Raw genomic sequence first — 257,417 nt, forward strand, 5'->3', positions numbered from 1 at the left:
GTATAACTTTCCAACAAAGAGCTGCAAACAGTTTCTGGGGCCATCAGCAGAAACATGAACGTGGAGCTATGGAGTGCAAAGGAACATGCCTTAAGGCAGTGAATGGCCAAGAAAGGTTTCTGGGAGGGGGGACTGCTTGCCATGAGTCTTAAGACACTGATTCTTACTGTTGAAGGTTCAATATAAAGCCATACTTATATATGTATTGTCAAGAAAAATATGGGCTAGGAAAACAATGCCATCAAAGCCCATGGAATTGGTAGCTAGTACTGCCCTTTTAAAATCCCTCCGTAAGTTGGTTGGCACTCTCTAGCCCAAGGCTCCCCTTCCCTCATCAGCTCAAACATACACACTTGTTGACGTGTTCCATAAACATTATACAATAAGTTTATGATAACATTTCCAAAATGATTATGCCGTCTGCCTTTTAAGGAGTCTGCAGTTGGAAAAAGAGTCCCTGGGGACTGGCTGTGTGCCATCGTGGGCACTGCCTGGACTAGACTGAATGAGTGCTTTAAAACTTGCACAGTAATGGCAAGAAATGATTTCAAAAAGTTAAACCAGTGACTTATCATTAACCTGTAGAAATGGCTTCGAGAGTTTGAGTACTGTGAGACGAAAGACAGAGGGTGGTACAGGCGAGGGGAGGGTGCACAAGTTTCTGCTCACCCCAGCTGATCCTGGTTTATTGTCCATGAGTGAGTCTCTGAAGCTAGTTCCCGTTCTTTCTGACCTTAAACATCCATCAACATTATTTCAACCCGAGGGGTGGAGCAAGACAGGGTCTAAGGATGCTGGTTCTTCAAAATCAAAGTCTTATGTATAGGTTCTTCGTGCTTTTAGTCAAAGGGCACGTTAGATAGAATGAGGCCACTCCTCTGATGTGGAAGAAGAATGAAGACAGATGGAAAGCTTTCCAGGAACTGCAGTAAACAAGAAACTCTCAATTTGGCTTTGAAGAATACAAATCATGATGAGGCAACACCAAGTTTCATTTTGACCCTTCCAGCCCATGTGACTTGGGCCTGAGACTACTATCTACCTCTTTTGCACTTTGGCCCGTGGCTGGAGTTCTGAACTGAACTATGAACCTCATCTACTCTGGATGTGGGGGTGAGGCCTGTTGTTTCTTTGTATTCTTCCTCCCTCCCCTCCTACTTTTGGACATGGTCTTACTGTGGAGCCCAAACTAGCCTCCATAATGCCTGCTGTTCTCCCACCTGAGCCTCCTAATACTGGGATTACCCGTGTGGCCCACCTTCAGTTCAGTTAGCTTATTTTCTCTTCTTTTTCTATAAAGGAGAGAATAGCTTTTCTAGACAGGGTCTTGCATTGTTGGGCAGACTTGCAGACTGGTCTGGAAGTCACTAGTTAGTTACTATGTAGCCTGGCCTCAAAACCATCCGCAGTTCTACCTCAACCTCCAGACGAACATTCTGGAAGGACAGGCATGAGACTCTAGGCATAGCTCTTTTCATTTTCACTTTCTCGCCAAGGCTGTCCTCCTTTCTGGAGCCAGGAAGGAGCAGAGACAAGACACCTCAGAGGAAGAATGATGTCCTTCCTTTACCTAAATCAGGTGTCCCTGTAGCCAGCGAGAAAGAACCTCACATTCAAAAAAGGACACAGACAGCAGAGTACATTAGCTTTTATTTAAGTCCTCTACCTTTTATTTAAGGAAGATACAAACAGATACAGCATGAACTGCAAGAAAAGAGGGGAAATCCCAGGGAATTGCCCTCTAATGACTCTAGAGCAGTGGCTCCTAACCAGGGCCATTCCGCCTTCTAGGTGTCATTTTTCAGGCTTTTTCTGGTTGTTGTGCCTGTCAGGGATGGTTAGGGAGAGAACATTATTGACATCTAGTAGATAAGGCCAGGGATGCTACTGCTCATCCTCCAATGCACAGGACAGGCCCACAACTAAGATTTAACCTATGCAGAATGACATGTTTGCACCAAAATTGATAAATCCTATACTAGGATACTCCCCCTTGTCTTTTATACTTGTCTTTCACTCACCCATTATGTTGTATCAAAGACAAATGCTAAAATCAGCTGGAATCAGCTGGAAGACTCCTTTCCTCCACTATACCCAGCTCCTCCATCATACTGTCTAGCCATGCAGTCACTTACTACATTGGAAAAACATATCTCAGATGTGATCCCACCCAGACACACCAGCATCCTGTTTCCTGTCCTTATCAACTGGCCTTGAAAACCAACACAGAACTTCTCAGTGTGCAAATCTGACCATTTTACTCTTCCACATAAGCTTCCTAAGTGACACCCTTTTTTCAAAGTGTCACACAACCACCAATTTCTTTGTCTACAGGTTTGTGCCATTGGGACAGTTTGAGTCTCCAGACTTTCATCCAGCTTCATCACCAGCCCTGCTCCTCCTAGTGCACTCAGATTCCTAACACTGCCAGCTAGCTAGCCACCTAAACTGAGTGTCCCCTGAAGAAAGCTGGTCTTTTTTATTTTTCTAGTCAGGGGATGAAGTCATTGCCTTATTCCTGCTAGCCAAGTATTCCCATGGAGTATTTGTCAATGCCTGGGGATGTTTCTAGTTGTCTTGACTGCCCAGGTAAATGGGAGGAAATACTCCTGACATGTGGATGATAAGTACATAATGAGTACCAAGCCAGCCAAGGCTGCATAACAAATATTTTCTCTTTGTTCAGAATCTTTTCCCCTTCTGGGTGTGAGGGCCTTAAGAAGTAATGCTTGGGGTATGCAGGCCAGCCAGCCCAGTCAGGGAGTTTCAGGCCAAGTGATAAACCTTATTTCAAAAAAGGGAGTGAGATTTAGAGAGAGGGCTCAGTCATCAGGAGTACTGGGTGCTCAGCACGTGGTGGCTCAAAATTATCCGTAACTCCAGTTCCAGGGGATTCAGTATCCTCTTGTGACCTCCAGGGACACCAGACATGTGTGATACACATACATACATGCATACAAAACATTCATACACATAAAATTAAAGAAAATAATCTAAGCTAAAAACCAAAGGAAAGAGAGGACATCAGTGGAACAATACCAAAGTTGACCACTGGCCTCCACAGGCACCCATGAGTCCCTCCACGCAAACAGACCCTCTAATACACACATGCATACAAAAAAAGACATTTTTCAAGTGATATTTTGCCTAAGGCTCCAGATCTACAGCCCCATATTCCCCCTTTTTAAAAAAAATAAACTGGTTCGTATATCCCAGATTTGAAGCCAGGCTGTCTTCAAAATGGCTATGTAAACTGGGCATGGTGGCGCACACCTTTAATCCCAGCACTCAGGACACAGAGGCTAGGTAGATCTCTGTGAGTTTAAGGCCAGCCTGATTTACAGAGTGAGTTCCAGGACAGCCAGGACTACACAGAGAACAAAAAACAAAAATAAATAACAAAAAGCCCAAACCAAAAAAAAAAAAAAAACGTATGGAGACAAGGATGAACTTGAACTCCTAATCCTTCTGCTGCCACTTTCTGAGTGCTAGGATTGCAGGTCATCATACCCCATTTGTTTTGAGTGAGGAATCTTCTGCCTCCTCCTTTATCTCACTACATAGTCTTGGCTGTTTTGGAATTCATTATGTAAACCAGATTGGCCTTAAAACTCACAGAGATCTGCCTGCCTCTGCCTCCTGAGTGCTGGCATTGAAGGTTTAAGCCACTAAACCTGATGAACCCAGGGTTTCTTTCATGTTAGGCAAGCACTCTACCAACTGAATAGCAGCCCCCAACCCTACAGCTTCTTTAAAGAAAGCAAAAGCACTGTCATTTTATTATACCTATAGCCAAATGTAGCAAGACTCGGGATACCAAACAGGTTGTATCTCGCCTCTGATCACGAGCTACAGTCTGTCTACAGAGGTGCGCTCACTGTTGCTCCCGGTGCCAAGTGAGCTTCTGCCACTTGCCTGATTCCCAGTTGTTGTCTCCAATATTTTCTCCACACAAATATTTTCTCTTTGCTCAGAGTATTTTCCACTTCTGTCAGATGCTACATTTTTTCATAACTGCTTGGCTCCCAAAAGCAAAATTCTTTCATGCCTCTCCTGTGTGTGTGCTCACATAGCACCCAGTAAGTTCTTCCCTCATAGTAATAGAGGGGTGTGGACGAGGAGAGAGAGGGAGCATGGTTTCTGCCACAAGATTCAAGCCTAGCCGAGTGACTCTATATAGCCCAGAAAATTGACTGAGAAAGGACAGCATCAAGGGGCTTGTCCATCAGCCATGCATATAGAGAAAGTGGCCTGTTCTTAGATTTGGAGTTTTTCTGAGGTGGCTTACAGAAGACATCCTGTGGCACCACAGAAAATACACAGATGACTGTAATGTGGTTAGTAGCACATGCCATGCCCTCATCGCTCATGTTTAATTGAATTGAAAGGCCTCGCTCATTTGCAAGTGTTTTTCTTCTACAGGTTTGGTGGAATTCACAGGAGGGGTTGCTCTTTGTGAATGAGGCCTGACAGGACGCTTTCATTGAAACTTGAGGCACACCACAGCAGGTGCTGCTGGGTCGGTGTTCTGAAGTCCAGAGATTCCCAACCCTCCGAACTGAGATCATATTTTAAGTTATGAATAAATCACTCATTTTTAGGTGCTGTGAAGAACACTGACCAACAAATGAAAGGCAACAGTTTCCGTATTCCTAGCCTAAGCTTTGGAAAGTTACACAAAACAATTAGAGGAAATTCAGAATTGTAAGATAAAATCTTATTAAAATAATTAATAATAATAATAAGCCAATGGCAGAAAGCCATTTGTCTGTGGGTCAAGTTCAGGAAAAAGTTGGGGCTGACAAATGTAGTCAGTTGGGTTTTGAAGACCTCATGAATTAGACAGGAGTTTGTTAGGTCTCAAACCTGAGACAAATGGCCAAGGTGCCATTAAGCAGAGCAAACTCTGGTTGCTAGGTTCTCCCAGGATCCCTCAGTCTCTACCTGTCACAGAACCCAACTGGTTGGTATATCCCGTGCCCTAACTTGAACTCTCCAGCCAAATTATTGGGCTGGGTTTCCTTCCCCCCAGTTCCTCTGGCCCCTATATAACTCGGCCATTTTGGCTATGCCAGTCTCTTAGCCCAGGCCGCCCCTCTTTGTCAGCAGCTCCTCTCCTGTCTCTCCTCACCCCTCTCCTCACATTACCCAGCTCAGTACAGTCATATTCACTCTGCACTCCCCCAGATGTCCCTACCTCTGGCTATGCTCTCCCTTTTATCTACAATGAACTCTACCACCACCACCATCTAGCAGCAATCATGTTCTTCCTAGTTTTTTCTTTTTTGGTTTTTCTAGACAGGGGTTCTCTGTGTAGCCCTAGCTATCCTGCTGCCCTAGAACTCACTCTGTAGACCAGGATGTCTTCAAATTCACAGAGATCCCCCTGCTCTGTCCTCAAGCGCTGGAATTAAAGGCGTGCACACCCCTGCCCATGTCCTTCCTTTTTATTTCTTTTTTTCTCATTCAGAACTGAACTAGACTTTCAAGAATGGAGGAGAGATGTGAGTGGGGAGGAGGGGAGGGGAGGGAAAAGGAAGGGAAGGAAGGGGAGGCGAGGAGAGGAGGAGGTCAGCTTGTGTGACTTGATCTGATAAGCAAGGCTTTCCAAACAAAGTGGTGATGTAATAAATTAGTGTTTGGAAAAGCTAACTTTCTAGGATGAGTTGCTAAGATTGTTAATTCTTGTCTAGAGGTCTGAGGGTCTGGGGATAATTGAGGTATTGGCAACCAGGCACAAGGGTGGCCTCCCAGCAAGCTGTGTCCTTCCCTCTAGTGACAGTCCAAGCGATGCAAGACTAATGTCAAAGTCAACACAGTTATCTCCAGTGAATCAAGCAGTGCTGTTTTATACAAGAGTGTGCCCCAAGGCCAGGAATTCCTCACCCCACAAAAAAAAAAAAAAAAAAAAAAAAACAACAACATTCCCAGCTCCCTGGCCTTCATTTCTCGGGCTGTGAACCCTTCTTCCCTACAGCTGGCCCTATTCTGCTTCCCAACCCTTCAGTCACTGAAAGGGGAAGGACCTCGAAGTTTTAGCATATAAAGAACCTCATTTGGCTTCTGGTACCAGCATCCCTGGCATGAGTCCAGCATCTCAGCAATGACCCCCATAGCTCCCTCTCCACTATGCATCCAAAACCTTCTCCAAGTCCCACTCCCTTTCCAGATGCAGACAGGGTGGCCCAATCTTACTTCTACCAATAAAGTCTTTTATCTTTTGTCAGTGAAACTTTTTATTTAGATCCAGGGGTTAGCCTTGAATTCCAGGCAATCCTCCTGTGTCTCAGCTTCTCAAGGGGTGGTAAGTTCTAGCCCTGAACTACCATACCTAGTTGAAGAGCAGCTTTTAACAGCCAAGTTAGAGTAGCAAGTGTATCCTCTTTGATCTCTTTAGCATTGTATTATTTTTCCAGCCTCAGGGTTCTATGTTTAAATATTCAAATATACTATTTGCACATTTGCGTTCAGCCCCTGCACCTTGAAAGCTGTCTTTTGTTTGCATTGAAAGGGAAGGATAATAATATTTACATTTAACCAAATAAAAGTTCAGTTTCAGGCCTCAGTCCACAAAGGTTCTCTGAGTAGGAGTCTCTTTGTATACCAGTAGCTCTTCCCCAAGACACAGGACTCTGATTTGTACATTGTCTTAACTTTATCCCCATGGGCCACTTTGCATATCTGCCTTTTGGATAAATCCCTATGCAAACATGGAGTTGAGGCTTCACTTTTCACTTGGAAAACAACAGGCATGGGAAGACTGACTGACAGAGAGAGAGAGAGAGAGAGAGAGAGAGAGAGAGAGAGAGAGAGAGAGAGAGCACATCCTACTGCAGCCCCTACCTTACTCCAATCCTTCCCACACCCCTTCAATTGCCTTTTGGATCCTGGGTAATAAAATAAATTGACTTCTTCAACAGCACCCTTTGTGCGGTGCTGTGGCTGCACCCACTTAGCTAAAAACAAAAACAAAAACAAAAAACTTGCCAGTTCCCCCTTAGAAGCAAGGCTCAGTTATTACATTCCTTTGCATCTGCAGCATCCACGATGTGGTACCAGTCCTTGTGAATTTGAAAGAATTTGTTTCATAGCACAATGTGAAATTTATTACTATAAATGATCCACGAGTGTTTGAGGAAAATGTCTGTTCTCCACTCATTGAGCCCAGTGTTCTTCATGTATCCATTAAATCAAGTTCCTCTATTGTACAGGCCAAAATAGTTTACTTGCTGATTTTGTTGTTGTTTGTGTTTTCTCTTTTCTTTCTCTCTTTTTTTGTGGGGGTGGGGAGCTTCTGAGACAGGGACTCTTTACATAGTCTTGGCTGCTCTGGAACTCAGGACATGTAGACCAAGCTGGCTTCAAACTCACAGTGATCCACCTGCCTCTGTTTTTGTTTTCTTATGACAGAGTCTTCATATATGTAGCTCAAGGTCACCTCAAATACATCAAGTAGCCCAGACTGGCCTTAAACTCAAGTCCTCCTGCCTTGGCTTCCCCTGAGTGCTACTATAGATTTCTGCCACTGCATCTGGTTACTTGTGATTTTTATTTATTTTTTTATTTTGTCTGCCGGACTTATAATTATGGGGAGGCAAGTGTTGTTTGCTTTCTTTGAAATGTGTATTTTGAGGCTATTTCATCATTTATATGCAAATCTTTAGAATTGCTTTTGCGTGTTCATGAACCAGACCTACATCATTTAGTTAAGTATTGCTTTTTACCCTAAAGTTGCTTTTGACTTTGGCTAGTATGTGTTGTGTATACTTCTTTTCAGTAATACTACTGTTGTGTTTCTGTTTCCAACACAATTGCCATTAGAGTTTAGTTTATTTATAATTACTCTAACATTTTTTTATTTCTGTCATCTGATTTTATGCTAGTTGGCTCATTTTCCTATTTATTTCCATCCTTTTCCTCTTTTGACTTCTTTCAAATGTTGTGGAGGATTTTGTTAATTTTTAATACAAGATGTCTTTCATTGCTTTAAAATAGGCGTACTAATGTACCTTCCAAAGGGTTTATTGAATTAAATGAGGTCTGGAAGGAAAAAACTCAAATAAATGTTTACCTAGTACCTAGTACATGAAACATACTAAAAATGGGAACTATTATTAGAATTTTTAGCACTCTTTCATATTTCACTTTATAGTTCCCTCATTGCTTATGGTTCCTCATCTGGTGTTCTCTTTTCTGCTGGCATTGTCTTATTTGTTCTCGGTCCTTTTTTTTCATTTCTCTTTTGTGCCACTCAGTTTCCTGTTTCTTCTTACCCTTCTATCCCTAGGCCAGCTATGTGTTCAAGCCGCAGTGATGAAGCCATCTGGGGAAAGGGGTTCCTGTGGTCCTTCCTGCACAGAAGGAAGTAGGCAGGCCCTAATCCACAGATTTTCATGCCATAGGGTGGCAAAAAGATACTGGCCAGCACACATCCATCTGTGGAGGATGCTCTCGGTTGGCCATGGTAAAGCTGCCCTAGCAGGGATCATCAGTTTCTGTGAAGAACTATAAAGGCAGTAGGGCTTCCCCACAAGGATGCAGTTCAATTCCCTAGTATGTTCCCTACTTGATAGAGGACAGCTTCATCCTTACTCTCCATTGCCAAGGAGTCCTGCTGTGGGAGAGTGGGTGTCTCCCCACTACAAATTTATTTATGCTCAGACCTGGGCCTGGAAAGAGGAACCATTTGTACTCAAACACATTGTGGTCATAGGAAAATTTCATCATCACTGTTGTAACAATGCTCCAACTAAACTTCGCAACTTGTCTAAATATGAATGCGCGTGTGTATGTGTGTGTGTGTGCGTGCTTGTGAGTGTGTGCATGTGTGTATTCATGTCAATTAGAGAAAATATTGTATTTTTTTGGTAAAAAGCATAAAATTTCCAAATGAAAAAAGGTTCTCATCTATTTGACATTGATTGTTGTAGAGATCCCTTAATAGTTGCTCAGGTCTTGCCTTTTTCTGTGTCCCTTGTAGCATGACATTCTTCTAAGGCTTACTGTACCACTGCAGGAACACTGGTGTTGTGGTGGAGTTTTGGGTGCTTTTCTGGTCTCTGGTGGTTTCCACAACCAGACTGAAAAAACACAGAAGCGCCGAACTTCCATATTTCCAGTGGCTCTCACTCAGATTGGACAATCTAACCTTCTGATGGTAATTATTTTATTCTTCAAGATAAGTTTTAAATATATTCTGTTGGTATTTTTGAAACTTTCTGATTACAAATTGCAATTTCACCTTATGATGTTAGACGAATGGACTGTGTGGATGACTGTCAGTACAGTTGGCAACACAATGCCTCTCTAGGTTTAGAAGGTCTAGAAATCAAACTGAATCTAAAATCTCCTATCTGCCCACATCATATTGTCTGCATATTTATAGCAATTTCAGGAACAATCCATAGAAAACATACAAGGATAGAACTTGAGATATACAAATCCTGGAAGTCGTACAGAAATAAATACATTGGGAAGAGAGAGTTTAGGGGAGATAAATGGAGAAAAGGGAGAGAAAGGATATGAAAGGGGGAGATGACACATAAGAGAGTGTTTTTTTAATATCTAGATAAATTCTTGATTCGAAAGTGACTCGGAGTCTTACCACTTCCAGTATAATCGTCTAGTGGTTCTTAAGTGTTCTGATCCCAGAACTCTTTAAATGCCTAAAACAATGTTGAGGGCTGGGGAGATGGCTCAGTGGGTTAAAACACTTGTTGTGTAAGCATAAGGACCTTAGTTTGAATCCCTAGCATCAACACAAAAAAAGCTGCCCGTATCTCTTGTCCCTGTAACTCCAGTAGTGGCAGGTGGAAACATACAGATGAGAGAAACTCACTGGCTGGCCAGCCTAGCTTCTGGTTCAATGAGGGACCCTCAAGGAAATAGGGAGACAAGTGATAGAGGAAGATACTGAATGTCCTCCTTTGGTTTCTGCATATACAGAACACAGGGGTGTGCACCCACATACTCTGATGCATGCAACATGCCACAACACACACACACACACACACACACACACACACACACACACACACACACACACACAATGTTGAGCACCTAAACACTGCCTACTCTTCTTCCTCTCTCATAGGACTTCCTCCTCTAGTCACTCCTTAACAACTGGCCAGGGAGTTGACTTCTGGTTAACCTAACCTGTGACAAGTGTTTGGCAGTGCCTGCCATAGTAATGTTTAAATTTTTGAAGCAATTAGTTTCTTCAGCCACAGGTGCACTTGACTTTAAACAAGCTAAGTTTAGAAACTTGTAGATACTTGGGATTATTTGTTACATAAACAGAGTCTTTCAAGCTTGTAAGGCATGAAGCAAGAAAAAGCAGACAAGCAAGGCATGGGTGGTGCACGCCTTTAATCCAAGCACTCGGGAGGCAGAGGCAGGTGGATCTCTGTGAGTTTGAGGCCAGCCCAGTCTACAAAATGAGTTCCAGGACAGCCAGAGCTGTTACATAGAGAAACCCTGTCTTGAAAAACAAACAAACAAACAAAAAAAAACAAACCAAAAAAGCAAACAAACCATAAGGAATAAACCTCAGAGCAGTGAAAATAGAAACTATAGTAAGATACTACTTCTCAACTGTTAACATGCCCACTGTTTAAACAGTGAATTGAAGGCAAGCCTGGGCTGCATGAGGTTCTGTCTCAACAGCAACAAACAAGACTTGATAGTACATGCATAGAATTCTAGGACTTAGAGGAAGAGCCAGGGTGATCTCAGCAAGTTAAAGGCCAGCCTTTACTACATAGCAACTTCTAGGACATTGAGGGTTACATAGTGAGACCTTGCCTAAAAGGTCTCCCCCAAATGACTCCTGCCTCAAAAAAAATGTTGGCAAAGATAAGGAGGTAAGGGACCTTATCATTCACTACTGGCAGGGATGTAAACAGCACGACAGTATGAAGATTACTCAAAATATTAGGTGCAGTGCTAGGGATGTGATTTAATTGCAGTGCACCTGTTTAACGTGTGTAAAGTGTTCAGTTCAATCCCTGGCACTGGAAATAAACTAGATGTACTACTGTCCAGTTGCCCAACAAGTGTACTCCCGGATATGTACCTGAAAAATTAAAAGCAGTCAATCAAAAAAGGTATTTGCACTCATGTTCTCATCAGCACTGTTCTCAATAGCTCAATAGTAGGAACAACCCGAATGTTCAGTAGTGGATGAAAAAACTGTGGTTTATATATCCAGTGGAAGAGCATCCCGACCCATGCTACAACATGGAGGAATTTTGAAGCTATTGTGATACATAGTAAGACCTTTTCACAATATAATAAAAAATGTTAACCTGGTAAATTTGCTCTTATTCACTTTTATTACCATAAAGACACAGGGATTGGAGATGTAGCTCAGTTGGTAGAAGCGACGCAGGCTATGTCTTGCCTAGCATATACAAAGCCCTAGGTTGATTCCCTCAGCACTGCATAAACTGGGAGTGATAGACTCTAATCCCAGCCCTTGGGAGTTGGAGGCAGGAGGAACAGAAGTTCTACACAGTCCTCAGCTATGTATAGTTGGAGGCCAGCCTGGGCTACATGAGGTCCTGTCTCAAGGAAAAAGTATTACAAAATATTTTTCAGGACTAGGGTGATAGTTCTTTCGGTAAAAATAATTGAGTTCGGTTCCTAATTCATGTAAAATTTCTGGGCTTAGTGGAACAGTTTTATAATCCCAATACTATGGAGAAGGCAGAGGCAGGAGATCTCTGTGGTTTTAAGGCTAGCCTGGTCTACATAGTGAATTCCAGGACAGCCAGGGCTACAAAGCAAGCGAAAAATTAAAAAATAAAAAATTTAAAAGGATAAATCCATTAGAATCAACTTTTTGTTTTTGTTTTTCAAGACAGGGTTTCTCTGTATTGCTTTAGAGCCTGTCCTGGAACTTGCTCCGTAGACCAGGCTGATCTCAAACTCACAAAGATCCACCTGCCTCTGCCTCCTGAGGCTGGGATTGAAGGCATGTTCCACTAATGCCCAGCTAGAATTAATTTTTTAATTAAATTAGAAACAATCTTATTTTATGTATCACTCCCAGTTCCCTCTCCCTCCCATTGTCCCATGCTCCCCACTTCTACTCCATAGAAAGGGAGAGGTCTTCTATGGGGAATCATCAAAGTCTGTCACATCATTTGGGGCAGGACCTAGGCCCTCCTGCCATGTGTGTAGGCTAAGAGAGTATCCCTCTATGGGGAGTGGGCTCCCAATGTCCATTCATACACTAGGTATGAATGCTATTCCATTACCAGGGGCCCCATAGACTTCCGAGGCCTCCTAACTGTCACCCACATTCAGGGGGCCTGGTTTGGTCCTATGCTGGGTTCCAAGCTGTCAGTCTGGGGTCCATGAGCTTCCCCTTGTTCAGGTCAGCTGTTTCTGTGGGTTTCTCCAGTCTGGTCTTGACCCCTTTGCTCATCACTCCTCCCTCTCTACAACAGGATTCCAGGAATTTGGCTCAGTGATTAGCTGTGGGTCTCTGTCTCTGCTTCCATCAGCTACTTGATGAAGGCTCTAGGATGGCATATAAGTTAGTCATCAATCTCATTATCAGGGGAGGGCATTTAAGGTAGCCTCTCCTGTGTTGCTTAGATTGTTAGTTGGGGTCATCCTAGTAGATCTCTGAACATTTCCCTAGTGCCAGATTTCTCTTTAAATCTATAATGGCTCCCTCTGTTAAGGTATATCTTTTCTTGCTCTCCTCTATTAAAAATGTTTTATGTGTATGGGCGTTTGCCTGCATGTACATCTGAGTACTACTTGCTTTTCTGATGTCCAGGGATGGCAAAAGAATGTATCACATTCCCTGAAAGTGATGTTTTAGACGGTTGCGAGCCACTTTGTGGGTGCTAGGAATTGAGCCCAGGTGCTATGGAAGACCAGCCAGTGCTTTTAACTGCTGAGCCATTTATAGTCCAATAGGACTGAACTCTTGTGATACATAAGTAAATTAGTTGTGTTAAAATATTAATGATGACTTTGGTTGTAGCTCACAAGTTGAACACTTACTTACCTAACATGACCAAAACCTCAGGTTCCATCCCCCAGTACCACGAAAAGGGATAACTGCTCATTTGTTTTTATTGTTCTACCATGCAAACAACATGTTAAGTGAAAGTAAGTCTACAGAAAATTAGACCCCAAAAAGTGCAAATTAGGAGAGATCAATTGTTGACTCTTAATGTCTGTCAAAGATTGTTAGTAGACACTTCCTATCTAAGGCCCACTATTGTAATAGAAAAATGAACTGAGTAATTTGTTCTAAACTTTAGATGGTGACAAGGAATTAAATAGTCCAATAGAATTATCAGCTGAAGCTGAAAAAGAATTGGCTTTGGTGGAAAAGAAATTACAGGATGCACATGTAGTTCATTTGGATCCAAAATCTGGTTGTATTTTGGTTATTTCAACCTCTAAGCATTCTCTACAAGAATTTTAATGCAGAGGGATGATATCTTGAAATGGATCTTTTTACCAAATAATCAAAGCAAAAAATTAAAAATGTTTATTTTTTAACTGGGCATTGGTGGTGTAAGCCTTTAATCCCAGCACTCGGGAGGCAGAGGCAGGCGGATCTCTGTGAGTTCGAGACCAGCCTGGTCTACAAGAGATAGTTTCAGGACAGCCTCCAAAGCCACAGAGAAACCCTGTCTCAAAAAACCAAAAAAAATGTTTATTTTTAAAGATCTCTGATTTCAGAAAAGATCTCTGAGTTGATTCTAAAGGGAAAATTGAGACTTTGTCAAATAGGAATAGACTTCACAGAAATTGTAGTAACTTTTAGTAATGATGAAATTAACAAATTATGGGAAGAAAGTAAACCTTCAGGACAGTTTCAAGGTGGCTAGCTGAGATGATCCAACCTCACAGACTACTCTAGCCATGACTTGAGACAAGCCCTGTACTTCCCATTATGCAGAGACTGAACGACAAATGACACAGCTACCTCTCCCAGGACTTGACAATTCACCCAAAGTTTTTCTTTTCAGGATGCCATAAAGGTGTCATCACCCCGCCCCAGATAGCAGGAAGTCAAGTTAAGAATATGACATCCATGTCCCCAAGAGTGGGTAGATTTGGGTTGTTCAATGGGTTATGGATATTTGTCATTGTTTAGGGGGCTGGTTACAAGTTGTTATTGGTAATGGTCAGGAAAAAGTTGAACAGATGGAATTAGTTTCAAAGTTCTTGTTTTGAAAAGAAAAAAGGGATATAGATATTACAGGATATAAGGGTAGATGAATGAATCTACTCTGAAAAGGAAAAGGGGAAATATAGAAATAGGATTAAAAGGTAGATTATTTAGTTTACTGTTAAACCAAAAAAGCAACTACTACATTTAAACGATTTTGCATTGGCTTGGATTTTTTTATATTGATGCAAAGTTGAGATTATTTTTGTTAGAACATACTGTACATACATTTCTAATCTTGTTCAAGGTATGGTACCTATACAACTCATTCAATAATGTAATGCAAAATGTTAGCCCTTGAAAGTTGTGATTAACAACTATTTAGGATAATAAAGAAATACAGGTTAGTAATTAGCCACGTGCTACAATTAAATTTGTAGTCATATCAGGTATGTCTTCAAGGTCAAACAGATAAATTTTAGATAGACAGGTTGTCTTCAAACTCTTCAGAGATCTATAGGATATGGCCTTTGAGATGTTTTAATATCAAAGGTTCTTTTTTATGACAATGAGACATGTTTGCTCCTGGCAGCACCAATCTACTTCAGCGAAGATGGTGGGCATTGAAGAAACTCCATATGGAATTTACTTTCTTTGTGGAAAAGTTAGCCACTGGGCAAGAAGGTGCCCCTGCCTTGACTACTGACAGTATGCTGTCCAAAATGGACAAACAGGACACAAAAGAAAGTGACTGCTGAACTTTGCCAAGACAAGGTAAGAAGCACTTCAGAATATCCTGCTACACAGAAAAGTCTGTCAGATACGCTAGGCCTTTAGGCTGAAGATGGATGTCCCAACATTGCAGAGGAACCTTGGGTGACTGACTGTCCAGGCAGTCAGCTGCTTCTGCCATGCCTCACATTTTTGGAAGTCATTTGCTTGCACTTCCTGCTTATTCAAGTAATAATATTTCCTTCTTGGGTCTCTGATGGAGTTGAAGATTTTATAGTTATAGTTTTCCTTGTTATTAGATTCAGAAAAGAAATTCACTAAAGAAATGTAAAGTGTATAAGGTTGAGAGACATAAAAATGATAGTTTTGCATAAAGACATACATTAGACTAGCAGTTCCTTAAGGTTTGTGGAGGGGTGATTGGAGGTAAGGAGTAGAGACTAAAGGGTGCAGCTTTTCTTTCTGTGCTGGTGAATTCTAAAATATTTGTAGAGACTGTAGAGGTGGCTCAGTGATTCAGAGCATTCCTCCTCCTCCTTAGGATCCAGTCTGATTGACAGAACCCAGGTCAGGCAGCTCACAGCCACCTGTCAATCCAGCTTCAGAGGATCCAACACCCTGGCCTCTGTGTGCATCTGTATTCACGTGCTACTACTGCAAACATGCTTAATTAAAAATGATTTGGTAATGGTTGTAAGACTCCAGAAATATTCTAAAGACCATCTCCTTTTATTTATTTGGGACAGGCTCTTTGCACATCAACCAGGCTGGCTTCAGACTTGTAGCAATCTTCCTGCTTTAGCCTCCTGAGTGCTGGGATTTTAGGTGTGCTACCACATCTGCAAAGTTGTTTGCTGTAAATGGATGATTTGTGAATATGTCTCAATAAAAGTAGTCTTAAAAAAGAGTTATCCATCAAAAAAGATAGTTTTGGTAAAGCAAGTTAAAATAGGATGTAAATAGGTACCACCTTTTGGCCTCACCAAGATAAGATAGATATGGAATATTTTCTCTGAATTTGTCAATTGTTAATGGACTAGACAATGTTAATGTATTTATTGCCTGTATATATTGTATATAGTTATTGTACCTATTGTATATAGTTTATCTTATATTAGTTATAACCTTTTTTATTTTTAGACAAACAGGAAAATGTGGTGATATCTTGTTTGTCCTCTAACAAATAAAGCTCACCTGAAGATAAGAGGGCAGAGGTAGCCACCAGCTAACCATAGAGGTCTGGATGTCTGTACAGAAAGGCAGGAAGTGAGATGGCTGTGCGGAGAGAGGAATATAGGTTGGAGGAGACAGGAATTCAGTCTCTTTTCAGTCTGAGGATTTCGTAGAGGTAAGAACTCCAGTGCTGCTCTGCTTCTTTGACCTTTCAGCTTTCACCCCCTAATATCTGACTCTGGGTTTTTATTATTAAGACCTATTAGAACTCATGTTACAGACTGTCTTTCCTGACTGGTCTCGGAAAGTAACTTTTTTTATGCCTCTGTGTGGAAGATTAGCAGTACTGAAAAGCTATGGACAGATAGCTCTACTAAAGTTATGTTAATGATCTATTTAAAATAGTGTCTATCTGCTTTGGCTATTAACCCATTCAAACAATCCCACTTGCTGCACAACAACAACCCAAAGTACCATTGCTGTAAAATTACTGATACTCAAAATAAGATTTCATCATAGTTAAGAGCAAGGGCTCTGTAGCCAGACTGTCTGGTGGAAATCAGGGCTCCAACAATTGTTCTTAGTGTGACTGCATTCAGGTTCCTGGAATTATCAGTGTTTCTGCTTTCTCCTTCAGAAAATGGGGAAGGTAGCCCAGAAACAGTGTCTTACTCCTTTAATCCCAGTACTTGGGAGACAGAGGCAGGCAGATCTGTGTGTGTTCGAAGCCAGCCTGGTCTACAGAGTGAGTTCCAGGACAGCTAGAACTGTTACACAGAGAAAACCTGTCTCAAAAAAAATGAAGAAGAAGAAGAAGAAGAAGAAGAAGAAGAAGAAGAAGAAGAAGAAGAAGAAGAAGAAGAAGAAGAAGAAGAAAATGGGGATGGTTTTGTTGACCATGGCCCTTACTTCAGATGTTATTGGATCAAATGTGTTCAAACATGGGAAGTTTTCAGAACAGGGCCAGGCACCTAGCAAACAACCAATAAAATTTTTAGCTACCGTTCTTTGCAGAAAATGGTGGGCAATCTCTTTGACAAATATTGATTTCCAGTCCATTGTAAAACCTTAAACATACATTTTAAAGGTAACAGAGTGTGAGTCTTTTGACTGTAGCACATATGTTAAGGTGACATTCAGGAACTCTGTGGTATTATTGGCTCATGAAATATTTTAAAGGTATTTAAAATGACATTTTTCAGATGGGCATGATGGTGCCCCCTTAAATCATTTCACTTGGGAGGTAGAGACAAGAGGCTCTCTGAATCTGAGGCCACAGAGTTCCAGGACAGCCACGACTACATAGAAAAAGCCTGTGTCAAAAAATGAAAAAGAAAAAATGTGTATGTTATCTTTGCTTTTCTCCTCTTCTTCCTCTTCCTCCTCTATTTTTTGAGACATAGTCTCATAAAGTCAAGTTGACCTCATACTCACTATTCTAGTTGAAGATGACCTTGAACTTCTCATCCTGACTCCACCTCCCAAATGATAGGATTACTAGGATGCACCACAATGCCAGGCTAAATGGAATTTTCTTTTAAAAAAATTAATTGTGCAATGTAAAGGACTTATTGTCCACTTACACACACACACACACACACACACACACACACACACACACACACACACCACACTTCATATATAAACAAAAGTAGCAGGGACATTTTGCTCAGTGGGTAGAGGGACTTGCTACCATGATTGATGATCTGAGTTTGGTCCTTAGGGACCCACATGGTAGAAGGGAAAAAATGATTCCCACAAGTTGTCCTCTGACCTCCATATGTACACACTTCTGAGTGCATGCACACACATAAACACACACATGCTAAATAAAAATAAAAATAATAATAAAATGTATGGTTTTGTTTTTAGAGCAACAGTGCTCCTAAATAATAGTGGCATCCATAACAAGAAAACTCCTCTTTCTACAACACCAGCCTGGGGCTGGTAGAAAGTGTTTAAACCCCCAGTGATCTCAGACACCCAAGTTTCCTCTTCCATTTTATTACTCCAATGTTTAGAGCTTCTATTTGTCAAGTAACCTCATGGTCTAAGACAGCTGCTGGAGGTCTAGGTTTCATTTTCAAGGTCCAGTTACTAGTCTCCATTTCATGGTACCACTCCTGAGTGTTGGCCTCCTGAGTGTTGAGATTGCAAAAATGGACCACTACGCCCACCTGGCAGCTGTCTCTTAAGGAAGAGTCCAAGAAGCTTTCACGTGTCATTTGCTTTTATAGCCCTTTGGTTGGAAATTGGTCATGGTAGTTGTTACTCTGGGTGGTCTTGTGTCCAGTCACCAATGAGGTAATACATTGTTGTGGCTGACAAGGGGTATAGTCATTGAAAGATAACCAAGTTTTGCATGGAATTTTAATCTCCCAATCACCGAACTATAAGCCAGTTACATATTACCCCAAGGTTTGAAAAGTTTTATCTTCATTTCTGACACCTTAATTCCCTGTAGTCTCACCTGTGCCTTTTATGCATCTACTTATTCTGCAAATATTTATTGAGTGTCTACTATGTGCTACAAATTGCTTTAAGAGGAGAAAATCCAGCAAAGAACAAGAAAAAGGTCTTGCCCTCATACTTTATGTTGATTTGAGTGAGACAGACCAGACAGCAAAAAATCCAATGCTATAATGTCAGAGGGTGTGGCCTGCTATAGAGAAAGAGGAAGTGGATTAAAGGGATGAGGAGTCTAGGGAGGCTGTTTTATCAAAATGGTATTTGAGCTGGCTAGGTTGGTACATTCCTAGAATCCTAGCATGCAGCATGTGGACGCAGGACGATAAGGAGTTCAAGATCAGCCTCCTCAGCTATTGAACATGTTTGAAAACAGACTGGGTGACGTGAGACCCTCTTTCAAAACCACATTATAAAAAATTCAATCTGCTGGGCAGTGGTGGCACATACCTTTAATCCCAGCACTCGGGAGGTGGGGGCAGGTGGATCTTTGTGAGTTCAAGGCCAGCCTGGTCTACCGAGTGAGTCGCAGGACAGCCAGGGCTATATGTGAAAACCCTGTCTCAAAACACCAAAAACAAAAAGGAAGGAAGGAAGGAAGGAAGGAAGGAAGGAAGGAAGGAAGGAAGGAAGGAAGGAAGGATAAACAAAAGAAAGGGAAAATTCAATCAATCAAACAAAAGTCAGTATAAACCTAAAATGAGGAAGAAAGCTAATTATATCTTTTAGGTAAGAGCATTGCAGGCAGAGGTAAGAGTAAATGCCGGTGCCCTTAGGTGTGAATGGGCATGATGTATGCAGGGCATACCAAGGAGATCTAGAGAAGAGTGGGAATGTGGACAAAAGTTCTTTATAAGCATCAAGGTGCCAGAGAAGCCCGCATTTCACAGAAAAAGAACCTATTGGAGACTTTAGACAGAAATATAGAAGAAATATGGAAAGATTGACATTATTGGTGTGTGTATGTGTGTGTATGTACACGTGTGTATGTGTGTTGCTACAATTCAAGCCCAAAGCCCAGCATATGTGAGGCACTTGCTCTACCACTGAGTGCTTTCTGTTTTAAAGGGTTATTTGGGTGTGCTGGAGAGATGACCCAGTGAGTAAAGGGCTTGCTGCACAGGCATGAGGACCTGAGTTTGATCTGCAGCTTCACATAAAAAGCAGACATAAAAATGCACACTTGTAACCCCAGAACTGAGGGGGTGGAGACAGGCAGATCCCTGGGGCTCATTGGACTGCCAGCCTAACCTAATCAATGAGACCCAGGTCTCAGTGAGAGACTTTCTCTCCCCCACCAAAAAAAAAAAAAAAGCTAAACAGTCAGGGACTGGAGAGATGGCTCAGTGGGTCCACATTGCAGCTCACAACTGCCTGCAACTCCAGTTCCAGGGGCTACACACTTCCTTCTGATTCCCCTAGGCCTGCAGGCAAAACACTGATACACATAAAATCAAATAAGGTAAAAAAATAAAATACAACAGACAGTTCCCGAGGAACAATATCTGAGGCTTACCTGTGGCCTCTACATGCGTGTACATACACACTGTCACATGTGAATAATTCACATTCACATATACATATGCACACAAGTTTAAAATCAAATCAACAGATTATTTGACTGCTGAGTTGACTCAAGGTGGTGAAGGGTGGAAGCAGGGAGGGGAATTCAAGCCATTGTGGTTTGGCAGTATTGAGATGAGAGCGGTTGTGACTAGGATAGCAATATGAAGAGGGGCAGGTTAGTTGTATAGATTTTAAAGGTGGAGCCTAAAATATTTACTGAAGGTTCGGAAGGTTCAAAATAAAGGGGGAGGTCACACATGGGATAATGACATTTCTGGTCTAAGGACGTGTTTGAATGTTGGTGCCACCTAACTGATATTGATCTCTTGGAAAGAAGAGTCTACTTGGGAGACAGACACTGAAGTTTGCACAGGCCTGCAATCCTAGCTACTTGGAAGGCAAAGACGGGATTATCAAAACTTGAATGCTACAGTGGGCTGGAAAGTGACTTTAAGGCAACCCTGGGCAACTTAGTAAAACCTTGTCTCAAAAATAAAACACAAATGCATGGTCCCCAGGAATGGGAAAGGGCAGGAACTCCTGAGCTAATTGGGAACATGAGGGTAGGGGAGAGGGAGCTGCCAGAATGAGAACAGGAGAAGAGGAGACGAGAGGAGAGGAAATGGAAGAGCAGAGATAGTGAGTTGGGGGAAGAATAGAGGAGAGAGAGCAGGATGACAGATACCATATCAGAGGGAGCCATCATAGGTCCAAGGAGAGATCTGGCACTAGGGAGATTTCCAGAGACCTACAAGGATGACACGAACTGACAATCCAGGCAATGGTGGAAAGGATAACCTAAACGCCCTTCCCCTACAATGAGATTGATGACTTCTCTTTATGCCATCCTAGAGCCCTCATCCAGTGGCTGATGGAAGCAGAGGCAGACACCCACAGATATACACTGAGCTGAAATCTGGAATTTAGTTGAAGAGAGGGAGGAATGAAGATCGAGCGGGTCTGTATCAGGTTGGAGAAACCCACAGGAACAGCTGGCCTGAACGAGGGGGGGGCACATCAACCCCAGACACTGTCTGGGAGGCCAGTACAAGACTGATCCAGACCCCTGAACATGGATGTCAATAAGGAGGCCTCTGCACTCCAGGGAGCCTCTGGTAGTGGATTAGTATTTTTCCCTGGTGTAAGAAGGGACTTTGAGAGCCCATCCCACGTGAAGGGATACACTCTGGCCCTGGACACATGGGGAAGGGCCCAGGCCCAGCACAGGAAGATTTGGTGGACTTTGCAGAGCCCCTGTTGAGGGCCCTACCCTGCCTGGGGAGTGGTGGGTGGATGGGGTGGGGGGTAGGTTGGGGGTGGGGGGAGGGGTGGGGTGAGGGAGGGAGAGAAGGGATCAACATGGGAAACAAGCTTGTTCCTAATTTGAACTAATAAAAAAATAAAAATAAAACACAAGGAGGAGGAGAGGAGGATGAGGAAGATGAAAAAAGAGGAAGAAGAGGAAGAGGAAGGAGGAGGAGGAGAGAAGAAGAAGAAGAAGAAGAAGAAGAAGAAGAAGAAGAAGAAGAAGAAGAAGAAGAAGAAGAAGAAGAAGAAGAAGAAGAAGAAGAAGACGGATATAATGTGACCAACTATTCCTTATGCTCCTGCTGTCATGGACATCCTTTGGTATTCCTGTCCCCCAGGGGGTACTGTACCTTCACAGTGAAAAGCATTGTCAACTTTTCTTTCTTTAGACTGCTTTTGTGAAGTATTGTGCCACCTCAGCAAGGATAATATAGCATTACTTACCCACAGACTGGAGCCACATAGCCAGATTTTTATTTCACAAACCCAACAAACAAGAAATAAAATGAAAAGCAGGAAGGACATGTACTGTGTAAAGGATCTTTCTTTGAAGTCTTTATCTTTGTTTAACTTGTCCATGTCAAAAAGCACAATGGAAAAAACATGTACTAAAATGGTATAAATGTGGTGAAGACAGGGATAGACTTAATAATTAAGTAGGAAGTAAGCTACACAGCGCTTGCATCACTAGACATAACGGAGGAGGTGAATGAGGATTTGTTTGTTTGTTTGTTTCTCAAGACAGGGCTTCTCAGTAACTATGGAGCCAGTTCTGGAACTCACTTTGTATGCCAGGCTGGCCTTGAACTCACAGAGATCCACTTGCCTCTGCTCCTGAGTGCTGGCATTAAAGGCGTGCGCCATCACCATCCAGCCATGGATGAGGATTCTAAGGCAGTGTGGTTCATGTGTCAAATCTGGTCCATCTTTAGTTATTTAAGAGAGAGCCTTATGTGGCCCAGGCTAGCCTCAAACACAATATGTGACCAAGCATGACCCTCAACCTTTGATTATCTTGCTTCTGTTTTCCAAGTACGGGGATTACAGGAATACTCCACGACAACCATCTCACATTGCCTTTTAATGAAGCACAGCCCCATCTGTTTGTTACAAAATGTTTATTTGGTGTTTTTTTTTGACACAGAGTTTTTCTGTGTACCCTTGGCTGTCCTGGAACTCACTCTGTAGACCAGGCTGGTCTCGAACTCACAGAGATCCTCCCGCTTCTGCCTCCTGAGTGCTGGGATTAAAGGTGTGCACCACCACTGCCCAGCCATTTGTTATGTATTATTGATGGCAGCTCTCATCCTCTCATAGAAGAACTGAACCGTTGTGACAGATTTTTCTCATTATTCCCCGAACAATTCAGTAAAGCAACTAATTACACAAATTTTCATTTTAAGTAACTTAGAGATGTTTTAAAATACATATGGAGCTGAAGACATTGCTCAGTGGTTAAGAGCACTTGTTCTTGTAAAAGACCTAGAGTTTGGTTTCTAGTCCCCACATGGTAGTTAACAACCATAGTAACTCCAGCGCTAGGGGATCTGACATCCTCTCATACCTGTGGGCACCAGGCACACAAATGATACACAGACATACATGCAGACAAAAAAAACTAATAGGAATAAATAAATAAATAAATAAATAAATAAATAAATAAATAAAATATGGGGGCATGTGTAGGCTGTTTGCAAATAGTACATCATCTTATATAAAGACATTGAGCTTCCCGAGATATCTGTAGGAAGTTCTGGAACCCATTTTGTGTGGATCCTGAAGGACCGATATATTTCTATATTTGACTGTGTATTGGGTTTTTGCTACTATAAATGCAATACTTGACATGGCCTACTTATGAAGATGAGGTTTACTTGGTGCACAATTCTGCAGTTCCAAAATCTAAACAGTACCTATAAGGCTCTATAGTGTAGGGCTATCACTTGGCTGATCACCTCATGGCACAGAGAGCAATGGTGGAAGCCTATTTGGGAAACAGCCAGATTTACTTGTAGTCAGGAAGCCAAGGAGACAGGAGGACCAGACTTGTTTATTTTATAATGCCCCTCTCCCGAAAACTACCAAGGGATCACCCAAGAACTACTTTATGCCCCAATGACCTAATGACCTCCCTCTGGACTCCATCTCTTGTAGGTCCATACTACCTCCCAATTCTATCACTTTGGTGACTAAGGTCTCAACACATAAGCTTATTCAGGAACACAAGCTGTGTTCAAACCATAGCAGACCCTTTAGGAAGAAAGTACACTGACTGCTGTTCTAGAGCACTTGTAGGCTTATAGCCTGCAGAGATGGATGGGAAGCAGTGTGACCACAGAGATGGAGAGCACAGGAGGAAGAGCATGTGAAAAAAGGGAAGAGGATTAAAAGCCATAGGTTAGGATGGGGATAGGGAGATAGAATAGAGAAGTGGGTAGGGGTGGGTTACCCAAAACTAAGAATGTGCGAAAAAGCCTTATAGAAATCCACTAACTTGGGCTGGAGAGATGGCTCAGAGGTTAAGAGCACTGACTGCTCTTCCAGAGGTCCCAAGTTCAATTCCCAGCAACCACATGGTGGCTCACAACCATCCATTATGAGATCTAGTGCAATCTTCTGGTGTGCAGATATACATGGAAGCAGAATGCTGTATACATAATAAATAAATAAATTCTTTAAAAAAAGAAATCCACTAAATTATAAGCTAACACACACACAAATACATATGCATATATATTCTATCTATACCCATCTATATCTATAACTATACCAGACCTATACCAATATCTATAACTGTACCTATACCAATACCTATATCTATAAATCTATACCTATATCTATGAAAAAGGACTTTGAATAGAAATACCCTGTATGGGCAGTCAACAAGGCTCCATTTGTCATTAAATGAAAAATTCAGTGCCAGGTATTGGATGCATTCCTACAAGTTAGTCATCAGGGAAGCTGCAGAGTTACCCAAAACAATAAAAGGTATTGCCATTGCTCTTTGTTGTACCCTCCCCCCAATCTAATAAATTATAAATAAGTATTCTTAACAATTTATTATTATTAATGATTAGCACTATTCAATAAATAGGTATTTGTTGTGAAAGACAGATAAACACTGAGCCACCTAGTCTAATAAAAGATGGGTACAACTTGTATCATCTTCCCCTGGTTTCTTGCATTCTTTCTTTGCTTCTTACCATCCATAACTACTTTTCCCCACAGAAGCCCCTCCTAGACTTCTTCCTATCTTGATAAAGATGGAGTAGGTCAGAGTCTCACTAGACATGCTAAGAAAGAAATTTTATTATTATTATTTATTAATATTACTCATAAGCAGTTATTATTTTCGAAATAAACATTTTATTTCAGTCATTTTGGATATATAACACGGAAATCAACCTTGTTTTACTAGGAAGTTCCATACTGCTAGCTTACATGGTGCCAGAAGGTGTTACTTAGCTTTCTGATGGAGAAGAGACAGCAATGATCTCAACCAGTCTTGGACTTTGAATGCTACTGTCCTGAACAACCTGCCTGGTAAGATGTACCCACTGGTGCAATAGTGGTATGACATTTATTGGGAGAGCCACCTGTTTTCTGATTGAAGATGACACCTGTTCCATAGGAGGAATTTCATGCCTAGCATTGTAAACCTGGTCAAAAGTTCATGACTTGGGAGATCGTAGGCCCCAGGAGGAGCCTACTGTTGTTGTTTGTAGTTGGTTTTCTTTTTACTCTTTGGGGGTCTACCAGCCAGCTCCTAAATAAATGGAGACTTATTCTTACTTATGAATGCCTGGCCTTGGCTTGGCTTATTTCTATCCAGCTTTCCTTTTTTTTTCAATTCTATACAGTTTATTATATAATCTATGTATTCACTTATATATTATATAGTTTTTTTCACAAACCATGCATGTCAGAAAACCAAGAAAATATGCATGGTACAAATGTATTTTATATGTTCATATTCCATGTTTATTATTATTATTATTATTATTATTATTATTTTGTAATTCATTCTACATTCTAAACAATGTTCCCCATCTCCCCTCTCCTCTCGCTCCCCACCCACAACCCATCCTCCATCCACTCCTCAGAAAGGGTAAGGCATCCCATGGGGAATCAACAAAGCCTGGCACATTCAGCTGAGGCAGGACCAAGCCCCTCCCCCGTGCATCAAGGCTGAGCAAGGCATCCCACCATAGGGAATGGATTCCAAAAAGCCAGTTCATGCACTAGGGATGGATCCTGGTTCCACTGGCAGGGGGCCCTCAAAGAGACCAAGCTACACAATTGTCACCAAATGCAAAGGGCCTAGTTTGGTCCCAGGCAGGCTCCCTAGCCAGCTTTTCTTAAATTATCCTATCTATCTTTTGCATCTGGGCTTTTCCCTTTCTCTATTCTGTATATCCTTCTTTCCTTCTTACTCCATGTGTGGCTGTGTGGCTGTGTGGCTGTGTGGCTGTGTGGTTGTGTGGCTGGCCCCTGGTGTCTTCATCTCTTTCTCCTTTTCTTGCTTCTCCCTCTTCTCTTTAGCATATATTTCTCCTCCTATTTATTCTCTCTGCCTGGCAGCCCCCTACCTACTTTTCTCTCCTGCCTAGTTATTGGTAGTTCGGCTCTTTATTAGACCAACCAGGTGTTTTGGTCAGGCAAAGTAACACAACTTTACAGAGTTAAACAAATGCCACATAAAAATGCAACACATTTTACATCATTAAACAAATATTCCACAGCGTAAACAAATGTAACCCATCTTAAACTAATGCTCCACAACAGCTGTTTTGCTAAATGGTCTTTCTGTCAAACCGCTTTTTAAATATTTATGTTTATAGCTGTAGATGTATGTTGCTCCTAAATTTGGTGAGATAAGCCTCTTTTTTAAATGGGTAAAAATTAATGCAGAGACGGATAAACATGGGTGAAGAACTTTGAGTATTCAACTGCCAATCAATCATCTTTGCTAGCCTATCCCAATCCAAGGCTCAGGGAACACCTTGGACGAGTGGGCAGAAAGAATGTAAGATCTGGCAGACAAGTGGGAGTGCTGTGAAAGGCTGATTTCTGGACTGGACATGACTGTTGCATACCTCAATTCAAAGTGACAATATTATAAAACCAGTGAAGATTCCAACAGGAATGGGGAGGCAATGTTGAAGCCTTGGTAGAGTTACTCTCCTTTGGGGCCATGGTTGCTAGTAGGGTGCTCATACCTCAATGGATGGCTCTTCACCCATGCACATATGGGCAGTGTGAATTTGACTTGGGGCTTAGCAATGATCAAAATACATTCTACAAATATATGAAAATTTAAAAGAATAAATAAAAACATCATTTTACAAAGGGAAGAGGAGGGAGATTGTAAGTGTCTGTGGGCCACCTGAGGAGAACAAGTCAGCAAAGGTTGGATATGTGGCTCATGAGATTGGCTCTAGCTGGAGACTGAGGAAGTGGATATTGACACTCTATCCCTTCTTCAAAAATAAGTTTATAAATGTCCTGACTTTCTTCCCATGAACTGCATGGAGGGAGTGTCCACTTCCATCTTAAGTTTTGATGTTTTATTTAGTAATAAAGGTTTAATGTCTACAGAATTCCATAATGATTAATCTTCGTGGTCAAACTTAACAGGAATTTGGAATCACCTTGGAGTCAGCTCTGGGAGTGTCTCTGTGGGGGTTTCCAGAGAGGTTTAACTGAGGGTGGAAGACTCACCCTAAATGGGGGTAGTACCTTTGCACTGGTTGCAGTCATAGACTGAATAAAAAGGGAAAAAGGAAAAAAGGAAAAAGTGAGCTGATCACTGGCATTTGCTTCTTTCTGCTTCTGAGGACACAATGTGACCAGTTGCCTCACCCTCCTGTTGCCATAGCACAGAGCTGTGGTCTCCAACTGTTAGCCAAAAATAAACCCGTCTCCCCTTAATTTGCTTCTCCTCAGGTATTTGGTCCTAGCAACCAGGAAAAATAACTAATATAAATCCTAAATTTGAGATACAAAGTTGTTGAAGAATTTATTTATTTAAGGGGCTGAATAAAAAGGAAAGAAAGGTGTAGTAGACTCTGGAATAAATCTAAATTGGCTTTGTTCAACTTATGTAAGTCCTGTTAGGAGACAGGGGGTATCAGTCACATGGTACGAAGTTGCAGCTAAATAGGAGGAATGGAGTCTGCTAATCTTCCTGTCAGTGACCACAGATTAATGCATTACATAGTTCAAAATTACTGAAAGAGTGGCCATTAGACAATCTTAGCACAAAGAAATGAAAAGTATGTGGGATGGTAGGTATGCCACTTTACTTGATTCTGCTACAATATATATCAAAACATTGCATTGTACCACAAAGCATATGTAACTTTGGTCAGTTGGAAATGAAAAAATCATACACATTTAGAAGAATCAAATCATGCATTGGCCTAGTTAACTTTAAATGTTAGCTTGACACATGCCAGAATCATTTGAAAAGAGAAAAACAAACATCTCAATGAAAAAAACCAGGCAGTGGTGGCTCATGCCTCTGATCCCAGCACTCAGGAGACAGAGGCAGGTAGATTTCTGTGAGTTCAAGGTCAGCCTGGTCTACAAAGAGAGTTCCAGGATAGTTAGGGCTACACAGAGAAACCCTGTCTTGAAAAAAAAACAGAAATAAAACAAAAATGAAAGCAAAGAAAAACATTATAAATAAGATTGACCTGTGGGCTTGTCTGGGGGATTTACTTGATTGTTATTTAATAAAGAAAGCCCAGCCCATTGTGGACCACACCTGATTCCTGGGCATCTGGCCTGTATAAAAACCTGGAGAAGCATTTTTATGTGTGACCCAGCAAGCATCATTTCTCCATGGTTTCTGCTTCAAGGCCCTGTTGAGTTCCTTGCCCCGACTTCTCTCAATGATGGATTGTGATCTGTAAATGTCGTCAGATAATCCCTTTCCTCTCCTAAAGTGCTTGTGCTGAGTGTTTTGTCACAGCAACAGAAAGAAAAGTAGAATAGGCATTACAGGTAATAACACTATTCGTACGGAAAATTTTTGTGTAAGGGTCTGGGAGTGTAGCTTCAGGGGCAGAACATTTACTTAGGATGTATAGGCCTGAGTTCCCTTGTCAGCGTCGTGGGGATAAGCAAATAGAATGGGCTGAGGAAACTGAACGTGTCTTCACTTTACTAAGATGTAGTGGTTTCTTAGAGCTCAAAATCTGCAGCTTTGCCATGTGGGGTGCCACATGTAATCTTAGTACTCAGAAGGTGGAGACCAGTCTGGATTACACAGAGTATTCTAGGCCATCCTGAGCTACAGATTCGGTCTCAAAGAGCCAATTGAACAACAAAGCTGCAATTTCATCCTTTCCTGTTTAAATGTCAGCTAAATGCTGGGGTACAGCCATGAAGGGGGGACCTTTTGATTGGCTGTTTCTAGGTTCTGCTTAGGAAAACAGGAGGCAAAAGGACCCAAAGCCAGTACTTTCATGTTACTGAACTCAACTGGGTTCCTTCCAGAAACAACCTTTTTTCATGGTATGAAGACAGTGTTTATTTCTGTATGTAACAACTATTTCCCTAGACTGAAGCCCTCTGACCAGATCATTTCAGGAAGCTTTGGTAGCAGAGACCAAGCTACAGCACTGCAACGGCTTGACCCACAACTGCTTCCCAATGGTTCAGAACTTGAGCCTTTCCTCCACTCCCTCTATTTGTTCTTCTAGCTCTCTTTTCTCTTTGATTCCTCTCAGAAGGAACCTGAGTAGACATTGTCACATTTGCTTGTCTGGATTCAGAGCCCAGCGCTGCCATGTATTAATTAATCTCAAACAAGTTAGCTAGTTTCACTGTCTCTTAGGTTCCCCATTAATAACAACAAAGGAGTGGTTAATAAATTACCTTACAAAGTTGTATTAAACACTAAGTCAGGTACTGTATTCAAACTTAGAACAGGGACAGGTACTATATGTGCTTCTAGTGAAGTTGTTTCTTTCCATGCCCTTTCTTCTTTCCTCCTTCCTCCAACGCATCTGCAGCAATCCCGTGTGTACTGCTGTCTCGGCTTGAGTCCTGCTTTACGATTGCTGTACTTTGTGTTTTGTTTAGATATTATTCTGTTTGGTCCAACGGAAATATGAAACCTTTGTGACTCAGGGCTGAGACCTCACCTGGACAAGTTCATTCTTGGCATTAGTCATCTTGGTAAAGGGTTGTCTGTCTCTCAAACCAGAACAGAAAACCAACCAACACCAAACAAACAAAAAAAAAAAACAAAAACAAAAACCTTAAGAAATGACAACAACAACAACAAATTGAACAGATTTGTAATAGGAATGAAAACCTTCCTTAGTATGTCTAGCAAGACTCTGACCTGTCCCATCTTTATCAAAATGGCAAGAAGTCTAGGAGGGGCCTGCTGTGGGGAGAAGTAGTTACAGGTGGTAATAAGCAAAGAGAAAAAAGCAAGAAACCAAGGGGGTGATGCACGCTGTACTAGGTGACTCAATGTTTATTCCCATTTTGTTTTTTCTCAGAGTGTATTAAAGATGTCTCATCCTCTGATCACTAGTATATTTATATCTGTTCTCAAAGTTTGCCTGTGAGCCTTAGCCTTTAATGGCTGAGTTCTCTCTCTCTCTCTCCCTCCCTCTCTCTCTCTCTCTCTCTCTCTCTCTCTCTGTGTGTGTGTGTGTGTGTGTGTGTCTCTCTGTCTCTCTGTCTCTCTGTCTCTCTGTCTCTCTCTCTCTCTCTCTTCAGCCCCTGTATTTCTTTAATAATAAAGTTGAACATGTGTTCATAAGTTTAGTGGCCATTTGTAATGTCCTCCTGCAAATTACTTATTCATATACTTTCCCCTTTTTTTGAAACAGTAACTTATGTAGCTGCAAACTCACATAGTAACTCAAGATGACCTTGCATTTTGGAGCCTACTGAGTCTAATTCCCAAGTGCTGAGATTAAAGCTGTGTAGCACTGCAACTGGCTTTGTGTGGTACTGAGGATGAAACTCCAGGCTTCCTGACACTGGGTAAGCATTCTCGAAACTAAGCCACATCCACACTTATTTTCTTTATTGTGGCTTAAAGCCAGGGTCTCACAGATGCTAGTCAAGCACCCTACCCCTGAACTGTATATCCAGCTATGTTTTACCTGTTTTCTTATGGAGAAAGGTCATCTTATTGATTTGTAACGACTCTTGTTATTATAGTTCATTTAAGGTTTTGCTTTGTTTTGTCAATGTTGAAATCTGTGATCAATTAAATCCCCTAATTTTGTGCAAATTCATAGTCAGTGGCTCCAATGTTATTTACTCAGCAGTTCCAATAATTTATTAAAATAGACCTCATTTGGAACAGGGTCTTGGTATGAAACACAGGCTGGTCCAGAACTTGCGTCCTTTTTGCCTCCTCAGCCTTTTGAGTGGAATAAAGTTGTGCACCAACATACCTGCCATCAATTTGACTTTTTATTTTTTTCTAATAAACTTGAATCACTTTGTCAAGTTTAAATTTTTACTCTGGACTTTTTAGTGAGATGATCTTAAAATGATGGACATTTGGGAGAGAAATATCATCTTTATGACAGACATATAAAGGGTTTACATATCCCGTGAATCCAGATTTTATGTTTTTTCTTCCTGTTTTGGTTTTTTGAGACAGGCTTTCTCTGTGTGGCCCTGTCTGTCCAGGAACTCACTCTGTAGACCAGGCTAGCCTCAAAATTAGTTAACTGCCTGCATTCCAAGTGCTGGAACTATAGGCATGTGCCTCCAACACCCAGCTAGACTTTATGATTTTTTTTAGCTTTCATTACATAGCCCTTTATCCCTGCCCCTACCTACTGCTTTTTTTCAGTATTAATAATTTAGCTTTCTTTTTTCCTTTTGGTTTTTTGAGACAGGGTTTCTGTGTAGCCCTTTTTATCCTGGAACTCACTGTGTAGATAAAGTTGGCCTAGAACTCACAGAAATCCACCTGCCTTTGCCTTCTGAGTGCTGTGATTAAAGATGAGTGCTACCATGGCTGGTTTAGGATTAATAATCTTAGAGACCCAGTTTTGTTTTTATTATTACTAAAGAACTGAGCTACTTCTTAGGTAGCAACAAGGAATAGAATTAGACTTGCTTGGCCTAGTTAGTGCAATGATGGTTGCTAGTAGTGTTAAAGACTTCACTTTCCTGGAGGGTGGAAGAAACAGCCACAGAGATCATGAAGCCAGTCTTCAGCAGCCTCTGATTGCCAAGTGTGGCTAACTTGAAAGTGAAGTGATGAGTTAGGAACAAAGGTCAGGCAGACCATTGCTGCTTGTGATATGCAAGCATGAGATGGGATAGATGGTTGGAATTAAAGGTAGAATTAACGGGCAAGTGGGGTCTTGCATTGACTTACTGGTGAATGCCCAGCAGAAGGGTCCTTAAAGACAATCTAGGCATGCAAAAGTCCATGAGGCGGGCAGCCCTTCCGCCACAGTGTTTCTCATCTTCTGTGCTCTTCACACCATCGATTATCTTAAAGATTTGTTTTATAATTTTACATTATGTGTAAATATGAGTATCTCTGTGTGGGTATGTCCATGTTGAATACAAGTGCCTGCAGAGGCCAAAGCTGTCAGATACTTTAGCTGGAGTTAGTTGTGAGCTGCCTGTTGGGGATGCTGAGTGCCTCATGTCCCCTGGCAGAGCAGCCAGTGCTCTAAACCACTGTGCCATCTGTCCAAGCCTAAGTCAATATTTCTGTGTTGAGGGGGACTGCCTGTTTTTATATATGTCCTGTGGCCGGTAAAACCACCTCTAGTAAAGATCTAAAGCAGTGGTTCTTAACCTTCCTAATGCTGTGGCCTTAAATACAGTTCCTCATGTTGTGGTGACCCCCAAACCATAAAACTATTTTCATTGCTACTTCATAACTGTAATTTTGCTACTGCTGTGAATCGTAATATAAATATCTATGGTTTTCGATGGTCTTAGTGACCCCTGTGAAAGGGTCATTTGACCCCCAAAGGAGTCTGGATTCATAGGTTGAAAAGAGCTGTTCTAAAGTAACAATCACTACTGAGGAAAAAAAACAAACATGAAAGTGAGCACTGCAGATCAACTAGTAGGATGTCAGTGGGAAGGATGGAGCAATTTAGAGTCAGTTGGCTTCCTGGAAAGAGGAAGTGCTAGGTACCCCTCCCCCACTCAGCCACATCCTGGTAGCCCAGTGGGTGGTGACATAACCAATATCCTAGGGATGTGTCATGATCACAACAGGAGGGGAAAGAAAAAGACTAGGCGCCTTATTTCCTCATAGGCACGTGAAAATGTTTCCTGCAGAGTGTGGGGCAGGTAGGGGTACCTAGGGTCCAGAGGTATTGCTCTTAGAGAAATTGTAACTCTTTGTGAAGGGGGATGTTATTGTCAAAACCACCTCAAGACCTATACCCAAATCCCGTCAGTTTGTCACAGTGGCAGCAGCTTAGGGGACTTGCTCAAATGCCATGAAGTGTAATTGGCTTGGAGTTGGGAGCATAATTGTGGGACTGGATTCAGCTGGACAGTGGAAATTGAGTAGACCGCATGGCATGGGCATGTGGGGAGTGCTCCCGGAGAGAAGAAAGAACTAAGTGATGGGAAAAATGTGGCTCAGCAATGTTCAGGGGAGGCAGGAGCTAGTGCTTTACCAGAAAGAGAAGGGGAAGGGACACTCCAACCCTATGCACAATACCTAAGGTTGCTACTACACATCTGCATCAAAATAGTTTAGGCTGAGTTGATTGAAACGCGCTTGCTATACAGAGAAATTAACTGGGTGTGGTCACGCATGCCAGCAACCTCAGTACCTTGGAACATGAGGCAGAAAGTTTGCTGTGAATTTGAGGCCAGCATTGGCTACATAGTGAGACCCTTTCTCAAAACAAACAAAAAATACTACAACAAAGAAACCTCAAAACAACAAAATAACACAAAGGAATACAAAGAGGAATGGGTAGGCAGGGGGAAAGGGGAAGTCTGACAAACCTTCCCAGATTCAATTCAAGGGAGTCATGGACTAGTTAACTGTGGGTATTGGCAGGGAAATCTAAATGAGAGGCATACATTCAACTTAAGGCTGTTCATGAGTGTTCCATCCCAAACAGCTGCTATATCTTTCTCCCAGTGGAAGGAAGCCAAAGTAGGTTCCAGGAAGCAGCAAGGCAGGTAGAAGCGTGTGCAAGCAAATGAAAGATACCTGGCTTCTGTTCAGAGCACTGAGGCACAGCACGACTATTTGGCTAGCATGTGCAGTGTGGCTAGCATTTGCCTCATCTGGTGAGAGTGAGGGAAGCCACAGGTGACCTATGGAATATCAAAAGTCAAAACAGTCTGACCTTGACCTAATCATTGACCATTCCACCGAGAATGCAGTGGTTAGAACCAAACAGAGAGGGTGTGATGGATGGCAAAACTCTTCTCAAGCTTTGGGGACAACATCAGAGTTACTGTCAACATATAACGTAACAATTATGTAGATGTAGCAAGCATCGTGTGTGTGTGTGTGTGTGTGTGTGTGTGTGTGTGTGTGTGTGTGTGTGTGTGTACACGAAGTGTTTCTATGTGGGTATTACTGTGAACATCAGAATATAACCTTAGGTGTCAGTTCCTTGGATACTTTCCACCTTTTGAGACAAGGTCTCACATTGGCTTTGAACTTCTCCAAGGGTATTCTGGGTGACCAGTGGGCCCTTGGGATCTGGCTCTACCACTTTATCTCAGTATCCCTGGAATTTCAAGCACACATTACCATGCCTCCTGGCTTTTTCTGTGGGTCCTGGGGTTGCAAACTCAGGTTGTCAGGCTTGCAAGGCAAGGGTTTTAGTGACTGAGCCATTGCCCTAGGGTCTTCAGACATTATTTTGTATGTACTATACATGGTAACATATTGAGCTTTTAGGGGTATAGGTAAAACTAATATCTCCATTTTACAGGTGAGGAAATGTAGACATAGAATGATCGAATAAATACTCAATGGAGAGTTGGGAATTCTGACACAGCCTGGCTTCAGTCAGCGCACTTACTAGCTATGCTACACAGAAGAATGTCAAAACCCTCAAGTGAAAGAGGACAGCCGGAGTCCCTAGTGAAGGGCATAGTGGGGATGGAGGGGGGATCCTTAAGTGCTCCACACCAGCCAAATTGTGTTACCTAGAATCACAGGCTTTGTCTTATTTTACCTTTTTTTGTTTGTTTTTTGTTTTTGTTTTTCGAGACAGGGTTTCTCTGTGGCTTTGGAGGCTGTCCTGGAACTAGGTCTTGTAGACCAGGCTGGTCTCGAACTCACAGAGATCCACCTGCCTCTGCCTCCCAAGTGCCAGGATTAAAGGCGTGCGCCACCACCGTCTGGCTATATTTTACTTTTTAAAAAACTTTATTTTATATGCATTGGCATCCCCTGGAACTGGAGTTACAGACAATTGTGAGCTGCCATGTGAGTGCTGGGAATTGAACCAAGGTCCTCTGGAAGAACAGCCCGTGCTCTTAACCACTGGTCTATCTCTCCAGCCCTGAATCACAGGGTTTTAATAAAACCCATCCACAGGCTATTGCAGTGGGTGGCAGTTCTAATTAGAAATGAGAATCACAAGATGGCTCAACCTACTAGGAGAGGTGGACCTTCTTTTTTCTCTGTTTCTAGGGCTAAAACTCCATAGAGAATGTTACACACACACACACACACACACACACCACTATTGGATTTGATGACCAGACTTCACATAGCAATTAAAATGAAGCTAAAAATTTTCCATTTCCCATGTAAAGTTCTGCCTAAGGTTTATTTAGCACCTACAAGCTAGTTCTTTGCCAGTGCATGGAGCCCTGTCCACTGTCTGCTGTGAAACCTTTGTTTTCCATCTAAACTGGTTCTGCCTTATCAAGCACTTACCATGCCACTGACTTACTGATTCACCAGACTGCAACATGGTATCTGTCTTATGCAAATATTCCCTATCTCCTTGAACTCCAGCCTCTTTGAGGGCTAGGTTGTCTGTCCACATCATTTTGCTCGTTACAAAGGGCTCCAGTTTCTAAAACGAGCCTTCCTAAGTGCCTATTCTGTGATAGGTTTGGGGTAAATAAATGAGGCATAAATTTCATACTTGTGAAAAAGGATAAGATGGGCTTGTTCTGGATTTTCCTGGAAAGTTACAGAAGGTTGAAGAAGGGTATCACAGGAAAGGGCATAGAATAGCTGAAAACACGGAAGCAGATACCCTGGTGTCATAAATGATTTCATGTATACTTAGAGTCCATTTTCCGCTCATTTGTGTTGATAATTTCTATGTGCCATATAGGGATCCTAAGAATAATTAAAACAGATTAGGAAACAGATGTAAATCATTTTGGAGGAAACTTCCTGAAATATATTTTAAGAGACCTACTAAAACCCCACAGCTAACACCATACTGAAAGGCAAATGCCTCACACACTGCTCCCAAAAATGAGGCATAAAATATCTGCTCTAACTGTCACCATTTAAATTATACAAGAAGTTCTATCGAGGTGATAGGTAACAATATAAAACAAAAGGCAACAGGATTAGAAAGGAGAAAGGAAAGATGATGGGATATTAAATGGAGAAAACCCTAAAGTACCCACAGAACCCTATTGAAGGTCATAAAAGAACCCACCAAGGTTTCAGCTGAACGTAACACTTAACTCAGTAACATAGAAGCTTGATATATAAAAATGATGCCTGAGATGACTCAATTGCTAAAGTGCTTATTGTGAATGCACCAGGACTTGCCTTGGATCTCCAGTATTGTTAAAATTTAGGCATGGTGGAACATGCCTGTAATCCTAGCACTGGGGAGATAGAGACAGGAGAATCCCTTGGAACTTGCTGGCCAGCCCCAGCCAGTCTAGCTGAATTGACCAGCTCCAGGTTTGGAAAGACCTTATCTCTGGAGGGAGCTAGAGAGATGGCTCAGTGGTTAAGAAAACTGGCTGCTCTTTCAGAGGTCCTGAGTTCAAGTCCCAGCAACCACATGTTGGCTCACAACCATCTATAATAGGATCTGATGCCCTCTTATCGTGTGCAGGCACATGTTCAGACAGAGCACTAGTATCTAAGAAAATATATAAATAAATAAAATAAAATAGGGTGAAGAAGCAATTGAGGAAGACCTCCCCCCAACCTTGACCTCTGGCTTTCACACATACATCACATATATAAAAATTCAATTGTTCCTATAAAACTAGTAATGAACAATCTAAAAATGAAATTAAGAAAATAATTTCCTTTTCAATAGCATCAAAAATTAAAAACAATTATGGAATGAAATGAAAAGATAAATACAAGACTTTGGATTCAAAACTACATAAGAATTAAGAGGACATCATTGCTCTTGCAGAGGACCTGGGTTCAGTTCTTACCACTCACATGCTGGCTCACAACTATCTGTAACTTCAGATCCAGGGAATATAATGCTACCTTCTGACCTTCAGGGCCCCAGGAGGCATATAGTACATAGACATATATGTGGGCAAAACACTCATAGATATAAAATAAACACATCTAAACTTTTAAAAATATTCATGTACCCTTAATATTTTAAGATGGCAATATTCTTTTGTATTTGCTACACAAAATCTGGCTGCCTTTTTTTTTTCTTTTTACAGAAATCAATAAGCTTATCCTAATATTCATACAACAGCACCAGAATAGTCTTTGAAATCTTGAAAATGAGCAAAGGTGAAGAGGTCATATTTTCCATTTTCAAAATTTACAACAAAGAGAAAAGAATTTAGATACACACACACAAACACAAATGTGGGGGGGGGGAGGAGAGAGAGAGGGAGAGAGAGAGACAGAACACTATCTTTTTAAAAAAGAAATAAATGCCAACTTAGCTTCACACTGACTCATCCTGAAATTCTGTCTTGCAGTGTAAATCAAGATACGGGCCACACCTGAGTAGAGCATTCTATAGCTGTCAGTATTCAGCTGTCTCCCCAACTGCCACTGACAGGCTGAGACAGGAAGATTGCTTAAACCCAGGCATTTAGGGCCAGCCCAAGTGGACTAGCAACAGGAGACACAAATTCAAATAATATATGTGAAATAGAATGTTCTACTAGAATATATATTAAAAAGCAAACAACTTGTAATTAACAATGAAAAGACAACGCGATTTTACCCTACTCATAAGGTAAGTAGATATCTTTTCAGAGAGAATGGTAAAACGGTCAATATGCACATGAAAGAATCCTCAACTTTGTCAGCCATCAGGGGAATTCAAATGCAAGCCACAATTAGACACCGTTCCACTCCTACTAGGAAGACTATAATCAAAGAGGCAGATAATAGTGCTGGGGAAGTCAGGAGAACTTGGAACTCATGTGTATTGCTGATGGGAACGAAAAGTGTAGTAGCTGCTGTGGGAAAGTTTGAACAGTCAATCCTTCAATGGTTAGAGCTACCGTGTGATCCAGTAATAGTAATTCCATTCACACATGTGGGCCCAAGAAGACTGAAAATACACCTATACGAGCAGCTGTAAACTCAAGGTTCAGATTAACAGTGTTATTACATTCATTCTGTAATATAAATAGCGCAAATGTCCAAGAATGGATAAAAGACAGTATATTTATATGCAAGAATATTATTCAGGGATGGAAAGGAATGGATTAATGACTGATTATATATATATATATATATATATATATATATATATATATATATATATGGATGAGCTATGGACATATTGTGGTATGTGAAATAAGACAGGCACAAAAAGACACATATTATCTATTTACAAGAGGCAGATCTGTAGATTTGGAAAGTAGATTAGGTTGCTTGGTGCTGAGGGCTGAATGGTGGGGACAAGGCGTGGGGGGTGGGGAGTGATTGCTAATGTATATGGGTCTCTTGTGGGTGAGAAAATGTTCTATGAGATGATGCTTATACAACCCTGGGAATGTACTCAAACGCCAATTGAACCGTGTACTTCAAACAAATGAATGTATATGGTATGTGATTTGTATCTTAATAAAGGGGAAAACTCAGACAGGGAAACAACAGCATGCTGGAAAAGTTTTCAAATGACACACACAGAGGCAAGGAATTTAGCCTCCATTTCCATTAGGATTTGGATAAACAGACATACCCCTTACTCAGTGTGACCTTTGTGTGTTTAGGGATTAGAAAAACTAACTAGATAAACAAAGTGTACTTTTACTCCCAGGGCAGGAGCTTAGCCTGTGCATAAACTTATTCCCCACCTGTTGTTGTTTTCATTTCCCTTCCTTTGTCTGCCCATAGCTGAAGTATTATGTTGCTAGACCAAGACTGTTTGGGTTAATGCTCAGTGGTATACCTCATGCTCAACAGAACAAAGCCCAAGGTTCAGAGCATACAGAGACACACACAGACACACACAGAAACAGACACAAAGGGAAGGAAAAAGGAGGGAGAGGGATGGAGTGAGAGATATTAAATTGATCACTCTGGTCATTCATCTCAGGTAAACCAGTATTTATACTAAAAAGCCTGAGTTCTTACTATGATGACTTGTGCAGTTTATCAGCTAGTGACTCATCCTAAGTTCTATGATGTGTTGGTCACGATTCAAAGGCTGTGGCTAACACTGCTTTCTATCTTATTTTTTTAAAAGGATGTTTATGCTACTTGTAGAGGGAGCCAAATCATATAAATAATGTAACAATAACAATTCCATATATGGGCATGATGCCATTTGGGATGTGCTACTATGAAATCTCGCATGAAATGAGCTATTTTATCTATGCTTTTCCCACTGCCAAAAAATGTGCTTTATGCCCTGGGTTATTCCAAATTACTGAAGGGATCTGAGAGTCCTTCGCAGATGGGAATGTAGTTCCAAACTTGCCATGGTTAAATCTGCGTTTCTACATGGCCCAAGCCATGCCCATGTAACCACCAAGTTCTCTCACAATGCTAGCTAATCTTGCAATTGGAGAAAACGGTCACCCCTAAGCCATCCCCAGGGATCCCTCAAAGGCTTTGAGGCTGCATAGGATCTAGAGACTACAGAGTAGCAAGGATGTTTTATTTACCTTAACAGACATCCCCAGAAATTCCTTGTGCTGTATGAGGCAGAGAGACCTACTCTGATGCTGAGTGCCCTCAGATCAAACCACAAGCAGTAAGCCTCATGTTTCCAGGATACCCTTCCTTTCCCAAGTTTTCCTGGTAAAACATGGTTTTGGTTCTTTTTTCACCCTGGCCTTAACTACTAACAGGCAGTGATTCAAATTCTCTCCCCAATTATCCATATCCTGGGGGTTTAAAAAAATGTTTTCTTCCCTATGGATTCATATGATAATGATGTCAAGTTCTTATCAAGGACAACGCTAAATTCAAAGCACTACTTCCTTCACTTCAAGTTACAAATAAGTTTTACCTTTTATTGGATTCCATTATACAATTGTACATAGTCTCGTTATTATTAAGCAGTAATTAAGCGAATTGAATGAATGGTTTTGACCTCTACTTTTCAGCATATAGATTTACCTAAAAAAAAAAGTACAAACCAAGCACAGTGGTGCAATTTCCAGGCACTTTCAAGTTGCTTAAATATTTACAAATACGTAAGCACCCTGTATGAAAAGCTTGACGATTTTGGTGTCGGGAGGAAACACTCCACACATATCAAATCTCCAAGTTTTAACATTTGCACCGCTCCGAATATTCCTGAGAAAAGTCAGTCTCATTGCCATTTCTTTCCAAATCCCTTCATATTTCAGCATATCTTGGGGAACCATAACCTCTGTCACTGGATGTACCACTAATTGCACAAAATACGTGTAATGTGTTGTTCATCCAGGGAGAATGCATTGTGTCTTCTTGTAATATCTGAAACAAAAACAAACAAAAGAAAAACCACACAATTAGCACCAACTGCTACTGCCAAAAAAGACCGTGGATATGAAATTACAGGCATATTTTAATTTATCACTGACACTGGGCTATTTAAAATGACAGAAAGCAGAAAGAGCAAAGAATAACATTACCGGCTTCAGTCTTCACAGCTGAGTTACAAAGGCAGCGTATCAAAAAAGCAGAAAAGATCTGGTTACTCATTAGGAAAAAACAAAAGGTCAGGAAATGCAAACTTCAATTAAAAGAGACAGGGTTCGACCTTTGAATTCTATTTTAACACGTCATCACAAAAGCTTCAAGTAGGGATTGCCCTTGGAGAAGAGTTTATGGATCATCTATCCACTTTTTAATAGTCATTCTCAGAAACACCGAGGGACTTTTCAAATACTCCTTCCTGCAAACTCGGGATAATACTAAATAAAGATAGAAATCAAAGGTGGGTATTTGAAAGAAACTATGATTATATTAGCTAACCAATATAAAAATGCAATAAATATAAAATGTGAGTGTTATATTTTCCATGTATATAAAGATATATACATGGGAATACCAATTTGGTATTCATAATTTGAAAGTTAGTCTGTTAATGTGATCAAAAGCCAAAGTAACAAAGGTTTTCTGCTTAAATGAGTTAGAGGAAAGGAATAGTATACATATTGCATTGCCTCTCTTTGAGTCCTAACTCAGGTCCTAAGTTTTCGTTGGTTTGGTTTGGTTTTTTAATACTGGGTTTTGGAGGCTGGAAAGCTGCCCAGTGGATAAAAGCACTTCTTGCTTTTTCACAGAACCTGAGTCCTAGTACTCTCATTGGGAGGCTCACACTGCCTCTAACTCCAGATCTAAAGGATCGGACACCCTCCCTTTTCTTACTGCACACATGGCACATAACACACACACACACACACACACACACACACACACACACAGACAGAGAGAGAGAGAGAGAGAGAGAGAGAGAGAGAGAGAGAGAGAGAAAATCTTTAAAAATGGGTATGCTGGTTAGTTTTTTTTTTTTTTTAATTGAGCACATAAGCACAGGCTAGAGTCATTTGAGAAGAGAGAATTTCAACTGAGAAAAATGCCCCCATCAGACTGGCCTGTAGGCAAACCTGTAGGGGCATCTTTATGATTAATGATTTATGTGGGAGGGTCCAGCAAATTGGGCAAGTGGGCTTAGTTTTTACTAAGAAAGTAGGCCGAAGTGGTGGTGGTGGCTCACGCCTTTAATCCCAGCACTCAGGAGGCGAAGGCAGGAGGATCTCTGTGAGTTCTGTGGTCTTCAGAGCAAGTTCCAGGAAAGGCTTCAAAGCTATAGAGAAACAATGTCTTGAAAAACAAACAAACAAAAAAGTAGGCTGAGCAAGGCATGGGGAACATGCCAGAAAGCAGCTTTACTCAATCATAACTCTACTGACTTCCCACAATGGTAGACTGTGATATGGATGTGTAAACCAAATAAACTCTTTCCTCTCCATGTTGCTTTTGGACAGAATGTTTATCGAATCCACAGAAAGTAAACTAGGGCGTCAGGTTTTTACAATGACAGTTCTATGTGTCCTATCATTTGGGTTGCTATAAGCCATAGGCTTAATTAAATCCTATAATAAAGGAATTTCATCTTAGAAAAATCTTAACTCATGACACTAATCTGAAAGCATACTACAGATTTAACTGATGACTAATCAATTATTCATGCCTGTCAGCTATGACAAGCAAATGGGGTGTTCATTGAGACCGTGTCTAAAAACCTAGCAAATGCTATGGTGGCCACCGCCAATTCTACCTAAATAAGAAATCGCCAAATCATAATCTTAAATTATGATGGGTTGCCTTGCCCTGACAAGATAAGGAGCTCAGTCCTGCCTCAATTTGATGTGCCATGCTATGTTGGCACCCATGGGGGCCTGTCCCTTTCTGAACAGAAACAGAGGAGGGGTGGATTGGGGGTGGCAGAGGGGAGGTGGGGGAGGGAGTGGGAGGAGAATATCGAGGGGAAACTGCAATTGGGATATAAAATCAATTTAAAAATGTAGTTAATAAAAATAATCTTAAGTTAGTCTTTTAAATGTGTATGGTCAGAAGCTTAAAATAAAACTTAAATATACTTACTTTATATAAGTGTGAAAATTTACTAACAAATTACACTGAAAACAGCCAAGGAATATTCAAGCCATTTCTTTTTTCAATGAATAAATTGTGGGGCTCAACGGAACAGTTCCTACTTCAGTATGTACTTACTTATACTATGGCTTATTTTGTGGGAGTATTATCAATCTTAACATATATGATTGAAAACCTTGTCTTTTAACATAATATCTAGTGGAAGGTATGAATTCATCTATAAAATTTACTATAAGGTTAATGGTTTACATAAACATTAACATATAGATATGAAAAGCTTTCTCAGTTAGCTAATGTCACCTCACGTTAGTCTAAAATATTGGTCTCCACCTAAGAAATAGCAATGGCTTAATGGACTAATTGATAGGCAGGTGGGAGATAGCCAGCTGATTTGAAAAATCCATGCTTTAAGGCAGAAAATGACAAAATGACCATTCTAAATATCTTGGTGATAACAGCAATAATAAATTGAATAATTTGCCTTGCATTTGAATAATTTAGAATTCAAGACTAGGCACTGCAGCTGTTTGCAAATGAAGTAACTGTCAGACAATGTACATGGGTTTAAAATAGCATGCGAAATTGCTTTCTATATTTATGAGGGAGTCACTGTTATTGATTTTTCCATGCATTATGAGGAATGAGGCCCATCAAGCAGACTGCTTCGAAGAACCAGCTATGTGCACTGTTTAATAACAGAGTGCAGCGCAGGACAGCCATGCTCCTGTTGTGCTAATGGGTAAGAGTGAGATGCAGACAGTAATGGAAGCAGAAAGCTTCCCTGCCTCCCTGGTCTTATCCCTTGGCTGCTCTAGGGAGGAAGGCGAAAGGGGCCTTCGAAAGCTCGTTGGTAAGAGATGCCTTGCTATTTACATTCAGTCCTAAGAGTAAGGTAAAAAGGAAGCCAAAGAACACCAAAAGCTCCCCAAGCTTCCAAGGTTCCAGCTACAAAGAGTGGATGCTTAGGAGATTGGACTTGACCTCATTAACCAATTAATTCTGGCCCACCCTGGTTCTCCATAATGAGCAGATGACAATGAATAGAAAAGTAAACTCATGGTCACACCCATTGATGAGATTTCCCATAGCTCTTTAAGTTAAATGGCACCAAAGAAATGCAAAGACCTGGTAAGTTTAACTGAAAGTCAGCTAGCTTTTGTTGTCTGACAAGTCTTTCTACCATGCACTGGGCCAAGTTATAAGGTAGGCTATGTGAAAGGGAGTGGCTGCCTTCAATCGCCGAAATTCAGATTCTAAGACAAATGAATGAACTTCTCTCTTTGCAGGAATAATCTGTGTTTCTTTTCTTCCCATGGGATGGTGTCTTGCTTATATAGTCCAAGCTGGCCTAGAACTCCATATGTAGTCCAGGTTGGCCTTGAACTCACTATCCTCATACTTTAGCCTCCTAGGCACTGGAATTACAGATGTGCACCACCCTGCTAGACTTTAAGGGTCAGCTTTCAGAATATATTCTCTGGAGCCTGGCATGGTGGATCATGCCTACAATACCAGCACTCAGAAGACAGGGACAGACAGGAAGAGCAGGAATTCAAAACTAGCTTTGGTTGTATGTAAGTTTGAGGCCAGTCTGGGCTATATGAAATCCTGTCTCAGATAGAAAACGTATTTATCTGTTCCATGGTTTCATTTTTGAGGAAATGAAGAAGGCTTTATGATAAGCTCAAATGCTCTGTCAGTGAGGAACTAGACCATTATGCCACAACTTACACAAACGTGATAAAAATGTTTAAATGGTTAACTGGCAATCCATATGCAAATTCCAGGGGCTCCAGTAGATAGTCTACCAACACAAGTCAGGATTTCTGTAAGGGTCAGGGGATATATAAAATTGGTAGGTGCTTAACGATAACAGAATTTGGCTATGAGCAAGGATCGGATCGGGTGTTCACTTTTATTCTTTCAGGCTGTTTTCCTAAGGTAGTTATAGTTGTTACTAACACTCAGTGACTCAGCCTGTCACCTACGTCACAGTATCTAGTTTAAAAAAAAAAACTGTTATTGTATTTGCCTCTGTGTGATATATGTATTTGTTTATATGGGTGTGTGTGCAGGTTCAGGCGTATGCATGGGTTCATGTGGGGGCACTGCATATCTGTGTGCTCGTGTGTGGAAGCCACAAGGATGACATTGGGTGTCCTCTATTGGGCTCCACTTTGTTTTTTGGAGACAAGGTCTCTTACTGAACTCAGAGACTTGGCTAGACCAACCGACTGATGACCTTCAGGTCCTCCTGTCTTCACTCTAAGCACCAGGGTTACAGGTGTGCACTGCCATGCCTCAGTTTTGTGCAGGTGCAGGGGATCTGAACTCGGTTTCTCATGCTTGTGCAACAGGCACTTTACTGACTGAGCCTTCTCCCCAGTGCCAGTATCTAGCTTCTTATACCCCAGATAAGAGCATTATGTAGGAACTTGGCTACTGAGCCAATCTTTTCACCTCTTTGGGGTTCTTCTCAAGAGATTCTTGTCAATGTTCAGAAAAGATCAATTTAGATTTGCTTAGCTAGTTGTCCTTAATGTCACAGCACAAAGAATAAAATGGTCTCTTACTGATCATTACTTTTGTAGCAGTTTTAGGTAACTGCTTCAAGTTTCACTCCTATTACAGGACTAAAATGAGATAAGCAAAATTTAAAATATAAGCTAATAGGTCAGTAAAATGACTCACCAGGTAAAAATGCTTGCAGTCAAGCCTAGTGACATGAGTTCAATTCCTGGAACCCACATGACAGAAGGAAAGAACTGATTTCTGGATGTTTCCCTCTCATCTCCACAGACACATCACGGCACACATGTGTCATGTTACATGCACACTGGGGCATATTTACAACACACACCTACCCACACACATCCACACATATGTCAAATTAAAATGCAATAAACATTTAATACAAACTAAATAATTTTAGGGTACCATATTTCAAACTAATATATTTTACTAAGTAGTACTTTAGGGACCCCAGATTCTGTCCTTAGTTTTAAGGATGTTAATACTTGCCTGCTCATGGATAATGTCAGACAATTCCTTTACCATGTCTCTAAAATTTGATTTTAACCCTTCATGGTACTCGACTTGATCCTCTTTAATTAGCCGCTCATTTAGTTCAAGTGCAATGCTACATGCCTGTATGAATTTCCTATGGATGGACATAAAAACACAAAAGATTAAAGTTTTAGAGATTCTTATAAATTATCATTAACTATCCATTTGACAATTTACTTTGACTATGACTTTCTTAAAAAGAGATTGGAATTTCCCACTTTCCCACTACTAGTTGTGGTTACTTCTTAAGTCTGAAATACATTTTAACTTTGTTTATTATCTTTCTTCTCTGGTTTCTGATCTGTTTTAAAATCTGGCTCAATCCCTGGTGCAGATGCCTTTACTATCATCACTCAGTAGGCAGAGGCAGGTCAGTCTCTGTGAATTTGGGGTCATCCTGGTCTACACAGCCAGCTCTGGGCTTGCTAAGTCAATATAGTGAGACACTGTCTCAGTAAGACAAAGATAAATCAATACAAGCTTAAAATATATGCCCTCTAGGAAGCTTAATGGAGTTATTTACTATTACCCATTCAAACAGAATTCATTTGGGGCTTTCCATTTGGTCAGTAGTGTTGTGTGTTACAGGTGTGAAGGACTTGGGCTGGTAGGAATAGGCACAAAGAGTACAGGAACTATCATAGAAGTCTTTCCCCCCATTAGTTCTTATGTTTATATTAATTTTATTTAATTTTCATGTGTTTAATGCATACAAATAAGAGTGGATGCACAAGGGGAAAAAGTACCACATTGTCTGCATGTTTTGTATTCTTTTCACAGCAACTAGTAGTGTTTTGTACATACCAGGCACATACTTTAATAAATATTGGTGAATGGGTGAGTAGAGGCTACTCTGCAACCTGGAATAGATAACAACTCCCAGACAGAAAACTATAAATAAAAGTCAGGAGCAAACAGATGTATAGGTTAGTATCTTTCTCCATAGTCTATTTTACTCTGTCTGTCCCCGTGTTCTGTAATTAAATTGTTTACGTATGAATCAGACGTTTTTTCCTGACCATTCAGACATGCCTTAACTTACAGGGCTACAGACTGCAGACAAGCGAAGGCATTCTCCAGACCTGCAGAGTTCAAGTGGAAGTGAGAACACAGGGAGCAGAAGGAAGTCTGGGCAACCTTTCCAGCTCCACTTCTCTCCTTCCCTAAATGGTCTGAAATGCTATAACGCAAGGTCAATCGGGCAAAGAAGGAAATCGTGTAATGAATGTAGGCTTGTGTTTGTGTCACTTAAAATATCCAAAGCAATAAAGTAAGCTGGCATACTTAATCCCTTGGGTCACAGGAGCAGTGTTAGTATCTCCGAGGATGAAACCGATCATATGGTTCCTGACTACTTAAAGTGCCACTTGGAGGTCAATTAATCAGTGCAAATGCAGGATGCAGAGAATGCCTTTACTTGGTGAACATTTTTACTGCTGTTTGTGAAGAAAATGGAAGAAAAGAATAGACATATGATCTGAAAACTAGTACTTACCTAAACATGTCTTTCAACTCATTCACTTTCTTAGGTGGATACTTGGTAGCTTGACTTTCATTTAAGAAAGCCCTTGCATAGGCTAATGGACCAGCATTGACCTAAATTATACAAGAGAAAAAAATGACTGTGTGGCCAGCATGGAATGAGGAGGAGATTTTGCATTTTCCTTTTCATTAAAATTCCCAAAGGCTGAGAGGATAACAAATACACAATAAGATGCAGAAGAAACCCATAGCTTAGAGATCTGTTTACTAGGCTTAAGAGAAGTTTGTGTGAAAAATTATTAACTAAAGGGATTAATCAGGTAAAACGATACACCAATAAATTAGTTAATGATTTCTGATGTATAAATACGGGGCTTGGCTGGTCTTAAAGGTTTATGTTAAAGTCCTCTTACATAATGCACAATTCACATAAATTGAATGTGATTTATTTCTTATATTAGAAATATTACAGATCTTTTTTTCACACCGAATAAGAACATCTCGCACAACTGTAGTTAGTGTTTGCTCTTTGCCCTTACCAGATTGAAAGAAACATCAAAAGCCTTTTGTGCTTATTAGGCAACCAGCGTACCTGCACAGAGACACAGCCCTGCAGCTTCAGTTGCAGCTGAATCATGTCCACATCAGCCGAGGAGCAAAGCTTCTGCAGCTCTGCAGTTCTATCTTTTATTTCATCAGTAGCAACGTCAATTGGTTTCAAATTCACCTGCTGTTCACAGGTTATAGGAATCCTCTTTTTCACATATGGAAATGAGTTTGAAGCTATGAAAATGCAAAGGCCAATTTTAGAAAACCATTTATTCTGTGGAACTCAATGAAAATACCCACAATCACCTTGTTTATGCTGTTTGCTTTTTCTAGAAAAATTCCTTAGGGTGCCAACTAGTTCCTTCTGCTTCAGGATGAAAAGATAAATTATCTTTATGAGACACCTCTAAGCAATTAGGAATGGCATATGGGGAAATGATGTTTTATTACAAGGACATGTTTGTATAAACTTGTAAAATAACAAATGATAAAAATTTCAGTTACGTGCTCCTGCTGACCAGCTGGTATTTGTGCATATGAGAAAGTACCAAGACAGATACGGAAGTAACAAAGATTCCTACTCACTGGTCAAGATGGTCCGGCGTTTACACTGTTCTTCTATGCAGCCTTGCTTTTTGCCTGATAAGGTATAAGGGGCCTCAAAAACAAATCTGTTGATATTATGATTCCTTTCAAACTCTGTCTTTCTTTCTGTGAGTTCTTTATCATCAAAATAGGGCTTCACATAAGTGACTTGTATATGAGCAAATTTTGGATCAAGTTCTTTGGCATTGACCTATAAAGAAAGTTGTTTGACTTTTTAAAAGCAAAATCAATGGAAAGCAAATGCAAGTATAGCTTACTGCATTGAGAGCACACTAGAAACACTGGCATTACAATTGTGCTCCTGATGACTAGAAAACTCCCTTGGGAAGATGATAGCTGTGTTTTACAGATAACTTATTTAAGATTACAAGGGAGGTGCGGAAAACCCATAGAGATTACAGAAATATAGGAAGAACAGAAAACACCACTGTAATCTTAGCCTTCAGTAATTAGCATTATCCACATTTCACAGATTTCTTTCCATTTGTTTGTAGGCATATGTTCTGAAAATTGAAACCACACTGAACAGTTTTGTAGTCTAATTCCTTAAACATTTATTAAAATAGTTCTGCAATATCTAAGTCTGCCACAGCAAGAAGATACTATAACTACTATAGTTTTTACAGGAGCATTGATACTATTTACTTATATTATTTTAGACAGGGTTTCACATTGTTATCTCAGGATGGCCTGAAACTTATTAGGAAATGCACAGTAGCTTTGAACTTGCAGTTGTCCTTCTACTTCAGCCTCTTCGGTGTTAGAATTATAGATGTAAAGCACCACATGTGGCTTGGTATTTATGACCTTTAATGGCTGAATGAATACAAGTAAGTTACGGGTTCATTCCCTTACTAACAGACACATTGGTCAATTTTTTTAATGTTTTGCTATTGCAAGTCATATTTTGGTGAACGTCCTTGAATTTATGTGTGCTTTTTTGTTCTGATTGTTTTCCTTAGAGTACATTTTTTAAAGAAAAAAAATCGTTCAAAGATTTACATAGCTTTAAGGATTTTAATAAATTACCTAATGATGCCACAAAGTAGCCTACCAATTTGGATATCCATAAGCAGTGTTTGTTCTCATGAGCAGATATTTATTTTTTTTAATTTTTTATTTGAGGCTGGGTGGTGGTGGCACACACCTTTAATCCCAGCACTCGGGAGGCAGAGGCAGGCGGATCTCTGTGAGTTCAAGGCCAGCCTCGTCTACAAGAGCTAGTTCCAGGACAGCCTCCAAAGCCACAGAGAAACCCTGCCTCAAAAAACCAAAAAAATTATTTGAATTAGAAAGAAGATTGTTTTACATGTCAATCCCAGTTCCCTCTGCCTCCCCTCCTCCCCCGAACCCCCCCTCAAGAAATACCCTACCTATCCCATATCCTTTCTGCTCCCCAGGGAGAGTGAGGCCTTCCATAGGAGTCTTCAGAGTCTGTCATATCCTTTGGGATAGGATCTAGGCCCACCCCTGTGTGTCTAGGCTCAGGGAATATCCCTCTATGTGGAATGGCTCCCAAAGTCCACACCTATGCTAGGGATAAGTACTGATCTACTACAGGATGTCCCATAGATTTCCGAGGCCTCCTCAGTGACACCCACATTCAGGGGGTCTGGATCAGTCCCATGCTGGTATCCCAGCTATCAGTCTGGGAACCAAGAGCTCTCCCTTGTTTAGGTTTCTGTGGGTTTCACCAGCCTGGTGTGGACCCCTTTGTCCATCAGTCCTCCTTCTCTGCAACTGGATTCCAGTTCAGTTCAGGAGAAGACAATTTTAAAGCTTTTATTTTTTCTATTTTAATTTTATGTGTCTAAGGGTTTGCCTATATGTATGTATGTGCACCATGTGCATGCAGTGCTCTCTGAGACCAGAAGTGAACATGAAAATCACTGGAACTGGAGTCACAGATGCTTGTGAGCCATCATGTGTGTTCTGGGAACTGAACCTGGGTCATCTACAAGAGAAGCAAGTGCACTTAACCACTGAGACATCTCTTCTGCCTTCAAGAATGGTATTCTTGCCTGCATCAGGTTAATCTTAGCAAGCAGAGGAAAGGGAGCACAAGAAAGCAATGATTCTATGTGGAAGACATAGAAGTTTAGTTGTAGAGTTGGGGATATAATTCAACTGGTAGGATGCTTTTCTGGCATGTATAAGGTACTTGGTTCAATTACCAGTAATAACAACAACAAAACACATAGTGGAGTTGCTGGCCATTTCAATGAGGCATCTAGATTCCATGCCAAGTATTGCTGCTGAAGGTTCACTAGTAGATTCTCAAACTCTAGCATTTCTCCTTAACTCCTGACAAAACTTGGGATCTACTTTCAGTGTTTTCCTAACAAAATCTGCCTTGTGTCCCAGGTGCCGGTGACTTGCTTTATCATTTATCAGTCATGTCTGTTTGTGTTTAGTAGAAACAAACAAACAAACAAACAAACAAACAAAACTAACAAAAATCTCCCTGCAAACAGTCTCTGTATCTTTTTACCCTCCACACATGCATGGGATAATATTGTCTGAACACTGGGAAACCTCTTTAAATCTCTTCTATTTACTTGTCTCGCTCTGGAAGCATTAACCTTTCCTTCCTGTTACACTTATCTTAGCCAAAAGGCTCAGAAATAATTCTCTCACATATAAAAGCTAGACTTTTCTAGAAAAACCTCAGTCAAAGTAATTATTTGGCTAAGATGAAACATAAATAGGATATAAAAGGTCAAGTAGTACACAGGGTATATATGAATAGCAAAAAAAAAAAATACTTCCAAGCCAAGTCTCTAGGCCCAGTTTTCAGGGATAATCAACAGCAACACTTTTTAAAAACTGTATCTTTGACTCTAGATATTTCCTAAACGTGTACAGATAAGTTTATGTGGACTTCCAGTTTTGATACAAATGTACTTACTATACCTACTGCCCTGCATCTTGCTTTATATTCTTTAATGCCATATTTTGAAATCATCATACTAATATGATAAACTGTTCATGCTGCCAGACATGGTGGCTAATAACATCTATACTCCTAGAACTTGTGAAACTGAAAGAGCTTGAAGCCAACCTGTACTACTACACAGGGAGTTCCCAGCCTGCCTGAGCTGCAAAATGAGACTCTGTTTCACCCCTCCCCCCAAAAAAACCACAATAAAAATAAATCACTCTTTTCATTCCTAGGAGACTAGGCATTAAGATTATTACTATTATACATTATCACTACCATGCAGATAGCTGTATGTACTCAGGCTCTTCCCAGACTTTTATAGCACTAAACAAATAACCTTCTTTAAGCAAATAAAATACACGTAAATATAATATAAAATTTTAAACATGACATTTTGGGGCCAAAGGACACATACATTTAAAATACTGGAAGATGCTGCTAAACTTGCATTCAAATTGCCTGTGCCTTCACGCAGATTTTGTTGTTTGGCAAGCACAAACAGTGACTTGTTTTTGGTTTTGTTTTGCTTGGCATGGTAGCTCAGGCTCATAATCTGCCCCCCCCACACATACACACAAAGAATGCTTTAAATTTTACTTTTGCATGTTAAAAACTGAATTCCTTATGTAAAGTGGCAAAATAGTTACATAGAACCAATGAATTACAGTTCTGCCGCTTTTAAACTCTCCCGGGATGTCGGCAAATACAACACAAATGCTAGGCATTGCTTGTTATGCTACGTTAGTTAGGGAACAGTTAGAAGGAAAACATCTTGTGGGTATGGAAATGTAAGCCTAGCGTTTTAGTACTCAGAAGGTGGAGGCAGGTCCTACATTTAAGGCCTCCCTAGGTCATATCATGTTAAAAATGTTTGGCCAGCATGAGTGTTGTGTAACAATTTCCTATAGGGTGAAGCCCTCCATCTTGGTTTCTAAGATATAGGCTATTCTAAAGGGAGGTGAAACATTGCATTCTTCATGGAAGCTCATCAAGAGACACGATGTTCTTGAATACAAAACATTCCATCTTGCAGGAAAGCTTAGTTATGGAAGTAAGGAGCTCAGTAGCCTCATGGAGTCCCTGCAACTGACCATATTCACTAGGTCTCTCCTTTGCCAAGCACACATAAGGACTGCTGAGAGACTTCACACACAGCTGCCAGGAAGCAGCTCAGCCCATATGATCTGCCTGAAAGAGACTCTTTTTAATCTGCAGAACTGCCTCCTTTTATGAGCTCTTATTTATTCTAGGGTGGGCTTTTGCTGATACATCTGTCTTTGTGTCACTTCTAGTCTAATAACTATCATCTATTCCTATAAATAACCTTGATAAAACTCACTAGTTCAAAAAACTGAACATTGGTTGCATCCTTACTTTGGCCCATCATTGGTTTTGTATCTGGGATGAGTAGATGTTTGTTCATGTCTCCCTGGAAATAGTTACATAGGGAATTCCAGACCAGCTGGGGCTACAAAGTAAGAGCTTGTCTCACAACAAAGCAAAAAGAAAGAAGAACAACAAAACAAGTCTGCACCTGTGCGGTACAGATGCAGTGTTTTCTGAACATTTCATATCCATGGTTGGATGACTCTGTGGCTGGAGAATCAACAGCTATGAGGGGATGACTATTTTTATACGAATAGGAATGGCTTCTTGTGTTCCACCTGTGAGAAGTGCAGAATGATGTCAGGAGTCCTGTCAGTCTTTATCAGCAGCACTATTGGGCTAGGTTTTCAGAGGCAGAATGAAAGAAAAAGATGCACATGGTCCAAAGAGTCTGGCTCACCCATCACTTCTACAGTGTTCAACATGGGCGTGAGCTGAGACTCTGTAGCTGCAAGGACAGAGAATTTTCTATTATCAATTCAATGAAAACCAAAAAGAAAAAAGACTAGTGAAACTTATAGAGAAGTAGAGAGATACTGCCAAATATTCATTTGGATTCTTTTGTCACATCTATTTTTAAACGTCTTAAGCCTATGTTCAAGATAACACCATTCCCAAGAGACACAGACATGTCTAGGAAGTGAAACGATGGGATTTTTCTCTCTGTCAATGCTGTCTACTTGATTTCAGGCGCGTTGTTGAAAGTTACTGAGTTAATGTAGCCATAAAATCTGCACAGTGGCAGGCAACTTAGCTCGCAGGCATTCTGACCTATTTCCCAAAGACTGTCTAGAAGAAGTGCTGCATTCCTTACAAAACAGCCTCTCTTGCTAGAATTTTTCACACCTTGTTATGGTAGAGCCTAATGGGATGGATAACATTTAGGGCAAGACCAAAAATCTCTCTCTGGAACCTGACCTCATTGGAAATGCATCCATGGCCCATGCTTGTAATCAGAGCCCTAGAGAAGCTGAAGGGGAGCCCTGTTGTGAGATTGAAGCCAGCCAAAAACCAAAACAAAACATTTTGGGGTGCTTGGGAGCTGCAGTAAAACCCTTGACAGTAAAAGCAACCTGAGTTAGAAAAGTTGGTGTGGCAGCACACACCTGTAATCCTAGTCCCAGGGTCAGGTAGAGAGTGACTGAAGAAGACATCCAACACTGACTTCTACCTTCCACATTCATGTATTCACATGTGCATATAAACACATAATGCACACACATGAAATAATAACAATAATAAAATGTAAGTATGGTCACTCTTGTTGAATTAGGGCTATTTTAGCACAATAGAACAGCCCTCTGTGCCTCTTGATGATTTCAGTTCTACAGTAGCCAACTAAGAATCCAACTAAGAATCAGGCTGTACTTCATATGAGGGTTTGTGCCTAGTCTTGTTGTAGCTTGTTATGCTGTGTTCAGCTGGTATCCCTGGAAGGCCTGCTTTTTTTCTGAAGGGAAACGGTGGTGGGGGGAGAAGCGGATCTGGGGGAGAGGGGAGGTGGAGGGGAGGACTGGGAAGGGTGGCGGGAGGGGAAACTGCAGTTAAGATATAATGTATGAGAGAAGAATAAAAGAGAAAAGAACCATGATGTAGAACTGAGTCTTCAACAGCTGAACTGTATTAAACATCATCACTTCTATTATTATCAGTGAATGCTTTTTAATGTAACTCTATAGTCACTTTCTACATAGGAACTCATTTAATGTGTAGGACAACCTCCCGAGGAAGGTACTATGGTCTTCATGCTACAAGTGAGAAAAATCAAGCACAGAGGGGTTAAGTGATTTTCTGATAGTCACACAGCAGAGAATGGAGATTTGAGTCCTGGCCTCCCTGACTTCAAAACCTCCATTCTTTTCTGTCATTATCTGTAGACTCTACATCCATGCTTCTATCCCACATATCAGGAGCAATGTACTGAGCCTGGAATAAATGAACAACGATTTCCAAATGCATGACATAGGTTACCTTGTCTGAATCCTGAATTATTTTGACATTTTCAGTACCAAATTTTTCACCATAAAGTTTCACGAGTCTCAAGGAAATCTCTGAAAGGCCCGTGAGCTTGGGTTCTTTATAGATGTATTCTTTTCCATCTTCTTCTTCAAAAAAAGACTGTTATAAAGGTAAACAAAGAATAGTTTACAAATAGTGTATATAAAAACATTCAAGGAAAATCTGCAAAACTAGTGACAGTATATTTGAATACACTTAAAATAATACTTATTAATATTAGTTTTAACATATTTATGCTGGCTAGATTTATATCACCTTGGCATGCTTAGAATAATTTGGGAAGTTGGAACCTCAATAGAAAATGCCTTATCAGATAGGCCTGTGGGAAATTTTCTTAATTAATGATTGATGTGCAAGGGTCCAAGTCACTGTGAAGTGGTACCAACGCTGGACAGGTGGTCCTAGGCTCTATAAGAAAGCAGGCTGAGTAAGCCATGATGAGCAATCCAGTAGTAAACAGCACTCCTCCATGGCCTCTGCATTAGTTCCTACCTCCAGGTTCCTGCCTTGAGTTCCTGCTCTGACTTCCCTCATTAATGGGGTGTGGTAGAGAGCTGTAAGCTGAAATAAACACTTTTCTCCACAAGTTAGATTTTCTTTCTTCTGTGTATACTCACATTCATAAATATATGAACAGATTATTGGTAGAAGGAGGAAACTAACATGGATTTGCTTTTCATTTTCATGGATTTTATCAATAGGAATGGTTTCCATATATTGTCTTTCATGTGTTCTTTTTTAAAAGATTTTTTGCTTTTTAAATTTTTTAATTATTTATTTTATTTTTTAATTTTATGTGCATTGGTGTTTTTGCCTGCATGTGTGTCTGTGTAAAGGTGTCAGGACTCCTGGAGTTGCAATTACAGATAGTGGTGACCTGCCATGGTGGGTGCTGGGAATTGAACTCCAGTCCCTTGGAAGAGCAGCCATTGCTCACTCATAAACACTTAGCCTTTTCTCTAGCCCCCTTCCATGTGTCCTTAATGTGTTTTGAATTACAAAGTTTAACTACTAGATGCTTAATGTGTACTTCAGAAACTTAACAAGAGAATCAAACTGAGGGAGAAATCTACACCTTGCATCCCTGACCTAAGTAGACAGGAGAGCCAAAGTGAATAAGAACATTACAAAAGGGGCTTCCCACTGTGTGAAAAGCAAGACACAATTCCAGAAACAACAACTGTACAAAGGCTGTCTAATAAGTCAAAGGAGAACATTTAAAAGCCAAACAGCTTGATGGATGAACTTTACTAAAGCACACTTACCTGGCCATAAAAGGCAACTCTGAAGAAAGTACCTAAAAGTCTTTTTTTGCTGTGCATAACCTCCAAAATTTTTGTGTAAGCGCCATGAAGAGTTCTATAGACTTGAGTCAATTTCTGAAAAATGAGAATATACATTTGTGTTTTTGCTAGTCATTAAACAACATCAAGATCTACACGCAAAAGTTAAAAATATCCACCAATGTTTAGTTTTTTTTAATGTGGATATTTTTATTGCTTGTGTATTTTATTTTATTTTATTTTATTTTATTTTATTTTATTTTATTTTATTTTTGAGACAAGGTCCTGCTATATAGGCCAGGATGGCCTGGTACTCACTTCATTACCAGGCCATCCTGGGCTGTTAGGAAGAAATCATCTCAAAAGTTGCAATCAATGGGGTCAGGCTGCAGCTGAGTGGTAGCGAACTTACCTAGCATGTGTGATGGTCTGGGCTCAATCCCCAGAAGTGCAAAAACATTTTATATTATGTGAATATGTGAGTTTTACCTGGTTATATACAGATACATTCTCCTTTATTTAATTCTTATGTGTGTGAGTGTTTTGCCTGCATGTATGCCTGTGTATCACAGAGGTCAGAAAAGGGCATCAGACCCCTTGGAACTGGATTTATGGATAGTTGTGAGACACTGTGTGGGTGCCGGAAACACAACCCAGGTCCTCTGCAAGAGCAACAGGTGCTCTTAACTGCTGAGCTGTTTCTCTAGAGTTTTAAATTCTTTCAAACTTTTTTTTTTCCATTTGGTGAGCCAGTGAGTTTTACGGGGTTTGTTGACAGGAGTGTGGGTGAGATAACCTCTTTAAGGGGCAAAAATGACTCAAAGACAGCTGCATCACCAAAGCCCACCCCAGCATGACTGACAGTTCATGGAAGCCTGGGGCACACTGTATAATTTGCAGGCAGCTTAGCTGATCTGACCATTTGGAATGGTGAGGGAGGAGCTTAGCACCTCTGGTCAGCTTCAGCGACTTCCTGAAGCTTTTGAGTTTAAAACAGGGTTGTTTTTGTTGTTGTGATTTTGACACAGGGTCATGCTATGCAGTCTAGGCTGGCCTTGAACTTGAGGCAGTTATCCTGTCTCAGCTCCATAAAGTGGTGGGATTAAAGGTGTATGGCACCACACTCAGCTCATCTTACTCCTACTCTCAAAGTAGCTTGAATTCCAACTCATCCTTTTTTTATGCAGTTGTAGTAGAGATTACGATATGGATTCAGACTTGATTATAAAAAAAAATGCTGTCTCATACCCATGGCAGTGGCTGTTCACTACACTACTGTAGAATTTATCAACAGCTTTGCTGGCAGGCCAAATTGATAAACAAACCCTCACAGCTGAGTTATTACTGGGATCACACTATGTTTCTTCATCATGGTCTCTGCATTCAAGTTCAAAGAATAGAATGTTCCTAGGTCTTTCTTGGGCAATATGAAGATTTGGTAGTTTTTACAATCCAGAGAGAAAAGTTCCAATCTGGCCTGGGTGCTATCTTGGAGATACAGCATGTGCCTAGCATGCCCAAGGTCCTGCTGTCCATCCCTGGCACCACAAACAAAAAGGATATTTATTCTATGATAAAACCCCAATGTCATAATATGATGAACCAGATATTTTATTCAGAAGACGTCAGAGTAAACAGACAGGAACAACATTACATTAGTGTTTTTCCAAGACTGAAACAAAGTATGTAAGGTAATGATGCCAGTGTGTCCATTGCTTACCTCAAACTCACGGCGTTTCTCATAAATTGGAATAATCAACTTGGAAATCTCAGAAATTACTTCATAACGCTCTGCCTTCCACAGGCCATCCACACACTGTTCTAGCAACTCCAGCAAAACCTCCTGCATTAGGAAAAATATTCCATTGGGTATTAAAATAGCTTCAGACAAATCAATTTCAAACCACTTACACTTACTAAAGAAGAAAATGGGCAAAGTTCAAGCAAATGTACAGAGGTATATTTGTATGACCACACCTTCCCCCCTCCACTTCTTTCTTTTGAAACAGGATACCACTATGAAGCCCAGGCTGTCTGTACTCTAATTGGTGAGCTTTCTGCCTCAGCCTCATTGGATGCTGGGATTAAAGGTATGTGCCAGCATATACAGCTGAATAACAGTATTTTCTAAATCAAATGTTACAAGTACTAGAAAATTAGAAATATTTCTAAAATATGAAGTCAATGTCAACAGTAAACTATATTTGTTTTAAGTGAAAATAGAGACTTTACTTGCAGATAATATCATGTTGAACTGAATCTTTTCGTTGTTGCTAATTTTGGCCTAAGTTGACCTGAAAGTTGAGTGATTTACTAAAGGATGGAAAACATGCCAGGGTGGGACAGGGCAGGGCAGGTGGTGATGCTAGAAGAAGGGCAGTTGGATATCAATGAATGCTGTATGCACACACAGAAATATAATAATGAATCCCATATATATATATATATATATATAATATATATAATATATATATATTAGACTTTAATAAAAAACAAGTAACTAGAGAATGTATAAATACCTAATGAGGTAAATTTCACTATCTTGTAATGTCCATTACCTTTCTTTCATATTGTAACTATATTTGCATAAAACATTAGTCTTAAGAGAATATGACAGCTTAATATGACAGTGATTTAGGTCTTTATTAAACTGATACAATCCAGGGAAAGAACTCTTCTGTCCTATAATCTGAACATTAGGGATAGAAAAATATCCTATGATAGAGCTCTCTCTCCTTCCAGAATCATAGCAGCTCTTGAGACAGTTTTGTGAAGCATCACCTCATGTTCTCAACAATAAAAGATAAGGCCAACTGTTGTGCTGTTGGCTACAAGTTTTAGTAACTTGTTTTCCTTCAGATCTAGGGAACTAATTGACAAAATGACCTGTTTGTCTCTTAGATGATGGAACTCAGCCTCTAGTTCTCATTCCTATGTAGCAGGTGGCACGAACTGATAAATTGTTAGCTGGAAAATTAGGGCAGTCTTGACTTTATCCTGCTATGCGTTGAACTGTAGTCCCCTAAATGATAAGATGAAGTTCTCCCCTGCCTCAGAATGTGACCTGATCTGGGAAACGGCTGTTATAGATGCAATTGTATACTGATACAAGGTGAACCCTTCAGCGAATATGGCTGGAATCTTTATGAGACACTGCAGGTGTCCACGGAAAGCACCACGTGACTACAGAGACAGAGACAGAATCCATGTAGCAGCAAGTCAAGAAATGCCAAGGATCCACAGCTATCAGCAGAAGGCAGAGGAGATCCCTGATGAAACCTTAGTTTCCGATTTCTGGACTCCAGAATTTTGAGGCAATACATTTCTGTTGGGGTACATTGACATGGCAGCCCTAGTGCTATGGTCTTAATATTTGCTTCCCTCACATTCACATGGGAAAATTCTAACCCTCCAGATGATGGTATTAGAAGGAGAGGCATTTTGTGGTGATGATGGCATAAGAAAGAGCAACCATGAATAGGATTTCAAGGACCCTTTCAAAAGAAATCCCAGAGACCTAGGTCATCCCTTCTACCATGTAAGGGCACAGGAAGTGGAGGTCATCTACGACCTGAGAAATTTGCCCTCCCAGGACACATTACTCACTGGCGCTTTGATTTTGGACTTCCCATCCTCGAGAACTCTGAGAAATTCATATCTTCTGTTAATCAGCTACCTAGTCTGTGGTGTCATGTTATTGCAATTGAGTGCTAAAATGGCTTTACACATCAATTTCGAGCCATTTTAACCATCTAGGAAACTAACACAATCCCTTCCTTCATTCATTCTCTAAGCCCTGTCACTTTTACTTCCTAGATATTTCCCAAATATGACCCTTTTTCTCCATTTCTACGTTTATTGCTGAGGCTCAAGACTTCACTACTTCTTTTTTCTTTCTTTTTCCCCCATCAGTATTTCCCCTAATTGATCTTCCTGACTCTACCCTTTGCACTTCCCAATACATGCTCTACAGATAGACCACAGGATTCTGATCATGTCATTGAAGGTCTGAAAACATCCCATCACTCACAGAACAAGTTCTTTCATGTGGCACACAAGGCTTGCAGTGATATAGTTAATGCGCCTGTGATCTCCTTATTCAACAAGCCAAGTGCTCCAATAACAGAGAAAAGCTTACTAGTAATTCTAACTAAATACCCTCTACCCTTCAAGCCCCTCCTTAGAATAGCTTAGGTACTACCCTTCTAGATGTTTTTCCTGGTCCAGATAAGGAAGGCAAGGAACAAACACTTTGTTCCCCATTCTACCAATCAATGGGGTAAATATTTATATTTCTACAATATTTGCACACTGTCTAAGTAGCTGACATTCCAAACAAGCTGTGATTCTCTAAAGGTGGGAAGAACGTTATTTATCTAGACTTTCTTTTGTAACTCATAATCACTGTGACTACTTGAATGAAGTATCAGCATATTAACTCTCAATGGCTATATTAAGAATTTCAACAGGCTGCACATGGTGGCACATACCTGCTCAAGAGGCAGAGGCAGATCGAACTCTGAGTTCAAGGCCAGCTTGGTATATATGGCAAGTTTCAGGCAAACCAGGGCTACATAGTGAGATCCTGTCTCAAAATACCAAAAAGTCAATTACAAATTAATGGTGCTTATTTAAGGAACTGAAAGTTGTTTAGTAATTATAAAAAAGATCAAGGAATATACCACTATGTAAGCCTAATAAAGAAATAAGAAGTACAGAAAAAGGTGTTTAATCAGTTACATACAAGTAACAGTATACAACTTAAACAGATTGTATATATGCATTTAGAAATACACACACATGTTAACAACCATGAAAGGAAATGAGACCATGAATTTGAAAAATAGTGGGGGCGCTGGGTGTTGGTGGCCCACGCCTTTAATCCCAGCACTCGGAAGGCAGAGGCAGGTGGATCTCTGTGAGTTCGAGGCCAACCTGGTCTCCAGAGAGAGTGCCAGGACAGGCTCCAAAACTACACAGAATAACCCTGTCTTGAAAAACCAAAAAGAAAAAAAAAGTAAAACAGTGGGGGCATATGGGAAGGTTTTAAGGGGGGAAAGAAAAGGGGGGAGGGATATAAACATATTATAATCTCAAAAATAAATATTTAAAATTATCATACGCCAATATTTTTAAAAATCAGTATCTGTTCATGATAGTAAAAAAGAACTCAGGATAAAAATGAAGAGAAGGGAACTTCCTTGATCTCAAAGAACATCTACTACACATTTAAGTCCATTGCAATCCCCATCAAAATCCCAGCACAATTCTTCACAGATCTTGAAAGAACAATACTCAGCTTCATATGGAAAAACAAAAGACTCAGGATAGCCAAAACAAATCTGTACAATAAAGGAACTTCCGGAGGCATCACCATCCCTGACTTCAAGCTCTATTTATGGAGCTAAAATCCTGAAAACAGCTTGGTATTGGCACAAAAATAGACAGGTACACCAATGGAATCAAATTGAAACCCCTGATATTAACCTACAAACACCTGATTTTTGACAAAGGAGCTAAAGTTATACAATGGAAAAGGAAAGCATCGTCAATAAATGGTGCCGGCATAACTGGATTCGGACATGTAGAAGATTGCAGATAGATTCATATCTATCACCACTCAGAAAACAAGTCCAAATGGATCAAAGACCTCAACATAAATCCAGCCACACTGAACCTCTTAGAAGAGAAAGTGGCAGGTATCTTGAACGAATTGGTACAGAAGACAGCTTCCTGAATATAACACCAGTAGCACAGACACTGAGATCAACAATTGATATATGGGACCTCCTGAAACTGAGAAGCTTCTGTAAGGCAAAGGACACAGTCAGCAAGACAAAACGGCAGCGCACAGAATGGGAACAGATATTCACCAACCCCATATCTGACAGAGGGCTGATTTCCAAAATATACACTGAACTCAAAAAGCTAGTCTCCAAAACACCAAACAATCCAATTAAAAAGTGGGGTACAGAACTAAATAGACAATTCTCAACAGAGGAATCTAAAATGGCTGGAAGACACATAAGAAAGTGTTCAACATCCTTAGCCATCACGGAAATGCAAATCAAAACAACCCTGAGATACCACCTCACAGCTGTCAGAATGGCTAAAATCAAAAACACCAATGACAATCTATGCTGGAGAGGATGTGGAGAAAAAGGAACACTCCTCCATTGCTGGTGGGAGTGCAAGCTTTTAAGACCACTTTGGAAATCAGTATGGTGGTTCCTTAGGAAAATGGGAATCAGTCTACCTCAAGATCCAGCAATTCCACTCTTAGGCATATACCCAAAGAATGCACATTCATACAACAAAGACATCTGTTCAACTATGTTCATAACAGTGTTGTTTGTAATAGTCAGAACCTGGAAGCAACCTAGATGCCCCTCACTGAAGAATGGATGTGGAAAATGTGGTACATTTACACAATGGAGTACTAATCAGCAGAAAAAAACAATGAAATCTTGAAATTCGAAGGCAAGTGGATGGAACTGGAAGGAAACATCCTGAGTGAGGTAACCCAGTCACAAAAAAGACAAACATGGTATGTACTCACTCATATATGGATATTAGACATAGAGCAAAGGATTACCGGCCTACAATCCACACTGCCAGAGAAGCTAGGAAACAAGGAGGACACTAAGAGGGACATGCATGATCCCCTGAAGAAGGGGAGGGGAACAAGAACCTCTGAGCAAATTGGGAGCATAGCAGGAGAGAGGAAGGGGTTGGGAAGGGGAGACGGGGAGGGGGAGGAGAACAGGAGGACTGAGACAGGGGAGGAATAGAGGAGGCCAAGAAAGGAGATGCCTTGATAGAGGGAACCAGTATAGGTATGGAGAGAGGTCTGGCACAGGGGAAATATTAGGGGATCCAAAGGGATGACCCCAACTAAGAAGCTAGGCAGTGGTGGAGAGGGTGCCTTTGATGCCCTTCCCCTATAATGAGAATGATGACTATTTTGGTTGTCATTCCAAGAGCCTTCATCCAGCAGCTGATTGGCGCAGAAAAAGGTACCCAGAGCTAAACACTGGGACAAATTCCTGGAATCCAGTTGTGGAGAGGGAGGAGGGATGAGCAAAGAAGCCAAGATGGTGCTGGAGAAGCCTGCAGAACCAGCTGACCTGACCTAGTGAGAGCACATGGACCCCATCCGTGAAGCTGGGGAAACAGCATTGTACTGAACCAAGCCCTCTGAATGTGGGTGCCAGCTAGGAGGCCAAGACAGTCTATGGGACCTCTAACAGTGGAGCCAGTCTTTATCCCTAGAGCACAAATGGATTTTGGGAGCCCATTTTGCATGGAGGGATACTATTGCAGCCCAGATACAAGAGGACCTACCTAGGCCCTCCCCCAAATGACATGACATGTATAGATTATTGCAAGAAAAAAATTCCAAGAAATATGTTTACAAGGCCATCTCTATGAGTAACTTGAAGCTGCCATTTGGAAGACGAGGCTATGCTGCAGAATATCTATATCTCCAGTAAAATGTTTGTGACTCTAAAAACATACTAAAACACACTAAAAACATCAGAAATCTCAGGGTTATCTAAGTCTCAGATTGAGAAAAGCGAAATGCTTTGTTTCATCTCTTCTCCTCTCTCTCCCCTTGAGACAGAGTCTTGTTCTGTAGCCAGGATGTTCAGGAAATAGGTACCCTAGGGGGTTCTCACGGTTATGCTCCTGCCTCAGCCTCCTGAGCTACAATGCCTTGCATACTTTCTAGTTCAATTTTTCTTTAGATGCTGAATCTCCTTCTGCTGCTCAGGTTAGCCTAGAACTTGAGATCCTTTCAGCCTCTGCCTTCTAAGAATTGGGATATCAGCATTTGCTGTCATGCCTGGCTCCGTGCAACTGTTATAAAAACATAATTTTATGGGATGGTACACTACTTCAATCTCTGCTTCCATGTGTTTCTTTACTTTTTTTGTATTTCCAGCCTTTGTTAACTGTTGTCCATGTTCTGTCTGTGTCGCTCTGGTCTTCGCTTGCAGCTGTTTGCTTCCAACCTGATGTCTCTTTACATTCAACTCTGATGGGAGAAGGCCTTCTGTGTATATGTTTGTGTTACTGGTTGATAAATAAAGCACTGTTGGCCAATAGGGAAGCAAGTTAGGTGAGACTAGGAGAGGAGGAGGATTCTGGGAAATGTAGGAAAGGGGAGAGGTCGCCATGTGATCCCTGGAAGAGAGGATGCATATGTCCTGCGTCCTTGGTAAGATAAGTTCTTATAAAAAATATATAGATTTATAGTTCTGGTTGATACTTAAGACAGAGCTAGCAAATAAGAAATCCTAGTCATTGGCCAGCAGCATTGTACCTAATATAAGTCTCTGTGTGTTATTTGGGGACCCTGAAGTGGTAGCAGAATTCAGGAAGCTGGCAGGAAGAGTTATCGTTACAGAACTCTGCATTTCAAACAGTCTGATTATTTTCATTTTGATAACTTTTCACTTCAAGTTCTACTTTCTTCTAAAATAGTACCCATCGGTAACCCAGACCCAAAAAGACAAATACGGCATCTGTTAGCTTGTATGTTGTGTTAGCTGTTAAGTCTATGATAAGCAGGCTACAGTCCACATAATGAAAGAGGCACTGGAGCTAGGATTGGATCACCTTAGGAAGGGGAAATAGAATAGACAGTTATGGAATTATGGTCAAAAAATGCGGGAGGAAAGAGGGTTAAGGGGGGAATGTGGGAAGGTACAGCTAAAACTAGGAGGGAATATATATATATATATATATAATATAATATATATATATATATATATATATATATAAATGAAATCTACATGGAATCATCTAATAATGGAGGAGACAAAGCCCCAGCTAGACATCTGTTGCCACCAAATGAAATCTCTGGTACTGGGAATGGGTTATATCTAGTAGAGTTGTTGGCCAAAATGGCCCTGTGGGAACCCACAAACAACCAATGCTATTGGTTTCTCTTCACAAACTGATGGTAAGACCCTGTTGCTGAAGACAATACATATATAACTCACTGAACACGGAGAAGTCAAGCTGGTGCTTACCCAGAGCCTCAACTACTGACTAGTGTTCATAGTACTGGATGGTACTCTGTACGCTAGCAGAAGAGAAAGATAAACACCAACCAAACCATAAACCTTTTGATCTAAAATCGCTATCTACCTGCAAGATGCACTGGTGCAATAGGACTACAAAATTTGTAGTAGTAACCAATAATATCTGATAAGAATTAAGGCCCATTCCATGAGATGGACCCATGCCCAACATTGCCTGGGTGGCCAAGAGCCTGAGACTAGAAAGGCCATGTACCTAGGGAATAACCAAATATTTTGTTACAGCAACATAGCAATAAAATGACTTCCAGTGATATTCTGCTATATTTATAGATCAGTGTCTTGCTCAGCCATCATCAGAAAAACTGATGCAGTAGATGGGAACAAATACAGAGACCCACAACTGGACAATGTGCAGATAATCAGAGACCTTGGAACACCCAGTCCTAAATGGGATCTCTCCATCAAATCCTTTCCCTCACAGCTCAGGGAACTCTGCAGAAGAGAAAGCAGAAAGAGTAACAGCCAGAGGGGATGAAGGACAAGGAAACAAGGCCTTCTATTCACAACAGGTCTGATGTACATATGAGCTCACAGAGACTGTGTTATCATGCACAGGTCCTGAACAGGTCTAAGCCAGATGGAGTCCCAGTGCTGTGGAGATAAGTAGACACAAGACCCTATATTTAACCCAGAAGCTATCTCTAATCGATAACTGCTCCAAAAGGAAAAAAATATTTTTCTCCAACAGTCTCTCACTGAGGATACAAACCACTCTTAAAGGAAGACCCCATGCCCAGCAGTAGATGGCCAACACAAAAATGAACTCACTGGTATTTTTGAAGGTTTTCTTAAACTTACAGATGTTTTGCTTATATATTGTGGTCTCAGATTTTGTTTTTATGGGTTTTCGGTGTGTGTGAATGTGTGTGTCATCATCTGTGTGTGTTTCTTGTGCTATTCTTTGGCACTTTTTTCTGTTTGTTTTGTCCTATTCTGGTTGGTTTGTTCTGAATTCATCTCATCTCATTTTGTTATTAATAATACTAGTTTTGCATGCCTGTTTGTATTCTAATAACAGAGAGAAAAAAGAAAGAAAGAAAGAAAGAAAGAAAGAAAGAAAGAAAGAAAGAAAGAAAGAGTATGGATTTGGGTGGGTGGGGTAGTGGGAGGATCTGGGAAGAGTTGGGGGAAGAGAAAATATAATCAGAATCTATTTTATGAACAAAATCTATTTTTAATAGGAAAAGAGAAAAGCTGTTTCTAGAACTTTTATGTCACGTTTGCCTCTTATAAAGCTTGGCATCTAGAATTTTATTTTGTAGGCAATATCTTTTATTTTAAAACATTTTCATTTCTTCCTAGACGACAGTAGGTTTCTTTGCAACACTGTCATGTACATCCATCATTATCCTCTGTCATGTAAATAAAAATTTGATAGTTCAATTATATAACTCTTTTGAAGAAATTTGTTGGTGTAAAAGTATAATAATATTTATTCATTGAATTATTTTCTGTATGTATCTTCCAATAAAATATTTAATTTAACCCCCTTTTTGCAGTTAAAAAGTAAGTACTCACCCCTTTCCCTGCAAAAAAAAGCTGCTATTATTTTCCACAATTCCCAAACTTCTCCTAAGCAGCAATTCTTTCTTCTTCTCTTCCTAATGGTATTTCCTAGGTATTTTTTTTCAGGCAGGGTTTCATGTAGCTTAGGCTGGCCTCCCATTCCCTATGTAGCTAAAGGTGGGCTTGAAATGAAACTTTTGATCCTCCTCCTGTCCCTACCTTCCAAGTACTGAAGTATAGGTATGTACCATCTTAACCAGTTTATGTGTAGCTGAGTATAAAATTCAGGCCTAATCCATGCAAGGCAAGTACTCTGCCAACTGAGCTCCATGCCTAACTTAGATCTTTCACTATTCTGGTTTATGCCATAATTGCCACACATCTGGACAATTAGGCCAGCCTTCTCCCACACCCTGCCTCCAGCCCCTAATCAGTCACCTGTAACCCACATCTCATATCACAACCATGTTAACCTTCCTTGGCTTACACCTCAGACTTTGCATGTCACATACCTATATTATTTCAATGACTACCTCCAGAGTAGAACTTGAAGATCATATTTCATCATTTTATAGCTCTTCTATTACTAAGTTTATAGGCTTGTTCCTAAATTAGTGCTTAATAGTTCTTTATTGATGGACAACTAAAGCTGTTTTCTGTCCATCTGAAGTAGGGAGCAGGATATTTCCATTTGTACTACTTTGTTACATAAACTTTGCCTATTTGAAGTGGAAAGCAACGTTAACTCAAGTTTTGTGCAGTCCTTTTACATATGCTGGATGGGATCGGGTCACAGACACTGCATTTTAAAAATTACTTTTATTAACTTTATTTTTATGGGTGTTTTGCCTGCATGTATGCTTGTATACTATGTGAATGCCTGGTGTCCATGAAGACCAGAAGAGAGTATCAGAACCCTTGAAACTGGAATTACAAGTGGTTATGAACTGCCATATGAGTGCTGGGAACCAAACCTGGGTACTTAGAAAAAACAACAAATGTTCCTAACTGCTAAGCTATCTTTGTAGCCCTCTAATAGTTGCATTTTAAAAACAAGATAGTGGGGAGAGTTGCAGAGACAAGATTCTATTCTGTCAAATGGAATCTCTTTTATTACTTACAGTTTTTATACTTAAAGCTCACCAACCCTTAGTTACTTTTGAAGTTAAGCCAGACATACTAACTTTTAATACAAATAAATCCTGAAATGGGGAAATTTTGATAAATGACAATGCAGTCCCAGGGATCTTACTTCACTGTAATGAACATCCATCATTCCAGCATCTTCTTTCATGGCTCCTTCTTCGTCTATATTGGGAGTAATTTTCTTGAAGGCTGAACACCCACTAGGGAATAATTCTGTGTGGAAAAACAGAAAGGGAGTGCATTTATTGTGAAAAATGTTTAGTAAATAACAGACACCCTTAAAAGGGTATACTATTTTTATAACACAAATGTCTTTGGGTCAAATTCATAAGTACAAATTTCAGCCATAAAAATAATTTCATGTATTACTCAGATCTATTATAGTCTATCACTCTTCCCCCTGCCCAAAGTGAGTGCAAATTCATTTTAAGTTGTGTTTTTGATGCAACATCTTCAATAGCTGGTGTAGATGCTTTCCTAGTTTAAAAATTATATTAAAATACTCATCCTTTGTACATTTGGTCTATTATCTAGACAAGAGGGCAAACACTTTTGGGGTAACAACTACATGATTTTTGGTTATTATCTCTATTGTTGAAATTTCACTGAAAGTTAGAAAGGGAAGTCAGTCAGCTATTGGAAGAGACTAACCTCGGATTTAGATGACAGGAAGTGAAACACATGGCAGACATAAACATCCTTGGAGAAACTGAATAGGGCATTAAAAACCCATAGATTTGAAAGCTAGACAGACATGACTCTACCACTGCTTTACTGTGTGAATTTGAAAGGTCATCTCCGTAGTATTTTTTTTTTATTAGTTCAAATTAGGAACAAGCTTGTTTCACATGTCGATCCCTTTTCCCTCTCCCTCCCCTTACCTCCACCCCTCCTCTCCCACCCCCGACCTACCCCTAACCCCATCCACCCTCCACTCCCCAGACAGGGTAGGGCCCTCAATGGGGGCTCTGCAAAGTCCACCACATCATCCTGGGCCAGGCCTAGGCCCTTCCCCATGTGTCCAGGGCAAGAGTGCATCCCTTCACGTGGGATGGGCTCTCAAAACCCCTTCTTACACCACATCTCCCTAGTATTTATAAGTTTCTTCATCATCACTACCATCACTACCATAACAATAATAATAATAATAAATGTTGGTTTGTGAGAATTACATGAACACATGTTTGGAATAGAAGTTAGCATGTAAAAAGGACTAAATGATTTACTATTGCTAAATAAGCCTATCAATGTTATAAAGTAACTTCCTTGAAATAGAATTAGACAACTGCTTCTAGCTGGAGCACTGGAAAAGAGGGAGTAAACTTTAGCTGAAAACAACTTTTTACAAGTGTGGCCCAAATTGTTATTATGGAGTGAGAATCTAGGTGGAGAAAGCCACGTTTTTTTAGAGTCTTGGTTTTCTAGGATCTTGTGATTTATAGGAAGGAGGACAAATGAAGGCACCCTTATAACCATCCTCCTGTCTTTGCCCCCCCAAGGGCTGAGATTATGGGTGAGGTACACTCCACCTAGCTTGGATTCTTGATCTTAATGCTTCATAGCTCTTGCTTTCATATTTCCGCATGCCATTCTAGAGAAAGATGGAAACAGTCCAGGTAGATATAACCGCTTTGAGCTCAAGTGATCCCATGAAGAGAGTGGGTAGGATTTTGAACGAGAGGGTAGCAGTGCCAAATCTTAATAAAATATGAAGAAGAGTAAGTGGTAAGATCTTGAAGCAGAAGCGGGGGGGGGGTGCAGGGACTAGGAACAAACAAGGGAATGAAGTGCTTTGTGGAATTTTAGCTATATGACACTGAGTACCATGAATTGGGAATGAAAGCAGAATTACCCTATAAGGAATGAGAGGAGATGCTATGGGGAAGGAAATTACATCTTCCAGGATTAGGGGGGACTCCAAAGGCCTGAAGCTTTGCTGAACGAGGATGCTATGTGGTGGTACAAGAATGCAGAAAACTTGACTCTTGTCTTCCCTGGGGGAAAGAGTTGTGCCCTCTCTCAGGAGCCTAGTCTTTAGAGAGTGAGATCCAGAAATGCTGAGGTTCTCAGACAAAATGAAAGGCATTCTGACTTGTCTTGGAGTTTATATTTGGGGACAAGAAAGAGTAACAACAACCCCCATCATCACTGCTTCCACTTGACTTGGGTAAAGGGAAGGGCATGAGAGTCTCTCTGTAAGTTATCTCTAGGATAAAGAGCAAGGGCAAGGTTGCCTGTTTGAGGGTGGGGTGGGGTCAGGGTCAATGGCATTCCTCCTTCCACTTTCATTTTCTCTCTTTTTTTTTTTTCTTGTAGGGAGGGACAGGAATGAGACAAGGTTTCACACTGTAGCCAAGACTCACTGTGTGGCCCAGGCTGGCCTCAAACTTCTAACCCTCCCACTCCCGAATGCTCCAATTACAGGCATGAGCCACCAATCCTGCCTTCCTTCTTCGCCCTTTCCTGACACTTCAGTGCTTGAAACAAGGAATGGAAGGTTCCAGCAGTGGTCTTTCACTTATGCAGATATTCCTGGGAGCAAGGAAACTACTGGAAAGAACAAACTTTATTTTTATAAAAGAAAAGTCTAAATGATACAACATTTGCTTCTAATGTACCAGCTAATTAGCGTGCTATTCCATTGTGATTACGAATATTTTTATAGCTCACTTCAAGAGAAATGGCTTAGGGGCCAGCCGAGGGCATAATAACAATGGAGGACTTGTGTACTATGTACACGACCCTGAGTTCCTTCCCAGCGGGAGGGAGAGAAGAGGGGGGTGAAATGAGCTGCAAATACAGAGCTTAGAAATTCATGCTAGACACCTGTCAGGGATTTCAAATGTAAACACACCTTTTATCTTCAGTATCAATGGACAATTAATTGAAAACAAAGAATTATAGAGTGCCTTGATGGTCATCACTAAATGTTATTGAAAACATATTTCGCTTAAAGATTTGGGTCTTTTGTAGACTTTTCTAATAGTGCTGGGTTGCAGAGTTCTCACAGTGGATACTAGCTATCCCCAGGCAGCAGGAAACCATCAGATAGAACAAACTTAATTTTTATTTTTTAAAAAAAAGCCTACATGATAGAACATTTGCTTCCAATATGTCAGCTAGGAAGCATTTCATTCCATCTTGATTAAGAATATTTTTATAGTGCACTTAACTGTTTTAGATTAGCCATCTATCTTTATATCACTCTCATGGCTTAAGTAGCTAATTGAAAAAAGATGCTGTTTTGGTGATTTGTACCATTGAAGCTAAGGTGGAAAAAACCCTGAGGATTTTTTACTACTGCTGCTTTTTTAGAATAAGGTTTCCTAGTTTAAGGAAATAGAATTTTTCCAGGTTCGAAAATAGACAGCACCCATAAATAAACATACAAACAGCATTCAAATTTAACATTTCTTTGTTTAAAATGAAAAACTTCATTTGTCCTCCTTAGCTAAGTGATTTTAATGGAGGGTAAATTTGAAAGAACCTTAAGGGTATTATGAAATACTTCAATGACAAGTTTGGGCTATATCCACCTGTTAAGACAGGCAAGATTGGTGATTAAGGTAGCTGCTTAATGTTTAAACAACTGCAGCAAAAAATAGTCTCTCTAAAGTTAAGGAAGGGCTAATGGAGACAAGTCATTCTTGGTTTTGCTTAGACTGAAGGTCTCTGTACCTGTGAATAAAACAGGATTCTTAGGAAGAATTTGTAATATAATTACCTACTTTCAAAATCTAAAGGGTTTATTCTTAATGGGCTTGGACCTCTCACTTCGGGTGCTCACTAATGAGAAAGCAGGGATAACAGGAAACCAGTTTCTCTGGAAAGCCTTTAGAGCCACAATACTGTGTTTAAGGTCTTCATGTCAAGGAATTTGGAATTGCAGATGTATGACTTCAAGTTTTGTTTTCAGGGCAAAAGATGAAATGAGTCTTATTTTAATAAATTAAATTTAAATAAATAAATTCTTTCTCCATTTTAGAACTACTCATAGGAACTGGGTGTGTAGCTTGGTGCTAGGCTTAATTATACCTGTAGCCATCTGACCAATCCCTAAAACCAGAAAAAAAGAAAACAAAAACAATATATGCACTAAAAGGAGAAAACTGGAATATACTAATTTTTTTGTTTTTTGTTTTTTTTTACAGATAAATCATTCTTAATTTTTGTTTAATTTAAAGTCTTTGTACTTGTGAGTAAAACAAGATTCTCAGGAAGAATTTCTAATATAATTACCAATTTTCAAAATCCAGAGAGCTAATTCTTAATAATTCTTAATGAGCCTGGAATTATATTTCAGGTTCATACTCTGTAATCTACCCTGACTTGGAACTCACCATGTAGCCTGGGCTGCCTTGGGTTTTTGGCAGTCTTCCTGCCTTAGCCTCAATGTGTGGATTATAGTCCCCATTACCCCTAGCTAAATATACCAATTTCAAAATTTAAGATTGTCCAGAAGCATTTCAGTATCAAAATAGTAATTTAAAACACAAGCAAAATGCTGGAGATATCTCTCAGATGGTAGTAAGCTTGCTTGCTTAGCATTCACAAAGCTCTGGGTTTGATATCCAACCTTGCATGAACTGGGTGGGCATGGTGGTGCATGCCTGTAATGCCAGCACTTGGGAAGAGGCAGGAGAAGGAGAAGTTCAAGGTCATCCTTGGCTACTTAGCAAGTTTGAGGCCTGCTTGGACTGCTTGAAATCCTACCCCAACCTCAAACTTAAATGAAATGAATGTATAGTTTAATCATTATATTCATGTTTGAGAAGAAGCATGGTCATTATTTTACATGAGGCAACTGAACACTGAACCTTAGATGTGAACTGAAAAACACAGAATTCCAGAGTTAGAAAACAAATAAAAAACAAAAATAACAATGTTGTGCCCTCATAGCAAAAGCCCGAGTAATACGACTCCTTTAGTTGCTTTCATTTTGCCCTCATGTTGTTTGGTTGACTGGCTTGAAGGAAGCAGCTTGAACATTGTGATACATAGCAGATGTCTTGATTGCAATCACCATTGCAAATTAACTTTTAAACCTTACTCAATTGTTTTGCTATTTGAGTAGTTGTAATACTCGGCAATATTATTTGGGGACAGAGAAGCGTACAGGCTGATCCTGGAACTGGGACTCTCGATAGGAGTGCAGAGCTGTTGATATCCTTCAAGGGCCTGATTCCCATTAACACTCGGGTGTCACTGCATAAAAATGGCTCTAGATACCTAGTTCATGGACAGTTGGTGAAGTTAAGAATGAGGAGGGGGGATTGAGTGATCTGCTGTACTATGCAGAGCTTTTCATGAGCCCTAAGAAGAATTTAATTTGTGGCAGTCATCCAGGGAGATAGTCTTGGGAAATAAACACTGGGCATCAGGCCCAGCCGTGTACTATTTAACTTATTCTGGTAACCTCCTACAGAAACCGAAGCCAAAATGAGCAATCCAATCTCCTTTTACAACAACGTCTGTTCAGCGCTGAAGGTAAACATTTTTAAGAGCCCATTCTATGCCATTCACAGTTGCAAGCTGCAAAGATAAAAATTATTTGGCCAGCTAAGAGTCCTCCCATCTCAGAACGTGAAGGTCTTACTCTTTCGGTGAAGAAACTCTGCAACTAGAGCCGCTACGTGGACATAACACATTGCAGCCTAGAAATGGATGATAAAGAAAGAAGTGTCAGAATGTGTTCAAGGGAGTTTGAGGAGTCCCAGCAGGAACAAAATTTTAAGTAGTCACCTCAGAAAAATCTCCATTTTTCACATGAATTTTGGCCATGCTGTCCAGCCAGGTTTTCCTCAGCTCTGGTGTGCTTGCATAAGATTTAGCTAAGCTATACTGGAGGTCAATTAGCATTTCCGGGTCTTTCTCATGCTCCTTCATTTGGGCAGTGGCCATAAGAACAGTTCGGATTCTCTTGGTCAAATCTTTGACTTCTGTGGGAAAAGCAGTTGCCTAATTTCAAAACAAAACAAGACAAAATCCATATATTTAGCAGTATTATCAATAGGATCTAAGAATGATCATCCAATCCTGGGGAACCTAATATGGTTTTTACTCCTTGTTAACAGTTTGTGGTACTGTGTTGCATGTGGCATGTCTAAAGGGGTTTTAATTAGTTATTTTAAAAATTATGCAAACTAGCTAGGCTTCAAAGGCTTTTGAAGTTGATGGCATATAAATTAAAGCACATAAAAACATGACCTTTGGAATCACACTATCTGGCTTTGGATCCTGGCTCCTCTACTGTGAATTCTGTATGCTCGTGGTTTACTTACAACAGTAACTGAAAGTTATTGACAGCACATCGGTACCAGGTACTGATCTGGGAGCTTTAAATGTTTTCAGTTTTACACCAATCCTATATATTAAGTAGCCTTCTCATGCCTGTCTACCAATGGGAAAACTGAAGCACAGAGCAGTTCTTCAGAGTCTCAGCCAATGTGTCCTGGTTGGCAAGGACTTCTCTACAGGCAATCTAGTTCCAGAACTCGTGCTCTACAGGCAATTTTCCATACTGGTAAGTGCATATCTTACCCACCGACTGTAACACACACCTCAGTGAAAACCTGCTGCCAATTTTCCATTTCCACAAATAAGAGGTTGTGAGTCACATCGCATTCCAGAGATGTTAAAGAGAACATTAACCTCTCAACTTGTTTCTGACCTCAAGTTGGGGCAACTGCGTGGTTAGGGGACTTAATATAAATATGATATACTGTTCAGCTTTTTTGTCTGCTTTAAAAATAATTAGTATATTATTTTGGACCTTTCTGCTTATTAACAGAAACTACTTCCTGAAGGAAAGGCTTACCTTATTGTAACAGGTTTGTTGGTAATGGTGGCCTTAGCAGATATAACTAAGTCATTTACAAATGAGTCAAGGGAAAGCCAAAGGGCTCTTCTCTCTCAAGGAGAGCCAACGTTAGCCCTATTCACTTGGAAAAAGTCACTAGCTATGTCACTAGCTACCTGTATAATATGGCATTGAGCATGGTAACAACTGGGAACAAGAATTCTTGGAGCATGAGTAAAATAGCTGAAATAGTATACATTGCTTCTGTACTCGTGGGATTAGTTGGACTGTATACTGATCCCCTGGGAAACCAACAGAGCTGCTTGAAAAGCAAACTTTCCCAGACTGTGAGCAGCTGGCACTACTCAGTGTTTTTCTCCCTGTAAGCAGCATTCCTATGGGAATGGGTTTTTTGGTACACAGATTCTACACGTCCCAAGCATCAAGTATGTTGTGACTGTGAGTGTTTAATTTTTTCAGATTTTATACAATATTGTCAAATATACTAGAATAGGACCTTTCCCAAGAATTGAGACAATTTATCTCCCTGGGAGGATATCAGGACCTGTCCTCCAGGCAACCCAGCAAGAGATACATTTTCATACTGCTCTAGTTTTTAAGCATGTGTGAAACAAGAAGGTGGTCAGGACCTTAGGTTTGATTCTGATGACCTATTGCTGAAGAATGGCAACTGGCCAACTGTAGACTGTTACGGCGGTCACAACCAGTTACCATCACTTATGCTGAAATGCTTCTGTGCCATTTCTCATCTGTTGCCAATGGATCTGTTAGCCATTCTAAGAAGTGAGATTTTTCTCAAATTTCAAACTCAGTATTTAATTAGCCAGTATTATAAATGGTAACAATTGTTAAGAAAGAAAAATACTTTTATTTTCTGAGCAAGTTTAGAAATCAAGCAGAGGAAACAACACAGATTCTATTACAAACAGATGCACATTTGTTTAATCTATTCAGTTAATGACGAGTATAATTGCTAGAGATCCAGTAGTATGTGAAAGCCATCAAGTTATAAAGCCCACATTCTATACATTCCACAGGAACAACCACTGTGAAGTCTACGACAGTTTAAGGGTATAAACTCCCTTTGTTAGTTAAAATGATTTTTATTCTTTATTTTGGTGTTGGGGATCAAAGCCAGGGCATTCACTGTACATGGTAACATGGTCAGTGCACACTCTACCAATGACTCACAATCCCAGCCAAAGTAGTTTCAGTTTATTCCATACCTTCATCGGTCTGTCGCTATTTGCAAAATTGTTGATAATAAATAAAGACTCCTGAAATCTCGATCCTCCGCTTAGTGCTACATCAGCTATCAGCTGACTTACAGCAATTATTATCTGTGGAAAAAAAGGATAGTTTTTCAAATGGCTTTTTACAAAAATCCTGCTTCAGGAGGTGGAGAGGGGGAATCTCTATACTATGTTCAGGCTAGTATCTAACTTCTGCCTTCCTGCCTCAGTGTCTTCAGAAGCTGAGAGTGCGGGGTCTTGCTGCCATGCCCAGCTTTCAAATGCTCCTTTTAAAGATTTTACATAATCACATAATCATGTGTTGTGGTGTTTGCTTGTCATGCCAGGAGGACGAGGGAGGGGGCAGAGGCAGCAATAGGATCACTGGGAGTTTCAGGGCAGCCAGGATTATACAGTAAAGACCCTGTCTTTTTAAAAGGACTGATAAAAAAAGAAAGAACACGAGAGATTCTACACCACACACCTGATACAGTGGCGGGGATGAGGGTTCCCTTTGACTGTGCTCACATCGTAGTGGTTATGATATAGTGGTTATGATAAATTTGGGGATGCGTGACCTTTCTCTTCGACAGCTTCTCACTCTGTATCACTTGTCTATTCTATATAATGTGCTAGTCAGCAACCTTTCGTGAATCTCAAAATAATTCATGCTCAGATGCTAATGGCTGGAGGCCTTCCTCTTGATTCAAGAAGACAAGATACAGTAGTGAAGGCCTCAAGTATCAAACTCCAGTTTTCAGGTTTGACAGCAAACATTCCTATCCACTGAGCCATTCCCCTAGCCTATAGTTAACTCTTCACTGAGCACTTTCTGTATTCTAGATGCTGTTATAAGTCTTTATATTTATTAACTCATTCATATTAAATAAAGCACTGACAGAGGTGATAGTCATTCAGGCCCAGCGAATGGATTCTAATAAAAAATTTCAGGCATACTGGTAAATTAATTAAAGTCACATTTTAGGGATGGGGGTTTTCAACTGACTTCACACAAAAGCAAATAGTAAAAGAGCTGACAGGTAGTGCTGGCTGGCTCTAGTATGCAACCATAACTTGAGAGCGGATTTTAGGGGATTATTATTTTTTATTAGAAAAAAAATACTTTATTTATGACATTTTCAAAAAAGCATCCAATAGTTGTTTCCCTACCAATAACCTTTTCTCCATTAAATAGCTCTAATTGAACACACCAAGGAAGCTACATACCTAGAGATTGTCTATTTCACACAGCTGCCTGCTGAGCCAAGAAGTCCCAACTGTGCTTAGGTTCTGGGTTGTTATCATCAAATAAACATGATAAGATGGAGATGTGGAATAGCAATTATCACATAGTGTGTTCTCTGTGCTGTGTGTGGTGCCAGCTGCTATATGCTCTTCATTTTCACTCTCACACTAACCATGTAAGGTGGCAAATACTTGGCCTCATTTTACAGATGAGCAAACTGGTTCAGCCAGGTTGAGTTAACTTGCCCAGAATCAAACACAGCATGTAAGTAGTTGAGCAATGAGTTAAGCAGATAGTTATCTCTATATGTTCTGTGATTTCCACAAAATCTTAAGACTAACCCATTGTTGTTGAAATAGGCTTTTGCTATGTTACCCAGACTGATCTTGAACTTGTGGGCTCAAGTGATCCTCTTGCCTTGGCCTTACAAGTATATGGGACTATACAGATGCATGCTAGCACCCCCAGTTTCTTGTCCCGTAGCCCAGGCTGGCTCAAATGTGCAATCCTTCTACCTCAGTCTCCCACATGTTTGGATTTTAGGCACGTGCCACCATGCTTGGCACTCTTACATTTTTAAAGAGGGGTTCTGCTGATGCATGCAAACAACCTGTATCACCTGGCAGTGCTATCTAACAATATTATCTTATAATCTTACTTGAGCCTCATGGAATCTGAATTAGAGCATGCACTCAAAACTTATACTTTAAAGTAGCCTTGACCAAGAGAAAGAGGATGTGAGTCATATATATAAATAACTACAAAGAAAAAGAGGTGGAAGTGAAACTTACTTCATTTCTCATATTACGTATTTATTGTGTGTGTATGTGAGTGTGTGTGTGTGTGTGTGTGTGTGTGTGTGTGTGTGTGTGTGTGTGTGCTTGCTTGCTATGTGTGCATGTGAAAATCAGAGGACAACTGATTTGGTTGTTCTCTCCTTCTACCATGTTTGTTTTGGTGACCAAATTCAGGTCATCAGGCTTGGCAGCAAATACTTTTACCCACTGAGCTACATTGCTGACCTGAAATTTATTTTGATATATTTTAATTACCCCCTCAAATTTGACAAATTTATTTTTGATATATTTTAATTACCCCCCCAATTTGGCAAATCATTTCAATATACAAACAACATAAAACAACTTAGATGTCCATTTCAGTTTGGACCACTCACATTTCAAGATGGTCACATGGTCTGAGAATGACAGCACAGAAATGGAAAGCCAGATACTGATTTCTTTTGCAGTGCTGAGATTGGAACCCAGAGCCTTGTTCGTGCTAGGCAAGGACTCTACCACTGAGCTATAACCTCAGCCCTGTTTTGACCTTTTGTTTTGAGATAGTATCTCTCATGTTACCCAGGCTGCCATTGACCTCACTCTACAGACAAGATAGGACTTGAAGTTAATATCTTCCTGCCTTAGCCCCCAAGTAGCTATAGATGTTCATCTTTGTGAGGCAGGAGGTGAGACTGAACACATGTTCATAGGTGCACATGTGTGCCTATGTGTGGAGATCAGAGGTCAAACTTGGATACCATTCTTCAGAAGCTGTCTATTTTAATTGGGGGGGGCAAGGTTTCTCACTGGCTTAGAACTTGTCAAGAAAGGTTAGTCTGGATGCTCAGTGACCCCCAGGGATTTGTCTGTTCCTGTTTCCTCAGTCCTGGGATTACAAGTGCATGCCACATGATTGGCTTTAAAAATGTTTTAAATGTATGTGTGAGTATAGGTATTTCACCTGCATTATGCCTGTGCCCCTGTATACCACCACTTACATGCCTGGTACCTAAGGGGGGCAGATGAGAATAACAGATCCCCTTGACTGGAGTTACAGATGGTGGTTGTGAGCACCATGTATGTGCTGGAAATCAAAGCTAGGTCTTCTTGAAGAACACCCAGAGCTCTTAACCACTGAGCCATCGATCCAGTCCCAGAACCAGCTTTTTTATGTGGGTTCTGGGGATCAAATTCAAGTACTTACATTTGCAGTACATGCACTTTACCAACTGAGCTATCTTTCTAGATATAGATGTTGGTTTTGAAAGAGATCTGTAACAATAACTCTTTCCACCAAGCTGCCCGAGCCCTGCCACCACATAGGCACCCAAAATAACACACAAAGATTTATATTAGGTACAATGCTGCTGGCCAGTTACTAGGATTTCTTATATGCTTGCTCTGTCTTAAGTATCAACCACAGCCATTAATCTATATACTTATAAAGACTTACCTTATGGAGGATGCCGGTGGCATGCATCCTCTTCCCAGGATCACATGGCAGCTCCACAGAGAAGAGAGGAGGAGGAAGAGAGTGATTTACTACTTGTCCCTGCTTATATTCTGAGTCTGCCTGCTATGTCACTTGTCACTTCCTGCCTGGATCACAAGACTTTACTACATTTCCCAGAATCCTCCTTGACTCCTAGTCCCACCTATGTGGCTTCCCTATTGGCCAACAGTGCTTTATTCAACAACCAATAAGATAAACATACACAGAAAGACCTCCCCCATCAGAGATCAGTCACTGAAGAGGAGTTTTGATTGCTACTCACCTGCAAGTGTGTCCTCAAGAAGGTTTTCCTTTTGGTATACTCAAAGTTGTTCCTCATCAAAAGATACAAAAGTGCAGACGCCTCATTCCTGGTTGAGCTAATCTTGGAAGTACAGCACTTTAAAACCTCATAGCAAAATGCAGCACACATGTTTACTCTTCCTTTGAAAAAGGCCGAGGGAAACTAAACAAGGAAAATAGAAACGAGTATCTGAGACTCTAATAAAATCCACCAATTATCAAGTGTCAACTGTGCCTCACCTAAAACTATGCTGGGTGCTTTAGAGGATAACAAGTCAATGTGAGATTAGACCTCTGTTCTCAAGGTAGTCTGACCTTGTTACCATACAGACAAGCATAGGTCAATGATAGGACACGTCAAGTCAGTATAGGAGTTACTACAAAAAATGTAAAGGTATTTGGCACAAATGCTGTCAATCTGAGAAGAGCCAAGAAGATAGCCAAGATAGTCCAAAACATATGAATAAATGAATGGCTGATGGGGTCTTCTAATGGGAAGAACAGTCTGCATTGCTTAGTGTTTGTTTCATACCTACGCTGTGTTCTAACATTCCATGTGTTGAGAGCACTATAACTAAAAGCCATTAGGAGTGAATTGATCTTTTTAAAAAATTTTTAACAACATAGCAGTAAGTGAAGTGTTTGTATATACCTGTTCATTTTCTACTCCATGAATAGTGCCAATTAAGACACATCTTGTCATAGAAAAAGAGTGCCCAAGTGGTCACCAAGTTCTCAAAACAACCAAGTAGCCTGCTGCTTTAAGAATGCACTCACCCTGTTGCTTTGTGGAAGATAAACTACATATCTAATGGGAGCTTCTTAGAATTTCCGATGCTTCCAAGTTGACACAAGCAAGCCGCTTCAGAATGCATAATGGCCACTTTTGTGGGGATTCTAATAGCTTCAGTGTCACCTACTCAAAATTATTTCTTGGAAACCTTGAATTTCAATCCACATTTCAAGAATTTATCTGCTGGTTTGTTTGTTTTTTTAACCTTTGTAGCAAGTGCAGTGTTAGGAAAGGCAATGAATGCTTAATAAATGCTTTCTGATGGGCAAATTGGGAAATCTAATAAAGTAGCACAGGATTAGATCAACTCTTACTAGACAAGATATTCTAGTATGAAAACATTTAAGGGTGGGCATAGCTGCGTACAGTGAATTCCTACAGTAAGTCTTCTTACATCACTTGAGGCATGAGCAATGGCCAAAATCATGAATAACTTCCTCAATGCTAGTTCTAATGTGTCCCTTTTATCTCACTTGCCCATTCCCTACCTCGTGAGGATGCTGATGCCCTTTTCCCCTCTGGCTTCCAGGACATCTTTCATTCTTGCCTTTCTTTTCTTTTTTTTTTTTTTTTTTTTTGCTACCTCTGTCACTGTTTCCTCTTTGTCTCTTTTACAGATGTCTCTTTCAACCCTTTCTGTGTTACCTTCTCCAATGTTATGATCTGATCCAAGCTTTTCCTTTATGTCCTTCCAGGGGAAATGCAGCCACTCTGCTGTGTTCCATTATATACTGATGCTCCCCCTACTATATTCCAGTTATACTACTATATTCCAGCCCTTTATGTTCTAGAATATTCCAAACTCTTTTCTAATGTAAGACATTTGCAAGAGCATGTACTTTCCCCTGGGCTGTTCTTCCTTAAACCGTTTGTTTGTCTAGGCCCTTGACATACTTCACATCTTACATATAAGGTATTAGCAGTTGGGGATGGTTCCCAAATTATGATGTCAAATGAAGAATTTCAAAAATTATAGTGGAGCAAAAGTAGTATATGTATTCATTAGAAATTTCAATGTCACGTCCTATGTTCTGTTCTCTTTCTGGATGCAATATGAGGTATGAAATTCATATGCCTGGGTGGTAACAGCAAGCCACAGCTCTCAAACAGATATGGGATCATGAGGGGAAACAACAAATGCCTTCCATGTGCTATGTTGGCAAAGCATGGTACTCAATAAATTATGTTGAAGGCCATTTTTACTCACTTAAACTATTTTCCACATAAAATGGGTTAATTGGACTGTTGCCACATCATAAGTTAAAGAACATTTGTACTCTATATTAGCATTTTGCTCATTTCTGTCCTAGAACTAAACATAATTATGAATTGTTCTGTTGTTCATTTTCTGTCTCTCCTGAACATCCTTAGGTCAGAGAGTATTCTTGTTTTGTATCTCTACAATCCTGTCTCCAGTAGAGCATTTGAGACTGTGCTCAGTAAATACAGAGAGGATGAATGGACATGACTCCAAGTCTAGCTCTCTGACCCAGAGCTCTCTCCAGATCCATGTATTTCAATGTTACAGAGACACCCTGAATTCAATACAAAACAGTATTCATTATTTTTTTACCTTAAGTATACTTTGTCCCCTAGATTTCAAATCTGACAAAACACCCACCATTTTATTGGTGAACTGGTGATCAAGTCCAATAAGTCTCTTCAATATATATTCTATCTCCCTACCCATGTGCCAATGACTTTTTCCAGGCTTTCATCTCTTTTTTTTTTACTACATTTTATTTACGTCTCTCTCTCTCTTTTTAACTATGTTTAGTACTGCAATCAATCTCATTTTTTCTTCTCCTCCTTTACTTCTTTCATTCATTCATCTGTGTTTCACTATGTAGCTCTGGCTGGCCTGGATGTTGCTACATAGACAAGGCTGCCCTTGAATTCAGAGATTTGCCTGCCTCTGCCTCCCAGCTAATGTCTTTCCTATACTATTTTTCAAGAGGTTTCCTTTCCCCTGGTCACACAGATTCTCTCTTAATACATATCTAATTGTGTTACTTCCCTGCTTTAAACCTTTCCATGCCTACCTGATTCCTAAAAAGTGAAGTCTAACTCTTACGATGACTGACTGTACACTTTTCTCCTTGGCATTTACACTTTCAGTTTCATCTCCTGAGTCCACACTAACTCCTCCACCTACTGCGGAAGGGAAACTTTTGCTAAGCTATAGCATTTTTATTTTTTCCTGGCCACACCCAGTTCTCCGTACAAACTTCATACCATGATGGCATCTGTTGATGTTCATGTATGTGTGCCTATATGTATCTTTATGTGTATGTTTTCATCTGTTGCACAGTTCGCCCTCAGGAATCTGTGCAATAACTACCTACCTAGTAACTGTTAAATGAATTGTGTCTACATGTACTTCCATTCATTTATCCTATCATGCTTGTAGAGAAGTAATTTTTCCATAGGTTCCTTTATTCTTAAAGTACATTGAAGAATGGAACAATTTTTAAAGCTTCAAATTTACCTAATTTCTGATTCTACTACATACAATGAAAGGTAGGACTTGTTCATTGGCAAGTTATTATGCAAGATCCCAGAGTTCTGAAAGTTAGTTTCTGCTTTCACTGTGCTTATGCACAGTTTTGAAAAATAAACAAGACTGGTGCTTCATCAGTACAGTGGATGGTGTTAGTCTTATCGTAGGATAAGCATGCCATAGAAAAACTGGCAAAGTTGGTGATTTAAAAATGACATTGGGGCTGGGAAGGTGGTCCCCTGGGTTGAATCCTGAGAGAGAAAAGATGATGCAGAAGGAGATGGAGACCCTTGAAAAAGGCCTACTGAAAATGTGAGGGTATAATGATAAAAGCAAAAGGTGGTTCTGCTTTTAGAGGATTCTTCACCAGCTTTTCAATACAGATTTTGCTATACTGTGCTTGTATGCACAGAGACAGCGGGAGGTAACGACCTGTGTTTGTGTGTGTCAGAACAATGATCCCCATTCCTCTGTCTTCGCTTGAGTGCCTAGCAGTTTGAAGTCACTCTTACCTTACTGATGAAGGATCTCAGTGAGGCAAAGACATGCTTCAGTGATACTTCAGATTGTCCATTTTTAAGAAAAGCAAGATGAATGTCAAACACTTTTTTCATTAATGGGTTGTGGCCATCATTATTTAAAAGTTGACTCTATAAAACATGAAAAACAAAACAAAACAAGTTTATAGAAGTGTTTGGTTTATCCCTCTTCCCCATATACAAGAGAACTAATTTTACTGTATGACCAATATCTGCTTATGAATCTGCTGTTTAGCTTTTGAAAGGCTTCAGACTATTGTAAGTATTTTAGTTGAGAATTTTCATGTGATCTTCAACTTAAATTGGAAAATTTGAAACACCATATAAACTACATGTATAATATTGAGCATGCCTTTAATCCCAGCACTCAGCAGGCAGAGGCAGGTGGATCTCTGTGAATTTGAGGCCAGCCTGGTCTACAGAGCAAGTTACAGGACAGCCAGGGCTGAACATGTCATGAATAAACAAAAAAAAGGAAGAAATAAAGGAAGGAAGGAAGGAAGGAAGGAAGGAAGGAAGGAAGGAAGGAAGGAAGACTAGCATTTAGAATAACTAAAAAAAATTACTCTTCCAATGGAATACATCAAAATACAAAATGAATATGAGAAGAATATTTCATCTCCTATTCCTCCTTCCTTTCTGTCTTCTTCATTTTCTTTTTTTCTTAAAGTTCTCTTTATGCAGCTCAGGGTGATCTAGAACTTGCTAAATACATAGCCCAGGCTGGCTCGAAGTCATGGTCCTCTGGCTGAGATTATTCATAGTCCAATCATGACTGGCTTGAAGGAATTTTTTTATTAACTTACACATTCAGAAACTTAAAAACAAATGTAAGGAAATTGGTCTTTGCATTTCTCTGGGAGACTAATAATTAAGACAAATAACAATTCTTTGTAAAAGTCTGTTATCTAATTTACTTTGGAAGTACACTTTGTGTAAGATATATTTATGCACTGGCAACACATTGAAACCTCCATGAGTTCAGAAAACAGATATGGCAACTGGCTGTTTAAATGTCTCTTGTAAATGGGCATAAAAAATAAATAGTACAGTTGTACAGAGATATCAGTTAATTTATGAAATTTGCTTTAAAATAAATCACCAAATGGCTCCAGTGGTAAAGTGTCTGTCTCTGTCTACTATGTGAAGGTCTGGGTTTAATCCCCAACACTGCAAAATAGAAAAAAATAAGGAAAGGGAAAAAAATCAAAATAAAAGCATTGGGGCTGGAGAGATGACTCTGTGGGTAAAAGTGCTTGGCATGAAAGCATGAGGAACTTAGTTCAAATTCCCAGGAACCATGTAAAATCAGACACAGTAGCACAAGCATCTGTAATCCCAGTGACTTCATGAAGATCACACATTCCCGTATGTCATCACCTCCATTTATTACCCCAGCCTTCAAAATACAAGTAAGTCAGTGGCACAATATGTGCTTTGCATGTATAAGGATATGATTCAATCCCCTGCACCAAAAATAGTAAGTTAGTATTTGTAAAGCGCTTAAGAGACTGATTGGTTTTTACCAAGAAATACATAAATATCTATTAAATAAATAAAAACATATCAAAAAAGCAGCAAGGAATGAAAGCCTAGTCATGAGACCCAATGTCCCATTCCAATGACATGCTGAAAAATAGATGTGTGTATTTTTTAAATCAAAACAAACCTAATGTTTTGTAAGGCTGCCTACTACAACTTCTTCTTTTTTGTTTTTTGTTGGGTTTTTTTGTTTGTTTGTTTTTTTTTTTTTTTTTTTTTTTGAGATGGGGTTTTTCCGTATAACAGCCTTGGCTGTCCTGGAACTTACTATGTAGAACTGGGTGGCCTGGAACTCGAAGAGATCCTCCTGCCTCTGTCTCCTGAGAGTTGGGATTAAAGGTGTGCACCACCACCACCCGGCTTACACCTCCTTGTTAGTAAGTTATTCAATTGTCCCTCACAATGTTTTTGAGGAGCATGGGGCAACTTTCCATGCTGTATCCAGAAGCCTAAAGAAATTAACTCTATTACTTAAGAAATGGGAGGAAACATACTGGCCTGCCTTGCCCTTAATACAAGGGGAGGGGCTTAGTCTTACTGCAACTTGATATGCCATGCTTTACTGAAATCCATGGGAGGCCCGCCCCTTTCTGAACAGAAACAGAGGCGGAGTGGATTGAGTGGGCAGAGGAGAGGTGGGGGCAGAGGATGGGAAGAGAGGAGGGAAGGGAAAATTCGATCAGGATGTAAAATAAATAAAGAAATTAAAAGAGTGAGAGGGGAGGGAAGCAAAAACAAACAAACAAAGCAAAGCGGCCCAAATAATCTCTACCTGAAGAGACAGTAGGTGTGATTCCCCCCTTTGGGGTCTCATACTCATGCTATTTACATTATGTTCGTGGAGTTTTTACTTTCAAAGCACCCTCACATTTATTATTTTATTTTACCCTTCCAACAAGCCTGCAAGCTAACTGACTTTACTCATTTGACAAATTAACGGAATGATGATTTGGGTGGAGAGAAAAGCAGCTGAGAAAACCCTGAAGAGCCAGTCAGTTAGCCTGAACATTATCCTTATGAGCTAGCTTGTTACAATGGCAATTTTGGCTGACTGATTCTCTCATGATTTCCAGTAAAAAAATCCTTTACTAGTAATTGAAATAAAATGTGAAAGGAAACCCTCCCTCCCTTCCTTCTTTCTCCCCCATCTCCTCCCTTTGTCTACATAGCCTTGGCTGACCTGGAGCTTGTTACCGGGAAATTTGTGGCTACTCTCAAGTTTGTGGCTACCCTCCTGTCTCTGTTGCCCAAGTCCTGACATCACGGTCATGTGTCACCAGACCTGACAGAAAACTGATTCTAAAGACAAATATAAAACAATAGAATTTGAGAGGCAGAAGGGATTAAGGACTTTTTAGTGTGAACACTTCACTTGAGTTTCAGTCATTTCCCAAGGTTATACCATAACACAGTCAAACTTGGCTTGCCACCAGTGTTTCCTCACTGCTCCTACCAGGTGTTTTCAAACTAAATTGTCCTCCCTCTGACAAGCTAGTTATCGTAAACCGTTTTCCTCTCAATGACACCAACTGAACTCAAACTCATCTTTACCTTGAAGCACTGGGTGAAAAATGATATGGTGTCTAGTACTGTCAGAGAAACTTCAGTAGCAGTATTGCCTTCCAGAAGTGCCTGGTGGAAAATGTCTGCTTCCGTTGTCGCAGAACCTAGGGTAAGAGAAGCAAATTAAACCAGGCCCGACACAGACTTACATAACGGCACTGAATGACTTCCTTTCAAAGCCTTAGTGAGACAGCCTTGCCTGCTTAGGAGCCCACAGTACCAACAGAACTACTGAGCTTCGCTGCACTTTCTGATCTATGGTCTGGCTTAATCATTCCCATTCACTTTTCACTCATGCTATCGGGGCAAAGTGATAGTCACTATCAGCATTCTATCAACAGCTCTGCGGCATGCCCTTAGATGTCCCCTTCTTTGGTGATGTGATCTCAGTAATGAGCAACGGTGATTTTAACTAGAAAATGATGTGGGAGTGTATCACAGGCCTTGCTGTCAACGTGGATGGAAAAAATGAGAAAGCCACACAAAATCAGTGTCCTATGGTTAGATGGCTTCAAGTCTGCCAGTGACGTGAGACTTGTTTCTATATCCCAGGCTACTTGTGGACGGACAGAAGCAGGCTCATTACACTTGTGCAAAAAGCAGAAACCTTTAAAATTTGCAATTTGTAAAAGTCCATGATCTTTTATCTCAGGGCCTACCTGCACAGGGCATTGTTTACCATTATCAGACTTCACAAAGCCAATTTTCCTGGCTTCTTTTTCTGTGGCCTTCGGAAGACCGAATGAAAATGAAAGTGTTTTTCCTCAGACTTTTGACTAATATTTGCTTTAGAGAGGGTACTTCCTCTTCATCCCCTGTTAGGCAAGATTTCTCTCCTTGTCCTCGATGCCTTCTTGGTGCCTTTTCCTTTTGAAATATACATTCAACAAATAGTATTGAGAGCTCATTTTTCTTATTTGGTGCTACTGGAGATTGAACATAAGGTTTCATGCATGCTAGGCAAGCACGCTACCACTGAGCTAGGTTCCTGGTTGTTGTTGTTGTTTTTATTTATTTTTGTATTTTTTATTGTATGAGACCAGATAAAATTTGCTTAGGCAGGCTTTGAACTTGTGAACTTCCTGCCTCACCCTCCTTGGTAGCTGGAATTACAGGCCTATACTACCAAGCCCAGCTACAGCTGATTCATTTCTGCAGTCAGCATGGGATATATATGTCATTAGTCATTAAATAAAAAAATAGTAATTTCAAATGAATATTATATATGCTATCTTATTAAGATATTAGTACTTTCTATTAAAATTATTGAAATTTAATGGAGCTAAAGAGCTGGCTCAGTAGTTTAGAGCACTTTCTGCTCTTCCAGAGGACCTAGGTTCATTGCCCAACACCCATATGGTGACTCACTCTCATTTGTAACTCCAGGTCCAGGGGATCAAAATGCCATCTTCTTGCCTTCACAGGCACAAGGCACACATATGGCGCACATAAATATATTTAGGCAAAATACCAATAAACTTAAAATAAAATAAATAAATCGAAAGTAATTGAAAATTAAAATTTGACAGTCGCAACAAAGAACATGTAGTATAAAAACATAATAACAGCAACTGCATAGAAAAATCCCTTAATACTAAAAAAGGATTCCAATCGCTTACAGTTGTTGAAAAATATCATGTTATTAAATAGCAGTGCATGCGGAAATTACAGAATATTACAAAATACATAGCAGAGATATGCAATTCTATCTCTTTGCATGAGAAATTATGGTAATTTAAACCAGGATTTAAGATTAAAAATGGATTTGGTGATGACTCAGTGGTTAAAGTGCTTGCCATGTAAGCATGAAGACCAGAGTTTGATCTGAAGAACCCAATGCTTGGGTGGGTTTGGAGTGTTGCTTGTAAGAAGGCAGAGATGGGGGAATCCCTGCAGCAAGTTGGCAAGTGAGACTAATCATATCTGGGTTTGACAGAGAGATCCTGCCTCACAGAATAAGGTAGACGTATAATTAACAAAGATTCCTGTTATCAACCTTGGACCACCACACACACCTCCACATACACTTGCACCCACACCCATGAACATACCTGTATACACACTACACACACAAACATGTGATTTTTTTTAGACAAAAAGATTAAACAGCACTACCAGGCTATTTCATATGGGTCCCCTCTCCCATGTTTACTTACTGTGATTAAGTGTGAATGAGCTTTCTAAGCTACTAAGATGCTGAAGCCGAGCCTGCATCACTCCTGACCTATTTCGAAGAGCTGGCATAGTTTGAGATTTTCGGTCTATTCCAAAGTGTTTTGATAGCCAGGCATCATGCACCCTAAAATAAAATTTCAAAGCAAGAACTGAAATAAAGCCAGGTGGTGGTGATGCACACCTTTAGTCCTGGCACTCAGGAAGCAGAGGCATACGGATTTCTGTTCGTTCAAGGCCAGCCTGGTCTACAAAGCAAGTTCCAGGACAGCTAGGGCTGTTAGATAGAGAAACCCTATCTAAAAACAAATGAACAACAACAAACAAAGAACATGAAGTGCTCCAGTAAAATACTTCATTGTTTGAATCTTTTAAACTAAAATGTGATTTTAGTTTGTGTTATTTGAGATAAATATAATTTATGTAATTTTATAAAAATAAAATTTTATAAGTATATTATATTCCAGATAAATATAATATGCTGCTCAAGAGTCTATCAACTATTACTTGGATTATATAAGGCCTGTAGGAAACTGTTAGTCATCTTTCCATCCTCTAAATTGTACAATAATTGTATAATAATAGAACCAATGCCTTTAGAAAGAGCTTCCCACTTCTATACTTGAGAAAGCAACTGGGGTTAAGTAGACAAGACTCCAATAATATTCAGTCTTTTTACAGGAAGAGAGGAAGGAGAAGAGAGAAGACAGACCCTGAAAATGGGAAGGGATTGGCATCAGATATTCAAGAATGAGTATCAATCCAGTCTCCTGGACTGCTTACAGCTGGGTCATATGTAAACTAAGGACAAAAAAGTTTGTCTGTCCTTTTATAAGCATGAGTTCGAAGTAACAGAAGCTGAGATGCCAAGGTATATGGTGCTAATGATCAGAGCAGCGCACAGTCCCAGGGAAAGGTGGTGAAAGCCGGAACTCTTATCATTTGAGCTCTATTGCTAGGCTATTCCAGAGACACAGCAATAACCCCATCCAAAGGCTTCAATGTGTGGAACTAAGCCAGGTGTGGTCACACATTTTATAATCCCAGACCTTGAGAAGTTGAAGCAAGAGGATCAGAAGTTCAAGGTCCTCCCTTGAGATAGAGCAAGTTCAAGGAAACTTGGGCCCCATGAGATTCTGTCACCAAAACCAAAACCAAAACCAAAACCAAAACCAAAGAAGAAAAAAGAACTGCTGTGGATTTTAACTTTGAAAAATATCCTATTTGGTGCTGGAGACATGGCTCAATGATTAAAGGTGCTTGCCACCAAACCTAACAAGTCAGATCCCTAGGACATACATGTTGGAAGGAGAGAACCCACTCCCACAAGTTGTCCTCTGACTTTCATACATTTGCCATGGTATGCACCTGTCTAAGTATGACACAAAATAAATACATTTCTAAAAGACTATATTTGAATTCCTTTATTGAGTACTTCTACTCCATACACACACATACACACTCATAACTGAAATAAGCAAGACCTTTCTTTGTCTTAGGGCCCTCCAATCATTCCTGATTTTGTTTTCCGGTGCTGGGAATTGAACCCAGGGCTTCACATGCTAAGAAAGCACTCAGCTGCTGAACTAGATTCCAAGCACAAATTTATTTTCCTTTTCTTCTTCTTCTTTTTTGGTGTTATTGGGAATTGAATTGAGAGCATTGTGCATGCTAAACAAATGCTTCATCACTGAGCTATGCACCTGAGCCCCCTCACAAATTTCTTTATAAACATTTAGGAGACAAAAGGATAAACAGATAATCCATAATGTAGATCCTAAGTGCTGTTGAGGGTTTCTATTCACCTTAGTATTTGGCAAAAGTTACACATTTTACAGCTACCCTGGCTTTTTTTATTTTCTGACTGACTACCTTATATTTAGTCGTTACTTAAGTCCTTCCATATCAATCTTAGTCATTACTCCTTTGAAAACACATATTGGTTCATATAAGTTTTAACGTTGAATTGGGTGGGATCCATTGAATAAATCACGGCTGCCTTCATGTTAACCTAAAATCAGTATCTTAGGTTTTATATGTCGTGGGTGAGACTGCTCTCTGTTGGAAAAGAAGGGAAAAATGGAAAGTTGCACTGCTGCAGGAATTACCTTGCTATGTTTCTTTTCCCCATATAGCGAAAGTGAAATAAACATACTCTAGAAATGAAAAAGACAACATGTTAGTCATATACTATTACCTGGTGCAATTTAACAACTATTAAGTAGAGAGTTTCATGCTCCAGAGATCAATTTACAAGAGCATACATTCCCACAGAAATAAATGTCCATGGGCTTGTCAAATGCTATCCACACATGCCAACATTAAAAGTCCCATGTCAATGTATATGACTGCAATGACAGGTTAAAAAAAAAAACTTGCCCATGTAAAACATCCTTTGTGTGCTGTAGTATTTCATAGCCAAGGTCGCTAGCACTCATTAAGACAAAACATGTTCCTTAATTATAGAAATGGGGGCAAACGCCATATTTTGTACAATGGTATTAAAATACTCTATTATTAATAAGCATGAACATATGAAAATAGGAAAAGTAACATTTAAATTCCTATGTGCTCACAGCTTCAACAGCTGTCACCAACAGTCTTGTCTAAGTTCCATGAAAAGCAGGCTAATCTTCCTCCACCCTCCCCTTCCTCCTGTCTCTTTTCAAACAGATTCTCAACATCAGTTGTCTTCAATGGGAATTATTTCCTGGCCTATTACCACTGTTTACTACAGCTGGGGAGATAGGTCAGGAAACTAGAAAGGAGACCATGAAGGGGAGAAAGAGGTCTTCAGGGAGGGTTAGTGAAAGGAAAAAATGGGAAAAATGAAGACACATTATGTGAAAGCAGAAACGGGACTGAGAGGAAAGAGGGGGCCAACAGGAGTGGGGAGGCGGTTAGAAGATGGGACAAGAAAGATCAACAGAAACAATTTGGATGAAAATGCCATAACGGGACTCTCATTATTTTGTATACTAATTAAAAAAAAAACTAATAAAAACATATATAGGAGAACCCCCTGAAATTTTAACTGCTAGATTTGAAAAAAAAATGTGAATCAATTGGTTATGTATCGATTACCCTCTTTGTATTTTACATGTTCATATAAATCATAACTATAATACATATGTACTATTTATATGAAAATGTTTACATTTCCTTCTGGGCATTATTTTCCTTTTAGCTTTAGGGAACAATAACATTGTAGCTCAGTCTATGACACTTTTCAATCATTACAGTTGGTTTCCCCAAGTGTTTTAAAATACCTGTAGGTGTATATTTCTAGATAGATCTATAAAACTATATCTCTGCTCCCGAAGTGAGTAGTATTTAGAATTATTCAGCTCTATGTAAGAGTTCGAGATTTAAATTCTGTCTGTTCATTAATCCATTATATCTACTTCAATGAACAATACAGGCCAGCTGATAGCATTTTAGTTTCCTAGCTTTCAGGGGCATACTGAACTGCCCTCCACCTGTAGGATCACTAGATAAGAGTTCTTCTATGGGATCACAAGTATTGTGCCGCCTTGCTTTGCTTTGGTCACTGGGTGAAGAACGCCAGACTCTAGATTATTAAGGAAATTTAACATTTTCTACATTATTTGCAAATGAGCTGCTGAAAAGAGAAAAACTGTAATAGCTAAACTCTTTCAGGTAACTTTTTCCAAATAAGCAGAACATTTAGGAAAACACCGCAACTTACTCTAGAAGTATGAGAATGTTTATGAGTTCCTGGGGAGAAACTTTATTCCAGTACGTCAAGAGAGTATCTGAAAAATAGCAGAAATAAGGCGTTAGAACTGAGATCAAAGAAGTAAGTGAGCCTAGCGTCACCCATCACCACACACGTCATCATTTTTCTTCCTACTGCCCAACACCCACACATGTATATATATTCGAAACTGACCTCAAATCCACTATGTAGCTGAGGATAGCTAAATAGCTAAGACTCCTAATCCTCTTGCCTCCACTTCAAGAGTGCTGGAATTATAGGTCTGCACCACCAAGGGGGCTTCGCCTTCCCCTTTCTTTAGACCGGATTTCACTATGAGACCCAGGCTGGCCTTAAACTGACAAGTGCCCAGATGTTCTGCTTCCTGTGCTACCTCCTGCATGCTGGGATTACAAATGTGTTTCATCACACTGTGAGCAGAATAATACACATACATATTTTTTTTGCATTGGTTTCAAATGTATCATGGAATATTTATTTCAGCTTCTAACCTTTTTTATTTACTTTGTAAATGTCCTTTGGGGTGGTTTGCTCCAATCTTCCTATCATAGCTGAAGACAAAATAAGGCAAGTTTTGTTTATCTTTTACACCCAAGGCTTAGCCAACTCTAAAATTTCTCAAACAACGGTAGGTTTCTGGACATTTTTCTTAAGAGTCAGGTGCCTTTATCTGCTACTCCAAGGACTTTGTTAACCAACACATCTAAGAACTTTAGACAAGGAGGTAGATTCCTTTTCTTCCCTTTTCCTCTTTGTATAATAAGTCTGTCTATGCTTCCAACTATTTCAGACAGAAGAATGGTTTAAATCTATCTCATGTAAGTCTCTTTAACCTATTTCTTTCATTTTCGTAATATATTTTTTCTGACCTACCTACCTATCTATAGGTTTTTATTTTTGTTTGTTTGAGACAGGGTCTCATAATCCAGATTGGCCTTGAACTCCTCCTGATCCTCTTGCCTCTACCCCCCAAGTGATAAGATAAAGGGAATGTACCACCCTTGCTCAGCTCTGATTATAAATAAATAAATAATAAAAACTATTTAATTTTGTCAGTATGCAACTTTCTTTTTTATATTCCTCTGATATAGCGAATAGCATTGGCTATCCCTATTGTAAATGACAAAACCTTTTATCATAGAAAGTAAATGGCTCCCTTTCTACCCAAGCTTTTGGTAGACATGGATTGTGGAGACAGTGCTGACGTCATAAGGCAGAATGAAGGGGTTTGATATTGCTTCTCCCATTTTGTAATGTATTTGTTTTTCTAATACTGGATCAAACCTAGTAGTCTGTATGTGTTGGAAAGTGCTCTATCATGGAGGTACATTATCGGTTCTTTTTAAAAGTACTTTTACAGTGACATTTATTATTACATTTATTGTGTGGGAGCATGTTTGAGCTGCAACACTTGTAGAAGTTGGAGGACAACATGAGAGTTGAGTCCTCTGCCTCACGGACTGAATTAGGGTTACACAGCAATGGTCTCTGCCATTGCCAGCTAGCTCCCTGGCCCAGGTCCTGGTGGGGTCCTGGTATGCAGCTCCGGTTGGCCTTAAACTCCCCATTCCCCTGCCTCTGCCTCCCGATTGTTGGGATTATAAAGCGTTTGCTAGATTTTTATTTTTAAACTGGTGTCTAGCGTCTCACGAAATAGTAAAAGTTGGCCTATAACCCACAATGTTCTCATGTCAGTCTCCCAGAGTAGCGTTACAGCATGGGTCACTCACTGTCCTCAGCTTACTCCCAAGGTTTTTATAAAACCACTAACATTGACAGTTTTCAATGATTCTACAATATTAGTCATTAATAATAAAATAGTTTTGATATGATTTGTCCTAAAATATGATTTGTCCTAAAAGATTAAGCTAACAGCAATCTCAGTCCTCCCTGCTCTGCCTGGCCTTTTGGTATCGTCCAAGAGGGAAAAAAGGGGGCGGGGCGGGCGGGCGGGGCGAGGCGGGGCGGGTGGCGGTTGCGTGCATGCGCATGCTCCCTCAGCTGTTTCTGGCTTTCCCGCCTGTCCTCAGAGGGCGGTGGTGCCATTTTAGAAGGCGGTGGGCATTTCTCGCCTGTGCGCTGACCTTTTTTTTTTTTTTTTTTTTTTTTTTCCCCCTCTTTAAGCTTTTGGCTTCTTTCTAGGAAAAAGAAACAGTGCCTTTTTGTTGGTCCTGAACCTGCTTCCCCGGACTGAGTCTTAAGGCAGCTCCTTGGCAGGTCTGTGAAGGGGAGGCCGGGGCCAAGCCGGGTGAGGCCTGTGAGGCGCGTTTGTCGCCTCCGTGGGCAGGACCGCAGGTATTAGTGTTCCCCTCAGAGGCTCCTCTGCCATTTAGTCCGTGGCACCGCCAAGCCAGTGGCCGCAGCTCCACAGTTACACATTGGTCAGTGACGACTGCCGGTCACAAGCAGGTGCCAAGTTCTCAGCGGACTGTTTTCCCGCTATTCTGTCAGTGGTGCCGCCTGGCCCTAACCCTCCTCTCTTGGTTCCCAATAAGTGAGAGAAGATGCAGGCTGCCAGTAGCAGTAGTGAAGATAGGGGAGGTGGTAAAACATTCTCCGGGCCAGGTAAAACTAAGCTTAGTGTAAGCGATCTGGTGTCTGATGATTTTAAAAAGGCGTGGTTAGCGCTGAAAGACATCCACGATAAAGAGCTTCACCGTTTACAAATGAAATTGACCAATATGAGGAAAGCCAGGTTGACCGAGGGAAGGCGGTATGGCCCAGTAGCAAAGAATAAACCAGGGACAGCGATACATGACACCTATGATCCTAAATTATGTGACCGCTGTTTAATGAATGAAACATACAGGAATGTGCTACAGAAAGAATTTAGTAACATGCAACAAAAAAATCTAGTGAAGATTGCTGAGCTCACTGTAGAAAATAACATATTAAAAGAAGAAAATAGAAAGCTTTCTGAAAAACTAAAAGCAAACCAGCCACGTGTTCGTTTGAGTTTTTCTGATAGTGATTATGATGACGTAACCAATGGGGCTCAAATGAAAAAGAAACAAGTTTATACAGTAAAGGAGCCTCCCCAATCACTACAGTTGTTTCCTAGGCAAGTCATGCAACCACATATCGAACAGAAAAAATCTGTAGATCATTTGAATGTAGAAACAAGTCCAGGTAATAATCCAACTCCAGGAAGCAGTGAGGGAATCTTCGAGGTGCCAGAAACCTCTTTTGTGGATTCTCCCACTGTTGACGATAATTTTTCCAAAGAGGTCAATGTCTTTCCCTCATGTACAGCTTACTCTTTAACAACTACATTGGAGGCTTCAAAGAAAGATGATGTGAATAGTGTCTCTAGTGTTTTTGAAGTAAAGGAAAAGACCTGCACACAAAAATGGGAAAAAAATACCTTTACCTGGAGCCTTTCCAGCATTTCCTCTGGAGAACCTATCATAATGGTATCTGAAACCTCAGAGGAAAGTATGCCTTGTAATCCTAAAAAAGTATTGCCACCTTTGACAAAAAAAAATGAACCAAGTAGTACACAGGGATTTCCTGTGGACTGTACTTCAAAATGTAGTCAGAAAAGGAGATTATCATTCTCTGGTATCAGTCACAAAAATGACATTTCAATGAAATCTAGTACTGCTCCTTTACCTTCCAGGGGAGAAACTCCTCAGAGCAATACTGATGAACCTGAAAATGTAAGACCTTCGGAAAAGAAACATAAAAATAAAATCGAGTGTGTCCCTTCAGGGTCTATGTTGAAAAGAAAAGTCAGCAAATAGAAAGGAACTTGTTACTGTTACTGTAAATTCAGACTATGAAACTAATAATGACTAAAGCAATATGACTCTTTAACACATGCCCTTTAGGACGCTAAAATAGTGAATTGCTGTTAGTAAAATGTAGAGGCCAGAGAAGGATACTCTTTAGAACACCCCTGTCCCTCAAAGCTACAATTGTATGCAAGTAGAATAGAAATTTACATTAAATTTACTAAGGCTATAACAAAATTTTAGAAGCTATGAACATCTGAATGATAGGAACTTGTAAGAGCTCAATATATAAATGAATATAGAGTAATGAAAATACTATTTACTGGACAAGATAGGGTCACTAGAACCAACCTATTGAAAAAGATCCAGAAGTAAACATTTTTTAGAATAATACAAGTATGACTTTATGACATGCAGGTGACTTTAAACATGAAAAGATAGAGATTTGATATAGATAACATGAGTTATTGAAAATGACCTCTCTGAAATAGCAAAGCAAGAATGGAAAAACAACCTAATTAATATGGGCAAAATATTTGGCAGACTAAGCAAAGTTATATTTGTAAGAAGAACTATTATGTTCATAAGAAAGAGAAGTCTTGGTTTTATCTGTGGCATCAAAACATGCATCCAGACTTGTCTGGTTAGCAAAGTATGTGGTGATTGTGCCTGTGTGTATGTGTGTACACTGGACTGGAAGGAGAGAAGTATTCAGCAACTAATGTATCTCTCCTCTCCCCCTATTCTTTGTCCTTTTACTTTCTTTGTGCTCAGAGATACCAAAGTATTTATCTTTTGCATTTTCCCCATATATCTCTTGGATATCATTTTTATTGTTGGCTCTTGGAATAAATGAGCAGATGAATTAGTGGTACGGGAATACTCACAAGAGTATTCCCATACCATAATTTTTTTCATTCCAAGAGCCACCAATATAGTATTTCTTTCAGTATTACAAAACTATTATAATTGGGATGAAATGTTTTAGAATATTCATGGTTTTAATAAAGAAACTCCATTAACATCACAATCAATTTCCATATTCTCCCACTTTTTATCTTTGTTGGAAGGCAAAAGCATGAGTTGTGGTTGTTGTTAGGTAATCTGTTATTTCCTGAAATGAACCTGTGATTTTAAAAATTGTTTAACTTCTTTTCCATAACATGGAGGCACATCACAGAGCTTCAATCTAATTTTGACAGTTTACTACTAAGTTGTAAATTTCTGAATTCAATAGATTGCAGACTTATTTATATTGTTTTTTGGTATCAATGGTAGAATCCCACCCCTTAAGAGACTGATTAGCCTGTGCTACATAGTGAGTTTCAGGCCAAGCTAAACAAAAATGGTGAGATTCCATCTCAAATAGAAAAAAATTCAAAATAAAATTTTTAAGTTGTATTAATATATTTCCATTTATATGTGGCTAATGGTATTAATATTTCTGCAGCTAATTGGCTATCAACTTACCTAATAATCTGTTATTTGCATAACTTGTATTATATAATTTTATTTGTGGTATTACTTTTATAATTTGTATTATTCATATTACTTACATTATTTTGTACTATCACAAAAAGTATGTTTACTAAAAATTGGTAAAGATATTTTGGGAGTATAGCTCATGTGCCCAGCCCGAGGTTTCATCCCCAGTATCAGAAAAAAAATTAAAATGAAAAATAGTTGAGCATGCTAGCAATTGTCTCTAGTCTCAACATTTGGAATATAGGCAAGAGAATTGTGAATTCAAGAACATCCTTGACTACAAAAATTAACATACTGTTGTATTGATATACTACAGAATTCGTTATTCACATCTGACTAATCTGTTTTAATGTTTATGTGTCACAAAATAAAGTGTCTGATAGTTAATAAAATGGATAAAAATAGACTGGGTGTATATAGCTCATGTACTAGGTCCTGGGTTCATGTCTCTAGTAACAAAAAAAAATTCAAAATTATGACCTAGGTATTTGGCTTGACAGTGAAGCACTCACATATGCATGTGCAAGGCCCTGGGTTTGTCATCTGACACCAGGAGGAAAAAATGAAACAGCCAAGTGTGGTGGGGAAAAAAACAAAACAACCAAGTGTGGTGTGTACCCTTGTGATTGTAGCACTAAGGAGGCTGAAGCAAGAAGATCAGGAGATGCTATCTTTGGGTAAATAGTAAGACCCTGTCCCCAAAAAATACATAAATTGGGGCTGAAAAGATGACTCAGCAGGTGAGAACACTTGTTGCTCTTGCAGAGGACCTGCGTTCAGTTCCCAGCACCCACATGGTGGCTTATAACCACCTGTATCTCCAGTTCCAGGGGATCTCATGCTCTCTCCTGACCTCTGCAGGCACCAAACATACATGTGGTACACATACACATAAAAAATAAAATAAGCAGGGCATGGGGGTGCATGCCTTTAATCCCAGCACTTGAGAGGCAAAGCATAGCCCTATACAGCAAATTCGAGGCCATGTAGGGTTACATAATGAGAGTGTTTCAAACACAAAAGAAAACAATGAATAAATGAGTAAATAAATAAATAATCAAAAAATCAAAATAAAACATTAAAGACACTTTAATTACAAAATAGTTACATGTTTATGGTGAATTTATTTTAAATTTACTTACTGATTTTTGCAGTGCTGAGAAATTTTTTCTTTTTTTAGAGCTAGGAATTGAACCCTGGGTCTTACATAAGCTAGCCATGTGCTGTACCATTGGAACCTCCCCTAGTTTACATTTACTTTGTTGTTAATTGTATAAATTTATGAGAAATACAATGTTATCTACAATGTTACCTGTGTATACTGTATAATGCCCACTTATGTGGATTTTATGTTCTTTAGACTTGCATACATTTTGAGCAAAATATTGAGAAATGGAAGCAGCGGGTGAGAATTGTATAAATAAATGTGGCATCTGAGAGAAAGTAATTTTATTTTAACTTTTGACAATATATAGTTAATCCTTTGTTTATTGACAGTCAAGGTTTAAAAGAGAAACTAGTATTGTTAGCAGGTAATACCATTCTTTTCCAAGAAGAGAAGCAGCCTGACAGCCTAACTCCAGTGGTGCTCCAGAGACAGTGGCTGACTCCAGACAATGCCAGTGGTGCTCCAGAGACAGTGACTAACTCCAGACAATGCCAGTGGTGCTGCAGAGACAATAGTGGCATCCCCTACCTTCAGAAAACCCTGTATTTTTTGTTTCTGTTTTTATGTTTTTCAAATCCTGGGTCAAATAAAAGCTAAAATGTTAACTTTTTCTTGTGGTTATTGCCTTCTTGTTATATTAACTACTTAACATATTTTATGCTTTGAATAAAAATCCTTTAAAATTGTTGCATAATTTTTAGACATTAATCAAGTTATTTTAAAATTATATCAAAGACTAAAATCCACAGAAACCTTAATGTTCATCTTAAGGGATATTTTATGACTTACATCTTTAAAGATCTGTTTGTAATATGCATATTCTCAGTTTTACAGGCCTGAACCTATGAGGGGGGATGTCTAGTAGAGTTCCTGCTGTATATGCTCATTTCTCACCTTCAGAAATCATCTTTACTATATATAAATAGCACATCAGGAGGTTTCTGATTTCATACTGATCCAGACGATTATACTGGGATACACTACTCCTTGAAGAACTCTGCCGGGTCTGTGAGGTAAAAGAGAGAAGACTTAGAAGAACAATGTGGCAATTTTACACAGCCTTAAACTCAATTATTTTTTAACTACATGTCCTATTTGGGAAAACTATAAATACAAATTTTATGCCATATTTGACAGATAAATGTCTGTTTCTTCATTGCTATAGTACCTAGTAGTATCACTGGAAATGACTTTGGGGTCTTCAGAAAGACATACCCATTAATTATGTATTTAGGTTTTACTCCCATATGCTTTGTGTTGTGATAGCAGAAATTTAAAATACATATAACTTTCAAGAATTGCTTTTACATGGAAGAGGGAGTTAAGGTATGGGAAAATATGATAAACATTTTAGGGCTAGAGATAAAGCTCAGAAGTAGATCCCTTGCCTATCATATGCAAGTTCCTCAGTGTAATTCCCCATTGCTGCCTAAAAACTACACTTTTAAATTTGAATAATACTTAGAATGTATTAATATCTAACCCCCATCATCAAATAATCTATTTTAAATGTGCTAATTATACAATAATTAAAATACCAGGGGGCCAGGTAATATTTCCAAATTATATCAAAGTAATGATGTTCCTGTTATTTAATGAGGTCTGTTTAAATACCAAATAATGGCAAGATCTCGTTTATTTGAGGTTTTATATAAGTAGAATAACAAGAATACAAAGTTTACCCTTGCTAATAAATCAGCACTCTGAGCTGAGCTATTAGGATACATAGAACTATGGTAGGGACTTACTAAGAACTTTGAGTTGGAGTGAAACAAACCTCGGTTCTGACTGCTTGTCAGCCATTTATCTACTAGTAAGTTGTTTAATTGATATGACCTTATCTATGATGGTATCATTACAATTCAAAATAGTGTGAACTAGGAACCTGTGTGAATAATTTACTATTTACCCAAAGGCTCAAAGATGTATATTCCAGTGGGTCTTAAGGGTTGCTTCCCAACCAGCAGAAGGGGCACCACCTGGGGGACTTAGAAATGAAAATTAGCAGGCCCTGTTTCAGACCTACTGACCCTCTGAGGGTGAGGTGCAGCCATTAATGTTTAAGCTCACAGGTGACTGACGCACACTGAACATGCATCAAAATTGTAGGAAAATTGTTGATTTCTAAACATGGGGTCAGGTGTGGCTGGCTTAAGTCAAAATCCCAGTTTCACTTAAAAACTGGAATAGGAGTTCATTATTTCAAAAAATATTTTACAGATCCTTCTAAGTAATATATGATTTTACATAGTGTCACAGAACTCCACTGTCTACAATGTGGTATTTTGGCCTCAGGGCAGACACATTTTACATTTTAATGTTAGGCTTAAAACAATATAATAGAACAGTTAGAGGACTTCAAGACCTTGAGTAATGCTGAGACTCTGAGACTATCAATTTGAGGACCTAAAGTTTCTCTCAAATTAAATGTTATTTTTATTTTTTGAACCTATTCCTCATGCTGGGATGTCACACCCAGCCTTGATACAGGGGGAGGAGTTTGGTCCTACCTCAACTTGATATGCCATGCTTTGTTGACTCCCATGGGAGGCCTGGCCCTTTCTAAACAGAGATGGAGGAGTGGATAGGGGGTTAGATGGGAGGGGGGAATGGGATGAGAGCAAGGAGTGGAAACTGTTCAGTATGTAAAATAAATGAAAAAAATTAACTAATAAAAATGTTACTTTTAAAAAAGAAAGACTGAATCATCTCTGTGCTGATATGTTTTGATTAAAATACAAGGCAGTTTAGAAATTTTAAACTGGAACCTCCCCTCTAGGTTACAGTGAACTACAGAAAAAGAAGACAGAGTTCGACTGCCTGAGGACAATTGCCTTACTCCCTATAAACAGTATTAACCAGGTAAACTGGGCATTGTGGTATTTGCCTGTCATTACAATTACTCAGGAGGATGAGACAGGAAGATTGCTTAAGTCCTGAAGTCTGAGATCAGCCTGAGCAACATAATAAGACCCCAGTTCAAAGCGGTAAATTGGAGGTGGAAGCAGGAGATTGTGAGTTCAAGGCTTGTATGGGCAACATAAGGAGCTTGAGGCATGCTTGAACTTTGTAGCAAAACCTTGTCTCAAATTACTCCTAAAAAATTCATACTAACTATGCTTAAGGTTGGGGGAGGGGAGAGACATCCACGTAGCAGCGGCAGGGATAGGAATGTGGGATGCATTTTACAGATCCAAAATAGACTATAGGAAAAAATACAGCTGCAAGTTTATTTTAAAAGATTTTGGTAACCTAGTCACCAGGTTATCCTATATGTTTAGGTTCTTACATTTTCACCAGGGTTGCTAGAATCAGGGAATCCTGTTGCTCCTTCAGGGAGGAGGGAACCTCTTGAATCCTCCCTCTTAATTCCATGACCATTTTGAAAAGACCCATAGGCTGGAAAGAAGACCAAGTTCTTGTTAGCAACAGGAAGAAGCATCTAATTTTAAAACTAAGTACTACATTATTTTAAATATATATAATCAGTTAATGGATCTGGTCTTTTAAAATGTTAAATTCATATATCAAAACACCACAGGAAAACAAGTAAAGGTGAAGTGATTTTCCTCTCTCAAAACAATTTGTTATGTATTACAATTCCTTGGAAGTCATGTAATAAAGCCACGCATTCACAGGACAGCTTATCTATGTTATAGGTAAAGAAACAAGCCTAGAAAAGGAAGTGTCCTACCCAGTATTGATGAAAGTTAAGAGGAAAAGAAACCACTATTTTTGTTTTTGTTATTTTATCTTCTACTTTTTTTCACCACACTTAGCCATTTGGATCATGCTCAGACAAACTGGAAAATGTGGCTGCACGTGTGAGTCATATTTTAACTAAACTTCAGGAAAGACCAGACTATGTAGTTTTAGCATGAAATATTTCAAAAAATGTAGATGTACATTTCTAAACACTCATGTGATGCATAATCTTTAAAGAGCTTACTTACCCGTGTCTTTTTCAGTGCTCAGGCTCCCTCTGTTTGTAGGTGAAACAAAGCCACATGGAAACTCATCCCTGGATGCCTATAACAGATTATGATGCCTGAGTCATTTAACCAATTTTTAAACTAGTACAAGAGATCCGAATTAGATTACACCCTGATTTTAAACAAAGGTCACTGTGAAAGTTACATCAGGTACTATTAGTATTTAAATGGCATGTTAAAAAAATTGGCTGCTAGCATCCTGTAGTAATCATAACCTCTGACCAAGTGATATAATTAGATGGCTGCAATTGGTATAATCTAAACATTGTTCAGTTCTCTTCCTTGGAACCAGAGACAATGCTAGAAGTTGAAGTGTAACAAAAGTCTCCAAGTGCATATGAACTGCAAAGGAAATAACAAATAGTGAAACATTTCCAAATATCAATATCAAATTGTGGAATGAACATGAACTAATGTGTGAAGAAAGATCAAATGTGATACCCACGGAGATTACATCCACACGCCACTCATTAACACAATCAAGTGTTACATACAAGAAAGCCACTAGGCAAGTTTAAAAAGTGGCTTTTCTATCTGGTGATGATGCATGCCAGTAACCCTAGCACTCAGGACACTGAATCGGGATAATTGTTCCAAGTCAGCCTGGACTAAAGTAATAGTGAGACCCTGTCTCAGAAAACAAGCAAATGGAACTGGAGCAATGGCTCAGCAATTAATAGTGCCTAATTGCTCTTGACCAGAATTCAGTTCCCAGCACCCATGTTGACTGCCCATAACTCCAGCTCCAGGATATCTGACACTCTTTTCTGGTCTCCAAAGGCACCTGCACTCATGCACAAACCCACACTCTGACACATGCATAAACATATAATTAAAAAATGAAAATAAAATTCTGTCCTTAACTGATCTTTAAAAAGCTCTTTCTCAGGAACTTAGGAGCGTTTTTCAAAATTAGCAGGGGCATTTTAGAGGGAAAACATTTTTCCAGATTATATGTAAAGCAGAGTTCAGCCTGTGACCCAACGATAATGATTATGAAAAGTACACAGATGATCTAGGACCATTCAGAACATGAAGAGGGACAGAAGCTACCATTTACACTGAGTCAACATGTATAAAGCATACAATTTGGGCACCATATTTTTTGAGGTAGTATCTTTCTCTACAGCCCAGGCTTGCCTCCAATTTGCATCATCTCGCCCTATCCTTTCAAGTGTTGGTACCTGGCCTGACATCGTTGTTTTAATAGGACCACTGGCAAATGGGAGAGTATCCAGAAGAATTAACCAAGAAAATAAATGGTTTGGAATAACAAATGACAAAAGGTATTTGGCCTGGAGAAAAATTTAGAAGGCATATGTGGAAACAAATTATGAAGGTGGAAACAAATATTTTACAGGTCTCTAGAGGGCAAAACTAGGAGCAATTAACAGAAACGCTTTTAGGTCTAAGGTTGGGGAGGAATATTTTAATCATTGCAAGAGCAAAGGTTGATATGACAAACAGAAATCCAGTCATCTTTTAAGTGCATTAAGGCACTAAGGAGAATAGAAAGAAAGCTTACCCGACTGTAATAAACTAAAAGGGACTTGCCCAGAAATACTAAGTAGAGACTGCCAAGGATAGGGAGAAGCGAAGGAATCTTAACCCTTGGTGTCTGATGCTCTGGAAGTGAAGATGCTTCCATCTTGTTCTCCAGATGAATAAAAACACTGAAGTGTGTCAATTACCAGCAAAATTTAAAGAACAAAATAGAAACAGGGCATTTGTGGTATTCTTTTGGACCTTGTCATTCAAAATGTAGCCTGTGAACTAGACAGAGGCAGCCAAAGCTTTGAGACACATGAGCTCTGAATCTCAGCCTAGGGCCTACTGAATTAAGACCTTCGTTCCAAACATCCCCACATTGCTGTTTGAGAAGGACTGCTCTAGGAAGAGCAGGAGAAATGTAAAACACACCAAAAAGGAAATGCTTACAATGGAGATCATATAGCAGGTGACCTCAAATTGCATTGGGTAAAACATGATGTAACTCAAAACAGAAATGCATTAACACTTACAGAATTAGGCATGGCTGCACAGGAATACAAAGTATCTCGGCCTGCCAGTCGCTGTATATTTTCCAAGAGCAGTCCGACAAATGGGAGGTACAACTGTGCTATTTTGGCCTGCTGGTTCTGAAAAATGGCAAAACTTTGATAAATATGTATGTATGTATGTATGTATGTATGTATGTATGTATGTATATCAAATATATGGAATTGGCCCCATACACCAGATTAAAGGAATAAAAGTGAGCAAATGGCTACAAAATTTACAGGCATGAGTCTTATAAGTAATTATCTAAGAACTTTGTTGCTGTTTGGAGTTATTCATAATACAAAGTCCAGTGACAGCTTTCAAACATGACCACATAAAGGAAAAGGTTGTTTGCAACATCAGTATTTGTGTTATTTATAATTTGGCAAAGATACCACAAACTACAATAAAATAATTTCTATCATAAAATGAAGGAATCAATTTACTTTCAGACAGAAATCATGAAAAAACAACTGGCAATATTTCCAAATAAAAAAATCTTGGCAACTAAAAAACACAACAGATGAAAAATTGTAGAAACAAATCCACCTGTAAATTAGCTTTTCAAATTAATTATAATAACAAATTATATCATATTTTTTCTCTTTCTCTGAGGAGTGGATGCGGAGTGGGAAGGAGGGAGGCAGGGAGGTGGGAGAAGGGGAGGAAGGAGGAACTGGGGTTGGTATGTGAAATGAAAAAAATTTTAATAAAAAACAATTAAAAAATTAAAGGATGTATTATCAAACATGAAATATTATATTTCGTTGAGTTACTCAATACCAGAGAAATAACTTAGGGTTAATCCAAATCCATTCAATTTGTAGTTTAATTTTCCATGCCCTTAAATTGCAATGTTAATGACATTTAAATACATATTTAAAGTAGTAGCAGACAGCAACCAGATCTATGGTCACACAAAAACAGTGTTAAATGTATGTAATATTTACAGCCACATCCATGACTACTGGCAGTAAAATACTATCATAACATCTTTTTAGTATAAAAAACTTTCATATTATATATTTTATACATGATATGCTTAACATGTCTTATTAAACAAATATCAATATCATATTAATTTAGGGATATGTGTATATATTTAAGGACATTAAAGTATTTGACAGGATATTCATGGTACAACTCTATATGATGTTTTATATGTGTGTGTATGTGTGTGTCTATGAGAACACAGATGCCCTCGGAGGCTAGAAGTGTGGGATTCCCCCTGACACTGAAATTACAGGTGGTTTTAAGCTGCCAGAGTAGGTATTGGGAACCAAACTATAACCATTTACAAGAGAAACAAGCAGTCTTAACTCCTGACCCATCTCTCCAGTCCCTGTGGGGCTTTTCAAAAATCTAATTAGTTTATTTAGCAAATCATGAGAGAGTTTTATTGGCCCAAATATTTATACTAAATATAAGAAAAATACACAAAGCAACCTAATCTCATTTCATTGTCACATGAACATAGATATTTATATATGCTAATTCAAAAATATGGTTTGAGCCAGCAGCAGGGGTGTACACCTTTAATCCTAGCATTCAGGAGGCAGAGGCAGGCAGATCTCTGCGAGTTCAAGGCCAGCCTGATCTATGGAGCTAGTTTCAGGACAACCAAGGCTATACTGAGAAACCGTGGTACAGAATATGTTCACTCCATCATGCAGGATAGTGGCTTGTTCCCTATCCAGGATCAAAATATTAAAAAATGATTTGGGAAAATGTTTTTCTTCAAGGTATTGCATGGTATTTAAAACATTTTAATGGCCTGAAATGGGAAAAATATTATTCATAAAAATACCTTTTCATTAATATTCATACTTTGTTCCCCACTGTAAACATCATCTTGAATGAAAAATCTTAGGAAAATTTTCATAGTGTGTTCCCAAGAATTGTATAGACATCCTTACCTTGTGCTGGTATCTAGTATCAAAGGCATGTTTAATCAAAAGGTTCTTTATGACAGAGATAGCTGTATATCTGATCTCATAATTGTCTTGCAGAGCAATGGCGGTTTCCCGTAGAAGCAGACCAACCAAGAAGTGATGCTTGCAATACTCATCTGATAAACTGTATTCAAGATTGGAATCTGCAGTACAATAAAATGTGTAACTTTTAATAAAAACACAAAATTTATTATTAGACAATTAAAATACTGTAATCATCATTTAATCACATGTGGTCATGCTAGCAAGAACTATACTTATTATCATTAATCAATCTGAGCAATTCATCTGCAGTATAGAATGAGCATGCAAAATTTTTACTAAATAAGGACTCCTAATTAGGGATAAATGATTGTTTTAATGATTATTTCAGTCAGCAAAAAAATCATGAAGATACTTTCTCCCCTAAATTATTCCAAGTCTTAGTACTCTTACAACAGAGCCTAGAATGAGGTAATTCTATATTTTGTAATCTTTTAACACATTTCCTTATATCTTGAAGAGATTTCATTTCAACTCTAGGCTCAACTTTCTGGAATAATGATTGACTTCCTTACCCATTTATATTTATAAAGTGGGAAAGAAGACAAACTAGACAACTTCACCATCCCAACAATAGTACTGATTGTTGCAGTAATCATTACATTTGGCCCGAATATTCATAGTAGATACAATGAGAACACAAAAAGCCACCACACCTCACATCAATTCATCATCACACCTCACATCAATTCATCATCACATAAATACAGATCTTCCATTTCATAAAATCACCACTGCAAACTGCACCTTTCACTCCTTTTTCGATCTTTTGATTTCCATTAAATCCTACACATTAATTCTATGGTTGAGATTTGCCTTACAATAACTCAAAGGAGGCTGGGATCAAATTTAGTAATTTCTGTAGTAGATTATATTTTCATCTATTTTTAAAAAGGCAAAAAAGCTGAAGAAAATGCCTTTCATTTCTTTTTTTTCTTTTGGTCAATTCAGAATTTAATACAAAGCAGTATATCCAGTTTGGATCTTGAACTGTTACAAATTGTCCAATTTAATTCTAAATCCTGATACCCTGCCCACTCCTTTTCCATAACTTCCTCATCACTATCAAAAATATGGGGGGTGGTTCTGTGAACCACAAATGCTCTCAACTTAGTCATTGGGTGGTTAGACAGTGGTACTATGGTCTTGAAATGTTTCTCCAGTTTTACTGGCTATAATTTCACCACTTCTACAACCACTAGCCCTGAGTAGAGACTCCCTAAAGACCAAGCGTATGACTCTCCTGCATTGTCATGCTCTTGTCAATTCCAATCACTTTCTAGATACAAGGATAGCATTGAATAACCAAGGTGGACTTATCTGGGTAGATTTGCAAATGACAATTGATTTTTTGCTTCAGTGACTTGAATAAATCCAATTTGGTGTTTTCAACCAAACCTTCAAGACTGTGACCTAGTAGCCATTCAACAGGGTGACAGAGAAAGCAGCAAGCCTGAGAGAAGTGACAAACACTTAAAACAGATACTCAGCCCATCCCTTGTCCCCAAGCTGCATTGCAGCAGAGGAACTTGCTTTCTAAGGGAAACTGGACTCCAGATGACACTGAAGCTTATTTTAAGACTAACAAGCAATTGCCTTTAAGATTTTTGGGAACAAGAAATTAAAGGCTCACTTTGGCTAGGGAGGATTTGAAAAGCAAACAAAGCCCCCATTCATCTTGGCCATTCATCAAATCAATTGTGTTTAAACACAGCATACTACTTTAGAGTGAACCGAGTTAAACCTACCTACTGAAGTCAAACGGTCCACCGCAAATGAAAAAAAATCTAATTAATATATGAAAAGAAAAGGGACAAATAAAAAACATAATAACATAAGAATAGTGCTACACAACAAAGAAGCATTCAATAAAATTAGCAATGGAGATTAAAACTGAGGCATTTCATAAATTTAGTACATATGAGTTATCATTTTACATTTTATATTTATTTTTGATGCTTTCAACTGAAATACATTCACATACTTTTCATTTAGTCTTAAATTTCAATATGCTATTATTATAGAAAATTTTACTAGTGTCTGACATCTGTGTGTTAACAACAATATATGTAACATATTCATTTTTTTTCCATGCTAAGACTATTGCCACTGATAAAATGAAGGAAATGCAGAATGCCATTAATGAGCCTCTCTTCAGATAGCAACGATTCTCAAGTTACCTTCAAGTTAACTGGTCTTATCAGAAAACATTAAGCTATACTAGTGCTATCCCAAAAGGGAAAACAATTCCAAATAATGGAATATACAAATACATACCTTGAACTCTCTGTAGCTTAGGTTTTGCAAATGCCATTGGCAAGTTCAGAGGAATGTAATGTTCATGATTGCAGATTGTTTGGAGAAATTCAAACTTGTATTCGGCAAGAACCTAAATGGTAAATTATATATCATCTCATTTCATAGGCATTTCTTTGATGATTGAGAAAATATCTTTAATTTCCCAACGTTAAGTGTCTTTCAAAGTATACTTGCAGGTGCAATCTGCACAGGAAAGGGTTAACAGAACCAGTGCAAGAATGGTGAATTTTAAGGGCCTGTTGCAACACTGATTCTGGCTGGCATCTGAGAAAAGGGATTTTAACATGTTCCCTATGTGATAAGGTTATGTTCTTGGTGCCAGTGTGCTAGGCCCTTTGTACAAACAATGTGATTTATGGTGAACACCTGTTTTGCTTTCCTTTCTGAGAGTCTAGAGTTTTGTTCTGCTTCAAGACAAAACCAGTTCTCCAGTAAGAACTGTGGGACGTGAGTATACTCCTGTATGTATGAACATTCATGGCATGAGCACAGGCATGTCAAAGATCCCTGTGACTGTGACCCGTAAGAATGAAACAGCCTTCGCTGAGTCAGGCTCAGGGAAATGGCAAGACCATCCCCTGGCCATAGTAGAGAGTAGAGAGGTTGACAGTGTGCCTTCACAAGAGGAAGAAAGCATGGGAGGCTTACACGGGCATCACCAAGACTACACTTGATGTCTTCCCTTCTCTCTCTCTCTCTCTCTCTCTCTCTCTCTCTCTCTCTCTCTCTCTCTCTCTCTCTCTCTCTCTTTCTTTTTGGTTTCTTTAAGACAGGGTTTCTCTGTGTGGCTTTAGAGCCTGTCCTGAATCTCACTCTGTAGACCAGGCTGGCCTCGAACTCACAGAGATCCGACAGTCTCTGCCTCCCCAGTGCTGGGATTCAAGGCGTGCACCACCACCACCCAACATCTTTTCCTTTCTTAATCCTGCTGTGTATCCATATCCTATCGCTCCAATGAATGCTTGTCAGAATTACTACTATATATTGAATCCTGTTTAGGAAATTGTTGAATCTGTGGGTGGTCTTGGGGACCCCTCCAAACACTATTCAATGGCCCTTGCTTTTGACAATACTCAAAGTACAAATGAAAAGAGCAGTTCTGAATCCATCAGAAGAGAATATAACTGTCACCTTTGACCTCATGCTGTAATGTCCAATATCTACTACAACTGTGTCCTTAGAACTTACCTTAGGATCTTTGGGGCTAAATCCCGATATATAGTCATTTATCAAATTGAAAACAAATCCTCTATCCATTAACGTCAAGCAGCGCTATTAAAACAAAGAGGGAAGGTTAGTTATGTAATCGAAGAGTCTCTTAGCATAACTTTAAATAATTTTAAAATTTCCTCTACACAAAGGGCATAGCATTTTTACAGACAATATGAGAATAGCTATCAGAGTTTTGGATGACCTTAAAGAAAAAAAGCAAATTAACAATGGAATCAAGACTTAAAGGCCTCACCTGTGTAATTTTCAAAGTAAGATACACACATAAATACATACCCACATATAACAAAAAGTAAAAAATTAGCATCTTTTGTAAATTTAGGGATTTCTGACATCTCTCAAACAAAAGAACCTCACTAAGCTAAGCTAACAATTTTTATGTATATGCATTACCCCGTGATGACAACAGCAAACGGGTACCTTTAGTTCAAAAGCTGAAAACTTTGGGTGTGAGAAATGGTTCAGTGCCTTTAATCCCAGTACACGGGAGGCAGAGGCAGGCAGATCTCTGTGAGTTCGAAGCCAGCCTGGTCTCCAGAGCGAGTGCCAGGACAGGCCCCAAAGCTACACAGAGAAACCCTGTCTCGAAAAACAAAACAAAAACAAAACAAAACAAAACAAAAAAGGAATGCCAGCCTAGCTTGCTCCAGGTTCAGTGGGAGACACTGTTGCAAAGGAATATGGAAGTAACTGAGAGATATGCTGCTCCAGACTTAGGGCGGGCACACACACACACACACACACACACACACACACACACCACAGAGAAAGTCACAAACCCAAAAGCCAATTAGACTAGAAAAGTAATTTATATGCATAACAATGTGAGGGATATGATGAAGACTGGTGGGACAACGACTGCCCCACTTAACAGTAATCTATTTAAAATGTATTTAATCCAACCAGTGGTGGTGCACGCCTTTAACCCCAGCACTCAGGAGGCAGAGGTATCTTCAACATGCTCTGGTTGCCTTTAACTCACCTTTAGGAAGCTGGCCAGGCTATAATTGACATTTCGGGACTCATCAGGAATCTCTGCATAGCGAATGGTCACATGGGGAATTATTGCAAGAAGGAGCGAATGTAGGACATGATGATAAGCCTCAGGAAATCTCTGGCCCCTGGGAAGCTTCCATACAGACAGAAAAAGAGTCACAGTTTGAAAAGGTCCAAGTAAAGCAACTGCCATTTTATGTTTAAATATGTGCCATCATGGAAGTGGCTTCCAACTCAAGTATAACTTTTCTCTCAACTGAAAATGACTGCATAAGTTGTTCAGAGTATGCTTTGTTCTTGACCCTAACCTTATAGGAACTACAGGAGTCTCCAATAGCATAAGTGCCTCAAGTTATGATTAGGCAGAGTATGGGTTACTACAGCCCAACTCTGGAATCCCCACTCCTGGGATGCAGGCACATCTCTGCTTTTTATTTTATTTTATTTTTTTCTGGAACACGGATATAAGCATGTGTCACAGTTTCAGTCAACTTACTCCATGAAAGTTCTAAGAGATGGATTTTTATTTTATTTCAAACGCCTGGACATTATGATTTCTATAATGAAGACGTCTTTGTATGGGTTGGGTGTTTCTAATTGAAAAATCTCAAATCTGAAGAGCTCTTAAACCTGAAATTTTTCGAGACTTGACTCGACACTACCAGTGGAAAATTCCACACCCGATGTTATGTGACTGGTTGAAGTCAAAACACAGGTGCAAATATAAAAGAAAACATAAAATTATCTTCAGGCTATGTGTATAAAGTATTCGTGACACCCGAATGAGCCTCAGGTTTAGACATGTATCCTGTACCAAAGATGCCTATCTCATTATGTATATGTAAATAGTCCAAACTTTGAAAAAATCTGAAACCTTTCTGGTTCTAAGCATTTCAGATCGGGAGTTCTCAACATGGATCCTTAAAACAAAACTGAAAAACAAATAAGAGTGGTCTGTGACACTGCTCGGTGGTAAAATACTTGCTCCTGAGAGGGGCCTGTGAGGCTTCTCGGTGGTAAAATGCTCGCTCTGCAGACCTGGTGATCTGAGTTTGACATATAGAACCCACATGTAGTGGGTTCCACACATGCACTGTAGCTCACATGGGGTCCCACCCATACATCATACACATGTAACAACAACGATGATGATGAAGAGGAAGAAGATTAAAATACAAAAAACAAATAAATGTACATACCACATTTCAGAACTATATCTAATTGCATAAAGTTCTTTTCAAATTTAATATATACTTTATTCCTTTCTAATAGAAGGAATATGTCTGATTTGCTAGTTTTTCTAGTTGAATCTTTTCAACAAGCTTTTATTTTTACAAAATATTTTGTTGTACTTATATGTGTGTATGTGTGTAGGGTGCTTGCAGAGGCCAAAGAGTGTGTCATATCCTCTGAAGTTGGAGTGACAGGTGGTTTGGAGTTGCCTGGCATGGGCACTAGGAACCACACTTGGGTCCTCTGAAAGACTAGCAAGTACTAAGCCATCTCTCCAGCTCCACAACACTGACATTTTTAAATCGCAAAATATGACAGACTTAGAAGACCCCCCCATGGAAGGCCTTACTCTCCCTGGGGAGCAGAAATGATTTGGGATAGGTAGGGCATTAGTGGGGGGCAAGGGAAGAGGGGAGGGAGAGGGAACTAGGATTGACATGTAAAACAATCTTGTTTCTAATTTAAATAAAAATGGAGAAAAATAAAATAAAATAAAAAGAAATGCAAAACTTCAAAGGCAATGCCTTCTGTATATAAATGACTGTAGGATGTTACTATAGTTATTATTTCTACCTACATAGGAGATGCTGCATATTAAACAGATTTATGCAAAACACCCATTGTTTCTATAAATAACATTGGAAAAGTTAAGGGCAAGAATCGTTTAGAATAAAAGGGGATTTATATATTACTGCTATGTGTAAAGTTATCTTTATATATGTTACATGTTTTTCTTATAAGTGTGTAAAATTACCATTTATCAATTAAAATAAGCCTAAAGTGGTAGCTCAGCTCTATAATCCAAGCACTTAAGAGGCTGAGCATGGATTTCAGACCAGCCTGGACCATGGGCTATCTGAAACATACTTACTTCCTTAATTAATTGAGAAATTATTGTTGAGCTTACTTACCTTAATTTTATTCTCTTCCAACAAGTATGTGGCCATGGACTTTGCAATTATTTCAAAGAAAAACCATGAGTACTGAAAAACAAACACATGAGCCTTAACTATTACCCAAATACTTGAAGCTTTGAAAAATTTGACAAATCAATAGAGATCTTGTCTCTGAGGTCTGATAACATTTTTGAGTGATCTCAATTCACCATCAAGGTCTCACAGAATACTTCTGAAGTGTTTCAGACTAAAAAAAAAAGCAGCACTGCAATTGCAAGGCCAACTGGCCACATGCAATGGGAGAATGGGAAGGTTTGCTTCATGGGATGGGATTATTTTACTACAGACATTGTTTTGGAATGTCATGATTGGTGATAAAAGCAAACTACCTTTTAGTATTTTTATTACTTCTTTTAGATTCTCTACAGTGAATGTTTTAAAAGTTTTATTAGCATACATTAATCACATATTAAATGGATTTATTGACATGTATATAATATATTTTGATCATACTCACCCCATTGCCCTCTCTTGTCCCTCATCCCTTCCCTCTTGCTCCCTTTCCCAAATACATCAATACATCAGATAATACATCTTATTGCTGCCTATATTTGGTTTGGATAATCATCTTTGGCTGTGGTCCAATACTGGTACACCATACATGACCTATATGGCTGCCCATATCATGTAATTTGAAGGCTAGCATCAAGTCTCTAGCCAACACATCCTCAGGCCCATAATTCTATCACCAATTAAAAAAATAGTAAAAATAATGTGAATAATAGTTACTGTTTATGAGTGTCTACTGCCAACCAGCAATATTGTCAAATATTTCCACTTAGGCATGAGGTAATAGTGGCCCAGAGCTGGGAAATAGGTAGCCTGAGATCCACAACTATACACCGGAACCAATACAAGATTCTGCCTCATCTGAAATGTATTTTTTAATTGAGGGTAAGGGGTGTATAGGGACGGTAAACAGGGCTCTGTGAAGGATACATGTGCAATGCACTAGAATGAAGGAGGGTACAGAGCAAAAAGGGTAAAAAATGAGAATTAAAACAAAAGGTCACCAACAAGTATGTGGAGGCTGTTTTTGTTTCCAGTTGTGTCTTCCATCCTTACCTTTAGAAGTTTATTTATGGCCAAGAAATCTGCAGACTGTTTCAATATTGCTATCATGGTAGTAGCCAGGGTTTCATGTATCAGCTGGGCCTGAAGAGTGTTTGGTTTTTCAGGTCTGAAGCTATACTGCAAATAGAACCAAACGAACTTTCAGATACAACTGTCCAGAGAAACAGGCAAATCACCCAGCAAGAAAGATTTACTCCACAAACCTTTATAAAGGATCTTAAGTAGCTATCCAAGCCTTCTTCATGGCACTTTGACACAATGTGTAAGAGAACCCTGAAATGACATTAACGACAGTCAGGAGGTCATGCTTCAACTCATTACAACAGTGTGACTATCAGATAAGAGTGAGTTTTCTCACAAAGAACCAAATCAAAACAACAAAATATTTGGGACAACAAAAGCGTGTAACAGAAGAGGTGACAGGAGCTTAGATCTACAAGATTCTGGTGTCTAACATACTTAGAGCCTTTTAGAATGTACTTCCTGGTTCAAAAGGATACTTTATTTTGGCAGCCCGGATGTTTCGTCTCCTTTCTAAATCCGGGTATTCACTTAAAGTATGGGCATAGCCCCATGTTGTAAAAGAGCTCAAGAAAGTAAATACTGAAATCCCTTCCAGCGAAGATAAAAGGAACAGCAAAGAAAGATCAAGTGGCTGGGTGTGCTGGTGCATACCTGTGATCCCAGCACTTGTGAAGACAAGGCAGGAGGATTACCATGAGTCTGAGTCCTGTCTGGGCTACAGTCTCCACAAAACAAAAACCAAAGAAACAAGCAAAAGACAACATGAAAACTGTCAAGGGGCAAAGGAGAGACAGGGCAGGTAAAATGACATGAAAGTTGGAGGTAAAGTACAGAGCCAAGCCATTCCTCTCACACCAGCAAGCATCCGCATCACCTAGAAGGCGTCTTAAGCGATCGCCTGGCTCCTTGCCTGGCGTGTCAGCCTTTGTAGGCCTAAGGTAAAGTTCAGTGATTGGCATTTTGAAAAGCTTTCTAAGGGTACTGCTGATGATGATCTGGGAAGCGTATGTGGAGAGCCATGACATTAGAAAAAGCTTCTTAAACTCCCAACTGGACTGTTCCTGGCAGCCAAGCTGGGCACATGGCAAGCAGGTGTTTGTAGCCTGGGGTCTAGGGAAATAGGATGGAGCAATGGTAGAAACAGCAAAGCCAGGGACAGCCAGCACTGAGCTCAGCAGTTTTAAATCTCCTATTTTCATTTTGAAATGCAAGTGTTTTTACCCTCTACCTTACACTGTATCCTTGTTTGTTTTCATACAGAAATAACTTATTCTTCCAAGTCAAAATTCTGTCCAGTAGGAGAAACAATGGTCATGCATGGGTGGCTATATTAGTTAAAACTAAAATGAACTACAGTTAACTATTCCTTCCTCAGAAAAATAAAGCCACACTTCAAGTGTTCACTAGCCAAATGTGGTAAGTGGCTACTTTACTGGACATCACAAATATAGAACATGGCTAGAGAAAGGTCGGTTGAAATTTATTTTTGTCTTATAAATAGGCATGGAGCAGTAAAAAATAGTGCAGTAGTATAGGATTTCAGTATCTCATTTTCAACAATGCATGGGTCATCCAGATAGAAAATTAAGAAACAAATATTTGACTTGAACTATACTTAAACCAAATTTATCTAAAAGACATATACAGAACACATTCCATTCAACAGTAGAAGAAGGCATTTTCTTCTTATGTGCACACAAAAGGATAGAGTACATATATTAGGCTCTTCAAAATGTCTTAACAAGGTTTAAGAAAACTGCAGTCATAGCAAGTATAGTTTTCAACCACAGTATGTTGAAATCAATCGGTATGAGAAGAAACTGTGGAAAATGAAAACAACCGTGGAAAGTAAACTTCATGCTTCTGAATAAGCAGTCAAAAACAAAAGCAAAGAAAAGAAAAAAAGATAGATATAAAATAAATTTGCAGGAAAAAATGAATGGACTTAGAATTATAATATTAAATGAGGTCACACAATCTCAGAAAGAAAATACCCACATGATCTATTATCATATGTCAAACCTAGGCAATAACATATGTATATATACAAACAAATGTCTGTGGGCTCAGTATGACAAGTATAAAAGAGAACAAGACTATTTATTAGAGGATTAAGAAGGACTTAACACAGGTAATAAACACAAGTTATGAAAGAGGACATATGGCTAATTGTTTTTCTAGTTCTAATTCTGTCATGGAGTTTTTTGTTTGGGTGACGGTTATGTGCAACAAAATATAACAAAAAGTGAAAGTATAAAATCCAGTAGGAAGTTTCACAGCTTCCATTTTGTACGGCTATTCTGACTGCATAGAAGTTTGCCAGGATATACAGATTTGGGTCTGGTTGATTTAGTCATCGGTTGTTTATTTTACTTGCAAGTTTTTAATAATAAAGTTAATTGAAATTTTTAAAAGAAAAAAAGAAAGAAAGAAAAAGGAAAATTAAAAAAATATTTCAGACAAGTGACAATGGGGCAACATGACCAATGGGAACAAACACAGTTCTATGAAGGAAATTTATAGCCATGAAAAAAGAAGAAAGACCTGAAGCAAATAGCTTCTTTCATTGTAACACCGAAACTCACATGGTGCAGTTGATGGGAACGTCATCTTCATGGGTCATGTTTGTGAGAACTCGGAAGAGTTGCATAAGAATTACAGGTAGAAACTGTATCATGACTTGGATCTCCATGGCATGCAAACACTAAAATAAGTCATTATTAGTTATGGAAACAAACAGAAATGTGATCTAATTTGCAAATGTGAAACAATAAGAAAATTAAGTAATGAACCATATATTGACTAGACTATCAGCTTGCTGAAACATAGGCTTGTGAGTCAGAGGACTTGCAAATGACTTAATGCACCCCTTTATTTTGCTGTTTGGATTCTGTGAGCTTATTTGACATGAATGCTTAAGTATAAAGATAGAAAGTACTTTGAAGAGAAGACAACTGACTTTTGGTAAATCTATCTCAGTGACAGGGTGGGGGTTGGGAAGATTTGCCTCCAGGCCTCCTACATTCTATACACTTTCAAACACAATCTTGGCCACCAGTTAACCTGATGGTAGGTTTAAATGAGCCTCAGTAAAGAACACATCTATATGTAATTTGCTCAATCCCACATCATTTATAAAACAGATAGTTTTGCATTTTAATATTCTTTTAAATTTTGATTACATTTTACTTAGTGTGTGTATGAGCTTACATGGTTCAGTGTATGGGCCTGGTCAGAGAACAACTTGCAGGAGTCAGTTCTCTCTTCTATTATATGGATCCCAGAAACCAAAACTTAGATGGTCAGGCTTACTACCTTTTCCCACTGAGCAATCAATCTAGCCAGTCCTCTAACAATCTTCTAATACATCTATTTATTTCACGTGCTTGTACTCTGTCTCCAATAATCCAAATGAAGTGTTGATAAATACTATATATTCATGTATACATGGAAATGTTACAGTGCTGTTTGCTACATTTCTTTCTTCTTTCCACATTCATTCACTCCATCGTCCAAGGAAAAAGAAAATCCAGCTTTGCTGAGAACGTCTGACATCAATTCTATGCGTAATGCAGTGCTATGGGAAACACAATGACGAAGAAGCCAAGTCTCCTTACTTAAGGGGAACTCATCATTTCTCTTTCCTTTCCTTTTGTTCTGTCTTTACGTCCTTACATGCAGCTTCCCCTTTCCAGGACTCCATCATCTGTATCTCAATTATTCACAGGGCAGGTTGGCAAGCTCCAGGAACACAGGTTTTCCTTCTGTGGCATTCTCTCTCCAATCCTCTCTACTTCTGCCCCTTTTTAGGATACCCCTTTAACATTTTTCTAGCTCATCCACAGTTTCTCTGCATTCTCAGTATATCCAGCACACATTTCTAAATCGACTGTCCACTTCCCTTAAATGCTGATTATATTAGACTACCTTCTACCAAAATGATTTTTTTCTTTTGTCTATGGGTATTGAAGATGTGACAGTTTCCTCCATGTTAGGTAAGCACTCTCTTGCTGACCTGCATCCTCAGCCCTCTAGAATGTTTGTGATGTCTTCCATTACTGTGTGCAGCGGCTCTCATTCGGGAGTCACGTGCTCTCCATGGGAGGTTTTGTGATGTCTGGGGATGTTCTTGGCTATCACAACCTGGGTATGGGTCTGCTATTGGTTTCTACTAGAGGCCTATAGTTCAGCTAAAGATCCTACAACAAAGAACTATATCATCTGCTTTCCTTCCTTTTGTCTTTGTTCGCAGCTTCTAGCCCAATCCTAATGACTCATCCAAGGTTAAGTCAAATCCTCATTTCATGAAGCCATTTCATTTTCTCACTCAACAGAGGTGTGTTGAGTGGACTTCCAATAGCTAAACAGCAGAGAACAGACAAAACAACCTGAACACAGCTCCTACCTTATTCAAGCAGTTTACCGAATAAAGGGGGCAAAGACATGGAACTGAGTCACTGTAGTACAAACAGCAAATAGGCATGTGTACAGCATTTATAAAAGCAGTGGCGACTGGGCTGGGAGTGGGCAGAGAATCTGAGATAAGCAGAAGGGAAATAGCAGGCAGACGAGAAAGATGAGCGTTCCATGCAGGATGGAGCTCTCTGCTACCACTACATAGCTCTTCTATAATTTATTCTCAGCAGCAGCCAGAGTGTTCGTTTTAAAATGCAAATTAGATAATGCCATGGTGCTCTTGTTAAAAACAAGCCTAACAAAATCACCGCAAAGGCCATCATCATGGGCCTTCCACACTCATTACGCTCTGCCTGTCTGCAGGCTCAGCTCTCAGCAGCCGAGCTCCCCACTAGCTGTTCCCTGTATTCCAGCAGCACTGTCTCTTTGCTTTCCTGCAAACACGCTAGTGTAGGGCGTGCATATCTGCTCATCACCCACGGCTTTCTGCCTCGCTTCAGATTCTTTTCAGCCTGAAATTGGCATTTTCAGACCGACCTGCCCTGACAGCTCTGTCTAGAATGTACTCCTGTCACCATAGTTGCCATTAACCCGTTTTCTTCTTCACAGTACTCATCTCTTTGATAGTTTATTTATTCTCTCCCTACCTTGACAAAACTAGGCCTGCCTGAATTTCTCCCAGTTAATACTCCCAGCACCCAGAACAATGTCACAACCGGTGCTTAATAAATATTTGGTGAATGGTTGAATAAATAAATAAATAAATAAATAAATAAATAAATAAATAAGGCAACAGAGAACAAGACAATTGGAAGTTCCTGCTCTACACTGGTTTCTCAATGACCTGAATATTTGATGCCGGTGGGCCACATCATTTAAAGACATTTAATCCCACACATCTTTCGATGGTCCTCTGCATTATGAAGAAGCTGCTAGCTAACTTAGTTTTGCTGTGTCTTTGGTGAGGCTGCACTCTCCAGACTGACGACGGTTCTAAGTCATGCTGCTCGGTAAAGCCCCACAGCATGCACCAAGGTACTACATACCTAACAAAACTCAAGGAATAAATGAAGTCATGAATCTGCCATTTACAGGGACAACAGAAAGGTTTGCTGGGACACTGCTAGGGCCAAGAATCAAGGAAGGTGTCTCAGACAACCAGCTGTAGCAAGCACTACAGGCAAATCACTTCTACTGATTCTTAAAGAAACCTCTGCGCAACCTTCCCTGCATTTCTTCAAGCCCATGCTATTTCACTTACTGCCACCAGAGGGTGTGTGTGCATTGTATAAATATCAGACACTCCACACCCTTAAAAACAAATACCAGTGCACATTTTGTCAAATTCGAATACCAGTATTTGAAAATGATGTCACAGCCCATTCCACTCTGTGCAAATTCTCACAAAGCTCCCTCCAGAAGGAAAAGCAATGACCTTAATAGATAAACCAGCCAGCCAGATAGTTGGAATCTCCGAGATAGTACTAAGGCCTGGATTTGAAAGTTACAGGACTATTACTCCTTAAGGTCCAAAGCCACTACCGAATGATCATCTCTCTTGAACAAAAATTGAACATTTTTATATGACAGGCAGAGCAGCACTACAAAAACTAAGGTCAAGCCTGACCTAGTAGCTTTGTTCTATAGTCCCAGTCCGAGGCCGACCTGGGCTATATAGTGAGATAAATAACAGTCTGGGCAAGTTAGCAAGAATATCTTGAAATTAAAAAATAAAATACAGGGCTGAAGAGATAGCTCAGTGGGTAAATTGCTTGCCAGCCCAGCATGAGGACCTGATTTTGATCTCAAGCTCTAACATAAAAATCTGGGCATGGTGTTTCCATCTTGTAATTCCACTGGTGGGAATTAGGCAGAGGTAGGCAGATCCCCGGAGCTCTCTGGCCTACCTAGCCAACTTAGAGAACTCAAGAGCAGTGAAAGATTCTGTCTTAAAAGACAAGGTAGACAGCTCCTGAGAAACGAAACCCAAGATTGTCCTCTGAGTTTTACACATACATGCACACATGTGTCTGCACACCCTTACACACACAGGTACCCCCCACACACACACACACGTGAACATACATACAAAATACCAAAAATGCCAAAAAGTGGTATGGTCTTTAAGTACCTGTCATGTGTGAAGCCCTGGGTTCAATTCCCCATACAACAACAGCAAAAGAATCAAAGGCAAATTATGCCATTACACTTGTCAAACTCCTGCAAAGCTTCCTATCTGAACTACATAAAATAGACGTCCTCACTACAGCCTCAGAGGCTTGCCAGCTGCTTCAAGATCAGGCTTTACCACTCTGTGCACCAGACACACTACAGTCCTTCTTGCTCTACAAGAATACACCAAGCCAAGCTCCTCAGGGACTCTGTGCCAGCTGTTCCCAGGTCTTCCCCAGCCATGCACTTGGCTGCCATCTTTCTTTAAGGTGCTGCTCAAATATCACATTGCCAGAGGCATCCTCTCTGGCCTCTGTAAGACAGAAAGTCTAGCACATTCCTCGTTTCATTTTATTGTTTCAGTTTTCTCTAGGACAGTGGTTCTCACCCTCCTAACACTGAGACCCTTTAATACAGTTCCTCATGTTGTGATGACCACAACCATAACATTATTATGGTTGCTACGTCATAAGTGTAATTTTGATCCTACTGTAAATCACAATGTAAATATTTACTATGTGGGCTATCTGATATGCAACCCATAGGGGTGTCGAAACCCCACGGGTTGAGAACTGCTGCTCCCCAGCATCTATTATCACCTGCTGTGACATCTCTACTGCTCAATACTATGCTCAGTCCCTCTACAAGACATGAAGCTCCTTCATAAGACATACTGTGTGTCGTGTGTTATGAACAATTAAGACCCAGCAGATGAGCTATCTTATTTAAGGCTCACGAGCAATGAGTAGTACTCTTACCCTAATGGACAACCAAGAGAAGTTCTGTGACTTACTTGCTCAGGGTTAACCACAGATCTAGTAAATGACAGTCCTGTGACATAAAATCAGTTTATGATTCCAGACCCACACACCCTGTCTCACGACGTGCTATCTGTCTAAAAGGGTTTCCTGGGGCCACTGTTAGGTGGCAGCATAAGGATCAAGGGAAATGCTGTAAATCAAATCTTCAGATCAAAACGCCTCAGATTTTCCACAGCTAACCTACTCACAAAGCAATGAAAACAAACTGCTCCTAGTCTGGTCCTAGGAAGCGCACCACAGTGCCAGGACAGAGAGAATGAGCAGCCAAAAGTTAGGTTCTCTGACTGCTACTATATGGTATCCTAAAGACTCCCTCCCTGTGCCACACACAGACATGTTTCTATCTTCAGTGGGCCCTTACGATAGTGTACCACCCACGGGCAAAGGATCATTTCATACTTTAGTACAAGGTAAAGTGTTTTCGTTCTTTCTGGCCCTTCCCCCACCATAGCATGCTCTCCTTGTAGTGAGGAGAGTTAGGAGGAAGAACCAAGACCCCAAAAACCATTTGTGCAACTAAAATCATAAGGTTTCTAAACCATGACATCGAATTTTGGCTATAATATTTTCTCCTTAATGTAGCCATGCTGTTGTCTGCTTCTAAACAGCCCCTTGATGGAAAAGTACTAGAGAGAAAGTGTCCACCTGAGGCCCAAGAGATTTTCAATTGTTTGCCTGGTTCTTTTTTCCATGTCAAAATGCAGCAGCAGAAAGGCACAAAAAACGAAGCTTTTGCAGAAAGCTGCTGTTCATTTACCTTTAAATATTTAATGAGCTCCCCTGGAACTTCTTTCGAGCCTGACTGAATCAGCTGGCAATGATGGAAGAATTTCTGCACATGAAGATCCTGCAACCCAGATGGAAACAGCCATATGAGATTTGATTCATTATCCCCAGGCACACGCTTCCAGCTCTGCCCGATCTCACATATTGATGGCCAGTCTATCTGGGTAGTCTAATGCCTGGAGCCATCTCTGCCAACCTATGCTATGTACCCAAAGCCCTCTTGACCACCACACAAAGCAGCATAGCCAGATGAAACTAGTGTGGACCTGAGCACACAGGAAGTTGGTAAGCATGCCCAACCCGGTAAACACTTACTAAGCCTTAAAAAAAATAAAACACTGTGTTCTATCAAATTGAGCTGCTTCTCTATTTTAATGGAATGAGCAGGAACAGAGGTCTGAAATGGCAGGTGGAGAAAGTTTCCAGAGGAATCATTTCAGCATTACCACGACACTCTGCTGGGGAGTCCAGTTGTCCCATATGAAGTCTGTGCATGTTGATTTTTCTGGACAGTGTGTATAATACCAGGAAGTAGAAAAATATAATATGTATTTTGAACTGGAATTCCTAATTGTTATTTTGTGCTTCTGTATATATGATTCTCTTACTGGTTGATGACTAAAACAGTGATTGGCCAGTAGCCAGGCAGGAAGTATAGGCAGGGCTACCAGACGAGGAGAATTCTGGGGAGGGGACACAGAGAGATGCTGTGAGGGAGATGCCATGTAGGTGCTGAAGGAGTAACAGCCTCGTGTCAATATATAGTTTCATAGAAATGGGTTAATAATTAAGAGAGAGCTTGGCAGTAAGAAGCCTAAGTCATTGGCCAAACAGTTTATAATTATTTTTAAAGATTTTATTTATTTATTATGTATACAACATTCTGCTTCCATGTATATCTGCACACCAGAAGAGGGCACCAGATCTCATAACGGATGCTTGTGAGCCATCATGTGGTTGCTGGGAATTGAACTCAGGCCCCCTGGAAGAGCAATCGGTGCTCTTAACCTCTGAGCCATCTCTCCAGCCCCAGTTTATAATTATTGTAAGTCTGTGTGTGTTATTTGGGGCTAAACGGCTGTGGGACCAGGCAATTAAGAAAATCCATCTACATTGCGCCTCAGAGAAAACTACCTCTCTTGACTTAGCATCAATTTTTTCATGTTTAAAATGGTGATAATAGCCTCTACATGCCTTTTAGGGTTCAATTTCTCCAAGCGGTGGGAGACTAAAAATAATCTAGTTTAATAAGGATATATATTCCAATATTTGAGAAATGTGGGCGCTGCAACTTACCTGAGTATAAATGGTTGATTCTAAGTGGCTCTTAATCTTCAACAAAGGCTTTCCACCATCTACCCATTTGATATCTGCATTCGATAGCTGCATAGAAAGTACGGCCATGAACATCTATAGCATAGCAAGAAATACATAAACAGCCTACAATACCACCCATGCATTTTAACACATTTCGGAAAGGAAGGTATTAGGTTCCTCCAAGGAAATACTAGAGAAAATCAGTGCCCTTTAGAATAAATGTGTCCTAAATCATTTTAGATTTCCAATCTTCTACAGATTTATATAAATTACCATCAAAAAGTGAATTACTTAAATAGATGAGTTTTTTTTTAAACCATGCCCAAAATCCAGTTTTACAAGTTAGTAGAATTATGAGCTGTAAACACAGAGTACAGACTTCCCTTGTGAAGGAGGATCAGCCTTCAGACCATATTTGAGTATTCTTGTCTCAAACCACACCAACAAAGTTCTGCTTTTAAACATCTAAAATGCAATCACTTCTGCAAAGGCAGGCATTTCCCTACCCTTCTTGATTCAGCATCATTCACATTCAAGTAGCCTGGGGGAAGATTGGCTGAGACTGGCAGCTGCTGTTCAAATGTGAGAACTCTCCCATCCTTCAGCAAAGGTACCCAGGCAAATCCAACTGCCAAAACAATAATCAACCATAAGTAACGAAATCACAAATACAATTAGCTACTCAAATGTCTGCAGGCTGGGGAAGAAGGCAAGATTGTGACATTTCCAGAGGTCTGTATGTGGGAGCCCAGATGACAGGCAACTGTGGAGCAGGGAAGGAACAATGCATTATTTGGCTGTATATCTTGGGCAATAAAAATGGGAGCAACACAGCTTTTTCAGTTAGAAGATTTGAGGAGCTGACCTCAGATGATACATGAATATATTCAAGTTCAAAATATGCCATGATATCTTTCTGTGTTGGGGATGTTTGGATAGACTCATGTTTTAGAAGGTTCTAGTACTCTTATCTACCCTTCTACTCAGAGTTCAAAGTCTCATGGTTGACATCATCTCAGACAGTAATCATGTGTTCCAAAATCTCTTATGGCAACCCTGGGATATGGGAATATGGAAAATCAAGGTCATAAGTCAAGGTTACAGTCTACGTTGATCCAAGGTAGTAAAAATGTCAATCATTTAGACAGGCAGAGTTGTCCTGATGGGAGGTAGAAGAGGAGAAAGAGGAAAATGCAGCCAGGCTACAGTGTTTATGACTTCAGTCCACTGAGAGATTTCCTGCCATCTCTACATTTCTTAACACTTCTACCCCCAAAGGGAAATCTTGGCTTTCTATTAGAAAACTCATTATGTTTTGCTATACTAACCAGAACCATCTGTGTTACTCAAGTTGCATAGTGTCAGTATTTCCATTATACAGATTATTCTGGGCTTTGACTGTTTATAACTCAGCTGTAAAAAATAAAAGAAAAAACAACCCAACCTTGCTCTGGATGGACTTCTGGCAAATGAGAATGGGTGTTGGCTGAAGAACATTTGCAAACCCACTGCTTTCCAAGTCTTTAAAATGAATGCCTATGCGCATATGTGCATGTGTGTGCAAGTGTGTGTGTTTATACTGTAAGCACAGAAGTCAACACAAATCTGGTTAGAATGTTTTCATGTACATGTTTAATTTGGCAAATGCTTTTACTCTTTTTTTTATGTGTACAGTGTTCTGCCAGCATGTATCCCTGCAGGCCAGAAGAGGGCACCCTATCTAAGTACAGATGGTTGTGAGCCATCATGTGGTTGCTGGGAATTGAACTCAGGACCTCTGGAAGAGCAGCTAGTGTTCCTAAGCACTGAGCCATCTCTCCAGCCCCATTTTACTCTTAAAAGCCAACCAAAACCTGGCTTCTCTCAGTAGACTAAAGTCTTTCACAGATGGTGCACTATGTCCGAAGGACATCTCCAATGCAACTTCAAAAATATTTTCCCCAGGCCTCTGCTCTCAGAAAAAAGCAGGAAAGTGACATGTGTAGAGGGACTGCTAGAAATGACAATGTCAAGAAACCCAGGAGGTCTCAACCCTACACCAAGAAGTATAGCAACTAAGGAATGCTCAGAGTGGGAGAAATAGTCTTCTCCAGGGAAGAGCACACCAATTGGTTATCCAATACCAAATGGTCAGTACTGAAACATACATACAAGTTACACTATACAGACTGAGCAGGTTGGACTTAGGAATGTATAAGCATATACATATATGCATGTGATAGCAATTAAAAAAGAGGGCATAAATTCAAAAGGAAGCAAGGAGGGATACATGGAAAGATTTGGAGGGAAGAAAGGGAAGGGGGAAAGGATGTAATTATAACCTCAAAAATAGGAGGAAAGGGCAAATAAAAAAGAGGGAAAGACAGAAATGACACTGTTGATGCTCTGAAATGGTGACTAATGGGAAATACTCTGAAATTTTGACCAATGGGAAAAGTTTTCCAAACTAGAAACTAGGAAAACATTTCTTGTTTTTAGACATTTTTCCTCACATAGTTTTTATTGAGGTATGTTTTGTCAATTTTTCTTAGTGAATTTGCAGTTGCTCAGGAATTAACAGGAATTGCAGAAATTTTTCATTACTCTAAAAAGAAACTCAACTGACCTCAGCAAGCACTCCCAACCTCCCTTCACTCCCATCCCTAGAAATCATCCATCCACTTTCTGTCTGCATGAATCTGTTTAGGTGACAGTTTTGTACTGTGAATTATCAGAGCATGGCCAAGTGTGTCCCTTAGTTGAAACTCACAGGCAGCACTTGGAAGCTGTAAAGGCATACTATCAAGCATACCATCTGGCTCAAGGTAGGAAGCCACTTAAAGGGTGGACAGTTAGAATTGATGAGTGGCAGGAAGAGTCACCACCTCATGCTTCGCTGAACATCTTGCCCATTTCTGTCTAGAATTTGGATGAGGAAACTGCAATTTATCACTCTGGAGGAAAGCGCTTGCATGGATTCTCATAGTTCTAGCTGTTTTCATCTCATTTCTCCAGGCTCCCGATCTATGTGCATTTTAGGGAGGATCCCTAATATTCAGCCCTGCTGCCTGATGGTATCCCTCAGGGATCTCACTCGCCCTGAACCTGCCACATACTGGTGTATCTTCTTTTCAGTTACCTGGTTTTGAAAATTCAGATATTTGCCAGGTACAGTAAACACAGAGTCATTCCTTGGAATCTGCAGGAGGCTGACTGGTCAAAGATTATCCCAACAATACTAAAATCCATGCATGTTTGATTCACCTATGTAAAATGGCATAGAACTGACTTCTCTACACACATCCTCCTGGGTATTTCAAAGCATTCCTTGATTACATATAATATCTACTGGAAAGTAAATGTTATGTAAATAATAATTTTACTACACTGATTAGGGAACAAAAGGGGGGCTATATGCATTTAGTACAGATGCATTTTCTTAAATTTTTGAGACAAGGTTACTCTGTATACAGTACTGGCTGTCCTGAACTCGCTATGTAGACTAAGTTGGCCTCAAACTCACAGAGATCCACCTGCCTCTGCCTCCCGAGTGTTGGGATTAAAAGTGTGTGCCACCACATCCAGCTTCAGATACAATTTTGATTTTGGTTTTGTTTTTTGAGACAGGGTTTCTCTGTGTAGCCCTAGCTGTCCTGGAACTCGATCTGTAAACCAGGCTGGTCTTAAAACTCAAGAGATCCACCTGCTCTGGCCCCAAGTGCTGGAATTAAAGGCCTGTGCCACCACTGCCCGGCTTTCAGATGCAATTTTTAAGAATAACATTTGCAGGGTCTGGGAGACAGCTTAGTAGGTAAAGTGCCTGTTATGCAAACATGAAGATGTGAGTTCAGTCCTTAGAACCAACATTTTAAGAAGCCAAGTATGGTGAAGTACAATTCCCAGCTCATTGTGGGATGTCCCATGACTGGGCATGTGTGGTCCTGAGTTATATAACAAAGCAGGCTGAGCAAGCCAGTAAGCAGCACTCCTGTGTCGTCTCTGTTTTAGGTTCTGCTTCCAGGTTCCGCTCTGAGTTCTTGTCCTGACTTCCCTTCATAATGGACTATACGTTGCAAAATGAAATAAACCCTTTCCTCCTCGAGTTGGTTTGTGATCACAGTGTTTTATCACACCAGTGGAAACCCTAAGGCAAGCTCTATATTAGAATTTTTGCTATGTTCCTTATAGTATCTACTAATACAGTTCACAGAAAATAATGCAGAAATACTTGCTGAATGAATGCATCCTGAGGCATGCTGACATTCACAGAGTGGCCGTGACACAGGCTATGCTCATAGCCCTTGGATGTTCTTCTAAAGCTGTCTTCCACTGGTTTATTTAAAGCCTTCGTGACATGGGACCAGAACTGGTGCATCAGTGCTAGAGCTTATTCAACTCCATTAAATCTGTTCTCATTAGCAACAGGCAGTCCCCTATCTCCCTCCAGCTCACAGATGTCCCTGGCTCTGGGCTCACTTTTCTCTTCCACAACAAGCGTAAGTAGAAAATTCTAGTTGCTGGGCACTCCTACATAACAGAAATAACAACACTGGATCATATGTGTTTCTCCCTGGGAGCAGCATTCACTTTGCTGCTTTAAGTAGTTTGGCTGTACTGATGAGCATTTGGGAAAGATATTCGGTACACATGATAGTAAAATCAACATAGAATTTGTCTTTTGCCAATGAACTGTTTCCGGATGATGCTTGTGATGATGCCTAGGTTGTCCTTGAACTCCTGGGTTCAAGTAATCCTGTACTCTTAGCCTCTTGAGTAGTTGAGACTATAGGTATACACCAATGTACTTGGCTTAGCAATGAACCTTGTAAATCAGAAATGTATTTTTTGGCCAAGGAGTGAAGTAGTTGACAGCTTGATTAAAAGATTTTATATCCCACAGAAAGAATATGTGACCCTGGGCTTGATGCCCAACACCACAGTGAACAAACAAACAAATAATAAACAGCAGCGTACATACCTGGGGTTTCCACTGTGTCCTGCTTTTTGGTTGTTCCTTTTGTGTTGATTTCACAACTTACATGATAAAAAGTAAAAAGCAAATGGTGTTTTTGATGCAGGTGAATGGGAAGCTCAATTTTGATCTGAAATGATATGGAAATTACATATGATGTTTTGTTTTGTTTTACTAGTCAGGTTGGACTGTCAGACATGTAGGTCAGTTTCACCATATTGTTCCAGAATACTCCCTGAAGGACAAGCCAAGTGGCCAAATAGCATATATATCATTTCAGTATACTTCAAAGATTTTTTGGTCAGTTTCAGTTTGACACCAGTATTCTCCTGAGTTGTGGGGATTTAATACTTTTGTTGACTTAGTACTTTATTTCTGTATAGCTAGCTCAATGAAGTCTCCCAGCGTCAACTTTACAGCAGGATTTTCTAAAACACTAGATTTAAAAACCACATCCTTACACCCAGGGAAGCTGGAACCCAATGCAATCCATTTAAAATGAACACTGAATTTGAAAAGTGACATTTACCTAAGTCGTCGTTTGCCTGTGCATGAAAAAAAAACCTTACGAATAATGTGCAAATACCATGGTGTTAAGGTACCCACAAATCAAAGTTCACCAAAAAATGTCTCTAGAAAAAAAATATTTTTCTTTCTTCCCTCTTTTCCTTTCTTTCTTTCTTTCTTTCTTTCTTTCTTTCTTTCTTTCTTTCTTTCTTTCTTTCTTTCTTTCCTTCTTCTCTCCCTCCCTTCCTCCCCTCCCTCCCTCCTCCCTCCCTCCCTCCCTCCTCCCTCCCTCTCTCTCTCTCTCTCCCTCCCTCCCTCCCTCTTTCTTTCTTCTTTGGTCTTTTGAGGTGGGGTTCCACTGTGTAGCAGCACTAGCTGTCCTGGAACTTTCTGCGTAGACCAGACTGGCCTGAAACTCACAGAGATCCACCTGTCTCTGTCTCCTCAGTGTTGGGATTAAAGGTGTGTGTCACCACCACCTGACGTGTAAATTTATTTTTGAACAAACAAAAAGAAGTCACATATGTCTCAAAAACTTAGGTTCAAAAGATGCTTATAAGAAATGATCTCAAGTGAATTTCTAATTAGAAACCAATTTCATGATTATACCTCCTCTTAGCAGGAAAGAGAGAAATTAAAATTTTAAATGATTTGATGCACATGCCTGTAACCATATATACACACAGGCAAATAACTGTTTTCTGTCCTTCCTAGTCAATATCTAGTGAATGAATCAAAAAGTCAATTATTTTAGATGTTCTAAAACCATATCTAATTTACTATGTGATCTAGTTCTTTGCACTGGTTATAGAGCTACACATAAAAAACAGCATGTTAGTAGACATTTGGTCCAATTATAGTATATTCAAGGCATGGCTTAGAGTATTGTCACCAAGGTCCGTTATAGATATACTTCATTACAGAGCATGCCTGTTCACAGCATCCAGACCATCTGGGCATCTAATGCTCTACTGCACATAAACACGGACATACTCTCCCCCCTGGGTAGCAAAAATGCAAGGCACTACTAATTCCTTCCCCACCCCCAAAGAAACCAGGGAAAGGACACTGAGAAAAGAATGCATGAAGCCCAAAACTGGGACAGGAGGGTCCATACAGGAGCAGGTGGATAGGGAGGAATCCTGACAACAAAGGGGATGGTTTCAGGCCAAGCCAAGAATCGGAGCATCTGGCCCAGGATGCCCATTCAGGCCATGTGCAAACACTCTGAATTAAAATCAGTCTGCAGATTTGGATAAGCAAATACATAGAGGCTAGAAGAGGTTGTGACAATTTCTTTGGCAATTCAAAGAAATACAGAGATAGCGAAACAGCAAGAAAGAGGCAGAGAGGTCAGAAGGGAACACCACAGCACTCCTGTTCATACCATCCCAGTGAGGTGGGCAGAACAGCCAGTGGGATTGTGGTACCCAGCCATGCATCTCTGTCCCTCCTGTGCTTCACTTACAGGCAAGCTGCCCCTTACCACTATAAACCATAAGGAAAGAGCTAGATGTACCCTGAGCAAAGATATTCTGGATTTAGTTAACTTTATAGTATTTATTTGTTTACCTAACTTTGGTTTTAAATTAGCACTTGAAGTATTACAATTATGGCATTTTCAGAGACATTTTTTCTCTAGTTCCTCCTGCCCCCACTATGTCCCTGCTGCCTCCTATCCTTCTACCCCCACCCATATCCCCTTAGCCTCATTTCTACATCATTTACAGTTATTCTCCATTGCCCGATCCCTCTTCCCTTTTTCTCAACACCTTTCCTCTCTCCTGGTAGTCTCATTTCTAGTTTCATAGCCTACAGCCACATTTATTTATTTGTTGGTTGGTTGGTTGGATTTCTGGCCCAGGGGTTTGAACCTAGGACCTTATGCATACTAGGCAAGTTCTCTACTTGAGAACTACAATTCCAGAACTCTTTTCACTAATTGTTTAAAGATGTTTTCTTGTAGCCCAGGCCAGCCTTGAACTTGTTATAACACTGAGAATGACCCTGGACTTCTGATCTTCCTGCTTCAGCCTCTCGAATGTTGAGATTGCAGGTGAGTAAACATGCTTGACTTATATTTACCTTTTAATGTTTATTTTGAGATACGTTCCCATTAGGTTGCTCAGGCAAGCCTTGAACTTGCAATACTCCAGCCCAGCCAGGATTACAGGTCTACATCACTGGGCCTGGCTTTGGATTTCTTATTTGAAAGCTGATGAAATGAAGACCCCCAAAGAGAAAGTATTGAAACAGCCAGTCTGATGAAAGTATAGAGGGCCAGAATCCCAATTCAACTTGGAGATTTCTATCCTATCTTATCTTAACTCAGAGTACCCTTTAAGATTGTCAATAAATCTCTCATTGTTATCATAGGACACCATGAAGGCAGGTGCCCCTCCTTTTGGTATGACATTTTCTATTTTCATGGAACAAAATATTCAGGGATTGCATGGGCAGGTGTATGGCTTGAAAGTTTTAAAACAAAAAGGGAATTAGCAAGGGCTGCATTTTGTAAGTACTGAAATGCTATGTTTTACCTCATCATAGAACTCTGGATTTTGGTTGTGATGGGAGACCACAGCATAAGCATTTGTGGTAAAAACAGACCCTGCAGGTTTTCCATAAATGCACTGCAAAAGAAGGAAACAGAGTCACCCCCAGATCTTTGAATAAGGTACTATTGAACCACATACATTTAGAGACAGTGTGAGTAGGGGGCCACAGCCAAGTCCACTCAGCTGCCATCATGAGCCCAACCATTTATGCAGTCACCCCAGACAGTTACCTAACGCATCTATAGGATGCTTTTCAACCCTAGCCACCAAAGAAATGCACACCCAACTAGCTGGCAGTGAGAAGCTGCACAGTCCTTTTCCTTTAGAAGAGCGACCATCTCTACGTAGCTTCTAGCTCTTCACTTAGAGAGATTAATATGACAGACTGGTGACCTCAGTCACCAAGATTTTTGGGATGCTCCTTGTTCGGTAAAATGGTGTTTTTTTAAAAAAAAATCAACACACTAATTAAAAAAAACCAAATGCCTATTAAGCTGCAGACAATTTTACTGTTCCCTTACATTTTAAAGCCCCCTCCTGCCTTTTTTGGGGGGAGGCAAGGTTTCACTGTATGTAGCCCTGGGTGGCCTGGAACTCACTACATAGAGCAGGCTCATCACCAACTCACAGAGTTGGTGCTGCATTTCACCTCTGCCTCTCAGGTGCTGGAATTAAAGGTGTGCCCAGATTCTTTTTACATTTTTAATGTGTCATTTTATGGGGCACAATTCTTTTTTCAAAATCACTCATTTTATGGTATTAGACATAAAGCTTCCTATGGTTCCTTGGAATGTTCCTATTTCATGACTGCTCTGGTTGTCTTTTACTTCCATTGACACAATAAGCTTAAGGATGAATATAGAGCCAGCAGGCCAAGTTACTGACTGCTTTCCTGGTACTCTGAAGTGAGAGCCTCTAGGCCAGCTAAGAAATGAAATTGAGAACCCATGAGCACACAGCCAATTCTCCTGAAATAAGGTTAAGGCATTTTCTCAGAACTACTGAGAAGTAATCAAAGGGTTTCTAAAGTGTATCAAAGGATGCTGCAGGAAGGAAAGGGAACTGGCTGTCCTCATTTCTAGTGAAAAGACAAGCAGAGGGAGAAAAAAAATCCACTGCATTTGAGCCAGCTAATCTTTTTTTTAATGTGCTTAAAGAAAAATATTATACACCTCCTTTTTTATTTAAATTAGAAACAAGCTTCTTTTACATGTCAATCCCAGTTCCTTCTCCCTCCCCTGCCCCCCACCGATCCCCTACCCCATCCCCTTTCTGCTCCCCAGGGAGGGTGAGGCCTTCCATGGGGGATCTTCAACGTCTGTCCTATGAGCCAGCTAATCTTTAAGAGTTTATTTATTACGCATACAGTGTTCCTCCTGAATGTATGCCTGCACTCCAGAAGAGGGCACCAGATCTCCTTGCACATGGTTATGAGCCATGTGGTTGCTGGGAATTGAACTCAGGACCTCTGGAAGAGCATCTAGTGCTTTTAGCCACTAAGTCATCTCTCCAGCCCGATCCAGCTAATCTTTAATTTAATGTTCTTTGAGAAAAGGGGTCTCCTTTCAAACATAGGGGCAATACAATATTCAACAATTTAGTTGGGAGTGCACAGGTAGCTTTCTCTAATGGGTTTGATTTGGCTGACTTAGACTCAAACTGAAAGCGAGGAACTGGACACATGCTTGGTGATGGCTACATGTTTTGGGGTTTTGTCTCCTGTTTCTGATCACTAGGTTTCAATAGAGAAACCATAGAGGCACTGTGTGATGCTGGGTATCCATAGCTGCACTGAACTAGAGACTGAGACTCAGCCTCATGGAGGTCACAGATCTAAGTTGGGAGGCAATGTTTGGCCAGTTGTGGGGCAGAAGTCTTAGCTCAGATCAAAGCCATCATGCTGTGCCTCTGTCAGCTCAAAAAGTATCTTCAGGTTTCAAAGAGAAAGGAGTTTAAGGTCTCCTGATGGGAACATTATAAACTATTGAGTCATAAAAAATGACCTTATGATTAGGCCACAGAGCAATGAAAAGTCAAGCAAAGCAAATGCCAAAACTGAATAAGTCTACTTGCCCCTTTTCAAGATGGAACCCAGGGTCTAATGCATGCTAAGCAAGTACTCTACTAGAGAGCAATACCACCATATAGATAAACATCCCCATCCCAAATTTACCCATTTTCCCACCTGCATATCTGTAGGGGAAGCTGTAGCCACGCCTTCTTAGGGGCTAGCTACAGGTGTGCCTGACCACGCTTGTGAGGGCGTGGTCAGAGTGACGTAGTGTGACTGCGTTTGTGCTTTCGGTTTCTCTTTGCTTCTTGCTGTATAGGCCTCTGACCCACCGGCTGGCTAGGTCGCTCTGTAAGTAAGGCTTTTCCCTATTAAATACCCTTATATTTCTACCTGACTCCGTATTGGTAATTTCCCACTATACATATCCACCCCACTTTGCAATATATGATCTTTTAAACAAACTCTTTAGTTCACATGTAATAGCAGAAAATGAAATATTACCTTTGTTACTCTAATACATTTTTGTTGAAATTTTAAGACATTAAACTTATAGCATGGCACTACCAAGTACTAAAATTTTCATCTCTATAGTTTCTTCCCAAAATACACACCGATGAACACCAGAAACAAACCTTTAGCGCAGACGCCTCACTTTCATCCGAATCCCGGAATTCCACACAGACAGCAATGTTCCTAGCCTAAAATCAGCCAAAGTGAATCACACAGTGAGTAAATGACAAACAACATTGCATATGCCAAGAATGTATAGTTTCCTTACCTTGGCAAATGATTTCTGGCTGTCATATTTTAATTGCAAGGGATAGACATACAGATGGTTTTTGTAAATAGTGAATGGATAACAATATTTTGTCATTTCTGGAACAAACTCTTCAACCTCCACAGTAATATTTTGACAATTCTTTTCAAAAGGCTTCAGGGGCACATATGAAGAGGTAATACAATCTATGGTAGGAAAAAAAGCAGGCATAGCACATGTAATTTAATAGTCATTAACACATTCCTGCATCAGTAAAAAATATACATGGATTGTGTTTGCAAAGAACGAGTTCAAAACAGGATTCTTGTTTGATGACAAAAATTCAAACTCTAAGAAGCTGAAAATGGGCACAATGGAGTGCTGATTTTCATGGGATCCTTCACACCAGACATGGGCTACTATTTCATTCTCAACAGTGAGTGAGTTGCCAAATAGAACACATCATAATTTTGACAAATTTAAGCTGCAAAGAAACTCACTGCATTTTCCCTCCTGTGGCTGCAATTTTAGCTTTCATTGTAAGTTTTTACTGGTATCAGGGAAAGCAATAAGAGTAAATTTATGCTTCCAATTAGTTCGTGGAGAGTCACCTTTTTAAAGTTAACAGTGCAGGTGCAAATTTTCACTAAAGAAATAATGAAAGCCTTTTGAAATTGTAGACCTTACGATGTGTTACCAATAATAAAATAAAATCCCCAAAGTTTCCGAGCAGTTTAACTATGTGTTTGTGAAGCTGCCACTGTAGTAAAGGTTATGAGCATACCTAGGGCTGTGACACTGTCCTTATTGTAGAAATAGAGCCATGTGAATGAACAAGGAAGACTTAGGCTAAAATAATCCTAAGCATTTTGGTTGCTTTTTTTATTAGTAATAATAGAACTTCTGGAGGCACAGAACAAAGGTTTACAATAGCAATCGATCATTCCACTACCCACAGATAACTAGCATGGGCATTTGAGTGTGCATCCTCTACTCTTCTTCCTATGCACATTCTACACAGCAAAATGAAAATCCTATGGCTTGCATACAACTCAATCTTCACTATTTACATTTTATCTGATATTTCATTGAAGAAATTAAGAGCACCAATTTGAATCACTGCAACAAATTTTATGGTACTGGTGTGCCATAAATACTTGAAGCACACTGACAATCTTAATTCTATTAATTTCCAAGTTCCTTCTAATGTAAAGAATATTGCAAAGAACACGTATATGCAAATGCATAAACTCCTGGCTACATTTCAATTATTTTATTAAAGATTTATTTCCTTATTTACTTGTGTGTGTACACACGTGTGTAGATGCCCACAAAGGCCAAGTTTTCAGATTTACTGGAGATGGAATTACAGGTGTTTGTGGCTGTTGGGACCTGAAGGTGGGTCCAAGTGCTCTTAACTACTAGGCCATCTCTCCATTCCCCTCAATGATTTTTTTATGAAAAAAAAATCTATTTCACTCTTCCATGTTTTAAAATGCCCATTGACTATTGCTCCCTGTGTATAATCCTTTAGTGATTTCCCAATGTACTTAAAATAAAATAGAAATCTAAGGTGTCACCATAGTCTATACAATTCTCTGTATTCTTTTCTCCTTCCGTTTCCTGCTGCATTGTTCCCACCACACCCTACCACAGAGCCACACCAGCTTCCTCTCTATTCATACAAATCAAGTTTGTTTTGTATGGACCTTGTTTGGAAACAAAGACCTTGTTTCCATCTCTAGGTCTTTACAATATATAGGATGCCCTCAGCTTGCAATGTATGACCCCAAACATCCTTTGCTAGCTAGCCCCTTCCCCTGTTGGTTAGGGTAGGTAGCCCTAGGAAATGAAGACACTTTGCAAACTGGCAGTAAACTATTGACAAATACTCAAGCTCCAATTACAACTGTCAATGTTTATTTGCAATACATTCTTACTTGGTAAATCTACAGGAACACATTCCACTGTAATGTTCAGCTGTCCAGGAATAATCTGCAATTTTGTCTTTTCTGGCCTAGGTAGAAAGCAAGAATATTTTAGGGTTAAAATGATGGTTGTTACATGCATTAATTACCTGAAATCCAATTCAATTTTTTAGCATTGTTTCTCCCATTTATAACTCACATTCATTACTTGAAGAAATCGATAATTCATACACTCTATTCATTTAGAACAATAACATCACACACTTACTTTTTGTATTCTGATAGCAACTTGAGAATGTCTTCATTTGAAAGCTTGCTACTGTCTTGCTTATACAAAGGGGAAAATCTCCCATCCAGATCCAGAGAGCCCTGAATGTCTTTGAAAATGGGTCTAGAACAGCAGTAGAAAAGCTTTTTAAACAATGTTTGAAGTACCAATAAATTCAACCAATACTGGTGAGAATGCAAAACTGTAAAAGTGCTACAGTGATGCTTTGGTAGGCTCTCTCAAAGGGAAGCACACAACACCTACCCTATAGCCATGCTCTTTATTTCCAGGCATAGTTGCACACACTACCTGGATGTGAGCAACAGATCTCTTTGCTATAACTCCAAACTGGTAACAAATCAGAAATTGATCAACTAGGAAAGGAATGGACAAACTGGCATACTCCACAGTGCAATGCCACCCAAAATACCCAAAACGAACCCCACACAACATGGATGAATCTCAAAAATGCACTAAGTATAAGTAACCAACCCCAAGAATCCATGCTGCAGGATTCTTTTATGATACGTTCAGGACAGATAAAACATTATCTTCTGTGGCAATCAGATGGTTGGTTGCCTGGGTGGGTAAGGATACCTGGACAGGTCCATCAGGAACCTTTCTGAGGAGAAACAGTCCTTATATGCCTTATCAGTCGTAGTTAAACTGGTTGTTACATTTGTGAACTTTTTATTAAAGTGGATTCCTAAAATATATTATCAAAAGTGATATGCTTTATCACCATAAACTGATAAAAATTACACTGAATATTTTTTGGGGGTTTTGAGACAGAGTTTCTCTCTGTAGCTTTGTAGACCAGGCTGGCCTCAAATTCACAGAGATTCACCTGCCTCTGCCTCCTGAGTGTTGGGATTAAAGGCATGTGCTACCACTGCCTGGCTACACTGAATCTGAAAGATAATTTTGTATAAAGTTTATTATATGTGTATAGTCATTTGATTTTGAGGCACTAATGTCCTACTTTTTTGAGACAGGATTTCACTATGTAGTCTGGCTGGTATGGAACTTACTATATAGACCAGGCTGGCTTCAGTCTCCCAGAGATCTGCCTGCCTCCCTCTACTCCCTGAGTGCTGGGATTAAAGGTGTATGCATTACCACACCCAGCCTCTTCTTCCATTTTTAAAGTAATTTCTTTCATGTGCACTGGGGATTTGCCTGCATGTATGTCTGTGTGAGGGTGTCAGATCTTGGAGTTACAGACAGTTGTGAGCTGCCATGTGGTTTCTGGGAATTGAACCCAGGTCCTCTGAACGAGCAGTCAGTGCTCTTAACCACTGAGCCATGTCTCTAGCCTCCCCCTTCACCACATTTTAAAAATAATTTATTTTTATTTTATGTGCCTGCCTATATGTCTGTGTGAGGATGCCAGATCTGATGGACCTGGAGTTACAGACAGCTGTGAGCCACCATGTGGTTGCTGGGAATTGAACCCGGGTCCTCTGGAAGAGCAGCCAGTGCTCTTAACCACTGAGCCATCTCTCCAGTCCACCCCCTTCACCACTTTAAGCAGCTATTTTACTACTAAAATGGAAAGTAATCTACAAGCACCTAATGCACCAGAAGTAGCCATAGCCAAAACCCTGATTCTCCTCACCTGAGCCCGTTGCTCCTACTTTAAAGTATTTATGTCTAGTGCCAAGGCTTGCTTATCATAGGGTTTTTTAATGTACTGGACAAACCTTTAAATTCCTGTTACTGCTGCTGACGGGAACAATCCAGGAAGGAGAAAATAGCATAATTCCTCCCCAGAACATCAGAGTTTCTCTCTGAAGCTTTCAGACTCAGTTTTCTCAACTGGCCAAACTCCATCAAGCAGTTCCTGTAACTGTCTGGGAGCAGAATGCCACAGTGGCCTAGAGTTAATGGTAAAGCTTGGTAGCCATAGCCTGATCTCTATTCTGCCACATGCTGTAAGACTTAGGCATGGGTTTCCTTTTCTTTTTCCTTTCCTCCTGTGTCTCCATTTCCTCATCTCAAAGATGGGGCAATGAGAGCTGCCTCTTGAAAAAATATTAGTCCAGGCATTGCAGTGCATGCCTATAATCCCAGCATTCAGAAGTCAGGGGCATGAAGATTCCTGCAAATTTTAGGCCAGCCTGGTCAAGATAATAGTAAGCTCTAGGCTGAGCAGAGTTACATGGCAAAACTATATTTAAAAAAATAAATAAGGAAACAAAATATGCATTAAGTACTTAGATCAGTGTGTTCTGAACAGAGTTAACACTTAATGAGTATTATTAATAGTAAACAGTAGTGGCAGCAGCAATAGACTTTTAAGGTAGAAGCATTACAAGTAATTATATGTCTGTATTTATAAGTCATACTATACCTTCTAGGGTGCCGAGCTGCATTAGTTTTTGCCATTCACCTGTCCTTGGCAATCATTTGTTTTAACCAGTATGTAAAACAAGGGAAATAGTGCCTTCTCATTTCTCAGTACATGAAATAATTTGAGAACCTTACCCCAAATGAAAGGGTTATAAATAGTGACAGAAGAGTTGATTCACTTCAAATCTCCTACCTTGTGCTATTCCCCAGCACACAGTGAACATAATTGATTGAATTATTCAGAACATGGTGCCCTTTCCCAAGAACTCCTAGTCAGTTGTACAGGCTGTGCCACAAACAAGCTGATGAATTTACACTTTGAAGTGGGGATCAGCAAGAAACAAGCTTCAAGTTCTCATTGCCTGTAAATTTGTAAGGTTTGGATAAAATACCTTCACAAACTACAATAACATAAAAATAACAGAAAATGTCTGTTTCTGAATACACTATTCCCAAAGGGTTGGCTGAATTTGTCACCAGGAAACAAGAAAACCTTTTAATTATAAGCTTGCACTTCATGACTGTATCCTTTGTCATCGAATATTTAGTACATATTCCAAAAATGATTCTATGATAATTTTAAAACCATAAACTCAGCCAACTCTGAAAATCTGGGCATATTGTACATAATTCGTTACACATTTTAGTTCTCTGGGGGAAAATTCTATTGCTCTAGCAGTGAGCTGTGTTAAAACATAAGACTAAGTGGTATCCATCAGATTGACCCAAGCCAAAAAATCATTCCCTAAAGCAAGAGTACTTAAATAAAGAGGGGTTGGGAAAGGGGTCTTGGATGCACAGCAAATTTTAAAGAAAGTAGCTTTACATTCCAAGTGTCCCAAGACACAATCTGGTCTGCCAGAAATACACCACTGAATCGCTGGTAAGGACACTGGTCCCCAACTTCACAGACAGCTGAAAATAGAAGGGTCAGGATTTTGTTTACACGAACCTGGCTGCCCAAGCAAAGGGCATTCTGTATTGTCCAAGGCGACTACACACTTGTTTGGCTGTCCTGTGTACCTTCTGGGCTGTCTATAGTAAGAAAGAAGAAGGTGAGTTTAGATTTGTTCAATCTGCCATGGACTCACCCCAAAGCCTCCCCCCAAGTCATCATCATAAAACACTAAATTCTAGAAGGAAACATCTATAAACACATAAAATATTAAAATATATCCCTGCTACCCATTTTCCAAGACTAAAGGATCTCTTTTAAAATCCTGTGGGGGTGGGGGGGGCGGGTAACTGGAGATCAAACCTGGAGCCAAAGTAATTCTTTTTGGCATGTTCTTTTCTCCACAGAAGACAGACTAAAGAGACATTCCTATGTCCTTAGCATCACAGCCCTCTGAAAGGAACACTTTGAGTAGTATTAACATGTATTTCCTTCCATGCTGCTGGCAGATACACATTATTCATGGAAGAAGTCTGTTCTAGATACAGTTGACCTTTCTACTCCCAAGATAAGGCACAAGTGACAAGGGTCAATGCAATTAGTCTCATGTGGGCAGCAGCCGCTGTTTGAACAGGCAAAGAGAGATGACAAACGCGATAAGCTGTCTATAAGGCCTAAATAGGCTGTGAAGCACTGGCTGGATGCTTATCCCTAGGGATACAAAGTGCTAGAGGCTTTTGTGTACATTGCTTTTAAAGACTTTTCCCCCACGAATTAGTCATGTCTCCTCAGCATCTTCTACTTTATAAATATTGCTTGGATACAGTAAAATGCAATATACAATAGATTGATGGCTCTTAAATACCCAAGGACTGTGATGCTGTGTGTGAATGAACTGTTCCACAACACTTCCCTTCCCTAGGTCTCAGATTTCTTATGTATAGCCCGAGGGGACAGAATGCAATCAAATGGTTTCTAAACAGTCAGGTGCCATGATCTAGAGATGTTGATAATGACAAAAATGGCATTGAAGAACATTTCAGAAAAAATAAAAATGATGAAAAATCCCCACCATGTAGTATGTCACCACATCACGAAAGAAAGGAATAACTTGGAAAAAGTATAAAGGATGAAATGGACCACAGTGAATGGCAGCCCTTTATAGTCAATACATTGATAAAGTGCTCAGTGTCTAGCCTCATTGCATCAGAGACGGGAGTGGACGTAGATACAGCTTTCTATAGCAGACAATGTGAAAAGTCCTCAGAGAATGTAAGTTTTTTTTTTTTTTTTTTTGTCAAAAACTCACCGAGAGTGACATTTAAAATATTGGTAAATGGTAAGTTCTCTATTAAGCAGGAATATTTACCAAGGTGTTTTAAAATACCTTTACTGGATCCGAGTTTTTGATGTAGGGCTCTGCACAGTGTGTGATGTTTCCCTGCAGCACCTTTTCAACTCGCACAACTAGAAAAATTTCAGGATGTGGATTCGTCACTGAGAAGATTCCCTGGGGGAAAATGACTTCTGTTAGCTATTTTCATGCAACATACATATGGCTGTTTGGCAACTGATATCTTGTAGTGTGGAGAGTACAGAATGTTGATATTCAACACAGAATCATGTCCAGGATTCTAGGAATAGGTAGAACATTTTTGTTATTTAGGGGACTTTTGGAGACAGGATCTAGCTATATATTGCCCAGGCTAGGTTTGAACTTGAAACAATCCTCTTGCCCTTGCCACCTGAATACTGGAGCACATGTATCCCAGGCCTGCACCACCATGTCCAGAGAGTAATGCTGGCTGCTCCCAATGTACCTTTCCAAATGCAGTCCCTATTTTCTTCCTAGCTTCACCCATGTTCAGTCCCTGACATATAAGTCTCACTATGCTGCCAAGCTCCTTCTATTTGGCTGTTTTGCAAGGTGAGTTCTTAGACCTAATGAATACAATACACAATGTTTGGTTGAATTTGTACGTGCCAAAGATAATGTGTGTCTCCCAAGTAGCTATAACTACCGAGCTATAACTTCACTCACAATTTATACTGAATGCAATGAAGAAAGAAGACCACACTTTGCTGCTATGTCTAATATAAGCTCACCAGCTGAGGCTGGGAAGACGGCCTAGTGGTAAAGTGTTTGCCACACAAGCAGGAACACCTGAATTTGACAGTCACATAAAGCCAGGACTACATCTGTAATCCCAGTGCTTGGGGGAGATGGTAGATCCCTGGGGTTCACTGGGCAACCAGTCCAGTTGAATGGGAGAACTCCCAGCTTCACTAAGAGATGTGGACTCAAAACATAAAATGGAGAGGTAGAAAGTTGGCTCATCCTCTTCTTTTGAGGGCCAAGAGTTCAGTTCCCAGCACCAGTATTGGAAGCGGGGTCACACCTGCCTGTATCTGCAGCTCCAATACCCTATATGGGCACTCAGACCCATTTGCCCATATATGCACACACACACACACACACACACACACACACACACACACACACACCCCTACCTTATTATGGAAAACTGTGCAGTTTGTCACACACACACACACACACACACACACACACACACACACACACACACACCTACCTACCTACCTACCTACCTTATTATGGAAAACTCTGCAGTTTGTCAATGTAAAGCTCTAGAACTTGCCTTCTCTCTTTATACTCTGTTTAAAGGCATGAATGTGGATGCAGCCAAAGTTACATCTTTTTCTTTGAATGTGTGTGGAATAACCACGCCATCCTTTGTCTTTCCAAATTAAAAAAATAATTCTAAATAATAGTGGCTTTTGTCTCTCACTTGAATAAACAAATGAATTTGAATAGAATAATCCATCATTGGGTCTCTACCAAGTTTTATTTTCCTGTTTGGTGTATTACCAAGTTTGTTAATATATTGCTTTCTAGTTTTCAAAGCATTTCAGACACATCATCTCATTAGTTCCAAGTTGCAGCTTTTGAGTTTGACAGAGCATGACAGAAAACAGTTCAAGAGGTTAGCAATGTCCCCTCCCCAACCAAGTCAAAGAGCTTGTAGAAAGTCTGGGTGATAGATTCCCAAGCAGCAAACATGGAACAAGCTATTTAAAATGTGGATGAGGATTTACACAGCCTGGGTTCATATTCTGGTCTGGCTGCTCATTAGTTTAGGCAATCCACATCTTTTCCACACCTCGGGCTTCTAACCCATGAAATGATGGGACTAAGAAAAACAGAGGATTAAATGAAATAATGTACATTAGGTGTCTGGCAACCGCTAGGGTGGCCCATCAAACTGTATCAAGGTCACAGAACTTCATGTATTGCTGGAAACATGCTGCCTGAGCTATGAACTGGGCTAACAGACCATCCAAACTGCCCTTGCAGAAGGTATGCTCTGCACTGGACCCTGAGCCCAGTAGATTTTTAATTTCTCAATTACTTTTAAGGGGATAAGGGACAGTTTATTCTGGTATTGTGTCTGCCAAATTTGGCCTGGTAACAAAGATTCAGGTTACTCAAAATTCCATGTCAAATTTTTTTATAGAAATGGAACAAAGGAAGTCAAGAAGTACGGAACATGCAAACTCATTGGTGGAGTCATCAGGTCGGTGGATTGGAGCAAAGTTAGAGACTCTGTGCAGCGGGCCTCAAATGCTGCCTGATGACATTCTTAGCCTTTAGGTTGGTTGGGGTAAGAAATGGTCTGTTAATAAATTCCAGAAAGTTTCACCTGCAACACTCAGGTCTTACATGTCTACAGTGGTTTCCCATTTGCTCTTATTTGCTTTTCTAAATGTTTCCTTTTCAATTTTTCTTCAATTCCCATTTTTTTTCATTTTTCTCTCCTTCCCACTTTTCTCCTTTCTTTTCCCTCCCCACTTCCCTTCCTTCCCCTTCCTTCTTTCTTTCCTTACTTCCTCCTCCTCTTTCTTCTTCCTGCTTATTTTTTGGTTTCTCAAAGCAGGGTTTCTCTGTGTAGCTTTTGGCTGTCCTGGAACTCACTCTGTAGACTAAGCTGGCCTCAAACTCAGAGATCCACCTGTCTCTGCTTCCTGAGTGCTGAGATTAAAGGTGTGCACCTCGGCTTCTGTCACCTGGTTCATTCCTTCCTTCTTGCTTGACTTCTCCCATTTCTCCCTTCCTCCCTTCCTCCCTCCCTCCCATGCATGCTAAGTTGGCCAAGCTGACCTGTAGTTCCCAGGTTCAAGTGATCCCATTGTCTCAAGCCTCCCAAGTAGCTGCTGTACACTACTGTAACCAATTAAGTATAATTCATACTAAATAATTTATGCCTAACTATGCGACACTATCTGCACGCTTTATCTCATTCATTTTTGTCAAAAAGGAAGGCACTAGTTATGTAGGAGTCAAAAACAGAGGTTTAGAGATGTTTATATAGTGAGGAGACTGCAAAGAAGAGTGCACACCCTGGGCTTCTAGGATGTCATGTGATGTGGGTAGGTTAGAACAGTCAAGCTGATCATTAGTACTGCTACCATTTGCTGAGTTCCTGTTATTCCCCATTCCAGCCACCTTGAAATTTACCCACAATGATGCCAGCAATGAATATTATACTTTGATAATATCTGGAAGTTGATAAAAAGCACATGTTCTCTCTCCTTCACCTAAGGGCACTGTTATTGGTGCTACCCACAGCAGGCACATTGCCCTGAGAAAATATGTTACACTCAGCAAGGTAGGTGTGTCTGTCACAGAGCACTTTCTGGGGATGGTACATTTTGTCTGATCCCCATAACAGCCCCAGGAAGCAGGAGCTATCACTGCTTTCACATTAGAGAAGGTCCAGAGGCATACAGAAGCTCATTTATTTCATGTATGCATGTGTGGGGGGTGTGAAAATTTGTGTATTCCCATGCAATGTGTGGTACAGGTGTGTGTGTGTGCATGTAGGAACCCAAAGTTGACAGCAGGTGTCTTCCTTGATGTCACTCCATTTTAAACTGTGGGACAGAGTCTCTAACTGAACCCCGGGCTTGACATATTGACTAGTCTGAACAGTCACCTTGCTCCAGAACATCCTGTCTCTGGAATCCTTTGTCTCTGTGCTGGGATTACAAAGGTCACTATGCCCACCTTGTTCCAATAGCTAATGTATAACAATGAGCATAAATTTTGACCCTAAAAATCCCAATGTTTTGGAATTTATTCAGAAGAGAAGATTGCTTGCTTGCACGTGTGTGTGTGTGTGTGTGTGTGTGTGTGTGTGTGTGTGTGTGTGTGTGTAGGTCAAAAGTCAACTTTTTCATTTCTTAAATGCTATCTGTCTTACTTTGTTTTTCTTAAGACAAGGTCTCTTACTTAACCTTGTAGATTCACGTGGTTTGTGTGATTCAGGTGGTTTGTAGATTCAGGCTTGTAGATTCAGGTGGTCTGTGTGACCAGCAAGCCCCAGAGATCTGCCTGTCTCCACCTACATATTGCTGGGATTACGTGAGGGCATATTTACATGGGTACTAGGCCTCAAACCCAGATACTTATGTTCCCATGGCAAGCACTTTACCAACTGAGCCCAGAGGAGATAATTTATAAAATGTGTAAAAATGTATGCATGCAGGTGTGCAATGTTGCATTATGACACCAAAAAATTATGAATATCCTAACCAAATCAGTATGTTATGTTAGCCTTTAACATGAATGTCACATATGAGTATCCATATAGGATAAATAAGACAACAAATGCATATAGAGTAGGTTTAAGATATCATGAATATGATACAAATTTTATCAAAGTATTCAAAATTTATATGTATTTACATAAACAACAGAAACACATGGCAGGGTGTATGAAAAGAGCTTGTAATGTGGGTATTTCTACTTTAGATTATTTAGACTATTTACATTTTCTTCATAATGATGTAATATTGTAATCAGAAGACAACAAAATCATTCTCCTTATTATGTGAGCATCTCTGCTCATGACTCTCACCACTCTACTTCTGTGCCACACTTTCATTTTTGTCCCATTACAAAAGTCCTCTGTGGCCTCCATTCTGGTCACAGGTCAGAATGGCAAGGGACTGCACAGCTCTTTCTATAGGCGATGTTTAGCATCAGCCATCACAGAGGAGCACTACAGGTAGGACACTGCAGCTGCATCCATTTGCTTTCTCAAGAACCATTTGTAAAAGGAATTGGTATGCTCCCTTAGAACCACCTACTTATAAGGGTCAGTTTTTCATCAGAGAATAAACATTTTGGGCACCTACTGCCACGCCCGCAAGATCACACCAGTGTGCAGGAGTGAGTGTGGGTACATGTGTTCACATGTGTGTGTGTGTGTGTGTGTGGCTCTATATTTGCGTTGTACTTTACAAAATAATCTCATTGAATTTCATATCATGCTTCCACTTAAAGATGTTACTCTGTCAACGTGTTATTAACATATTCATTGCCTTCCATTTCCCCCTGTCAACCTCAGTCAGCAGAAGACCATCTACAGACAGAGATTCTAAGAGGTGGAATGCCCTAAGAAAATTCCCCGAAACCATGAATTGAGGCAAAGATGTGGCTCTCGCTTGTTCTGAATGTGCTGCAAAAGCTAACAATCAGCACTCACCTGCTTTATGTAGCATAACTGTGACTCGGCGATTCCATGGATGAGAGTCTCAGGCGAATAGCTCTTTGCGCTGCCATCATTGCCCCACAGCATTTCACGGACAGAAGGTGGGTTCAGGTCTACATGAAAGTCAGCTGAAATTTTACAATTGTTCTTTACATCAAATAAGGCAAGGTTGATGAAAAAGGGCTCAACCTAGGAATGAAGACAGTTGACATTTTAAAATTAAGGCCTTCAGAGATAAATTGCAAAATGAGCTTTTTCTTCCCATTTGAATTACTGTGTTACCGTCCCAGTTCAACATTTAGTTAAAATTGCACTAGTGTTATTCTGCATAGGAGAAAAGGCATTCAGAAATGAAAAAGCAGTCAAATTTTAATTTCATTAAGTATTAATTCCCAAGTTATGAATTCCCCAAAATTCATAAATCACAATTTTTAAAAAGATGAGTACAATACAAAAGTTTCATTTAAGAAAAAAATTGATCCTTGGGTAAAATTTAAATCTCTATACATTTACTGACATGACTGCTAAAACAATGCTAACCTTATAGATCATATTTAAAAAATCCTGTCTGATACACTGCAAGGTAGTAGACTATAAATTTCATAAAAGCTAGTACCAGTCAATAGAAAATTACTCGAAAAATGCCCTGCCCCATCAGCAAATTTGGAAGACATGATTCCTCCCTACAGATGGCATTCAAAAGCTGGTCACAAAGAGAAATTTCGTGCCAGATGGCATAAAGATTAACCCTTTACAGGCAGAAAAGTACTCTGGTATATTTTAGCTACTTAGTGAAAGAATAGATTGTTACTTGGTTGTTCTGCAACTAGAAACCCAAAATAAAGATGAACATCTAATACAGTATCTCTGAAGATTTGATGTTTATGGAGGCAAGTATTTCTGACCACCTCGATGGTACCTAATATTTATACAGACTGAAAGTGAATTTCATCCTATAGGACAGCTAGTGAGCTCAGCAGACTGTGGAGCATCTGTGTCCCACCAGGGCTTGGGGTTATTAATTCATTGCTATGAATCAATTTTACAGAAGAATTCCTATTCCTTAGTCAAATCCACTGTCACGGATATTTTTTTCAGGTTCTGGGGACATGCCACTCCTGAAAAGGAAGCACCTTTTCCATCTGCTACTCTAAGTACGTGAGATTTGCAGGAATTATCTCAAGATGAGAACACATTAGTATTTCGGCCGAAGAAAGAGATGAGATTCTTCCTGTCAATTTTATGGTAATATGCAACACTGGAATTCCATCTTGCCAATTAGTCCTTAGACATAAAAAAGAAAAGTATTTCTTTAATATGTTGGATGCAGGGCAGTAGAAGGAAAGGTCATACATACATTTGTAGGTGGTCCTTTTGCATTGTCCCCAATGTGACCCAAGATATTGAAAGTTAAATCGTGGCAATTCACCAGGAAACGCTTGTTGCACTTTTCTTCAAATGGCTTTACATCAGGCTCAATTCCTGAGAAGTCCAACCTCTACAAAACAGACAGTAGGAGTTATTTAAAGACAGGGTTCACAGTGACACTGATTGATATAGATTCGGATCAGTATATTTGATATGGCAGCAGAGGCCAATAGCTCAGTCTTCATTTGAAACCTTTCTAATGTTTCCATTCAACAAGAGTTTCCGAAGCCCCTATAGCAACTTTCAAGCACTGACAGAGAACTGGAGAATCTGACCTAAGGCAATGAACACATCAGAAATCCACACCTTGACTTCCAAACCCCTACCCTACACAGCATGATGCCCTTGACTCCCACTCCCCACATTTGTGACTTTGTCTTCTACTATTTTTGCTTTCCCTCTCACACATCCCTCCTTTTTCCAGTACATCTAGTACCTCCCTCACTACAGGGTCTTTATAATTGCTGTTTTATCAGGAATCCCACTCCCAGGGAGCTGTGTGGCTTGCAGTCTTCAAGTCTCTCTCATCAATTTGCACTTGTGAAGGGAAGTATTTCCCCAACTCCCTGTTTTAAAAAAAATGCATACTGACAGCCTCTATTTCCTTTCTCAGATTTATCTAACATTATTTTTAGTGTGTATTTACTTGTTTTTTTCTTTATAAAATATATACTCCAAGATGGTAGAATTCGTTTCCTTCACAAGCCCTTCAGGAGGTCAGAAGGACAGTAGTAGGTATGAAAGCCTACAAGAATCGCACAGTGATGTCAGACACAGGAGATCATATAGACACTGATGTTAAAAACTTTGTTGTGGCTTACAGGGGGGATGAGTGGAAATGAACTACTTAGAGATGTTTGGAGTTTGAGGTGATTAGTGGGTGACTGGAAAACTAGGAGAGGTCTGTGTTGGTGATAAGGATTTAAAAGTAAGTTATTGGTATCTAAGATGAGAGGCAGCCAAGGAGCCCAGGGAGCCCACGTCCATTTAAATGATGAGCAGAGAGAGAGGGGGGCCCTGCCTAGGAGGCAGATAAACAGGAGCTCAGCTTCTAACAGAACTGGAGGATGTACCCCAAATGCCACAAAGATACATTAATTTCAAAGCACTTGTATTTCCAGACAAATACAACTTTTCAACAAAAGATACTGAGAGTCATTTCCTCTGAGTAGGGCAGGCATCTGTGTCTCCTCAGAGAAAACTCTAGAAAATTCCCCAGCTCCCAAGGAGCACACAGTATCTATCCATTTACTTTGCAAACAGGAAGCCAACTATATAGATTATAGGACAACTTACACTTTCATTAAGGCCATAGGCACAGTAGGGGAGAAATGACTCAAAATGTATTTGGTCAGAGACTCTTGACAAGAAGGAACAGTCAAGCCAAGAAACACAAGAACTGCTCTCAGTTAGCTAAGCCGTCCAAGTCAAGACAGGTATTATACCTGAAGACTCTTAGACATTGTACCTGTTTTGACCCAACCTGTGTCTCTAACAAAACCTCCCTTGGAAGGGCCTAAAGCATAAAATCTGTACCTGAATGCATGCCCCCCTCCGAGTCTATTTATCTACAAAAATAATGCAAGTGTGGGACTAGGTAGTTCCCCCTTGAACACTTATCCATGGAGCCAGATGAAACAAGTCATCGCCATGGAGATAAATCCTAATTTCTGCCCATTTATCTGCTCTTTTCTGTCTTACTCAGACAGCGGAATGTGGAGTAACTGGCCCAAAGTGTCCCCAGCCCCAAATCCTTTCCTTCTAAGTCTCCCAAGTATAAACGTTGAGACATATGGCCTGCCCCCACAATTCAAAGTTGGAGTCATATCCCTTCAGTCGAACCAGCATTTCATTATTCCCTAAGGTCATAGACAAAAATCTTATCTCTCGACATTGAAATGTGACCAAAGGAGGAAGTTGAAATTATGGGCTAGCATTTCACCTTTTCAACTTGACACAACATGAATTACTCTGTGGTGAGATGAGCTTCTACAATCAATGTTAAATTCAAGTTGTTAGTGCTTAAAGATTCCTCACAATTGTGGGGTTTCTCTCATTGTAGCTCACCAGCAAACACAGAATCAGTTCAGATTCATAACCACAAAAACACCACACCACAAGTTTTTAAAGATACTGGATTTAGTTTCAACCACTGTCAATTGCCTCCTTTGTACTCAGTCAAAGAGCCTGACATGTCCAATTGGAGCCCAATCACCGAGGGTAATCAAAGGCTCAGTCATGCTTGCAACAAGTACATTTCTGAATGAGTATCCCAGAGCTGCTATCTCTGAGACTCCCTATTCTATTTTTATCACACCTACTTACTTACTTTGTGTGTGTGCATGTGTGTGTGTGTGTATGTGTATGTGTGTGCGCACGTGCGTGCAAGTGCGCGCACACAATAGAACATTCACCAAGGTAGAGGACAATTTTCTGGAGTTGATTCTCTCCTTTTACTTTTTTTTTGTATTTCTTTTTTTTTGTAATTTTTTTATTAGTTCAAATTAGGAACAAGCTTGTTTCACATGCCAATCCCTTTTCCCTCTCCCTCCCCTCCCCCCACCCCTCCCTCCCTACCCTCTCCCTATCTCCCAGCCCATCCACCCTCCACTCCCCAGGCAGGGTAGGGTTCTCAACGGGGGCTCCCCAAAGTCCACCACATCATCCTGGGCCAGGCTTAGGCCCTCCCCCATGTGTTCAGGGCCAGAGTGTAACCCTTCACGTGGGACGGGATCTCAAAATCCCTTCTTACATCAGGGAAAAATACTAATCCACTACCAAGGGCCCCCTAGAGTGCGGAGGCCTCCTAATTTTTTTCTCCAATTTTTTTTAATTCTTTAATTACTACTCATATTTGCATATCCATCCCCCATTCCCTTGTCCTTCCATCCTCCCATGTTCCCCACTAACCCCTCAACGAACCCCTAACTCCTCCCCAGGGATAATGAGGCCCTCCACCTTCAAAGTCCAGTCACATGATTTGGGGGAGGGCCTAGGCCCTCCTTGCTGTATCTGGGCTGAGGAATTGAAGTCATCAGGCTTGGTAGCAAGTACCTTTATCAACTGGGCCATCTATCACATAACTGACATTAAAACAATATAAAACTACTAAGGAAAGTAGAAAATGTTGGGGTTTTTTAATTACTTGCTGAGGCTAGGATCACTGGGTAAAGTGCCTATTGTGCACACATGAGGACCTGAGTTTGGGAGCCTGGCTATCCACATCAAAAGGCCGGGACAACACTGTAAACTAGTAGGGCCAGAGCTGAAGGGAGCATGGAGATAGGAGATGGGTAGATCCCAGGGGCTTTCTGGACAGTTCAGCTAAAACAGCAAGCTCCAGGTTCAGTATGAGATCCACTTCAAAATACAAGGAGGGGAATGTTAGGGGAAGACACTCCAAGTCAAATTCCAGCCTTCACAGGTACACAGAAAGGTTCACACATACCCTCCCCTGTACACATTCATACAGCACTCATGCACACCACACACTATCAATTTTAAATGGTAATTTTATTAATGTATGCATCATACATGCACACTTTCTCAATTTCAAGCCACATTTAAAACTCAATTAGAGAACTCTATGCAGCATAAATAAAAAAATAACAAATCAGTTTTTTCTCAAATTATTTTATATTTTCCTAATATGTTTTTACTGGCTAAAATCTGCAATGCTCATGTGATATTTTTATTTAAAATAAAATCAAGATGGCTCAGTGGGTAAAGGCACTACCATGCAAGCCTGACAACCTAGAATCAATCCCCAGCACCCATGAAGGGGTAAAGGAGAGGACCGACTCCTCAGTGTTGTCTTTTGACCTCCACATATGTGCCATGGCACATCAAGACACACACACACACACACACACACACACACACACACACACACACACACACACGAGCATGTGAGTAATAACAACAACAACAAACTGTTAAAAAGAGGTCTCAAATAGAAAAGGGGGAAAGAAAACAAAAATTCACTCCCCTGAATAATTCTGTGAAATACTCTTAGTGAGGAACACTAGTCAGATACTACATACTTTTCCCGTTCTAAATGCTAATATCAAATGGAGAAAACCCATATTTCATTAAATTCAGTAGTCTTTATATTGCAGAAATTCATTGCCACCAGATCACAGCTGTACTTAATGGATTCAGAGAACACTGAAATCACCTGTAGGCATTATTTAAATTATCCCCAGTGAGCAGCAAGATGAAGGGAATCTAAAGGACTGAGGAAAAGATATATACATTTTTGTCCCATGCTACTACCAGTCCTCTTGAATGGGGAGTCAGGCAGGGTACATGTTCAAAATAAAACAATTCTAAAACAATCTGCGTTCCCCACTGCTGAACGAACATCAATGATTTCAACATTTCACTGATGGTTTTTGTTGTTGTTGTTGTTGGGGCGGGGCGTTATTTGTTTGCTTGCTTTTTTGGTTTTTGAGACAGGATTTCTCTGTGTAATAGCCTTGGGTGTCCTGGAACTCGCTCTGTAGACCAGGCTGGCCTCCAACTCATAGAGATCCACCAGCCTTTGCCTCCAAGTACACCACCACCACCCGGCTCCATTTCACTGATGCTCATTTGAAATAGAAATATAAATATATCAATACCTGAACCTCCGAGTCGAAAGAAAAGAGATTCTGTCTTCCATCTCCTCTACTGAGTTTGTTCAGCTGTTCTGTTTCTCTGCCATACTAAAATTTAAAAATACATAACATTGCTACATTTCCTTCAAAACAATACTAAATGCCAGTTAATTCTATTGTTTATACAGATCAGTGACACAATATTCCATTCTTTCCTTCCACATATGTAATATGGCTTACAAATGTTTGATTGGCTGGGGAGTAGATCACCATCACTGAGACTAAAATAATATAGAGGTCTGATTCTTATATATTTCCATAAGGCCTAAAATCTTCAACATTTTGTGTTCCGTATTAAAAATATCTAAAAACCTCAAGATGCAAACAAGAAATAAAAGAGAACAATACCATATTTGATATCTCCATAGTGCTGCTCTGATTCTATTGCCTTAGAGAAATTAATGACTACGCATCTAGCATGGCTAAAAAACACAAAGAGGATTCAACTAAAATCCACAAAATCATAGAAAATGCAGACTATGGGGTCATGAGTAGGTTGTGATATTTTAAAGATGTTTTTAAATGTTAAGAGAAAAGTGAAGTTAAAATGGAAAAACAGAACTAAGTTTGTATCACTAGTCCATGGAAATGAATAAAGTCAAAATGTAAGTAGGCTCAACAAAGATTGAAATGAATAAACGGTTTATAACTTCCAATTAATTATAACAGACTACAGAGGGAATATACATCCTAAGATACACATGGTAATAACTGTCTACTTTCAAACTGTGTTCATTTCAAACTCCACAAAGAAGGGTAAATAACACAAACAATAGCTACTCACCAAAGTCTTTGTGAGTAAATTATTCATATAATTTACAGAAGAAATTAGCATGTGTCATTGGACTGAATACCATTTGCATGAGCTGCATCATTAGCCCATTGAAAGAATATTTATTCAATGATATTTATCAATCAAATTGAATAAAATAGATACAATTAATAGGGATAAAAAAGCTAAGAAGTTGGGTGGTTTGTTGTTTTGTTTCTGATGTCTAGAAAAAAAAAAGATTTTCCATGTTGAGAGTGGACACTTTGAAGCCCATCATTTGGAATGTACCCCTTTTTTCTACCTGTTTAATCAATTTGTGAAATTTTGAACTTGAAAATGACATTTCCAAATGTATTCCTGCAGTAAAACCTCCCTAACTTGCCCTGCATTGTGTGGAAGGTAAACTGCTATAAGAAAGACATACCTTCATCAGTTCCGGATGCATGCTCCTTTCCAAGCTGGCCATGATGTTCTCAGCTTTTCCTTGACTGCTAGTTTCATCATCTGCAAATTCATTAAAAGCAGATGTTCCAAACCATACAGACCATTACTAATCACCTAAGAGGACTAGCCTCTCTCCCACCCCATCCTCTCCTACTAGATTTATGGCAAAGAATTGTGATTATGAAAGCACAGGGGAAACTTTAATGGACTTTTGAAAATCTGCCACGAATTTCTTATCCATTTCAGCATGGTTGTATTTTAAGTGTCAGGTCCCATGCAGTGCCAATTCTCTTAAAAGCCTATCCTGTAGTCACTCTTCACGAAGAAGCCGGTTGGCCTTTATTGTTATCTTCACCTAGCACAAAGGACAGTCCCATGGATTAAAGACGTGGGCCTTAACCTCATGAATGAATCATTTCAAAATTCTTACCTTGTACTGCTTCTACTGTCTCCTTTTTCTCTTGCACTAAACTGTCAGTATTGATCTGAATAATCTTTTTCAACATTATCAACCATTCTTCCATTTCCTGCTCAGTTTCAGCCGCCAGATAATGGCTATACTTATCTAGCATCTTGAGTTCAAAAGCATGACGGCGCATTTTGGGGCACTAGGGAAGGAGAAAAAGGAAAACACCTGTTTGATTAGATTAGCCCCCTCTTTTAATAATATTAATCGCATTCATTTGTTTTTACTTCAGCTCAGCCTATATGTACAACCACACTTTAACAAAATCATTGCTTCTTTCAATATGGTATAGAAACTCCCAGATCACGTCAATCTTTGGTGCTCCTCCCAGGTCTAAGCTAAATGGAATAAGGACAAAGTGGGCATAAATCATTAAGGCCCTTGGGACCCTTCACATTTAGAAAACTAAGCCACCACCATTAAAACAAGAACACATTTTGCTATCTTCACTTGAAAATTTTCCTTGTTTGCTTTATTTATAGACTTTTCAAAAGTAGATGTTAGAAGCAAGCTAAAATGTGACCTGAAACAAATACAATGCTTCCTTTATATTTCCACATTAATGCAGAAATGTGATTCACTTCAACACGCACAGTAGCAAATAGTATCCCCAGGGTAAAAAAGAAGGCCATAACTGTTTCACATCAATATTGACTCTCAATAAAATACGTAAAGTGGACCACAGTAAATATTAGAATAGGAGGAAAAGAAAAGCCCCATCCTGTCTTCAAACCTAATAAGACATTTTCATCACCTTCTCTGTCGTGACAAAAAAAAAGTGGCATAAACCCCCTCTCCAGTACCTCAGCAATCATTTCAAGAAAGGCTCATAAATCAATAATTCTCCACTGCATGGTCATTATTTAAGAAGAAACCAACAAAGTCCCCCGTTTTCATCTTCAAAGAATAGAAAAGGGTGAAATTAAACCAGCGTAGCAAGCCGTAAAAATTTATGTATTTGAAAACACTAGAGAGAGGAACTCATAAATAGATGAGTATGAGGGAACTACATAGAAAGGTCACTGGAAGAGGGCTGATTGCAAACATCCAGCAATCATGTGTGCCTTTCTTTTTTTCCAGTAAAATTAAAAGATGTGATTATTACTTATTTAGAAAACACCTTAGGTCTGGGGCTGGTGCTCAGAGGTGTGCTCAAGACCTGAAGTTCGAGCCTCAGCACTGTGCACACAAAACCAAACCAAATAAAAAGCATGTTGAATTTACACAGAGGGTTAAGCTTAAACCACTTTCACTTGAACCTCATGGCAATCTTATTTGGATAGAGTATGCAGATATTATTAATCTGACATTACAATTTTGCAAATATTCAAATAAACTGAAGTTATTGACCCAATCACGCTTGCCTCTTCATTAGCTCAGTGCTCCTATTTGAATTACAGTGCCACAGCACCTAACAATGTTCCTCTCCTGGTCAATTGACTTACCATTCAAATTATTTCTCTGCCTTCTGGTTCCCACCTGACCTTTACATCTCCAGTAATCCAAATCAATAAACACTTGCCAACTCCCTAAGGTGTGTACAGCCTTGTTAATTATTATAGGAGTTGCAGGAATGAGTGAGACAGAGTCTTTGCCATCCAAACCCCAAAAGGAACAAAACACAATTTTTAAAGTGTAATTTTGATAAAGGAAACAGCGAAGAGGACACGGGGCTGGATTTGACTAGGTTGAAGTGATAGCGAGGAAGGAAACAGAAAGCACTTCAAGGTTGAAAGGGAATTTAAACTGAGTTTTAAAGGATAAGAGTAATTTAACAAGACTTTGTGTTAAAATACAACACAGCTAGGAAAAAATGTGTAGTATGCTCAAAACCTTAGTTTCAATTCCCAGCATCAGAAAAATAAAGAAATAAGAAACAGGGAAGCCACAAACATGCCTTAACCCCATGGAATACACAGATTGTTGTGATCAGAACACATATGTACACAGGGGTGCAAAGGAATGAAACTAGACAATAGGTTAAGGGCACATCACCATGAGCCCTGAATTCCACAGTGAAAGCTTTAGATTTGCCAGGCGTTGGTAGCGCACGCCTTTAATCCCAGCACTCGGGAGGCAGAGGCAGGTGGATCTCTGTGAGTTCGAGGCCAGTCTGGTCTCCAGAGCAAGTGCTAGGATAGGCTCCAAAGCTACACAGAGAAACCCTGTCTCTGAAAATCTAAAGAAAGCTTTAGATTTTCCTCTATGAGACAGGAAATCAAGATCCAAAGGTTTTGAAAAGACAAGTGAAGGACCCACTCTATGTCTCTGGAAGATGGACACAAGTAAAACAGTAAATTGGGAGTTAGGAAGCCAAGACTTGGGGGCAGAAAGTTGGCTCCGAGTTTAGGAGTACCTACTGCTCATACAGAGGACCTGAGTCCAGGTCTTGGCACCCGCTATAGGCTGGGTATAATTGCCTGTAATTCCAGGGAACTGCAATGCCCTCTTCTGGCCTCCACAAGCACCTGCACTAATGGTCACAAACCCACATGCACCAAATAAATGTAATAAAAAGTAATGATAAAAAATAAATCTTAAAATGAAAAAAAGCAAAATTCTAGGGTAGGATACCCAGAGGAAAAATCAAAGACAATACAAATCAAGAAGCACTTTGGAGTGAAACTCAAAGGATCTGATAAAGTTTTTAAATACCAGCACTGAATATAAATGGTGTACTGAGAATATTGAGAGATTTCTAATACAGGTTCTTGGGGGCATGGAGATGTCATAAACCCAGAGGGAACATGCTTAGGTTTATAATAGTCTACCAACAATTGGCTTGGAGAGAGAGAATGAATGATTACTGAAATAGTCTTACCTGAACAACATCAATGCAGGCATCCAAGTAGATGCAACCTTTAGACTCTTTGGAATTTTTCTCATCTTTATAAGAATTGAGAATATATGAACCATCAGGAAGTTGAGTCAAGTAAAAGTACCGTCTCTTGAACACCTAGAAGAAGAAATGCAGCAGAGACCCACTTGTAACATATACTTACAACAGAATGACTGTTTATTTGAAATAAAAAACTTAAACATCTTTCTAGCCACCGTATCTGAGCAATTGTCAGACAATCTCCAGAAATTGTTAAGAATCAGCTTTCTGGGCTGGTGAGAAGGCTTGGCAGGTTAAGGCACTTGACACCAAGCCTGTGGAGCTGAGTTTGAAAGTTGTCCTCTGACCTCCACACATGTACTCTGGCAAGCATCTACTCATACATACACACTCAAGTACATGTATACACACACACACACACACACACACACACACACACACACACACACACACACACAGAGAGAGAGAGAGAGAGAGAGAGAGAGAGAGAGAGAGAGAGAGAGAATTATGCTTAACTTTGCACCTTATTTCTTTAAAGATACTATAGAGTCAAGTAACCAAATAGATAATGGTGAATATTTAACACTTTAAAACATATAAAGCAATTTTACATCTGAATCACTGGCCTCTTCACCCAGCATCCTTTTCCATCTAACTGCAACCCACAACTAGATTTTTTTCAATTTTGTTTCATTACTTCAAATCCAAGTATTAAAAGGCACACACATTTACATTGCCTTTATATCATAAAACACATACAGTGGACCTCGCTCCTGAAAACCCCACTTACAGCTTCCTCCCAGGGAAGCAGAGACAATGATCGGTTGCCTCACCAATTGTCAAATGCCCTCAGTGCTGAAGTTTGAATCAGTAGGCCGAGGCCGGAGGGGACAGCGCCTTATGATCACAGATGGGAGTAGCCTGCTGCTAAGACTCACAGTGGAGCCCACAGAAACAAGGAAAAAGAGGAAGACTACTTGAATTCCTTCGTGTTGTCCCTCTGTTTCTCCCTCAAAACACTCCCATAGGGCATAATGAATAGAGTGAGCAAAGAGGATTACAAACACTTTGATGTTTCTATGCTTTTGTTTTCAATGGGTCAGAAACTATAGGCTGTGTCTAGCATGTATCACAGCGAAAGTAAAACTTACTCCAGTCATAATTCTCCAGGATGGTGGGTCTAAAACCACTCTAGAATTGGGAATGGTAACAGAGACAGGAAAACAGACTCCAAGTGACTACTGAGGAAACACACTCCTTTGCATAATGTCTTACTCACAAAAGTTGGTTAAGCTTTCTATTTGCAATCACCCATCTGACTATTCAATATGATCTGTGATCTTACTAAGGGACTTTAATCATGAAAAGAGCATTATTTGACCTGATCATTCCTGTCAACTACTTAAACTTCTGCCAACTTGAAACACCAACAATTTATTTCTATGTAGCATGAACAAGTAAAATTATACAGATGTGTTATGGGGTATTTCATTTTAGAAAAAAACAGTAAAATAATAAAAATGCTTACAAACATTTTGGACTTGTTTATCATCTATTTGTGAATGAATACAAAAATGTACTAGTATGAGGGACCCCTTGACAAGTCAGACTGATAAATGCTACAGCTTCTATTTCAGGTAGCAGCCATATGGGCTATATGGTATCAACAGAAGGGAGAGCAAGCAGAAAACACAAGCTTGTTTTTTAGTGCCACAAGTAAATGTTACTTTACTGAGATGCAGAAATACAAAGAGTGTGCTTGTATGTGCATTTATGTCTTTTGTATATTTATATACAAGTTGAGTAGCCTTTAACTAAAGTGCTTGGGGCCAGAAAAGCATTTTAGATTACATCCTTAAACTAAAAATCTGAAATCAGTGAATTTGGGATCTTTTGGATTGGAGGTACTCAAGTATGTCATAGATATGAATATAAATTTAAAATGTATAATTATGCCATTATAATATAATGCATAGAATACATATATAATTAACACATGTTTATAGAAAGAAAACTATATTAATATGTAAGAAAAATGTTAAACAAAATGATTACTATATCTAAGCAGGTTGGCACATTCCTGTAATCCCAGTACTCAGGAGACAGAAGGAACAGGATAAGTTTAAGGTCTTCCTTGGCTACACAGTGAGTTCAAGACCAGTCTGGGCTATATGACATCCTGTCTCAAAAACAAACAACAAAATTGGTGGTGATAGAATTTACATCTTTATTTTTTTTTTGTGACAATGGTTCACATCTCTTAATAAAATAATGGAACCAGAAAACCTAAAATTACATACTGAGCTTATTTTAAATGAATAATTTACTGAGCATTGAGACTTTGTGCAACTATGACTTTTTAAAAGTTATGACAGTAATTACATGACAAAAAAATCAATGTATCCTCTAGGAAAAAATTAATATGATTTAAAAACCTTACAACTCAACTCAAAGTTTAATTGTGCCCAAATCTAAAACTCAAAGTGTATAGATTCAGTGATGCAGCTGGCCAAGTCTGCTTGCAAAGTCTACAGTCAATCACAAAGAGAGAACAGAGAAGGAAAGACACAGAGCAAAACATCTGTGGCCTGGAGTCAAGTTACAGCCCGCACAAATGCTTTCACATACAGCTGTCTCACCAAGCAATGACATTCTGCAGCAGCCACCACTTCCAAGATTAGCAAAGGGATGAGAAATGATAGGAAATCACTCCCTGTGACACAGCAATTACACCTCACAGTGACACTGTAGGTAGTTCACAAATCAGAGAGAGATTTGCTGAAAGAGCACTTGGAATGCCTCAAAGGTGGAGGATCTTGACCCTCATTCAGGATCCCCTGGGACATTGTCCTTGAGGCTGCTTCTTTCAGTCCTCACTTGTAACATGACTGGACCAGAACAGGTGATCTGGGAGATCATTTTGTCAGAATCTACAAATCATTGCACTGAACATGAACAAGTTACACATTAACTTTCCTAAGCTGTCAGTCACCTCCCCAACACACACACAAGCACACTTAGTTGTGAGATGGACCACACATTAGATGCTCATTGAACAAGTTACACATTAGCTTTCCTAGTCTGACAGTCACCCCCTGACACACACAAACACACTTACATGTGAGATGGACCACACATTAGATGCTCATTGAACAAGTTACACATTAGCTTTCCTAGTCTGACAGTTACCCTCCAACACACAAACACATTACACGTGAGATGGACCATACACTAGAAGCGCACTGTTTGCACAGCAAAGAATTGTTTTGTTTGCTCTTTTTTGCATTGCTCAGGATGCCCTTTTATTCCTGGTTCAATTGATCCTCTTGCCTCAGATACCAGGGTAGCTAAAACTACATGAGTGTGACAGTGTGTGTGGCTTAGGAATTGTTTTTAAGTCATCCCGGTGTAGAAATCAGTTTGTGAATGAACAACAGATCAGGAGATGGCTATGATCTCCTCTCATTCTAAAATTCAATGATGTACCTGTTATTGAAATTATTTTCATGTGTGTGGGCATTTTGCCTACATGTATGTATGTGCACCACTTGCATGCTTCGTGCCTCAGATCCCTGGAACTGGAGTTACAGATGGTTGGGAACTGCCATCTGGGTGCTGGTAATGAAACCTGGGTCCGCTGCAAGGGCAGCAAGTACCCTTAACCTCAGAGCCATCTCTCCACCTCTGAGCCATCTTTCCACCTCTGAGCCATCTCTCTAGCACTGCTATGTTAGATTTTTAACTTCTAGGAAGTTGCAGTCCCTTTTTCAAAGAAGAATGGAGCATCTTAAATCAATAGTACAGAACCAAGAAGAAAGTTTCAAAATATCCGAGATGTGGGTATTTAGGATACAGGTAAATACTGTTTTTTTTTTTTTTTACATTTCAGAAAGAATATGGATGTTAAAATAACAATTATACATCATAGCTTTCATTGAAAGGCCCTCAGTCCTTTGAAATCAATTGATAACTGTCTTACTCTTACCTGAGGGTACATATTCACTCACATCTTACCTAACAGAGGTGATAAGAGCATATTTAAATTCAGAGTGCTCACTCCTGAAACTGGCATCACAATCCTATGACATCCACAAAGAGAGTCTCTTCCAAACCCTGCAATGAATGCCTTCCTACTCACTTTAAGTCAAAATCTAAGCTGTAGAAGGTGCAAAGAAGAGAGACGGGGAAGGGTTCATCAGTAGCAGTGAAAGAGGAAGAAGCAGCTCTGGGTTGCTACTGCATAATCAGGTGACCGAAAATAAGAATGTACTATACACTTCAAAAAAGCAAGGACAAAGTTTTCACAACCAAAAATAATAAATGAGTACATATGCTCAATCTAACTTAAACATGACAAAACGTATGTGTACTTCCAAAATTCACATTATGACACCATTAACATGTAATTCATATATTTATTATGAAATCGTTAAAATTTCCTGGTAGAGTGGCACATATCTGTCATCCTAGCACTTGGGACGTAGAGGCAGGGGGATCAAAAGATTGATGTCAGTACTGGCTACATGAGACTCTATCTCAACAACAACAAAACAAAACAATAGAAGTAATAAAAATAAATTTTAAATAAATACCATATCTACCATAGCTTAGAACATGGTGCCTAATATGACCTCAGATAACTGTGTGTGTGTGTGTGTGTGTGTGTGTGTGTGTGTGTGTGTGTGTGTGTGTGTGTGTGTGTGTGTGTGTTTTCAATTGCTCTCCATCTTATTTTTTGAGGCAGGTTCTCTCAGTGAACTTGAATCTCCCAGATGCCAGCTGGATCAGCTGACCAGCAAGCACCATGATCCTCCTGTCTCTGTCTTCTGGGATCACAAGCTTGGCTTTTAGACTTTGGTTCTGAGGGATCAATGCAGCTCCTCGTGTTTGAAGGGCAAGTACTTTACCAACTGAGCCATCTCCCGAGCCAGGACCTGGACATCTAATCACACTGCTCAAGCTACACTGCTTTATACGCAATACTGATGAACCCTAAAGGAACTCTTTAAGTCTTTTCTCTTCCTGACTTTAGCCTGGGATCCTCTTGCCACACAGCCAGCTGGAAGAGCTGATTCTCAGGACATGCCAAATCTTTTCAAGGACCTGAGATGTTTGGACAGTAACTTTTTGAACCTCTTCTGGGCCAGGCACAGAGGCCACTTGTCACTCATTTGCATCAAGGGTGGAAGACAAGCAGGAAAGGTATAGTACCTACTACCCTGCCTTCCAATTAGGAAACCCTTTTATTATCTTACAGAACAAACCGCAAGGGTGTCTCACTATGTGTGTTGCCTAGGGTATGGATATTTCTTCCACACTATAGGAACCAGGGGTCCTAAGAAGGATTGCTCTGAAAGCTAAGGGACATCGTAGGAGGAACAGCACCAAAACGGAAGTGAGGGGGTGTAATTAACTGATGTGTTAAACTAAACAGAATGGCCGAGGATAGTGCTGAAAGGGAGAAAGCAGGGCTCCAGCACTCACGAGGCAGGGGTGGGAACATCACAAATTCAGGACCAGCCTGGGGCTGCATTATGAAACTCTTGCCTCAAAGGAAAGGGGGGTGCAAGAGCTATACTGAGACTCAGAACTGTTGTTCTAAGCAAACATGGAAGAAACAGTAGGAAAGAAATCCCCAAGACTTTATACGAAAACTGACTTACACTTAATTGTACTAGAATGGCAGAACTGAACCCCCTCCAGAAGGTTGGCAACCTATCACTTATCTCTCTCCGTATCATTTTATACTCCTGTCATGTTTTAATAGACTTCATACTTCTACACTATAGGAAACTGGAGGAAAACCAAGTTCATTTTTCTTGAATAATTCTATCATAGGCGAGCACTGGAAATTTTTTTTAACTAATTTGAAACAAAACATAAAAGAGGGTAGCTAAGTCTTCCCTTATCACTGCAGACACATCATTTTCTCAGACTTATTTCAACAGCAATGGCCTTGCTCAACTTCCTTCTGTCCTTCCCTCCTGTTTCTTCTTACTGCTCATTCGCTCCTTCCTCCTTTTCCATTTTTTTTTTTTTGAGACAGGGTCTCCTCTACAGCCCCAACTGGCCTCAATCTCAAGGTGATATTCCTGCACCAATCCCTAAGTACTGGACTCCAAGCAAGAGCCAACGTGCCTAACATTTTTTCTTGCTTAAATTTTGATGGTATCACATTTCTTGCATGATCAGGCTCACATGTCAACAGATCCTGACTTACCATGATTCTCATAATATCAAATAATAGAATGACTGGCATGCTTTCCATTTTATTGTCCCTGACTAAGTGCTTTGCTCATGTCAGTTAATCCTTATAAACAACTTGGTGCGGTCATCACTACCTTCATCAGCACATCACAAAAGAGAAACTGAGGCATAGAAGGACATTGGGGAGCAAATCAACTAAACCTAGTACCAGACCTCATCTAGTATGTGCTCTCTGTATACCACATCCATACTCATATTCTCCTTTGGGACTCCCTTCCTTCAAGACCTGGCCATCTTAGTCCCCAAGTTCATGCAGTTGATATCTGGACAACCATTTCATAATTATTTTTATTGCATGTCTAACATCTGCAAAGAGGACGTGAGCCCATAGGGTCATACGTGATATTTCTGTCTACCTTACAGATTACTAATTTTATGTACTATTAATGTGGTCCTTGTACATTTGGTGATGGATTTGATACTTTCTAGGAGTGTCTGGCACCTAAGAAGCAGGTTTTGAGTAGCAGCTACCAAATGAGGGGAAAGAAATCAGAAAACCAAATTAGTGAGAAACCCCCTGCCTATGATAAACAAGTATTCATCCATATTATTTACTATAAAATGCAGTCTAGTAGGCTGGAGCATACAAATGGAGAAAAAGTCAAAAATAATAGGTCTTATCCTCCTCTTGTTCCAATACACACAGTGACCTTGAACTCCCAGCAATTGCTTTCACATTGTATGTGCTTTCTTGGATGAAATCCTCTTTTGATTTCCTGTTCTCCCCCTACCAAGAAAAGAATTCTCCTTTAACAGTCAAAGAGTAATAAGGACTTCTGGACTCTGGATGTGTAACAAATAGCTCTCTTTTGTGGGGGAAAAAAAGAAAGGGCACCAGAAGTGAGTCATACATCAGGCAGTTGAACTTGCAACCCCGATAACACAGCAAGGCACTTCAACATTTAATTGCTGCGAATGGGGAGTAGAGCGACTAAGGAATGTGATCAAACTGAGCCAAGAAGATGCACAAAGGTGGGTGTCCCGAGGCTTAGCCAAGAATGTGCAACTCTTTTAAACTAAAGACCGCCCTCAAGATCAAATTTTTTCCTTATTCCATATATCATTATATTCCTTAGGAAAAATAGTTCTAAATACCAGGGGAAGGTCATGCCCGATAGCACAGCTATCTAGTCCACATTAATTTTTTCTCAGTGATAAAGAACAAGTTGAATAAAGCAGATGTCTCTAGCAGCTACTTGGGAAAGAGTGCAACCGAATAAGCTCCTCTCAGGACTAGTCTCCGCCTAAGCGATCCTGTATTCTCTATGATTATCTTAGGCTTCTTTCCAGTCCTTTTCCAGGAACTGGAATGGGGGGATGGGATGGGGTCTCACTAACTAGAAAGCACACACTGAGGAAATGGCCCACTATAATAAAGCTGGTCCTGTCTTAACGTGGCTGCTGACAACAAGGCAACTTACAAGTGCTGGATAAGAAATGGTCACTGTACCCAGACAACAATCAGTGCCTTTGCAATAGCTGTATGAGGCCAGCATCCTCTTCAGGGAGAGGAAGTGCTTGGGCACTGTGAAGTGACTGTGCTTCCCCGTGAAGCTAGATATATTGTTAGCAGCTCTTTCATAGCCTGGATGTCTCAAGGATACTGTGTTGGTGGATAATGAGGTTACCCAGAAAGCACTGTGGGGGAGATAATGGCGACTGCAGTGAGTGTAACGGTACTGACTATAACTTAACTGTTCTGGATAGGCGGGGGAGGGGGTACAGTACACTGGGGAAAATATAATGGAATGCCCTGGCAGAGTTCTGGCAGGCACCAGAGGAGGTTTAATGTTTCAAAGTAGTCCATGAAGCAATTGCATTGGCTGTGTTGCTGATATTGCATTAGGCTGCATGGTTGCTTGCTCAGATGGTCACATAAATGAAACAGTCTTCTGGTTCCTTTCCTAGATGAACTGGACGAAGCTGGGCAACTTCTGATCCTTTTTCGTTTTCCTTTTACATCTTCAGTCATGATTCTAGTTTTTTTTCCTTTCCTTGCTCTTTGACTCTCTTACTCCTGACAACTCAAAGGTCTAGGAGAAAGACTCAGACTTGTTTATTTTTTTTAAAAAGCTTCACTTACTGGACATAATTTTAAACATCTTAAAGGACAGCTTCTACACAGTGCTCTTGGTTTGGTTGTCCAAGGCATCATTTCACTATATAGCCCAGGCTGGCCTTGACTCTACCCACCTACTGCAAGCTTATGAGTGCTGGGATTACAAGCCAGTGCCACAGGCCCAGCTACTCCAACAGAATATTTTAATTCATATTTTTTGGTTTGTATGTTTTAAAATGATTATTTAAAAAAAGAAATTGAATACATAACCTGATTGAAGAGGCACATTGCCAGCCACAAAGGGATATACAAACTGGTGTCAAGCCATGGCCCATCATGGAGACTCAAATAAAAATACGTAGAAAGAAGCTTGGCTTCCATGGGCTGTTATTTGCCAATGACTCATGATTAATATCTATAGCCTTCTGAGGCAGCTTCCTGGCTGCGGGAGTTAGCAAAGACTCTCAAAGCATGAATTTGCTGATAAGAAAAGATTCGCTGGGGTCATTTCTGAAGCTCGGACGCTGTGGTGCTGGTTGCTGAAGCTCCCACTACTTCGCACCAGTGAAGCATGAGGCCCCATCAGGTTTGGAACTCGGGATGCACCCAGGATAAACCTACCCCAAGAACAGGGGCAATTACTTAGATGACAGCATGCATACCTGAGACATCTTCCTGTTTGCTTATGAGATTGATTATCAGTCTTTATTTTGAAGATTAGCATATTAGAAACAAAAAGAAAATGTCCTTCCAGCACACCTCTAATCCTTTGGCTCTAGTTATTCATCTATCTCTGCTACTGCACATCAGAAGAGGGCACCAGATCTCATTCAAGGTGGTTGTGAGCCACCATGTGGTTGCAGGGAATTGAACTCAGGACCTCTGGAAGAGCAGCCAGTGCTCTTAACCTCTGAGCCATCTCTCCAGCCCCCTGTCTCTGCTACTGCAAAGGGCTCAGTTAACCCATGGGCACCTAGTTTCTTCTTATGCCCAAACCAATGCAAACTTCAGAAGTACTTCTCCCCACCCTGTGACAGGGCACCTAAGTTTTCAAGGTCTACGCTCTGGTATGGCTTGGCTTCCCAGGACAGGACCCCTCATTTAGCAACTTCAAGACCACTATCATTTCCAGTCCTTTGCTACACATCCTCATAGCCCCTCTGTTCCTAGAGAAAGCGAACAGAATAAAACAATACTAGGAAACACTCCAGGTGCAACTAAGCCCATGAATATCGAAGTGCACAATAGAACAATCATTTAAATGCTTCATTCTATACAGGATAGAGAAATCTTGGCAAAATCTCTCAGTAAGTTCTGGCTGATACTTCCTCTCATGTCCATTTTACGTTTGGCAGACACCCAAATACAATAGTATTGCTTTGACTTAAGAGCTGAAAGCAGAGAGTACAGGATATATGCTTAATGTGCAAAATTCTACAGTGGTGGCACACGTCTTTAATCCCAGAACTCGAGAGGCAGAGGCAGGTGGATTTCTATGAGTTGAAGGCCGGCCTGGTGTACAGAGTTACTCCCAGGACAGCCAGGGCTACACAGAGAAACCCTGTCTTGAAAAACAAACAAACAACAACAACAACAACAAAGTTCCAAATAGAGATCTCCGATCCATAGTAGAGGAAGGTAACAGCAAATGAATCCTATAACCAGAAAAAACTCCGAAACCTCACCATAGCCCTTATATTTCAAAATGATTTTGTTAAAAGATATGTAACTGATTTGTCTTCTTTTTTGTTGTTATTGTTGTTTCCTTTGTCTACCGTTTTGTAGAGGTTTTAAGAAGAAACAACAGGCTAGAGGTGCAACTCATTTGATAGTGTGTGTGCCTAGCATGCATAAAACCCCGGGTTCCATCCCTATGCTTGGAGGCAGGAGGACCAGAAATTCACGTTCAACCTCAGCTACATAGCAAGTTTGAGGGTAGCTTGGGATACATAAGACCCTATCTCCAAAATAACAGACAGAAGGAAAAGAATTAGATAAAAAATTGTATTTCACAGAGAAAGGGAAGGTGGAGAGAGGGCAGAGGAAGGAGTGAGGAAGGGAAAGACAGGGAGGTGGAGAGAAAGAGAGAGAGGAGAGAAGTGAAAGAAAAGAGAGGTGAAAATATGAGCAACTGGGGAAAAAGGGACAAAGCAAAGAACTTAGCTCAACAGGACAGGGCAATGTTTGCTGACAAGAAGTAGCAACTGACCTCTTCACCTCCCCCATGTGGTCACCAGGTTACCTCAGATCTACCATCCTCTCCATAAATTTATGGCTCCTCCCTGGCCCCTGTAAGTGTGGGAGTTTTCAGCCTCAGAGATAGATAACAGCCAAGCTGAACAATCAATCTTTGGCTGACTGTACTAGTTTTCTAGTGCCATAATAAATTACTCCAAACGTGATGGCTTGAAACAACTTAGATTTATTACATTATGGTTCTGTAGGTTAGAAGTCTAATTGGTCTATGTAGGGAAGGGTCCATTTTTGCTTTCTTTTTACCTTCTAGAGGATGCCCATCACCTTTGGGCCATGACTCCTTTTCTCCAGCTTCAAAGTTAGCCACATAGCATCTCCCTCTGACCCTAATTCTGCTCACATGTTTCCTTCCGTCTCTCCTTTCCTGTCTCCCTCTCTCTTTCACATATCAGGATCTCTGTGCTCATTCTGGCCCTGCCCGGATAAATCAAAATGGTCTCCCTATTGGCTTATTAGCAGTTTGAATTCCCTTGTGTCAGTAAGCAAACATTTATAGGTTCCAGGGATTAGGACATCTTTGGGGATTCGTTAGTCTTGCGACCACATTGACGTGTATTTTAAAAATTATGAAAGAAGGTACAAACCATGAACTTTTTTTTACAAGCAACTGAATCTTTCACCTAAATAAAAGTCTTGTGGTGAACTGCTTAGTGAACACTAATTTCTTACCAAAGTCTTATGAATCTAACTTTCTACATAGCATATTTCCTCAGTGCTGTGCTAAATCTAAGGTACAAGTTAAACAGTTTAATATTTTGAGAATGTTAATCTAATCTATAGTCTAATCTATAGCACACAGGGGTATAGTCAGACGAGGGGAATAATTTCTATGGATCAGTAGAGTACAGCTGGCAACAATTAATCATATATTTCAAATAGTTAGTAAAGATTATTTCAAATGCTTCCAAAACACGCACACACATACGCTCGCGGGTGCACGCGCGTGTGAGCAAGTGCGCGCGCGCGCGCGCACGCGCACACACACACACATGAATATTTAGGCTGGTGCATGTGCCAATGACCCTGATCTATTCATCGTTCATTATGCATTATACATGTATTGGAAGTTCACATAGTAACCCACCAGTATGTATGTTATGTATCTTTTTCAAATGGGTAAAACCCTAGAAGCATTTTCCAACAATCTCCACAGAGTTAAAACTTTGACTCGTGCCGGGTCGTTGGTGGCTCACGCCTTTAATCTCAGCACTCAGGAGGCAGAGAGGCAGGTGGATCTCTGTGAGTTCGAGACCAGCCTGGTCTACAAGAGCTAGCTCCAGGACAGCCTCCAAAGCCACAGAGAAACCCTGTCTCGAAAAACCAAAAAAAAAAAAAAAAAAAACTTTCACTCGTATGCATCTGAACAGTCACTCAGCTAATGAGAACAACAATGTACTGGCCAAGAGGACAGACATACAAATCCTACATCTAAAAACTTGGGGCTGTTTTTCTTTTCTTTGACTTATATGTGTGGTACACACACATATGGACATGCATGTTCTGGTGTATTCCCCTGTGCATTCACAAACAGAGGCTAGCGGTCAACATTGAGTATCATCCTGCACCACTTTCCACTTTATTTTCTGAGACAACGTCTCTCAGGAAAGCTGGCGCTCACTGTTTCATTTGACTTGCTGGCCTGCAAGCCCATGATCCACCTGTCTCAGCATCCCAAGTGTTGTGATTACAGCTGAATGGAATATTTCCCATCTTTTTTGTTTATGTGAGTACTAGGGATCTAAACTTGGACCCCCATGCTTGCATGGCAAACACCTTACCCACCGAGCCATATCCCCAGCCCTGGAGCTCTGCTTAGCCATCAGAGTTCTCTATGCCTAATTTACCATATCTGTAACCTAAGAATAATAATAACAGTGCCTATTTCATGAGGCTGCCATGCAAGTCAAATGCAGAATATAAAAATGAGATGCAAAAAAACTTGGTATGGTGCTTGGCACATATTGAGCCCCCAGTAGATGGATTCTCTTCTTATCTCACATGAGAAAAAAATCCCATTGTCAGATGCATCAGATACACAAGAAATACCCTACAACTTGGATCCATTATCTTAGGGACCGGGAAATGAAAGTGAGAACAGGACATGGCCACTAAAGGGAAGCAGCAGGCAAAATATTAAATTAAGATAAAATTTGAGTCTTCCTTTGGTAGACACCCATGGTTTCTGCTTTCAGGCTATTCAAAAGCTGGAATGACCTTCAATACTTAATGGAACTGTGAATCATCCTCAGTAAACCACATGATCTTATATTGAATATCTGAACAAACACTTATATTTGGTATCATAGAATAATTTGTTTCTCCTCTGAGAACCTCATTTGTACTTTCTCTGGATTGTAATGGCTCTTCACTGCCTCCCAAACAAAATCCAAGCTCAGCAAGGCATCCAAAGCTCTGTGTGGTACTTTGTCCCTTTCAGTGTTCTTGGTCTTTGTCTCCTACAAGTCCCTTACAGAAGTTCACTATGTTGTCAAACTACTCCATTTTCTAACTAGGCTCTTCTGACCACCCTAAGGCACTGTTTTATGTAGGAATTATTGTGGTATGTTTCCAACATAATTATGAAGCTGCTGGACACAAGGGACTCCCTATCTTACATATCTATATGTTTCTCACACTCACTAGTATTTAATAAGCCACAAATTCATTCATAAAATACCTTTCCACATAGGATCCTCTGACACCTGTTTCTGCAAAGCTATTTTCTCCATTCAAATGACAACTTCCTTAAGCTCCCTTATTCAGACAATAAGAACTTCATTACATGTCTTTAAAAAGCTAAAGTTATTTTAAAAATTATTTCATTAAATGTGGGGTTATATTGGTAGGGGAGCAAATAAGAACAAAATATAGCAACATATGTATTTTTTAAAAAGCCATAATGAAACCTATTACTCTACATGTTAACTTGAAACAAAAGATTTTATGAGGGTTCATTAGAAAATAAACATTTCTCCAGATTCATTATACAAGTCAATATACTCCAAATGATGGAATAATATAGTAACTACTTCCTACCTTCATGGTTACTGTGATGGTGCTATTAACGTTTGCTTTATGCAGCCAACCTTGTTTTATCACACCACCCTTCTGAGAGCATAAAGAAGATGAATCCTGAAACATGATAAAAGCCATCAGTAAAATAGCAATCAGCCAACCACTTATTTAATCAACACTAGTAGACCCAGAACTAGCCCTATTCCCATTTCCTAATTAACCAAAAACATATTGCTCCCATAAATATTATTGTCTATAGAATGAAAGGCCCAGTGGTATAAACACAGTAGGCATGCAATAGTTACTGAAGTGTCCAAGTTGCCTTTTAAGAAAGTCTTCTTGTTATGCAAACAGTCAAAACTATACGTTGACATGTCACAGACATCCAGACCATCTGTCCCAAGAAGGATGTACCAAGCAGGCAAGTCCACAGGAAATCACCATACCACATACCCAACACTAGAGAAGTAACTCTATAAGCCTATTCCACAGGCAAGAGAACATATTTATATACATATCCCTGCCCATTTCTCTGGAGATTTTCTAAACCTCATTTGGAAATGTAAGCTTTTTTAAATTAGAAAAACACTCATTGGTTAGCGATCTGGCCACAGAACCACTTGCTCCAGCATCTTTCTTCATGGAAGCCCCTTTGGGATCCTTTCAGCAGAAGTGGCCTTAAAGAAAGGCATACAGCTAACCCAGTCATTACCTCATCTTTGTCACAGTCTTCATCAATCTCAAACACATGATTAGGGATCTTTTCCGGTCTCAGAGATTTGCTGAAAATTCAAAGAAAATTACTTTAGACACTGAACACAATCCATAACCATCACCAATAAACAAAAGCTAAATAAGTTGACTTCATTCTTTGGAAAACAAGAAAATGCAAAAGGAGAGATGGAAAAGTACTCTCTTCTTCCCAAATGTAGACCTGACTCCTAAGTAAACATGCACAGCTTCTGTTTGCTTGTTTGATTTTTGCTAAGCAAGAACTCCTGACTAAGCTACCTCCTCGGCCCTGCATTATTTGTATATAAGGACTCCCACGTATGCAGCCAGCTGCTAAGATAAAACAGAGACCAGATAGGAGTCAAGGAGAGCAGAAGTTGCTAAGGAACGTGGGCCAGGACTGCTAGCAGTGGCAGAACTTTATCTTTTCACAGGTCAGAAAGCAACACTGTGGCTTTCTGACTCTCCCATTTGTTTGCGTTGGGAACCTGGACTGCTAATGTTAGTAGTTTCTTTGCTGGGAAAATGTTTTTGAAAGCTATACAGGGCTGCACAAATATCTTCTTTCTCCTTCCATTTTTTTCTCATGTTTACTAGATGAAATGCTGTGAGACCCACAGTCACACAATGGAGCAATGGAGGAGATGGGAGAGCTCCAACAGGTTGATTGGTTGGGTCCGACCTAGCCAGTTATTAAATGGCAGAAAGATGGCAAACCACGACCCCTGGATCAGTATTCTCCAGACATGAGACATTTTTTCAACCTCACTGACAGAAATACCCCCCCCCCGAAAGGGATATCATCAGCATATGTCAAGCTGATCAAATAGCTTCTGACTTCTTCCCTGACACCACTGGAAAAAGGTTCCTATATTTTCCAGAATGAACTAAAGATTATTCTGTGATCTATATGGATGCACCAAGTATGTGAGCTCACACATATCGGGAAGAGTGTCAGTAAGCAAAGTTAAAACACACTCGACTAGTCAAAATATTGCACAAGCCAAATGTGCTGTTGTGTGAAGTTTGGTTTATTATAAACTATAACAAGGGTTTCAGAAGAGGATTATCAAAAGCCAAATAATAACAATGATGATAATGATTGTAATACTAATTCTTCTGCTCCCTTTGACTTCAAAACTTACCATGGCAACATCCGAAAGTCCCCAGAGAAGTCTTCGTACTTGTAGTTTACCACATGCCAGTCTGTGCTGTAGGTCTTAATACACTATAAGAAGATAGGAATCATTCATTTTAAACATACGAAAAGAATGCAAAGAAATATTTTTTGAAAGTCTGGCAGAGCTGACGACAGTGGCACACTTCTGACACCTGAGGAATGAGGATAGTGAATTCGAGCCAGCCTAGGCTGCATAGCAAATCCTTGTCTCAAACACACAAGACAGAGTCTGGAGAATTACTGACAGTCTTTTTACTTTTTTCTTTTTATCTTTTTGATTTTTTGAGACAGAGCTTCTCTGTGTAATTCTGTAGACCAGGCTGGCCTTGAACTCACAGAGATCCACATGCCTCTGCCTCCCAAGTGCTGGGATTAAAGGCGAGCGCCACCAACACCCGGCTCTGACAGACTTTTTAAAGTGAATTGGAAAATGCTGGTATGGGGATCTTGCTTTGGGGATCACGTGTGATTCTTTAGTACAATTGACAACAAGCCCTAATTCATATGTCCTGTTGAAAACTATGACTTCAAGTTCCTCAACAACTAACTCTCAAATCTAAAAGAAAAATACAAACAAACAAATGACAACAAAATCATGCACTACTCATGTTTAAGTTTTACCATAACATCACACAGACCCGTTACACAGGTTAAACTTTGCAATTTTATTTCCCATTCATAATAAAGGAAAATTATTTTCAATAATTGATAAAATTTGAAATTCATATATATATAGCTATTTTTCATACCAAAAACATGATAGGTGGCTGCAGAGATGTCTCAGCAGTTAAGAGCATACAGTGATCTTGCACAGGATCTGGGTTCAGTTCTCAGGACCAATATCAAGTGATTTATCTATACCTCTAGTTTCAAGGGATCCAATGGATTTTTGTGGCCTCTATGGGTACCTGCACACACATAGCACACATAAACTCACGCAGGCATACACATACGCGCACACACAACATACACACACACACACAAATAATAAAAGAATTAAATAAAAATCAAAGACAAGTTCTTTGGCTAACCATTGATCACCTTACCTCTTTGACAAATAAGCTCTGGGCCCTCTTTTCAGCATCTTCTGGTACAGTAGACTGCACTGTTCTGCGCTGACGACCAATCACTGAAATCTAGAAAACAAATCGCATTTTGGCTCTAAGAAGTGGCTTGGAAAATAAAGAGCTTATTCTTCTAAAAAGTGCTTGTGAACTCACAGATATGTCTTCCATGGGGAACATAAGCAGATCTCTGAGGGGATCGCTGTAAATCTGCGTTTTCCGTTGTGTGATAACATTCTCGTAGTCCAGGGGTTCAACTACCTTGGCCTTTTCCTTTGTAAGAGACCAAAGACATAAATTGTTACTGTCAGACTCCCAGAAGAGGGAAATTCTTCTTTGTGTAGGAAAGATACTCTATATAACAAAAAAGGGGCTATTGGGCTGGAGAGATGGCTCAGTGGTTAAGAACAGTAGCTGCCCTTCCAGAGGACCTGGGTTCAATTCCCAGAATCCCCATGGCAGCTCATAATTGTCTGTAACTCCAGTTCCAGGGGATCTGACACTTTCACACCAATGCACATAAAATGAATTTTTAAAAAAGAATTCTAAGGAAATAGCACCATATATATACAGATATCTATATCTATACAGATATGGATATATAGATATATCCATATCTGTATGTTTGAAGTCAAACAGAAATGGAATATTTAAAAGCCTGCTAGTCATTTAGTGAGCGTGCACTATTTGCTGGGTAACTAAAGGGGAGAAAATCTCAACACCCAAGCACCCTCTATGCCAGATACACAATCTAAAGAGCAAGTGTATTACATTCCAGCTTTGCTAGAGCAAGCATGAGGCCTGGAGATGCTTGATCCTGCTGACAGGGCCTAAAAGGGTGAGGTTCCAGGAGGCAAAGTCCGAACTCCTGTAGGACATCTAAGTGAGCTGGCCAGGGATAGTAGGGCAACAGTCTGAGGCTCATGTTACAAGGAATGGGGTCAATAAAGCTGAGAAATCATAATATAACATAGTAAGATGAGTAATAATAATAAAATCACCAACTGGATTCTTTTCAAGTATTGCATTTAGTAGTCATTCACATACATACTGTGTTTTGATGAAGTCCACACCCATACTCTCCCTTCCAATTCTTCTACTTCCCTCAGCTTTTCTCTCTCAACTTCTTGTTTAAAATTCCACAGAGTATTTAATGCTGCCTATATGTGCATGGGTGTGGGACCATCCGGGAGCATGGATGGCTTCTCAGGGCTTATGTCCTTGAAAATGGACTCTCCCTTGCTCAGCATCCATCAATTGCCAATAGCTCTTGAGCTCTTTCTATACAGTAGGTAAACACTTCCTGTATATTTTCCAGTGCAATGCTCCTAACAACCTATGAAATAGGTGTAATTGTCCCCCACATTACAGTTGAGAAAGTCCTGGTCTTAACTCAGGTTAAATAATTTGCCTAGCTTCAGAGTAAAAGACAAGCCCAGGTCTGTACCTGAAAAGAGTTATAGTCATTCTCTCATGCAGTCTCTCCCTCACTCAGAAATACACAGAAATATTAATGTGCAAGGTCTTGAACTTGGATTATTCCACTACCCACCTGCCTATCATTTCTTTCACTGAACATGCCGTGATCTATTTTTACCTCGCTGACTATTCGAAGGCAGGGAGCTTCCCACAATAGAAAATCCAGCCCTATGAAGCAAGCTTCATCTCTATGAGGAGTAAAGGGAGAAAGAGCTAAAGCCCCATTTTCCCTTCCAGAGAGATTCAGCCTCAGAGCCAAGGAAAAGCTTTCATTTGTTCGCTGCCATAACCATAACACCTAAAACACCTGTGCCTGCTAGGCACAGTTGTGGAATGAACTGTGAGGTATTCAGACTCAGTTAAAATCATGTCTCCACATGCCAGTTTAAACAATTAGGTGTTAATTGTTAATATATGTTAATAATTTCTAATAAGGATGTATTATTTAAATGAAAGTATTTAATTTGTATTAATAGAAGCTGCATAAAGGAATTTCAGATTTAATATATAGTATATCGGGGCTGGAGAATGGCATGGTGATGAAGGGTACTTGTTCTTGCTAAGGACCCAACACCCACACAGAGGCTCAGCATTTCCTCGGCACCAGGCATGCATCTGTTGCAAAGCACTTATACACAAAAAGCTAATAATAAAAAGTAAGCACACAAGCCATGATACATTTGGTGTAGTGACAGGAATTAAACTCATAGTTTTTCAAAAGGTTGGCATTTTTTTCTGATGTGTTCAGAGACATTTATATTTTTTCCTGTTGTGTTTTTAACAAACATGGTTTGTCAAGAATATAAGATCACTGTTGTGAATTTGGTACAGCACCTCCTCATCTGAGGGATGTTTCATAACCCCCAGTGGGCAATCAGAGCTGGGAAGCAGTGAGCCCCATATGTTCCATTTTCCACATGTACAATATACCTGTGATAAAGTTTTAATTTATAAATTTGGCACAGTAAGAGACTAACAACATTAATTGTAAAATAGAAAAATTTTAACAATTTGCCATAATGGAAATCAATTAAAACTTACAACTTAAAAAAAAAAAAGTAAGCACACAGCCAGGCAGTGGTGGCGCACACGTTTAATCCCAGCATTCAAGAGGCAGAGGCAGGCAGATCTCTGTGTGTTCAAGGTCAGCCTGGCCTACAAATTGAGTTTCAGGACAGAAACCCTGTCTCAAAAAACCAAACCCACGTTTTAAAGGTCATATGTGCATGCTACATAAAAAGGTTTTACTTTTCATTTCAAACTGATTCAACCTCACATTCAGAGTCTTCACTCTTATTTCCTCTGTCAAAGGTAGCAAGATGTCAGAAAAATTAGAGAACTATTCTGTGTACCACAACACTTTTCCCTAAGATAGTGGTTCTCAACCTGTGGGTCACAATCCCTTTGGGATCAAACGACCTTTATGTAGGGGTCACCTATCAGATATCCTGCATAGCAGGGATTTTCATTACAATTCATAACAGAAGCTTAATTACAGTTATAAAGTAGCAATGAAAATAATTTTATGGTTGGGGGTCACCACAACTTGAGGAACTGTATTAAAGGGTTGAAGCATTAGGAAGGGTGAGAACCACTCTCCTATCAGAAGACCTAGACCTGTGAAGCAGGATTCACCTCTATGAGGAAAAAAAGGCATGAAACCCTATATTCCCCTTCTGATGGGATTAAGTCATCAGAACCAAGGAAAAGGTCAGACTTAGGGAATTTCTATGATTTAATGGTGGTTCTTCCCAGCAATCTAGACCATAACCTTTATTGAGTTTGTTTGTTTTTTGTTGTTGTTGTTTTGGTTTTTGGAGTGTGTGTGTGTGTGTGTGTGTGTGTGTGTGTGTGTGTGTGTGTGTGTGTGTGATTCTATGTTAGACTTCTATGGTTACCAAAAAGTTCTCACCACACCTACAGATTTTTCAAGGGGGAGGGTGGGTTTGATCAAAACACAGTATATACATATATGAATATTCAATAAAATATTTCAAATTAAATTTAAAAAATAAAGCTAAGCATGACCTTAATCCCAGCACTTGGGAGGCAGAGGCAGGTGGGTTTCTATGAGTTCAAGGCCAGCCTGACCCATAATCAGATCCAGGCCAGCCAGGGCTACATAGAGAGATCAGAGAGAGAGAGAGAGATATAGAGATAGAGATAGAGAGAGAGAGAGAGAGAGAGAGAGAGAGAATATGGATTTTCTTCCATGTTTGTTATTTATCCTTTTAGTTTGTACAATGATTAGCCTACCGAGGCTTTTTATAGCCCCAGAAACCTGCATTATAATAAATACGACTTTACTAATCATCCGAGTTCTAACAAGGCTCCACTGCATGCACCTATACAATTCTGTAACCATGTTAAACAAAGGCAAAGGCATTTATACAATCTGGAGTGAAGGGAGCAACTGTTTCAGTCTTGCCTTCCTATGGAGTGACAAGAAAACAGTCAACCTCAATCTGGAACCTACTCAGTTTTCACCAGGGTCAAGAAAACAAAGCCATCTGTCTCTCAAAGTTCTCGTGCACTAAGCCCTAAGCTCCCTTGAAATAACTTGCTGGTAGTGATCTTAGTATTGTGTTGTCATTCTGCTCATTTAAAAAATCACTTTGCAACACTATGAAAGCACTAGCACCTGCATTGCACTGATATCACAAAAGGTCCATCAAGGACACACATCAGCTAATATCCTTCTCACTTTATACATGAGGGAAGTGGCTCAGACGATTGTGTTAATATCAGACAGAGGGTGTCTGTCAATATTAGCGGTTTCACCGTTATTACCATTCAAGCTCAGATTCTTTCTACTTTTGGCCATGTTGGAAATAGAACCCCATTTACGGCAGGCAAGCATTCTAGGACTGAGCTATACTGCAACCCCAAACTACAACTTCTAACCCCTGATCCTTTCCCTTTTCTTGTCAGTGTTTCACAAGCCAAATGTATTTGTATACAATCCTCAAACCAAATATGTTCACTAAGTCTGGAGCTGCAGCTTGGTGGTAGGGGAGCTTGCCTGGACTAACACCACATGAGACCTGGGCTCAATCCCAGCCCTAAAACATATCCATTGAGATGCATTTATTTTTAAAAAAGTTTTCTGAGCCTCCTGTAAAGGAAAATAAACCTCAATTTACCCTGTTCTAGTAAAAAAAAAAAATGTGAATCTTTCTTGATTATTTAAGCTGCCTAAATGGAATTCTCAATGGCCTTCAATGTGTAAATCCTAAAACTAGGAAGAAATGCACAATCCCACAAACTGAGAACATCTTAACGTTGCTATTACAGGGGAAACGGGAAGTCATCAGTATAGATTCAGCTGCAGTATGCCTCTTGGCAAAATGAGTGGAAAGAATGGACCCCAACTGAGGGTCTATCCACAGCATCACAACTTAGAAACTTCTTCTCTGTGGCAGTTCTTACGCATCCATTGTGGGGATCTTTCATCATTTTAACTATACATGTGCGAAATACAAAACCATGCCTGTAATCCTAAAATATGTAAACATGTGCATGCTTGCATTCTAGTTGACAGTGCAGCCACTGAAGTTAACAGTGCAATCACCGAGTATCTCCCAAAGCACACATGGCAAGCAAGTCTGCATAGATTATCATTAGAACCATAAACAGAAATCTATTCAAGACACAATAAAGGGGCCTGAGAATGAAGCACTTGCCACAGAAGCCTGACTACCTCCGTTAGATCTGGGATCCTACACAAGGTGGGAGAAGCAAAACCTACTCTACAGAGCTGTACTCTGAACTCCACATGCACACCATGGCACATGTGTACAACCCCCACTACACAACACTCGTGTATACAACAACAAGAAGCAATAATAAAATTTAGAACACAAACAACCTCGTATTTCTCTACAAACACTACTAAATCAGCCTGACTTACTTCTGCTTAGGTATTACACTAAAGGTCATGAGTTTACCAGTAAATCTTCTATTTTAGAAACCAGTTCTCACAAAGAATTCAGAGAATGTGTCTTCTGCAAGTCTAAAGTGAGAACTGGCTGCTTAGAATCCCTTCTTTATCGCATTGGGAGAGAGAGCAGAAAGCTTAGCAGTAAGGCGTGGGGCCAATTCCAAACCTCCTTGCACCACCTGCTCCACCCCTTCCACCACATTAGCTTCAGTGCAAGAAGAGGCATGGCAACAACTGGTTTAAGACAATCATTGTGTCCACAAGTTTTCAGTTTTTGTAGTTTTGGGACAGGACTATAGCTTCAGCGGCATCTGCATTCTTTGATTTCATTCCTTTGTTGTTGTTTTAGAGAGAAAGGGTCTTCCTCTGTAGTCCAGGCTGGCCTGGAACCTACTAGGTATCCCGGGCCAGCCCCAAACTCATGGCAATCCTCCCAAGTGCCAGGATCACAAGCATAAGGCGCTATGCCTCACTGAACACTTTTTTTTTTAATGGAAGATGACAGTATGAAGAAAGAGGGACCATGCCCAAAGAGGTGAGTCACTCTGCCGCATCATTCCTCCATTCCCTTCACTTGGAACTTTCTGCATTCCCCCTTGTCGTTCAGCTCCCCCTTCCTCTTAGAAAACCGCTCAACACCAGTTTCTAGTGTTCTCTCCAGAGAATATCTTAAAATAACATTCTGCACTCAAAATGGCCACTGGGGGCATGGAATTTCCGGCAGGAGAACAAACAAAGCAGGTTCAGTATGTGACACATTTATTGGATCCTACCTACTAAGGTCCAGACTCCGTGCTAGGCCAGGTGGTTTGGACATAAAAAGAATCAGTCCTTGCCCTTAAGAAGCTTCTAACTTAGTGTGGAAGGCAGATTAACCCAAGACACAATGCTTGATCTTAGAAGCTATCTTAAAGCCACACTTGGCTCCTACAACTCTATCATCTACCTTCCAACGGCCAGTGCTGCATCTAGTAACATGCTGCCACAAATCACTTTGCACATTAAAACATAGGAATCCATCTACTAGCATTCATTTCAATCAGAAGCTTTCATTGTGTGAGAATATGCAGTCACAGATCACGTCCGCATTTCTACTTTTGTTCATAAACTCTAGAGGAAAGCCAGAAATGGTGGTGCAACTGGTGTCCTAGCACTCAGGAGGCTGAGGCAGGAAGATTATAAGTTTGAGGCCAGGCTAGACACAGGAAGTCCTTATCAGAACACATACACACACACACACACACACACACACACACACACACACACACACACACACACAGAAAATCAGACTATCAGTTTGTTATTCCTATCTATGTGAGTTCATGTGTGCATGCCCGTTCACCAGTGTGGACACACGTGTGTGACGGTACAGGTGCACATTCATGTAGAGGCCACAAGTTGATATCAGGTATCTTTCTTGATTATTCTCCACTTTATTTATTTTTGTTTGTTTTTTTATTGGGCCAATTCAGCTAGTCTGGATAGCCAGGCCCCTGGGGATCTCTGGTTTCTACTTCCTGAGAGTGCTAGGAGTACAGACAGGTCCCATGTCTGTCCAGTAGGTGCTGGGGGTCCTGACTCAAGTCCTCAAGGTTGTGTGGCAAGTGCTTTACCCCATGAGCCATTTCCCCAGGCCTCAGACTATTTTCAAGATAGCCTAACTTGCCTCTTCTCTAACACATAGTATTTTTACCATTAGTTGTGGCATGCTCTCATGCTACTTTGCTTTGGCATTCAGCTACTTGGTAGTTTAGTTTTCTCAGCAGAACCTTAAACACCTGGTGGGGAGGAAAAACGATGCCTTATATTTTGCCTCATAGACTCAGCACCATTACAATACTGTTAAGCACTATATACCTCTTCTTTTAATTCCTCAAAAATCCTGTAAGGTTTTTTCTTTTTTTAATGCTCATTTTCCACACAAGGAAACTGAGGTTTAGAGAGATTGAATGTCTCATATTTGCGGAGCTGCAACAGTGTCCTTTTGTTGTTGTTAGTTTCTTTTTCTTTTTCTTTTCTTTTTTTTTTTTTTTTTTTTTTTTTTTTTGGTCTTTCGAGACAGGGTTTCTCTGTGTAGCTTTGGAGCCTATCCTGGCACTTGCTTTGTAGACCAGGCTGGCCTCGAACTCACAGAGATCCGCCTGCCTCTGCCTCCTTCAGCAAATCCTACCGGCGTGTGCCACCACAACCGGCGTTAGTTTGTTTTTCAAGACCGGGTTTCTCCGTCTCCTGGAACTTGCTTTGTAGACCAGGATGACCCCAAACTCTCAGAGATCTGCCTACCTCAGCCTCCTGAGTACTGGGATTTAAGGTGTGAGCCACCATGGCCCGACTTAGATCAGTGCCCTTAATCATACTATGCACCCATAAACCTGTGCACTCTAATCTCCACAGATATTTAGCATTTCTTCATTCTTGAGCCTACCTACCATGCTTTTTTTCCCTCCATGGACTTTACATTTCTAAAACTTGAAGGTATCTTAGCATTTTTTTTTAACCAGACTGAGACCTTCCCTTCTAACCGTGATGCTGAGCATGGCTGACCTGCAGAGCTTACATCTTGATTGGATAAGGAGTTTTGCATTTCTAGGCTGTTGCTTCCGATTTAGCATGTGTCTCCAATGAGTGGGAATTAACACCTTGGATCTTTTACTTTGAGGAACGGAGCTGGCAGACTCAAGTGGGGAAGAATCAAATTACAAGAAAAAAAGTAAGATATTGTCAAGGGACCGTATCTAATTCATCTGAATATCCTCCACAGAACTTAGCAGAGAGCCGTGAGAATGCCAAAGCCAGCTTTTGTGGTTCCTGAGGCTAGGCAGCTGCATAACACAAAGAGGCCAGTCTTGTGTACAAGTTTTCCAAGCCCAAATGGCCACCCAGGGGCTCAGGAGCACGAACAGTCCTCAGAACTGACTTTCAGTTTCCAGTTTTAATTAAGAAATGACTTACAACTCTAAGAGACAACAAAATGAGATTTCACAGGCACTTAAAATTGAACATAAAGACAACCAGGAAAAATAATCCTATTGACCCCTCCCTATTTTTTTCCAATTTTAGAACGTTAACACGGGGGAAATTCTTAATGTGAAATTACTTCCCCTTTCCAAGTCTACTTGCTATTTATTTTGAGAACTAGTCTGAAAAACTCACAAAGCTTTTATTCTAAAGAAACGACTGTATACATGCTCTGGGTGTTTTCATGCTTGCTTTAACGAATGTATTCTTTATGATCAACTCAGATATTACGCAAATAATACATATTCTCTCCAGATGGGTAAGTAGAATTCTGATGAACTCTCCACCCCAAAATTCATTGTAGTCAATAATTATAACTTGACTTGATCCACTGGCTTTCAAACAAGAACTGATTTGGATTCAGTTCCTCCTGGCTTGGTATTCACTTTGTGCTAATAAGTTTTAAATGACTCAAAAGAAAGACAAGAAGGGGGGTGAACAGAAGGGCTTGAATAAATTGAAAGGATGTCAATTAGAATCATACTATTTTTATTCTTAGCACACCATTATTGATAGGGGGAAATGCACCTTGGTAATACATAAGGACTTCCAGAAAAATCAGACTTGAACAAGTTCTCAAGACATACACAATTATGACAAACAATTTATCCTGTGCCTATCAACTAATTTCAACCTTCCTTGGATGTTTGTGCCCACCATAGATTTGCAAAACTATAAGAAAATTCTCACTAGGAGCAGTGAGTCTTCTCTAAAGTCCCAGCTACTTGGGAAGCTGAGAAAGAGAACTATGGGAGCCCAGGAGTTCAAGGCCAATTTTGACCTTTAATAAACGTTCTCACTCTCTGGGTGGTGGTGGCACATACATTTAATTCCAAGCACTCTGTAGGCAGAGGCCATCTCTGAATCCGAGGCCAGCCTGGTCTATAGAGCAAACTCCAAGACAGCCAGGGCTACAGAGAGAAACCCTGTCTCAAAAAATAACAATAAAAAATTCTCGCTGACTTTTTTCTTACTTACAAACAGAGCCATGGCATACTTTGCATTCTTCAGCAGGAAAAAGAAAAGCCAAATGTGCAAAAATATTCCATAGATTTACAGTCAGTAAAAAACTAAACACCTGAAATCCTTTTAGCATCACTGGAACCGTACTGTTTACACTTTAGAACATGCAGCCAGACATCATTTTCCACATTGGATTGCTCCACAGGTCTGTGCATCTCACTGATTTGCTTCTGATAACAGAGTAGAAGAAAACTGAAAGGCCCCGGTTTGAAAATGAACCTTGAAGAGGACAAAAAGGCATCCTACAACAAATATTTCAGTCTTCCCATAACTGGTCGTCTTGGGTCTACTCATTAACTAAAATGACCAACCCCCTGTCTTTTTCCTTTTTGTGAACCCCTCCCAATCCTAGAAGTCTGAATCAGTACTTAAAGAAAATAAAGGAAAAGTACCTTAGGCTTGACTTAAGTTTACATCTGTTAAAAGTTGTTAAAAGCTTTCCTATTTCTTTGTATACTATTAGAAGACACAGAGACCCAATCCACGTTAATCCTGTCCATCCTACTATAACTCAACAGTCACACCTGCCTCGGTGTGCCTCTCTGTTTTACCACCCTATTAACCCATATACACACTGGGCAGATTGGCCTCCTCGGCGGCCAATCTACAATCATACTCATGATGCTTTAGTTTAAATTAGCTCAGCATGTATGCCCCTAGTAATATGTTCTATTTGTTTCCCCAACTCTGATATACCCAGAAAGCGATCTCTCACTCCCATCCACATCATCAAAACTTTATGAGGTCTTACTTCTTCTGTGGCTTAGCTTTCTTATATTGATCCTTAGGAAGGGTGTTCAGTGTGACCAACACCCCTTGGGTTGCCAGCTCTTGGGTAGCCTGCCATAACTATAATCTTTTTTTCCTTCTTTAAGCAATTCTCTTCCCTATGGCAAATATCCTATCACTGAAGACAGGATTTGAAAGGAGTCCTGGTGTGGGAGAGATGTAGTTGAATAGTAGAATGGCTTGGCTAACATGAACAAGCTCTTGTGTTTGATTCCTAGATGTGAGCATGCTTGTTTCTGGGTGAGTGCATGCACTGGGTGAGTGATACACTGACCAAAGCAACTTTGAGAGGAAAGGGTCTGTGTTATCTTAAATAGTCAGTCCATGATGGAGAAGTCAAGGCAGGAGTTGAAGCAGAGACCATAGAGGAACTCTGCTTACTGGCTTGCTTGCAATGGCTCACTCAGCTTGCTTTCTCATATCCCAGAATCATTTGCTCAGAGGTAGCACCACTTACAGTGAGCCAGGCCCTTCCATCTCAATTATTAATCAAGAAAATGCCCCATAGGCTTTCTTACAGGCCAATCTGATGCAGGGCGTTTCTCAATTGAGGTTACCGGTTCATATAGGACTCTTGCTTGTGTTGAGATAACAAAAAGCAAACCAACATACAAAGAAAGGGAATTTGAAGTACTAGGGGTCAAGACCTAGTACTTGAAAGGCTTCTTGAACACCTAAAGTATACTGAGGGATGATGAAACCCAATTACACGGTATGCTGAGTTTAACGAAAATTAAGAAAAAAGCTAAAACATTTTTTTAAAAATGTCACTTCCTTGAACATCCAAAAAGATAAAACCTCCAGTGTCACCTAAGATGGGTTCCCAGTACAGAAACTCAGCTGTTGATGAACATAGTTAGATTTTGATGTGTGAGGAGATCCTGCCTAGGTCAAAACTTTGGCTGGCCAACCTGCTTAAAAAAAAAAAAATGAGGCTCCCTGGTCAGTCATTCCCTGAGAATCCTTCCAGGGCACTACAAAATAAAATGCCAAACATTTAACTTAGACACACACATTCACTGAGCATCAGCCATGGGTCAGGCAGTGAGCTACAAACTGCTGAAAGATGGACAAGATGCAGACAGGGTCCTTAGTGACCTCATGAGCTAGAGGGGCAGACAGCCATGCTTTCCCACAGAGAGCTAGGATGAGACATGGAAAGGACTGGAATGGTGCCATATTAACTTTTCCAAGGGTAAAGATAAATGTGTATTTACTTCAAATAAGGCACCAATGATAGAACAGAAAACCGATTTAACCCAAGTCCAGCTTGGTGAACCAATGAGGTTAGTTGGGGATACTTACAAGAATGTGGGCAACTTATCAGCAAGAAGGCCTGTGCCTGGCAATTGCTGTTTATACACCCTGGAGGAGGGAAACAGGACCTAGCGAACCTCTTCTGTAGTGCCACCAGAACCCTCCCTCCACTCAGCGAGGGAGTGTTAGCAAGCCCAGCCTCCTGACAGCCTCATGCAGGTAATTCCAGCTGCTCAGATTTCAATACAGCAAGGGCAATGCCACAGCTGGAGGACAGTTTCACAACAGATCTAGATAGAGGGAGAGTGCTGTGTGGCCCCCCAGCAAGGGAGACATTCATTCTGCTGGTGAAGGAGAAAGGACACAACAGAAGACCATCATCCCACAGCAGGCAAGGTGAGTACAGGTAGCATGGGGAAAACAGGAAACAGAGACTAGAGGGCTGTGTTCATGTGTCTGCTGAGGTGCAGCAAAGGGGGAGAGGTCCATTCATGGAGGGCCACAGGCACCAAGAAAATAACCTGGGACTGTTTCCTAGTTTAGGGGTGGGAGGCAGCACGGGGTATTTTTGAAAGCAAGGGAATGACACGAACAGATGTTTTGCTCATATTTATGCACTGAAAGCCAGAAGGGCCATATAATGGAAATTAATCCATAAAATGACAACATAGCCTGAAAATGTACCCCACTGTCTCTCTTTTCCAGGAGCAATACACTGAATTATGGAAAACTGCTCATTAGAGTTGCATACAAAACTCTTGAGGGAAAGCAAGTAGGAACTTTTTATGAAGAATCTTTCTTTAAAAGACACCAAGAGAAACTAATAATAATAATAATAATAATAATAATAATAATAATAATAATAATAAAATTATAAAAAAGGACACCAAGAGAATACTTGCATCTATGTCCCTTGTGACAGACTAAATTAACCCAAAGAGTTCGTTCTGAAAAGATCAGCTGCCAATCTGTGACTTAATTTGTTCCCAACACTTCTTCATTGGCTAATTTGATCCAAATCACTTAGACTTTTTATGAGATGAAAGTTGATTCACATTATTCCTTGGTTTAAATCCCTTCAGTTGCTTCTCAGAACCTGCAGCAGAAGACCAAAACTGCTGAGAAAGGTCTCTAAGACATTTTAGGACCTGGCCTACAATTCCATTCTCTAGCGCAAGCCCTCCAACTCAAGTGGCCATAGCTCCTAGTAGTTCATGTGATGTCACTTTTGCTGATCCTCATTTCTATATTTGGTTCTCTCCTCCACTACATCACAAAGCCCTGTAAAGTTATCTAATGTATCCAGGTACACGTGGCCAGCCCCTGATATCCAATGGTACTCACCTCCTGAAGCACAGAACAAGTAAGTAGCTTGCTTTCTTTCTCATCCAAGCCCACAACTGAAGGGCTCAGATGCAGTTAGTGTCTATCAATTCCTCCCTTCCCCCCACAAAAAGAAAGCCTTGAGATGGCAGGTTGTTGGTCTTAGTCACTGCTGGGTCCCCAGTTCCCCCAAATTAGATCCTGAATGAGTGAACGAGGATACTACAGACCCACTATCAATATCGTTGTTACCCTCAGAAGCAGGGCTGTCTTCCTCTTGCAGTCTTTCCAAAATGAGCCCTCACTGAGATGCACTCACTAGGGAGGGACCCAAGACCCCTGCCCTGTACATTTGAATAGAATGAACATCACTCACACATGACTCTTTGACATTACTCTTTGGACACACTCACAGTGCCATATCTGAAGTTCTCAGAGGACAATGCATACCTGCCCAAAGAAACACCAGTGCTGGGCAGTTGAAAATGGTGTCATTTTGGGCATTTGAGTTAAAGAGAGGAAGATGACGACTCAAGCAAAAGTCCCTTCATGCTGGTTGTAGTGATTTTCTTCAATAAGTGTCCTCCCAAACAATCAATCAGTCTATCTCTCTCTCCTTCCAGCTCTCTCTCCTACTGTGAGTTCACGTTTAGTCTGTGAGCTGAATATGTCCATAAGAACATTCACTGATTTTTCTCCTGCTAAAAGCACTCCAAAGTACAGTCTGTTATATATACTCAGAAAGTGAGAAAGGCTTTAGCTACAACAAACACCCTCCCCCCAATGCCCTTGCCTAAGCACTCCCACTTTGCAGTGCCTACCCCATCTCCTGCAAATTCTACCCTGAGGACTGGTGGCCTCTATAGGCCTCTGCCCTATGGCATTGATTGAATGGCTATCCCAATAGCAAAACACTATCTGTCCTTGAAAATACTCCCTGCACTTTCTCCCTTATATATTCTTGAGATAGGTGGATATAATTGTCATGTTCTCCACGTGACAGTGCACTAGGATCCTACTGCATTGTCAGGAGCCTAAAGGGCAGGAGAGCTCTCATTTACCCTTTGTCATTTTAAACTATTCTACCACTGCAGCCACCACTCCAAGCCCCAGATCAGGCTCTCTGGTGTCTTCTCTACTATGCCCTGTTCCTAGGGGGAAATCCCAATGCAGGCTTCCTGGCTGATTCAAGTTCTAAGCTTAGCTGGGCTCTCAGGCCTGCCCTGAAGGCTTACCCTTAATTCCTTCAAAGCCTCCTTACTCCCAGCGCCTGTGTCTTGGGCCTACAAAATAGTGAACAATTGGAGGATACAGCTCAGTGACAGCCTAGAATAGTAAACTTGAGGTTTCATGAATGGAAAGAACTCACTGACAACACCATGTGTACAGCTCTACACCCTTCTAGAAGGGTCTGGAACTTCTGGTAATCTCAAAGGAATGTGTGGCCCAAGAAAGGCGAAGATCAACTGCCATGCTAGCTTTCCTATACACAAGCTGCATTATTTTATGTAAGAATCCCGGTTTTCTAGCATTGTAAACGTGATACATGTTCATGGAGGAATTTTGAATCTCAAACTAAAACTGAGAAAATAAAAGTCACGTAGAAACCAGCAGGACCACTCATTTCTATTGGGATTTCAAGTTGGATTCAGATTGCATGAGAAGTTGGTTTCTGGTAGCCACAATGTTCCAAATGTCAGAGAAACTTTAGCATAAAAGGAATTTTGGATGAGTGTTCAAAAACTCCCTTTAATTTCTAAGACATGTCCATGAGCATAATCACTATGTGATGTCATACTGCTAGGCAAGTAAAGGATATACATTTAAAATTTTTAGGCATTTGATGTATGGGAGTGCTCTCCTGTGATGTCAGCTGTTCAAGGGGTGCCAGGACTACATAAGGAGCTCTGTCTCAAATAAACAAACTCACTAGGACTTCAATAGACTGTGTCAGTCCCCAGCCTACCAAACAGAATCTTTTCACTTAAAATGTCTGGACTTGCATCAACTGGGGGGAAAAACAAAGACAGATGGCAGCAATAATCCAATTACAGACTTGAGAAGCAATTAAACTATTACAAGCCAGTTTTTATTATTTTTTACATTTACTTACTTATTTTTTATTTATTTATTGAGAGAGACAGAGAGAGAAAGACAGAGAGAGTTCATTTCTTGCAGTGGTCAGAGGAGAGCTGTCAGAAATTAGATCTCTCCTTTGACCATCTGGCTCCCAGGGTATCAAACTCAGATTATCAGGCTTGGTGACAAGTGCCTTTACCTGCTTGAGCCATCTCGCATCCACCCAGTGCTCTTACATTTTAGATACAAGTGATTTGTATATATGTATGGCTCATGTGTGGCATGAGGACAACTTGTAGGAGTCAATTCTCTCCTTTCACCTTCTGGATCTCAGGGGTCAAACTCAGTTCATCAGGTGGCAGCCAGCAGCTCTACCTGCCGAGCCATCTCAGTGGTCCATAGAAGTCCATTTCTTCAAATAATAAATTTCCCTTTACCCCCCAAATGAACTCACGATAAAACATTCAGTGCATGCAATATCACTGCAGGTAAAGGTCCTCATCATATCTCTCATATATTCAAACAAACTTATTATGAGGTGAACCCTTCCTTTCCATCAACAATAATAATAGGGAGTAAGTGTATGGCCTCCTGTGTAAGTGACTTTCCTTTTTTCCCCTCTTTTATTTTACAGACCAACTACAGTTTCCCCTCCCTCCTCTCCTCCTGCCCCAACCCCTGCCTCCCATCTCCCTTTTTCCTCATCCTCTCCATTCAGAAAGGGGTAGGGCTCCCATGGTAAGTGGCTTTTCAAAGAACATCCATTTGGTGCAGTTATTTCACCAACACTGCCATATATTTCACAATCAAGATAATCTTGGCAAAATGAGATTATTGATTTTCTTGAATCAAATGAGAGATTTATTGCCACTTATGTCTACTCCGTGGTGTGATTTCCTCCCCCGCCCCACCACCTTCCCCTCCTATTTGTAGTGCTGGGGATGAAATCCAGGACCATGTGCTTGATGGTGATAGTGTCCTATCACTAAGCTACACCCACAGCCGAACAATACTGTTTCAAGAGGGATATCAGACAGCTCGTTCCAAAAGCCAGGCAGTGCCCATGAAAATGCTGAGTACCGTTCTCTTGGACATTAGGCACTTTCTCTGAAAGAGAACCCACAACTCACCAAGGAAAAGTTGCAAAGCCCTCGGGAACCCACTGCCATCCACTATGGGAGCTGCAGCCCCCAGCCAGATCAGGGACTTGCCCCTGCTTTCTGGTGAACTCCACGGCCTGACAGTGGCTGCTTTCCAGCTTTCAGCCAGATAATCAACCCACAAACAGGCAGTCTGTCTCCTTGTAAGGTTCCAGCAGCACTTTTGCCAGACTATCCACTGGAAGGCCCAGAGAGAAACACATGTGCGCAGGGCGGAAGTGCTCTGAGCTGAGGGATTAGCAAGAGTCCTCAAGCTTGTCTCCGGAACCAAGAGCCCCACTTGGTATCGTGAGGTTTTGAATCTACATCTGCAATGTGTGCCATGGCTACAGTTCTCTGTGTGCAGTCTGACGATAGCCGCAGACTCCCCAATCCTGTTATATACTGTTGATGCTATTCTAGCAGGGAGCCAGCCTTGCTGAGCCCAGGTTCTCTGCTTTTCCCTACCGCTGCTCTCATGATGTGGCCACAGCCAGGGAACCGCTACTGTCGAGGACAGACTGAACAACTGAATGTCAGCCATGGCTGCTAGGTTTGTCTCAACTCCGAGGCCTTCTCCATTTCTCATCTAATAGTGGATGAAGACCATGAAGATTCACTAGGGAAGAATAGATGCCAGTGTGCCACTTACACAGGAAGTGGGTAAAAATGACTCTTAACTTCACAGACAAAAGCAAAGTGGTTAAAAATAAATATGGTGACATCAGAACATCAACTTTACTTCTTCAGAGTGGTGGATGTGGATGTGGATGTGATGATTTTTTCCCTTTCAGTGTCTGGTTTCCCTCAGAGACTTTAACACTAAGTCTTCCTAGTACTGTCCAAAAACATCCAAGGACTGAATTTAAAGAGAGGCTATTGTTGTGGAAGAAATCTACATACTATTTATCTACCACTTTCACTCTTTTAAGGGCCCATTTCAGTGGCAGTAAGTAGACTCCAATTGCCATGTGCAGTGATGCACTTTTTTTAAAAAAAAAAAATTATTTTATTTTATTAGTTCTAGTTAGGGAACAATCTTATTTCAAGTCCCTTCTCCCTCTCCCTCCCCTCACCCCCAAACTTTCCCCCACCCCACCCCCCCCACCCCATCCACCCACCACTCCCCAGGCAGGGTAGGGCCCTCAACGGGGGCTCAGTGATGCACTTTTCTAACTCAAGTACTCAAGACAGGGGATCGTGAGGTTGAAGGCACCCTGGTTTATATGGCAACACCCTATTTCAAAAACCAAATTACCAAAACAGAGTACAGTCATTGTTCTGGAGTCAGTAATACTAATTTCCAAATTTCACATCATATCAATCAGAAACCCCATAGTCACTAAACACCAACTCTCCACTCTCTGTTCCTCTTAGTTTCTGGCGATCTTTATTTTCTGTTTCTATGTATTTGCCTCATCAACATATCTCATATAATTGGAATGGTACAGCATTGGTCTGTTTCTGGCTGGTTTGTACCACCTGCATGATGCTTTCAAGAGCTGCCTAACCTGCCATGTATGTTAGAATTTCATTTTGAAACCAGAGTAACATTCCACATTTTGGTTTTGTGTTCATCTGGGATGTTTCCAACTCTTCATGACTGTGAGTAATGCAGCTATGAACCTCAATACACAGATATCTTTTGGAGTCTCTGTTTCAGTTCTTTGGTGAGAAGTTCCTAATTCTACCTAGAGGCAGTACTATATTTAAATTTCTGAGGAACCACTAAGCTATTTTCCACAGCAGTTACAGCATTTTAAATTCTCAACAGCAGCAGACAAACCTCCAGTTTTCCACATCTTAACACTTGTTATTGTGCAGGATTCTTTTTTTGAATGGGGGAGGGCAACAACTATAGGAATATGTGTGACAGGGTATCTCATTGAATTTTGCTTTAAGTTTCCTGTGCTTATTTGGCCGTATGTTTAATCTCCCTAAGAAAAGTGTCTATTTAACTCCGCTGCTTATTTAAAGGCAAGGCTTCTCCATAGTTGTTGGGTTGGATGAGCTCTTTTTATATTCTAGATGTTAGTCCTTTTTCAGATATATGTATGGCAAATATTTCTCTAACCATTTTGTGGGTTGCCTTTTCATTTCTGGCTAGTGACCTCTAATGTAAACAAAACTTCTGGGGTTTGTTTTGAAACAGTGTTATCCTATGTAGCCCAGGCTGGTCCAAGCTAGCCTTACACATAGGCCAGGCTGACCTTGAACACTTACTCCAGAGTCCTAAGAGGATGCTTGGATTGTCACATAGGTGCTGGGTTCTGAAATCCAGTCTTCATGATTGTACTATGAGTACCCAGTCCCATTTCCAGACCCTGCCCCCACCCATGAGGCCCACAGTTTGGCTCCTCAGCATGTAAGTGAAAGGCAGAGAGGCAGGCACAGGGAATCCCTGGGACAAACTGCTAGCTATACTAACTCAAATTGGCCAGCTCTGGATTCAGCAAGAGAACCTGCCTCAATATACACACACTGACAATGACCAGGGAAGACACTAGACACCAACCTCAGATCCTCACATGTTGAGTGCATACACGCCTGCAAATATGTCTGCTCACACACATACAAACATGAAGCTGTGCATGCACACACACAAAACCAAGAAACAAACAGTAATATCAATTTCAGATCACTGACCTACCAAACCGGTTTTCTTTGTTGTTTATTTTTGGTTTGTTTTTTTTAAAGACAGGGTCTCACTATGTAGCTCTGGCTGTTCTAGAACTCACTATGCAGAACAGGCTGGTTTCTGGCCTCAAACTGCCTCCTGAGTGCTGGTAATAAAAGTGTTTGCCACCACACCTGGCTCCAAACAGGTTTTCCTAAGCAGGCTAACATCTGGAAGTTTTATGCTATCTAGGAAACATACCTCTAGCCTCACACAGGGAGAAAAACCATGAACCAAATTCTCTACATGTGTTGACTCAGCAAATAATCAAGTTACAAACTTCTAGAATGTCTGTCACCTACCTGGACATCCTAATACAAAGAACTAAGAAATCTGAGTGTTAAATATGAAGAAACTGTTTTATGTTTTCCTTTCTTGTTTTGACACTGGATCCCACTGTATAGCTCAAGCTGGCTAGGAACTCACAATCATCCTCCTTGAGCCTCCCTAGAGCTGGGATTACAGTGTGTGTCATCTCTCTTTGAAGTAATGCAAATCACTAGGGGAGGTGGGCGAGAAGGAAAGAAAGAAGTACTTCTGTGTTTACGAAAGTACTCTGGTGTTTGCGGAAAGCACCGTTAGCACCTGGGCTATGCGGCAATGCATTTTCATCTCATGCAATTCTAGCAACAAACTCTAAGGTGGGGAACACTACTGCAACTCATTTTATCAATGGGAAAACAGAAGAGGCAACTTGCCCAAGTGACTGATGGAGCTGGTACAGCAGAGTTCTAGGTGGCCCATTAGGACTGTTCTGTGCTCTATCTGCCGCTTACATGTAAGTGGGAATGGTGACTATTAGGAAATACTGCTCCTCCAATTAGATTACCAAACAATTGACTTTGAGTTCATCAAAAGGAGGGCTAACTGAATTAGATGATTCCTCGAAGATGGCAGGGCTCATCTTGAAGAGAAAGACTCACCTGCTGAGTTTGGAACAACAGACTGCCACGTAATAAGACAGCCAGTAGGCTGGGACTGACACCATTCTTTTCGAGTTGATGGAGGCTGCCAGCTGCCAGCCAGCAAATGGGACTAGTTCTTATAACTAACAACTGAATTATGCCAACCTGTATGAGCTTGGAAAAAGCCTCTAAGCCTCCAGATAACAGTGCTACCAACACCTGGAGACACAGGAGAGCCTCCCACTGAGCCCTGCCCATGCTACTGCCCCAGAGAAAATGGGAACCAGTAAGTATGCATTATTTTAAACTGCTAGATTTGTGGTAATAGGCCATGCAGTAACAGAAAAGTAATATGGTAGGGCTCAAAGCCAGGGCTGCTTAACCATGGAGTGCACACTCCTAACCACTACAGGAATTTCTGTAGCACTTTTCTGAATTCCTAAACATGTTAACGCTTCGAAACCAGTAGAGAGGCTGCATAAAACTCAACTGGAGAAATGTCTGCCTAGCAGGTGGGAGGCCCTGGGTTCCATCCCCAGTCGCAAAGGTTGGAGGGACACAGGTAGAAATAGAGGGAGAAAGGAGAGAAATCTGCAAATCTACGGAAGCGCAATGTTCATCATCTTCTCCTTTACTGATGAAGTTTTTGAAGCTCGGGAATTTGGACCCATATCATAGCACATAAGCACGATGGCTGCTGCTGTCTCGGAGATCTCCCGAGAACAGACAGATTCAGTAGAAAAGTGTCCAAATACCTAGTGAGGCTAGGTAAGCCATGGAAAACGAGCAAGACAAAAAATTTAAGTTTTTATTTACCAAAAACACCTTATTAGAGAGGACTTGGCTTTTGCTGGAGCTTCAGGCTGTGCTACTGGCAAACGCCTTCCTTCTGACTGTTGCATACACTACAAAATCTGTTGTCTGTTGCTTGCAAGCAGATGACAGCACAGTACCTCTTTTCACAGGGCTCGGCTAAAACTTCACTGAATGTGAGAAGCCTGTGGATTCCCTACCGGGAGTGAAGTATTGTAAAGTTGGAATTGCAAAACCCTAGCACTGTGATGGCTTCCTGGAGAGCATCCATCTGCGAGTCAGATCTCCCATTACTCCTTCACCCAGAACTACACACACAATCAACTCAGAGAAGAATGACATGGAGTGTTTGCGAGGGATGGCCTCACTCAGATTATTATTACTACTGCTCCCCTTGCATAAATAAAGAAGCAGAGAAGCTAAAGTTAACTTTCCCATATTCTACAGATAGAAAGTGGTTTTCCAACCCAGACGCCAGAGCAACCATTCTCTGCCACTTGCTGTGTTGTCCATTCTGTTCCTTCTCTGCCACTAAGGTATTCTCCCATCTTTGCAGCAGCAAACAAGAAGCCTTCCCACAGGAATGAACAACAAATGCTCACTGATAATGATAAGGAACAAGGCCAGAGTCCGAGAGAACAGGAATCACTCGAGAGCATTAATCATTATGAAAATATGGGGACACTTGAAGAGGACAGAGGGCAACATGGGATAAAGGGGCAGCCTGGGGACAAGCCCCACTTTTGTGGATGGCATTCTAAAAGTATATGAATAAGATCTTACCACTGAGAACCCCAAATACATGTTGACTAACCACAAACAAGAAGAACTGAGTAACTCTGGCTCTCAGATCATTTAAAAGAAAGAAAACTAACCCAGTTTTCCAGTGTTGATTTCTTCCTTTTGGAAAAGTTTCTGCTGCACATCTGGAAATGATTTTCTAACACACTAATTCCAATGAGTCATCTACAATATTAAGCAATGAATCCATAGGGTAAACCCTGATCACATTTTTCCATTAACTGCCATTCGCTGAGGTCAATGAAAGGCAAAGTCTGACCCAGGCTTGGCGAAGCTCACCCTCCACAGCCCCACACTCGACTGTCAAGAACACATGTTTTAAGAGACACAGAAGCACAATGTATCTCCCAGCACCAATGCAAGACACACTGATACCTTTCCTTCCCTTTCATTGGTCACACAAGGAAGTTGGATCCAAAGGCTACTTAATGAGAAACAACCATGAGTACAACTGGCAGGGTATCACTATGGGAGCATGGGAGAACAGGACACTCCAGAATGCAGGAGGTAGGGAATAGGGGTGGACTCCCTACACAAAAGAGGAAGGCAGACCACAGTCGTCTCACTAACGTTCAAGACCCATGAGACTGCCCAGAAAGAATCCTCAAAGGAAGTCAGGCACTGGTAGCGCATGCCTTAAATTCCAGCACTCCGGAAGCAGAGGCAGGTGGATCTCTGTGAGTTCAAGGCCAACCCGGTCTATAGTGAGTTCCATGACAGCCACAGATACACACAGAAACCCTGTCTCAAACAAACAAACAAAACAAGAACTCCTCGAAGGAATAATCTGCAAATGGCTGCCAGTCCATAGCCACATATTAATATAGTGGCTCCAACCACGTACTTTTAACCCATATCACATGTACTTTCTAACATTTAACACTTCCAGGATTTATGTTTAGAAGCAGACTTTAAATCTTTTTCTTGGTGTCTCCGGCCCTTGGATTCCTTTCAGGTTTCAATGAAAGAATAAATCATGCGCTCACAGTACTAGTAGACACTTTAGAGCCAGTGTGGTAGTACATACCTGTAATCTCAACAATGTGGAGCCGAAGGCAGGAGGATAAGGAATTCAATACCAAACTGGGCTAAGTAAGAACCTGTCTCAAATATGGTGTGTAGTCACTTATAAGTGGACAGTAGCAGTTATGTAAATGATAACCAAGCTGCAATCCATAGAACCACAGAGGTTAGGTAAAGAGGAGGGCTCCATGGGGACACATGGATCTCCGCAGGAAGGGGAAATAGAATATTTTGCGGTGGACTAGGACTCTATGAGGACTCCTAGTAATGAGGAATACATAGTGTGAACTGACCATCTCTTACAGCCAAGCAAGGTTTCCAGTGGTGGTACTGGGTTGTATTTGGTTGAGTTGTTGCCCTAGGGGGATTCCCATGAAGATCTCCAAATAACCCAGGGTGATGCTGGGACAAAGGATTGCTCTCCAAATACTACCAGCAGGGCCCCATTGCCCAGGAAAACATCCACAGGCTTTAATACCAGCATTCAGGAGGCAGAGGCAGGTGGAGTTCTGTGAATTCGAGACCTGGTCTACGTAGTGAATTTCATTCGAGCCATAACACAAGAAGAATAGATTAGTGAATTGCTGATGAAGTGGGAACTTTGAATGGGAGAGCTTGCCTCTGATATTTAATACACTCAGACCAGAGCACTCATCTTGGGACTTGTGTGCCTTTTTCCTCACTAGCATGCACATCTTTGGAGAATTTCATTCTTTCTTCTTGCTTTACTTTTCACCTTCTTTCCCCTGCACTGTTCCATCCCAGCCTTTTCTTTTTAACCATTACTCTCATCATAATGTAAGATGGCCATGAAAAATGACTTTTTATATTTAAATTGAGTTTTGACTATTTCCTCCTAACTTACAAAATAGAAAGGGATGGGGTAAATGACCAGAAAACAGGATGTTTAATCTCGTGAAACCATTCTGTAATAGCGGAGTAATAAATACATGTACAGGTTTGTACTCACAGAGTGTTTAATAAGAAAAGTAATTCCCTAATATACACTGGGTACTTCGGGTGTCGCATCAGTGTGGCTTTGTTTGTTTCTTGATCTCTCCTGAGAAATAGTTGATTCGTAGCACAGTATGCCTTGAACTAGATATCTTCCTGCTGAAGTCTCCCAGATGCTGGGATTCTAACACCATGCCCAGCTATTTTCTCCCAGCTACTTTTTAAAATTAAAATCTTTTAATATTACATCGGTTTCTCCTTACCTTTCCTTCCTCCAACCCCTCTCTTCCTCCTTCACTCCCTCTCAAATCAATGGATTCTTTTTTTATTATTGCTGTGTGAGAGTATGTGTGTGCGTGCATAGATACATAAATACAACATTTTGAGTCGTCTTAGTGTTGCTTGTATGTATATGATTCCAGAGCTGACCACTTGGTATTAGATAATCAATTAGGGGGCTCATTCCTGGCAGAAGCTAAGTATCCCTCTCTCAGCAGTCATTAATTCCCTGTAGTTCTTTGTCTAGGGGAGGGGTCCCATTAGATTTTTTCCTTTTCCACATTAGCATGTCTATTGATATTATCATTCTTGGGGTCTGCTTTAGGCAGCCATACTGTAGAGGTATCACGGATGTAGCTTCCTTGCCATTTCTAGGAGACACAATCAAAGAGACAGACTTAATGGTCTTCTGGCTCTTACAATCTTTCCATCCCTTTTGTCTTCGTTTATATTGCTACGTTGAAACACCATGATCAAAAGCAAGTTAGGAAGGAAAGGGTTTATTTGGCTTACACTTCCACACAGCAGTCCACCACTGAAAGGAGTCAGAGCAGCATCCTGGAGGCAGGAGGGCTGCTTACTAGCTTGTTCTTCATAGTTGGCTCAGCCTGTCATCTTATAGCACCCAGGACTACCAGCCCACATCAATCACTAATTAAGAAAATGTCCTACAGGCTTGCGTACATCCCCATCTTTTGGAAGTATTTTCTCAATTGAGGTTCCCTCTTTCAGATGATTCTAGCTTGTGTCAGATTAACATAAAACTAGCTGTCACACCTTTTCTGTGATGTTCCCAAGCCTTAGATGCAGGAATTGTGTTGCAGATGAATCTGTTGATACTAGGCTCCCTACGAGCCATTGATCTCTGCACTATGACCAGTTGTGGTTTTCTGTAATGGTCTCTGTTTGCTGTAATGAGAAGTTTCTTTAATGAGGGGATGAGAGCAACACTTATCTGTGGGTATACGAATAAGTTTTGAAATGCAGTTAGGAATTATGGTGGTCTCGTACAGTGACTACAGATAGTTCCCTTTTAATATCCATGACATCACTAGCCCCAGGTACTTGCCTAGTTTTCTAGAACCGGGCATGATTTCCTTCCTATTAAGTAGTCTTACATCCAATTACACAGCTGTTGGTTTACCACCAAGATATGAGCGCCACTATGATACTTTTAGTCATATCTTGTTGCGCTGGTCATTGTAATTCATAGGCATTACTGTTGGACAGGACTACTGACTGCTTCCCTGTGTACATAGCACTTTATGGTACTACCAAAACCAGACTGCAGGAGGGAGACTTTCAGATTAGGTCCAGCTGAAATCTTTCAAGATCATTGGAGTCCTGTGTCTGAAGTGTGTGGTGTTTCAGGCAATAGGGAATTACTCTGAACCTCTGAGAGGCAACCAAGGGCAACAGTGAGTCTATATTGTTTTGGAAGTCACTTGGACTACCCTGACCAACTACTTGAATGCAGGTTTCTGACGCTTGGTTGTTGTTTAATGGTTTCCTTCGAGATTAAAATATTCCCTCCTGCAGGAAGCTCCTTAAGCAGGAAGCTAAACTACTCAAAATTGCTTGAGGAAGTCACTGAAACCAACCAACCATATTCACTAGGCCCCTCTCTGCCAGAATAAGCAAGAAAAGCTGAGAGTCTGTCTCAGAAGAGTAGAAAGCCAAGCTGCAAAGAAGACTCTTGAGAGCAGAGCAGCTGCCCGGAAGAAGCAGAAACCAGCCGAGCTGCCTGGAAGGGGTTTCTGAGACCAACTGAGTCACTTGGAAAGGACACTCGCCAACCTGTTGAGCTGCCTGCAGGCTGTGCAGTGTGCTCCAGGTTTCCCAGGTTTTGTGGGCTTTGGTGATGCAGCTGTCTTTCAGTCATTTCTGCTCCTGTAAGTAACCCCTCACCCATAGTCCTGTAAGTAAACCCAATAAAACTTACTGGTTCACCAAGGTGGACTTTAGTGGTATCTGTACCTTGGTCTGTCATGGGCTCCCTCTCTGGGGTGAGTAGATGTGTGTTACATCTCTCCCAGGAAAACAGTTTTGACACACAACACTGGTACTGGGGCTTTTGTTAGATACTATATGGCTCTTGTGGAGAACACTGTGAGTCCAAGTAGTATACCTTCATTGTGTGTGAGTGTAGGGGGGCAGCCAGGCAGGCAGGCAGGCAGGCAGACAGGCAGAAAGACAGACAGACAGACAGACAGACATGGGAAAATGAGAAGGGGGCTCTAATTGGGAAGGGGGATGGAAGTTAATACAGAAGGAGAGGGTGGAAGGACAGATAACATCAAGGATACTTGGTAAAACCGCAAAGAATCATAGTATTTATATTTTCCTAAGTTTCTTCCATCTTATTCTTTGCCTTCTAAGGACATTGCACATGCTTAGGCAAGCACTTACCTCTACCTCAAATTTCAAAAATATTTTTGTACTATGGATTAGAAACCCAGCTGCAAACCAGTCTGATTTTTTATCTATTTTTAGTAAACACTACCCACATTGGATATTTTTATTTAAAATCGAGGGACTGGACATAGAGTTCAGTGGCACAGCATAACCCCCAGAGCTGGAAAAATGTTGTAAGAATGCAGAATGTAAAGATATTGAATAAATCAATCACCAACTAATTACAGAAACGTTAAAGGAAATCATTAACTGGGCCCGATTGTACATGCCTATAATCTCAGTTATTTGGGAGGCTGAAATAGAAGGATCCCCAAGTTCAAGACCTGCCTGAACTACAGAGTAAGTGCAAGGCTAGCCTGGGCAATTCAGAGAGCCCCTGTCTCAAAATAAAAGGTAAAAAGAGGTCTTGGAATATAGACGTATGGCAGAGTGCTATACATACCATGTGTAAAGCCCAGGATTTAGTCTCAGTACTGAAAAAACTATTAGCCAGATATGAATAATAGAGTGTAAAATGCATCAATATATATTCATATTTATTTGATATGTGTGAGTGTTTGCAGTGCCTTATGTGTACACTGTACTTCTGTGGGTGCACTCAAGTGTGTGTGCATGCAGAGACTAAAGGTTGATGTTGGCTGTCTTCTTTGATCCATTTCCACCTTGATTTTTGAGACAGATCTCTCACTGAGCCTGTTTTAGTTAGACTGCCTAGCTAGTGCACCAACTGGAGAGTCGCCTGCCTCTGGCTCCCAGCACTGAGGTTTCAGGTCTGTGCATAAGCATGCCTGGCTCTCACTTGGGCATGGAGGATCTGAACTCAGATCCTCATGCTTGTACAGCAGTACTTTACCCAGTGAGCCAACTCCCTAGTTGCCTAAAGCAGTCTCCTCTTTATTTTTAAGACCGGCTCTCTCACTCCAACTGTGCCACCACACCTGACCACTCAACATGGGGTTTTTGTTGTTGTTGTTGTTGTAACTCACCACTTTAACAATGCAGAGAGGCAGTATATGAGAAGTGAATGCCATGATTACTGTTCTGTTTTGGCTCAAACGTTTCAATTACTCTAAAAATGGTTCTTAATTATTTTTATATTTATCTCTATAATTTATATTTATCTCTATAAGAATTATTTATTTCTATAAATATCATATTTATCTCTATAAAAATAAGCTAACTGTAATGATTGTGTGTGTGTTTTCTACTGTCAGTGGACATAACAGAGAATTAGTTTCTCTGGTTGCTGGTAGTTTGAGAGGCTGCATTCCTAGCTCTGTTGCTGACTCATTTGTATAATTATGGAGAAGCAAATATGGATTGAACACTTTGAAGGTTTTTGGATGAAAGCTACTAGGTAAAAGCCAAGCAATTTTACTGTTAGAGTGAGGGATTATGAGTCAGAAAGTAGAACATCTACTCTTCACTGGGTGACCTGGGTGGCAGTGTGTCCAATAAATGCATTTGTGAACAGCCCAAAGTCCTTGTGCATAGATAGCTGCCAATCACTGTTCGGGCTTTGGTATACCTGTGTTTACACATTGCAGCCTGGATGGAAGTTAAATTCTGGGGAATTCAAATCATTTAGGCATGTACTCAATATGGTTTTTTTAAAAAAATAAACTCTACTGACATTCATTGCAAAGGAAATAATTCCTTCGAAATGCAAATGACCATCCCATAATATATATCTATTATAAGGCAGGATTTTGTAAAGTCACATGTAATTTCTAGCACAGCGACACTCCTATGCCAAAAGATCTTAAGAATTTTTAAATAAAAGAATCAAAACACTGGCCTACTCAAAACTCAGGAAAATCACTGCTATGCGTCCTTATAATAGCAATGCATGTAATATACTCATTAATTTTACTTGCAATTTATGGTGGCTTACAGATATGAGCAGTTGGAAGGAAGATGCAGGAAGATTTCAACTTCAAGGTTAGGCTAGTCTATATAATGAGTTCCAGGCCAATCTGGGCTACAGGGTGAAAGCCAATCTCTCTCTCTCTCTCTCTCTCCCTCTCTCTCTCTCTCTCTCTCTGTCTGTCTGTCTCTCTCTCTCTCTCAAACACATTATAAAGCTAGATCTGGTGACACAACCTGTAATCTCTGTGAATGGAAGGCTGAGACCGGACGGTCGGTCACAAGTTCAAGGCCAGCCTGAACCACATAGTGAGACCTTGTCAAGAAAGACAGACTCAAGAGGAGCAGTTTTCAGTCTGGGTTGTGACTCCTTTGGAGCTTGAATGACACTTTCACAGGAGTTGTCTAAGACCATTGAAAAACACAGATATTTATATTATGATTCATAACAGCAGCAAAATTTCAGTTATGAAGTAGCAACAAAAATAATTTTATGGTTGGAGGTCACCACAACATGAGGAGCTATGTTAAAAGGTCACAGCATTAAGGAAGTTGAGAAGCACTGCTCTAGAGAGCAAAGAAAGCAAAGCATATCGTGATAAACGCTTGAAATAATTAAGCAAACAGGAATGAAAGGAAATAGGAAATGAAGTCTGTAATTTCTAGATCATGAAAATCACATTCATTCATCCAACAGAGAACTTGACATGTGCAAAGCACTAGGCAATAAGCTGAATGTTTGTAGCAGAAATTGTCTTAATAATACTTGAAGCTGGGTGTGATATCACATGCCTTTAATCCCAGCACTCAGGAGGCAGAGGCAGGTGAATCTCTGTGAGTTTGAGGTCAGCCTGGTCTATAGAGTGAGTTCCAGGACAGCCAGAGCCACATAAAAGAGAGACCCTGTCCAAAAATCAATAATAATACTCGGGGCTGTAAATGGCTCAGTGGTTTAGAGTACTTACTAGTCTTTTAGAAGACCTGAGTTTGGTTTCCCGACACCCATGTCAGGCGACTCACAACTGTCTGTAACTCCGGCTCCACGGGATCCCACACTCTCTTCCATCCTCCATGGGTACACTCACACACGTGGCACACACACACCCATGTGTAAATAAACAAAAAATGGTAAATTGAACTGTGGTAGTATATGCCTATAGTTCCAGCATGTGGAAGACTGGAACAGGAAAACTGCCATGAATTCTAAGGCCAGACTGGGTTACACAGTGAATACCAGACTAAGCAAAGCCACTTAGCAAGACCCTGTCTAAAATATTAAACATATAGAAAATTACAGATATTGTCATATGTGTGTCTGTCATATCAATATGGTCACCCAAAAAGTAAATGTAGTTCTTGTCTTGAAATCTACTTTTCTGCTTTTAAAAATTATTGTGATCAATGTCAAAATAAATAAAAGTCTTAAAAACAGAAAGCATGCCGGGAGTGGTATACTCCTTTGATCCTATCTCTCAGAAGGCAGAACCAGGAAGATCACCACAAGTTCAAGACCTGTCTGGTCTACATAGCAAGTTCCAGGCTACATAAAGAAAAACTATCTCAAAAAACAAATCCTAGCATGGTGGCCATACCTATAACCCCAGCACTTGAGAGGCAGAGCAGGGGGATCTCTGTGAGTTTGAGGCCAGCCTAGTCTTCATAATGACTTCCAGACCAGGCAGGGAGAGACTACACAGAGAGACTCTGTCTCAAACAAAAACAAAACCCAGAAAACATAAAGCAAGAATAAAACTTATCCACAATATCACCATCCAGAGTATACATTCTTAATATCCACATGCACATTTTCATAACAAGCATGCACTGTCCCACTGATGTTTTCTTTGAAACCATCAACACTACCAGGGGCTACATTAATTGAAGGCTTCTTGGTTGCCAGGCATTAATGGAAGAACTTTACTGCATTGTTTAAATCAAGCTTCACCACAATCCCATTGGGGTCTCACACCAGCACTGTCTCCATGCTGCAGATGAGGAAACTGAGGTGGGGACAGATTAAATTACTAAATTCACACATATCAGATGTGCTTTGTTCTATAAAAAAGGTATCATATTTTATATGCAGTTTCACAACTGAAACTTTTCCCTAATGTGGATCGTATAAGAAGTCATGTTAACAACAGCCTGGTTTTCTGGTGTATGGGTATTAATTTGTCTAGCCCCTTACTTTTTAAAAGGATTTATTTTTATTATTTTTAAGTGCGCGAGCGCGCGCGCGCGCGCACACGTGTGTGTGTGTGTGTGTGTGTGTGTGTGTGTGTGTGTGTGTGCACATACACACACATGTGCACATGTGACTGTGTGAATTTGGAGGTCAGAGGCATTGAATCCCAGAGGATTCCCTGGGGTTTCAGGTGGACTTGAGCCTCCCTACAAAGGTCCTTTACAAGTGTAGTAGTATGCACTCTTAACCCTTATTTTTGAACACTTAAATTTGTGCTTCGTTTGCTGTTATGAACAACTCTGCCAAGTCCCAAGGACAATGTTATTCTTTCCCTTGTACAAATGACTGCAAGGAAGTCCCCAATGTTAAATATTACCCAAGGTAATACAGACTATCAGTGCTGGGTCCTCTGGCACACTGACTATTGTACATTAGCTCTTGCCGTTCTCCTGCTGTTCCCTTAAGGCACCAACCTTCTAATGGAAGAGAAAAGCTATCAACAGCTACACTGATGAGGCAGAATGAAATCGATGCACTCTACAACCTAAAAACTTTACTGCATTGTTCAGTTAGCAGGGCAAACTGAACAATGACCTCTGACACACATACCCCTCTCTAAAGCCTGGAACCTTCTAATGTGACTTTATGGCAAGAGGCCCATGGAGATACAGTTGAGTTAAAGCTCTTGAAATGTGCAATAAGTGTAGTTTATAAAGCTGGGCCCTAAATACTATTACCCTAAATATCCTTTAATATAAGAGAGAAACAGAGGGACATTTTCCACGGGTCAAAAAAAGAAGAAGATGATAGTAGGCCCTCAGAAGCAAAGACTAGAGTCACTCAGCCTCAGACCCAGGAAGGTCTGCCTTTTGCCAGCAAAAGAAAGCAATGGTGCTTTTCTGAAGTCTCCTGAAGGAATGTGACCCTGGGATTCTGATTTGGGGCTTCTGAGCTCCAAAATTATGAGAAAATCAATGGATGGTTTCATGCCTCTTAGGCTGCAGCATTTTTTTATGGCAGCCACAAAGAAGCAAGCAGACTAGAAGCCAGCAACATGCCTCCAGAAAAACAAAACAATGCACTACCCAATGAGGTGGCAGGGTTGAAGATGGCCATTTGGTGTGAGCCCGGCAGGATAGATAGGCCGCCCTTTTGTAGAAGAGATGGAAGAGCATTCAAGAATAAGGTCATGGTTTGCAAAGGCAGGAAAGGGGGAAGGGGGTGTCTTGGGAGCAATGATAGCTCAGAGAGGCTTGAGTTAAGTCTGTAGGTGAGGATGTGGAAGGGGGACACGAGACAAAGGGGACAATACATACTTGACTGGTTGACATGAAGAAAGTCTGAGTGCTTATTTACAGTCACATGAGAGCAACGCAAATGGAGTTGGCATTTTTCTGGTTTGGGGAAGTTGAATTTCCCTCACCTTCACGAGAAGCAGCAGAATGGCCGACTACTTCTATGCACCTCACGAAGATTGCTTTTTGGCTAATTGTCAAGATAGGCACCTCTAATTTGTTACAGCCCTAGGGGATATGCAAGCAAAACCCTGCCCAGGTTATTTCTCCAGGGAAGAAGCAAGATGCGTGAGGGTGGGGTTCATCTACTTGACTCCACCTAGTAACATTTGGGAGGATGCTCCCATGCCCCAGGAGACCCGCTTGGGTTGCTCTGAAATGGAGCTGCTTCTGCCAAATAATGACTCCAACAAAGTGAAATCCTCAATTAAGTTGAGCCATGAGAGCTGCATTTCTTTCCTATGCAAAAGGTTGGACTCTAGAAAGGCCTAAGAAGCCAAAGGCTATTCTTTCCCAATTAAGCCCAGAAGCAAAGAAAAAGAAAGTGATGTAAAGTGGGATGTTTAGTTGTAATTATTGGTTTAATCATTGCACAGCAAAACAAAACAAAACAAAACAAAAGAAACCTCCTCTTCTTTCACATGGACCTAAATTCAAATCCAGGACATTTTAGGGATTTTAGGGAGCAACTTTTCCAGATGTGCAGCCCCATGACATTCCCTTGGCACTCCAGCTACTGGATTTCCAGAAAAGGCACCTAGCCATCACTAACTCAGGCCTTTGGAATTTTCCACCCTTGGCTTTAAAAAAAAAGGTTAAAGAAAAAATAAACAAAGTAATGTCCCTGCCCCACAGTGAACACTTTGTAGTCAAGCAGAAGAGAAAAGGAGAGGGAGAAAGCATGGAGGAAGTGGGGTCTGGATATAGTGGCACCAACCTGTCATCCTAGGGTTAGGGATGGAGAGACAAAGATGAGGAGAGAAAGTGGAGACGGAAGGAGGGAGGAAATAAAGTAGGAATATGCCCACACTGGGATGATGTTAGTATGATGGGAAGTGAAGAAGGGAGGCCATGAAGAAGAGCAGTGAGGGGGCTGGAGAGATGGCTCAGTGGTTAAGAACACTGCCTGCTCTTTTAAAGGACCTGGGTTCAATTCCCAGCACCACAGGGCAGCTCACAACTGTCTGTAATTCCAGTGCCAGGGGACCAAACACCCATGGCAAAATACCAATACACATAAAATAAGAATTTTTTTTTTTAAAAGAAGAGCAGAGAGGATCCTGATCCACAGATTTTCCTAAAAGGTGGCAGTGCAGAGCGGTGAATGCCAGGGACATCAATAGGAGAGTGCATGACAGAACAGGCTGGGAATGGAACTCAGTGGTAGACAGATTTCCTACTGAGCAGACAAGTTACCAACACACTGTGGGGGAGGGGGACTATGAACAGTAGAGCAGTCGGCATTAAGTAGAAGTTACAAAAGAGAAGAAAGTGGTTTAAAAGAGAAAGAAAATAATGAGTAAGAGGAAGCCAGCCTCAGTGGGGGCCGGCTCTTGCAGAGTTACAATGGCTCAGAGGTGCAGTCTCCATTTGCTGCCATTCCTGTCCAGCAGGGTTTGTTGCCTCAAGAAATACAGGTTTGGAATAGTTGTGAGATGTTGCCATTCAAGGCTAAGAAGACATAGGATGAAGGAAGAGAGGCAGGCATGCCTTGGACCGGAGTCCCTCCACCCTTGGCTTGCAAAAGAAGTCTTGCACCTGGAGGTGTCTGCTGGTCCGTAAACTCTGACCTCCACTGGGGTTTGACCATTGGTGTCCAATTGTAATATACAATGGAGAACAAGGGCTTTTGAAATCCCTCAGCTAATTAATTTGGGGTCTTGAATTATGCTGGTTGGCAGCATGCAGCGTCTTTAGGCTTGAATGCATGCCTTCTCCCTAAGCCATTCTTCCTACCTAGCACTAGGTCTGGAGCTTTGATTTCTTCCTGTCTGATTCTCTAAAAATAGGCTGCTACCCCCCATTGACTATTGTTAATATTTTAGTCTCTGGTCTTTTGGTCTGTTGTGATGTTAAAAACCCCATTTATTTCTCTCAGCTTACATCCTTTTGCCTTCTCTCACGTCCACAACTTTGCTCTAAATAGACTTAATCCATATAAAGAAGCCAGAGGAAACAGAACCTCTACTTCTGCACACTTAAAGAAACAGTCCCTTGGGACTCTAGCATCAAGTGAATGGAAGTATCTGTATTGACCATCAGCCAATGCAGCTGTCTACCATATCCCAAGGTACCTTTTTCTTTGGTTAGCACACTCCCCAACAGTACATTGCTTTTGACTTCCTTCTGCTATCTACCACAGGCCAAGAGGTTCCGGGCATCTAAGGCATCAAGTCTTTCCCGAAATTCTTTGAGACAGTGTACACTACCTGTAAGCCATGGAGCTCAGTGGAAGGCAAGCAGACAACAGAGAGCAGTGCACCAGGAAAATGGACCAAAAATTAAAGGCCAATATGAAGGAAAAGAACCCAAACGTTGGCTAAAATAAACAGCACCTTAGAAGTCTTTCTAAAGAAGTCCCAAATAGGACTATCCTAATGCACCTGCACATTTAAAAATGAGTAGATTACTCTTATATAACAGTAGACCAGTTAGTACAACCCTACTGAAAATATCTCAAGATTTATCTTACGTTAGCTTAGAAAAAAGAATAGGAATTGTTTTCCCATGGAAGAGCTCAAGAAAGGAACATGGAATAGAAGAAAGTGAAGAGAGTTTCTGGACATTCTGTTGCTCCAGATTTTGAAACAAAATCTCTGATTTTCCTGGACCTTTTCATAAAGCTTTTCAATGCACAGTCAGATCAGTTACCCAAGGACCTGTAAAAGGAGAGGTTGAGCCAGGGAGAAATACCACTGTAGCCAGTTGGAACTGCTGTAAAAATAGCAAACACAGCCCACGTCTATGATCGAGTGCTTCTTCGGGGCTGCAAGGCTCTGTACCATCAGACCATCATGGATATTATACTGGCCAGCCAGCATGAGGAGGCTGAGAAAAAAGCAGCCGGGAATCTTTCATGGTGCAGCTCTCTGAAATGGCAGGGACAGCATTTTGTGGAGAGAGGAAGTTTCGATTTATCTCCCAGTTAAAAATCACCCTGAAGTCAAGAAGGAACTCAGAGATTTCCCAGCCTTTTTCTCTGCCTTCTCTAACTAATGTGAAAGGGGACCTGAAGGTCTAACATGACCTTCAGCCTAGGTGAAGTATCTCTTACAAAGGACATATGAGAGGCAGCTTGGGACCTGTCAGCCAGTTACTGTCTGTGATGTGAAACCATCCCTTTCTCTTTTAAACATGTCTCTTGCACACACATCTTAACCCCCTCCCCCCACCCCACCCACCCACACCTTCATACCCCTACTGCTTTCCTCTTTTCCTTAGCTGAGGGTGGAAAATTCCATAGGCCTCAACTGGCTAAGTGCCTGCATGTGTCTGGCCAACTTGTATCCTGAAACACCTCAAGTCTGAAAGCAGTGCCCTCTATAAGAACTCCAGACTAGTGGGGAAAAGAATTAATTATGAAGAATTTCAGAAAATAGGCAAATGGAAATCGCAGATGACAAACCTGTGTTGCCTTATTTCAGCAAAAATTCTCAAAAGGGATCATGCTCCTTCACTAGGATGCTGGGAAGGCATCTGCACCTAGCTCACTGTGAGCTAGTCTATCAGATTTGTTTCCTGTTTCCTCTTCCAACATAAAGTCAGGCACCTACCTGACCTCCCCAACCCATCAGGAGGCCACCGAGTCATCAACCTGTAGCAACACTTCATGGAGTTTAAGCACAATAATGGCTCCCCCAACATGGCTACCTCTCAGTCCCTCAAACCAGGGAACATTGCCTTTACACTTCCAAGGAAGCCGGATGTGATTCAGTTAAGGATTGTGAGATGGGAAGGGCTACACTGGGTTATCCAGGTGGGACCAGAGACAACACAAAGGTCCTTCTATGTGGCTGGGAGTGTAGCATAGTGTTAGAGCAGTTGTCCGCATGTGCAAGGCCTTGTTTGCAATCACCAGTACTATAAAAACAAAGCAAGGGCGCTTGCAAATGAAAGAGGGAGGCCGGCTAATCAGAGGCTGAGAAGAGAATAGGACAATAGAAGCAGAGGCAAGGGCTATAATTTGGAGCATGACCAACATTGCTGTGTTGAAGATGGAGACAGAGATTGTGTGCCCAAGAATGCAGGAATTCTCTGGAAACTGGAAAAGAAGGCAACATACCGGACTCTCCTCTACAGTTCCTGAAGAAGACCAGGCAGATTTGCCAAACTTGGGTTTCATCCCAGTGAAACCTGTGTCAGACTTGTGGCCTCCAGAAATATATTTTAAAAAAAAAATCTGTGTTCTTCCTAAGAGTAGCTAGGTCATCAATCCAGGGGAAAACCAAATATGACTCCTGCTAAAACACTGGTTCTCAACATATCAGACATTCTGCCTATCAGATATTTATAATATGATTTATAATGTGATTCATAACAGTAGCGGCATTACAGTCATGAAGTAGCAACAAAATAATTTTATGGTTGGGGAGATCAACACAACATGAGGAACTGTATTAAAGGGTCCCAGCATTAGGAAGGGTGAGAAGCACTGTGCTAAAGGAATGTAGCAATAAAACGAATGTGGTGATAAAAATGACTCTTAGTGATATTCTGCTATACACATAGACCAGTGCCATGCTCAGTCATCAGCACAGAAACTTCTCCTGAAGTGAAACAGTAAGAAGAGCAGGAACAAATAGAGAGACCCACAGCCAGACACTGGGAAGTCACTTGGGACACTCCATCCTAATTGGGATGTCTCCAACGAACCCCTCCCCTCAGGGCTCAGCCAGAGGGGGGATGGAGGACACCAAGGAATGAAGGACTCCCTCCTAAACACAACACAACTGACACAACTATGAACCCACAGAGACTGTGGCAGCACGCACAGGGCCTGCACAGGTGTAAGCCAGGTGCGAAGCCAGCCCTGAGAGGGGGAGTGAACACAAGTCCGCATCCCTAACTCAGAAGCTGTCTCCAATTGACAGCCACTCACAAAGGACTGTTTTCTCCAACAGTCTCACTGGGTAGACAAACTATGCTTACAGGCAGGCCTCATGCCCGCAATAGATGCCTAATACAAAATGAACTCAATGGTATTTTTGGAGGATTTTTGTCTCGTAATACTTTGTCTGGGGATTTTCTTTTCTGCCTTATAGGTCTTTTGCTTACATAGTATGGCTTCTAGTTTTAGTTTTTTTTTTTTAACTTTCTGTGTATGTGAATGTGTATGTATCTGCGTCTGTATGTGTTTCCTGTGTGCTTTGGCTCTTTTTTTTTCCTGTTTGTAATGTCCTATTCTTCTTTGTTTTTATGTATTTATTATTATTATGTTTGTTTTCTAATGAGAGAAAGAAAGGATGTGAATTTGGGTGAATGGAAAAGTATCAAGGATCTGGGAGGAGTTAGGGAAAGAGAATCTCAATCAGAATATTACATGAAAAAATTTATTTTTAACAAAATAAATAAGCTGGGTAGTGATGGCGCACGCCTTCAATCCCAGCACTCGGGAGGCAGAAACAGGAGGATCTCTGTGAGGTGGAGGCAAGTCTGGTCTACAGAGTGAGTTATAACACAGCCCCAGAGTGGTTATACAGGGAAACCCTGTCTCAGAAAAACAAACAAACAAACAAACAAGCAAACAAATAAATAAATAAATAAATAAAAGTCTGTACTTTGAAGACACTAACTTTGTGACATACTAAAGCAGGAATGGGAAACTGATACATGTGTCCCCTGGTCCAATTCTCAGTAAGGCCCATCTGCTGGGCCGCCTTACCTGGGTACTCAGCTTCCCCTGAGTTTGCTAAGTAGCCCCTCCCTCAGTGCACTGTTCAATTGCACTGTACAGAGCTTAAGGACCGAGCTTGAGCTGAGCAGTTGTTAGACTCACAGTAAAGGCACAGCACCCCTGCTCAGGAGACCTAGCAGTATGACAAGTCACTTGTAAAGGAACTGTTAGCCTGCCAGGAAACCAAGTAGGGGCTCAGATATGGTTGCGAAAAGGGGTCGTGTTAGGGACACAGGAGCTGGAAATTTGGCACAGAATAGATTTCCTGCTCAATGTATGAGTCTGTTGGTTCCATATCTAGCAACACACACAGTCATAACAACTCAACCTAGACAAAAAATAACAGCAGAACCCAATAACTAGAAGTTAGTTTTAAAGACAGGCTAGATGCTGGGTCTGGCAGTACAGATCTGTAACCCCAACTGTTCAGAAGGCTAAAAGCAGAAAGACAGCTAGCTAGTTCAAGATGTGCCTGGACTAAAGAATGAGTTCTGGGGGAAGGGGCTTGTTCCTGCCTCAGCTGAATGTGACAGGCTTTGTTGACTCCCCTGGGATGCCTTACCCTTTCTGAGGAGTGGATGGGGGGCTGGGGAGGAGGTGGGTGGGAGAGCAGGAGGAGGGGAAGGAGGAGGAACTGTGGTTGGTATATAAAATGAAAAGAAAATTTTTAAATAAAAAAGTGCTTAAAAAAGAATGAGTTCAAGGCCAGCCTGGGTAACTTATCAAGATCCTGCCTAAAATTAAAAGTAAAGATTGGGCTGGGGTTATAGCCCAGAGGGAGAGGACTTGCCTAGAATATCCTGAATCCTAGGTTCAATCATTAGTATCAGCAAAATAAATAAATAATAAAATCAAGCTGATTGTGATAATGTACACCTGTAATCTCAGCACTTGGGAGGCTGAACCAATGGATTAGAAATTCAAGGTCATTTACTTACAAGTTTGAGACTAGGGTCAGCCAGATGGCCTGGAGTTAAAACAATTGCTGCAAGCCTCATGATCTAAGTTCAATCCCTGAGACATGCATGATAGAAGGAGGTTGTTCTATGAGCATTGTGGAATGTGTATGCACACACTCGCATGCTCTCTCTCTCTCTCTCTCTCTCTCTCTCTCTCTCTCTCTCTCTTCTCTCTCTCTCTCACACACACACACACACACACACACACACACACACATTTTTGTTTTGTTTTTGAGACAAGCTCTCATTGTTTAGTCCTGGCTATCATGGACTCACTATGCATATACAAGGCTGGCCTTGAACTTCCAGAGATCTGCCTGTCTGTGCCTCACGAGTACTGGGATTAAAAGCATGTGCCACCACACCTGGCAATGAGATTTTCTTTTTAAGTTGGAGGTCAGCCTTGGCTACATGAGACCCTGTCTCAAAGTATGTGAATGGATGAATAAAATACATAAGCAAATAAATAAACACACACAAACATAAAGGGTACAACCAGCAGTTTATACAACTTGAAACCAAGGACCTGAAAACTGAATGTGAGACACTCTGGCCACTCCTAATACTGGAGCAGGGCTGGGCTCTAAGTAGCAAAAGGAAGGAGGGTGAGAAGCAAGGAGAAAGCTCGTGTGCTGTTAGAAAACTGAGCAAGAAGCCTTATCAAATTCACTTTGGCGACACTTTGGCGCTACTAGTGAGAATTCTGACAGACTATTTGGAAGGGACAGACCGAGGCCAGTTTCCTCTGTGAGCAGTCAGGTCAGTCACTAGAAGTGACAACAAGTCTTCTGGGGGCAAGTTTGAAAGGAGAGCATTCTTTGCTTCCGGAGTAATAGAGCATGTCATAAACACTTTGCCGGACACAAATGAGAGCCACTGGCCCCTGTGAGATCTTAAAGAACGATCGGGTTCAGTTTATGCAACAGTTGATGCCAAGTCTCCTTGGACGTCTGCCATTTCTTGACAGTAAGGTAGCCTTCGAAGGTGGCATTCCTTCAGGTCTCTAGGTAGCCATTTGGGGCACTGGAGTACTCAGGAACACTATGGCAACAGACCTTATAAGGCATCAAGCTGGCCATTTGTCAAGTGAAAAAACTAAACTACTAATATAAAAGTTATGGAAAGAAATATATATAGTGTTGTTTTTGGATGGTGGTAACCTAAAAGTAGTTCCATAAAAAACGATCCCAAGTACCTTTGCAGGGCTAAAGTTCTAGAGTGTTCTTTTTCTGTATATTTATTCAAATAGTAAAGAAATGAAGACGAGCGAACTGTAAGCAGTTCACAAAATTTTAAAAAACTAATCTTGCCTTTAACTTCTTCTTTCCCACTAAAGAAACCAAGCTTGTTTGGAAATAACTATTGCTTCCCATAAGCCATCACCAAGCCACACAGGAAGTTTCTTTCTCCTGCTTGCCTGTGGAATCTGGTAGGCACACCACTGGTGCTCTTCACATAGCTACTCTTAAGGAGTGGAGACACCTGGAGTTCATTATCTGCCCAGTCATTTGGAAAGGACAGATGGCCTGTGGCCTGGCTCACTAGAAACCAGGCCTCTGTTTCTCCATTTATAGGACGACAACATGGTATGTGTTTAATAGTGACCCATAACCATATGACATCACAGACATAACAGCCTTTTTAACTCCTCTTAAAATTGGGGCTATAACAGCGCTGGAGCAATGACTCAGCAGTTAAGAGCACAGGTTGCTTCTCTAGGGGGACCTGAGTTCAAGTCCTAGCACCCACATGGCGACTCACAATTGTCTGTAACACCAGTTCCAGGGGATATGCATATGCATGTAGGCAAAATACCCATAGGCATAAAATAAATATTTTTATTAAAAATGGGGCTATGGAAACATGAGGTCTTGCCATCATTTAAAACATTCCACACAAATGAACTTGTTGGATTCTGTCACAAAGCACTGAAATGCTTCAGATAAAGATATTCTGCCCAGGGACTTCAAAATATTACCAGTTGCATCTCACCTGGTAAAATAAGGCCAGAGAAAACAGTATGGTGAGGAAATCGAAGAATCTAAACATCTTCTAGCACTTTTCACCACCTTGAAACATATATAGTCCAACACAAGCTGTCAAGAAAGCGGGGGAAACTTCCTGTGGATGATAAACTCCACAGGCAATAAAAAATAAAGTAGCCAAGAATCACAGGAAATCATTAAGAGCAAAATTTAGGTGTGATTGTACAAGCTTGTGCTTGAACAATAGAGAAACCACGTGTAGCTGGAATGACTGCTGTGTTTTCCAGACTGACTTGACCGGGAAGCTGGATACACCACCCTTAGCGAACCCAGCCTGCTATTACAAAACCTGCATAGCAGAATAGAATAGGACATTGGGACTATGGGTGTAGCTCACCAGTAGCACCCATGTTTAGCATCTGTGAGGCCCATTCTATCCCCAACACAAGAAAGGACACAAAGCCTGGGAACGATGTAAGAAGCAACAAGGCATGCTCTCTCTCTCTCTCTCTCTCTCTCTCTCTCTCTCTCTCTCTCTCTCTGTGTGTGTGTGTGTGTGTGTGTGTGTCTGTGTGTGTCTGTGTGTGTCTGTGTTTGTACACAGGTGTGTACAGGGAGGTAAGCATGCACATGTGTGCACACACATATGGAAGCCAAAGAACAAGCAGGGTTGTGGTTTCTCAGGTTCGTATTCATATTCTCTCTGTCTCTCTGCTTCCTTTTTCTCCCTCTCCCTCCCTTCATCCCTCCCATCTATCTCTCACTAGCCTAGAGCTCACTAAGTAGGGCAGAGAGCCACCTGCCTCTATCTCCTCAGAATTGGGGATACAAGGGTGCACCACCACACCTGGCTTTTCTCCCATGGGTTTGGGGGATCAAGGTCATGTCCACATCTAAGCATTTTACTGACCAAGCTATCTCCCCAGCACAACATGCCTGCACATCATATGTTCTGATTAATGTGTTCTACGTGTATTGGCCTGATGTCAGCCTGCCAACAAGCATGTGGGCTGAAGTTTGAACTTGTGTGGCATGTTCCCAGAGCTCAGGCTCTTCGCCGTTGCTCTCACAAGCATGAACTTAGAGGCAGTAGCAGCTTAGTGAGACTGTCCCTTTGCCCCACTCCAGTTTCTGCTCAGGAAGCCTCCGGGGTGGGGCTGTGCAAAGAATCAAAAAGGCATCTGGCTCCAGGCTGATACAAATGGCAGACCAATGTTAGCCTGGAATTCTTCTGCCCTCCTGGCAAAATCTATAGGAAATTATGAGCTCTAAATCCCAAGGAAAAAGTTATTCTAAAAGGACCCTTATGGTTTATAAATCATAAAGCAAAACAAAAACCATAAGAAAGGAGGAACTGCTCGTGCTCCCTCTCCCTCCCATGGTTTCCGGTTTCAGAAGTAAATAAAATGTAGAGACTGTGAATACATTTTTCAACACATCTTGTCGATGATTCTGTATCTCAGGAGAAAAAAATCCGGTAGCTGAATTAATCGTTTGTACTAAGTTGTAACACTAAATGGACTCAGTAGGGTGTGTGTGTGTGTGTGTGTGTGTGTGTGTGTGTGTGTGTGTGTGTGTGTGTGTGTGTGTGTGTGATGATTAAAGAAAAAGAGGTCATGAATTTGGGGGGAAATGGGAGGAGTCGGAGGGCTGAAAGGGGTAGGAGTTAAGTCACTGCACTTCTCAAGTATGAAGTTCTCAAAGCAATTTCAAAATTAAATGTTTCTGTAAAAGCAAGGGTAGTCTAGCAAGGTACAGTTCAACATGTTAAAGCATATTACCAAAACAAAGCCTGCTGACCCGAGTTCCATCCCAGAGACTCACATGGTAGAGGGAGAGAAACAGCTCCTGCAGGATAGCCTCTGACCTTCACTGGCACATTGTGCCATACTTACGTACACACAGAGGGGGGGGGAGAAAGGGAGAGATATAAAAATTTTGAAGATGTTTAATTAATTTAAAGCCTGATGTGTAGAATTTTGGGAGATAACAACCACTGCTCGGAGTCCACAGAGGTCAAAAAAGGGAATGCCAAGGTGATCTATACATGTATACTACAAATTTCTCACCATTACATGCCACTGTTAACCCTTACCATAACCATAAAGCATGGGGAAGGAGAACTCCGTAGGAAATGCCACAGAGATTAACAGTGTTCATTAGTAAAGGCCTGTTCGGCCTTGTTAAGACCAGAAGAGACTACTAAAGTCTTAACAAATGTAAAAAAAAAAAAAATCACCAAGTGTTGGTGAGGGTAGGATTAACCACCTGCAAATAGAAGGCAATACCATCTCATCTTCTGTGTTTTCCATCCTCTCTACATCAGTTATTACTGTGTATCCCATCTTCGTGTCTGGATCGGGAGTCCCTTAAGGGTAGAGACAATTACATTAGCCTCTCTGGGCACCCAGAGGAATCTGGCTGGCTCCTTGTTCCCAAGATCTGCTAACGCCAACTACTAAAACAAAATCTCTCTCTCTCTCTCTCTCTCTCTCTCTCTCTCTCTCTCTCTCTCTGTCTCTCTCTCTCTCTCTCTCTGTCTCTCTCTGTCTCTCTCTCTCTGTCTCTCTCTCTGTCTCTCTCTGTCTCTCTCTCTCTCTCTCTCTCTCTGTGTGTGTGTGTGTGTGTGTGTGTGTGTGTGTGTGTGTGTGTGTGTGGACTTGTACTATCATTCTAATGGGAAGTCTAGGGCTAGACTCCAGATTATTCTTCCCCACCCTGCCTTCTACTTCCTAATCACCCCCAAAGGGGCAAGCCTCTTCCACCAGCTAATCATGCCTACAATCTCATCTCTGTCAGTGCAGCCCTGGAACTTTCCTGGTTCTTCCTCCCTTTCCTGATTCCACTTGGAACACTTTCCTCTCTGCCCGCAAGAGCCCCAGGCTTCTGCCAAAACACAACCCTACATGCTCAGCCTCCCCCTACAACATTCTCACCGAAACCTGGCTGCTTTGCCCTTGCAATTTTTTCAAATAGAGCTTGCTCATTTTCTCTTCCCTTCCTCTGCCACCTTCCTCCTGCTCACCCAAGCTGTAAAACCTCAACATGAGCCTGACTCCGCCTCTCTCTTCCTCCCCTTTGTTTCTCTTCCCCCTTCAACAATCATCAAATGCTACACATTTTATCACTAAATATATCTTATCTCCATTCTCGCAGCTCCAGCTAAGGCTTTTGTTGGTTAAACCCTTTGTTATCACTCTCCTGGACTATATATTTTCACTAGTTCCCTGCCTCCAGGCTCTTCTCTCAATACTTAAGAGTATCCCACAGCTACACACAAAATGTAAACTGTGTACCTACTGCATTCCAGGCACTATGTGAAGTGCGCATGCCCAGAATGTGTAGGAACCATTCTGTGGTAGATACTCAGGTATTTTTCCCCCAACCTTCTCTTGATGTATTTTTCAATTTTTCTTAGGTTATTTTTTTCAGATCTTTGAGTGTTTCATGCAATGTACTTTGATTATGGTCATCCCCTCCCCCAACTCTTCCCAGAGCCACACTCCCTTCCCTACCCACTCAACTTTGTGTCCTTTTTATTTCAAAACACTAAGACCAATTGGTGCTGCCCAAATGTTCTTGAATCTGTAGTCTTCCACAGGAGCATTGGTCGACTTACCAGGAAAATTGTCTCTCCTTGACCTGTATTTAAAAACTCTATGAAACACCTATATACCAACCATTTTCATACATTACTTCTTGACTCCCCACAAGGGAATTATTTATGACTGTCCCCATTTCACAGACAAGGTTACCTGTCTTCATTCATAAAGTAGCAGCAGAAGCCAGAGTTGGGTCCAGGCCTCATTCTAGTCCTGGGGCTCTGTCTTTGCCATCCAGTAGGACACTGAACACTTGGACCAGAGTCAAACAGAATGACCATGATGTGAAGAAGCGTGAACCCAAGTCATGTGTGAAATGAAGGAACGAAATGAAAGCTCCCTGACCTTGTGAAGAGTACAATTTTAAATGACGTGGTGGTTGTCTCCACATGTTTTAAGGGTTGTCATGTGAAAGAGGAAGCAAACATTCCATGCAGCTCCAACCCCTAGGGTTTGGTGCAGGCCAGAATTGAACTCAGCAGAGTGAATCTCAGCTCAAGTTTTCCAACACAGCCTCCTGACAGGAAGAGGGGGTTAAGGAGAATCCATAGGCTCCATTGTCAGAGATGTGTCTAACAGACATTCTTGCCTTGAGGAGATAAGTGGCGTAAATCATCATTTCTGTGCACATCAGAATCACCTGGGGGCGGCTTTAAAGAACATGGATGTGTGGCCACACCCTTGAGTTAGCCAAACTGATCTGTGAAGGAAAAACGTCTTCATCAAAGTTCCCTGTCCTTCAAAGAAGATAAACGGATGGGCCATCAACATAGGAAAGACTATTCAGTTTCAACAGTAATCGAATTATAACATCAATGTACTCTATAGTTTATCAGATTACAGAGATGAAGAATCTTAAGCAGTGTCAACATGGGAGAGAAATATGTATGTATGTATGTATGTATGTATGTTCATACTCTCCCAGTGGAGTAAACTGGTACAATTTCCTGCCAAATATTTAACAGTGTTTTTGTTTGTTTGTTTTGTTTTGTTTACCAGGAATTGTTTATAGTGCTAAAGATGGAACTCAAGGCCTAGCACACTGAGTTACATCTCCACCCCTAAGAGAAATTTTCAATCCTAAAAAAATGCATATGGGCTTTGAACAGGCAATTTGGCAGCCAGAAATTTAATCTATGGGCAAAATCTAGCAAGTTTGAAAATACTCTAAGATATTTGGCCCAGTGCTAGCCTACCGTACTGGTGGAAATGCTGTATTTTAGCACTACTGTCTTTTATGGTAGCCACCAGCCACATGTGGCTACTAAGAAGCTGTGATGAGGGCAATTTAGGAATTGATTGGCACTCACTTACGTTTAAAAGTGTCTGACATATTAGCACAGACCTGTAATCCCAGGAGGCTGGGGCACAAGGATTACAACTTCCAAGCCAGCCTCGGCTAAACAGAAAGACACTATCTCCAAAACCGAAATGAAGTCAAAATCTAAAGGTACCTAAGACACTAGATAGCTCATGTTTATGTCAGTATAAAACTAGAAACTACTGAGCCAGGGAGATAGCTCAGCAGGTGGAAGTGCTAGCAGAGGGAGCCTGATGATGACCTGAGTTCAATCCCTGGAACACACATAAAAAGCCAGATGAGATGTGCAGGCCCTCACCTGTCATTCCAGCCCCCCTACTGAGAGATGGGAGGCTGAGACAACAGAATTGCCTAGAAGCCCCTGGGCCAGTTAGCCTGGGGTGTACAGCTCAGCAGAAACAAACAAAAGAGGCCCACCCAGCCTTAAGGAAGCAGAAGAGAACCAACTCCTGAAAGTTGTCCTCTGACCCCCACACAGGCACAGTGATGAAAATATCTGTATGCATACTCATGCACGTGCATTCACAACACACACACACACACACAAATAATTTTAAATCTAAAAACTATGAAGAACCAATCAATAAAGGATAATTTACCTATGAAAAACTCCGAATAGAATTGTTGACAATCTTATTAAACACGCTTAAGGGAAGGTTGACTGATATGAGCAAATGTTAATAAGATATGGATAAGGGGAGAGTTATTCAGGGGCTGTCGAGATGGCTCAGCATAACCACACAATAAAAAAGCTGAAATATTCATATATAAAAGTCAATATATATATAGATAGATAGATAGATAGATAGATAGATATAGATATATATTAGACTATTAACAGAGTTCCTTCTGAGCAATGAGTTTCTTTTCTAATTTTTCTTTAATGAATTTTCATTTTTAAGTGGTAAAGCAATAAAAGTTGAAGGAAACATTGCTGGTGCTCAATGTAGGGAAAGACACAACTTGGAGAATGGACTGACCATGTGAAACTTAGAAACAAAGGCTAGAACTGGGGAGATAGCTAAGTGTACCAGAGTGCTTGCTGCACAAGTATGAGGTAAGGCCTGAGTTTGGATCCCAAGTGCACACTGAAAAGCCAGGTGTGGCTGTGGCATAGTGGGTTGGAACAGGGTGCAGACACCCGGAGGATAAATCAGTCTGGCCAAAGAATGGCTAGTTCCAGTGCTATAACAGGGCACCAATGTTCTCTGATTTCTGCATGGGTACACACAGATGAGGACACCTACATACACATGGATCCACACATGCACAAAGAGAGGAGGGGAGACTCTATTTGTTGCTTCAGTGAAGGTTTAGTGAGGTGGCCTCTCTGGTTTTAATAACAAACTAAGTTGGTCTTATGAACACTTAGAGGAGTGCGTCTTAAATCTAATCCACTTCTTTTGACCAAGAGAAGCTACCAAAAGGAATAAGAGCACTGACTGCTCTTCCAGAGGACCTGGGTTCAATTCCCAGAACCCACACAGTGGCTCACAACTGTCTGTAATTCCAGTACCAGGGGACCGACACCCATGGCAAAACACCAATGCATATAAAATAAGTGTAGCTGGGTGTTGGTGGTGCATGTCTTTAATCTCAACACTCAGGAGGCAGAAGCAGGTAGATCTCCAGACTGAGTTCCAGGACAGCCTCCAAAGCAATACTGAGAAACCCTGTCTCAAAAATACAAAAATAGGGGGCTGGAGAGATGGCTCAGAGGTTGGGAGCACCGACTGCTCTTCCAGAGGACCTGAGTTCAATTCCCAGCACCCACATGGCAGCTCACAACTGTCCAGTTCCAGGGGATCAGATACCTTCACACCAATGCACATAAAATAAAGTTCAATAAATTATTAAAATAATAAATAAATAAATAAAAGTAAATAAAGGTTAAAAGGGATTTTTATGCTCAGGTGCAAAGGTTATAGCTAATCTTCCTCACTCTCAGCTCAATAAGAGCTGAACTAAGTCTTTGAACTGTAAAGGCATGATCAAGAAGCCCAAACTGAAGCCAGGTATATAAAACACTAGCATTCAGGAGGCTGAGGTGGGAACATCTTGTGTTAAAGTCTTGATAAAACAAACAAACGCACCCAAGCTGGGCTAGGAGTATGGCCAGGTGGTAGAGTAGCACCTATTCCAGGGTCCTGAGTTTTGTTTGTCCCAGCATCTAAGGGGGAAAGCCCAACTTAAAACTGACTTTATTCCACAATGGAAGCTGTCACCTCTTTCCAGATGAAGCTGTGGGGTTTGTCCTATATTAAGTACTTTCCAAATGCACCCCCCCCACCACCCCCTCCCCGCCGCCGCCCGCCCGGGAAGAGGGAACAGAGGAGCTGCTGAGTTTTTCTGCGCTCGCCTGAAGGCAAGCATGACAAGCATTCTGCTCAAAGGTAGTTGCAAGTGGCGGCTGGCTGGAGGAGCCAACAGCTGTCGACCCTTGTCAGCCTTTCTCAAGTCTGGAGAGCTACTCTCATGTGAAATCCCTTGATGCCAGCCAAAGGAGCTGCCCAAATTACCTTGCCCAGGGGGGCTATGACTGGTAATATCTAACAACATTTTGCTGATCATAAATAGTAAGCACTATTTAAACACCAGGAGACACTGAAGGTTTCTCAAATGTCGTTGGTACCCTTCAGGCACCAAAGAATGGAGTATAACCAAAGGACAGTTACAACTGTGCACTTAAAACATGCATACGTGTGAACATTCTTCATCAGCCCAGTGCTCGCTGCTGGGTTATCGTGCCGCTCCCCAAACCTCTCTTGAGAAATCTTGGTCAATGGCAATTCAATAATTATCCCTTTCTCTGGTTTAAAATTGACCTTCATAAAGATGCTGAACTCACAGGAACACCCAGCCATGAAACAGCCTCTCTTTCTCTGACTGTCTCATTTCATAGTTAATAGATTCATGGAAGTCCTAATAATGACCTGCTATATATAGCCAAGGCCCAAGCATTCTTAATTTTTTAAACAGTGAACAAAAGTCAATGATGTTATAGACATGCCAACCAGGGTGTAACTGGAAAAAAAAAAAGAAAAAAAAAAAAAAACCAAACAGGAAATAGTGTATATTTGTTCAGCTTGGTAGGACTTCCAAGTTCTGTCAAGAATTACATGGGAGGGAAGCATGGCCTGCTGTGATCATGACCCCAACTTATGCTGAAGCTCTAATACTATCTTGGGTTTATGGCAACAAGTGCAAATCCCGCCTCAGCTGTCCCTCAGTAAACACTTGGGGCTTACATGAGAACTGAACAGAAGTTGACAGCAGCTGCAACATGGTTGTTTTGCTCTCCAGTAACCCATGGCTTTCCTAACTCTGGTTAACAGTTAACAGTTCTATGAATTAAAAAAAAAAAAAAGAAGGGAAGGGATACGTGAAAGTGCACAGGCTATTTTAAAGTCATCTATCTGACAAAGACCATTAATTAAGACCCTAGGAAAAACCCTAAGACTTATTAGTAACACACACACACACACACACACACACACACACACAAAGACGAACACACAACCTAGGATGGAACCAATGAAGATAAATGACGAAAAGGACATCTTCATTCCTGTATAACTATATAGCATATAACAGCGTGCCTTGCACAGAGTGAGGGCTTAGTCGATGTCGGTTTAGATGACTGGAAACTGCTCTCCCAACCCCCCAAATCTTAACACAGAGCACATACAAGAGAAATGAATAGACTGCACTCCTCTACATCCCTTGACATAAAAGTGAGGTCTGCCGACCATGAAACTCTGGCCACTGGCTGTAGCTCCAAGAAGAGTCTTTCTCTGTTATAGATATTTTCCTCCAGCTTTGTCAAGAATGAACAGGTAGGAAACCACTGCACCTGTGCTGTACCAAAATTATTGGTGGCATATGTCCTCAATCCTGGTAGTCAGTAAGCTGAAGCAAGATGACTTACCACCAAGCACAAGGCCAGAGTTACAGTCCAGTCTGGCCTACAGAGACCCTGTCTCAAAACTGAAATTCTTTTTAAAGCCAAAAACATGGAAAAGAATGTCAACTTTCTACTGGTGTGGGAGGCTGGTCAAATGCTGGTCAAATCCCAGCAGAGGTTGCTTGTGTCCCATTTATTCTCTTGATATCATCTGTCTATCTTCCCTCTCCATTCACATGCTATGGTAGGTGGCCAGGCACCAGTGCTCAGGGAAGGTTTTCTTCCTTTATGATTTTAGAAGAGCCATCCTTGTGCTAGGCTGTATGGATCACTTGCTAACAAGCATCGAAGAAGACAGCCCAGTATAAAGAAATGTCTTGCACACAGCTTGTGGTCCTCTCTTAACTGGCTGTGATGACAAGTGAAGGTCTGATCTGACCTCAACAAGTTCTTGCTCCAAAATCCGAGTGAAATATACAATAAGCCAAATCCACTAAAACAACATTAAAGGTCTGGGTTTAGCTTCACCAAACAGCAGGATTAAACTTCAAGGGTCTAGCCACGATAAAGAGATTTCTTTAAAGTCACTTGGCTCTGCACAGTTGCAGCTATTAGAAATGCGATTTTTATCTCAAAGGTACATATTTTACCTTTGATCCTCCTCCAGAACTCCCACTAATGTCAACTTTCCCCACTGTTAGGATCAGGCCCCTTGTCTCGCTTTAATGTTGGTTTTATTGCTGATTCTACAAGATCAACATAAAAATTACAAGGGAAAGCTGCGAGGTTCCCTTCCCAGGATAAGTTGTGCTAACAAAAAAAAAAAAAAAGCCCTCTCTTAAATGGTGAGATTTAAACACGGCAAATGACACAAAATAATATAGGAGTGGAATGAGACAAAAGCCAGCAAATCTCCCGCAAAACAAAGTAACAAAACGCACGCTAATGAACCAGTCCCGCGGTTTATTTAAGGTTTGATCCCTAGTCCAAAAAATTGGCAATGGGGGTCTTTAAAAGCGAAGGAGCAAGTGTCCTTTACCATCCACGGCTTCCCTCCAGATTTAGACAATCTGAACAGGGCTGAGGGTGTGCTGGGAAGGTTCCCAGGGGGGTCAGAATGCTCTCCAATCCCCATCCCCCAGCCCTGCCCGCCGCCAAGACAACCCCAGTCCTCTGCGGTAGGCGTCTGGTTCTAGGTTCTTCATCCTAAGACAGGCACACCCCGTCTTTCCCCCATCTGCTTGCCTCCAAGCGCTCGCAAGTCTCAGGGGCCAACCTCTCCCAGAGGCGACCGACCCAAAGCCTACTAAGACGCAGAACCCCGTTGTTTCCAATCCCCTCCCTCGGCCTCAGTGGCTGTACCCCTCAATACCCACCACCGCCTTCCCTCCCCCCAGTAGCAGGAGGAAGTCGCTGTGCTTCCTCTGTCCACACCGCCCGCCAGAGCTCGGGCGCCCCGGGCTTTTTGGGTGGGGTTGTGTGTGTGTGGGGGGGTGTGTGTGTGTGTGGTGTGTGTGTGTGTGTGTGTGTGTGTGTGTGTGTGTGTGTGTGTGTGTGTGTGTGTGTGTGCGCGCTCGATGTGTATCTCCACTCTAGTGTGTGTGCAAGAGGCTCATCGCATCCTTCCGCCTAGGCTGCCCCAGGTGCCCTCCCAAGGGGATCCAACCTCCTCCTGCCCTCGCCCCCAGTTCTTTGTGCGGGGTCCGGGGGAGTGGGAGGTACGCTCTGCAGCTCTCAGCCGCCCCCGCCCGAGGTAGGAACCCGCACTCCATCCGCAGCTGTCCGCACGACCCGTTTTGCCCTCCAGCTTCCAGCCTGAAGCTTGCTGCTGGGACAGCCAGAGCGCTGTCCCTTGGAGCCCGGGACTCCCACCCCCGGGAAGCCAGTCGCCTGAGCGAAAACTTAACTAGAACATAGAGAGAAAGAGCTTTTAGTGCACGGGGCTGCCGCCCGGGCGTCCATCCGGCCCGCCGTCCCCAGCGCGCGCGCGGGAAGCCACCGCGCCGCTCCCGGCACGAGCGCGTCCCCCGCCGGGACTCCCCGTCGCTCGGCCACTCACCAGCACCACGGATCCCCGCACGGCCTCCGACACGCTCTGGCGGAGCTCCGCTGCTGTGCCGGGCTTGCTCAGGCGCTTGGTGAATTTGCGCACTTCGGCCATGGCAGCGGTGGCGGGCAGGTCTCGGCGGGCGCGCTCAGTGCACCGGGCCCTGGCGGCCACCGCCGCGGCTGCTGCCTGTGCTGCTGCTGCTGCTGCTGCCTGTGTTTACACGCCGGCCGGCCGGCCACATCTCAGCTCGCCGCCCCGCGCCCAGCTCCCGCGGCTCCTCCTCCTCCCGCGCGCCGCTCCTCCCTCTTTCCCTCCTTTTCTCTCAAGCTTTTCAGCCACGGCTCCCTTGGCTCCTCCGGGGCCCCGGCCGGAGAAGCCACCAACCTAAGAAGGAGGGTGTGTCTGCTGGAGGGGGAGGGAGTGCTGGAGGTGGGGGCGAGGGTCACGCGGGAAGAGGGGGGAAGTGGCAAGCACCCGGGCTCCGCCCGCAGCTGATGTTGCTGGTGCAGCCGCATCCGGGAGGCGAGATGAGGCTGCTTCTTTTTCTAGTGTATGGGGCGGGAGGGGGTCAGAGGTGGGTGATGAAATGTCTCCAAGGTTTAGGGTGTGCCGTGCCCCAAGGCTCCTCTGCCTCCCTAAAGACTGCAGGACCAGCGAGGGGGTGGGAGAAGTCTCACTTGCCCCAACCCAGCAAGCCCCTGGGTCCCAGGCGGCTAGAGGCTGGGAAAAAACATGGAGCTGCATTCTGCCTATTGTGTACTCAGCCTGGTTGGATCTCGCCTATGTCAAAGGAAGGAAGAGCAGGTTTGTTGTGGGACAGACTTGTCTGGGTCCCACACCCAACCCACTTCATTTCCTTGCCCAGGCATCCACCTCACAGGGCCACTCCAAGGAGGGAACAGGCTTCTCGAAGTGTGACTTGCCCAGACAGGGAGAGCTGGGTGGTGGGAGTACCAGAGCCTGTGGCAGGTTGTGTCGTTCCGGAGTCGCTCCACCAGGAGTGGGTGGCCCTGGCGCCGGGAAGGCCATGGTCTTGGCTTTGGAGGACCTATCAGTTTTCAGCTTTTGCATGTGTCCTGCAACCATCTCACCCTTACCTTAGTTTCTCCAGCTTTTAAGAAATTGTTTTTCCAAAGAGCATCTTCTGACTGGGTATAAAGTGTGCATGCTTAAGAAGACACAAACAAGAAGAACCTTGTAAAGCTAGTGACCCTTCCAAGACTTACCTCTGAAATGAAAGGGCCCATTTCATTCTTTAAAAGTTTGAAACTAACCCATCACCAGGGATCCAATCTGCCCATCCGAGAGGATTCTTCCCAGTGCCCATATGGAACTGTCCAGACTTCAAAGAGCGAACAGTCACACCTACAGAAGGATTTTGTTATAGAAACAAGGGCATGAAAATGAACTTCACAAACCCAGAAACGACCAATTCTCTAAGCAGCAAGTGCATTCTGCCACTATCACATTGGTCTTGATTAAACCCAGGACAGGAATTCTCACAAATAGTGTGTGCAGTGTGTTATAGTGTGTGTGTGTGTGTGTGTGTGTGTGTGTGTGTGTGTGTGTGTGTGTGTGTGTGTGTGTGATGTGGGAACTGTTGTCTGCAGGTGAATCAGCACAAATTCATGCCATGTGTTTCATGAATGACGAATGGCTGTATGCCTGGCTCCTGGTTGGTGACCTCCACAATGCTCCAGCATTGTTCCTTGCTAAGAGAGCCTAGATTCACTGCTTCTGGTACAAGACAGAGAGACCTAGGGTTTAAGAAGGAGAGGGTGCACTCTAGATACAGATGAATCATAATTGGTGGAACACTAGCCCATGCTAATCTCTCTCTTTTACTAGCAGGATCCTGGACTCCTGCTCTGTTTGGAGCAATGGGGTGTATGACAGCTGCCTGCGAGGACTTCTGGGGAAGTTTTCCACCTTGATAGGAGAAATGTGTTCATTTCCCAGTCCACAGGGACTCGGATCATACAGAGGCTAGTCCCCTCGGGGGCTGGAGAGATGCCTGAGAGATTGAGAGCACTTGTTGATCTTGCAGAGGACATAGACTCAATTCTCAGCACCCATGTCATGGCTCACAACCACCCTTAATTCCAGTTCTAGGACATCCAGTGCTTCTAAACTCTTTGGGCACCAAACACATATGTGGTACACATTACACCTTCAGGCAAAACACTAGTGCTTAAAAAAAAAGAAAGAAAGAAAAGAAAAGAAAAACACTAGTGCTAAAATTCCTTCCCTGAGCAAGATGTAAACAACATCTACCCCTCCCACTAAGGCTCCCAGTGACAACCAAAGGTACAGTTCCACCAAAGTTCATGTGGGGAAATCAAAGAGTTTATTAGGCTTACTTACAGAGCAATAGGCGTTACTGACAAGAGTGTGGGTGACCCGGAAGCAGTCACACTGAAAGGTCTGAACCCAGCAGATAGCTTTCCTACCATAGCAGTGTTGATGGATGCCCCTTCCCTCACTCAGCCTTCCCTACGTATATCCTCTAGTCCTTTCCAGAGCCCCAAGGCCATGTGTGTGCAATTAGGATAGAACTGGTTGGGAACAAGTGCTAGACACTTAAGTGAGGGTCCTCTGACCTTCCCCACCCCCTCCTTCCAAGAGTCAACAATTCCAGTTTTGATGGTCTTTGGAGAACAGTCCCTGCTGGACTCCTGAAGATGGCAACGGTTTAGCTTGGTGGATAGTCATGTACAATACACATACAATACAGCCAGAGCCCTCTGTCCCTCATTCTTCTCAAGAGCAATATAATTTTGTGTGTGAAGAGTCAGCCCTGGACAGCTGTATTGTAATCAAGAGGGAAAACCGAGACAGCCTTAAAGAAGCCAAACCAGAATTAAGCAGGGTTGAACTATCAAATCTACTCTCATAACACATAGCTCCGGATTCCTTTTCATGGAAGGAAAATAAATCCTTGAGTCAATCAGTGTCTCTCCCCCTGTCTCTGCCAGGTTGTCTCAACATTCTCCAGGTAACTAATGCTTACTTCGAACTCACACCGGGTAGATGCCAAGCTGAGGCTCACACCTAGGGCTTTGTGCATGCTAGACGAGTACTCCACCAACTGAATGTTATCTCCTGCCCTTTCTGTCACTTTTATGTAGTCAAGTAGTCTGTTACCTTTAGCCAAAAGCATCCTTAGTACCGGAAGCTCTTCGAAGCTGCAAAAGGTACACAGCCTTGAACATGACAGACACAGTCTTTCCTCTCATGGGGCTGGCATTCCACTATAAACCAATGAGCATGCTTTTTTCAGGAAAGATAAATTCCATCCTGAGAGTTAAAATAGTATGATTAAGAGTCAGTGGCGTTAGGGGCCTAATGTAGACAGTATGATCAAGAAAAGCCTCTCAGAGCTGAATCCCAGGGAAGTGGACACAGCAAGCAGAGCAAGAATGCGAGGAATATCCTGAAGATGGAGGGAGATTTAAGGTAGTCAATGATCAGAGTTCTTTTAAAAAGGCCCGGGAGGCTGAAGGATTGAAGTGAGAAGAATGGTTAAGAGATGGAGGCAGAGAAGTAGCAGTTTCTCCAGAGCCTTGTGAGCCATGGGAAGCATATGTCATGCTGACGGTGCACAAACACCATCTGGCCATTGTACAGTCTCCATGCTCATTCATGAGAGTGTAGGTTTTACATTTTCCGCTTTAGGACTTCTGTTTAATTACTTACACATCACGAGTGGTGCTATCCACTGAGAGGATGATGAATTAATGGCACTGTCCATTTCCTTCATGGGAAAAATTGAAGTTTAATGAGAGTGTGTTTGTGATGCAAGGTAGCCCGTGATAAGGAGCTCATTCCAGGTTTTTTTTGTTTTGTTTTGTTTTTAAGTGGGAGAGATCACATCTATGGAGCATTTCTGAAGACAGGGCTGTTAGAGCTGGACATTGAAGAATGAGTGAGATGTGGACAGGACTTCACTCACTCACATGGTAAAGAGAAATTGTAGTGGCAGCTCTCCAGCCTGCAAGAGGACATTTCGTTAGGTGGTTTCTTGTCTACATTTGTGAAATACTTGGATGTTTCTTACAAATTTACCTGTCATATTAACACTTTCATACCCAGACATGGTGGTGCATGCCTGCAATCTCAGAAACTCAGACTGCTGAGGCAGAACGATTGTGAGTTCAGAGTTTGAAGCAAATCTGAAGTGCATAGGGAGTTTGAGACCAGCCTGGGCTGTAAAAAGAGTTGGTCTCAGAAACAGGAGGAGGTAGTGGTGTGGAGGGAGAAGAAAAATAATTTATGTATATACTTATGTCCTTATATGTGAATTAGGGGGTGGTAAGAACCAATGAGCCTTTACATTTTATTATCCAATTGAGACTGCAAATATTTGCGCCTACACCCAGCTAGGTTGTATGTTTAAGTATATGTTAATTTAATAACATTATAAATTCCATTCCTCCTTCACATGAGCCACATTTCACATGCCCAATAGCCAAATCCAGGGCAGGCTTAGAAGAAGGCTTACGGTGTAAAACCTATTCAGGAGAAAATTATGTGAGCCTTTCCCAATGAGAATATAGTGATTGTTATATGAATGATAAAACTAAAACAGCATAAGCAATCATAGCCTGTGCCCACCTCGTGAGTGTTCATGAGGCCTTTGTAACAACTGAACGTTCAGGGTGGGGAGCTGAATAGTCTCCAAAACACACTCATGTCTATATCTTTCTTTTTCATTCTTTTAGATTTATGTATTTATTTACTTAATGCATATGAGTATTCTGTCTGAATGTATGTGTATGTACCATGTGCATGGCTGATGCCTGCAGAGATCAGAAGAAGGCATTGGATCCCATGGAACTGGAATTATGAATGGTTTTTGAGCCACCATGTGGGTGCTGGAAATTGAACCTTGGTCACCCTCAAGAGCAACAAGTGCTGTTAACCACTGAGGTCCAGATGTCCATATTTCTTTCAGTTCTCAGAACAATTGTGAGAGGTGGGAAGATTTGAGGTCATTTTTCCATTTTATAGATGAAGAAACCAAGAAAGATAAATCACACAGCAGTTGGCAGACAGGCCTTTGAGGTCTTTTGTAGATATGCCATATAGTGTACAGAAATCCAACTGTTCTGGAAAACAATTCCATTGTACTTCATGTATTGTGAACTCATCATCATTAATTCATACTGAGGTATCAGACTGGATGTAATAATGTGTGCAGTATATGAATATGTGTATGGAAAGCCCTGTTGCAACTATAAGGCATTTTAAGTAATAGAGACCTTACTGGATATGTTATTAGATGGTTGTATAATTTGGTATAACAGGAGTGTTTTTGTTTTCCCAGACAAAGTCACAAATGTTTTGATGTTTTCTAAATTCACTTTCTTCAAAAGTTGTAGTAAAGATACACTCCAGTGGGCGATAGTGATGCACACTTATCCTAACACACAGAGTCTGAGGCTGGAGAACCGCCCGCAGTTACATAGCAAGACCCTGTCTTAAAACAACAATGAATACTCTTTATGATCAAAATAGAAGAAGGCATTCAAAGTCTTCCTCTGGGCTCTTCATGCATGCACAGTAACACATGCACCTGTACAACACACACACACACACACACACACACACACACACACACACACACACACACACACACACACAGACACACACACACCCCAAAACATAAAAAAGTAAAGATACTCTCTACACATAGTACTTTGTAGATTTAAAGATGACCTTTTCTCTTCCAGGAATGCAAGAATAGGTCTACGAAAACATCAACGTGTGCTTTTTATGTATTTCAAATGTTACAGAAAGCATTGGGAATTGCTTTATCCAATGTAAATGTAAACTCCCAAATGTCTGTTCGAGCCATGGAAGACAAACCAGTAAGCAACACTCTTCTGTGGCCTCTACTTCAGTTCCTCCTTCCAGGTTCCTGCCCTGCTTGAGTTCCTGCCCTGACTTCCCTCAATGCTGGGCTGTGACGTAAAACTGTTAGTAAAATAAACCCTTTCCTTCCAAAAATGGTTTTAGTCATAATGTTTATCACAGCAATGGAAGACAAAGCAGAGCGTTAACCCTGGGGCAGAATTGAACAGAGCAAGGGAGGACTTCAGTGGCCTTTTAAGAACAGGTGCATTGCAGGAACTAGGATCAGAGCCAGAAGAGGACAGGGCTGAGCAGTGGTGGCACATGCCTTTAATGCTAGCACTTGGGAAGCAGAGACAAGCGGATCTCTATGAGTTCGAGGCCAGCCTGGCTACAAAGTGTGTTCCAGGACAGCCAGGACTGTTACACAGAGAAACTCTGTCTGGGGAAAAAAAAAACCAGAGAAGTCAAATGGAACTTGGAACAGACCTTAGACATTATACAGTGTCTAGTTAGTAGGGCAGAGTGTGCTTTTTGTTTAGGAGCCAAAGCTATGTTTCCTCTAGATACAGGAACACAAAGCACTCAGAAAGTGGGGCCATCTTACAAGCCAAAGGACAAGGATAAAAAGCTAGCTTGTCTCTCAGTAGCTTTATAATCCTCATTCCTTACCCACAAAGAAGCCCTAGAGATAAGTACACAAAGACTAGAGATAACCATAGGAAAGGGAGATGGTAAAAGTTTGCTGAACCTCTACTATGCACTATATGATAGCAGACAGTATAATAACTTCTGTTGTCTGGCCACTCTAAGACACCAAGCACCGACAACCCACATGGTTAGGACCTAATGAGCCTGCTAATCAACACAAATAGGGTAACAGAGTTGGTCAGTAGTGGAGGGTCAAAGTCACACTGTACTGGGTCATATCTTGCTCCTCCACCCTCTACTAGGTTACAAAATGGAAATACTAACAGTACTTGGCTCACAGGGTTATAGATACTTAATGAGATAAAATATCCTAGTCCACACTAAGCATTTAAGGATTAACTGTGGCAGATTGTGTTCCCCAAAGGTATCTGCAGCAATAGCTCCCAACTCATGGGCTTTTCTTAAAATGTGGCTCTAACGTTTCTCCTTTCAAGGCAAAACTGGCTATAAAGTCTGCTAGGCTCCGGGTGGAATGAAAACTCAAGGACCTGTGTTCATAATTTATTACAAACTTCGAAAGAGCAATAAAGAGAACATTAAGTCAAATGCAAGGGTCTTGTGAGTGAGGAACCCTATGGGACTGCACAGGTGGCACACCTGTGACACCCATAACACAGGGATAGTGTCTGTGTTATATCTCTATTTGAGTCTGGGTGGACTTGTGATTAAGTTGGTGTTGACACAGATAATTTCTGATACTAGGACAGAAAGAGTGATCCAGTGCCTGTGTGCTCTTTGGGACACCTTTTTTGGAGCCCTTGGCTGGCATATAAACAGTCTAGCCAGCCATCCTGAATCTACCAGGCAGAGGCTGAAGGTACCCATGAGGAGGAAGTATTCTTGTTTTAGTACCTTTTTTCTATTATCTCGTTTCCACTATTTGTCTATATGTCTCATGATAGTTTTCTTTTGGTTTGTATACTGCTCAGTTAGGCTTTAGGACTGTTTGTCCACTGTAAGGAGATGGTAAGACAAACACTTTGGTTAAAAGACACAGAGGAAGTCAATATGCAACTGACTGGGAACACATCCCTGCTAGCTAGCTTTCATAGTGTTAAAAGATACTATGCACGATGAATGGGTGTGTGGGGGGGAGGGCATCAATGGTCTTACCCAGCGCTGGAAACTGTGGCTGTATACTACAATATCAGCTTGCTAAGCCAGATGGGCTTACGGGTGAAATAGTGGCAAGGCTGTTTGTGGGGGCAACCAATTGCTCTCTTGATTACATATGAGACTCACTCCACAAGAATGATTTCATGTCTGGTTTTGTAAACCCACTCAAAAGCCCACAAAGGAGATCGTAGGTTCTAGAGGAACATACTATTGTTATTTTGCTAGGTGGTCATGCCAAAATCTCCTTCTAAATATTTATGTTTATGCCCATAGACCAGTGCTGTTCTCCCCGCTTGCTCAGGCAGGATCTTCCTGCAGCGGGCGGTGGTTAATACAGAAACCCACAACTGGTCAGAGAGCTAAAGTGGCCGTGAGTGCTCAGCCCTACATGGGCTTCTGTGCCAGCCCTCAACAATGAATGACTCAGGGAACATCATAGAAGAAGAGATGGAAGAATATAAGAGGCAGAGGGTCGGGAAGGCTGTTGTGAAATACCGTCTTCTGGACACCGGAGTTGTACTTAAGAATGTCACAGCACCTGGGTTGGCCTGAACAACATCAAGCTAGTCAAAATTTCAGCATGGAGGGGGAGGGGCCTCCCAAAGTCCTACCCTCCTGGAGGAGCAGTTGATAGCTGCTGAGAGAGGGTCACTTTCTTTGGGGATGTGGCCACTGGTAGGTTGTCCATGCTCCACTGGATGGGCCCTGCCCATGTACATGAAGGAAACAACAATTAGACTCAGTGGATTATTGTTTAAAAAAGAAAAAGCTGGGCAGTGGTGGCACACACCTTTAATCCCAGCACTCAGGAGGAGGCAGAGGCAGGCGGATATCTGTGAGTTTGAGACCAGTCTGGTCTACAGAGCTAGTTCCAGGATAGCCAGAACTGTTACACAGAGAAACCCTCTCTCAAAAGAAAAGAAAAGAAAAGAAAAGAAAAGAAAAGAAAAGAAAAGAAAAGAAAATGAAGAACGGGGTAAGGCTGGTGAGATGGCTCAACTGTTAAGAGCACCGGCTGGGTTCGATTCCCAGCCCCTACATGGCAGCTCACAACTGTCTGTGACTCCAGTTCCAGGGGATCTTACACTCTCATCTGGCCTCCACAAACACAAAGCACACACATGATATGCAGACACATGAAATATTAAAAATAAAAGAATTAGCCGGGCGTTGGTGGCGCACGCCTTTAATCCCAGCACTCGGGAGGCAGAGGCAGGTGGATCTTTGCATTCGAGGCCAGCCTGGTCTATAGAGCAAGTGCCAGGATAGGCTCCAAAGCTACACAGAGAAACCCTGTCTCGAAAAACCAAAAATAAAAAATAAAAAATAAAATAAAATAAAATAAAAGAATTAAAGAAGGGGTCATATGGCATTGGGAAGGGGACATGTTGGGAGGTGGGTCTGGAAGGAGTTAGAGTAGGGAGTGGATACGATCAAACTACATTCTGAGTTTGTATGAAATTCTCTGAGTATTAGATTTAAAAAGCCAAAAGGCAGGGGCTGGAGAGATGCCTCAGCAGTTAATAGCATGCATTGCTCTTTCAGAGGACCCAGGTTTGGTTCCCCGCACCCAGATGGTGGCTGGCAACCATCTGTAACTCCATTTCCAGGGACTCTGAGGCCTTTTCTAAACTCGATGCACACCAGACATGGATGTGGTCTATGTACATGCATGCAGACAAAACACTTAATACATAAATACATAAAATAAACAAATCTTTAAAAAAAAAAAGGCATGACTCGTTGAAGCTGGGTAGTAGATATATGAGAAGTAACTCAACTACCTTTCCTCTGTCATTTTTGTTTATAAGACGGGGTCTCATTATGTAGCCCAGGCAGGAATTGAAGTCACTGAAATTCTTCTGCTGCAGCCTACTGAGTGCTAGGATTGCAATTAGGTAGACGTCCCCATGCCTACTTCACACCAGTTAATGACCACAACCTTTTTTTGGTACTCCGACCACATCATTTATGCCACTCTGCCTGTACTCATCTTCCACAGGTTGCATCTGACGCATAAAGAAACCCTGGCGGCGCTACCTTCAAATCAGAAGAGCAGACCTCGCACCGTCACTAATGCTAGGGTCCAGGGCCCCATTATCTCTCCTGGGATGACCATTCCTCCTGCTGAGAATATCAGTCTTCCCCAGGGCCTCTGTGCTTGCAGCCCTGGCCTCTTTGGAGTGGCCATAAAACAATGACCAAATAAAAGTCATATTGCAGAAGTCAGCCCAGAAACTGCCATATTTCTTCTTTCACTAGGCAAAAGCCCAGGTCCTTTGAATGACTCTGTACCCTCCCCCAGGTCGTTTGGATGACTCTGTAACTTCCCCCAGGTCCTTTGGATGACTCTACCCTCACCTCCTGTGACCTCTGTGCTCCCCTGCCCCAGTAATCTCTCCTTGGCCCAATCACATAAGGCCTACTATCTTCCTTGCTCTTTCTTCAACCAGTCAAGCATGCTCTAGCCTGGGGCCTTTACATTGATTGTCCCCTACGTCTGGAATGCAGTCACCCCAGACAGCTGCAAGGCTATCTCACCCCTCTCCTTTACTTTCACTTTCTCAGCAAGGCTTTCCCTGAACACCTTGTTTAAAATCGCAACCCATTCCCTCCGCCCCCCCAGGCTTGCTATTTTTTCTGTCTAACCTGTTCACTCCCCACAGCACATACTACTTAAAGGGTTTGCATACTTATTTTCTGTCCCCAGCAGAGTATAAGCACTGGGTGAGCAGAGCCTTTTGTCTGTTTCCCACCTACTAAAGTGCCTGGCACACGGGAGGTACCCCATGCATATGTGTTTGATGATATGGGTGACTGAAAAGTCCTACCCAGCATGATTATTCAAAGTGTTCAGAAAACTTGCGCTGGCATTTGTAAACACTGCTTCTTGCCTATCATATTTTATAGAAAAAAACAACTTAAAAATACAAGATGACTAAAGTTAGTACATTTTTAAATAAAAATATCATTCAATCTTCTACATATGTTACCTTATGTATTTTGATGTCTCAGGAAACTTAGAAATCAAACTGTAAGAGTTTTGAAGAACAATTCATTTGCTAATCAACCATTTTTGCTCTTGCCAGTCTGCTGTAACTCAAATGAACATTACATCTTGAGTTCCTGGTATTATTCTAGTTATAATATTAATTTCAAGGCTGTCCCTTGCCAAGTGTGGCAGCTCATGCCTGGACTCATAGTAGTCTGGAGGCTGAAGTAAGAGGATCACAAGTTCTAAGCAAACCTAGTCTAAGTAGGGAGTAGTAGGCTAGCCTGGGCAACACTGTGAGATCCTGTCTCTGACAATCAAAGCAATGGGCTGGCAAAAGCCTGGAAAGATGACTCATTGGATAAGAGTGCTTGGCTTATCTCTACATGGCTGATCTCTGGGACTCACATGGTGGAAGGAGAGAGCTGACCCCTGCCAAGTGGTCCTCTGACCTCCATGTGTGTGTTGTGGCATTCATTCAACTCCAATGAAATAAATAGGTGGAAAAGTTTTAATAAAATAAATGAGTTTCCCTTGACACTGGGGGAGTAGCTTAGTTACAGATTGTTTGAGTTCCACTCTAGCACTGTAAAAGGGGAGTGAATGGAGCAGAGAGCTAGCTTTGGGGTTAAGAGTGCTTACTGCCTTTGCAAAGCACCTGCGTTTGGTTCCCATAACCCACATGGTGGCTCATAACCAGGGGATCTGATAGCTCTTTTGACTGCAAAGCTCTGCATACATGTCACAAACGTACATATAAATAAAATTAAGTAAATTAATATTTTAAGGGGGGATGAGGGAGCATCCCCTAGCTATATAGCTGTGAGAATTGTTGCTAAGTCTATTATTCTGTGCCAACTCCTCCAACTCCTTATTCTTTCCTTTGCTGACTGCCTCCTTTTAGCTCAGGGGACTTCATTTAACTACATGTTCTCCTGACTGGTGCCCCCATCTCCAGATGTTGCCTTTCCATTAGTAGTTAGGATGCCATTTTCAAGTTTTCCCTGTTGAAGGACCTATTTCTTTGAATCTGATTCCTAATGGCTATTGACTTCAGTTTCATATTTCTCTTGAAATGGCTGAATGCATCTCAGAGTCGATGCTTTTTTTTCTCCTTTTAGTCCTCCTCACAGTGCCTCTAATGAATAGCTTTCTAAGATGAACTCTATCCTGAAAACAAAGGGCCTGAGATCATCCCAAATACAAAATACCCACACAGACATATATCACCATGTATATGTTACAGTCATGTGTATGTATGTATTTGTTCATTGTAAAAGACTTTGGAGAGCAAATTAATTAGTATTGTGAGTGATGAAAACATATTCTCTCTATATATTATATAAGCATATATGCAGTTAATGTTTACACATACACACACACACATTCTTGAACATAGTCTGCACTTCCCATTATTATAATAGGTTTATACTTTTAATACATAAATACATATCCATAAGCAATATATAACAGTGCCCTACTTTTCATTGTGCACCTTCTAAAATGAAAGGTCTACCACTTCCCCCTTGTTGTCACTCAGCCCTGGAGCTCTCCTGTCACCTGGCCTTTTGGAACTGTTAATCAGCAACCTTCCCTCAGTCGTCATTGTCTGAGCTCATCGTTCCTCCTCCTCCTCCTCCTCCTCCTCCTCCTCCTCCTCCTCCTTCTCCTCCTCCTCCTCCTCTCCTTCTGGAATCTTTCTTCTGTTCAATGCTTTTCTGGCCTGGCCCTTGGGACACATGAGACATTGGCGCTCAAGGGGGAATGAGCTGATTTGTCATTCAGTCTTTGTAAGTCCGTTTCCTGTCCTGTCCCTCCCAGCATGACACATCTTGGTGTGCATCTCTGCTTTGTTATTTCTTGACACTTCTCCTGTCGGAATTCCAGCTCAGCATCCTCCATGAAGCCAGCTTCTGAGCTTCTCTCTGTGTCACTGACATCAGCACCAGATATACACCCTGAGTCAGCCCTGACTCCCTTCCTGCCTTCACACCCGCATTCTAGCAATCATCTCCTCTTGTTGATTCTTTTCTTTTAAAAAATGTTTTGAATTTATGAACTATTTCAAACACATGAAGGACAGAATAAACCCCGGTCACAGCACCTCTCAGTCGTCATAATAAGCATTTTCAGTTCATATGAAGTCCCCATTACGCCTCCGTTAATCACCTTGCCCTCTCTACTGACTTGGAAGTAATTGCTAGCTTCTTTTCCTTTTCTCCTTTCCCTTTTTCTTTTCCACTTCCTCCATTTCTTCCTTCCTTTCTACTTCCTCCCTCCCTCCCTGCTTCCCTTTCTCCTTCCTTCCTTCCTTCCTTCCTTCCTTTTCTTTCATTCCTTGCCCCTTCCTGCCTCCCTTTTCCCCATCCTTCCTTCTTTCCTTCCTTCCTCCCTTTCTCCATCTCTCCCCTTCTTTCTTTCCTTCCTTTCTTTATTTTGAGAGGACATCTCATCCTAGGTTGGCCCCAAACTTGATTTTCTCATATTTCATTTTCTGAGTGTTAGGATTATAAATTTATGCCATATTTCCTGGCTCAGAAGAGCCCACAATCTAATGTCTGTGCATATATTTGCCAAGCAAAATTTTATACTTTCACTATATATGCATTTATTCATATAGCACTTATAGTGTTGCTTTGTACATTTAAAAGTTTTTCAAGGATTGATTTAATGTGTGTGAGTGTTTTGCCTGAATGAAAGTCTGTGCACCACATGCATACCTGGTGTCCAAGGAGGTCAGGAGGTGGTATCAGATATCTAGAGCTGGAGTTACCCTGTGGTTCTGAGCCATGGTGTGGGTGCTGGGAATCATACCTGGGTTCTGTGCAAGAGCAACAACTGCTATTAATCTTTGAACTATCTCTCCAGCCCCTCCCTGTATATTTACTTTTTACATAGCTTATTGGGCATATCTTTCTCTCTCTCTCTTTTTTTTTTGAAAGATTTTTATTACAGATACAGTCTTCTGCCTGCATGCCAACAGAGGGCGCCAGATCTCATTCAAGGTGGTTGTGAGCCACCATGTGTTTGCTAGGAATTGAACTCAGGACCTCTGGAAGAACAGTCAGTGGTCTTAACCTCTGAGCCATCTCTCCAGCCCTGGGCATATCATTCTATAACCCATGCTTGTGGTTTAGCATAATGATTTGTTTGGGCATCATAAAATTGGCCTTGCGCATGCTATGCAGGGGCTCTACCTCGGAACTATCTCCACACCCTTCATAAGGATTTTGAGTATCTACTGTTTCACATAATGTTGTGTGACTTATCCTGGGGAGAGAGAAACAAATGTCTATTTATCACAGACAGGGCACTAATGACAGAACAAAGAAATGATTCTTATCTCAGTTTAGTTTGGTGAATCAGTGGGTTTATTGGGGCTACTTATTGGGGTTACACTCATTACTCAAAAGCAGCTGCCCAACCCGCATGCAGCTCCAGCACAGCCTCAGGTCCTACTCTTCACTGCTTTTTATAACCTTGGGGAAGGGCCTTGTGAATCCTAGAACTTTCTAAGCTTCTCGAGCCTCCTATGGCCCATAATCTTATGAGCCTCTATTCCTCCCTCCCAGGAGGAAAAGTTTCATTTCAGAAGAAATACCTTAATCAATCAATTAATACATTTACAGTTTGTTCTTTTGAACTTCATTTTATTCTAAATATCTTTGTATTGGTGTGATAAGATACTTGTCCAAAAGTGACTTAGGGGAAGTAAACTTTTATTTCAGCTTGCAGGCCACAGTCTATCACTGAGGGAAGTCAGGCCAGGCACTAGTAAGAACCATGGAGGAATGCTGTTTGTTGGCTCATTCCAGCTCATGCATAGCCAACTTCCTTATATAGCTCAGGGCCACCTTCCCAGGGAATGGTGCTGCCCATAGTGAACTAGGCCCTCCCACATCAATTAACAATCAGGACTCACCTAGCCAAACAGGCCCATAGGCCAATCTCATCTATGTAATTCCCTTCTCAATTACTCAGGTCTATCTCAAATTGACAGTAAGATAACTAGGCCATTTATACTATTCCACAAACATACTTTCTAACTGGAATTCTCAATTATTTGTATACATATCTGAGATTCTCTCTGGATTTGTATAATGTAGCCGTTTCTTATCTTTCTCATCTATTGTCAAATTGTTCTTCAATGTGGCGGTGTGCCATATAATTTTTACAACTTTCCATTTCCAATTTCTTCCTATGCTTGGTCTCCCAAGTGCTACTATTTCGTGTGTGTGTGTGTGTGTGTGTGTGTGTGTGTGTGTGTGTGTGTGTGTGTGTTTTCATATGTGTGAAGGTGCATATGGAAAATCAGGGAACAATCTTGGTTATCATTCCTCAAGTGTTACCCTCCCTGCCTTTGAGACTGGGTCTCTCCTTCATGTTAAATCTCCAAGCAGACTAGGTCTGTTGGCCATTGAGCCCCAGTGATTCCCTGACTTCACCTCTCCAGTGCCAGGGTTAACAGAGTGTGCCACAGTACCTGCCTTTTCCCCACATGGGTTCTGAGACTCTTGGACTGAGGTTCTCATGTGTGGTGTGTGCTTTACTAACTGAGCCATTGCCCCAGTCCTAAAGAATCCATCCTTTCCTCTCTTCTCTTGGAAGTCACCCCTGTCATATAGCAAGTTTCCACCTTGGGGTAGGTCTGTCCTGACTTATCTGATCTACCCCTGTGCCAACGCCACCCTTTTTTCATTGCTAAACCTTATAGTAAGGAAAATGTCTTGAAACAGATTGTTATTGCCACTTTTTCTCTTACATATATATTGAAAGATCAATGTACCAAGTTTTACAAAAGAGTTGTAGATATTTTGGTCCAATTATAGGAGGTTTTTTTGTTTGTTTTGTTCTGTTTTTGGTTTTGTTTGGTTTGGTTTGGTTTTTAGAGACAGGGTTTCTTTGAGGCTTTGGAGGCTGTCCTGGAACTAGCTCTTGTAGAGCAGGCTGGTCTCAAACTCACAGAGATCTGCCTGCCTCTGCCTCCCTAGTGCTGGGATTAAAGGCGTGTGCCACCACCACCCAGCCCTCAATTATAGGATTTTATGTCAGTTGGAAGGGAGGTTATTTTATTATGCTATTCTTTCTGTTACTGAACATGTTGTACTTGGGTACTTGTTTTTTTTCTTTTTTAGAAATATTATATTACAATAATACATACCACAAAGGCTTTATAAATCTTTTGTTAGATTTATTTAACAAAAGCTTGTAATTTAATAATGTGTGTCCCATTGTGAATATAATCTTTTTCAATTTTGGGGGGTAACTTATTGTAGGAATATAGCACCTTATTTATGTTTTAAAAAGTAAGAAAGTGTGTGTGTGTGTGTGTGTGTGTGTGTGTGTGTGTGTGTGTGTAGGCTGGTAGCTCCTGCTACCATGTGAGTCCTCAAGATTGAACTTCGTTTATCTTGCTTGGTGTTGGGCACTTCTAAACCATCTCACTGGTCTGTCTATTGCATTTTAAACATTTACCATAAGCCTACCAAGCTTGCTGAATTCTTTGTGTTCTATAGTTTGTATATTATGTGACTATCTTGGGTTTTCTAAGTAGAAATGGTTCTGCAACTAACAATAGTTTTGTTCCTTTCTTTTCAATTCTTGTATTTCTTTTGTTCCTCTCTCATTGCACTGTCTAGACAAGCCAGAACAGCACTAAAAGTTAGGGACAAGTCCTAAGTAATAAAAGTATTACAAGTAGTATAAATATTAAGCATTAAATTTAAAGTAAGTAGGTTTTTGGTAAGTGCTCTTCATCAATTTGAAGGGACTCCTTTTCATTCAAGTTTGTTTTATCGTAGATGACTGATGAATATTTCGAGGTATAATTTTCATGGATGTGTTGATACAATTACATATTCCTGTTCCTTAACTGTTGATTTATATTAAATGGTTTTCTTTTCCCTTTCTTCACCCCTCACACCTGCTACTTAGAGCCCATACATCACCCACTCTTTTTTCACTTCTCATTTTGAAACAGGGTGGCTTTGAACTTACTCTGTGGCTCAAGCAGGACTTGAACTTGCAATTTTCCTTTCTTAACGTCTTGAGTAGCTGGAATAACACATCTGTGCTACCATGCCCCACTACATTAAATGATTTTCTGACGTCGAGCTCTTCTTGCAACTCTGGAGTCATTTGATTCTTTCAAGAAAATGTGCTGTGTGCATTCCATTCTTTTCAACCCCCATTTTCACAAATATATTTCTTGGCTTTAGCTGATTCCAATGGACTACACATTGCCATCAGTTTATTTTTTTCCCAAAGCCTGTTTTTCATGTCTTTGTGCTTTGAAACATTCATAAATTCCCCGTTGTCTAGAAAAAAATTCAAAGCACCTTTACCCAAACTCCAGATATTTTTCAAAGCCTCTGCATTATTTTCTAACTTGATTCCAGCTGGGTTCATTTACTCGTTATCTACCTCCAATCCTTTCCCGTTTCCACAGCTATGCCTTGCCTCACAGGGAGCACAATTTTAATCCAGAGGAGACACTGTAGTTTTTTGTTTGTGTTTAGTTTAACTCCTTTAGTTTTCTGAAAAAATAATTACCCATTAAAGAATTTTAGGGCAAAGATTAGTACTCCATCTACATGTTATCCTATGATTACTATAGTTTCTTTGTGGAGAATGAATTATAGGAGGCATGGAAGATCAGGGTCAACAAGATGGCTGAGTGGGTAAGGTGCTTGCAGCCAAGCCCAACAGTCTGAGTTTGATCCCTAGAACCCACATGGTGGAAGGAGAGAACCAACTCCTGATAGTTGTCCCCTGACCTCCATACCCATGTTGCAACACACACACACACACACACACACACACACACACACACACACACACACACACACATTCATACACAGGCACACTAAATGCATAAAAATTAAAATAAGGAAATTAGTTAAGCAGAAATTATAATAGTCCAAATAAGATATTGTGGTAACATGGACTAGAGCAGTAGCTGTAAAGATGAACATATTTAGACAGGATAGAGATATGTGTGTGTGTTCACATATACCATATATATGTGTGTATGTGTGTATACACACATATTTGGTTGTAGTATTTATAGAACTTGCTAAAGTCTTAGAAGCCAGGCACACACCTTTAATCCCAGCAGCCAGAAGCTAGGAGGTGTTGGTACACACCTTTAAACCTAGGACTCAGGATTAACAGATAGACAGATCTTTGTGAGTCCAAGGCCACCCAGATCTACACAAGAGTGAACTAGTGTAAAAGAGAATTATAGCTCACACTTTTAATCCCAACATTAGGGAAGTATATAATGCCTCTCAGTAAGAGGCATTCAGTCTCCAGCCTCACTGAGGAGAGGTTATAGTCTGAGGCTTGGTGAAGCGCTCATGGATGGATCAGCCCTTTCAGTCTGTGGCAGGTGAGAGCTAGTGGCTGGCTGCTTTGCTTTTCTGATATTCAGCTTGAAGCTTGGACACCAATATCAGTCTCTGGGTCTTTTATGAATTCATGTTACAAGGTCTCACTATGTAGCTCTGACTGGACTGGAAATCGCTATATATAGACCAGGCTGACCTGGAACTCACAGAGATCTGCTTCTGCCTCCTGAGTGCTGGAATTAAAGGCCTGCGTCATCACAGCTGGCTTAGCATTCTGTATCTTACCTAAGAAACTTACTTTCTAGATTTGGGGACATCCTCTAAGGCTCTCAATGTCCTTTGCAGCTAGTCTACAACAAGCACATGACTTTAGCTTTGCTTTCAGAAGCCCCACGCAGTGAAGCAGACAGTTTAAACAGATTCAGCATAGCCTTCTTTCTATTTGTGTTCATCCAGGTGTTCACAAGATGAAGCTGGCAGCACAGCAGGGGAAACCTCTTTTATAACAAGCTTTAAGACCACCACTGGTACAAGTCTACAGAATGTCATTTACATGGAATTTGATAGTTGCTACCTCCCCCGATCCCAACATACACACATTTTATTTTGACCTGAGGGCTCCATATGTAGCCTTATAGCCCTAGCTAGCCTGGATATATATATATATATATATATATAATATATATATATATATATTATATATAATTACGACAGTCCTCCTGCCATTATCTCCTGAGTGCTGCTGGGATTTACAGGTATTCGCTGGCTTTGACAGCTTTTCCGTGATGCTAGCTCTGTGCCTTGGTTGAGGTATCTTTTCTGGTAGCGTAGCCTTCCCCATAGATCTGGGAAAGATTCAAGATCCTTTAGTAAACTACTCTACTCAATGTCCCCCAGCAAGGCTTGGTATTAGTGCCTAAGAACCCTGACTGACACACTATGGATCAGACCCATGCAAACATGTAAGTCCTTTGGATTACTGATCTAAGACTCCATGGCAATGTGTACTTCGTAACACTGACAATATTTGGCATGCAAGATGTTCACCTACGTTCCAATTTAGAAAACTGTGTAATTAGCATCAATTTATACCTCTGATTTCAAAGGGAAGGTTGAATAAACTGTGGTACATTTGCATACCGGGACATTGATGGAGTCATTAATCAGAATCATTACAGGATTCTTTAAGGATATGGGAAAAACACTACATGTTAAATGATAAAATTGAGATAATTTAGGTCTTGTGATACATTACAGAAATAAAGTCAGAGAAAAATCTGGAAGAAAAGATGACAAAATAGGCTGCTCTGAGTTGTTAGCTTATGTTTTCTTGGTTTTCCTCCCAATATATTTGTTAGTGAATAAGAATGACTCTTGTAGCCAACAAACAAACAAACAAACAAAACATGCCCTCCAAAAGCCTTTGCTCTAGTCATATTGAATGACCTATACCACAGCAGACTTTTCCATTGTGCAAACCCTTAGTGACTTCTCCAGGCATGGGGATTACAGAAGCACAAGAGGACTCGTAGAGATTTCTCAAATTAGGCCAGGGGGCAGAATAGCTCTCTGCTCCTTTTCCCATCAGTCGTAAAAGAATTTCTGTAACTTTCGATATGGCCTAACGACCTGAGTTTAGTTCCCAGGACCCACGTGGTGGAAGGAGAGAACTGACTCCTGCAATTTATTCCATGACTTTCACATGAACACATGACACATGTACACAAAACAATAAAAAAGGAAATGAGTTTTTGGAGGACGACCCCAAGTCCCTTAGGGCAACGTTGCTCTTAATGACTGTAAACGTTTGGTTTCCACTTGCCAAAGAGCCTTTCAGTTCCTCTGTGCCATCCCTTCTGGGAATCCCTCTTCTGTAAAGTTTATCCACGAAGATAGAAAATCACGAATCTGGTCGCCATCATAAACACAATGATCTTAAATAAAGTCTGATTGTCAAATGAAAATAAATGAGCCTGGCAAAGAGCTGGGCATCTTTCAGGACTGTTGACTTTATTCGACAGCAATTAACTTTAAGTAGTATCTTTATATTAAACTTGGAAGTTGGGGAGTGTGGCTCAATGATAGAATGCACGTCTGTAACACCTCCTGGCTTAATCCTCAACATCACAAACGAACAAACAAAATCCCACCAAAACTTGGTTCTCCAGTGGAATAGAAAGCAAACATTGCATAGATTTAGTAAATAAAAACAAATCTAAAACTTCAAATCAAAAATTTCTGCTTGCAGCAGCACTCATACATATCTTTGAGATACTTCTATGGGCAGTCATAGGCAGACATTCATTTTCTTCCTGGATCTGAACATTTTTCTTCATTACAACATCTCTGGGTAACTACTTAGGGTCCCTGAGAGGCTTGCTGAGAAGGAGGGCCATTTTAGTTATCAAGTTAAGATTCATTCAGTGGCCCGGCAGCAGTGGTGGTGCACGCCTTTAAACCCATCACTTAGGAGTCAGAGGCAAGTGGATCTCTGAATTTGAGGCCAGCCTGGACTACAGAGCAAGTTTCAAGACAGCCAGAGCTGCACAGAAACGCTGGCTTGAAAAAAAAAAAGAAAGATTCATTCAGTGTAACTAAGGAAATGAGCAACAATTATTTCTTTATCCACCTCAAAACTTGTGTAATGATTTTTTTTGCCTTTGCCTACTTGGTTGATGTCCTGGAGTTTCTGTGAAAGATGGACATGTTTCTATTGGACTTTACTTGATGATGGCAGGAATCAAGTGTAGGCATCAAGGTCCTTCTAATCCAGGTTTTCCAGATACAGTTCTTGGTCTCAGAGTCAACACCTAAACTCCAGCTTGTAGGTTCCCCTTTCAGAATCTCTTAAACCAGCTCTGGCCCTTTTGTAGGATTTTATTAATAACTTTCACAGTGACCCCTGCTCTACAAAAATGATTCCATGCCATTCCTGACAGAACTTCGAAGCACTGGCCTTCCAAACAGAGAGTTGGGTGGTATAGCACTCCAACAGAAACAAAAAAGAGAGTCCCAGAGTTCAGACCCAACCTATGCTACCTTGTCTTCAAGAATATGATTTTTACCAGCTCACTATATCTCCATTGCCCAGACCCACGTTATTACCACTACAATCCATTCATTCCTGCATGTTCTCTCTCAGCCTTTGCAGGTATCCATAATTCTGGAAATAATTGCATGTTCCTTTATTTATTTATTGATGTTGAAATAGAAGTTTATTAGTAGGTTTTATTCAGTACAGAAAATCATGTAAGGATTCTGCAGCTGAGTGTTCTTGGCATTTTTTTAAAAATTTAAATTAGAAACAAGCTTCTTTTACATGTCAATCTCAGTTCCCTCTCCCTCCCCGCCTCCTCTGCCCGCCCCCTACCGACCCCTTATCCCATCCCTTTTCTGGGTGAGGCCTTCCATGAGGGATCTTCAAAGTCTGTCATAGCATTTGGAGCACGGCATAGGCCCTCCCCAGTGTGTCTAGACTGAGAGAGTATCCCTCTGTGTGGAGAGGGCTCCCAAAGTTCATTTGTGTACTAGATGTAAATACTGATCCATTACCAGTGGCCCCATAGATTGTCCAGACCTCCAAATTGACTTCCTCCTTCATGGGGGTCTGGATCATGGTGGTTTCCCAGACAACAGTCTGGGCTCCACGAGCAAGCATGTTCCTTTATTTATGGGCCTTAAATAGCTTAGTGAATATTTTCTAAGGAGAATGTTCTTATACACAACCACAGTAACTACCAACTTCATTTTTTTGTTGTTGTTGTTTTTTCGAGACAGGGTTTCTCTGTGTAGCTTTGGAGCCTGTCCTAGAACTGGCTCTGGAGACCAGGTTGGCCTCAAACTCACAGAGATCCACCTGCCTCTGCCTCCCGAGTGCTGGGATTAAAGGCGTGCGCCACCAATGCCTGGCTTAAACTTAATACTGATAGGATGATTTAATGTAGTTGAATCTGCATATTCCAGTTTTGTCTAGTTACCCAGTTAATGTCCTTTATAGCATTCCCTCCCTCCCCCTTTACAGGATCGCATCTAGGATCAGGAACACATGCAATTGTTATGCTGCCTTAGTCTTCTTTAATGTGCACACATCCCTGCAGGTTTTATTATTTATACCATTGCCATTTTTGAGGACTACAATCCCCAGCCCCCCTCCCCTCTCTCAATAAAATGTCTTTTGTTTCTGATTTTTTTTGCATCTCATCATGATTAGATTCAGGTGATGCAATCTCAGCTAGGATTGGATCTAAGTGCCTCACACATGCTATGCAACTGCTCTGCCATTGGCTTGGCTTGTATTCTCAGCATTCTATATTATGGGATTTTTTCTGAGACGTGGCCTCAAACTTGTGATCCTCCTGCCTCAGATTCCCAGGTGCTGGGATTACAGGCATACATGGGTATTTATTTTATTTTATTTTATTTTTCAAGACAGGGTTTCTCTGTGGCTTTGGAGGCTGACCTGGAACTAGCTCTTGTAGACCAGGCTGTTCTCGAACTCACAGAGATCCGCCTGCCTCTGCCTCCCGAGTGCTGGTATTAAAGGCGTGTGCCACCAACGCCCGGTGGTATTTAGTTTATTAACACAAATAATATTGGGTCTGTCTCAGATTCCCAAACTGAAAGCCAGTCTTCCATTTGATCCTTATTGGTGATGTTAATTTTAATCATTTGGTCAGATGACATTTGCATTTGTCACTACTTACTGTTTGCTATGTAATTAGCGCAATAAATATTGAATCAGAGTAGGATTATTATCTGACCTGAATTAGTCGTGGAGTCAGACTAGACAGATAGCAGGTATTTATTAAGAAATGATACTTAGAAATCTGCCTAACGAGGCAGCAGGGAGCAAGGTAAGTAGAAGGGACCCACGTTCATGTTCCTCACTCTTAAACTTTCCTCACATTGCCCTGACCACGCCCAAGTGGGCATGGCCAGGCACACCTGTCTCCAGCCCCAAGCCGGCGCGGCTAGGGTATCCCCTACATTATTATGCAGCCTTAAACTTTAAATATAATTAAATGTATATAGTGTGTGTAAGATATGTGTGTATGTGTGCATGAGAGTGAATATAGAGGTCAGAGGATGATCTTGGAGTCCTTGCCTTCCATTTGTTTGAGAATCTGTTGTACATGCCAAACTAGCTGGTCTGTGGGTTTCTAGGGATTCTTGGTTCTGCCTGCCATTTTGCAGTAGGAACATTGGGATTGGAGATTCGTACTACTTGGCCTGGCTTTTAAGGTCTTATCAAAAATATTTTATCATTTTGTTTTGTATTATTTTATGTATGTGAGTGTTTTGTCTATATACCATGTGTATGCCTGGTGACTGTGGAGGTCAGAAGAGGGCATCAGATCCCTTGGAACTGGAATTACACATGTTTATGAGCTGCTGCTGCTGCTGCTGGTGTGTGTGTGTGTGTGTGTGTGTGTGTGTGTGTGTGTGTGTGTGTCTGTGTCTGTGTCTGTGTGTCTGTGTGTTGCGTGCATTTAGAATTGAACCCAGGTTCTCTGCCATAGCTGGTCCACCTCTCTAGGCCTTTGGCCTGGCTTTATAAGGGATCTGGCATCTGGGATCAGGAGTTCCTTACACTTGTACTCTACACACTTTATCAGTATTTAATATGATGGTCACAGAATTCTGGCTTCCCAATTCTACCATTTCCTACATACTCAGCAATGAATCATTTTGTAAGCAAGATCTCTCCTTACCTTATTTTATTTGTTCAGCTATTATCTTAATATTATTAGTATGGAATCATGGCTTTCGATATTGTGTTTTTTAATACTTGCCAGCGTGTTACTGTACTTCATTTTGCTTTAGTTCTGCTTATTCCATGTTCTAGCCTATGATCCCTTCAAGCTGATTTATGCCCAGCTCAAAATTCTTTGCTTTTCTTTTTTTTTACTCTTTTTAACATTTTTGTTTATTTAGTTATTTTTCTGAGATGGGCTTTGTCTTCATAGCTCTGGCTGTCCTGGAATTTACTCTGTAGACCAGGCTGGGCTTGAACTCACAGAAATCTGCCTCCCAGATGCGTGCACCACCACCACCTAGCTAGCTCTAAGTTCTTCTTAGGTAACTGGGCAAATTTATTTTCAACATCAACCTTACAAACACCAAGATTTTGTTTGCTAGATGGAAAACTGCTTTCCTGAAAATGCAAGGTATTTTTCAAGAGAGTAATGGCAAACGAAGTTGATTAGAAAGTTGTCCAGAGTGCCAGAAATTTCTGTGCTGATCAAATAGGGGAGCCATGAAGTTTCCAGTACGAATTCTCAACTGTAAATTCTAATAAAGAGAATAAGAAGTCCACATGTATGTCAAGATTTAATAAACACTGGATTTATGGATTTACTAGTTGAAAACATTCTACACACACATGCTTTCTCTATATTTAGTAAGAAAATTATATAAGACACCTCCCTCATATTTTCTTTGGTTAATACAGGATTATAGATTAATACAAATAAAAACTAACAGAAATCAGAAATCTTAATTTCATTTAGTCCTCCATGTAATATAAATTTCTTCTGCTTACTTTTCTTTCTTCTTTCTGAGACTGATTGCAAAGAACACAAAAATTTGGTTTGTGTCTCATCTCCTTTCCCTGGCCACCCTCTAGTGGAAGTCAGCTGAAGTTGGGCAATGGCACATAAACAGCAGAGAAAAAGAAGGAAATAGGTTATCAACCTGTGAGCCACAACCTCCAAAGACCCTTGGGAAAAGACAGACATTTACATTACAATTCATAACAGTAGCTAAATGACAGTTATGAAGTAGCAACAAAAATAACTTTATGGTTGGGGGGGTCACCACAACATGAGGAATTATCTATCAAAGTATTATTAAAGGGTCACAGCATTAGGAAGGTTGAGAACCAATGAATGAGGAGAATCAGGCAGAGAGCTCACCAGTGAAATGTCTTTATGTTTACTCCTACATTTTGCTGAAATTTAAGAAACGGAGAAAGCTCATAGCAGAGCCACTCATGGGCATCCTCATTTTGAAGATATTCCTAAGCTTGAGGCAGGAGGATCAGAAGTTCAAAGTCAGCATCTGCTTCATAATAAATTCCAGGCCAGACCTTGTCTCGAAAACAATAACAATAACAATAACAATAACAAATCTTCACTGAAAATTTTCCATTAAGTGGTTTTCATGCATGCAGGTCCCCATTTTCTTTACATGAAGTCTGCAGTTAGTCCACTCTCCTTTGATGACTTCTTGTAGTGGGGGACATCCTCCTTTAAAACTGTGCAGTGGACCTCTGAAGACATCTTGCAGAGGGGGACTGCCCTGTTTGATGACCTCTTGCAGCAGACCCAGACATTGAACTTTGATGACTTCTTAAAGATTGGCCTGCCCTCCTCTGATGACTTCCGGCACAGGGGCCATTTTGTTTTATGAGGTCCTACAATAGAGCCAGATGACATACTATGACCTCCTCTAATGATAACCTTCAGAAGGGCTTCCCTGTTTGATGTCTTGTAGCAGAGACAGTAGCCTTTTTTGATGGTGTCTTACAGGCTGACCTGCCGTCTTCTGATGACCTCTTCCAGAGAGCACATACTTGAAGATGGCATCTTAAAGGTTGGCCTGTCCTCCTCTAAGGACAGTTTCCATAGGGGATGCCCTTTTTGATGACAATAGTAGCAAGGCACCGCCTCCAATGATGCCTTAAAGGAGGGCTCCTGAGCTTCCCTAACTATGTCTTCCAGAAAGAAATCCCTGTTTGATGGTATGTAGTAACAGCTGTTTCTTGATGATGTATTTTAGGGAGCCTTCTCTGATGACGTCTTGCAGAGGGTCCACCCTGTTTGGTTTTGTCTTGTAGCAAAGCCACCTGCTAGTCTCTGAAGACTTGGTAAGGCTGGCCTGCCGTCTCTGACGAGGTTTGCTCTATTTGACCATGTCTTGCATCAGAGCCAACTATCATTCTAAGGGGGTGTTTTACAGTGGTGATACCTTGTTAATGACAAGGAGGCACCCTGTTAATGCAGTGCTGCTGAGTCACCCTGGTTTCTTTAGTATCATCTTGCCAAGGAGCCACACCCCCTCCTTTGATGACAACATGAGAGAGGGTGGCAGCTGCCCTCCTTCAATGACTTCTTGCAGATGGGAGCCTTTTGATGATATCTTGAGGTTGGCCACCCTCCTTTTAAGTGGATCTCCAAGTTGGGACCTCACCTTTCTTTGCTTTCTACCTTTATTATGTGTTTAGAGGCTAGAAAGTTGATCCATCTGGAGCTGGAGTTATAGGCAGTTGTGGAACTGATCCCTCTTGAACTCTCTCTAGCTACTCCCCTTTCTACCATGCAACCTTGCTGTTCTTAAAGCTATGCCACAATGGCCAAACCTTCTCTTGTGACTCAGCAGCAGTTCACCTCTCCCCAAACCTTATCTTTTAAGTTTTGCCTTAGTCAGTTTCATTCAAAGTAATTTCTGGCACTTTCTTTAAAAACCATGCACTTCTTGGTATTGACCCCCCCCCCAAAAAAAAAAACACTACCATCGAGCTTTATCTCCAGTTCTTTCTGATAAATTTAAAAAAAAGGAGACACCTTAATGTTTATAATATGAATGAAAACATCAAAGGACAGGATTCTAGAATTTTTTTAAGTATCATAGAAGAAATACATTATCTTTAGTGGAATCCTAATAGCACCAGGTTTCCCTGCTTCTTAAATAGCTTTATTAAGACAGATTTCATATACAAGACACTGTAGAATTTCACCACTACTATCATTCCTTCCAAATACACTGATAAGTGCCTTTGCAAAGTTGACAAATGCACATCCTTCCCTTTACTTTGAATTTAGAGCCTCGTTCCTCTTCTCCCGAAGTTTGTTTCTACCGCAATGCGAATTATTTTCATTCTTGAAAATATTTTTATTGATTATCCTGTAAGGCTTCTTTGTTGAAAACAATAAATGAAAAACCTTCCTGGCGCGTGTGTGCGCGCGCGCACACACACACACACACACACACACACACACACACAGAGAGAGAGAGAGAGAGAGAGAGAGAGAGAGAAAGAGAGAGAGACAGAGACAGAGAGAGAGACAGACAGAGAGACAGACAGAGAGAGAGAGAGAGAGAGAGAGAGAGTCAATGTCAGAGAGACAGAGTCGCCACTAGTTTTCTGTGTTTTCGTTTGTTCCTCAACCTTGTCTCCCTGCAGTCTTCATCTTCTGCAGTCCTGTGCCATAGGGAGTTGTGGGGATGGCTGAGAGCTATGATTTTCTTTTGTTAAGGAAGATGCTCAATCACAAAATGGGAGGAGAGAGAGAGAGATTCTGATTGTTTCTTGCTTTCTTGAGCAGGTAGATTTTGGGAAATCTGAGGCCATGGAAGAATGAGCTGGAAATTGATTTCCTTCATTTGTTCCTAATGATGCATGTCTCCTCAAAAGAATATATACTCATTTTCAGCTGCTTCAATCCAGAGGCTCTTAAATGTACTTGGAAAGGCTAAATATACATACTCCAGACCCTGTTCCCACTCATTCTGAGCCCAGAGCCCTGCATTCTAAACACTCTTCTTCCTCTACCGGTTGACTGTGCTGTGATAGCTTGAGCTACAATATAAAATGCAGAAGCCAGTTTGCCTTCAGAGTGAAAGCACACAACCCCAAAATACCTGGGGTCCATTTTCTTAGCTCAGGAGCCATACATGACAAGGCTCAAAATGAGGCCAAAGTGGCTGCCTAGTTAGGTCCAAGTCACACTAATATTCCTGCATGTTGGTCATTGACTGAATATATCCCTCAACAATGCCTTCTTGCACCGTCCCCACACGTTTCCCTCCTTAACCAGCAGGAGAGGGCTTCTCCATGAGCACTCATGTGGGATGTTTAGTCTGTAGATTGAGAGTTTTGTGCATCTTTGAAGAATAACTGTATGCAGTGGTGTGCTAGCTGGTTGTTGAAACTAAAACAAAAAAAGCCCTAAAATATAGCCATAATTAAAAATTTAATGACTATTAAACTTTTTATTACATATAGTTACCTGTGTGTATGTGTGTGTGTGTGAATATGGAATTGTGTGCCATGTGCCATGGTGTGCTCATGGAGGTCAGAGGACAACTTTCAGGAGTTGGTTCTCTCCTTCTACCATTTGAGACCTGGGACTCAAGCTTAGGTTGTCAGGCTTGGTGCCAGGGACTTTTACTCACTGAGTTATCTCACTAGCTTCCATAAGTAAATTTTATACAGAAACAAAATACAAAGGCAATACTCATCACATTCTGTTACTATGCTATACTAAGATTATTTGCATTCACTGTATCTTTTTGGTAGAAATCTTACATTAACAGTGAGCACACCATGCTAAGTGATGTCATGCTAACTTTAAATTGGACATGGTAGGAGTATTTATAGTGTGGAAGCTGCAAATGAAACCAGTATAGCTATTTTGGTTGGCTGGTTGGTTTGTGTGTTGACAGTCCACTAGTAAAGACAGCATTCAGTAGCCCACTGCTGCAGGACTGTAGATATTGGGCAGTCTATGCCTCTACTTCTGTTTCTCAGCCTTTATGCAAATGAGTTAGCTGCCTCAAATTCTATTCCTAGCTTGCAGATTCTTCAATTTGAAGGTGTGAAACAATTTCCTAGAAAATTGTTGAAAACAGATTCCCTACCTCCCTTCCCACAGAGATCGGGACTCACCGAGTCCCAGGAAGCTAGCCTCCCATGCCCACTCCCTCCCCCCCACCCCCTGCCACCCTGCCAGGCCAGGATTCTAAAAGGCTGATGCACACAAAGCTCTATTTGAGAAGTCCCCATTAGACTGAGAAGACCTTGAAAAGGGAGAAACAAAACGTCCTGTTCTTGACAATAATGAATGACAGTGAAACACTTTCATGCCATTATTTATATTTATAAGCTTAAAACAAACCATTTCCCCAATGGAGTGGCATGAAAGATTGGCTGACTCACCCTGGCTTCCAATGGATTATTCCTTTGATTTAGTGAGTGCCCACAACAAGGCAAACATTGAAGCCAATGAAGTCACAGAGGTGTTTTGACATCTCTTCAGTTTTTCTAACCTTTTTCTTGTTGTGCTAAGCACTATCATAGATACCCTTTGGATTGGACATTTGATGAGTGCCTCCTATTTCTAAGGCCTTACGGTTGGCTTTCAGATACTTTCAACATGGGTGAATTCCATCCAGAAAAAAATCAATAAGCATGTGAGATGGTGCTCTTCTTTATCACTTTCAACTAGACTCCCAGTGGTTTTGAAGGCTTTATGCACCTGTCCATTCTCACGGCTTCCGGTGTATGCCCCACTTGCTGCTACTCCTACAGGCTGTCTGCACCCACTCTGCTCCCCTCCTCCAACAGCATTTACCTTTTCTGATCTTGCCATACTTAGAGCATCTTCAGGACCAAGGAAGCATGCCCTTTGTTTGGCCGCATGCAACATTTACCTTGTTGAAGACTATTCTGATTAAGGATTCTGACTTAACCAAGATTAGGCTCTACTTAAATCTTCTTTGGCCAAGCACCTCCCCACACCGCCTTGAGACAGCATTTTGCCACATTGTGCAAGCTGCCCCCAAACTTGTGTTCTCTCCCTCAGCCTTCTGAGTAGCTGTGATTTTGATATTCTTGGCCATCATTTTAATCGTTGATCTTACTGATGTTCAACACATTTAGGAAAAAGGTTCAGTTCTAGTTTACATTCTTTGCTAAATATCTAAGGTTAATTTCATGGTTCACTAAAAACTTAATTTGAAATCTCTTTGGGCATCAGAAATTGAGGTCAATGCATTGCTTCTGTTTGGCTCCTGATCTGTTTGATGCTGATCCGTATGGAAGCAAAGCATGCTACAGGGTTCCTTCCTTGATTCTCTAACCAGGGATGGTGAGCATCTAAGGCATTTTGTTCCAGCAATTTAAAATCACGCTATTGGTTTTTCTATCCAAGTAATGAATAATATGCACTACAAGAGTCTAAATGTCAGCTGGACATGGTGGCACATGCCTTTAATCCTAGCACTCAGACGGCAGAGCAGGCAGATCTCTGAGTTCAAAGCTAGACTTCTGGTCTACAGAGTGATTTCCGGGACAACCAGGGCTACACAAAGAAGCCCTGTCTAAAGAAACAAATACACAAAAACAAAGCAAAATAAAAAGGATTCTGAATGTTACCAGTTACTAGAACCAGAACTTCAAACCAGGGGTCTCAACTTGTATGCAGGAGCTACATATAATCTGGCATCATTATTTTTCCTTAAGGATTTGTGCTTTACACTCTTTTTTTTTTTTGGTTTTGTCTTTGTTGTTGTTGTTTTTCGAGATAGGGTTTCTCTGTATAGCTTTGGAGGCTGTCCTGAAACTCACTCTGTAGACCAGGATGGCCTCGAACTCACAGAGATCCACCTGCCTCTGCCTCCCAAGTGCTGGGATTTAAGGGTGTGCGCCACCACTGTGTGGCTATACTCATATTTTAAAGATCTACCTCAAGTCAACTGCTTGAAATCCTGAAAGAAACATTATATCTATCTTCTATTGTTATAATGAAGAGGTGAATATTGAATGTGAGAAGGTTGTCTAAATTGTGCCTATAAGATTGAATATTTTGGGGCTGGAGAGATGGCTCAGTGGTTAAGAGCACTGGCTATTCTTACTGAGAATCTGTGTTCAATTCCCAGCACCCACATGGCAGCTCATAACTATCTGTAAATCCAGTTCCAGGAGATCTGACACCCTCACACAGACATACATGCAGGCAAAACACTAATGCACATAAAAAATAAATTATTTAAAAAACACCATATACATATAATATGTAATAAATAAATCTTTAAAAATGTCTAAAATAGTAAGGCCATCTCTGGATGGTATTTTAGGTAACTATTTATACAGCTGGTAGAAATGCACAAAGTCAGTGTTATGAAGAACAACTTGATAGGTTCTCAAAAAAATTAAAAATCTGACCCAGCAACTCTACTCCTAAGTCATACCAAGGAGAAATGTAAACAATTGTTCACACAAAAGAAATGTGCATAAATGATCTGAAAACCATTATTCATAATAGCCAAAGGCTGGAAACAACTGCTTACCAACTAATGAATGGATAAACTAAATGTGCCATGGATCATTATTTAGAAATTAAACAGAATTAAGTACCAATCTGTGCTATGGCACGAAAGAAGCTAAGCACATAGGGCTACATGTTGTTTCATCCGCTCCCATCAAATGTCCACAGTAAGCACGTCTCCATGGAGACAAAGTGTTTGTTAGTAGGATGGGAGTAGTGAAAAGTAACCACACGAATGGGTACAGTTGGAACAATGACGATATTCTAAAGTTAGGAGTGATAGTTGTACAAATCAGATTATATGCAGGAACCATTGCACTGGTGTACTTTAACTGGGTCAATTTTTGTGGCGCATAAATAAATCTCAAAGATTTTATAAAATGTACCCGAGCAATGAATTGGGATTTGAGGCATTTATTTCAGTATCTGTACGTGTAATTGAATGGAAGCCTCATAAACCCTGACATTCTATGCTGTCAATCTTCCCTATCTTAGTCTGTTTTAGATATATTACATATACAGCCTTACACACTGATCCAAAAAAGCAGCCACAGACTATTTAGTTTTACTTACAATTTTCCAGCTTACCATTGTTATTGTGGTTTCATCACTTTAAGATTTTATTTTAAAGCCAAGTGTGGTAGAGCATGCTTGGAGGGCCAGCAATCTGGGGACTGAGAGAGAAGGATCATTTAAGCTGCAGAGTTCAGGGTCAGTCTGACCAATATAGCAACATTCTGTTAATTTTTTGGACTGCAATGATTGTTTGGGGTAGTGTTATGGACTGGAGATGGTCTTTAAAGGGGAGAGTAAATTAAACTGAGGTTAGGTGGTGGGTTCTAGTTTAAGTTGGAGGAGATTGGAACATACAGAGAGAACCTGGGGCTCATACATACAAAAAAGACGGTCTGCTTAGGGACAACAAAAAGTGTTCACATGCAAGCCAAGGAGTAAGTCACCTGATGTTTTGTTGTGGCTGCCCTGGCAAAGAATACAGCAAAGTCACTGCAGTCAACCTAAGGCTCTTTCACACTTTTTCTTATCAAGAACTACAGTATGCATAACAGTTGGGGGCTGCACCCTGAACTTTTAGGGTATCCATTCCAACGGTTTCACCTCCCCATCTTTTTACCAGGAAGGATGAATGCTTAATTACAGAACTGGATTCCTATTTAACCAGACTTTTGGTCCAACCCCCACCCCCATGTACACTTTAGCCATGGCACAGATAGTAAGGAAATTGCGGAACAGCCCTTTCGTCACGTAAATATACATTCTAGGCAGTCTTTCCCCAGGTAGATTTGTTTAAGGTCCTGACATAGAGTAAGCACCTGCTATTGGGTGAATGAACAAGAACTCAGTGCTATAAAACTACTGCAGGATAATGGTTAGGTGTCTGAATTTAATTTACTAAGTACTGCTGATTTTAAAAGGTATGACTTTGTAGAT

General features: G+C 40.9%; 1 protein-coding gene across 2 annotated transcripts; it reads right to left on the reverse strand.

The window, feature by feature from the left end:
- Positions 1 to 39,748: 39,748 nt before the first annotated feature.
- Dock11 (dedicator of cytokinesis 11) lies at positions 39,749 to 225,301 on the reverse strand. 2 transcript variants are annotated; one of them, XM_027431983.2, is made up of 54 exons: positions 224,908 to 225,301; positions 174,081 to 174,197; positions 173,907 to 173,996; positions 172,826 to 172,908; positions 171,661 to 171,730; positions 170,970 to 171,065; positions 157,334 to 157,468; positions 154,477 to 154,654; positions 154,027 to 154,106; positions 152,795 to 152,878; positions 148,102 to 148,242; positions 146,739 to 146,933; positions 141,560 to 141,682; positions 140,230 to 140,312; positions 136,926 to 137,048; positions 136,670 to 136,746; positions 134,751 to 134,935; positions 134,605 to 134,670; positions 131,941 to 132,033; positions 128,900 to 129,023; positions 124,449 to 124,570; positions 123,922 to 124,008; positions 122,597 to 122,686; positions 117,016 to 117,134; positions 114,610 to 114,679; positions 114,398 to 114,523; positions 113,288 to 113,359; positions 111,130 to 111,276; positions 110,106 to 110,189; positions 108,876 to 108,987; positions 108,347 to 108,385; positions 106,521 to 106,699; positions 104,586 to 104,702; positions 102,526 to 102,601; positions 101,862 to 101,971; positions 99,467 to 99,578; positions 92,156 to 92,222; positions 90,555 to 90,602; positions 88,431 to 88,573; positions 86,263 to 86,378; positions 83,143 to 83,280; positions 79,318 to 79,500; positions 75,512 to 75,625; positions 73,208 to 73,423; positions 73,062 to 73,119; positions 67,572 to 67,678; positions 57,424 to 57,546; positions 55,686 to 55,799; positions 54,373 to 54,519; positions 48,054 to 48,264; positions 47,512 to 47,702; positions 46,933 to 47,033; positions 45,393 to 45,531; positions 39,749 to 40,223 (listed from the first exon to the last, which is right to left on the reverse strand). In XM_027431983.2, exons 1-54 carry the CDS (start codon positions 225,007 to 225,009, stop codon positions 40,104 to 40,106), a joined length of 6,243 nt encoding a protein of 2,080 aa, XP_027287784.1. In that variant the 5' UTR covers positions 225,010 to 225,301; the 3' UTR covers positions 39,749 to 40,103. The 2 variants fall into 2 exon arrangements, with proteins under 2 accessions (XP_027287784.1, XP_027287785.1); XM_027431984.2 differs by lacking the exon at positions 108,347 to 108,385 and having other exon boundaries at positions 40,104 to 40,223; positions 224,908 to 225,009.
- Between the last annotated feature and the right edge of the window lie 32,116 nt (positions 225,302 to 257,417).

Source organism: Cricetulus griseus, chromosome X (assembly GCF_003668045.3).
Source record: "Cricetulus griseus strain 17A/GY chromosome X, alternate assembly CriGri-PICRH-1.0, whole genome shotgun sequence".
In the NCBI taxonomy this organism is placed as follows: Eukaryota; Metazoa; Chordata; class Mammalia; order Rodentia; family Cricetidae; genus Cricetulus; species Cricetulus griseus.

Coding starts and splice junctions, on each gene's coding strand:
- Dock11 (XM_027431983.2), bottom strand. CDS start 225,009: ATGGCCGAAGTGCGCAAATTCACCAAGCGCCTGAGCAAGCCCGGCACA. Junction 124,009..124,448: donor ATGATGCTGAATCAAGAAGG/GTAGGGAAATGC, acceptor CTTTCTATGCAG/CTATCGAATGCAGATATCAA. Junction 110,190..111,129: donor GCCTGGCCAGCTTCCTAAAG/GTGAGTTAAAGG, acceptor TTGTTTTAATAG/CGCTGCTTGACGTTAATGGA.